We start from the raw sequence: 287,977 nt of genomic DNA on the forward strand, positions 1-287,977 counted from the left end.
TTTCTCTCATCTATGGAACATAAGAACTAGGATGATCGGTAGGGGAAGAAAGGGATAAAGAAAAGGGGGGTAATCAGAAGGGGGAATGAAACATGAGAGACTATGGACTATGAGAAACAAACTGAAGACTTCAGAGGGGAGGGGGTGGGGGAATGGGATAGACTGGTGATGGGTAGTAAGGAGGGCACGTATTGCATGGTGCACTGGGTGTTATACGCAACTAATGAAGCATCAAACTTTACATCGGAATCTGGGGATGTACTGTATGGTGATTAACATAATATAATAAAATAAAATTAAAAAAAAAAAAAAGAAAAGAGTTCCTTCCCGATAAAGGACAAATTAAGTCCAGGACTAATTTCCTTCTTCCCTAGAATGCAAAAATCACTCACAAATCCAAAATGGAAGTTTTTTGGTTTCAACCATGTCAGTGTCCAAACTTAACTTTTGGTAATGAGGAAAAATTCCTGGCAAATTTGAAAGTAGAATTTTTGGTCCCTGTCACATCAGGATGAAGACAAAAAAAAAAAAAAAAATGCCTGCCAAATCTGTGGATAGCCAAGCATGGAAACGACAACGTCTGTCCTGAATGACAGAATAAAAATCTTGACATGAGTATTGTGAGCTAAGTCAAAGAGGACACACTATGTCCCCATGCTGACAAGATCTTGACTGGCTCAGGTAGAGATTGGGAGAGACTGGCTTAATTTGGGGAGGGGGACAAAGAACTATGGGGCCTAACTGATCACGGGCTAGTGCATGGCAGCTGTGGGATCTATCTCCTATTCAGTGATCCTGGTCAAAGGGTGAAGTTGTTGCAGCAGAGGGAACAAATGTGGTCAGGTCAGACCCCATCCAGGGCCATTGGCCCTTGTCCAGAGGCAGGCATCTGGCGGAGGAGGGGTGAACAAATCCTATCACACAAGATGGTGGGTACTTAATCTGGGGCAAAGAACTTGAGCTGAGGTATAGCAGTGACACAAAGGAGTTGTCTTCAAATATTTAAAAACTAGACTTAGAACTTGCTCTGTGTTGGTCCAGTTGGACAGAAATTGGAGAAGTTGGTGAAAAATGACAGGGATGCAGGCTCTTATTGGAGTTCAGTATCCAAAACTTGCTTATTCATAGAGAGGCTGCTTGGATGTCATGCCTGGAGGCAGACACTTCATGATGGCATCTCGAGGCTGCCTCAGTGGGATTCCTGCCTGCATGGGAGGTGGCACAAGATGGCCTGAAAATTCCTTCCTGCCCCAGGAGAACAAGCCCCAGGGGAAGAAATAGAAGATGGTCCATCCCAGTCCCTCCCAGATTATGCGCAGTAGGCCGGGTGCCAGCACAGAGATACTTGCAGGGGCCTATGACACTGTTTTAATCTTGTTCTCATATCAGCAAAAAAAAGTGAAAATTTTAGGGCCCATAAAAATCAATTAAATTTTGGGGCGCCTGGGTAGCGCAGTCGTTAAGCGTCTGTCTTCGGCTCAGGGCGTGATCCCGGCGTTCTGGGATCGAGTCCCAATCAGGCTACTCCACTGGGAGCCTGCTTCTTCCTCTCCCACTGCCCTGCTGTGTTCCCTCTCTCGCTGGCTGTCTCTCTGTCACGTAAAAAAAAAAAAAATCAATTAAATTTTGATAAGGGGTCTGGTTCAAATGAGTTTCCCAGCTCCACCTGAGGAGTGCAGAGCAGAAAACCACCATCCCTAGAAAGATGGCCCGCTGGGCTGGGGCATTCATTCACACAGGCCTGGAGGTCCTGGGTGCTAGAGGTAGGAGTGTTGGGGAAGGGGAGCGAAGCCAGCATGTGCGTGCCATGGGACTCCGCATCCAGACATCCATCGGTCCCCAGTCTGGGCAGTGTGGGGATATGACTGGACTGGGTTGGACTTCTTGGTGGTATGTACCAAAAAAAAAAAAAATCAATTAAATTTTCCCTAAAAGAGGTATAAATGTTGAAGTAGTTAATGCTGTATTACAAGTAATTTTTTATATCGATATTATTATGGTGGGAGGGGACCACAAAGGCAACAGTGCCCAAGGCCCTCAAAGGTCATAATGTGGGGCGCCTGGGTGGCACAGCGGTTGAGCGTCTGCCTTCGGCTCAGGGCGTGATCCCGGCGTTATGGGATCGAGCCCCACATCAGGCTCCTCTGCTATGAGCCTGCTTCTTCCCTCTCCCACTCCCCCTGCTTGTGTTCCCTCTCTCGCTGGCTGTCTCTAGCTCTGTCGAATAAATAAATAAAATCTTAAAAAAAAAAAAAAGGTCATAATGTGGCTGTGGCCCCTACATAAGTCGCGACTGTATCCGTGTCCTGACTCTCTCAACAGGTCCCTTTCTGGCTTAGACCCAGTCCCAGCAGCACATTGTTACTTCCAACCCAATGCCTAACCTACCCCGTCACCGTTCTGTGGACCTGGGGATGATCTTTGCCTCTATTTTAAAAAAGCAGGACATTCTCCAGGTCAGAGGCAACCGCTTGGTCTCAGCAAACTAAAAGAAAATATAAGATGCACTTGACCACACACATTTTTCCTTCTTCTTCTCATCCTCTGAAACACAGCATCAGCCACCGAATGCAGCATTCACTAGTTCAGAACACAGGACTACAGTTTCTTGCTATACTTCTAAGTTTGGCTCCACTGTTAGGGCCTCTCGCCCCACCCCTTGGCCTACCTCTAACACCCAGGCAGGTGGAAGGTCGGGGGCTGAGCCTTGTACCCATGGACTTGTTCCCAGCAAAGACGGGACCTCTGGCATCACACTTCATGAGGTGAACATTCGCTCTAACTCTGTTGCATTGAAAGTATTGCTAGAAATGATGGTTCTAGACTACAGGACTGGATTGGAAATAAATTGATGTCCCCTGCAGGGAACTAGCAAAGACCATTTAGAAAGAAATCTCAAAAAGAAAAAAGGATGCCATGCACTTTTCTACCTCTCCCCAGTATCGTTTTCCTCCAGTTATATGTCCTCCTTAGTGTTCTGCATTCGTGTTTCCTTCTAATTGTGGTAAGATATGCATAACATCATAGTTATCATTTAACCATTTGCGAATATACAATTCAGTGGTATTGAGTATATTCACAGTGTTGTGTAACCACCATACCCAAAACTTCTTCATCATCCCCAACAACAACTCTGCACCCGTTAAACAGTAACTTCTTCCCCCCTCCTCCCAGCCTTCGGTAACCACCATTCTACTTTCTCTCTCTCTGAAATTGCCTATTCTAGGTATCTTACATAAGCGGAATCATATAATATTTACCCTTCTGTGTTTGGCTTATTTCACTAAGTGCAATGTTTTCGGTGTTTCTCCACAGGCAGCATGGGTCAAGCTTCATTCCTTTTTTATGGCGGGCTAATATTGCTTTGTATGGCAATACCATTTTTGTTCATCTAGCCATGTGTGGATGGACACTTGGGTTGTTTCCACCTTCTGACTATCGTGAATAATCCTGCTATGAGCATCGGTGCACAAGTGTCTATACAAATCCCTGCTTTCAGTTCTGGAAGTGTTGAGTTGCTGGGCCATACGGTAGTTGTTGTCTAGCCTTTTGAGAACCTGTCAGTTTGGGTTGTGTTCTGATGGCAATGCTCAGCAGTTAGGTGGCTCTCTTGGATGGAGATAGTTAGGATGTCTGGGCTGGGAGCAAAGATGAATTGTTGCAGCTTGACATCAGGCCAAAGGACCTGCGAAAAGCATGGCTGTACCTCAGGCATTCTCAGCCCGCAGTGCTGACAGGCCACCCCAGACACTTCCCTTGTCAGGGTGGCTGTCACATGGACAGAAACCAGAAAATCATTTGACAAACAGAATTACTCACTATCCTTCCCTGACCACGCGAGCACAATACCGTTGGCCATTTCCCAAGACAGGGAAATGGCTTCCTTAGAACTCTTGCTTAATGGCTTATATTTTTGAAAAGTCCAAAATATGTCACATAAACAAAAAGGGGAAATAAGTGTAGATTAAATAATAATAAAATGGGGGTGCCTGGGTGGCTCAGTCATTAAGTGTCTGCCTTTGGCTCAGGGCGTGATCCCAGAGTCTTGGGATCGAGCCCCACATCAGGCTCTTCCGCTGGAAGCCTGCTTCTTTCTCTCCAACTCCCCCTGCCTGTGTTCTCTCTCTCTGTCAAGTAAATAAATAAAATCTTTAAAAAATAATAATAATAATAAAATGAATGCCATCAAATCCCCAACCCAGCTTAAGAAATAGAACGAAGCCGTCGCCCTCTTCCCGAGTGCGCTCTCGTTCTCCCCCTCGTGGGTAACCCCGTCCTGAGTTCAGTCTCTCATCCGCTCACTGTTCTGTATAGTGTACCATATACATCTGTAACTCTGCATAATATGTTGTCCAACTTTGCATGTTTTTGAACCTCACATAAGTAAAATCATCCGGTATATATTTTTCGGTGACTTGCTTTTTTCCTGCATCGTTGTACTTTTGAGATCCATCCGTACTGAAATACGTAGCTGTAGCTCTTTGACTCTCCCTGCTGTGCTGTGGGTCCCATTTTATGCACATTGTTAATGTATTTATTCTACTGAAGATGGGCCACTTCGGTGGTTTCCTAAGAGTTCGCTCTCACCGGGCTTTTTATCCTCACAGTAACTGGCACTAAATGAGTTAATTGTGTGTCTTCTATGTACGCAGGTTGTGTCTCCAGATTGTGAGTGTGAAGGGGACAGGTACTCCGTCCCTTTTCTTTTGTTGGACCAGTAAATACTGAGTGGTCCTACTCCATTATCCACATACTTTTCCCGAACACAAGCTCTCTCTGACCCAGCAGTCATATTTGTACTCATGACCAGCCTCCCGGCAGAGCTGACTGGGCTGGATGAGGACACTTAACTCAAGCTGGGCCGATCCGACACTCTCTCTTGAGAATTTTACCAGAGGAGAGCGATCTGTTTCTTTGTGGTTGGCCCAGTGAAGGTTGAAATTGGGATGTCTGGGTCGACTATGTTTTCCTTACCCTGTGTATGGAGGGGAAAAGGAGGACAGGGAGGAGGGCTAGAATATAAATGAGAGGACGGAAAAGGATGGATAGGTTGTTTTGTTTTGTTTTGTTTTGTTTTCTAAGGTGGAGGGGTGGACCAAGAGTCCTAAAACCTTCCAGGCCTCAGCCCCAGCCCTTTGAGGAGGCCTGGGCCTTCCGTCCCATGAGATCCCTCTGCTGACTCTGTCTAATCAATTGACCTTTCTGACTTAAATTAGTTTCAGTTGTTTTCTATTACTTGCAATCAAAGACCTTAACTTATCTATTCAATTTGCTTCTTCCCAGCCGTTCAAAAGAACTGCAGAGATGTCCAGGGACCCCCATTAACCTGAGAATGAGTTAAATTCTTTCCCAGCCTAGCTAGAGATAGGAAATTCTCCGCTTCCAGAGGCAGCTGGCTTCGGAGAGTTAAAGAATGGAGTGGATAGTTAGTTGCTATGCTATTTTATGTCACTAAGGTATGAAGTAGCTATACTAGTTTTTTCTCAAGTTATTTTGACCAGCTCTTAGAAATGACTGAGAATTTTGCTCTTACCTTCCAAAAAAAAAAAAAAAACAAAAACATGATAAAGATCCCCTCTCCCCATTATCCTCAGGTGATTGGAGGGTAACCATGAATAAATGAATTTTACAGATAATCCCCAAACCTTATCTAAACTCTTATCTTGACCAATAGCTTCCTCTTCTGCCTTTTACCAGGGCTGTGGACAAGAAGCAAATGGACTGTGACAAGCCGAGTTTTTATCTCCTTTTATTTCCCTCACACGCCTCCAGTGGAGATGATAATGAACAATGACAAGGAAAACAAGACAGGTGGCAGGAGGGCAGAGAGAAGGAACAAAAGCCCGGATGGTCTGAGCACTAGCCAGGCAGGCCCCAGGACTGGTCTTAAGGAAGCTGGGGGGCTGCAGTAACATCCATCACTGAAGGCGGGAAGAGAAGTGACAGGAGCCTGAGGGTGATCTCGCCTGGGAGCCTGGCTCCAGGGCTCACACAACGCTTTCCCCAAGTTTAGAGCAGTGCACTTACAGGACAACACACTCCTTCCAGGGATCTGAGATTCTGAAGACGGCACCCTCGCTAAATGGAAGAGAAGCACGCTTTCCTCCTGAATTTGGGTTTGCTTGGAACCTTTTGTCAGTCTGCGCAGCCCCTGAAGGCTTTGGAGTTTTGATTCGAGCCTCTGCCAAGTGGTAAAGCCCTTGCCGCACCCCCATCTCACTTTAGAGGTAGCCATTCGGCTTTGATGTGTAATTTGAGGCAAGCTATCTTCTGCCTCCCCTTTCTTTTTTCACTGAAAACCACCGTATAGCCGCAAAGCTCAAGTACAGAGGGGAGGATGGCTGCCCAGCGGCGCCATCTTAGAACGGGGGTGGGGGGGACTCGGTTGCTTAAACCTCAGCCAACCGAATCAGATAATCCTCTGTTGTTATATTTCAAATGTAACGTTTCAAACTTGCTCTGAGAAATGGTTAGGTATTCAGTGCTGAGACCTTGAATTTGGCAGGTGAGGGCAGAACGTTAGACGGCACGCAGAGGGAGACAACGGTGTCTCATTATTCATGGGAACATGCCGCTGGTGCGCTTCAGACTGAGCTTTTGATGAACAGAAAATGTGCTCCGAACTTGTTTTCCTTTCTGTGAAATCCTGACACAGCATTTCTGGTTTCAAAGGGAGCTGTAGAAAAGGACCAACAGAAACCCCACAAAATGAGACCACCTTAAAATCAAGTTTACTGGCTAAATGGGATTAAGCTAGAGTTGTGTTTTAAAAAGAATAAACCAGAAGAAACAAGTCTTGGCTGCATGGTGCCCACTTCTATCTAAACAGCTCTGAAGTCCAGATGCAAGCTGTCACTGGGGCATCTCTGGAGAGAGCGTGGGAAGTTAAAAGTCAGTGTTTTTGATTAATTAATAATCATCCTCAGCTGTGTTGGCAAATGATAAAAACAAATTGTCTGCCTTTAAAGTAAGGGTGGAAGATGTGTGCTTACCCAGAACCGAGGGGGAAGGAAGAAGAGCCCTGTTGGCCTAGTCTGCCCTTGACTGGTCTGGTGGTGGTTGAACAAAAACGACGTTGTATGTCTCTTGCCCTATAAAATCATGATAACAACCATAGCCTGCGCAGTCAGGGAGGGAGGCGAAGGAAGCCAGTGTCTAAGGAATGGCTCGAAAGACCACTTTATGGCTACCAATTTGTCTTCTAGACCAACCCAACTAAGCATTTGCAGGAATAACTGTTGCTCTGTTTGTCATTGTGAAAGTCATTCAGGCATGAGTCAGCAGGCTCCCTCTGAGTATGTGTGTGTGTGTGTGTGTGCGTGTGCGTGTGTGTGTGTGTGTGTACTGGGATGAGATGCAATTTTGTTGGTACTCTACAGGAGAAATGCACAGCCCCCTCTCTTTTTGAATATTCCGCCTATAAGCCAAACAATGACTCCATGTCACTCTTTCCTGAAGACTGTGGCTGCAGCTGGGTGCCATCTTTCTCCCCCTGAGCCTGTGGCTCATCAGCCATGCTTCTCTTATAGGACTAGCCCTTTAACCCTGGTACCATAGCCCCTCTCATCTCCTTGAATGTAGTGATGCTTTGCCTTTTGGGCAGCACCTCCCACAGACTATTGGCTAGAGCAGACACGTAGCACATCTGAAATACTGGAATGGACGGAGGCAGGCAGGACCGATGCGTGGGCCTACGCTGGATGCTGTGTTCATTCTGTGACTTGGTCAGTGGAAGTTCTACCTTCCCCAGTGGCTGTTAGTTCTCCTCCTTCCTTCAGTCCCTACTGCCAGAGCCATGATGCAGGCTCTGGTTAATTTTTGCCTATTCTCTTCTCATGGTCCACAAATAATGCCCATCTCCAACCTGCCTCTGCTTTAATCCATCTCACACATTCAGTCCATCTTGATTCTCGCCCACCCTAGCCTCCAAACTTTCCTCATTTATCATCAGTAACCCCCACACACTACTCCCAGTGATTCAAGAGCCTTCGCACTGTGGACCCAGCATACTACTTCCACCCTAACAATACTACCCCTGATGTGTGAAATGTCCAACACAGTTTCTCAAAAAATTCACTTTTAATTTCCTACTTCCATCCTTAAGGTAAAACCCCACTCAGCCTTCAGGGCTCAGGACAAATGCCATTTCTTCCATGAAGTTTTTTATTTTAATAGTTGGATGTGATTTCCATTCTCTTGATCTCTGAGCATTCTGCTCCATGTCTCCTCCTCCCTTTGTATTTGACTATGTGCTCATTTAATTACTAGATTAGACGCCCCTGCGGGCAGGAAGGCCAAGTTCATCTTTGCCTCAGAGCTGGCAACAGAGTGCTGGGAACCAAGCAATGTCACTTGCAGCTGAATTATATTCAGAGGGAAACTAGGTGGCCAGGCTCTCTTCCTGCTGGGAGTCTGTAACCGATGGCTGGCGGTCAAACCCAACCGTGATGGCAGCCTCTCAGCTAAGACTGGTGGCAGGATGAACATGGAAATTCCACAACTCTAACGTGGTTGAATGACTATTCACCTACGTTAGTTTCCTACTGCTGCTTAACAAATTACCACCAACTTATTGACTTAAAACAATGCCCATTAATTAGTTCACAGTCCTATAAATCAGAAGTCTGGCACAGCATGCCTGGGTCCTCTGGTCAGGATAACACAGTGTTGAAATCCAGGTGTTAGCGCTACTGGACTCTTGTCTGGAGGCTCTGAGAAAATAGTCCACTTTCAGTGCTTTCTTGTTTGTTGGTAGAATCTAGTTCCCTGTGGTCATAGGACTGAGGTCCCTGCTATGATTAGGTTAGGGCCACTGTGATAAATCTCCTTTTCTTAAGGTCAGCTGTGCCATTAAACATAACCTAATTGTGGGAGTAAAATCCATCATATTCAGTGGGTGTGCACACAGGGGAGGGAAACAGGAAATCTGGGGTCCATGTTAGAATTCTGCCTACCTTAAATAGCAATTTGAAGCCTCAGTAAGAGTAGAGGTCAAATCAATTTTGATCAGTTTTGTGGGAAAATGGTGGCCGGAGAGATCACCATGTTTCTTTAATGAGTAGAGAAGGACATCACAGAGAAGGGAAGACAGGAATTCTGGAAAAGTTGGGAGAGGCCTAGAATTCCTGAAGGGCCTTGGTGATCTAAAAAGGGGAGAGCTTTCCAGGCAGAGAACGGACATGAGGAAGAGGACGCAGGAGTGGATGATGTCGCTGCTGAGCCAGAGAGACCAGTGTGGATGGCAGAAGCAGTAAGGAAGGAAACATGCCTGGGAGCCCCAGTCAGAGCTGTAATTCTGAACCATAGTGTGTAGGGAAGTTGCTGGCATGGCCAAGGCCAAGGGACTAGGGGACCACCTTGGCGGATGTGTTGGAGCAAGTGGGGAGTCCAACTGGGACGAGTCTACAAGATGCCAGTTAGAGCTGGACAGCCCATGAGATGGCCAAAGGGTGGTATGAAGGGAGACCGAGGAAGGCAAAGCCTTTGGCCGTTGAGCAAATCTGCAGAGAACAGGCAGTATTAGGGTAAGATTCTCATGAAATGAGTGTCACAAAGGACTCTTGCTGTGGATAAAGCCAGAATTACTTTCTGAGACTACGGAGTCCAAGGCAGAACCCAATGCTGGCCCAGGAGTCACAAAGTTTGAATTCTTGGGCCCAGTTTACTGCTGACTCATCCTATGACAGTGGGTGACTTACTGGACTTTTCAGTGCCTTTGTTTCCTGATCTATACAATGAAAACCAACAACGATGCTGCTGGCGGCTCAGTTTAGTTCATGCGTAGAAAACACCTTGCCATCCCTGGCTCTTGGCAACATGCCTTTTCTCATCCCAGCGCTCTGCACTGTGGCTTCTGCTAGTGAGTTAATGACTCAGTGCTGAGGAGGAGCACAACACAGGAGCAGCTTGGCCTGTTATGGCCCACCTGTGGGTTAGAGACCTCCTCCCAAGCGGGCCCCTGGGCCCAAGGAGATTCACCTCCAAATCCGATATAAATCAGCTAGTAATTCTCGTGCAGGAGGCTCCCTTTAAGCTATATAATAATTCCCTTTCTAGAGGAACTCTTCTGGTGTTTCCAGGGTGAAGAAGTCTCCAGAAGTCACAATTACATCACCACTCTCTTTCAAACCCTGTCATTCATGTTGTCAGGTGAAGCCCAAATGTCACTGTTGAAAACTGTCAAACTGTGAGACTACTATAAAGTCTTTGGCACAAGAGCCAAGCACTAGCTTCTAACCCATATGTCCCATAGATGTACTCAGGACATCAGTAGAGGCATTAATAGGAATCTATAGGGAGGCAGAAATCCATTCCTACACGAGGCCCAGATCAAATCTTAGAACTCTCAAGATAATATCAGGAAGTAATTACCATGTCCTAGTATTTTCTGGCCTCCAACGAAATGCTTAGAAAGAGCTAGGCTGCCTTTTCAAGGACTTTGAAGAAGAGACAGTATTGGAACTGAGGAGAAACCCAAAGTTAAAGGGTTTTATGAGGGCTGCGACTTCCCAGAAGAACCCAGGACGAATCCTGACCAAGAAGTGATGTCACCGAGGCTGCCTGCCAATGCACCAAACCTCAGAGAGCAGTCAGAACACCCATGGGGTTCTGCTCCTACCTGGAGGGTACACAGTGTCAGGGCCTCCTTCAGTCCTAAGCAGAAAGATCCTTCTGGGACAGAACACATCTTGTGGCCTGAGGGTGCTCCATGGACTGAAGCATCTCCTAAGGTCTGGTCTTCTCCCAGCGCACAGTCAGGCCAAGTAGTTAGGCAGTGTGGTCCCAACATGGGACTGCTCTCTGTGGTCCCACCTGCCCGCCATTCCTAGATAGACCCATGGCCTACACAACTATCCTAGGAAGTACCGATTGGTTTGGGTCCTGTCCAGAATCTCCTGTGGTTTCCAGGTAGAGAGGCCTATCTTGATCCAAGGTCCCCCAAGGTCTCCTGGAGATTCTCAAAGAATCTCTGATGACAGCTGGAGCTTATGTCAGAAAGGACCCTCCTCTGGCCTCTCTGCCTGACCTGGGAATTTCTTTTGGTGTTGTTCTAGATTTGAGCAGTGCCTGGCCATGTCTTCAATTCCAAGTGGCTCTGCCTATAATAATTCTTGGTGTTTGTTTTTGTTTCTGAACATACTTCCTCTGACATCTAGAACTCCATTATGCCCCTGCTCTGTGAGTAGCAGGAATTCATCTTTTAACAGAAGGTCCTCTGCAACTTGGGGCTCTGGTTTACTGACTTGCTTAATTCAAGGGTTTGTTTATAGGAAAGAATATTCCTAGGAACTCCACTACTAAGGGGTTGAGGGACTTGGGGGAAGTCACTGAATTGGTTTGGACCTCAATTTCCTCATCTACATAATGAAGAAAGTGGGCTAGAGAAGCTTTAAGGTGCATTTGGGCCCTAATATCCCATCATCTATGATGTAGCCATTCTAGGGCTTCCCTGGAGACCTGCAGTGATTCATTCACACATGTTCATTCAGCAACTATTATGGGACAACTTCTGTGCTAGGTCCTGGGGAAATGCTGTGAATAAGATATATCCCCTGTCCTCAAGGAGTTTATAGTCTAGGAAAAAAGTCACAAAACTTTGTTTTTGTGAACATATATAACTATTTATTAAACAATGTGAACTCAGCGTTGTAGGCTGAGACAACTGGAGGGCTCACCTCACTAGTTCCCTGAATCTCCAGGATCTCTTCATTGCCTGTTGCGTAGTGTCTTAAACACTGTTGTTTCATATATTCTGTGTATTTGTGGGTCTTTTTTTCAGACCAGAGGGTAAATATGTTCTATATTATTCCATATTGGTCAGAAGGAGAAGCCCACCAAACATTTTTGACAATCCAATCCAATCAAAAAAAAAATTAGAAACTGCATCCCCGTAAAATTTATATTTGTTAATTTTATATATATATATATATATACACACATACTTGTGGATTAGTAAATATTAGTCATATTTGTTACTAATAGTAAAGCTTAATTTCTTTCCTCATTTTTAGATTAAAACACGGATATAGGGGCGCCTGGGTGGCTCAGCCATTAAGCGTCTGCCTTTGACTCAGGTCATGATCCCAGGGTCCTGGGATCGAGCCCCACATCGGGCTCCCTGCTCGGCAGGAAGCCTGCTTCTCCCTCTCACACTCCCCTTGCTTGTGTTATCTCTCTCTGTCAAATAAATAAATAAAATCTTTAAAAAAAACCACACAGATATAAATAGAAGTTAAACCATTTTCTTTTTACACTTCATTGGACCTCCTGGGTACCCCGCAGGTCCCGAGGAGAGAGCTTCAGGAGTTTAGCTCTGTGAACTACCAAAATCAATTGAAAAAGATATCTGAGATACTTGGTATGGGTAACATTACACATTTTGTTCTAAAATAAGACAGTCAGAAATAGGGCCTGGGCACACTGGCTGAGACCAACTAAAGCTAAGATTCTATAGAGACAGTTCTTTAAAAATAGAGTTCCTAAAAATGGCATCCCTTGATCCTGTTTGGCAAGTTTCCTTTCATATTTTCCCTTTACCTTGGTCAGGCCATATGTAAATGTCGAAAGGGTCCATCAGTATTAAACGCACTCTCAGCACTGTACTAGGTAATGTGGGCGGACCCCTGAGTACAAGTGCCCACCTTGAGTTTAGCTGCATTTCCTTCCCCACCTGTGTCATGGCTGAGCTGCACCCATGGGTGGGCTCTAACCACTCGCACCTGAAGAAAAAGAGCAAGCACCGGGATTGGGTCTGCATTTCCCTCCTAGTGCTTGAGAAGGTGTCAGGAGATGTGGCTTACTCCTTCCCCCACCGCCTGCCCAGCCTGGCACACAGGACGGCAGCAGCGGGGGGCCGGGGGCCGGGGAGGTGGCGCTGCTCGGGCGGTTCCTCACTTTCACCCCCCTCCTGCTGCTGCTCGGTGGCTGCTCCAGCGGCTGCGCCCCCTCCCCCCACGCTGCCAGCAGAGGGCCAGTGCCACTGACCAGCAGGAAATAGAATGGTCGCAGAAGGGGTAAGAAAGAAACCTATCCTTTCTTAGATGAGAGCTGTGTTTCCACCCTGGTCCACAGCTTCAAAGGGCAGCCGCTTCACGGGGAGAGTATTTGACCAAATCCGGTTTGCATGTTTGAAATAAGACCATTTCTCCATCTCTGAGACCGAGTCCTAGAAGGCCCCCACTCCCAGCAGCCTTGACGCTCTCTTTCCCTCACGCTCGGGCAGTCCAGGTTGTTCTGGCTGTCCCAGCCGACTGCGGACCCTCCGGGGAGGACGGGGTGGCCCACAAGCCCCAGAACTGCCCTCCACTTGGACAATTTTGCAAACCTTTGCATAAGAACAGATTGCACAAGCCTGCATGTGTGAGGTTAAGGGAAGAAAAAGGGAAGAGTGTTTTCTGCTTATGACTGGGACCCTGTTATTCATTGGCTTGGCTGTTTCAGCTGAGTTTTGTGGATTAGGGGGCCAAGTCATGTCAGCACTAGAAACCTCCCTGGTCTCAGTCATATGTGCTACCCCACCTCTTCCCTGCAGCCCATACCATTCCTTTAAGAGAACCCTCCTCGTTTCACGCTTTCACAGAGCGAAGCTGTTCTAAGTGGTGTCTTGGGTGACACCCAGCTCACGCTGCCCAACAGAAGCTGAGAAGAGGTCCGGGGCAAGGCTCTGTGGCCTCCATCTTCTGCCCTGCTCTTGCTTCCTGAGCTGGGCAGGAAGCAGGACTCACTGTGAGAGCCGCAGGCTGGTGTCTGGCTGCGGCCGAGCTTCCATCCAGCCTGGTGGTTGGGGGAAGGAATGCTGGTCACATGAAAGCCGGGGCGGCTGTGTAATGTGGGAGACAGTGAGTGCCATGTTCCCACACTGAAAGTCATGATGACACTGTTAAAAACGACTGGTGGGTGGGGGAAAGTGAAAGAAAAAGAAGAGGGGGAACAGAAACCAAAGTGAGCCAGAGAAGAATCCAGCAATGGTAACGGCCAAGGCATGAAGAGAGGCCAGGGACGGGATGGGCCTGGAAGGGAATCAGGGAAAGGCGGGCGGATGAGACGATGGGTAGGAGGTAAGAAATCAGGTCAAGGAAGGCACAATGAGACATGAAGAGAGAACATGTTCATTTGTCTGAAGAAATAGGAGGTGATCTGGCAACACATACACCAACACAGAGTGCTGGAGGCCGGGTCCAGGGACACTCCTGGGGCACCAGCTTCACAGCCTCCAGTACAGGACAGATGAGACCCTGACAACGAAATCTGTGTCTCTGCTTGCTCACGGCCTACCTACATTCAGGCAGAAAAGGCCTGTGAGACTCTCGGGAGGAAAGAAAGAGGATGTAAGTGAGGGCAAACGCCGAGGAGAGCCATCTATGCAGTCAGCCCTTCCCCCAGCCAATCCCCACGTGTCCCGTCATCTTGCAGGTGATGAGGAGCAGAAGTAGAGGCTTTTGGCCTCAAGGACTCAGAGTCCAGGAGAAGGGACAAGGCGTGATACACGAAGCCATACGGAGCGGCCGAGCTCCTGGCGCTGCCAAGCACAGCAAGAGAAGACCGCTTGAAGGAAAGAGCAAGCGTGTAAGATAATCAAAGAAATGAAACACAGAAAGGCTTTCTTGACGACGTCCCCTTGTGGAAATTTAAAAAAAAAATGCGGGAATTAAGTTAAACAATGTGGATCAAATTGGATGAAAAATGTTAAAGTGGGTCAGGAAGCTTCCCCGGGCGTGAGGACGGCACACATCCCACAGCACCCAAGCCGAGAGCAGGGCGCCGAACTGCCAGATCCAGACTCCGGGTGAGGCGGGTCTAGAGATAGGCTCCACAAGTCCATAGGCAACATCTTCCTTTTTTATTTTTTATTTTTGTTTTACTTGGCACCCCAGGAGTCCTATTGAGCATTAAAAGGCCACAAGGAAAGACTGGTGAGAAGGCCCCTTGGAGGGGGACAGCCTGCTGGCATGGAAGCAAGACTTGCCTTAGTTCGAGACACATGTTGGAAGACTACCTGAGATTAAAGATCAGATGAGTAACCGAGGTTGGAGGGGGGCCAGGTAGGGGAGGAGGGGGGCTGTACGCGTCTGAGTCAAAGAAGCAAGGGCTTTCAACTCGCAATTGAGAAAAATGGATAGTGAAGGTGATGATAATTACAACGACATTTATTGAGTGCAGACTGTGTGCGTGCCAGGTGCTGTTCTAAGCACTTCACATGCATTGGTTTACACAACCCTCACTACCACCCCATGAGGTATTTATTATATTGCTATTTGCATTTTATACGTGACGAAGCTCAGACACAGAGAGATCAGGCAATTACCTAATGGAAGTTAGCCCAGGACTCTAATTAAATTCTACAACACTCTCTCTCTGAAGCCGTGGAAAATGCAACGTCTCTGTTTCTGCATCTGCGAACCTTTGTTATCTAACCCAGTCCCAGAGACACTGTAGACGACCAAGACTTGGTGTCGCCATCTCGAGAGTATTAGCATTATTCTTTAGGCACTGCTTTTCCAGCAACACTGAACACATGCTCACTTTCTCAGGCAATACCACAAGGCCTTTAAGAAATTTACAGAGGCTCATCAAATAAAGAACACTCCATGTTCACAACAGACAATGAAGCCAAGGGAATCTTCTCTCCAGAGAAGAGAGGTCTCTTTCTGACACACCTTTACAATTCTTATAAGGTTTAAGGCATGACACTCTTCTTTCTTATAAAAAGTTTCCCCACTGAGCAGAATAGCCAGCTTCTTGTCCTCCCCGAAGCCTCTCCCACAAAGACCAAACCAGGGGACCAAGCCAACTCAGAAATCGGGTTTTGAGTCTAAGAGGTAGCAGATAGAGAAATAGATAGCAAATACATCTGTTTTCACAGGGGCCTGTTGTTCTCTGTACTAACTGCTATAAAAACGACATGAAACTAGCCACACATTAGTTTTGGTTCTCGTGACTAAATCAAGGAATGGCACGATGGTGCTGTGTCATTAGAAATGAAACCAGTTCTTAAACAAGAGAATAGGGCCGACATTTTAATACCCTGAACGATTTCATAGAAAAATCAAAGCTGAAACTTCAACACCCTAACCCTGAACACCTGCTGCTTGAGTTTGGTTCTGAACCAGTGAAACTTCTTTCTTGCATTGAGATATGAGATGGGCCCTGACTTGCCCAGCACTCACGGTGGCCAGGGAGTCTTCCTTCCATCTGCTGTTCTGCTCGGCAAAACATCAGCTCAATCTTGGCTCTGACAGGACTGACTAGATTTGGGACTTGAAGGAAATACAAAAAGTACCTCATGTTTTATTTTTATTTTTTTTAAATATGTAACCTTATATATTTTGATATATATATGACATATTCAGATCTATGAATTTGACTTTCCCTGAAGTAACGTCATCCACAACTTTTCAGATAAAGAACTTGAGACCTGAAGAAGTTAAGTGACTGACCTAGAAGCAGGTATACTGGGGTTCTGCACCAAAGTTTTCTTATCTATATCTGCATTGCCTCCAATTTGGCTTTAATCACAATAATACTGGTATTGATGTAGTAAAAATACCTAGGTTGCTCCTCAGTGTCCATTTCCCCCTTCTCCTGTCACAGCACCCACATTTTGCCTTAAGGGAACCTCAATTCCTCCCCTTTCTCCAGCAGGTAGATATATCCAGCTCCCAGGTGTGCACCCTGACGGGCTTAAGCCAATCAGAGCACCCATCACCTGGCCACAGCGGTTGGCTCAGGGGTGGGCATATGCCCCAATTCGAGCCAATGAGGTTTGAGGAAATGTTTGCTAGAGCTTCTGGGGAAAAGCTTCCTCAGCTTTCTGTTGGGTAACCAGGGGGAACAATCCCTCTTTTCCTGGAGGGTATCTTAGAGTGTATAAAGTCCAAAATTCCCTCAGATGTCTGTGCCACTAAGAGAAGTGTCTGGCTGAGGAGGAAGCCAGCACACAGAACAGGCATTGCTATGAACAAAACATATGGAGCTGGTATCGTGAGGAGGCTGTCAGTTCGAGATTGCACACTGCAGTTTTCATGCTACAAGCCAATGCGATCCCTTTGTTTGCTTAAGCCACTTTGAGTTTGCTGTTCTGCTATATGAAAAATCTTAACCAATGCAAATACCATTGGCATCACTCCCAGTCACATCTGATTCGTGCTCTGGCGTCTCAGTCAATGGCATAAAACCCATTGGACCAAAATGACCAATCCTTCAAAATTAATCAGCATTTCTGGAGCATGCCCTTCTCTTTCCAGACAGGACTCACAGTTTTCTGTTCCTTGAATCCAGCTCTTTCACCTCCCTGCTCCATGTTGTCTCAGTCTGGCGCTTCTAATACCCTCCACAGTGACAAGAGCTGCCATGGCTCTGCTGAGGGAACCAGCAAGGTGGGGGTGGGGGGTGGGCAGCTGCAGATCTTGGGCACCACCACTGCCAAGAAAAGTAGTGTCAAGGCAGGGTTTTTGCCACAACATATTTTTAATATAGTGGAAAATCAGATGGGAGGTTCTCTGGAACACAGTTCTATAAATGACTATCTCGGCAGTTCTCTGTCAGAATGCCAAATTCCCAGGAATTTTGGCACCCCTCGAATTTTGGATCTTTCTTTGCTGGTAGTTGACTCTCACAGAAGTTCAAAGGTTGGGCATCAAAGATTATAAAGTCCCATGGGTCTGAAAATCTGATAGGACCTGGTTTTGCAATTCTACTCAATCTTGGTTTCTCTTGAAAAATTCTGTTATTGCCAGTTCTGGCCACTATGACTAAGCAGAGGCAGAAACACAGTCTAAACAGTTAAAAGAATCCTGTAGCTATCCTACATAGTCCAACAGTAGAGAAAGACAGCATAAGCAAGTTCAGAGGGACTCGATGTGGGAAGGAGGGCTCTCACTCTCTCCCCGGCCATTCCCCCCACACCCAATATAGCAGCAAGACTTGCAGTATATCTTGACTTAAAGATTTTCTCCATCTTTACTACAACCATGTAACTTATTCATTCAGCAAATAACACTGAAGGTCTGCTGTGTTCCAGGCATCGTTCTAGTGGCTGAGAGAACAAGATGGACAGGAGAATGGGTACCGCACATTGCTTGGGCTGCTGTGGGAGCCTTCTCAAGGACAGGCCCTGCTTCCTCTCTTGCCCTCTCCTTCCATTCTCCACACAGTAGCCTTTAAGATCTCTTTGAAATGCCAATACTCCCCTGTTTAAAACCTCCAATGGATTCCCATCACTCCTTAATTAAAATCCTGTCTCCTCAGCCCCTCTGGGTGGCTGTGGGCCTCCTTCCCTCTTTGGCCTCTTCTCACATCCCATGTGAGTTCCTCACAGGTACACTGGCCTCCTGACAGATTCTCAAATATATTAAAGCTTTTTCTCTTTTCAGACCTTTCAGTCTGCTATTTCCTCCTAAAACAGGCTTTCAAACTTTTTCTGACAATAACCCCTAGTAAGAAACGCATCTGATACCATGAACCATAAACACATCAACCTATACCTAAAGGCAACATTACTGTTATATAATAATACTTAGGGTGATTTCCCTTCCTTTTTTAAAAAGCTAGTCAAGACCCCCTAGCCTGCAGTGTGAGAACACTCCCACCTCTGCTCTTTTAATGGCTGAGTCTTTCTCATCCTTCAACTTTCTCTCTAAATGTTAGACAGAACATCCTCTGGCCTTCTCTGGCCCCCTGATCTAAACCAGGCCCGATTTGGGTAACTTCTCATGGGAATCCCCGTCCCTTCCCTTCACAGCATGTATCAGTTACAATGATATGCCTCCTCGTGGAGACTGGCGCACCGCACTGCTACTTTTGAAGGCAGGGGTGCTTTGTTCCCCGTGGTATATCAGCATCCGGCTCAACGACCTGCAGCAGGGGAGGATACACTAAGTATTCACTGCCCAACTGACCAAGGGCCGAGCGGGCGGGCGGGCAGGTGGTGCTGCGGCCTGCCTTTCAAAGTAAACCTCTCCCACAAAAGGAAACAGGGCTTCTTGGAGAAGTGACTGATTCTAGGGTCGGGGCAGGAAATACACAAATTGTGCCAAAAAGTAAAGAAATGCTCAAAAAACAAGGATGGGGCATGTCAACGGGGACACAGGAGCCACCCGGGAAGAGCTCCCAAGGGCCGCCGCTGGAGTAATTTGAACAACAAATAATCTACAATCAGATTATAACCCTATGCATCCACACACAAATCTACACCGGTATAAGTAAGCGGTTGACTAAGTAAATACACGAGAAGAGAGAAATCTTCCTTACAGAAGAATTTCAAATAGTTTATGCAGGAAGTGGAGCTTCGTTCTCCCCACCTGCCTCCACAGAGATGTGGAGGTGCAGCCCCCAAGTGACTTGCTTCCAAACAACAGAGTGGGGGAAAGGGGAGCAAGGTCACCTTAAGGTGGGGGAGCTGGCAGACAGTGCCTTGCCAGGTGTTCAAGGTTGCCGTCTCTGTCACGTACCCGCTGCCGTGGTGTGCGGACAAGGGCACTTCACCTCTGCGGGCTTCCTCCCATCACCCAGAGCCCTGTGTAATCCATCGCGCAGAAAGCACCAGACAAACACCTAGAGAGGGACACTCTGTAAAGTACCTAGTCCTCTTCAGATCTGCCAGACTCCATGAAAAACAAAACTAGAAACTGTCACAGGCCAGGGAGATTAAGGAGATATAAAAAATCACCTGCAGTGTGGTAAGTGAGACCCTGGAGCAGAAGAGTGAAATTAGTGAAAAATCTAAGAAAATCAGAGATTCAGATTTTAATTAAAATTATTGGACTTTAGTTAACGTATCAGTGTTGGTTCATTAAGCTATTACAATGTAAATGCGCCATTATAATGTAAGATGCTAACAACGGGAGGAACTGGGGGAGGGGTATATGCAACTTTTCTGTGAACATAAACCTATTCTAAAATTAAAGGTTTACTTAAAAGTTCAGGCTTGTTGCCAAGAGCTGGGCCTCCATTTGGTCGGTTTTATGGCGTACTCGCAAAGCACATCAAATCCTCCTGGACACAAGGAAGACACTTGAAACCCTTGGAAGGTGAGTAGAGGAATACAGACGTGAAGACCATGAGCAAAGCATTCAGGTTTACAGTCTGACTACAGAGGAGCGAGGGGTGTGTGGGGGTGCTAATGACAGAAAGTGAGGCCAGCCTTGGTTAGCTTTGCTAAGGTGGACTCGGATACACCCCCTGAAATGTAAGTTCCTTGAAGGCAGGAATCTTGTCTGCCTTCCCATCATTATGTCGCAGCACTTGGAACTGTGCCTGGAACATAATGAATGTTTAAAAGTGTGTGAATAAGTGAGTGACTGGATGCGTGGACAAGGAAGGTCTTGCTGGAACTCCAGTTGAACTCTAGAACCACTGTTGTCAAGTCAGATCCCCCAGGTGCCTACTGGATTTGCATTTCTGTACATGGCGATGATTGTGTTTGCATCATCAGAGGTCCTCTGGAAAACATGCAGATGTTAGCTTTGGTTTTGAATGGTCCTAATGTCATCTGCAGGCACTGAAGAGCTAGGATATAAGCTTAGTTCCTTGAAGCATGTCTTGATGGTATTAACTGGTAGGTTGTGGACACGCAGGAGTGGATGCCATCTTCTCCTTACTCTGTTCTGGTGTCTTGTTACACCCAGCAGGAGCTCATAGCACTGCAGGAATGGCTGGAGTTAGCAGGGGTTTCAAGCTTTCAATACGATCTCAGGAAGTGTGAGGAGATGTTAAGAGGAATATTGGATTTTCCCATAAGCATCTACTAACATTCCTCCTTAATGGTCCTAAATGCTCAATATATTTACTAGCATATAACCTTGTTTATGAAAAAATTCAAATTTGGGGAAAATTATATCCATTACATACCTATTAATAAGAATAGAGCAAACTGGGTATTTGTATAAAACAATCTCCAAATATAGAAAGTGAAAAAAGGAATTCCAGAACAGTGAGTCCAGTATGTCACTCAACTGTACGTGGGGTGTGTCTATATCACACACAGGGGTTATAAATGCCTCACAAGAAACTGGGGGACAGAGGGGAGGTCTGTGAAGGAGGCACAGGAGGAAGGAGAGAGACTTTCACTGGACATTCTTGGAACTTCTTGAATTTTGTACATGTACAGCATATTTGAAACTAAAAACGAACTTCAAAAAAATTATCCCAGAGGAAAAAACTTTGTTTTGGCGACAGGTTACAATCATCTCTTTTTCTGATTTATGCTTGAATTATCTCTGAGCCTTTTGCTTCCTGCAGGATCTGTCATCACATGGCCAGTGGTGGGCAGGTAGGCTATTCCGCCTGACAAGGCCTCGCTTTTAACATCCTGTTCAAATAAGGCTTTCCACGAAGTGGTAGGAGTACGCGGATGGATTAAAAAAGGTGGTGTTCTTCATAGTTCACTTATTCTAAAGGAGGAATTAACTATAAAAATAAATCCCATAGTTACTTTGTAAATAGCACACTTGTATTATACTGTGGTTTTCTGTTAAAAAGCATTACTCTGCTAAATGTAAGCATTTAAAAATCACCTCAACCATTCATGATAAATCATACTATTACATCTGTAGGAGATTTCCCTTTGAATCAACAAACGATAGATCCCTCCAATAAATAACCGATCGATAATTTACTCTAGATAAATATTTCACCAAGGTCAACTTTCTGCCTTTAAGCAATTTTCTGTTTTCTCACGTTCCAAAGCAATACAGTTTCAAATTCCAAAGGTAACTCCTTTCCTAGTTTCTGAGGGCATTAATGTTTGAGATACACATAAGCAAACTGAGTTATTTAAAACCGGAAAGCATTTATGAGAACATGTATTTTAATCACAAATCGGCTAACTTCAGGAGAAAGGATGTTCAATTTCTCTTGCATAGAGTTTACTACTAGGTTAAGCTAAATGTAAAACATTTACATTCAGCTGCCCTTAAAAAAAAAAAAGCTTCACACAGAGCAAGGATGGCGGATGTAAGCACCGCAGCAAGGGCGTCCCCTGGGTGTTTGCTGGAACCGTGGGCTCTCAGGTGCTGTCCCACCTACTCGTCACAATCTGCATCCGAACAAGAGTCTTGGGCGGCGATCGCTCTCCTGTTCAAGTCTGAGAAGCTCTGGACTAAGAAACCTTAACTATACCCCAAATCAGGTTATATCCTTCAGTGAACGCCATCTAGTCTTTAGCAGTGAAGACAATATAACTTTTTTGAGATGAGACAGTCACACTTATCAGAAAATACTGTAAGAGTCATTGTTCCCACCCTCCCCTTACTTATGAAAACATCCTTCCTCTTTTCTGAATGTGTCCCCTCCATGCCTTCCTCGACCCTCTCTTACCCCTTCTACCAGGATGACCATCTCTTTTTCTGCTGCTTCCTTCCCTTTCACCAATGACACAAGGTCCCCCTCTTGCATAAAACATACACAGCACACCCATTTTCTCTCCACCATGCTAACAACTCAGCCACAGTCTTTTTTTTCCCCCCTAACACTAAATTTCCCAAGAGCAGCCTGCAACCAGATGGCTGTCAGACCCAAATCAGCTCTCCTCAAGGCCCCAATATTGGACTCCCAAATCCAGAGGCCTGGTCTATGTGGCCTCCTTAGATCCATCAGTAGTGTATGAATTCCTGCACTAGCACCATCATCTCCAGCACTTGCCATCTCCCTCCTTTGCCACCCGAGTGTGGGCATTCCCCTCAGCTTAGCTCAAGGTCATCTTTCCTCTTTCTAACCGTGTACACCTTTGCTGTGTGTTCTCTCCCCACAGCTCCCCCCTGCTTCAAAGGTCACTTCCATGCAGGAAGTTCCCAGTGTCTTCAGCACTGACCTCTTTAGAACTCCAATAGTCTTGTATTGTTTTCATTCATTTAATATTCATGGAGAGTCTAAGACATGCCATTGCACTGTGCTAGGCACTGGGAAACAAAGCAGACACATCCCTGTCCTCATGGAACCTACAGCCCACCAGGGAACAGCAATACGAAGCAAGTAATTCCAGTGAGATAAATACCAAAGAAAAGTAGAGTGAGCTGAGGGGGAGGGTACAGCAATCCACCCCTATCCACGTTTCACCTTCCATGATTTCAGCTACCTGTGATCAGCTGTGGTTCAGAAGCAGATAATCCACTTTCTGACCCAGCCTCAGAAGGTCAGTAGTAGCCTAACACTATGTCACAATGCCTATATCATTCATGTCACTTCATCTCATCACGTAGACATTTTATCATCTCACATCATCACAAGAAGGGTGAGTACAGTGTATTAAGATATTTTGAGAGAGGGAGAAAGACCACATTTACTGTGCTAATTTATAGACTAAACTTTGTCATATTATGTATGTATAGGAAAAACATAGTATACATAGGGTTCAGTACTATCTAGTTTCAGGCATCCACCGGGATCTTGGGATGTATACCTCATGGATAAGGGAGACTACTATATAACCAAATCTAATTTAGGAAATAGGGTTACCAGATAACATACAGGACATTGAGTTAAAGTTGAATTTCAGATAAACAACAAATTCTTTTTAGTATAACTATGCCCCAAATATTGCATGGGATATACTAATAATAGTTTATACGGAAATCAATTTTAACTGGGCATCTCATATTTTAAAAAATGTTTTATTTTTATTTATTTGGGGGAAAGGATGGGAGGGAGTGTGTGAGAGAGAGAGAGAGAGAGAGAGAGAGAGCAGGAGTTGGGGGAGGGGCAGAGGAGAAGCTGACTCCCTGCTGAGCACGGAGCCCAACGTGGTGCTCAATCCCAGGATCCCAAGATCATGACCTGAGCCAAAGTCAGACGTTTAACTGACTGAACCACCCAGATATCCCAGGCATTTTGTATTTTTATCTGCTACATCTGGCAACCCTACCGGGAAGGGATTGGCCAGTTTGGAGAGGAAAGTCCTTAGGAATTGAGAGAAAGGATGAGTAGGAATTATCAAGATAAGAGAGGGGAGACATTCCAGGAAGGAGTAGTTGAGGCAAGAGGTTGTTGTAGTAAGAGAGAGTTCCATGCTTTTCAGAATCTGAAAGAGGTGTAGTATGGTTGGTTCACGCAGAAGAAGAGTATTGGGAATTAATCTAATGAGGAGAAGCCAGATTATGCAAAGCCTGCATCATGGTAAAGATTGTGGAGTACCCTAAAGACAAGAGGAAACCATTTAAAGATTTCAAGCAGAGGAGAAAATGGACCTAAAATGGTCCTGGTTACCAATTCCAATGTGGTGTTGGGTGGGGGTTTTTGCCCACACCACCAAGAAGTAATTCTTTGGACATCAAAGGATGTCCTACAAGTCCACTCAATTCCGACATGATATGTACTGCACCAGATAGCATCATATTCCACTGGTTAAGGGTTTATCCCCACAAGACCTGCCTCCCTACCCTGACTCCAGATGCCAATCACAAGCCCAGGTGGTCACCTGTTCTTCTGACAAACCAGCTATAGATGGGAGGTTCCCTCCTCACTGGATTCAGTTAATTTGTTTAAAGCAGCTCACAGAACTCAGGGGAAAAAATTTATTGACTAGATTACCAGTTTATTATGAAAAAGTCTAACTCAGGAATAGACAGATGGAGAGATGCATAGGGCAAGGTATACGGGAAGGGGTGCTGCTCTCCCCCAATCTCCATGTGTTTACCAATCCAGAAGCTCTCCAAACCTCCTTTTGGGTTTTTGTGGAGGCTTTATTAACATAGGCCTGACCGACTAAGCCGTTGGAGATTGGCGATTGATTCCATCTTTGGCACTTCTCCTTGGAAGTTAAGGGAGGTAGGGGTGAAAGTTCCAGCCCTCTAATCACATGGTTGGTTCTCTTGACAACCAATCCCTGTCCTTAGGTGTGGTCACCTCAAATAACAAAAGACACCTTTCTGGCTGTCATCACTCAGGAAATTCCAAGGGTTTTAGGAGCTCTGTACCAGAAATGGGAAGACCGAACCTATATTTCTTTTTTTTTATTTAAAGATTTTATTTATGTATTTGACAAAAAGAGAGACAGCCAGTGAGAGAGGGAACACAAGCAGGGGGAGTGGGAGAGGAAGAAGCAGGCTCCCCGCAGAGCAGGGAGCCTGATGTGGGGCTTGATCCCAGGACCCTGGGATCACGCCCTGAGCCGAAGGCAGACGCTTAATGACAGCCACCCAGGTGCCCCCCAAACATATATTTCTTTCTTTTTTTTTTTTTTTAAAAGATTTTATTTATTTATTTGACAGAGAGAGACAGCCAGTGAGAGGAGGGAACACAGGCAGGGGGAGTGGGAGAGGAAGAAGCAGGCTCCTAGCGGAGGAGCCTGATGTGGGACTCGATCCCGGAATGCCGGGATCATGCCCTGAGCCGAAGGCAGACGCTTAACGACTGCTCTACCCAGGCGCCCCCAAACATATATTTCTTATTATAAATCACAATACCACAGGACCAGAGCTAAAGTTTTCAGTGATCTAGCTACCAGATGAAGAAAGGAATGAAAAGGGGCAAGAGTGGATGTGGGAACTCCATTTCTGAGGCTATTGTGATTGTCAAGACATGTTAGTGACTTGATCATGGCTGCTTTCTCTCACCGGTCCCCAGACTCAACCTGCTCTAAACCTACCAACACACTTCCACCAGCATCGTCACCTCAAACGGTTGCTCTGGACATACGACCTACTAAAAATATTCTGTGGCTCTCACTGCACACCAAAAACAATCTCATCTCCTTAGCATGGTACACAAGGCTTTCTATAATCTTGTCAGAGCAGAACATATCTTTCCTGTCTTATCTTTCCCTCTTTCCTGCAAGTGACGGGTTCCAGCCTAATTGGCCATTTTCTCTGAGCTTTTATCATGCAGCTCTACTGGCTCACTGTCACTCATTTTCTTTCCCTCTCTTCCCAATTTTTCTTTTCTTTTCTCTTTCTCTTTCTTTTTCTTTTCTTTTTCTTTTTCTTTCTTTTTCTTTTTCTTTTTCTTTCTTTCTTTCTTTCTTTCTTTTCTTCTTTCTTTCTTTCTTTCTTTCTTTCTTTCTCTTTTTCTTTCTTTTTTTCTTTTCTTTTCTTTCTCTTTCCTTTCTCTTTTTCCTTTCCTTCTCTCTCTTTCTTTCCCTCTTCTTTCTTTCTTTCTTTCCTTTTTTTTGAAATTTATTTAGAGAGAGAGCATGTGCACACACACATTAGCACAGGGGGAAGGGCAGAGGGAGAGAGAGAATCTTAAGCAGACTCCCTGATGAGTGGGGAGCCTGAGGCAGGGCTTGAACTCACAACCCTGGGATCAAGACCTGAGCCGAAATCAAAAGTCAAATGCTTAACTGACTGAGCCATCCAGGCACCCCTCTATCCAATTTCTTAAAAGAATTTCCCTTTCTTTAACCTCTAGGTCAAAAGCCTTCTTCAGTGAGGGTTTTCATAACCTACTCAGATAGATGTTATAGAAACTTATGCATTCAATTCATATTTAATAAGGCCTTGTGATGCATCAGGCACTGTTAGAGGTATGAAGCTTACATTCTGTTGTAAGACCAATAGCAAGCCAAGGCTCCTGTAGGAAGTGGACCCTGGGCCCGTTCTGCCTGGGTTTCAATCCTGGCTCTATCACTCACCTCTTAATGTTAGTAAAGTTACTTAAATTATCCCATGCCTCAGTTTCTCCATGGGGATACTATGTTAACTATCTCCTATAGCTTTGAAATTAAATAAGCTAATGCTTGAAATAGTCCCTGGGACACTGTAAACATTCAATAACTGTTAACTACATAGCCATATATATATGTGGAGTCCCTAGAGGAATGAACTTGCCATATTCAAAGGACAAGATGGGCAAGGAGGCCGGTGTAGACATAATAAAGTAGCAAAGGCTGAGTGATGAGGTCAGAAGCAGGGACCAGATTAAGCAGAATTTGGTAAGGGTTTTAGATCTATTTTGTGTGGCATAGAAAGACACTGGAACATTCTGATCAAGGAATGGCCATGATGTCACTCATGTTCTGAGAAGGGCACTATATTTTGAAGACCAAGAAAGAGCACAAATGGAAGCAGTGAGAGCAGATGGGAGGCTCTGCAGTAGTCCAAGTGAGAGGGACAGGTACTTACACTTAGGTGGTAGTGGTGGAAGTGGTAAGAAGTAAATATATTCAGGGTATATTTTGAGGTAGACTCATTAGGACTTGCTAACAGATATGTGAACAGGACAGAAGAAGTAAAAATACAGGTTTTGGGGCTGGGTAGTGTTTATTAAGATGGGAAAGAGTGGGAGAGGTATGGGTTGAGGGGAAAGTCAGAAGGTTTGCTTTAACCAAATAAAATTTGAGTTGTCTATGAGACATCTAAAATGGGTGTCAGGCAGGTGGTTGGGTGTTAAGTCTGGAGCTCATGGGAGAAGTTAATATTGGAGAGAACATATGGTGTCAAAAACCATGGAATGAGCTCATGTATTGATTGTAGCTAGAGAAGCGGACCAAAGTCTGAGCCCTGAGACATTTCAACACTTAGGGGTCAAGAAGAATCATCAAAGGAAACCGAGAAGGGGGCAAAGGTAGGAGGAAAACCGGGAGGGTGTGGTGTCCAATGAAGAAAGTGTTTCAAGAATGAAGGTCTTATTAAATATGAATTGAACTGCCCAAATGCTTCTGAGAGGTCATGCAAGATACCATCTAGTCAGCTCAAAGTAAATCAGTTTTCTCAGCTCTATTTTCTCATAGTGCTCTATTAGTATCTTTCTCATTGTTATTTCTAACTATTACGTTCTATTGTTATTTTTGTCTTCTCCTCTCTTGTGGAGGTTTCTTAAGGTCAGACGGCATGTCTGATTCCTCCCAGAACATCCATGACCTTATTTGCTCAATAAACGTTTGAACAGATGAATGAATTGTGTGGAATTCTATAAAATCTGGGAGAATACACTAATACAGAATTAGCAATGAAGAACTGGTTTTAATAAGATATCCTAAATGTTCTTCTTAAAAACTAATGTGTGGGCTTTGGTCTGCCTAAAATGAAATATGTCTACCATACATCTATCTGGGTTGGACTATTGCTAATCACAACTTATCTGATTTTTTCCCTTTTTTTTTTTTTCTTACTCTAGCGGTACAGCATGATACAGCCCAAAAGTAACTTAACTTTGATTTCATTTGCTCCACACGATCTTCGTATGTATGCATACGTACACACACACACACACACACACACCTTGACTTTCCCTCATCTAAAATTGGCCCCATTTGATACCTTCAGAGGTCTTTCTCTGTCACACCTGAATATTACCATCATCACAGTAGATCAGAGGTATCAGGATAAATTGATATTTCATATTACATGATAATTCATTTCAGAACCATGACAAAAGGAGCTATAGAAATACGGGCACTAGGAATGACTAAATTCTTAAGGGAGGTGTGGTTGAGATGACGTACCCAGAAAAAGGCCCACAGTCAGGGGATGAAATTCTTCCCTAGGCCTGCACAAAATGGATCAGATACAGTTAATAGGTCACTGAGTTACTGTCTCTGGAAAAGCAAGCTAAAAACCAACAGTTCTGAATAACAAATCAACATCTAAGTTAATGGATGAAAACTTTGAGCAACATTAACTTGTTATTTGGAAAATGTCCCCTAGACAACACAGAAAGATAGTTTTCCCATCCCACACTAGTACAGTATCCCCCTAGAAATCAGAAGTGCCTGCCACACGCCAGGGCCACCTATCCATGAAGCCAGCCTTCTCCGCTTCACCTTAGGCATTCCCTTTGGAACTGCTAGTGGGGATTTTCCTAGAAGGCCGCATTTCAGCTCTGTGGTTCTTTTGGCTAGCTCTATGGTGACTCCTTGAGAAACATTATCCACCTCTGACCCCACTTAACTCATACCTAGGGACTGAGAGGTGAGTCTTCTCCGATCCATTGACCGCTTACCTTAGTTTTTATATATGAATATTTTGTAAAGAGAACTTACGGTTCTCGGCCCTTTTACTAACCCTAACTCTGCATGTGCCCTGCCAAATCCGAGCACGGCTGAGCCGCTGACTACCCACCCAACACCGGCCTTATGAACTCGAAACTACCGCATCCTCTCTCTGCACGCACTTTGGCATGTATTGGACACTCACTATACCCTTGCTGACTGGATTTTAAGAGCAACACTGACAAAATGGGGCGTATCTGGAGGAAGGAATGCGCAGGCTCGCAAATTTTGTTTGTGGAGTCGGAAGCTTGGGAGCTTCCTTCAAACAGAGTTGTTAGGAAAGAAGGAATAAGCCTTCTGTTATAAACTCTAGGTCATTAGGACCTAACGATTCAACGTAGCATTTTCAGTATGATGTGGTTGGTACTGGGGGGAAAAAATCCTATAGTGAAAAAAGTCTGGGAGATGCTGGATCAAATAGCTCTCATAACCTTACAACTTCTCAGTGCCTTTATATGGCAGTATGCTTTTGAACTCTAAAAGGGAGAAATTTCACACAGCTTTTTTCTCAACAAATATTTTCAACAAGCATTTAGTACAGTCACTGTTTCAGGTACAGTGCTGGGGTCTTGGGAATACAATACTGGGCCAAACAGACCGACCTGGTCTCTGCTCGTTCATGCTCAGTGTGAGAAACAGACTCCACACGGATATTTATTATAAACCACAGCAAGTGTTATGAAAAAAAAAAAGAAGACAGCATTTCCTAAGTAACACTCTCTAAAACAGGTAGACATCTTCTTTCACTCAATATAAAACATTGAAACCTATATCTTTCTCTTAAAGCTTTTCATGAACAGGGTTCTAACAGTCTACCTTGCTCACAGGTCTAACACATTTTCCATGCTAAAAATGTATGACATTTTCAGAAGTAAAGACTGGAGGCAAAAGCAAGACAAACCACTCATTTATGAAAAGGTCAAAATTAATAAATACGTCCAGATGCTTGATGAGAATAGCTCCAGCTTTAGGGGCTGCTTAAATTAGAATGATGTAGAAACAGAAGCTATGTACTGTGGTCTACTCTGCAACTAAGATGAACGTGGACTGACGCAAGGATCTGATCCACAGTGGTTCCTACTGAAAGTAGCTGGTTTGAGTCAGCAAGTCTTCACGGTAATGCAAACCTGAACCAACTGTACTTTGTATGTTGATTTCTAAACGACTAGGTTCTTCCTATTTTTATAGTGGGTATTTTTAGCAGAAAAATACAACACTGTTTTTTAAGTGTCATTAAATAATCCTGAGTTAAATTTTTCTTCCTTTCTATACACTTGCAAAGCACCAACTGCGTGCTAGACGTTCTGCTAAGAACCAGGGAAAACAAAGAGCAAACAGCCTGGTGGTGTTTTATTTATCCTTGTGAAGTGGGGGTGGGGACACTACAGAGGGAAAGCCAAATTCATCACTTTCAAAAGAATCAATGGTTATGTCAAACCATACTGACATTCCTAAATCTTCAGATTGGTCTTCATGTCACTGCGGATCATTCTAACACATTCTCAGTTAAAAAGAATAGTTAAGTATTTAAAAACCTAAACACTTAATGAACACATTTAAAGGATCTAAAAATTGACTCCTTTTACACTCTATGATTACTATGCTTACTAGATTCCATAATAGTATTACTTTTGCTAGTAAGTATGAAGACTCTAACTTTGTGGGGCCCCTGGGTGGCACAGTTGGTTAAGCGTCTGACTCTGGGCTTCAGCTCAGGTCGTGATCTCAGGGTCGTGAGATGGAGCCCCGCATTGGGCTCCTGCTCAGCGGGTAGTCTGCTTGTTTCTCCCTCTACCCCTTCTCCCTGCTGTGTGGCATGCACGCGTGCACACACACACTCTGTCTCAAATAAATAACTCTTTAAAAAAAGAGAATCAAACTTGTAATTCACACTTGAGAGAATTTAAAGGATTCTTTTGACAAAGAAAGCTATACGGTAAATGAATTTTTATAATTACAAAGTGTCATTCAATCTCAAAATTATCTGAAAAAAGGCATGCTTCTCTCCTTTCCAAGACCCCCGTGGGTAATTTTTTTTAACTCTCAGACCAGGAAGGGGATAAATTTAGAAAACACTTATGAGGATGACAGAACTCAAAAGAGATAAGTTTTTGGACTTGATTCCATCCCACTGATGGACTATGAATGGGATTGACTACAAATACCATCACGGTTGATCTTTTCCTATCATACCCCAAGATTCTACACTTCTATTTCAACAATGTTAGCACATCTAACAGGAAACCCAACTTACCTCAGACCTAAATATCAATAGTATGATAAATAAAAAGTGAGACTGTCATTCTTTGGCATGACCCACATAAACCAAGTTTCTGAAAATTGAAAGAAAAAGTAATCTCTTACAGCCTATAAAAAATACACACACCCTAGAAAGATTACCAATAAAAGTTACTATCACTCAGCATCAAATCTTGTATATTGTTTTCTTAGCAAATGATCAATTCCTATCTAGTTTCCAGTTGAACGGGGCATAAATATAGCAGGACTAACACATGCGTTGGTTCACCTTTGGCTGACTGGAATACGGCCTATATGTCACCACACTACAGACTGGGAGGTCAACTTTGTCTAATTACAAGTAGGCTACTTTGGGTCTCTAGATACATAAGGTGCTTGTAAATCCAACTCTATCTATGGTCAGAACTTAGGTCATCCGAATGAAAGACACCACTATGATGGACAAGCAATGATTTACTTTATTTAGGCTGAATGTATGCCTTCCTAGTTAACAATGTCAATAATTTTAAAACATATTTTCATTTTCTTGGGAGGGGTCACTACCAAGAGTGAGTTCTAAACAAGCATATAGAAATTCGTGGCCCTCTCCAGTTTTCTTTCATATGTTCTTCCTTACCCTTCATATCTCTTACTTCTTTGAGAAACTTTTAGACAAGCATGAGACTAAGGAAAGTTAAATCAATTCCCCAATAGGTAACTCGCTTTATATAAATCTCATTTCCAACTTCTGGAAATAATGACAGACACAAAATTTTATTTAATTTTTTAATAAACCGTAAAATTTAAATATTCAAATAAAAAGAAACAAAAATAGATATTTAAGCCAGCACTAATTTGTGTTTATTCTTCCTCTGGGGATCAGGGCTTGACTTACCTGGGATGAGAGCAGAGTAATACAGTTATGATGCTGGTGTAATAATGAACAAGTAACAGCGGGCAAAGGCTTGATAAAATTTACTTTCAAATCTGGAAGCAAAGATCAGCAGCTCACTTGAGCCCGCTGCAGAAACCTCAAACTAGTCTTGTCTGTGGAAAACTACTATGGCTTACCGTTCTTACCACACTTTCTTCTTCACAGCTTAGCACTCCCTGGCATTTTGATCCTTTTGTTCACTGAAGCTCACTTCAGTCTGTCAAAACATCAAGGGGGAAAACCCCCAAACTGAATAGACGAATAAACACTTTTAATGTGAACAATCATATTCAGATCAAGCTCTTTTGAAAAAATACAAGTCAGTGGGTTTTTTGTCCTTAAGTAACTCAAATATTGTTATTTTTTTCTGCCTTTACTAAAACGGCACTTTTCATTTTATTGACACTTGCCAATTATGTCGAATTTTCTCACGTTGGTACCCTGTTTTTCTTTTTGATTGCGGCTTATCCATTCCATTCCAGAATATCTGATCTTTGACTAACTTTATCTCATTCTGTGACTAGATATACTATTATTAATCAGTGGAAATCACAAAAGGAATAAGGAAGCAGTGAGCACTAGCAGGATCGCACTGTGACATTCGTACAATTTTTATACGAAAAACATTCATTTTTATTATGGAATCTAAAACCATTATTGTATGATACTATGTCTTCTAGCATATTCAGATGGGTCGACATTCCATGTGGACAGCAAGCTAGCTCACAAGAAACAGCGGGATGCACAAATACGTTCAGCTGGCAGAATCCTAGAGGCATGGTAATAAAGTGCAGCAAAAATTTCCTTATACTGAATAAAAACTCCAGGAACCTCAATATTTTTGGTAAAGTTGAGAAAAAGCTACTACAGTCAGGAGATTGGTAATCTTTAGACTTCAAAGACTGGCTGCCAGGGGCCACAGTGAAATATTAGACGTGAAGCCAATGAAAAACACTAGCTTGGCAAGGACTGGGTTTTTCCAAAAAAGCAAAATTACCTTATACAGATGCTTAGCATCCTATGATTTCACGGGTTTACAGTGATAAAACAGCAAAGATAAATGATAACATTTATACCTTTAGCATGTAAAGAACACACATTTAAAAATCGGCAGCAAGAAATTCTATGACAGCTCCTGAGACAAGTTATCCTACGCCCTCCATCTACTCCATGTCAATGACAACCCGCCTGAATGGCAACATAGAGTAAAAACAGTGATCTACTCTATGTGAGTCAGAAAGTACTGCAAAAGTGACAAAATCGTATGTTATTAAATGACAAAACATATTTAGAGGCTTTATTTAAAAATCTCTCACTGTTCATTATCAAAGTTACAAGATTGTTTGCATACCAATAGACAGACTGTAAACATAGGAAATTTTCATTAAGGAAAGATGGGTTTACTGTAATTGGATCTTTTACAAAAAATTACTGCAAGTTATCGATAACAGAATTTCTCTTTTACTTTCTTAAGTCTAATTCTCTAGAAAATTAAACCAATGTTTCCACTCCCTTGAGCTCAAGTTCAATCATGGTCACCTTAGGAAATACCCCTGTTTATTTGTTAATCAGAAATACAAATCGAGTGGCACATATTTCCATTTTCTTCTTAGGCCAAAGGTTTCGGCTTCATTATATCTTACAAGAAAACAGAAGACTTGCAGTGGTCCTGTGAAGTCTTTCATGTCGCAGCTGAGGTTGAATGACGGCAGTGGAGGGAAGCAGTGGTGATGCAAAGACAGACCAGCCCAAGTGCCCTTATCTGACATGGAATCATCTTCCTGTTCGGCTTGCAGTAGTGTTTCTGGTCAGGCTGCCTCCACCAAGCCTGACTGAAGCAGAAGGGTGACATGCTCTGGTGGATCCTGTTTCAGGGTGATTCCGTTCAGGCATAGAGTTGATCCTTCAGTCCGCCGGCTGCGGGATGATACTAATGTGAAGAAAATTATCTGGGTAGCTCAGATGTTCACTCAGCCACTGCAGAGGTGTTTCCAACATTGGCTCAATTCCATGAATCATCACTTGATTCTTTTTTTCTCCATCTATTCCAAGAAAGAAATCCAACAGTAATCAGGAAGGGTCAAGACAGAAGAAAAAAGAATCTGTTGCCTTTTGAGAATCCTTGGTGAGGTAAATGGGTTTAACAGCTTTAACAGGTTAAACCTGGTCTGTCTCCTGAGCAGGAAATGTGGACATGGAGAAAGTTCAAATGTTGCAATATGTATCATCCAAAACAGAAACCTGAGGGTTGCAATGAATTCTGATAAAAATTCTGTTGCTATATGTGAAAGTATTCATTCTTTCTTAATTACTGTGCTTACCTAAGATTGACGTTAATGAAACTATAGAGGAGAAAACAGCCCATTGTACCCACTGACCAAATTTATTTTAGTTACACATTAAAAACTGTACTATACGGTTATTAAACATGACAGGTATATGAAGTAGGTCAATAAATATTTAAAACATGTAAAATAGAAATTTGACTAGAAATCATCAAGAATAAGATCAGTGTTTAGGAAGACGTTTAATGAAACAGATGGGAGCTTTAGGTTACTTTTCAATCAAGCTGTTGAAATATATATCAGAAAGTTTTAGAGACACAGACTTACAGTTCTAAATGAGAAGGAACTAAGAGTCTGACTCGGGATTCCTGTTTTAGAGTCACGAAAACTGATTGATTTCTGTTAACAGCCATTTGCTAATTAAGAGAGTGCTGCAATTCACATTTTTCTTTCAAATTCAAGTTTTATTACAGACTTAAGGTGAATTCTACGTCTTTTGCGATTCTGATATGATGTACTGACAACTTTTACAGTAAAGTAAACAGCAGTTCCCTCCTAACCATTTCCTTGGTTGTTATAGGAAAGCAAAGAAAGCAAAACCAAATTCCTTTTTTGAAAGCAAAACAAAACAGAACCTTCAAGAAACTTTGTGTCACCCCCCCAGCACACTTCTTGGTTTGTCTCTTTAATCTCTCCAAAATACAATGTCTAAACCTCTCAGCGACCTGGAGACAAGAGACAAGGAAACTGGGAGCTCATGGAACTGTATGAGAGGGAAATACCCTCCTTTCCCCCTTTCTGCTCTCTTCATCCCTAGTGCTCTCATGTCCAGACAAAATGGGCTGATGGGTTATGGTGATAATGGCGTGGCTAGCACCTGAAACAAGAGACCTTTTTAAAGAAATATTTAAACTCCTCCTTAGAGGCAGCTGAGTCCTGGGAGGTGACAGTCGACAGATGACAATAAGAGAAGACTTAATAACACTACAGAGAATTGATAAAATGATACCAAATACACGAAGCTAACAAACACACTCTCGATCCCAAACATAACCAAGCAGAAGTCCCAAAATAAACCCATGAATCACTGCCATACTTTTTTTTTTTGACTGTTAATTCTTTTTTTTTTTTATTATATTATGTTAATCACCATACAGTACATCCCCGGATTCCGATGTAAAGTTATGCTTCATTAGTTGCGTATAACACCCAGTGCACCATGCAATACGTGCCCTCCTTACTACCCATCACCAGTCTATCCCATTCCCCCACCCCCTCCCCTCTGAAGTCTTCAGTTTGTTTCTCATAGTCCATAGTCTCTCATGTTTCATTCCCCCTTCTGATTACCCCCCTTTTCTTTATCCCTTTCTTCCCCTACCGATCCTCCTAGTTCTTATGTTCCATAGATGAGAGAAATCATATGATAATTGTCTTTCTCTGCTTGACTTATTTCACTTAGCATTATCTCCTCCAGTGCCGTCCATGTTGCAGCAAATGTTGAGAATTCGTTCTTCTGATAGCTGAGTAAATATTCCATTGTATATATGGACCACAGCTTCTTAATCCAGTCATCTGTTGAAGGGCATCTCGGCTCCTTCCATGATTTCACTGCCATACTTTAACACAATTTTGGAAAAAGACACTGCCTCCTAATACTTCTCACCTAAAACAATGCTTTCATGTTTTGATTTTTCTGACAATCTTTGTTGTAGCTGTGATCACAGTGCTAATACAGTGACTAATTTTCAAAATGATGGGAATCATCTATAAATAAAAGATTAAGCAATATACAGAGGACTACAGAAAGCATGGTATTAGTACTCTGAGAATACTTTAAATTGTGGGTATTCAAATGGATAAACCCTCAGCTATCTGGAATGATTCATTCTTTGTAAGTTCTAGATTGCCAAGGTTTCACTGCATTAAATCTTTCTTAGAATATTTGAAAACATTTCCGGTATAGTTCTCTTCATATTCTTATGTATATTTCTTTGAAATATTTCAATATTCTCAGAATTTTCCTCCTACATAGCACTGAGTCAAAAAATGAAAGAGAAGTGGTATAAGAGTTCCTTCTCTGTAAAATTTTTCCTTAAGCCACAGCTACCTTTGGATACTCTGAAACAGAGTATAAGAAACAAGTCTCAACTCAAGATCCAAAATATTGTTACTACAGCAATATTTAAATGTGAGCGCAAATACAATATGGCATACAATCCCCTCGTGCACAGTGTGTTTGAGAGGCAAAAGACCAACTCTGTTACCAAAGGATCAATGAGAGTCTGAGTTGTACAATATAAGGCAGAGAACATAAGCACTATTCAAATACCCTGTAAAACAAACCTACTAAATCATGTTATCAGAGACCTGAATAGGCAGCACTGATTCTCTGGTTTAAATTGGGGCCACTTTTAATATGCAACATAAAAGCGTCACTAACTAAACTTAGACAATTATGGAAATGCATCTAGGACTGTCATATTCCCCAACACAACAGTTTAAGATCTTAAATATATATTTTGTCACTGCCTACGTTTATCTAAATACTTTATCTGTGTAAAAAATTTATCTTTCTTGTTTTCGAACGTCTCCCATTAACACAGCTGCCACCAGAGGAATACTTAGAATGGCACAGCAGTTCCTTTGAACTCTTAACTGAAGCTTCCCTCTTATCCACTGCTACATTCCCAGTGCCTAGCATGGAGCCCAACACCTAGTAATTAGTCAATACATGTTTTCAGAGCTTGGATAATCTTGTTGCTGGCAGAAGACACCATCAACATTAACGTGTAAGGAATAGTTTCTGATGGCAGGCACTAGAAAGTAGAAGAGCTCTACTATAAAGACTGTTTTGCTTATTAGAATAATAAAAAGTCAAAATGTTTCCAGATAAGCCAAGAAATATATATGCTATCACCTGAACTCATGCTGCCATAAAGAACAACAGAACACGACTAGACATTTTTGTAATTACAGAACAAAACGAAACAGTGAAGAATCAGCAAGACGTTTCTTGTTTTCCTAACAGTAGAAAGGAAACACTTGATGATACTGTTAAAGTAAGTCATGTTTTTGGTAAATATGTTTTTGTATTTTAAAATGGGGATCCAGAATTTAATACTTGGGAATAAGAAATATATCACTACAAAGCAAATGACTCAGGAGAAAAATGTTATATCACACCTCACACACTCAGATTTTTTAAAAAAGGCAGTTTGATGCTTTAAAATAGGCAAACATTTGAGACAGTAATCAAGTGAACTAGTTCTATATGAAATTCTCTCCTATAGAGCACTTTTGGGGGTAACTCTAATTTTGATATAATTTCAAATTTCTGAAAAAGTTGCGAGAGTAGTAGGAGTTCCCCTTCACCCAGATTCATCAACTGCTTACATTTTACCCCATTTGCCTTATCTGTCTGTATGTTTATAATCATTTTCTGAATCATCTGGGAGTAAATTAGAAATATTGAGCCTTTTCCCCCTAAATGTTAGTGTGTACTTGCTCATAAAGATATTCTTTTACATCACCATAATATTGTCATCAAAATAAAATTAACTGATACACTACTACTGTGTAATCATTTCAAATTTTATCAACTATCCCAATTATTTCTCTCACCTATCTAGGATCTAGTTCAGGAATCACACATTGTATTTAATAGTGGGTAGTTTTTGCCTTTCTTAACCTTGACAGTTTTGAAATGCACATGTCATTATTTTGTAAAATGTCCACGTAGCAATTTTTAAACCTAATTATTTGATTCATCTTGTAAATATAAGGATAGTTATTCATAAATACTTTGGGCTTGTAAATCAAGGAAAAGGACAGAAAATAAAGTCAGAGACACTATTTTCATTAGGCAGAGGAGGAACTCAATTCACTTTAAGAGTTAGATATTAAATCCAAAAAGATCAAATTCCAATGCAAAGAATATAACAACATTTCATTTCTTATATTTATCTTACTTATAAATCTAAGGATTATAAAAGATAAAAATGTAAATATATAATTTTGTATCATCACCAATAGCCTAATAAAAACAAACCCAATTCTTAATTAGCATCTACTTTAACGTGAGCATTTTTAGAGTTGTGTGACATTTTAAGAAAAACATATTCAGACAGACGTTGGTTATATGATTAGAATGGTAAAGAATTACATATGGAAGTAAAAAGAAAATCTGCATTAGCCACACAAGTCATTAATGAAAATTATGAACTTAAAACAATGGTAACTTCTTATGTATATAAAAAAATTTTGCCTATATACAGGTGTGTGTATATACAAAATATACACTACGAATATAATGATATACATAATAGAAATGAGACATAAGGGCACCTGGGTGGCTCAGTCGGTTGAGTGTCCAACTCTTGATTTTGGCTCAGGTCATGATCTCAGAGTCGTGAGACTGAGTGGGGGGTCAAGCTCCATGCTGGGGGTGTGGAGCCTCCTTGGGATTCTCTCTCTCCCCCCCCCAAATAAATAAAATTTAAAAAATAATAAAAAGATTTAAAAAATATATAAATGAGCCATAAAGGAACAAGGGCCAACTCTGCACTGCTGGTTAACAAGGTGCTACTGAAAGATGAATCGGGAGACAGGCAAGCTGAATTCCTGTTCTGGTAATGAAGGACTCTGAGCAGGCCTCAGATCTCTCTCAGGCTGTCTCCTTATATATAAAATGAAGGAGTCTGTGTAGAGCCATGGTTTGCAAATCTGGTTGACGATCTGAATCATTTGGGAGATTTAAAAAAATATATAAGCTGGGCCACTCTCCAGACCTTCTGAATCAACCTCTGGGATAAATGTTCCCTTAAATAAATCTAATGATAATAAGGGTGTAGAATTTTTCCTTAAACAAAATCTTATGTAGAAACCCCGTATATAATACAGGGGAGGGTGGGGCAGGTTCAGCTGATGTGGGATTGCGTGTCTCCCGAGTCCTGCTGTTTGCTTACAACCCACAGTTAATTCCTGATACGACTCCATGGGTCAGTTTGTAAACCATGTTCTAGAACAGAGGATCACTAACATGTCTTACATAAGTTCTAGTATGAGTCTTTTTGTCTTTTCTTTTCTTTCTTTTTTTTTTTAAGATTTTTATTTATTCATTCGAGAGAGAACAAGAGCAAGAGAGAGAGCACGAGCAGGATGAAGAGCAGGGGGAGAAGCAGACTCTCGGCAGAGCAGGGAGCCCGACGTGGGGCTTGATCCTGAGCCGAAGGCAGACAATTAACTGACTGAGCCACCCAGGCTCTCCTAGTATGAGTCTTTTATGCTTAAACAGTAAAATATTTCTTTCAGAGTTCAAATTAGCATAATTCAGTAGTTTTGAATTCTTAGGCAAATCACTTAATCTTCTGAGTCTCAGTTTCCTCCTATCATAGTGTGGATAAAGAACTCTAATCTCCAGGGTTGCATGGAGATTAAGCGGGATATCCAAGTAGAGCACTCGGCACATAGACTAACACAAGGCTTGGACCCAGTAGGTACCCAGTGAAATTAGTAACTTTCTTCCCCAATCCTCCCTCCTGCTCACTCCCTAAAAACACAAGAGTGTTGAAAATACTGTCGAGTAAGTGAAGACAAGTTTTTAAAAGATCATGGTTTAGTAACAAAAAGTAAACACTCACTGTAATTCTTTTCCTGTATACAAAGTTATGGGAACAAGGTAATTCTTTCAGTACTGAGATGTATCAAAATATATATATATATATAAAACCATGGATTCAGGGGCGCCTGGGTGGCTCAGTCGTTAAGCATCTGCCTTCGGCTCAGGGCGTGATTCCAGCGTTCTGGGATCGAGCCCCATGTCAGGCTCTTCTGCTGGGAGCCTGCTTTCCTCTCCCACTCCCCCTGCTTGTGTTCCCTCTCTCGCTGGCTGTCTCTCTGTCAAATAAATAAATAAAATCTTAAAATAAAAAAAACCAAACCATGGATTCAATTATGTGATTAGCATGCAAAGGGCTGTGAGAATTTGGCCTAATGTTAATATACACTCTGAATTATTCAGTCCTATTATTATGCAGTGTGGCACACGAATTTTATGAATGTGCTAAAAAAAAAAAGAGAAAGAAAGAAAGATGACAACAAAAACCCAAGACTCGATTATTATGCAAACAACAGAATGAATGACAGTTTAAAAAATTCTTTAAGCACTGTAAACCCTCTGAATTAAATTAGTAGTGCTCTCAACATGTATATTTAGTACAGCATATCACTGACAAGTCAAACGAGCCCTACTGTGCTATTGGTTACGTTATTTAGTAGACTTCAGGTAACATTCTTTTTTTTTTTTTTTTTAAAGAGGAGAACATTCAGGTGGGGGGGGGAAACTTCCAAAATCTTTATTATCCATCTAAAAATAAATCATTACTTGAGAACTGACAATATGTGAGGAATCTGCCTTTTAGAGATTTCTATTAGCAATGACTCAAATCTTTCCTATCTCGATCTACATTTTAGTCCTTATTTTTGGCCAATTTTCAGTAAGGAATATGACCTAAATGTCTTTAAAAATAGGTCAGCTGAGATTCTAAAGAGATGCGTGGGTTTCATTTTTACTTTTAATTAGTATACTAAATATGTGAAATCTCCTTGAATTTAAAGGAAGCTAAAGAAATGGATGGTATATCTTCAAAGGTAAATGCTTTAATCAGAAAATTTCAGTTTAATTAATTTTTTTAGCTCATACTTGTGAACATGGAATTGTAGAAATCTAAGGCTAAATGCTGTAACCATTGTGTTTAGCTTTGTGGTTTCACATTTATGTTTTATAATTCAGCAGAAAACAACTTGATTTGTTATCATGGAATGTGTGATGCTGAAGATAAAACTTTGGAAAAATACTTAATACTTCTGAAAAAGTTTTAAACAAATGAAGAGATGAGCTTTTGGATTACCACTAGTCTGAACAATTTTGTTCTGTCTGACAAATTCTTTAACCTCTGATATATTCATTAGTAAACGCCAACTAATTGAATCCATCGACATGAAAAACCACAGGCAGAAATCTGAAGTGCATACATCATGCTGAAGGATTTTGACTCAGCCTCAGCAGTAATAGTCAGTGAGGTCAGGTCAAAGAGGGTTAAACCAAGCCAGGATATAGCCAAAGGAATACATCAAACGCTGATTTTAAAAGGGCAATTAATCTTAGACAGAAATGCTTCCTGGGGAATGAGATCTCAATCTTAAGAGCACACTACATGATGTAGCAGTAAAAATGAACATATACAAGCTTACAGAGCTTTTATCCTATGATCACAAACAGAAGGAGAGTGCTGTTTATCAGAGAAATACAAACCCATTTAAAAATACTTACATTAACTTCTTCCGGATCTATACTCACTTAGCAGTACAGGTCTTAATGAACATATAATATCACAGTTAATATATACCACATATCTCTTTCCACGCGTAATTTTTATATTTTATATATTTTAAAAATTATTTCTGCCCCAAATATTCCCAGAGCCTTGGCTCTTAACATTCTAAATAAGATTTTCATAACATGTCTATGTTAATTTTTTCAAGGACTTTTGCTTATAATCTTTATATTTCTTAATGAGGAGGATATAAACCAAACTTTAAACCAAAAAAACCATAATTTGCTAAATAACAAAAAGAAAATTGTATTAAATTAAAAGACTGTAAGACCATCTTAATAAACTGATTAAAAGCCCCCTGGTAATTAGATAAAAATGTGATAAAAGTTAGAAATTTAAACTTATTCTTTTAAACTCAAAAAAAACAAAATAAAACTTTGAAAATACAGGTTGAAATGTTTTTGATCTGCTTTCATAAAATGACCCAGTATAATTCTAGCTGAGTGTACTAGGGACCATTAATATTTGTCAAGTATGAATTACAGGACAGCTCATTGGTTTATTTAAAATGTAAGCAATAATTACACTGTTTATATATGGTCAGAGTGAGGTCTCACAGGACTGTTTTAATGAAGAGATGACTAGCTTTTAATCACCTGCATGTGTTGTTATTTTGTTAAGGGAATTTTATTTTCTAGTGTTAAAGATGAAATATGGATTGTGCAAGTGTCTACACCCACTTTTTAAAAAGTCAGGTTAATTCATTTAACTTCTTGAGATTTAGATAAAGAACAATAGGTGAGAGGAAACCAGAGGCATCTTCTGACAGGTACAGTAACCTCATCTCTACTCAGGGAGAATAAGGAAAATTAACACTTTATTATTTCTTTGACTTCAGAAAAGACATATGTCAACGGACCAAGTAATTAACAGATTCTGTTATTACCAAGATTAGTCCGTACTGTCCATGTGCTGGGAAAAGCACAAAGATGGAGGGAGAGTGACACAGTCAAGGCAAAGAATTTCACTCATTTTAGTTTAGAATTTGATGGCAGAAAAGAAACTGTATTATAATTACCAAGTTTAAACTGAGCCTAACAAATTGCTTCTGTCCAAACTTGAGTACAGATTTTTGCCCACGAGGGCTATATTTTTTAGCTTTTTGAACCCCCATTGTGAATGACACTACATCATTCTTTCACATAAAATCTGCATCCAGTAAGGGAGAGAGAGAACAATGAAGAGCAGAGAGAGTCAGGATGAGATTGAAAGGCCGAGTGACCAGTGACCCAGTTTGGCAAGCCAGACTCACAGTATCTCAGCAGAGCTCTGAATGGGCCTTCATGGTTACTTGTGAATTGCTAAAACTTCAAATAAGTATGGGAACTGCTGCTTATGGTCTTCAATGAAAAACTTTCACTAACAGCAACACTTTCAGAACCCCCTTGCCTTAAGATTTTTACATGAAATATATTTTAACAAGTGTATGATTGAGCTGACTGCAGTGATTAAGTAGAGGCCCTAGCTTATTTCTTTCTTGCCAGAGCCAGATTTCTGGCATATTCTAATCATTTCTTTAAAAAAAAAAAAAAAAAGTAAAAATCAGTGGCACAGAACTCTTGCCATGATCTGATATATAAGCAGTTACAATACTGGTTTACATTTAAAGTTCATCATAAATTTATACCTTCTGTGCATACGTCAAATATCAAGTACCTGTCTCTGCAGAGTGGGATTATCAACAAATAAGAAAAAACTGCTTCTTTCTAACTCTATTTGGTAAATTTCTTATAAGTATAGTTATTTGTAAAAAAAAAAAAAATTAACAAAACTGAAGGAAAAAGATGTTAATTATAAAACCTTGAAAAATATGATTATGAAATCTCACTTAAACAAATACTTTGTTTAAGCCCTACAACCATCCTATAAGGCTAGGAGCAGGAACTACCCTTATTTTATAGAACAAGAAACCCAGATCCATTAAAAAAAAAAGAGAGAAAGAAAAAACAAACAACTAAATGATCTTCCAAATTAGTGAAGTTACAAAGGGATACTACAATGAAAACAAATTCTAAATGAGTGAAAAAAGAAGTATTGAAATTGTAAAACCTATTACTCTTACTCCTAAACCCTCGCTCTGATGAAGTTTGGGGGTTTGTAGGTTTTAGGTTTCTGTGGCATGAATTTGAGAGAGAACTGAAATACCCCCTCTTTTGGAGGGGGTCAGTGTCAGCATGCCTACAGAAGTGACTACTGTTGGCTCAAACCCCAAATCACAAGATATCAATCAACCAGCTTTAATTCTAACACTCAAAGGATCTGCCTCATACGAATAACAGGAGATTCAGATGTTTCTTTTCTCTAATTGCTCTGTCTGAAAAAAATTATAGCATCAAACAGTTAATTCACTTTATAAACAACCTAATCTTATGCTACAGAGCAAAGGAGGGAAAAAAGGTGAACGCAACATCTTCTACTTTCGGTAAAAACCTGTTCTATTTCTCATAAAAATAAAGTAATATAACTTTTTAAAGATTTTATTTATTTGAGAGAGAGAGTACAAGCAGGGGGAGTGGCAGAGGGAGCGGGAGAAGCAAATTCCCCACTCATCAAGGAGCCAGAAGTGGCGCTCATCCCAGGACTCAGGGATCATGACTGAGCTGAAGGCAGACACATAACCTTAACTGACTGAGCCACCCAGACACCCCTAAAGCAATACAATGTACTAACCAAGCAAACAGATCAATCACGTAGCTCCTCGGTGCTTCCCCCACATTTCTGACATCACTGAAAATTTTCTTCACATTAATGGGAAAGAGGGAGAAAAATCTGGCTAGTCTCTCAGCAAACAGAGTAGGGAACTTTTATTTTTTATTTTTATTTTTTTAAGATTTTATTTATTCATTTGACAGAGAGAAAGACAGCTAGTGAGAGAGGGAACACAAACGGGGAGTAGAAGAGGAAGAAGCAGTCTCCCCGCTGAGCAGGGAGCCTGATTCGGGGCTTGATCCCAGAACTCTGGGATCACGCCCTGAGCCGAAGGCAGAAGCTTAATGACTGAGCCACCCAGACGCCCCCAGGGTAGGGAAATTTTAGAGTAGCATTTTAGACCAGGTATTACCCATAGCAACCAGCCCCTGGATAGCTGGTGAAGGACTCTACACTTCTATAGTGCTCATGCGTTATGTCGAACCTGGTTTCTCCTTTTTATCTCATTTCTGCTCATCTTTTAAGACAGCTCAGTCTTCACTACCTCATCCAGAATAGATAAGAACAATTCCAGGTGCTTCCTAATATTCTTTGCAGATCTCCATTCCTGCACACACCGCATCTGGGCATCTTTCTGCCCATTCCAACTATACCAAAGTTTCATAACAGCAGGAACTACGTCTCACACCTCTTACTGTCTCCAGTGCCAGAAGTCAGTATGACGCAAAGGAAATGACTGACAAAGGATAAAATTCACAACATCAAATGGAAACCAAAAGTTAAATGGCAGTCAGGAAGGGTCTCAAGGAGTAAATAAATTCCCAGGAAGCAGAGCAGAAATGGAAATGTGAAAAGCCAAGTGGCTACAGGGATTGTACTTGTGGGTAAGAGAGATGCTGGGAAACTTCACTGATTTGCCGTGGAGTGTAAGCCTTTCCCTACACATAGACTCTATGTGTACAACAGCATATATGAACTCAGGTTTCAACTAGCAAAACTGTGACAGAGGACTGATCACCTGGAACCCTGATATAAACTTATCACAGTGAAAATGGACATTTTTATTCTCATAAGCCTAGCTTCCTAGGTTCTTCTATATTACATTAGAAAACTGGGAAATAAAATATGATTGGGCAAAGCTTGTAGGTGTTTTGTATTCTCTAAAGTAAAAGAATAAATGTTCTTAAATTTTTGTCGTTACTTTTTTGTAAGTTGTTTTTAATGAATAAAGAAAGAAGTATTTCACTTCAGTTCTGGTACTGAAGCTTAGCTCTGAGTCATTGTAACTACAGCTGACACCACAAAAAAAATTTACCTGAGCTCACCTTTGGTTATTTCCTGTTACCTCTAATTTGGCCAACTCCTCTAGCCACTTACAAAACAAAACAAAAAAAGGAACACACAAAGCAGCTCATCATTAGTTACTTGAGAACAATGACCTAAAGCACGTCTTCATAAATATTAGTACATTCTACTTTCATATGATTAAATAAGGCAAAATTCCTTCATGCATGAATCACTTGTTGTAAGAAGTAGTAGACAATGGTGCCACATAACATTTATGAAGTACTTTCTCTTTTTATCAGGTGATGACAGCCAGTTCTTATCCACACACACCCAATCTTAAAGTCTTTCGCTTTCAACTTAAGTCGGGTGCAGGTGTTTCAAAATGCTTCACAATCTGACAATACCACAGGTGTACTGAACCAGACAGTAAACAGTTCTTCACTGAAACAGTGACTTGATGTTTTGGATACTCCCCACAGATCCTGAAATGACAGTTATTTTCCAATATGATGTTACAAAAGGAAGAGGCAAATAAAAGTTTTTCCAAAGATAAGATAGTGGTATTAGAAATGCAGCCTCCTCTGGTATGAAAGGTACTATTAAAAGTACCTCAAAAGTATGGGTGCTATTTCTATCATTTCAATGAAGCCTGTGTACAGTATGTGTGTGTACTCTAATCAATGTAAGCACATGACAGCTGGGAAGAAGTCTGTCACAAAGATATCCACCTATCACCTCTGAGATTGCCTAAAGGGCAGATCTGTGGATTAGAGCCATGAGTGGCTACCTCACCGGCCCCTTTCAAAAAGAACGTAAGGGAAATCACATTGCCTATTCTCCGGTATGGATGTGCAGGTTGGGCAGGCTACAAATTTAGGAGAGAATAAAGAGCCTTTAAAGAATCAAACGCTTCACAAATCTGTGTGTCATTACCGTGCAGGGCCACGCTAATCTTGTGTGTACTGTGATCTGGGTGTAGGAATGGCAAACGAGCACGAACATACATTCTGACAGAGTGCGCCAGCTCAAAGCATGTGACTGCTTTTCATTTTCATGTCTGAATGTCATAGCCACCATTTTATAAGTTCAACAAGAAAGTGGCCAGAATTCTATAGAGGAACATAAAAAAGAACAAAATGGACAAAACAACAATAGCAGAAGTTCAGGTTCCTAAGATCATACCAGTAAATACCATAGGAGAGAAAGCATGAAGGCAAGCTCAGGTACTAAACATAAATCATATAATAAAGAGTTAGGAAAAAGCAAACATTTCAGAATGTTATTTTAAACTAAACAAAAAACTTAAAAGGTTGAAACAGTGAAAATGAAAACAGATGGAAGCACGCTAAAGCAAAAAAAACCAATAAACCAGGAGATGGAGATTTGAGTTCTAAACCTAGTTCTTCAACTAAGAAGCTAAGAGACCCTTAGCTACTCATCTAAGAAATCAAGGGACTGAACTAAATTAACATTAAGGTTCTATAATTAAAGATTCTTTAAAGATGTCAAATACCAAATTAACACCCAACCAATTTCTTCCTGTTCTCCTTTAGGAAATTTCCCCTCATCACTCTGTGTCTTTGTTAATTTTGCTGCTGGCTGGGGCATACATCATTATAGAACAGTCTTCTTCCAAGGGTTTGAATTTCTTTGTGATGTTCTCACTCAGTAGGCAAGGATCTTATTTTTTTTTTTAAAGATTTTATTTATTAGAGAGAGAGAGAGTGAGAGCACACAAAAGCAGGGGGAGCAGCAGGCAGGGGGAGAGGAAGAAGCAGGTTGCCTGCTCCTGATGCAGGGCTTGATCCCAGGACCCCAGGACCATGACCTGAGCTGAAGGCAGACGCTTAACCAACTGAGCCACTGAGGCACCCCAGGCAAGGATCTTATAAAGAAGTAAATTTTAAATGACATAAAGTTTTTCAAAGTAGATTGTTAAAAATCATCTAAGAAAAGAACAGTAAAGGGGCACCTGGGTGGCTCAGTCAGTTAACTTTCCGACTCTTGATTTCACTTCAGGTCATGATCTTGTGGGTCCTGGTATTGAGCCCCGCATCAGGCTCCATGCTGGGTGTAGGGCCTGCTTAAGATTCTCTCTCCCTCTCCCTCTGCCCCTCTCCCTGCCTCACTCTCTCTAAAAAAAAAAAAAAGAAGAGTAAGATAGCCATTTCAATTGCTCTTTTTTTTTTTTTTAACTGAAGTAGGTATTATATGAGTTTCAGGTGTACAACACAGTGATTCAACATTTATATACATTATGAAATAACCACCACCATAAGTCTAGGTGCCATCTGTCACCATATAAAGTAATTTCAATTACTTTTAGTTGATAAAAGCATTTTTTCAGTGTTCTTTAAAATACTACAAAGTACTAAAAAAGGATGAAAAATACAGTACAGAGAAATTAACTGAAAGCCAATGCTTGCAAATGGGACAGGTACGAATTGTATGAGTCCAATTTCTGTTAGCAGTAAAAAATGATTAATATCTTAATTATACTTCAAATGGAAAAACTAATCTATATTCCCAAATCCTCAAAAATGTGGCAAAATAGACATTAAACAGATTTAAAAAGAAAACAAACAAAAAACCAACCCTTATGGCATGGAAAAAATGAAATGGAATGGTAAGGTTAAGTTACTGGGGTTTCTCAGTGAAAATTTCTGTAACCTTAGTTCAAAAATAAAAGTTTACTTAAAAAGCTCTATAAGGAGATACAGGAAAACGGCAATACTGATTGTCCCTGGAAAGGGAAACCGAATTAGGGTTTGGTAGATATAGGTAGGGTGAGAGAGTTTTCAATAAATTCCTTTATATACTTTCTGATTTTGGAATAATATAAATAAAATTTTTAAAATTATTTAACTGAAGATAATACATAAAAAAACTTTAATAGGGCCTCATCAAAATTAAACATTTTTACTTTTCAAAAGAAAATTAAGACATGTCATAGACAAGGAGAAAATAATTGCAAATCATATGTCTGATAAAGACTTGTATCCTAGGGTGCCTGGCTGGCTCAGTCAAAAGAGCCAGCGAATCTTGATCTCAGGGTGGTGAGTTTGAGCCTCATGTTGGGTGTAGAGATTACTTAAATAAATACAACTTAAAAAGAAAAAAAGACTTGTATCGAGAAAATACAAATAATTCTCGAAACTCAGTAGTAAGATGAAAACTCCATGAAAAAATGAGTAAGGCATCTGAACAGACATTTCACCAAATATATCTACAAATAACAAAAAGTATATGAAAACATACTCAACATCATTAGTCGTTAGGGAAATAAAAAAACCAAGAGATACCACTACACAACCACTAGGATAGCTATAATAAAACAAAAAGCGTATGTTGCCAAGGATGCAAAGCTGGCAGGACTGTAAAATGACGCAGCCACTTTGCCAAAGTTTAGCAGTTTCTTAAAAAATTGAACACAAACCTACCATAAGACCTAGCAATTCCATTTCCAGGAAACCACTCAAGAAAAATGTAAACGTACGTCCACATAAAAACCTGTATGCGAATGTTCGTAGAAGCATTATACATAAAAGTGAAAAGCTGGAAACAATCCAAATACCCATCAGTCAGTGAATGAACAAAATATATACCCAACTGAATACTATTCAGTAATAAAAAGGAACAAAACTACTAATACATGCTACAATATGGATGAAACCCAAAAACATTACACTAAGTGAAAAAAACCAGTTGCAATTTCATACGATTGCATTTATGCAAAATATCCAGAAGAGGTAAATTACAAAGACAGAAAGCACACCAGTAGCTGTCTACAACTGACAGTAGGAGCAGAGATTAGCTGCAAACAAGCACAAGGGAATTTTTGAAGTGGTAGAAATATTTTAAAACTAGATTATGGTGATAGTTGCACAACTTACAAATTTATTAAAACTAAAAATTGAAGTACCAAAAAATTATTTAACTGAAACTCTTACTGAAAACTAAAATTACACAGCAATACAGATAGACTACAATTTCTCCTATGGTATTACAATCAACTTAATGTTAACTATGCCATGATTTAACGATCCTAAATACTGTCAGGTAATGACACAAGGAAATAATTCAGTACGTGAAATACTGAGCAAACGTTTTCACCCTAGCATGAGAGATACGAAGATATGTAAGACACCATCAAAAACCTTGCCTATGGAGCCTACTAGAGCACAGTGGTGACAAATGATACAGTAAGACCTTATACAGTAATACTGATAACCTCTTACACCAATGAAACTTGTTTAATTTCAACAATTTTGAGTAGCAGTCAATGATCTTTTCATTAATCCTTGCCGGTACTGGTTCTGCTGGTATTTTAGGTGCCCCCCTCCACTCCTCCTGAGCATCTGTGCACCCTAGAAGAGCTAGACCAGGAATGCCAGGAAAGGCAAGCACATCTGATTAAGGGAAATAGTTACAGTCATAGACCAAAGGACCTATTTTGAGTTCCATATTCTTTGTTTAGTCATTTAGGCTGAAATATCAACATTCCCCTAGTCCCACTTTGTTTCCAATTATGGTTGTTAGGCAAACTATTTCTTTAGACACTACACGCTTTTTTTTTTTTTAAAGATTTTATTTATTTATTTGACAGAGAGAGACAGCCAGCGAGAGAGGGAACACAAGCAGGGGGAGTAGGAGAGGAAGAAGCAGGCTCCCAGCAGAGGAGTCTGATGTGGGGCTCAATCCCAGAACACCGGGATCACGCCCTGAGCTGAAGGCAGACGCTTAACGACTACGCCACCCAGGCGCCCCAGACACTACATGCTTCTTGAACTGTGTGATACAGTTAGTCACGTAAGTAATAATATAATCACCCCAACTTAGAATGTTAATAAGAAACATACCATTATCTACTGAAGTTATATTGTTATAGTAATATTAATATATTTATTAATGCCTAACCTCTTTCCATAAAGGATATAAAGTAGCAAGTTAAAAATTTCTCTATATAATAAATACAAGTCTGTACAACATATTAACAAATATAGTAACATTCCACTGAAATTTCCCCAATTGCCTGGTAACCAACAGAACTATGATTGCGTCATTCAGCAATGGGGTGATGATCAAATTACGGTACATCGATATGAAGGACCATAGTGCTGCTATTTAGAAAACAGCTTTAAAGAATTCTTCTTGACTAAAACTATGTTCATGTTGTGTTAGGTGAAAGATGCAGCAGGACATACAATTTTACAAACACATATATACTCCTCTTAAATACACAAGTGTCTATATGCATGTGTGTGTCAATTGTGGTCTCTATGAGTTAGGGGATGATAGCATTTTTTTTCTTTTATTATTCTCTGCATTTTGTGTTCCTTATATTGCAATTAATAAAACAGAATTCAGCAATTTTTATATTTTTCCTTTGCCTACAAGAAATTAATTTTAACCTAAACTACAAAATGAGGACTATGAAATAGGGTAAGTTGTTAATTGCACATGTGAAATGTCAATGCCTAAGGGAGCAATGCTGAAACATTAGGAAGTGGTAGAAACTTCAAAGAAAATACTTATCTGTTATTTAGTATTTTGAACTTTAAAATATCAACCAAAGGTAAGAAAATTTTTTTACCATCTCTTATTCCTTTAGAATGAAGAGACACAATGCAAAATGTAAAACAGTATTTACCAGAACAGAACCCACAAATGAAAGACCCAGGGCACCAGAGATGTGGTAAGAGAGTAATTAAAAAGCAGTATTATTTTATTTTGCCAAAGAGAGTCAATTCCTTAATTTGTTAGTGTCAATAATTTATAAAATAATAAATTAAACATCAAATGCTTCTGTTTCAAAAGACTGTTCCCTACAAGATAATGAAAATATCTTCCTAAAGCAACCAGTAAATGTTATTTATAAATGCAGAATGCTTATGTTATACTTCAGTTAACAAAAAGAAATGAAAGAACTGTTTTAATGTTGCTGACTGTATTACCTTCAGGAGCAACTGCAGAAGGACAAACTTCTTTGAGGAGATCGCCCAGCGTATGCAATTGTCCATCTGCAGCCACAGGACGAAAAAGCTTCTGAATGAAAGGTCGTTCAGTTGTTGTCTATTTGAAAAATGAAAAAAGAATTCAAACAATTAAGTCTTTGTTGCTGTGAATTACAAATTAATAGATCAAAAATTTAAAGCTGGCATCAGATGCCTTCTGAGATAGTGTAATCAGAAGCATAAAATATCAATGCTCAACATAAAATCAGTACCAAAAATGCTTAACATAAAATCAAGTAAATCTAATCGTGAGAAGCAATCAGACAAATCCAAAATGTGTGACATTCTAAAGACAACTGGCCAAAAAAGAAAAGGAGAGAAAAGAAAACACAAGACAACTGGCTTCAACTCTTCAAATAAGTCAAAGGAAGAACAAAACAATATAAAAAGATTAAAAAGGATTGGTGAGATATAACAACTAAATACAAAAATAAATCTTGACTGAATACTGGGTGGGAGGGAAAAATCAGCTATAAAAGACATTTCTGGGATAACTGGGGAAATGCATAATGAACATTAGATAATATTACTGAATTAACGTCAAATTCTTAATGATTATAAGGATAATAGTTATGAGGACAATATCCTTTAAGAAATTCACGTTTACATATTTAGGGATGAGGAACTATGCTGTCTGAAACATCCCTTCAAATGGTTGAGTGCGCACAAGCACGCCTGAGTATAAATGTGGGAAAATGTTAACTACTGGTGAATCGAGGTGAACGGTATACAGTCTTAGCTGTTTTATTATTTTAATTTTTCTGTACATTTGAAAATTTTCAAGAAAGACTTATAAATAGAGAACAAACTGACGGTTGCCAGAGGCGAGGAAAGTGGGAGAATGGGAAAAGTGGGTGAAGGGGAGTGGGAGATCCAGGCTTCCAGTTAGGGAATGAATAAGTCACAAGGATAAAAGGTACAGCACAGGGAATACAGTCAATGGTACTGTAATAGCATTGTGTGGGGACAAATGGTAACCACATTTGTGGTGAACACAGCATAATGTAGAGAGTTGTCCTATCATTATGTTGTACACCTGAAATTAATGTTAATGGTGTATATCAACTATATCCCAAAAATTAAAAAGAAAAATAAATCAGAATCCAAAAAAATTTTTCAAAATACCAGATATAGCATTTCCTCTGACAACTATTATTAGCAGTATGTCATAATTTACTGCTGATAATTTCAACGTACTGCCCACTTTTAAAATTCAGTTTCATTTATAGGAGCATGACAATGATGAGGAAAGCCTCATGACACACAGTGCAGAGGCCCTGAAATCAGCCAGTGTATGAACAGCACTATCACTTATGCACTCTTATGATTTTGCATCCAGTTTCTTTGGAAAATTGGGACAATCTGTATCTCTTCAGTTTGTTGTGGAAAAGAGTGAAGAACAATGCCAAGCACACAGAAAGAGACACAGAGAGAGAGAGAGAGAGAATGAATGAATGAATATTAAAGATAATAAACACCCTGCCCCCAACTGTTATTTTAAGATGTTAAGTTTTTATATTTAAGTCTCCATGGATAAAAAATCATAAAAACATACAAGAAGAGAACAATGCCATATATTTTATAAGAATACTTGATAAGTAAATATACTCATATATTCATTTTTACATGTAGTATTTACATACAGTATTTTAAAAAATTTTTACATATTTTTCATATATTTTCATATAGTGCTTTATGATAAAATGATTTCAAATACCTAACCATTAAAGACAAGTTTGCTTCTTTTTTAATCACAGAGGTACACCTCAATTTCTTCAATATTACTATTATAGATTTTATATAAAAAATAATCTGCTTTTAATATGGACATAAACTAAAATGTAAGAAAAATAGACATGATTACAGCTTGTGAGCTACCTTTCCCCAGCTCTTTTTTTTTTGTTTCTTTTAAAGTAGATTTCACACCCACAATGGAGCCTAACACCAGTCTCAAACTCAGGACCCTGAGATCAAGACCTGAGCTGAGATCAACAGTTGGGACGCTAAACTGACTGAGCTACCCAGGCCTCCCTACCTTTCCCAGCTTTATACTGTATATTCAGTGGACACATAAATAAATGTTAAAAATAGTATTCCAATAATAGTTAAGTATCTGTGTAAAAAAGCCTTGATAACTTGATAAAATCTTGATCATTAATATGCATTGAATATAAAGCAATTCATTTCACTAATTGAACTCTATGGGTTTTTTTAAAAAGTATGACTGATATCCTTCAATTTAGGAAGTTCATACATTTCACACAAGATGAAACAGAACGATGTGATGCACAATCAAGGATTAACTATGTGACGATAATAAGGGTTCGGGGAGTTCGGAGAAGAAATAAATGAATAGAGGACCGTAGTAATAATTTAAAATAGCCACCACCCACTTAGGGTTTTCTATCTTCCAGGCAATGAAGAGGCTTTTAAGACTTTTTAGCAAAGGAAGTGACGTGATGAAAGAGGCTTTTCTAAAAGCTAATGGAAAGCAGCACTGTGTACGAGGACTCGGTTATGGGGTAACATCAGGAAGATGGGTGAGAGGCTGTCTGAATAATGCAAGCCTATGTGATGACAACTGGGGTTGGGGCAGAGGAAAAGGAGGGTCAGGACTATACGCCCAATTAAAAAAAATAAAGTTAAAATGTATCATGCATAGTCTGATTTGAAAACACTAAGATTTTCAGCAAAGTCAAAAATTTTTTTTCAAGATTTATTCACTCCCTACTTAGTGACAAAACTGTGAGGTGAATGGCTATAATAATACATATTATAACCACCTGAAAGCAATAGGCTAAAAAGGCCCCAAGTGGGCTTAGCTAGATATCAAAAAAACAGAAAGTGTCCTTCACTCCTATTCCTAGAAAAATGGCCTATAATTTCTCTGTAGCTCTCTTTTTTCTACTCTCCCAAATCTGAGCAGTGATAATAAAGGTATAACTTCAACAACCTTTATAATGATGTTATTTGCGTGGGTGGAGGAGAAAAGGCCTTGTAGTATTAACATATTCTAAGTAATTTCTGTAGAACAGTAACCAAAAAAACTCTCATCAAAGTAAAGTGCTGTTTCTCATGTAACAAAAACCTTACTTTGAAAGAATAATTACCCAAATACCTCGATCAAAAATGTAATAAACATCTTCTATTCAATATTTATCAGAGTACCTTTATATTCTTATTAAAATTCAGTATTCTAGAAAAGAGCAGTTAAGTGTCTGAGTAAGTTACACCAAAGATTATGAAAACGACTCAGTTTCGGGAGTTACTGCCCCTTAAAACAAAAGCCTTTCACAGATGGATCATGCATTCAAGTACTGTACAGAGGTTCAGAAGGGCAATGAGAATGGAGGGTAGATTCATGCAAATTTCTTGGCAGATCTCATTAAACCTAAACTGAAGTTCAGCAGACAAGACTAATATGCTAGAAGTATTTAAAAGCTATCTTCCTCTTGATATATCAAGAATTTTAAAGATAGAAAAAACTCTACAAACATGAATTCTGCAAACGTTGATTTAGTATACATGAAACTGGACAATACTAACGATATCCATGTAATCTGAATCTTGGCCTGACAGACAAGAAAGCTGCTCCAACAGTAACATAAGACAATACTTACTTAATCTAGCCATTTCTTTGTGAATATGCAAACTATTTTCAGTGACTTCCAAGAGGTAGTATTGCTCTCTCATAAGAAATAGTATGACTTCATAAACTCATCTTTGAAACTGCCCTTGCTACTTTAACAAATATGTTACTCATTTCTTAAATACACCAAACAGAACACAAAATTGGGGTGCTACTGGCTGGCTGCTCCTCATCCCTCCTCTTCTCATGTACCCTCACCAATGAAACAATAACTTTTCCTGTATGGAAAAGTTATGTGGTTGATTTTGCCTTGTAGATACATGGAACAGAGGCAAAGGAATCAAATTGATAAAAATGTTAAATCTGTAATAGTTTAGTGAATCTTACACATTTTCTTAAAGTGACAGTTCAAGAGTTACCCTCAAATTCTTAGAGATGATGTGTGTTACAACTATTGTGTAAACTGGAGGCTAATCCTATTATTAATCTTCTATCTAAGAAGTAAGAGACAGGGAAAAGGTTTATTTCCAACACAGCCAAACAGGTTAACCAAACAGGTTAACATTAAAGCTGATAAAACAAGAAATGCCGACTTATGACTTATTATGTTAGGCTGAAAGATAAGACAATGTATGGACTTTAAGAGTAACAGGAACAATGGATATATCATTAAGACCAAGTTTGATTCTTATGAGTTCATAAAGTACATACTGCAACAAAAACGCGAGGCAGTTGTTGAAGAGCACAGGCTTTGGAGCCAGAAATAATTGGCTTTAAGTCCAGGTTGTGTCATTTATTACAGACCCACTGGCACAGTTACCCGACTTTCCTGTGCCTCAGTTTCCTCAACTATAACACAGGAATAATTATATATATGTACACATATATGCACAGGCATAAATGGACATAATATCTACACTGTAGAGTTTCTGAAATAATAAAATACAAGCACAGCACAATCATGGTACATATGACCACCTAAATACACATCCTAAGACATGATCAACAGTTTTAGTTTTATCCCAATTTAGCAGACTTAAGTTTATTCAAATCTTATTTTCTCTTAAGTTCAACGTCTGGATGCTAAATCATGAAATTCAGCTTAAAGGAAATACTGATACACTGGACGTCATGAAAATAATAAAAAAAAAAAAACCCTTTTGTTCTGTTAAAGATCCTAAGAAGATGAAAAGACAAGCCATAGACTGGGAGAGAATACCTGTAAACTCAGTTCCAATAAACTTCTTATATCTAGAACACATAAAGAACTCTAAAATTGCAACAGTAAAAAAAGCAAAGAATTCAACTAGATAATGGGCAAAAGACAGACATTTTACCAACGAGGATATACAGATAGCCAAAAAAGCACATGAAAAGATGTTTGACACATCATTAGCCATTAAGGAAATGCAAATTGCCATACCCCAATGCATTACTACACACCTACAAGAATGTCTAAAATAAAATGCTGGTGAGCACGTGGAGACACTAGATCACTCATACGTTGCTGGTGAAAATGTAAAATGGTAAAGGCCCCCCTGGAAAAGACTGTGGTAGTTTCTTACAAAACCAAACATGTATCTACCATATGACTCAGCAATTATACACTTGGGTATTCCCAGAGAAATGCAAACTTAGGTTCTCAAAAAGCTCATACATAAATGTTCATAGCAGCTTTACTTGTAATACCACCGAACTGGAAATAATCCCAATGTCCTTCAGCAGGTGAATGGTTAAACTATCTATGGTATATCTATACCATGGAATTCTACTCAGCAGTAATAATAATAATAAATTATTATGATAATGAACAACCCTATTAATATATGGAATAACTTGTATGGAACTCAAGGGAGTTATGCTGCATGGAAAGAGCCAATGTCAAACATACATACTGCATGATTCCATTTATGTAACATTAGTAAAATGATAAAATTTCAGAAATGAGAACAAATTCATGGTTGTCAGAGGTTAGGGAGAGGAAGAAGTGAGGTAGATGTCTGTGGCTATAAAAGGGTAGCCCCGGGGCACCTGGGTGGCTCAGTCAGTTAAGCAGCGGCCTTCAGCTCAGGTCATGATCCCAGGGTCCTCGGATCGAGCCCTGCGTTGGGTTCCCTGCTCAGTGGGGAGCCTGCTTCTGCTCCCCTCTCCCTCCCTCTCTTTTTCTCTGTCTTAAATAATAATATCTTAAAAAAAAAAAAAAGGGTAGTCCTAGGAATGTTTGTGTTGGAACAAAACTGATGAAATACGAACAAGGTTTGTGGGTTGTATCAATGTCAGTTTCCTGGTTATGATATTATATTATAGTTATACAAGACGTCAAGAATGGAGGAAACCGGGTGAAGGGTATAAAGATCTTTCTGTATTATTTCTTAAAACTGCATGTGAAGATTATACATGTTAAACTGATGTAAAGCATTTAGAACAATGACTAGCACATAGTAAATGCTCAATAAGTGCTGTTAATGTTCTCATCAATGTGACCTGACACTCAACAGAAATGTACTGAATACAAATATGTATTTTGTATTGAGTCATAAAACAAAACATGCAGGATTATAAGAAGATATACTAATCTCACAGCCATCCTGTCACTACACGGCATTACCGATATTTTACTGTTTTGGTCATATATGTTGTATTAACATATAATATGAATTAGAAATGTTGGTTTTGTCAAAAATTACAATTTACAGCTAGAAGGGTACACACCTGGCTCACTGACCATGGAGTCAGACCATGGAGTCAATGACCATAAAGAGGAGGAAGAATCCCATCAGATAGTAAAAGGAGATTCTATTCACTGAAACAAAATGAGACTAAAAGTTACGAAAGAGAAAAACAAAAATTCAGCAAGGATACAACCTAAAAGATGCTCACTAGGTGCAAGGTAATTCACTGGGTTGTGAACCTTAAAAATGGCCTTCAGTAAAAGGCAGGAAGGTGGGAAGGAGTACGGGGTTAGGGGTCTCCCACTGAAACAGCAGGCAGAATCTGATGATGACAAAGGACCTGGTTGTCATAAAAGCTTGGACAGAATCAAGGCTGCCTGCGTGGCTCAGTCGGTTAAGCGTCTGACTCTTGATCTTGGCTCAGGTCATCATCTCAGGGTCCTGAGGTTGAGCCCTGTGTTGGGCTCCTTGCTCAGTGGGGCATCTGCTTGAGATTCTCTTTCCCTCTCCCTCTGTCCCTTCCCCCGCTTGTGCACGCTCTCTCTCTCTCTCTAATACATAAGTAAATCTTTAAAAAAAAAAAAAAAAAAGCTTGGACAGAATCATCCTAGTAGTAGTATCCAGGTTCAGGATCTCCAACCACTGACCTGAATCCCTGTAAAGTGATCATTTGCTCCGGTGAGCCTTAGATGGGTATTCTTAAACAACTATTTTATTTATACTTTATATATGTTGCATTTTCCCAGGTGTAACAAGTTTCTACGTCATTAACTGCTTTGTGTGTATAGTTTGTAAGTTCTCAGAAATAGGATGATTGATTCACTACATTTACAAGTATAATTTTTTTGATTTACAAGAGTTCTGTAAGTATAGCAGAGGGTTTCATTTGTTAGATATGTAGGTATTTTTTAAAAATCAGCTATACTGAACTTAACAAATTAGCTAAGTCTATGTGTTGATTAATAAAGAATATAATTTGATTTGTTTCAATGGCCATATAAGTAGTTCTAAGTCTTTTAGAAGAACTGAATCTGAAGGAGGATAAATTAGATAAATAGTAAGAAGTAAAAAGGATTGCTCTCATTTGTATATAAAAATTACTATATCTATAACCAGCATAAATTAAACTGAAAGACATTATAAAACCTAGATTTTACCATTTAAAACTCTAACATAACACAAATAACTGTATGTCATCCACACACAGAAGCTACCTCCAATATCAAAAAGCTCACCAACGAAATCAGTGTACTTTCATTTGACACACAATTTTAAAATATGAACTAAATTTAATAATTTGAAAAGCTTTACATGATAAGCCCTGAAAGTTCATTGTTACCAAGATGGTAACAATGATGAAGACTGATATAACTTTCTTATAGATTCCGAGGTAAAAACAGCAACAAAAAACCAAATCCACAATATAATACTTCACAGAATCACACAGTCACTGATACTCCATTAACAGCAGTGACAGGCATTACAAAGATACAAAGATAAACTGCAATGAAGAATACTGTACTTATTTCCTGCCTATGTTTAAAAAAACTGAGAATGCTTATAACAAAAGCATGTGTATAGTGACAACAAAAACTATTAACACATGTAGTTTGAATAAAATTATCCCAATAGCAGTACCCACATACAGGACCTCTGACTAATGACCAGAGGGCAGGGGGTAAATTACCTCAGAAATCTTTACTCATTAAACATTTACTGAGTACTTACTTACTAGGGCACTGCTGCTGGTAGAAACAAAATGAATAAAGTACACATAAATAATTGTAATACAGTGTTAAATGGTAAGAGAAATATGTACAAAGTGCTATGAGAGAAAATTTAAAAGCCTGAGCACAAAATTTAACTGCACTTTTTGGGCAGCTAGAACAAAAACAAAAATAAAAACGAAAAGGCTGTAACTGGTTTCGTGATTTCATCTTCTAAGAGTGGAAGATATATACCAGTAGGTACAAAGGAAAATATGCTAAATGTGGTAGAATTTAAGGTATGAAAACACTAGGGAGTTTCAAAAGAGGATGAAAACAAAGAAGGGAATATAGAAGGTTCTAAAGTTTCCAATTTGAAATACATAGTATTTTTTTAAATAGAGAAAGAGATAAAACCATTTCAGGCAAAGCGCAGTATCAATCCTTTCTTTCACATGTCCCTCCTCACTAAAGGATTCAGAGAGCAGCTGCCCCGTATAATGATACCTGTGAGAAATGAGTGAATGGGGGGACAAAAGCGAGCTAAGAGCTTAGCATCTAGCGCTTGGAATGCCAAATGTAGTGAAATTAACAAAGCCTTGGTGGAGTCCCAACTCACAACATGACTGACTGTATATCTTGGGCAAATTACACCAATCTTCAGCAGTCTGTTTCTGAATTTGAAAAATGGCAATAATATGTATCTTTGAATGACTGCCATGATAAGTAAGATGAGATACATACAAAACCTACTACAACAGGTGCTTAACAAGAATTGATTTTCATTCCTCCCTTTTAAACCACTGATAACTGTGGAACCAAAGAAAGGTAACATTAGTCCTCACAGAATCAGTAACAGAGAAAATGAAAAATAATTGGTATTCAAGCATCAGTTCCCTTTGAAATCTTGTTAATTAGAATAAATATGTGGCAGAAAGAAAAAGAAAACAGGGGTTTACACAGGATATGCTGCCAGATATTACCAACAATGACACATGATAGTGCTTCAAACTGTCACATGCATATTTGGCCGAAGATATATTCATGCATGTCAAATTTTGTATCACAAGCTTTACAAAAGAAGTCTCATATTAAAATTAGCTTAAGAATATACACAATTATAATACCTCATTAAGTAAAAAGAACAGACCATTTTCAAATGAATGCTTTTAGACCTTTACAGTAAACAGTCCTTTTGGTGGTCGGAAGTGGGGGGGAGAGGCAAGGAGAGGAGCTGGTGGGGAGTGTGGGGGAAGTCTGTGCTACTTAATCAGACTACTTTTATCTTCTATGTAGGGATGTAGGAGACCTGAAAATAAGCACTTTCTGTAGTTATGATACCAGAGTCTGAAGTCCACTTTTAATATTCCCAACAACACTAAAAAATAATAATTAACAGTTGAAAAGCTGTCATTATTATAGTCAAGGACACTTAATCCTCAAAGAAGTAGTATCTTAATTGAGACTATGATTAAATGAAAGCACTCATCAGAATTATATCCATACATCTGGTTTGAAGTTCGTGTTTTGTGTTATTTAAATTGCTGTATTTATTATAATTCTGTCTAGACAATGCCAAATATATTTTGTCACATAAATGGTTAAGGAAAATATTCTTCAAATACAGGCAACAGCTTGTGTCTTCCTCATATCCATTCACTGAATAAAATGTGTTAGAGGGAAGCACCCTCTTACTCAAGATTGAGATCAACTGAATGCTACATAAAAGTTGATTTATAAAACAAGTTATGGCTTTTAAATTTTTTATATGAAATTATCAGTAAAGTGGCCAAATGAGAAGCTTCCTACAAAAGTGCTAGGACTGATGTTTTTAGTAATAATTATCTTACTTCTTCTAAAGTTTCTTCCAAAAGATTTGAAAACCATATCAAGAGAATCATAGTTTAAATTTCACGATCTATATGAGATTTAAAATATCTTTGTGAATTTTATCCAAATCCACACTAAAAAGGTGCATACAAGAGTGATGCAATTAATAAACTTTTCTACTGAAGAATAAAAGGGCACTTTTATATTTAGACTATTTCTATCTTTATGGTATACTTACGTACAATAATTAGGCAGCACTTTAAATTTGTGTAAATAAAGAAATCAAAGTAGCAAGAAAAAACATTTGAGTAAAAGAGGTTGTACTGACCACAGAACTGAAATTCTGTTCTCTTGATGCTCAGTTAAGTGTCTCATCCACTAGAAAAGTCCTTCTAACCCTGGGCCAGGAGCTAGTGAAGCTCTACAAAGATCCTTAGCCCTCTTAGCATGGTCTGTGGCTTTTCCAGTGCTGCTAAATAAAGTTTATAATGTGGGAACATGGAAAATTATGTTTCTGACACAAATAATTTTAAAAATTCATCGCACTGAAGTATCATCAAAAGCAGATTTTGCAGGAGTGCCTGGCTGGCTCAGTCAGTACAGCGTATGACTCTTGATCTTGGGGTTGTGAATTCAAGCCCCACGCTGGGTAAAGAGTTTACTTTAAAAAAAAAAAAAGCAGATTTCATAAATTTTGGTGATTTTTTTTTTTTTAGAAGTAACAAATGAAAACAAGTGACAAATATTTCACAGTTCTCCCTGCTGAAGTAATCTGGTGATTATAAAATTAAAAAAAAATAGCACTTGACTACTCTAAAGAATAAATGAAAAAAAAGCAATGTATTAAAACTCCTAGAAGAAAACACAGGAGGAAATCTTTATGGCCTTGAATTATGCAATAGTTTCTTAAGAAGATATGACAACCCAACAGCACAAATGACCTAAGGAAAAGTAAGCTAGTCTTCATCAAAATGAAAAATCTCTGTACTTCAAAGACACCATCAAGAAAATGAAAAGAAAATCACGGTATGTGAGAAAATATTTGCAAATCATGTATCTGATAAAGGATTCATAACCAAAATAGAGAAACTTTTACAATCAACGGCAAAAAGACAACAAAATTAAAAAATTAGCAAAGAATTTGAAGATATTTCTCCTAAGATGACATACAAATAATCAGTAAGCACATGAAAAGAAGTTTAACATCATCAGTAATTAGGGAAGTGCAAATCAAAACCAAAAATATACACCCCTTCATAGCTGTTAAGGCAGTTATACTTAAAATGACAGAAAATAACTGGTGTTGGCAAGGATGTAGACAAATGGGAACCACTGAACATTGTTGGTGAGAATGTAAAATGGTTCAGATGATCTGGAAAGCAGTCCAGCAGTTCCTCAAAAGATTAAACACAGAATTACCACATAACTCAGCAATTCCACTCCTAAGTATCTACCCAAGAGAAATGAAAATATATGTCCACACAAAAACTTGCACACTAATGTTCAGAGCAGCAGTTACTCATAATAGCCAAAAGGCAGAAACAATCCAAATGTCCATCAATTGGTGAATGGATAAATGAAACATAATTTTTTCCTGCAATGGAATATTAGTTGGCCATAAAAAGGAATGTACTGAAGCATTCAAAAACACTGATGAACCATGGAAATATAATCCAAGTAAAAGAAGCCTGACACAAAAAGCCATATATTATAAGATTCCATTTATACAAAATGTTCAGAACAGGCAAACAGAGACAGAAAGCAGTTTAGTTGCCACAGGCTGGAGGAAAGGGAGAATGAGGCGTGACGCTAATGTGGTATACGGTTTCTTTTTGGGATGATAAAAATGTTCTGTAATTATATAGTAGTGGTGGTTGCACCAACTCTCTGAATATTTTTAAAATAGAAGGGAAAAAAATCAATGAATAGTACACTTTTAAAGGGGGAAGCTTATGATAACGAACTTATACCTCAATAAAGCTGCTATAAGAAAAGAAAATAATGTAAAAAGACCTCATATGGATTGTGAGAGGAATCCTTCTGGGGTGATAGCCCAGATTCATCATAGTTTGATTTATAAGTATTCATCATACCATATGTCTACTTCATGATTTTTTAAAAAATGTTAATTATATTTCCTTTCAGAATTGAAAAAAAAAATTAAAGGTTAAGAGCCCCCAAACAATAAGGATCAGAGAAATATTCCCGCCCTCATTAATTTAAAAAAAAATTACAGATTTTTCTTTAAAAAGTTGTACAGCATACTGGCAATTTTAATGTTGTCCATGGAAATTTAAATAACTTTGCCTTAAATGTTCACCAAAACTCATTTAAAATTCATGCTCTGATACTTAAAATAAAGCCAAAAAGGTTCTGAAATTTAAAAATGCTAGTTAAAAGGGGGTAAGGTGTACTAAAATAGACATGGAATTTAATAATAAGGTGTTATATAAAATAGAAGTAGTCTATCTTACCAAATATAGTGTCTGGATCATAAATAAAGTCCTTATTGATAAACTGCTACCCAGATTATAGACTCACATGTCTACTATTTCTGAGCTTTCTCAGAAACCTCTCCACCAGTCAGGGTAGCAAAGGAACTGCTCATCTTCCTTTGTCCTTCCTTACTAGCTTGGAACCTCTGATTGCCATCCACACTGCTATGACCTAAATGGGGAGAAGGGACTCTGCAGTAAGAGGAAACTCTTCCTCTTGCAAATTCGTGACTTAGAATCTGGAAAGGTGGGGCACCTGGGTGGCTCAGTCGGTTGAGCGTGGGGCTCTTGGTTTCAGCTTGGGTTATGATCTCAGGGTCACGAGACAGGGCTCTGCACCCAGTGGGGAGTAAGCTTGGGATTCTTTCCCTCTTTCTCCCCCCTTCCCCTGCATACAAGCCCCCATCTCCCCCCAAAAATGTGAAATTTTGGGAATATAATATGTACAGAGAACTGTCTATAGAATCCAAAGTAGGCTGATGTATCCCAAGAGCATTTTATTTCAAGATAGTAATAATCCAATACCACCAATTCAGCAAGTCAAATTACAGGTTTCTTTTTCATAATGGAAGTTTTAAAATAGCACAAACATTTATTTAGTACACTGAAGTGGTGATTTTTAAATGGGGTTCTAAGAGGATCACATACATCAAAGATGAATTCTTGTGTAATTTAGGTGAGCTTATCTGAGAAATGGAAAGGAGATTGTGGCGAGGGGAGGCAAGAGGCATTCTGCTTCAAAGAATTCACTAGCAAAAGAGGATACACTGTGGCTAACAGCTACAATCACTGTACTTACTTTAAAGCCCTCTTAGGAATCAGGTCTTAAAAAATGATAAACTTCGTTGGCCTCATGAATAGGTATTAGCTAAACTACAAAATGAGTGAGACCATGGTATTCCAACTTAAAAATACAGTGCTTTATTTAAGTAGTTTTTTTACTCTTCCAAAAGCAACATCATTAGTCCCTAGAATTGTAATTAAAGGAAACCTTCCTTATCACACAGAATATGGATTTCAATAATATTTAATATGGGCATTGTTAAAACACTCCAAAGTAATAAAACTATTCATTTATATATGATATGATTTAGGAAGTCATGTAAGTCAAAAAATCTTTAAACTTTACAATGACAATGTATTAGGGGGAAAAGCAAATTTGTTAGTTCTACTCCATTAAGGATTCCTCATGCAATGTAAAAACTGAGCTCACGTTACACTTTGATGTGTACATCCTTTTGAAAGCTACTCTACCCTGTTTTATATGAAGCATCTGTAGCTAAAATGAACACCTAGTGAAGAGTACGGATGCCGCATTACATAAGCAGACGTCAGAACTGGCCAAGCTGATTCTAAGTTACTTTAAACATGGACACAGAGTCAGAAATTAGCTATGGCTTACTTCTTAGAAGTAAGAGATAATTACCCTCATCATGATGAAAAGGATTTTCAATGTAAGCTAATAGAGGTATTTTTCCTATAGCAAAGCTCTGCTTTTAAAAATAAACCTCAAAACTTTAATTAAAATAGGAAATGCTTTACTACATAGTAAAAACACTTCTCAGTTTGTGAGGCAGAGAAAAGGAAGGACTCTGTAAAGGAGGAAAGATGGGACAGAAAGATGAAGAGAAAGAAAAGGGAAGGAGGAAAAGAAAAGAGAAAGGAAGAGTAAAAGGACAGAAGGACCTACTGAAGTATATGATTTCTCACAAATTTTAAACTAGCAGGAGAAATTCTTTCCTTTTATACACATGAAGTGTTCCTCTTATATATGCTTTGAAAGATCTAGACAAATTAAATGTTAAGAATCTTATTACATCAGATTTCTGAGTTTTCAGTTTTGAAAGCATGTTATTTCTTAATATATTAATTGTCTACATGGCAAATGCAATTTGCATTAACAACGTTTTAAAGACAAGTTTAGTGTAAAACATGGTTAAATTAAGTTCAATAAATAAGTAACATACATTAGTTTGACTTCTCAAAGTTTTGTGCACATTGACTTAGCCATGTATCTAAAATATAAATCACTCATTAGTGAACTCAATAATCATGTGAAATCCTCAGCTTACTAATTCATTATCATTCATAACTAGTACAATTTTAATTTATGTTGTGTACAAAATTGTGTCACAACATATGCATGTAGACAGGTCACTTTTTAAAAAAGATTTATTTATTTGAGAGAGAGAGAATGAGCAGGGGAGGGGGAGAGAGAGGGAGAAGCAGACTCTCTGCTGAGTGGGGAGCCCGATGAGGGACTCGATCCCAGGACCCTGGGATCACGACCTGAGCCGAAGGCAGATGCTTAACCAACTGAGCCACCCAGGCATCCCAACAGGTGACTTTCATGAAAAGATCACAGCCAAGGTAGATCTATGGTCTACCAAATATAGTTTCCAAATGTAGACCTAATTCTGATGAGCTCATGATCAGATATAGCATTCCACTATAGAGAACTTGCCCTCCTACCCGCCCCCTGCAAATAGTATACTCAAACAATGGATCACTGAACAAGTACTTACTTTCCTTTAAATTTTTAGCCTTTTTAGAAGCAGACCTGTAAGAGGTATATCCTGTTTAAGACAAGATATATTCTGTAAAATGCCTCCAAAACACCAAAGTAAGATAATACATACAACTGAATGTTTATACTAGATCATATTTCTTCTTTTTTTTTTTTTAAAGATTTTATTTATTTATTTGACAGAGATAGAGACAGCCAGCGAGAGAGGGAACACAGGCAGGGGGAGTGGGAGAGGAAGAAGCAGGCTCCCAGCGGAGGAGCCTGATGTGGGGCTCTATCCCAGAACGACGGGATCACGCCCTGAGGTGAAGGCAGACGCTTAATGACTAAGCCACCCAGGCGCCCCTAGATCATATTTCTTAACTGAGAATTAACATTTCAATTTATCACAATCAATCCTTGCTTAAGGATCTGAGGAGTTTCAAATATGTATACATCAATATCTGCATCTATATGTAATATATGTATATAATCAATACACGTATCAATATATCTATATAGGTTTTTCTGAATATGTATTATCTTCTTAGTACTATAAACAATCTTCATGGATAACAAAGATTATACAACCCCCCATAAGACCTTGAAAATTCAAAACAAAACAAAAGTTAAGTATGACCCAACAACTAAGATATACACCCCCTTCATCAAAGACTATGATACCAGGAAATGAAATGTCAAACAAAATTTGCCAGGCCCAGGGCAGACATAAAGAAGGGGTTACTCTTGCATTTTTCCCCACTGGTTTTTCCTTCTAATATTCCTAAGTATTCATCCTATTTGTTACCTACTTGAAATTATTAGTAAGTAGTTATTTTAAAAGTATGAGTAATTAAACCAAAAGCAACTGTCATATTTACCCAAAAGAAGGAACCACTACTAAGAATCAAAGCCTAGTAATTCTGTTCTTAACAGACAGGTGTTGTGTGTTCTGGCATGTTATATGAAAATCATTTATGAGAAGAACAGAAAAAAAATTAGAAGGTAGTTTTCACTATTGGAATAGATACGTGATTAAGCAAATTTTTTTACACTGTGAAATTATTAACAGATTAATGACCACCCTACGGGGCAGCATTTCTGGAGGTTGGCATTCTGAGATGGAAGGAAAAGGGACTGGGTTCAGGTGATGGTCACACAAAGAAGCCAATTTGGGTCTCAGATCTTTTCAAATATTAAGTTAAAGGAACATTATTTGGGACTAAGTTCAGGCTTGCAACTGCCAAGACCCTCTTAGGTCAGCAGTAAATTGAGAAGTTAAAACCCATGTCAGGGAAAGTTAGGGAAAGATGGGAAGACAAGTCAATCATTAAAGCAGCAGTAAGACTCTGGCAGAGCATCCTAAGGTATAGGTTGTGTCTGGGATATATTACCAAGGTTAACAATTTCTCCAAGAAACTCAAACATTAACTGTAATCCGAGGGCCCTTAATAAATACATAATAATAATCAAGGAGTTAACTTGATATGAAAGTACTTTCTTAAAAGAGTTATATACGAAGATCATAGTTTGTGATATAAATACTACTGAACTTAGATATGAAACAGCTTTATTTTCATTTTAGCCAACAATTATAATTTGTTAAGCCATCTCACATTTAACCCAAGCTTTTGTCAAATTTCAAACTTACCAACTGGTCAAATTTCTAACTCACTAACTCAACGTCTAACTCACAGACTAACTTTTTTTTTTTTTTCCACTAAATCTACTCACATTCTCAAAGAGGTATTAAGGACAGGTGAAATTATCAAAAGCAGAGAATGAGCTATATACCAATAAGTAACAATAAGGCTAATTTTTACAAATGTTAGAATATTATCATGAAAACACTAAGCACTGTATTACTATCAAGAATTTCTTTGCGCAGGAAGCTAAAAAAGCATTTTTAGGGAAATAATTAAGACCATCATATCATAATCCATCTCTCTTTAAAAATGAGGTATTTAATATTTTGGCTTTTAAAATTATCCCATACTACTACATGCTTAAGCATGAGGAGTGAAGTTCATTCTAGCCCTAAATTTGAGAGTTCAGGTTTTAATGTGATCACTAAAAATTGCTTAATTGGTAATTAGAAAAAGAACATTCTATAAATAAAAGAGAAAGAAGATCACACAATTTTAGCTATCTGTTTCAATCTCTTCACACTAAAGGATGTTATGTTTTTACTTTCTGTCCATGCATTGTCTCCATTAGAAGAAAAAAGGACTAAAGGCAGGAAACAACCAAAAGAGTGGAGTAATAAGAAGCCTGGTGTGTGTAAAAACTGGAAAACAGTCTCAAATGGAAAGTTACACTAGAACAGAGTAAGAAAATAAAAGAAATGAATGTAACATTTATCAAAGGGAACAGTGATTAAGAGGTTTGGGCTCTGGAGCCGGGCTACCCAAGTTCAAATCCCAGCTCTTCCACTTACTAAGGTGAGGGTGACCTTGGGCAAGTTTCAATAACCCATCTTTATCTCAATTACCTCATCTACACAATAGGGACAGTACCAGAACATACCCCAGAGGGCTGTAGTGAGGATTAAATGAATTTAAAATAAATATTTAAAATATTTAAAATAGTATCTGGCATATAGTACTCAATAAATGTCAGCTATTATTGTTATATGTCTACAGTTTAATTACCAGCAATATTTTTTAATCTTGAAAATATTAAATGAAACAATGACCTGGCTCGGTGCAACACATTAATACTCAGAAAATGCCAATTTTATTTAATAGTAACTTTAGCAGCTTGGGATAACAACAATTTTGCATATTTTAATTTCTCTAGGGACATTTGCCATTAGATTATCTGTGTAAGAAATTAATAAATAAAGCAAAATTTTAAAAAGCTCAAATAAGTAACATTTGCTCTCTCATCCAATGCTTTAAAAATAGCAAATCATCTGCATCAAAAAGTTCCCATTCCTACAAATGACAATTGTTTTAAAATATATCCACCAAATAAGCTTATAATTTATAGTTGCTTTCATTTTTCAAAAATACACATAGGAAGCAACTTAACGTCTAAAACAATCTCAGAGTAGTAGCTAGCTTATTTAGCAAGGGCAATCAAAACTTGCTATGTTGGGCTGCCCCCTACAGGTCTCAACTCACCAATTTCTTTTAAAAGGTGTGTTTAAGTAGAGAATATCATCTGCATTTTAACATTAAGAAGAATATGAATACTAAAGGAAAGCATTAGGTCTCCATTCATTCAAGCAGGAAATAGTCTCTGAGGAACATCTGTAAAGGTACAGTGAGAAATTAAACAATTCCTTGTCCTTCAAGAATTCATAGGTTACTACATACAAAGATACTACATAGACTTCAACGGATCTACAGTGAATTACTGCAAAATGGCTTAAGAAATGTCTATGTTATATTACAATACTGTGCATAGAAAAAGAACTAGGTTGGAAATCCAAGACTCAAGTTCTACTCCTACCTCTGCCATCAAATATCCATTTGAATTTTGGGGGTAAGAGTTTTGTGCAAGTTGTCTTACTTCTAAAATTAGAGGTTTGACTTCAATGATTCCGAAGGCTTCCTTCAGCTCCAATAGTCTATAACTGCATTTGTCATAATAAAAAGTAGAAGGAAAAAAATTTTTTTAGAAGGAAATGTTTTAAAACAAAGTTGAGAGAAAGAAAAAATAATTTCTACATGGTATGAAGGGTTAAAGCACATATGGAGAAATCAAAGACTTCTTGGGGGAGATGACATTGAATTGAGTTTAGAAGCATTCTGGGAATAAGGCCTATTCCCAGGAGGAGTGAACAGAGTAAGAAAACAGAACATCAAGCATGTTTTGAGGAATAACATGTGATACTATTTGGTTGGAGTTCAGCTATGTTTTATGAAAATCAAAGTAACCGGAACTAGAAGTTAGTAAAAACTGCCAGAAGGTGATAAATGCAAATGGTTCTGGTACATTACAATGTAAAATTCTAAGAAATGGATCAAAAGTGATTCCAAGGTATTGAGTCTAAGACCTTGAATGAAAGTGGTAAAGAAAGAGGGATGGGGCGCCTGGGTGGCACAGCGGTTAAGCGTCTGCCTTCGGCTCAGGGCGTGATCCCGGCGTTATGGGATCGACCCACGTCAGGCTCCTCCTCTATGAGCCTGCTTCTTCCTCTCCCACTCCCCCTGCTTGTGTTCCCTCTCTTGCTGGCTGTCTCTATCTCTGTCAAATAAATAAATAAAAAATCTTAAAAAAAAAAAAAAAGAAAGAGGGAACTAAAATAAAAAGAGGAGGTTAATATGAGTATTTGGTAGTGAGGAGAAATAGATTTTGGGGGCCAGGGAAACCTCACAGAGAAGACCATGCTAAGACCAGAAATACACTGAAAAATGGGATGAGCTATTTATCAGATATGTCACACCAATCATAAAAATAAGAGAACACAGGAGGCATGGCAAGCCATCATTGTTGCTGATAAATAATTCATAGCAAAACCAGTGACTTATATCAACATCTTATAATAACAGCAAATAATATGCAAATTATTTACTATGTATCAAGCACAATACTGTATTAAAAGCAATACACTTAATCTTCAAAACAACTGAGATTATTATCCCTATTCTAACAGATAATAAAACTGAGGTCCAGAGATGTGAGATGAATGCCCCAAATCACACAGCTGGGATACAAACTTAATAAAATTGCCTGACTGAAAATTCTCCATCTTAATGTTAGATTCAATTCTTTCAAAGTTATTTATCAGAGGATCTATGTAGGAAAAAATTTCCAAAATAAAAAAAAAATGTACAACTTTCAAAAAGTAATCTATAATTTATAGCAATATTCATGCTCAAACAATATACTGGGTTAAAATTTTTGTATTTAGAAATAATTAGGAAGAGCACATCTCTTTAAAAAAAAAAACCTTAGAAAACTCTTCAGTCCTTACTTTCTTCCCTAAATTTCTCTAAAGTTTAACCGTCAGGAATCATTATGGAGGGGCACCTGGGTGGCTCAGTTGGTTAAGTGTCTGACTCTTGATTTTGGCTCAGGTCATGATCTCAGGGGATCAAGCCTCACATGGGGCTCCAGGATCTGTGCTCAGCGCAGAGACTGTGTCATCTCCCTCTCCCTTTGCCGCCCGCCGCCCTCCTCTCTTAAAAAAAAAAAATCTCATTATGAAGTTGTCATTTCCTAAATAGTAGTGGAATAAGGATCTCAAATATCATCTTCTCCATGAGAGTTACAAGAACACTGGCAAAAACTGTCAAAAATCTGAGCAGATCTATAATAAGAGAATGAATTAGTAATTTTAATATCTTCCCACAAAGAAACACCCAGGACCATATGTCTTCATGGGTGAATTTCACCAATTATTTAAAGATTTAACACCAACCCTTCACAATCTCTTCCAAAACCTTAAAGATGGAACACTTCCAAACTCATTCTATGAGGCCAGTATCATCCTGACGTCAAAATCAAAGACATTACAATATAAGAATACTAGAGACTGATAATCCTTATGAATACAGAATTCTCAAAAAAATTCTCAACAAAAACTAGCAAACCAAATCCAGTTATATATATTATATACCATGATCAAATAGGATCTATTCCAGGAATATGAGGGTTGTTCAACAAAGAAACTAGATATAGAAAAAATATTTGACAAAAAATCCAACCTTTTAATGATATAAATACTCAACAAAACAGAAAAAGTAGAAAACTCAATCTTTTAAAGGGCACCTAAGAGAAACTTAAAGGCTAACATCCCCTTTGTAAGTGAAAGACTGTAAGCCTTCCCCAAGATCAAGAGTGAGACAAGGATGTCCAGTTTTGCCATTTCTATTTCAACACCATACTGGGAATTCTACTCAGGGAAATTAGGCAAGAAAAATAAAGAGCTTTCAAATTGGAAAGGAAGAAGTAAAACTATTGCTTTTTGTAGTGACACGATCTTTTTTTTTTAAGTTAGCCACCATACAATACATAATTAGTTTTTGATATAGTGCTCATTATTTGCGTAAAACACCCAGTGGTCATTACAACACGTGCCCTCCTTAATACCCATCACCCAGCTACCCCAACCCCCCACCCCCGGCCTCTGAAACCCTCAGTTTGTTTCCCAGAGTTCACAGTCTCTCATGGTTTGTTTCCCTGATTTCCCCCTTCAGTTTTCCCTTCCTTCCTCTAATGTCCTTATGTTCCACATGAGTGAAACCATATAATAATTGTCTTTCTCTGCTTGACTTATGTCACTTAGCATAATCTACAATCTTCTAACAAAGAACATTCTAAGGAATCAGAAAAAAACTATTACAGGTAATAAGCTAGTTCAATGAGGCTTCAGGATACAAAATCAAAAATCAAAAAATGTATATCAAAAAATTGATACACAAAAATCAATATTATTGGGGTGCCCAGGTGGCTCAGTCAATTAAGCATCCAACTCTTGATTTTGTCTCAGGGCATGATCTCATGGTTGTGGGATCGAACCTTTGTCAGGCTTCCCGCTGCTAGGCAGGGAGTCTGCTTGTCCTTCTCCCTCTGCTTCTCCCCGACTTGAACTCTCTCTCCCTCTGTGTCTCTCTCAAATAAATGAATAAATAAAATCTTAAAAAAATCAGTATTATTTATATACACTAACAATAATCTAAAAATGATAAAAAAAATCAGATCAAAAAATACAGAGGAATAAATAAACGTAATAAAAGAAGTATGAGTTTGTAAACAACAAAACACTGTCGAAACAAACTGAAGACCTAAATGGAAAGAAATTCTGTGTTAAAGGTTGAGAGACTTAATATTGTTTGTTAACATAGCAATACTCCACAAATTGATCTACATATTCAATATAACTCCTGTCAAAGTCCTATATGCCTTTCTTGCAGAAAATGATGAGCTGATCCTAGAATTCATATGGAAATGTACAAGATCCCGGACAGCCAAAATAATTTTGAAAAACTGAACAAAGATAGACTCCTATTTCTCAATTTCAAAACTTACTACAAAGCTACAGAATTCAAGACAGTGTGGTAACGGCATAGGTTAGACAGATAATCACTGAAACAGAAGTAAGAGTATACATATAAAAACCACACGTTTGTGGACAATTCATTTTCAACAAAAGTGACAAGACAATTCAATGAGGGAAAGAGAATTCTTTTCAACAAATCATGCTAGAAGAACCAGAACATCCATGTACAAAAGAATGAAGTTGGACCCCTTATCCCCTATTATGTACCAAAATTAATTCAAAATGGATCAAAGATCTAAGTGCAAGAACTAAAATTATAACACTTTAGAAGAAAACAGGAAGAAATCTTCTAGATTTCTACAGGAAATCACCTTGTATTAGGCAATGGTTTCTTAGACACAACAACATAAAAGCATCAGAAACCAAAGAAAAAATGAACTGGATTTCATTAAAATTAAAACCTTTTGTGTTTCAAAGATACTGCCAAGAAAGTAAAAAGACAATCCACAGAATTGAAGAAAATATCTGTAAAGCATATATCTAGTAAAGGTCTAACATCCAGAATGTATAAAGAACTCTTATAAATCAACGGTGAAAAAACCACCTAATTTAAAAATGAGCGAAGGATTTACAGAAACCTTTTTCCTAAGAAGATACACAAATGGCCAGTAAGCACATGAAAGGATGCTTGATACGACATTAAGTTATTAGGGAAATGCAAATCAAAATCAAAGCGAAATACTTCTTTGTATCTACTTAAGATGACCACAATCAAAAAAATGAACAACTGTTGGCAGTGATATGAAGAAATTGAAACCTTCATATATTGTTGATGGGAATGTAAAATGATGCAGGCAATTTGGAAAACAGTTTGGCAATTCCTCAAAAGATTAAACAGAGTTACCACTTGCTCCAGTGATAGGTATATACTCAGAAAAACCAGTCCACTGAAAAACCTGTACACAAACGTTCATGAGAGCATTATTCATTAGAGTCCAAAAGTGGAAACTACCCAAATATTCACCAACTGATGAAGAGATAAACAAAATGTGATATATCATACAATGAAATGTTATTCAGTCATAAAAGGGATCAGGTACATACTACAAGGTGGGTGAACTTTGAAAGTATTATGTCCTGTGAAAAAAGGACACATTAAATTATATATCCATAATAGCACTGCTAATGGGTACAGGGTCTCTTTTTGAGGTCCTGCAAATGTTCTGAAAATAGACAGTGGTGATGGTTGTGAGAATGAATGATATGACCTCAACGTGCAAGTTATTTATTGTTTTATAACTGTTATCTTCACTTGGATTAGAAGTTACTTTTAAGAACTGAGCATCCATTCTATATTTTCTTTACATACAACATACAAATCCTATTTTTTAAGCACAGATGTTTCAATATATATCTTAGCACACTACTGCCACAGCTAGGATAGGAATTAAGTATTAGATACTTTCCCCCAAGGAATACTGTTATATAATTCTTTATATGAAAAATAACACATATTAACAACTATACATGAAGGGTATTCTGGGAGTGAGGAAGTTTAATGTCTTCCCCTTTTCTCCCTACTCCCAGTTCTGTCTCCTACCCAACACAGCAGCTCTCCTGAGCTAAAAGCAGCAGCTGGGGTGAACGAGCAGGCAAGGACAACATGGCAGGAGCTGTAAACCTCTGCAGTGTTCTCTCTGGGTGGACAAGAGACTATGGACCACCAAGCATAGAGACTCCAAAAGCTAAGGAAAAGCTGAATAAGACTGGATCCTTTTTACTCTTGAGGCAGGGAGAGAAAGAGAAGACCAGGGAGAGATTTCTACCAAAAGCCCTATCAGGAATTGATATCTTGGATATTCAGAGACTATCTGGAATATGAAATATAAATGTTAAACAAGTTTCCTTGAAAGAGAAGACAGAACCTGCAATGGAAAATCTAGTAACAGCCAAAAGTGAAGATACTAAACTGTTCTAGCAAAAGCTACGCATTAAGAAACTCGGCAGTAAAAATGGCATAAAGGTCTCTGTATAGTGGAAGACTGGAGAAATACAGGGAAGAGTAAGTATTCTAAAGGTTTCATCTTACGGAGAGGAAAAGCAATAAGAGTGTCTTAGGGAGGAAAAATGGGTAGGATCTTTCAATAATATGATTATGAGCTTCAGGAAAGGGAAGGTCAACATTAAAGGAATGAAGAAAACAGAAGTGCCAAATTAAAAAGGACAAAGAGAAAAACAGTAGCTTTATTAAGTTACTCAATTTAGCATCCATTTCTTTTTAAAAAAAATAAATAGATTTACTTATTTTTAATTAAAATAAAATGTATTACTTGTTTCAGGGGTACAGGTCTGTGATTCATCAGTCTTACATACAGCGCTCACCACAACACATATCCTCCCCAATGTCCATCACCCAGCCACCCCATCCCCTCGCCCCGCTCCCCTCCAGCAACCCTCAGTTTGTTTCCTAAGATTAAGAGTCTCTTATGGTTTGTCTCCCTCTCTAGTTTTGTCTTTTCATTTTTTTCTGTCTTCCCCTATGATCCTCTGTCTTGTTTCTTAAATTCCGCATATCAGTAAGATCATATGATAATTGTCTTTCTCTGATTGACTTATTTTACTTAGCATAATACCCTCTAGTTCCATCCACGTCGTTGCAAATGACAAGATTTCATATTTTTAATGGCTGTGTAATATTCCATTGTATGTATATATATCACATCTTCTATTATCCATTCATCTGTCGATGAACACCGAGGCTCTTCCCATAGTTTGGCTATGGTGGACATTGCTGCTATAAACACTGGGTTGCAGGTGCTCCTTCGGATCACTACATTACTATCTTTGGGGTAAATACCCAGTAGTGTAACTGCTGGGTCGTAGGGCAGCTCTATTTTCAACTTCTTGAGGAACCTCCATACTGTTTTCCAGAGTGGCTGCACCAGTCTGCATTCCCACCAACAGTGTAAGAGGGTTCCTCTTTCTCTGCATCCTTGCCAACATCTGTCCTTTCCTGACTTGTTAATTTTAGTCATTCTGACTGGTGTGAGGTGGTATTTCATTGTGGTTTTGATTTGTATTTCCCTGATGCTGAGTGATGTTGAGCACTTTTTCATGTGTCTGTTGGCCATTTGGATGTCTTCCTTGCAGAAATGTCTGTTCATGCCTTCTGCTCATTTCTTGATTGGATTATTTGTTCTTTGGGTGTTGAATTTGACAAGTTCTTTATAGATTTTGGATACTAGCCCTTTATCTGATATGTCATTTGCAAATATCTTCTCCCACTCTGTCGGCTGTCTTTTGATTTTGTTGACTGTTTGCTTTGCTGTGCAAAAGCTTTTTATCTTGATGAAGTCCCAACAGTTCATTTTTGCCTTTGTTTCCCTTGCCTTTGGAGACATGTCTAGCAAGAAGTTGCTGCGGACGAGGTTGAAGAGGTTGCTGCCTGTGTTCTCCTCAAGGATTTTGTTGGATTTTTGTCACACATTTAGGTCCTTCATCCATTTTGAGTCTATCCATTTCTAATTTAAAAATCTAAAAGGAAATTCATTTGATCTGATAAAGGTTACGTATCATTCTAAATCATGAAATTTATTTTTTTAGAAGATTTTATTTATTTGAGAGAGAGAGATAGAGCACAAGCGGGGAAGAGAGGGAGAAGCAGGCTCCCTGCGATCAAGAAGCCCGATGCAGGGCTTCATTCTGGGACCCTGGGATCATGACTTGAGCTGAAGGCAGACACTTAATCAACTAAGCCACCCAGGCCCCCCTAAACGGTGAAATATTAACCGTATCAAAGAATACCAGAAACCAAATAGAAATGTCTGCTAGGACCATTATTGTTAAATAGTGTCTTAGCAATATAGTACTAGCAATAATACAATGAATCAAGAAAAACAAATGGTTGATAGAAAATAGTGGGAAGAGGTATTTTTTGTTTTTTCTTTTTTTGGCTGATGCCATAAAACAATATGTAGAAATGGAAATGAAATAAAGAAAGATAACACCTACAAAACACCTAAAATAAATTGAAAAGAAAAGTACAGGGCTTATTTGAAGAAAATTTAAAAATCTACACAGAACATAAAATCTGAATAATAAGAAAGATGTATCATTTTCTTATCTGGGAAGACTTAATAACATAAGAAGGTTAATTCTACCAAAATTAAAAATAGAAATCTAATGTATTTCCACTTATAAATGAACAAGAGGCTATGGGGGGTTGACAAAATTATTTTAAAAGTCACATGAAAAAAATTAAGGACAGAACAAACAAACAATTAAAAAAAAAAAAGTAAGGGGTGAATTTCCCTAGCAGGTATCACAGGACTAAATAAAATCAAATAAAAATAATAAGAATAAACAAATATACCAACAGAACAAAACAGGGAATCCAAAAATAGATCCCAGCAGTCAAAGTATTTTAATGTAAAGCGGAGGTGGCATTTTTATCCAGTAGGAAAAGGATAGTTTGTATCAGGAGTCAATACACTATGGCCTGCAAATCAAATTGTGTCCTTCACCTGTTTTTGTAAATAAAGTTATACTGGAACACAGCTATGTCCATCATCTGTAAATTGTCTGTGACTGCTTTTAAGCTACCAAGTTATACAGGTGCAACAGAGACCATCTGGCCTGCAAAGTCAAAAAAATTTACTATCTGGCTCTTTAAAGAAAATGTTTACCAGACCCTAGGTTCATTTAATAATGATCTTACTACAAAAAGCCAGCAGATGGAGGGGAAAAAAGATGTACTTCTATATTTCAGATAGTACATAAAAATAAATTCTAGATGAATTAAAGATTTACATATTAAAAAAATCTACCTTACAAGAAAAGCTAGGTCAGTAACGATGTACAACCTGCAGATGTACAGGGAGGGGCCTTCTTAACAACAAAAAAATATACTACTAATTAAAAAAATATATATAACTGGCTATCTTTCATCTAAAAATAATATTATCAAAAACAAACAAAAACCAAAAAAACAAAATGGTAAGTGCTGGTGATGATGTAGAGAAACTGGAACCCTTGTGCACTATTAGTAGGAATGTAAAATGGTGCAGCTCCTATGGAAAACAGTATGGCAGCTTCTCAAAAATTTAAAAACAGAATTAACCATATGATCCAGCAATTCCACTTCTGAGTATATACCCAAAAGAAAAGAAAGCAGAGTCTCAAAGATATCCACACACCTATTGTGATGGTAAATTTTCTGTGTCAATTTGGTTGGGCTACAGTGCCCAGGTATTTGGTCAAACATTACTCTGGATGTTTCTGTAGAGGTGTTTTTTTAGATGAGATTAACATTTAAATTGGTGGACTCTGAGCAGAGCAGAGTACCCACCACAGTGTGGGTCAGTGTCATCCAATCAGCTAAAGGCCTTATTAAAACAAAGAGTCACCTCCTTTGAGGGAGAAGGAATTCTGCCAGCAGTTAGCCATTGGCCTCAAACTGTAACTTTCCCCTAAGTCTCTAGCTTGCTGCCCTATCCCATCCAATGTTGGGCTCACCAAATTTTGCCAATCATGTGAACCAATTCTTTAAAATAAATTTCTCTCTCTCTCCCCCCATTCCTATTGGCTCTGTTTCGCTGGAAAACCCTGACTAACATACCCACGTTTGTAGCAATTTCATTCACAACAGCCATGAGGTGGAAGCAGTCCTAGTGTTCATGAATGGATAAACAAAATATGGTGTATATATGCATGCTATGACATGGATGAACTGTGAGATATAACCAAGTCACGCACACAAAAAGTACTTTATGATTTCACTTATATGAGGCACCTAGAGTAATCAAATTCAGAGCTGTTGTTTAATGGGTATGAAGTTTCGGTTCTGCAACATGAAAGTGTTTTAGAGATCATGTTTAACGCTACTTAAGTATACACTTAAAAACAGTTAAGACAATAAATTTTACGTTATATGTATTTTGCCACAATCAAAAAAAATTTTTAAAAATGTTAAGGAAATTCAAAAAAATTAAGTAACATACATTCAGCTGTGGAACAGAGAATATTTAAATTCTACCCTATTAGAGATATAAAATATTTCCACACAGTTAAATATATATTACAAATTACTCAGTGTTTCTTTTTGAAAAACAAAATTAAAAGCAGTAATATTCAGTTTACCACCCAGTTAAGTCCCTGCTCTTTTTCTCTGGCCTCTTCTACTACATGTTATTGCAAGATATCAACTAAAATGGAACACAGTGAAAGAACAGAATCGCAGTTTCTCACCCAAACTGCCACAACCCTGGAGGAGGAGGAGGGAATCCTAACAAACACCACCATAATTTGCCACACATTTCTATTGTTCTCACTTTTTAAAATTCATAAATCAGCATTTCTAAAAACAAGCAATCTAAAATTCTGACTCCTTCTTCAGTCTAGGAGGTGTCAAGTTAATCTCTGACATCATTTAACTGATGAACAACTTCCAAAAACAACTAAGAATCATGTTAACTTTCTCAGAAAACAAGTCCTATTTATCAGCTTCATGTTTTTGTTTAAAACTAAAATTAATACTGTTAGGTTGTTCCTAAGAGGATTCTCTGAATTTATTTATAACCTCTAGAATAACATATAGAACAAAGTAGGTGATTAAGTAACCTTTATTGAATAAACACAAATGGATATTCAGATTACTAAAAATCTTCAGAGGATAAAAAGAAAACTCCTTAATATGGTCTAACCCTTACATCTGCAACCTTACTTTCCCCCAGCTCTGGGCTCAAGACTTACAATGTCCCCTCTTCTCATCACTCTTTGCCTTCCTTAATTCTACCCATCTGTCAGCTCTTCAAGAGACATATCACTTCATCAACAAAGCCTTCTCTGTGTTCCCAAACATCAAATTCTCCTTAGAGGGTTTAGGTTTTTGTTGTATTATATACCTCTGCTTCACAGCACCAATCATTCATAGTGGTGATTTTACACTTGTTTGTAACTTACTTGATTAGCTCATTTCTACCTTTGAACTACAAGCTTTATAAAGGGTGATGTATAATATTAATCAACATCTGTATCCCCCATACATAGCACAGAGCATGGCATGTAAATGTCTATGAGTCAATGAACTTGTTGAATGAATGAATGAATGAATGAATGAATGAATAAAATAAACTTTTCTTACAGGAAGTATACTGGTAGCTTAACATTTATGAATCCATTGCTTCTTGAAAGACACAACGAAATGCATCTAATTTTCACTCTACAACCTCAATACCAATGCCTGAGGACTTCACGGTCACTTTACAAATCTTTTTAACAGAGATTCTCATTAATCACCATCTGTTTACATGTGCTATTCTAAACATTTAGGTTACATTTCTGAAACACTTTCTGCCATCAACCTCATCTCTAGAATACCAGCTAATATGAAGCACCTGGATTTCAGGAACACAGACCTGAAACTCATACACCAAACTAAACTGTTATGTAAATGACAGAAATGACACATTTTGGTCTATAATGGATCTCTAGACTACTTTTGTACCTATTTTACTTGTACCACTAAAAGTCTGTCACTAGATTATAGTCATTTTGAGCCCATACAAACTACAGACGAAAAACAACTGAAGTTTTCCAACAATCTGAACACAAGGCAGCCTTTGTAGAGTCTTACCAGCTAGAGGTCTTCTAGGTTTCTATCAATTTATTTGGTCGAGGTGGATTTCACTCTATATGATAATTATATTCTGAAAATTCTGTAAACTTAATTATACTTTGTAAGTCTCACCTAGGTCTGATTTCTGGTTCTTTCACATTTCATTTGTGTGCCCCTGAGCCAGTAACTTAAAATCCCTCAGCTTCAGCCGCTTCCTATGTAAAAATCAGACAATGATCCCTACTTCATATGGTGGTTCTGAGGCTTCGAAAGATGAAGTGGGCCTGACTTAAGGATGCTCGGTGCCCCTTCCTTTTAATACCCCTTGCTACACAGGAATTTTATTATGATTCTACAAAGAAAAATATTTTAGTAAAAGTGATGTCTTTCATTTATCTTAATAGACCTAGATTTTCAGGTTCTGCTTAAATTTATTATTAATTTAAGATCTCAAATAGCACAGAAATGTATATCTAGTATGTTAAAGAAATGAAAGGTACGGGTTCATCAAAATATTGCATAAGTAAGTTACACTTAAGGGACTATCCTAACCATACAAACTAAACTGCTGTAAAGGAGTCAGCAACAGAAACCTGCATTAGCCTTTAGACCATATAATTAGGAAAACAGAAAGCTGAGCCCATCTTCCTTTGGTCAAGGCATGAATGAAGATTCAAAAATACAAAACAGAAAAATGGAAAAAGCCAGGAATGGCAAAAGTAAGGAAATGAGCAAAAACTAAGACTCCTAAATTTTTATATTCACATATATACCTTACTCCTAAAGTTTTAATCAAATTCAAGTAAGAACCTAGTTGGAAAGGCATAAAGCTAAGAGGAAAGTTGGGTCCTCCTGTTTGAGGAAAAACCACCAACTTCTTGGCACAGTAAAGATCAGGCAGCAAGCTCTTTCCTAACACAGTCCCCACCTGGCAGCCATGTTTTGTCAAGCAAATTTTAAGAATTCTCTAGCTTCCCACTTTCAATCTAATTATAGAACTTTATAAAACCATTTTCTCTCTCACACACACATTCTCTCTTTCTTTTCCCTCCCCCCTCACATTCTCTCTCTCTAAATCCTTCTCTGTTGTGATACGACAATGAGAGGTATGAATACATCTGACCATTTTTCTCTGAACACAATAACAAACATGAAAAGAACACCTCCACTCTGTCCATCTGTACCATGATTATAACATAATAACCCCCACACAATAAGTAATGATGGTGTAAAATACTTTCCCTATAGGAGCTTAAAATATTCACAGTACAGAAACTATAGTAAATATACATGCCAGAACCTACCTATCCAAGTAAGTGCTAAGAGGTATATTGCTCAAAATAGTTTTGGAACTCCTCTTTGGGGAATGTCTTTAGAGTTTGTGTTATGTTTTATTTCACTAAATTCCACAAATACGCTACTTTGCTAGGATCTGGGAGTGCATTATAGTATGTTACTCTAGAGCTCATGGTACAACAGAATAGCCCCAAATCAACTACTGATGACAGATGGGATGATGTGATGAATTAATAATACTCACAAATGCCTACTACGTGTCAAGTACTTTTCTAGACCCTGGACAACAGCATGAACAAAACAATTACCCTGTCTTCGTGAAAAAGATAAAACACCTTCATTTTTAGAAGTGATTAAAAGTCACAAAGCACTGTAAAGGAAAGGACTATGTTTGTTGTAAAAACAATACATTTGCTCTGAAGTCAGGAGTTTAAAATTTTTTTAAAATATCAGAGTGTCACTGATAGAATTATTATATAAACCTATAATATGGTTTCTTTGAAGAAAAACTTTAACTAGATGTATAAATTCACTCAGTCATGCCCCTTTCGTTTTATGGATGAGGAAACAAGGGCCCAGCCAGGCTGCGTAACCTGCCTTGGATGCACAGCTTGTCAGTGTCAGACCTCCCACAGAGCCGTGGAGGCCCTCCCTTCTAGTTCAATGTTCTTTCTAGGAAACACAACTTTTTTTTTCAAGGACAAGTGCTTTAGCCTTTATGTCTCCAACATTTTCCAATCTTCTGAGCTCAATGAGGTTTACATGTAGTCACAAACTGTCAGACTAAGAAACAGAAGCAGAAAAAGGTCAAAACAATTTTCTACTAAATGAATAAAGCATAATTGTGATCTTGACATGATCATACACTGCTTTTTCAATCCTTCCAACACTTCTAGGTTTTTTGCTTTCTCCTGCTCTTCTCCCCTCATTTTAGTTAATTTTATTTTTTTCAAGATTTATTTGAGAGAGACAGAGAGAGAGAACACACATGCATGTGGGTGGGGAGGGCAGAGGGAGAGAAAATCTCCAGCATACTCCCTGCTGAGCATGGACTCCAACACACGGCTGAATCCCAGGAGCCGAAATCAAGAGTCAGATGCTTAAACCAATTCAGTCACCCAAGTTTGGTTAATTTTAAAAGTGTTTTGTTTTCTTAACTGCTACTGTAGCACCATCCTTGTTAAAGTCACCATACATTTAAATCCAAGGAAAACTGCGAGCTTTTTCAGTTTGGGATTATTTAACTATAAAGTCTATTTTTAAGCTTAAAACATTATATGATCTTTGGTGCTTCTTCTTTTTTTTTTAATCTTTGGTGCTTTTAATACCCTATCAATTTAATACTTCAAATTAAGTAATTAGGAAGCACTCACAGTATATGAAAGACTGCTAAATCCTACTACATAAATTTTTTTTTTTTTAAATCCAGCCTTGTCTTCAAAGATATCACTAACATTTCAAGGGTATTACTGCATCCAGAATGCAGGCTAGATCAAGAACTATCTAACTTGGGCAAAGCACCTGCATCTATCTAGACTGAGAGATGGCTTTCAAACTGTCAACCCCAGGAGGAGAGGGGTCAAGCCACCTAAGCCAATCCCACTTGTCCCCACCCAACCTCCCCTTCCAAGCTTGGCCCTTAGTGGGCTGCTGTTAAAAACCATTTCTGAAGGGCGCCTGGTTGGTTCAGTCAGTAGAGCATGCAACTCTTGACCTCAAGGTTGTGAGTTCAAGCCCCACACTGGGCATACAGTTTACTTTAAAACAAACAAACTTTTTTATTTTTGAAATCCACTCAGAAAACTTAAGGACTACTCTGAAATTCTATGATAACCTGTTATTGTTTTTCATAGGTACTTTAAGCACCAATATCCACGTCAATGATGGTGAAGAAGGAGACTCTCTATGGGATTTATAAACTACATGAAGAATCCTACTCACTGTAAGTATTATACTTAGTCCATAAAATCTGGCTCCATGTTGGCTTTTCCCTGTGGAATAACTAAAAAGCGTACCACTAGTGAATGTAGCTCTGTAAAGGTTTCTCTTACATAATGCCTAGGTGGTCAGTACAGAGGCACCTAATGTGAGATATTTCTTCTCTCATACAACTAGGCTTCCTGCCATCTTTCTTTCTCGCATCATTTTATGCAACTCTATAGGATCCATTCTATTTGCCCACTGTCAAACAGAACAGTTTCCAAAACTGATGCACCACCTCTCTTTTCCGCAGATAGGTTTATTCCTCACTACACAGAAAAGACTGATGCTTTCCCACGTGAGTAGCAACAATTTTTCCCCTCCTATTCCTTAACAGTTCTCTGCAAACCTCTCATCTGCTAGGTTAACCTTTACTGTTAATCCCGATCCCCAAATGCTTTGCTCCATCAATTACTTTGTCTTCCATACAATAACCTAAAAGTCTTTTCAGTCCTGGCCTTCCCATTACTTCATCCAATTCTTTATTATACTGTGGATGATCCATGGTTTATAATTCATTGTCTTTAGCTACTTTTGAATAACACTTTAGGAAGCAGCTTTATGAAAACTATATTTTTACTATAGGTAAGTTATAAAAAATATTGCCGTACTCCTTATAAATGAAGCCATATGAAAAATTTTTTCCTATGCAATGCCCAATAAAGTTTAGCTTTCCCTAATAACCTAGTAGGTTTCTTCCTTATGTATAATGAAAAAAAAATGTTATCACATTTCTTTTCCCTTGCTCTGACTACAAGAACATTCGGGGTCAAATCCGCAGGTCAATTTTAATAACTGACTCACTCATTCATAGCTTATGTAATTTCATGCTGAGTTTCCATTTTTTATTTTCAGTGGTTTTGATTTTAAATTCTTTTCTATTTTATGATTATAAGTTCTTGTAAATTACCTCAGATTTTTCAGGATATGTGGCTTTGACTTCAAATTCTTTTGTTTTCTGATTATGTATTTGTGTAAATTGCCTCAGATTCTTCATAAAACAAGATTATGTATAAATGAATAAGCTGTGGTATTTCCAAACCCACTGTATACTATCTGTGGTTAACAAAGACTTGTGGAATTAAAAAAAGGAAGCAGAGAAGTGTGGCTAACTAGATCATCTGGTCTTATTCCAACAGTAATTTTTCTCATTTTATTTCTACTGTACATATTATGAATCCATGATCTAAAAATAGTCTATCTACCTTTATGTTAATGAAATCAATGAAAAGAAACCTTATTTAAATCAGAAACACTTTTCATTCTTTGAGTATACTGGGATTTTTGTTTACTTGCTTTCAATTAGACAATCTGTTTTCCTCTTTAATACATTTATGTGATTGATGCCTCCATAAAAGATTTTAAAAATTACTACAGAGTAACTATGAGTAAAGACTGTGGGATACTGAAAATGGGGCTACAAGGGGAATTTACGACACAACCTCTCTGAGTTTGAATGGAAATTCTGCTGGATTAGAGCCCATGTCTGTGATATTATGTTTGCAATTTCTATTCTCAACTGCTTTTTCGAGATAGTAGGTAACTTACTTCTTGGAATACCATTCACTCAACAAATATTTACAAAGTATATGCAATATGCAAAGCACCTAGGAGTTTTAAAGTACTCTACAGAAACAAGAGTTTCTTTACCCCATGAGAGTGCGCTATAAGGAGAGCTCTACTTATCTATTTTGTTGTACAACACTAAAGACTCACCGTTTAAAACAAATATATCAATTCTCCTTATTTGTGGTAGCTACATTTTACAAAGTCACTGCAAACACTGAATTAGCAAATACTGAGCCACTGTTCCTGGGGGAAATACAGGGTTGGTTTACTGCATCTCTGCTCACAAAATGTTCTTCAATTGACCAATACATAACGTCTTTTAACTTTATTTTGAGAGAGAGAGAGCATGCGCACATGGCAGGGGAGGGAGAGAGAGAGAGTCTCAAGCAGACTCGATCTTACAACCCTGAGATCATGACCTGAGCTGATCAAGAGTCAGACGTGCAACCGACAGAGTCACCCAGGTGCCCCATATGTGCAATTCTTTTTAAAGATGGCACTTCAGCACTACTCTTGGGAGCCATTTTAAACAACAAAATCATCAATAAAAAGCACAAAAATGTGAAAAGCGTAGCACTAATCAGACAGGGAAAAGAAACTTGTTTATAGTAGGAGAACAGAAACAAGATGGTACTGCACTGCTGAAAATGTGCATGTTGAGTGAATCAAATTTTCTGTAGCTTTGCACATGTCCATGAGAGCGCTGCTGAGTACTGACTCTGGCTTACAAATAAATTTTAGAAAGCAAGCAAATGTGCAAATACAGAATCCGCAAATAGTGAGGATCAACTGTATATGAGTCAAATATTTCAGGAGTCTCTGACTTGATTGTCACCAAAAGACAGAGCTCTGGAAAGCCCTAACAAATACCCTTCGGTTACTACGCAAATTTAAAGAGTTTTGGACTCCACTACTTCAAGAAGTAAAATGTCTGAGGCATTCACAAGTTGGTATTGTTAAAAATGTTACTTTTTACCTGATATATTCTAAAAGGGATATAACGAAATCCATTTTCTTCTGCAGGATATTCCATGAGTTTCCGGTTGATGGCCCAAAACTGGTCAAATCTATCTGTAATGATAAATTATGTTATTTAAAATGAACATTATAACTTAAAACCTCACATGAAGAAAGGAAAATTGTTAAACATCCTCTTAGAAGTTTCTGAAAAAGCTTCATTTACATATTATCTTTTCTTAAACTTATCTTTCCGTCACTACACATAAAACAAAATATAAAATAAATTTTTCTACATTATTGCTTCCTCTTCCCAGATATTTGCGTAGACATTTCATCTCATAAGAGAAACCTTAAAAAGATGACTACTTGTGTCATCAAGGCAAAAAACATCAGATAGGGATGAATGTCTAGATTCTCTATCCTATTCCTACTGTCTAAACTATAAAAGGACAGCTTCAAGTGATTTAAGTTTTTTTTTTTTTANAGAGACAGCCAGCGAGAGAGGGAACACAAGCAGGGGGAGTGGGAGAGGAAGAAGCAGGCTCACAGCAGAGGAGCCTGACGTGGGGCTCAATCCCATAACGCCAGGATCACGCCCTGAGCCGAAGGCAGACGCTTAACCGCTGTGCCACCCAGGCGCCCCACAAGTGATTTAAGTTTTAACCAGAACTTAAAGAAACAAAATCAAAACACCAAACACAATAAACATTAAACAGCAAAGAAGATAAAATTATAGGAAAGGGTTTGAAGGAAATGTGGAACTGACACTTAAGCAACAACTGTCAATTGTAGCTTAATCTCAGTGATTAAATAAATCCTTTTTAAGTTTTTCAGGCTCAATTTAAGAAAAACCACTTTACCGAGATACAATTCACATACTATAAAAGTCACCCTCTTATTTATTTATTTATTTATTTATTTATTTATTTATTTATTTTTAAATACACCCTCTTAAAGTGTACAACTCAGTGTTTTTTAGTATATTCAGAGCTGAACAACCACTGGCAGTATCTAATTTCAGAACATTTTCATCCTCCTAAAAAGGAACCCATACCCATCAATAGTTATCCCCCTTTTCCCCTAACCTTCTATCCCCCTAGAAATCACTGATCTTTATTCCAGACATTTCATATAAATGGAATAATACAGTATATGACTTTCATATCTGTTTTTTTTTCCTTAGCTTGTTTTTAAGGTCCATTCAAGTTGTAGCATGTCTCAGATTTCATTCATTTTTATGGCCAAATGATATTTCATTGTAGGAGATACATTTTTTTGTTTTGTTTACCCATTCATTAGTTCATGGAAATTTGGGTTGTTTCTACTTTTTGGCCATTATGAATAATGCTACTATAAACATTCACATATAAACTTTTGTGTTAGATGTGTATCTTCAATTTTCTTGGGTGTAAACCTAGGAGTGGAAATACTGATTTATATGATAACTGTTTAACTGCCATATGGTAACTATGTTTTCAGAAACTGCTAAACTGTTTTCCAAAGAGGCTGCATCACTTTACATTCCAACCAGCAATGTACGAGGGTTCCAATTTGTCCACATCCATGTCTATGCTTGTTATTGCCCATTTTCTTTTTTTTTCTTTTTTTTTAAAGATTTACTTATTTAAGAGAGAGAGCATGCATGAGTGGGTGGGGGGGTGGGGAGGGACAGAGAGAGAGGGAGAGAATCCTCAGGCAGACTCCCCACCAAGCGCAGAGACCAATGTGGGGCTTGATCCCAGGACCCCAAGATCAAGACGTGAGCTGAAATCAAGAGTTGGCGGCTTCACCAACTGTGCCACCCAAGTGTCTCTCCACCCTTTTATTAGAGTCACACTAGAGGGTCTGAAATGTTACCTCCTTATGTTTTTCTTAGAAAGATGTATTTATTTGAGAGAGAGCGAGCAATCACATGAGAGTAGAGGGAGGAGCAGAGAATTTCCAGCAGACTCTGGGCTGAGCTTGGAGCCCCAGGTGAAGCTCGACTCAAGACCCTGAGATCATGACCTGAGCCGAAATCAAAAGTAATTGGATGCCCAACTGACTGAACAACTTATGTGCCCCTCCCCTTATGGTTTTGACTTGCATTTCTCTAATAAGTAATTACGCTGAGTTTTTTTTTATTTGTTTACTGGCCATTTATGTTTATTTTGGAGAAAAGTCTATCAAATCCTTTGTCCCCTAAGTGGGTTGTTAGTCTTTTTTACTGTTGAGTTGTAAGATTTTTTTTTTTTAATGTATTCTGGCTACAAGCTCCTTACTGATAAATCCATGCAAATATTTTTTCCCATTCTGTTGTTTTTTAAATAACTCCTTTTTGACTTACCTAGAATCCTACCTTAAAATTATTTTTTATACTCAGAAATTTATCTCAGAATCAAATCTCTGTAAAGCACATGAATAGCACCAGAATTTCAGATCAGCTTGGTATTAAAGCACCTTCTCTACTACCAGACTCATCTCAATCCAAATTACTGCCAATGTGTTGATACTGTTTAGGTCATTATAATTATATAAATGAATAAAGTTTAGTTGTTTTTTCTTCCATCCCTGTCCTAGAAGACTGTGACAGTCTCTAGGCCTTCTCTATTCTCATTCTCAACTTTAGTCTGGGAGTTCATACTGTAATCAGAACTGGTAGGATAGGTAACTCAGAATCCAATTATTCTCATGCAGTTTCACAGATGACAATGAAGGCACAGGTTGTTATGAGTTTCATGGAGAACTAAGACCAGACTCTCAGTCTTCTGATTCAAAGCCCACAACCGTTTCAACAGTTGCAACCACAAAACTGCATCTAAATGCTAAGAGTAGCCCTTTAACCACAGTCCTTTCATATATGAATCAATTATTCTTTCAATGCTTTTTAAAAAGTATCTTTCTATCAAGTATGTGATAGCTAAATAAAATGATTCTTCATGATACCTGAAATTCTGCTCACTGCTTCATCATCAAATCTTTAGCACTACCAAAGTGCATGTGTAACATACGCTCTTAAATCAAAGAATGAACAAAAGAATACTACATATGTAACCTTTTTTGGAAAACATTTTGGGTTCCAATCCTAGGTATGCAACTAAATAGCTAGGTGGCTAGAAACAAATCAACTGAAAACTGACTAATTCACACTTAAAGATGAAATAAAGATGTTCAATTAGTTTTGAATACCTGTTCCAAAAACAAAACTTTATAATTATCTTTTATTAAAATAGCATTTGCTAAAAACCACAAGCAAACCTTTATTACAAGAGAGATCTAGACTGTTTTTAACAGAGTGTTTTTTAAAACAGTGGTTCTTAACCAGGAGAGATTTTTGCTCACCAGTGGGTCTGGAGACATTTTTGGCTGTCACAACTGTTTATGTGTGATACTAGTATCTAGTGAGTAGAGGCCAGGGATGCTGCCCAACATACTACAATGCACAGGACAGCTCCCCACAGCCAAGATTTATCTGACCCAGAATGTTAGCAGGGCTAATAGAAGGAAAGAAAACACAAACAATAAAAAGTACAGAAAGGCAATTAGTCAAAAGTTGTTACATACCTATGTGGCAAAAAAATAAACTGGAAAAAGGAACATTAACGTGCCTATTATCATTTAATAACTCTCAGCTTCAAATTGACCCTTTAATATATGCCCTGCCATAACAGACACAATTGAAGCATTTCTTTTCTTTCTTTCTTCTTCTTCTTCTTTTTTTTTTTGAGAGAGGGCAAGTGCATGTGCAGGTGCCCACACGTGTGAGCAGGAGGGGAGGAGGGGCAGAGGGAGAGAAAGAATCTTAAGAGGGCTCCACGCCTAGCATGGAGCCCAACGCAGGCTCAATTTCATGACCCTGAGATCATGGCCTGAACCAAAACCAAGAGTCAAATGCTTAACTGACTGAGTCACCCAGGCACCCCTAAAGCATTTCCATTCTTATAACCACATTAAGCTTTCTCAGTAGAAGGCTAAAAGGACACTGCAAGGAGAAAGAGGCTTCTGTTTGCATAGGCACACTGAAGACCCCTAGACCGTGTCAGCCCCTGATTTCCTCTGGAGGCCCACATGGGTGGCTTCCCTGCCGCTTCCCATTCAGCAGCCACTCCCTCGGCATGCCCAGGCCACTTGTCCTGACTGCCCAGTGACTGCAGACCAGCTCTAGTCTGGGCAAAAGAGTGAATTTCTCCACTAATCCAGTGGATTGAACTATATCTTCTCCAACAAGTTCTAAATCCAGCCCTGGCTAGAGGATCCATGTAAGTGTGACTTTCCACCCTTCACCCTAGAGTACCATACGCAGTTTTCTTATAGTCACTCTTTTACCAGAGTTTAATAAATCTTCATATGAAACTTACCCCGTTTAACCCTCTGTGTGGTTTCTAGCTCCTGACTGGACCCAGTCTGATACAACTATGTTTAAAAGGGATAAAGACATAATAAAAGATATGTATTAATAGTAGCTTTCAATCTTCTTATAAAACTGTTACGTTCTTATATAAAACAGGCATTTCCTCAATAATACTAAAGACATTCCAACCAAGAATAATCTAGCTTTTATAAGTCAATGTTATTAACAAGAAAGACAAAAATAGAAGGAACTAAAAGAAAATCAGTCCTGAGATTGAGTGTGTATAAACAATCATCTTTCACACTGAATTTTGTGGTATCAGTATCTCTTCTATCCCCTAGTCAATAACTAAAATAAAATTGGAGTTAGGATGCATTACTACCTTTCTACATATTGATGAATCAACATACTGACTTGTTACCAAGCAATACTTTGAATATAACTATGCTATTAATTATTATAATTAAGTCATAAAAAGTATTTATCAGTCATGAAAGCAATACCAACAAGTAAAAGAAGCTAAAAGAAACATAATGGTCTTTAGCTGTTCGTCTTTTAAACTATAATTATAAGTAAATATACATTAATTTCAAGAACTTTCACATTAACTTAGTTCTAAATCTAAAACAAAACAACTAAGTAGGAGAAAATGAAAACTAATGGTCATTTAGTTTATTCAAAGAATTGAAGAAGGGAAGATAACTTACATCCTTCTTGCCAGAGCTATTAACAATATGACTGATAAGTTGGTTTCTGTTTTTTAAACTTAGCTTATTCATTTAGGAGGGCCTCAAAATTAAGAATCACACAATTGAAGGACTGCCTTATAGAAAGTGAATCTATTTTTTTTTTAATAAAGGATTCTTTAATAAAGAATCCCTGAAGATCCTGGTGGCCACCAACTTATCTCTCTCATTGCTGAATTAAGCTTTTATGTTGGTCTTGGAAATTTTTTAAAATTCAGGAAAAAACATTTTTTAAAATAGAATATCTCCCTAAGAAGTTTAAGAAATAAAGTTTTCCATTCTTCATATGGAAAAAACTGCAAAAAAAGTGGCAATTTTAAACAATGTATCTGTTCTTCCACTTAAGTTTTATGAGTTAAGAACTCAAGGCAAAATAAATTTTAACATTCTAATGTCACAAATAATAAGTGTGTCTAAAAGCTACCCAGGAGACATGGAGGACATCCAAGGGACTGCAGGGACTGCTGTTTAGCTTCAGTTTGGCAATGTGGCATTGCTGGCTGGTACCCTCAAACTACAGGAAAGGGGTGGCCTCCACATGCACATTCTATCCACTTCCTCGTCTTTTAACATCTGTGATGTCAAATAGAACAGATTTATAGCACCCCAAATAAGTAAGTGTCAGCACATAAAACACAGACTTTAAGCTTTTCTGTGAGGAGAAAAGCAAATAGTTGGAAATCACAGCTTCAGAAAATTTTGCATGTATCAACAGTATTATTCAAATCAGTAGTACAATTGGCCTTGTAATATATGTTGTGTTTTGATGAGAGGCTTTCAAAATACATTAACAGAAAGTATAATCTACTATAAAACTATTTGAATTAATTTCTTCATATGTAATATGGAAACATCTTTGTAAAGCAAAACAAACAAACAAAAAATGAATTACTTGGTAGGTTGCCAAACGCAGGTGCATTAAATAGGTGACCTGTATCTTCAAACTCATTTGTCTTTTAAGTCAGGTCAAATTAAGAGAATCCTAGGATGCTGCCCAACAAACTGCAGCCACAGGTTGCTATGAGCCCTTCTCTTTGAGGTTTAAAGTCACTGAGCTCTATCGGTGGGGAGGCCCTAACCAAAGCAAAGAAGCCTTGGGAAGGCTTCAGGGCCCCTGAGAATTCATCATGAAGACAGAAGGCAGGACCAGAGGGCTGGCCTCTGCATTAAGGCTGAGAGGAGTGCCAGTGTTGGAGAAGGCTAATCCCTAATCCTGCACATAAACGCCCGTCTTGGCAGGAGGACTGTACCCTAGGGAATTTGTTGTTTGAATGAATCAAAAGAGTAATAAAACCTGGATCTCAGGAAAATTTCCACCTGGGCTATCAATTGTCTCATAATAAACTCAGCGATGACATTTACTCCTTTGCCCTACAATAGAAATGCTACCGTCTGGAAAACTGACATCAAGGAAAGTAATCAATATAAATACATATTTAGGGGGTAATTTATTCTCTCTGTATTCACTGCCACAACTTTTCATAAGCATTGCCAGCTCTCACTGAACCACTGTGACAGCCTAATTGGACTCTGTCCTTCCACTTGTATCCCCACTACAGAACATTCAGAATGGTCCTTTAAAAACGTAAATCAAATCATATCATTAATGAGTAATTTCCCACACGTTTCTAATGGGCCATAAGGAATAATGCTTTATGATGTACTTTAACAATATCTAGAGTCATTACTTAAAAATCCACTGCACTTTCTTATTGCCTGCAATAGGGGCAGACTGCTCCCTGCCCAAACTGCATGTGAACAACCAAAACATCTTTCCCTCTCACCCCCTGGGAACGCAGGTGGTCCTGAAGTCCTCTGAGATCTCACTGCCCATCAATCTGTCTACTTACTAAGTTCCAAGTCATATGATTTTTCTTTTCTGTCCCTAGAAAACACCAAGCTTGTTCCCATATCATAGCTTGGAATCCTCGCTTTTCTTATCTTCACACAGCTGCTACTTTCTCATCACTCAAGTCGCAATAGAAGTACCACCACCTCTTCAGAGAAGATCCCCTCAATTCAAACTGAGGCATTGCTCTATTTTCTATCTAGACATTTTTCATTATTTGAAATTACCCAATTCACATGTCTAATTATTTCTTGCCTCTCTCCCCCAACTAAATATAGGTTCCATGAGGGCATGGCCTTTGTCTTCAGTCCTAGAAAGTTCCTGGCACAAAGCAGATGCTCGATCAATGTTTAAGCGACTAAATAACGACATGACTGACTGATTTAGGGAAATGGGGAACAACAAAAAGAAGGAATCCCAAATGTAGCACGGCATGGTGGGAAAAGCAGACACTCTGGAGCCACACTGCCTGGGTTTACTTCCTAGCTTTGCCATTTAATAGCTGCCGGAGTTTGAGCAAGATACTTTTAAACTTTGTGTTCCAATTTCCTATAAATGGAACTGCTTGTAAAATGATATTAATAGCACATATTCATAAAGTCATTGGAAGAAATAAATTAGTTAATACATGCAAAATACAACAGAATCTGGCACAAAGTAAGTACTACATAAGTGATCTCGTAGGCTGCCTCAGAGACAACAAGGGAGGACACTGAGCTTCCAGATTCTGCAACTAGGTAAGTGAAATGTCAAAACCAGTATGGGAAAGTGGTTCTGCCAAAACCTCATCATCACAAGACTGCTGGAGCATTCAGTCTGGCTCAGGGCCACAGAGTTTGCACCACTCACATCAAATTCTGTGTGAATGCTGCCTCCTGGAATTATGCAACTGAGTGGCCTTCGTTAACCAGGTGGGAAGACAGAGCCATAATACAATCCAGCTGCAACACTTTATAATACCAAATTCCTTTCATGTCCCCTTTTGCCTCCTCTTACCATTTCAACTACCATATAAGCCCTATCTTCTCATGCTGTGGAAACAATTTAGTTACATTTACCTTCCATCAATTTCAATTGCATCAATCTCCAGAAATGGGGAAATGAAATGATGAAATGGTGGTGAGGGCAGGAATGGTGGTCCAAGAACACCTAGGTCAAAATCTGAGTCTTCAAGTCTTGGCAGGATAGTCTGAGTTCTACCTCTACTATCTTTAAGATCTAATAACAACTCCTTCTCAACCTCTCCCTCTCCTAACATGTCTTAAAATATTACAACAGAGGGGACAAGCATGATGGGGGGAAAAATCAGGTTTCTCGTTGATCTGAGAAGATAAGAGGCTCAGAACTGTTATACTTTACAGCACAGGTCTATAAACAGAGCCAGTAAAAACTGGCTACTTTATAAATGGTTAAAAAAACACTGCTGGAAACTTAAAGAAAACTAATCTTACTAGGAATTAGAAAAAGCAGACTGTAAATTTTAATTTCAACATCACAATAAGCCATAACTGCAAGTTATAACATCTCTAATGTATTCCAACAGTCAATTCCAGTAATCGACTTTAAGTAGACGGAATTCAATAACTGTATCCCAGCCAATTAAGAAAAGTTTATTTCAAATTTATTTTGAAATTGGGCCAATAAGTACAAAAAGGGCCTCAAAATTCAAAAATTTCATGATGCTTTAAAAAACTATTCCATGTGCTCATGTTAAAAATTAAAAAAAAAAAAGAATGATCTTCAATTATAATTAAGTCTTCATTTAACCTAAAAGACAATCTTTAAAGTTGCTTGTTCCCCAAATAGAGATTTACAGAGCTGTAGCACAGTGGTGGGCCAAGACTAATTAACTAAATGCTTCCCTGTGTAAATCACCTATAGATTTATGACCAATAATCTGATTTATTACCTTTCGAAGCTACTGTAAATTGAGAAAATGTTTTTCCTCTTAGACTAAATTACAGTTTATCACTTTCCTAAAGTCAGAGGGCCAGAAACAAATTCAACAAGTAATCAAGCTCACTTCCACTTCAGAGAGCACACCAGAATCCTAAGACAAAAACAAAAATCTATTTTAATTTTTGAAAGACTGACAGAGGAAAAAAAAATACTCCATTATATTCACTGTTACTTCGCAATATTTACTATGCAGGATATTCTGTCTTTATTCTAATACAAACCCTGCATGCTTTCGATGAGAAAATCCTAATTAATACTCACTGACAAATAACAAAAGCTTATAAAAACGGCAGGGGGGGGGCCCAGTGGTCAGCAGATACCAAGTGCAGTGCAACATTCCTCAGCTTTAGCTGCTCATTGGATCACCTGAGGGCTTTAAGAAAAGACAAACGTCAGGGACCCACTCCAGACCAATTATTTCAGATGCCCTGGCAACTGTACTTTTTAGAAACTTCCAGATGATTCTAATATGTAGCCAGAGCTAATAACCCCCAGATGTAATGGAAAACACAACCATTTTAGAATCAGAGATCTAAGTTCAAATCCTTGTCCCATCTCTTACTAGCTCTGTGAGCTCATTTCCTTGTTTTCAAAGTTGATAATGTTTATCTAACTCATGTAAGAAATTACTGAGATAACACATACAAAAACATCCAGGCCTAGGACATGACAAGACTTTAGTAAATGCAATATAATTCCAGATAAATTCTGTTCTATTTCAAATCCATCTAACCTCTCCATGGTAAGTACATGAAAAATATCCCTTTACAAAAAGTTCCCCATTTGCGAATGGTTCATACTATGAATCTCCAGTTTAATTTTAGGGAAAGAAGAGGAAAGAAAGGGTAAAACAGTTGACAGAAGGAATGGTGTACTCAAACAAGTTTCTACTCTGTAGGATCTGCATAGTTAAATCTATTAAACTATTTGCTCCGTTTTATGTACCTAATTGAGTACTGGGAGCTGTACAGAACTAAAAAATAAAACAAGTACACAATAGGTTCTTTCCTTCACTTAATATGTAGTTGGAGAAGCCAAACTGACATACGTAAAATTATCACAATTTCTAACAGGTCTGATTTGTCCTTTATCTTGCACTGGAAGTGTTAATGGTTCAAGCCCTCTCCGCCCCACCCCCATCTCTTCAAATGGCAGATAACCAAGTGACAGATGCTTAAGTAAGAAGCATGTTAGAGGTTAGGCTGGTAAAGAAGTGGTATTAAACAAAACAAAACACTGAAGTGAAGCTAGAGCGAGAAGTTGTGGGTTCTGATTATACTAAGACCTCGGAGGGGGGTTTTATTAGTAATAACATACTTGTACAGAATTTAGCTATTTTTAAAACCCTATACAGGTTTCATATTATTTGGTTTCCATAGCAACTTACTGAATAGTTATCCTCATTTTAAACAGGGGGAAATGGAGGTTCAAAGCAGGTAAATTATTTACCTGACATCATCAGGCCAGTAGACTCTCAGGGATATGGTATCATATCATGGGAAACTTTCAGTTGTATTTCTATAAATAAAAACACTGCTTCTTGGTAAAACTCCAAGTTGAGTCAATTCAATGATCTATAATTAACAGGAACCTGGGGAACTATTAATGAATGGAAATGTTTATGTTTTCGAAAACACCACAGTTCTGGACTTCAGAATTCATGGTAGTGTCAGGTGTAACAGTTTAACAAATCTTGTCTCCTTTCACAGCTGTAGATGACAAAACTGAACACTTAGCAGTGGGTGCTGCAAAAATAAATACTATTTGCTTCAACATGTTCATTCAAGGCACAATTTTTCAATGAGAACAAGGAGAAATGCACTGTGATAACCGACGGAAAACATCACTCAGTTGGGAACTACCTCCTATAGGAAGACAAGGACAACGATGACTGAAACTAGAATATGCATTCATAGTTCAATTTTTAGCTGAAAGAATTATTTAGATGGCATTTACTGCAAAATTAATTTACTATAACTCATTGCCAAAACAAGGTTGATTCTTAAAATTATATACATACCTCAAAAAATAGGGCCCACACAACACTTTATACATTTTATTATTTCCTATAATGAATTTATTTTGGACTAAATACTATTTTTTTAAATGTATTAAGCAGCTTTTAGTGATAAGTGATATACACAATGTATCCTACAAGGTAAAAAATTTAATAAGGATTTCTACGAATCCTAAGGGTAAAATAGAGAATATTACTAATATCTGAAATTATTCTACTATTCTAGTGTTTCTCGACTTACTAATTTATAAATCAAATATCTAAATCCCACAGAGTATTCTTTTGAGTGTAATAACACCTAAAAATAAGTTCTTATAAAAATATTGGTGACAAAACTTCTAAATGTAAAACCTTTCCCCTTAACTCAGTAAGGCTATGGAATTGTCTTCTTTCTCCTCCTACTTCCTAGATATTAGATTTCCACTGACTGTCCTCTCTCTTCCACCTCTTCCTTATATTTTCAGTGGAAAAATATCAATGCTTCTTATCTTACAAAAATATGTAAAAGATGTTTTCATAGAGTTTTACAATCCTACATAAAAGTAATTTCACCTTAAAATACCTGGAAAGTCAATGCAGGTTAATACCATAATACCTGTAGAAAAAAAATCAAAGTAGTATATTTAAAACCAAGCTAGCTTAAAAAAAAGAGCCACAGAATCTTGAAGTTTAGCTGTCAGTGTGGCTTACAGTAATTTAAAATGAAGTCTTTTTGGCTGAATCTTTTATGAAATTATCTCCAATTAAAAATGCTGTGTGGGATATTTTATTGATACCCTTCTACTGGGAAAGAAAGAAAGAAACCAGATGTCAAAAAAGGCGAGGAATTAAGGATAGCTTCGATCCTAAAGGGACCCTGTGGCAAGTAATGCTTCTTACGTAGAAAGCCACTTTGAAGATAATAATCAAGGCTTGACTGAACATACTGTATCTTAGATAAAAAAATGTGTTTATTTTGCACTCATGTTTTTTATGAGTAATTTCTTTTCTAGCTTTGGGGTTAAAATCTTGCAACTCTCTGACTGCTAATTAAAACACTGGCACAGTTTAGTAATATTTAAATGTGATTTTCACATAAAAGAATTTCTGAATCTTTTACAGTTTCTAAAGCGATAAAGGAGAAGAGACACACAATAAATAATAAGAAATTAGCACTGCTTTAGAGCCATACTCACTTCTTTGGTTCAAGAAAGAACTAAATCATTTAATACACAGAATTCTGACATCGAAAACTCCTTACCACAGCCACTACAAAACTAGTCTGCACAGGCAGAGACAGAGTAAACAGAATGTCATGGGGATGGGGGTAGGAGTGTAGGGAAGAAGGGGCTTGAAACTCTGAAATCTTCAAAAAAGCAATTTCTAGGTCTTTGTTAAAAAGTGCATGAAAAAGATATCTGGGAGCAGGCAACACACTGTTTGGCATTAATTACAAATTGTCAACTAAAATGTAAATATATGGCCATTCAGACCCAAAAAGATAAAGAAGGAATGAGTCAGAGACTAGGTCAAATTAAATGAGAGGTAAAGGAGAGAAGGAAAGAAGTGCTAAGATATGCAGAACTACAACAGGTGCCCCACAGAGAGGCAGGGAGACCGAAGGAAGCAAAAGAGGGAAAAGGAAAAATATAGAAGACACACGTTACTTTATTTTTTTTTTAAGATTTTATTTATTTATTTGACAGAGAGAGAGCCAGCGAGAGAGGGAACACAGCAGGGGAGTGGGAGGGGAAGAAGCAGGCTCCCAGCAGAGGAGCCCGATGTGGGACTCGATCTGAGAACGCCGGGATCACGCCCAGAGCCCAAGGCAGACGCTTAACGACTGCGCTACCCAGGTGCCCCGACACATGTTACTTTAAAAACGTAAGCACTATTAGTCTCACTGAAATGACAGTATGCTATTGATTCATTTGTCATTTAATAGTCACTACAGCAAAAATAAAATCATTGCCATCCAGAAACAATTAGGGCTGAGTGTTACAATAAGAGGTTCACATGGCTAGATTTACAGATAAGAAGAGTTAACTGGTTAAAAGAACTCTAATTCATTCACATGCCAAATTCCTTTTGTTCCAAATACACCCTAAATGCTTCAGTAACAACTGAACATCCTAGTTCTCAAGGGTTGGGCTGGCAAAACAGATGAGAAACTTCATAAATGGGTTGGCCCAGGCGACAGACCTTCAAACACATCTCGCAAGGCTGCTCTGACAACAACGATAATTCATGTAAAATGCCTAGCACAGAAAACTGGGTATTCAATAAGTGATCACTGCTATTCTCGAGGAGAAGCAGTACATCCATTAACTCTGTATCACTTCTCTCTAGAGCAGTGGTTCTCAAATGGGTCAATTTTGCCCCTGGGGGGATATTTTGCAATGTCTGGAGATATTTTTTAATGTCATGATAGAGAGTGGGGAGTAGTGTGCTACTGGCATCTAGTGAGTGGGTAGAAAGACCAGGAATGCTGCCAAACACCCCACACTGCATTAGATAGCTCCCTCCTTGCCACTGCCCCAACACCAAAGAATTACCCACCCCAAAATACGTATACTGCTAATGTTGAGAAATCCCGCTCCAGAAAACTGAAGTTTTCAAACTTTAGTGCATCACAGTCACCTGGAGGGCTTGTGGAACCATAGCTTGCTGGGACCTTTTGCTGGGAGCCCGGAGTTTCTGATTCAGTTGGTCTAGGGTACATTTCTAATCAGTTCCTAGGTCATGCTGATGCTTCTGACCCAACTGTCTACACTTTGAGAAATACTACTCTTAAGAAAAGTGATGAGGAGCTAATGGACAAAACAAACAAACAAACAAAAATATTAGGCAAGTTAAGTACCTCTGGGGTTTTCTGTTCTCTTAAATCATGAAATTCTTAAGTTTCAAAACAAAATATTCATTTAAAAAACAAAATAAACTACATATGCATATATACCTGCATGTGTATAATTTTCTTTTTTTTTTTAAAGAGGAATTGTGCTATAAATTTAAATAGTAATGAAAGGCCATGACTCCAACTGTGAAAATCATTTATGAGACAAGTGTTTGTTTGCCTTTCCTCTATACAGTGGAGGAAAAGCTTCTTAAACCTTCCCACACTTACTTTATAGGAAAAAAAATGACAGTATGTTAGGAGGTATAAATTTTAAGAAAGTTTTTTAACTGGATCGAATATAAATAAAAGATATGATAAAGCTGTCATTTTACTGTAGATGGCTTGAAATTAAAAGGAAAAGACAAACTAAATTTTCGTGTTCCTGAAACACTAAAAATTCCCTAAAAGCATTTTCAATTAGTAATCAGAATTTAGATAATCAACCTAGTTATACAGATTTATACATATGTCAACTGTATCTCATATACAAAATATATTCCCTACCACTGGTGAACTCTGGGACATACGACCATTCACTGTTATTAATGGACTCTTTCCAATAAACTTATGTTAGGATAATGTGTAGCATATTATGAAATAACTGTCTAAATGTTTTCACCAAGTTTTATTATTCATGATGTTCACTGCCAAGTCTACCCAAAGAGCTGTAAGAGGCTATGATCCAAATCATTACCAAATTTATTTATTCATTTAAATCATGTAACTTCATGAGCAATCTTTCTCCAGAAGTCTAACAAAGTATCTGTATAGCTTTATATTAAAACACAAATACATAAACTTTTCAGATTTCCATCATTATTTTTAATTACAGAAAGTAGAACACGGAGACTGATTTAAAAGACGTAATATAATAGAGTAAAATGCCTGTCTGTTCCACAGTAAAACTTAACTGAACGCTCAAGCAGGTTACAAATTTGCTTTAAGCAACTTTCTTACAAAGTTGTAGATTCTTGAATGCCACACACACAGCTTTACACTGAATTTATTCACCTTCCTGTATTGTAGGCAAAATAATGTAAATGACTAACTCAGCTGTTAGCAGAAAGGGAAACACACAATGGTTAGTGGATATAAAGAACTGCCAAACATCAGGAATATATGGATTTGCTCCATATTTCACTGCCTTGTATCACTGGGAACATTAACTGTCATATCCTTAAAGATGAAATAACAAAGATGGCTCTTATGAAAGTAAACGAGTATGAAATCAGACACTGCAGCATTCGATTCGAATTTATTAAGCCATCTCCATCTACTGACACACACTCACAACACTTAACTCTAGCAATACCTAACGCAATATATCTCTACATCAATGTCTCAGAGACAGCTCAAACTTTTAGCCTCAAAGCTGACCTTCTCAATGGCTTTGTCCCCCAACCCAAACCTATTCTCCATCTACTTATTTCATATCACAGTATAAAGAACCACTATCCATTTAGCTGTCCCAGTTGGAATCCAGAAATGATTCTTCCCCTTTTTTTCACCCTGACAGCCAATCTAGTAATAGAGTCTGTCCATTCTACCTCCAGAACAAACCTCAAATCTACTTTACTGACTTTTCTCCATCTCTAACCATCATCACCCTAGAGGCCACCATCATCTTATATCTGCATCTACTGCTGTGGCTTCTCCACCAATCTTGGCTCCATCTTTTCCATTCTCTGTTCAGAAGACAATGCTCTTACATCATTTTTGTATCTCATCACTCTCCTGCTTAAAAATTTTCCAAAGGCTTCCCATTGCACTTCCCACTGAATTATTTTCATTGGCCTATTCAAGGCCCTACATCATCTAGCTCTTTCCCATCTCTCCAATCCCGTCTCATGTCACCCTTCCCTCTTGGTCACTATTTTCCAAGACACAGTGGCCTTCTTTCAGTTCCTTAAAACATACCAAACTCTTTGTTGCCTCATGTCCTTGAAACACGTTATTCCCTGAAATGATTGGTTCTCTCCCATCCTTAAGATTTCAGGGTAAATATTACCTCTTCAAAGAGGTCTTCCCTAACCATCTTAATATCAATAGGTCTAATTCCTCCTGGTATCTATTCTTAACACTTTGTTCATTGTTTTCAAAATAATGTAAAATCAACTGCCAAAAGGACCTTTGTGTCCCAAGAGACTTATGAAAAGAGCTAGATTTAAAAAAAAAAAGTGTCATTTTTGCTACACAGAATGTTTAAAAAAAAAAAGTGAGACTATAAAGGTAGAGGGAAAATATGATAAGAAGACTAGAGAAGAAGGGGTATCCCAGAAAAAAACCTTACATTACCTATAACTTCAAAAAGCTATAAATAGGATTAGATTTCTTCAAAACTGCCTAGCATTCTCCCACCTCAGGCTTTGCCCTTGCTGTTCCCTCTCCTAAGAAGGTATTAACCCTAGATAAATGCATAGTGCTACTTCGCATCTTTATTTAATGTCACAAAATCAGTGAGACCTTCCATGACCATTCTATTTAAAATAGCAAAGCTCTATCCCAATACAGTTCTTTCTCATCTTTCCCTGCTTTACTTTCTCCCATAGGACTTATCATGCGACACATAAAAATATTTTACGTATATATATATATACATATACACAGATAAATATATATATATGTACATACACACTACACTACACATACACACACACACACACACACTTCTTATCTTTCTCTCCCACAATAATTTTGGTTGCATAAGCGTAGGCATTTCAGTCTGTTCTGTTCACTGCTTTATCTCCAGCATAGATTCAGTAACATTAACTGAATGAATTCAATGAATTAACATTAAAATGGCACCCATAAAACATGGACCAAGTTATAGCAGGAATGTGATAGTTAATCTTATGGGTCAGCTTGACTGGCCATGAAGTGCCCAGATTAAACATTAGTTTGGTGTGACTGTGAGGGTGTTTCCAAATGAGATTAGTAATTGAATAGGTGAACTTTCAGTAGACTGCCCAGTTGAGCAACTGAACAGAACAAAAGGAAGGGGAAGGAAGAAGAAGGAATTCACTCTTTTCCTGCCCCACTGATTAAACTGAGACAACTCATTTCATCTTCTCATCCCATTGGACTGGGATTTATACACTGGCTCCCCTGGTACTCAGGACTTCTATCTCAGATTGAATAACGTGACTGGCTTTCTTGGATTCCCAGCTTGTAGAGGACAAATCATAGGACTTTTAAGCTTCCATAATCATGAGCCAGTTCCTCATACTAATCCCCTTTTATGTATATATTCTTAAAATTGGTTCTATTTCTCTGGAGAACCCTAATATAAGGAACATGTAAGAGTAGCAGGAAGGCCAACACCAAGCTTAAGATGAGGCTTATAAAAAAATAATAAGGAAAACAAAATGAGCTTCATAAACTATGTTCGGCAAAGAAAGAACACGTGGAAAAAATTATTGGGGAAGACAGTATCATATTAAAAGACAGAGAGAAAGCTCAACTATTGGACTTCCGTTTAGCTTCCATCTTCTCCAACACAGAATGATCTTCAAAGAAGAAAGTGAAAAAATATAGCTGAAGTGAAAACAATGCCTCTACAGGCCCAGAAATAAGAGCAGCTACTCTGCTTTTGTAGGTACGCAAAGTTGATGCAAGTCTTCAGATAAAGGGGAATTACTGCAGAAGACATTAAAAGAACTAAAAGGATTACAAAACCAAAACCAATAATCTTATGAAACAATGGACAATGGGAGAGGTGCTTGAGGTCGGGAGACAGGCAAATGTTTCAACTTAAAAATATGAGTGGATGATATCAACCAGTAAGCCTGATGTCAATCATAAGCAAAATTTTGTTTTTCGGCCTTCAGAAAGTAAAACAGTATTAGCAGAAATCAGCAGACATTTTAAAATATGTATGGCATCAAAGTGACCTACATTCCCTTTTATAACAGTATTAAGGAGGGGTGCCTGGCTGGCTCAGTCTCTTGATCTTGGGGTTGTGGGTTCAAGCCCCACGTTGGGTGCAGAGATCACCTAAAAAGAAAATCTTAAAAAAAATTTTTTTTTTAATTGTATAAAGGGACTGAGCATTAAAAAGTGGTATCTTAAATGTAACAATACAGCACAGGTCTACTTTTGGATAATATGTGTAAGCTGCGTAAAAGTAGTTAGGCACGCTCAATAGTTTCTGCAACATCTAGGAATCAACTCTGACAGTTCTCATTCTATTACCTGTCGCATTCAACCAAATAGTCAGTCTTAACAATTCTATATCTCAAATATTTCTCAAATGTACCTACTTCTCTCTATCCTCAAGGCCACCACTTATAAACAATTGCCATGTCTCATCTAACCACTAGAATGGACTCCCCTAGCGGTCTTTTAATTCCATGTTTGCTCTCTTCAAATTCATTAACCATACTGCACCCCTAAAGAGATGCCTTTAAGAAGAAAATCTGATTCTGTCATATTCTTGCTTAAAATCTTTCAGTAGTCCCTTATCTATCCCACCTCAATTCCTGGGGATTAAATTCAGTATCATTAAAATAGCCTATAAAGCCCTGAACAGATAAGGTCTCACTCTAATCTGCAATGCCAGGCCTAACTTGGACAGTTTGCTACTTTTCACTCTCGTTCTCGATCACCATGCTCTAGTGAGAATGGTCTCCTCTAAGTTCTCAGAAGCTCTTTCCTGCTTCTCTGCCTAACCCAGATCATTCCCTGTGCCTGGAACACTTTCATCACGACCACCCTGCTCTCTATCCCTTCCTCCTTCTGCTACAACTCAAGCTACAAATGTAATGATTATTTAGAGGCTATCTGTTTAATGTCTGGCTCCCTTAATTGACTGTATACTCTGAAGGAAGGACCATGCCTGTCACATGCACCCTAGTGGCCCCTGTGCTTAGCACAGTGCCAGGCACACAACAGGTTCTTGTAATGGCTGAACCAAACTACCAGGATCTGGGCATGACTCTCCTATAATGAATGTTGTTTCCGAGACTTGATTAAATATCAGAGTATAAAATCTATGAAGGATATAAATCTATAAGCAATACTGGTGGCACTGGATTAAAGAATAAAAATTCCTATAAACTCAGAGTGAGGGAAGGGTGAGAAGTAATAGATGAAACAAGATTGGCCACATATTGCTAACTGCTGAGGCAGGGTGACACGTAGTGGGGGCTCATTATACTATTTTCTCTGCTCTTATTTATAACAATGGAGGCTCAGTGTTCTCATGACTGGTAAAAATCTGAATTTTGCTAAAGACAAACAGAAAGCTTACCAAATAGTAACCTTTCATTCAGAAAAAGGGTTCAAGGTTCTACTTAGGAATCTCCTTCCACACCACCTACACCTAGAACAGAATCTGATACTGTAACAAAATCACAGAAATTAAAGCTTCAAGATACAGAGTTAAGTCTTAAAATCTCTTCTGATTTAGCACTCTTTCTATGACACCACACTTATTTCAGGAAAGTTACCTTCCACCTAAGTCCTGCTTCAAAGGAACAGGGAGAGGGAGAGAGAAAAAGGAGAGGGAAGAAGGGAACAGGGAAAAGGGAAAAGGAAAGAGAGGGGGAGGGAAGGAGAAGGGAGAAAGAGGGAGCAGGGGGAGAGAGAGATTATCAACAGTAATAATTCTTCCAAGAAGTCCTTTGGAATCAACTTAAAACATCTAATCATCGGAATCCAGGTATATGGGAGCACCACTTTACAGTCCTTGAATGCAAGTCTCGGAAAGTCTCACCACATTCACATTTATAAGGAACTCCAGCTTACAGAGGAAAGTGATTTGCCAGACCACACAACTGATATGAGATGAATATCAGGTTCTTCTCAGACCAACAGATCATAAGTCCAATACCTAATCTACTATACGCAACTGATAAAAACAAAGCAATGCAATTACAACCCAACTGCCTCTATCATACAAGCCTCCAAAGAGCTAAAACCACTGCAATTATCTTTACACCACCTAGCAAACAAAAGTATTTTCAAAATATCATGACTTGTTATAAAAATCACCCTTCACTAATCACTTTCCTCTTAAAAACCAGTTTTAGGTTAAAATGGTACAATACCAAAAAACTGAATGATGTAAATTTTCAACAAATTTGGCAGTCAAAACTTAGATTTATTTGAAGGACTATGGAATTTATTTAATGTTATCTTTTCTTTTTTAGTATACTCAAAAAACCAAGGCTGAAAACTAAGAAATTTCTTCAAATCTCTACCTTATAAGAAAAACAGCTTGACATTTAATAGAAAAGAGCCTGCGCATGTAGTGACAACAGCCTCATAAATAATAAAAATGTTACTTTCTTTTCTTTTTTGTGGTCATTAACTTGGTTTCACAGGGAGGTTAAATACTTTTATATCTAAAATGGAAACTCATAAAAAACACTGAAAGGCACAGTATGTCTTAAATGAGTTTTCTTGGTTTCAAAAGTTTTTCTTATTTCTCTTTCACAAAGATCTGAAAAATTAAAATTAGCATTTGAAAGTATTCAAAAACTGTTTAAATAGTTGTTTAGTTGTTATGATCTACAGGTGCAGTTCTGAATGAAATAAATTTACCATCTGCTATGCCTCAACTCTGACCAATTTACAATTATACAAACCAAAAGGTGAAATACCTTTGCCTTCACAAATTAATAGGGCCTCCTTTTGGATTTCTGTAAATAAATTCAAACAAAACACTTCCTCTATTTTATAGTAGTATTAAGCTATTTATAAAAGGCTGTTAATATTATTTCCTTATAGTATTAAAAAGGAGTAAAATAGTCATTCATTATCTGCTCATGCCTAAGACTGGACTGGGTGCTAGGGATTCAAAAATGTACAATACACTCTACCAGGAGAAATTTATATTCTAGCAGAATTACATAAACCCTAACTACACCAGAGTGTGATAAAATATGAGAGCAAAAATGCATATAAATGGACAAGGAGGCATGACAGCATGAAAACATGGACAATTCTACCTCCACGCCACCATAAGCTCCATGAAGACAGGGTGCATGTCTGTTTTATCACTGCTGGATGATCACTAATTCCTACCAGAATGTCAGGTTCATGTTTAGATGGTCTATAAATATTTGTTGGCTAAAAAAAATTTTAAAAAGAAGGCTTCACATAGCAGTTGACAACAGAGATGAGCATTAAAACATAAGTAGGAATTAGACAAAAAGAAAGAAAAGGGCATTGTAGGCAGAAGGAACTACTACACCCACCTTTCACCAATTTACTTTAATGTAGGTAACATTCAGCCTTTTATCCCAAACTATATATATATTTTTTAAAGATTTTCTTTAAAATAAAATGCGAGTATGTGAGCGAGGGTTTGGGGGGCGTGTGGCAGAAGGAGAAGCAGAGTCCCTGCTGAGCAGGGAGCCCAACTTGGGACTTGATCCCAAGACCCTGGGATTATGACCTCAGCTGAAGGCAGATGCTTAACCAGACTGAGCCACCCAGATGCCCCCAAAATATATATTCCACCAACAACATTTACCTAGCCAGAAATTTCCTAAATGAATATTTTAGTTTTTTAAAAGTAGAATAAACAAACTACCAAGGTCTCCAGTACCCATAGGATATTACACAGAAGATTTTGAGTGTAAGCTCAATCATTACCAATACAAACAAGACCAAACATAATAGGTAAAAAAAAAAAAATTATAGCTAATAAAAATATTTTTCTTTTTTAAATTTAATAAAATTTAACCTAGCAATGCTAACTTTAAAACAGTTGTCTATCTGAGAAAGAATAGGAGCTAAGACAAAAATAGGAAAAAAGGAATATTATGCCAAAAAATAGCAATGAAGGCAGATTAAGTCCGATACATTAAGTTATACCAAGTTCTGAATGTGACATTTTAAGTCATGCTTTAGGTCAATGATAAATGTGAGCTGTTGATCTGGTCAACCTTCTATGAGCTGCCAAATGTTTTCTAAAAGGGTCAGAGAGTAAATTTTAGGCTATGGGCCACATGGTCTGGGTCTGTCAGAACTATTTAACTCAGCTGTTGTAGCATGAAAGCAGTCACAGACAATACACAAATAAATGGGTGTGGAAGGTTCTAATAAATATTTATTTACAAAAATAAGTGGCTGGCCCATGACCATAGTTTGCCAACCTCTGTTCTAGGGTCTCAAAGTGACTTCTCAACAATTGTTTTTATCAAGACAACTTTACTTCCTTTAACACACTTTCACATACACTGTATTAGTGTTTCATTAAAGCCTCCAGGACACCTATAAAAGAACACAGCAGATATTCTCTTGTTTTACATGTAAAGAAACGCGCTCAAAGGAATTGAGTGAGGTGCCCTATGGAGCTGCTAGGAGAGCTGAGACTAAATAACTTTTTTTTTTTTAGATTTATTTATTTATTTGAGAGAGAGAGCGAGCATGAGCAAGAGGGGCATTGGGAGAGGGACAGAGAATCTCAAGGAGATCTGCACTGAGTGTGGAGCCGATGCGGGGCTTGATCTCACGAACCTGAGATCGTGACCTGAGCCGAAACCAAGTCAGATGCTCAACTGACTGCGCCACCCAGGTGTCCCTAACCAACTCGTAACCACCACCCACCTCGCCCAAGCCTCCAATGCCCCAAGTGAAATACTTTAATCATTTTTGGAAACCTCTGCTGATTCCCAGAGCTCTCTATTGCAGACTCACCACATTCACAATAGATTCCAAGAACACCTACTTAAATGCCCATTAAAATTATTTGCTTCAATTCTGAAGCCAAATTATTCTCAGATCCCTGTTTTCTTGATAAGATTTGGCCTTCTTCCACTTAGGTTATCCTCTTATTCACAAGTCTCCTAAAATTTCAGTTCATCTTCAAATAACCAGCAAGAAAAAGGAAAAAGTACACCTTCTTAAAGTGTTGTAAACTCTTTTAATTATTTAATAGGAATCTGTATACTCAGTAAAATAAAAAAGGCAAAAGGCCTGCCTGCCTTTGCAGAGCTTATAATCAAATTGAGAAATACCAGACATACAAATATAAAACTAAGGAGAAACTCCATGTAACTCAAATCTAAGAGACTTAAAAGAAATGAGAAAATTTAATTTAGATTACACAGTGTCATAAAATATATACTTTTTGCATTACTGAAGTCTCTGATAATGCCCTGTTTTGCATGCATAATGAAACTTTAACAAATACTAAATAAACACAAACACCTCTTTGACATGGAAATAATACAGTCAGTCCAAAAGATAAAAATGGATCACATTTTTTAAAATTATGGTTTTTTTCCTGGGGGAATAGGGAGATGAAGGTGGGTATTCTATTTTATTATAGTTATTGCTGTGAAAGTTCAGCTTGTATTGGACTAATTGTCTATCCAAAAACAACTATAAAAGATGGATAAAACATAGGCAGTCCTTGCTTTACACAGTAGTGCAGGACTGGAAAAGAGACCAGGAAACCATGCAAAGTGATCTTAATAATCAATGGTGTGATCTTTAAAAACTGTCCAAACATTAAAAATTCTGTCAGTTATAAATGTATAATAAAATGAATAAAGTAAATAAAACTAATGTACTTAGTACACTATAATTTAAAACCTTAGAAATGCTGAGAATTCAATTGCTCTGTAAAAACTTTAAGCATGGTTTGAATAGCACTTGTTTTATTGACACATACCCTACAAGGAAGCATCTTTCCTAAACCTTGCCGAACTGTCATATTCCTTTCTAAGTCTGGATCAAATTCCAAACATGTTACCATGTGCACTTCCGATGTTATGAAATATCTCTGAGAGATCCTTTAATGCTAAGTTTCAGCACCCCTTTCTCTGGGATAAATTCACCCTTTTTGTCACAACGACCTACCTCATTCATGTGGAAAAGTTCACCTTCACTGACCTGGTATTTAACTAAAGCATGTTAAGTGAAATTCATGCATACTGGACCCACGCAAAACGCTGGCTATCTATATGTAAGACAACTGTGTTGAAAGCATTGGAAGACAACGCAGGCAAGATTAAGGAACTATGATCTCTAAAAGATGGAGAACACAGAGGTGAGCTGCAGATTCGTCTCAGCTTTTCCCTTGAGTTTATATTCTAAATCCCAGCCAGGAGAGAAAGAATCCAAGTACAAAGCAAGTCTTACCGTTCTGAGAAAGCAGGGGTTGGAGTTTGTGCCCTACCCAAGGGGAGGTACTTTGGTTCACACACAAGGTATTCAGTTGTAATTCCAGAAAGATCATGACTAGCAATAAGAGCACTTTCTCCAGAAGCTAAACACAGGAAGTTTATACCATCTGATGTTATGGGCAAAGCAACTCTAATGCTAGAAAATCCAGAAGAGAAGGATGTTGGAAGAGTACAATGTAAGGGATCACTAAAGGTAGTTTCTTTGCAAAATTTTATGTGTAGAGGCTGGAATTTAAACTTGTACCACCAATTCTAAGATGTACCAATTACTCACAGAATTATAGTTATTTCATACTTTATAAAGTGGTAGTCAGAAATTAAACTGCTATATTTACCATTTTGTAATCCCATCCAGAGCTGCTTATGATCTTTTTTCTGCATTTCATTGATAACTTGACTTTTATGCTTTAATGCATCAGCTTCTTTCACACAAGACATAAAATGAGCTTCAATTGCATCCTTAGATGGACAGTGCAGAAGGTCCTTTTCTGGAAAACTCTACCAAAGGAAAAAAAAATACATAAAACAGGTACACATATTAGAAAATTAGCTTCTTAAAGAACTGTATCTCCCCAAATTATCCAACATTTTTAGCAACTCATCTGTTAATTTCCCAGTAAAGAGATTAAAGTACAATTCCAAATACTTTTTAAGTTTTAAGTTAAAAATCTTTAGCTACCTGGCATATTTTGTATTTTTTCCAAATAATCCTTATGTTTTAAATCAACATAAAAGAAAAAAAAGGATATGGAAGAGTAATAACTTTAAAAATGCTTTTTGATATGGCCGTATCTAGTGCTGACAAGAATGTGGACGAGAACTGACATATACTGCTAGTGAGGACGTAAAACAGGACAACCACTTTGGAAAACAGTTTGGTAGTTTTTTTAAAAAGGTAAACATATACCTACCATCAGATCCAGTCATTCTACAACTAGGCAATTACCTAAGAGAAACAAAAACATCTATTCACACAAAGACCTGTGTGTGAATATTCACAGTGGCTTTATTTGTAACAGCCCAAAACCAGGAAACATCTTAAATGTCAATAGGTAAATGAATACATAAATTGTAGTATAAATTTATCAAATGCACATTTTAATATGTATAGTTTGCTGTAGGTCAATCAGACCTTAATAAAACTGTTAAAATGTAGCTTTTAAGGTCAAATAGCTAAATTTACATCCTATACCTACACTAAACCTTTTAGGCAGTTGAGGCAACGATCACTGGACAGAAAAGCAGTTATGTAAATGAGATGACTAATGCTCTTTTCACTGAAAAAAGAAAGATAATAAGAGCCAACAGTAAACACTTATTGTGTGACAGACACTGCACTAATACTTTTTATATGGACTATGTAATTTAATCTTTGTAACAATCCTTAAGGTAAAAAGTATTATTATTGCTATTTCACAGATAAAAAAAAATTAATTAACTAATTACTTAAATGCTCAGAGAGCGGATAGAGTCCTATGTGGTCAGGCTAGGATTATTCTGACTCAAGAGTCCCAGTTTTTAACTACTACGCAATACCACTTCCTCCCTAAGACCTAATACTTAATTATATTCAAACATTTTTTTACCAAAAAGTTATGGTTCTGTAAGTCCTTTGATAAAAACTGAGACAAATAATAATGGCAGAAAAAAAAAAGCATTTAGTTATAGCCTATTTGGACACTTACTAGTGTCCATCCAAGTGATGGAAAGTTCGAAAATGACTAGGAAACGTAAGAATACACCCTCCAGCCAAAAAGGGCACCTGACTACCTATTGCTATTTTCTAAAGTATATTTTTTTAGATGCAAATAATCAGTCATATCTCCTGTTTTAATAGAGTCTGATCTCATAGATCTGCTGAGTAAAAAGGTAAGCCACTATTTAACTACCCACTGGTCACAGCTGCCTGGAGGAGAGGGAAACACCTGAGACAATCAAACCGTCTTTCTAGGTACAAAGTGAGTCTAGATTCATGGTGCTCTTGAACTAAAAATCCATAAAGAACAAAGGTAGTTGTTTTCAGACACAGGCACACAAGGGTAAAGAATATGAGAAAATATAAAAGTCTGTAAAAATGAAAAGGCAAAAGGAAAGTATGAGAGAGAGAAAGGCAAAACTAAAAGATAGGAGAGGATATGGATGGCAGAGAGTCTGTCCCTGCCTTAATCAACTTTACAATCAGCAGTATTTGCTTAGGCTAGATTGAAAGGATTTGGCCTGACTTCCTGACCAGGATAAACAATAAAATGTACATCATATCAATTCTATTACATTCGAATGGATTAGCATTATAATAATTATTTCTATTTAAGAAAACTTTAACTTTGTTATACTTGATCTCTAAATTTAGAATGGCTCTTTTGGATATTGTACAGTTCTCCATGCTGCTAGTAAATTTAATTGTCCATTTTGGGTATGTATGAGTGGCAAAAAACATGAAAGTTCATATTCCAAAGAAAATATTATTTTCATGTAGTTTGAATTTATGACCTATTTAAATTTATGTACTGTTAGAATTTCTTAAAACTGTATACAATCTGATTATGAAAAAAAAGGAGTTAGGATCACTCAAAACAGTGGTTTTAGAAATCAGGGGGGAAAACCCCACCATTTTCTAGTGTTGCTTCAGTACAGATGCTATTCCCTTCAGTGGCTCCTATAATCAGAGAAAGTACTGAAGTTTTGCTTTTCCCAGATTTTCATTGTTTTGCAGGTTTCTAAACTTGACCAATGGGGACACCCATAATTGATAGCTGACAATTACAAACAACTAGTCTCAACTGCAAATGAGGGTTAATCAGGAGAGTGCAGGTATTTGTATACATGTTTCAACAGAATATTCTACATCTCTATCTAGGAGAAAAGCGAACTATTTAATGAAATGAATTCAAAGGAAATATGAGAGCAGTAACTGAAAGAGGAAATATCTACGTAGGCAGTCACAGCAACTGAATTAACCGTGGCAATGAATAAAGTGACAGATGTCTCAGTCAAAGCCCCCTCATCTCCTACTTATGAGATGTTCCTCCTTCCACGATTAGGTTGGGGTGACAGCAGGAAATCTCTTTTTAAAGCTTCACCATAAGATTCCATACAGACTCTTGATTCATTACATTTCCAGGATCTTCTTAGTTACATTAGCAGTTGTGTATAAGCGCATATCTTTTCAGTCCAAATTCTTGCAAATAAAGGTAGTGAGACTGACACCATGTTTATTTGCTTTCAAGAATCTTCCAAGTCACAATGCCTGATAAACTGATTTAATTTCACTTTTACAGAAGTAATCTGGAAAGTACAAGTTACTTAGATATTATTAGCAGTGTTCTTTAATTAAAATATTAACCCAGACAGCCTGATTAGAGATAAACGAACAATACTAAACTGAAACTACTTACAAGTGTGGGGGGGGGAAAGGCCTTTCAATTTATTGATAACACTGCAAGCTCAGCACCAAAAGCAAAGGCACCAAAAGCAAAAAAACAAAAAACCAAGTAGGACAACAACAAACTAAAAAGTTTGTGCACAGCTAAGAAAACAGGGGCGCCTGGGTAGCGCAGTCGTTAAGCGTCTGCCTTCGGCTCAGGGCATGATCCTGGCGACCCGGGATCGAGTCCCACATCAGGCTCCTCTGCTGGGAACCTCCTTCTTCCTCTCCCACTCCCCTGCTGTGTTCCCTCTCTCTCTGGCTGTCTCTTTGTCACATAAATAAATAAAATCTTAAAAAAAAAAAAAAAGAAAACCATCAACAAAATGAAAAGGCAACCTACCGTAGAGGAGAAAATACCTGCAAATCATATATTTGTAAAGGGGTAATATCCAAAATACATATAACAAACTCATACAAGTCGTCAACAAAAACCAAACCTCCAATTAAAAAATAGGCAGAAGATCTGAACAGAGATTTTTCCAAAGAAGACATACATATGACAAATAGGCACACATGCTCAACATCACTCATTCTCAGAGAAATGCAAATCAAAACCACAATGAGATACTACTTCACACCTTTTAGAATGGCTACTATCGGGGCGCCTGGGTGGCACAGCGGTTAAGCGTCTGCCTTCGGCTCAGGGCGTGATCCCGGCGTTATGGGATCGAGCCCCACATCAGGCTCTTCCTCTATGAGCCTGCTTCTTCCTCTCCCACTCCCCCCGCTTGTGTTCCCTCTCTCGCTGGCTGTCTCTATCTCTGTCGAATAAATAAAATCTTTAAAAAAAAAAAAAAAAAAAAAAGAATGGCTACTATCAAAGGATAAGAAATAACAAATGTTGATGAGGATGTAGAGAAAAAGGAGCCCTTTGTACTGATGGAATATAAACTGGTGCAGCCACTATGGAAAACAGAATGAAGGTTTCTCCAAAACTTAAAAAATAAAATACATACAATCCAGCCAATTCCACTTCTAAGTATTTATCCAAAGAAAATGAAATTGCTATCTCAGAAGATATAGGCAATCCCATGTTCACTGCAGCATTATTTACAATAGCCAAGACATGGAGACAACCTAACTGTTCACTGATGGATGAATGGATAAAGAAGATATAGTATATGTATACAATGGAATATTATTCAACCATTAAAGAAAACAAGATTTCAACATTTGTGACAACATAGATGGACCCTGAGGCATCATCTAAGTGAAATAAGTCAGAAAGAGAAAGACACATGCCATAATGATCTCACTTATATGTGGAATTTAAAAGGGGGAAAAATAAAGCTCATAGATACAGAGAATAAACTGATAGTTGGCCAGGGGCAGGGGTGGAGGGTTAGGCAAAAAGGATGAAGGGGATCAAAAGGTATAAACTTCCAGTTATGAAATAAGTAAGTCATGGGGATGTAACATACAGCTTGATGACTATAGTTAATAATACCATACTGCATATCTGAAAGTTGCTGAGAGAGTAAATCTTGAAAATTCTCATAAGAAAAAAAATTTATAACTATGTATGGTGATGGATGTTAACTAGTGATCTTTTTGCAATATATACAAATATCAAATCATTTTGTTGCACAGTTAAAATATAATGCTGTATGTCAATTATACCTCAATTAAAAAATACTGCAAATTCTATTAAAAGGGCAAAACAAACAAAAATTTTCCATATGATCCATAAAGAATCTAATATCCCATTAAAAATGCAGGAGTTGCTAACATAATGTTATGGACTTAATGTTTGTATCCCTCTAATATTCTCATGTTGAAGCCCTAATCCTCAGTGTGGCTGTATTTGGAGATGGACCCCTAAGGAATCAAGTAAAGTTAAATGAGTTCCTATGGGTGGGGCCCTGATCTAATTGGATTAGTGTCCTTATAAGAAAAGACAGCAGAGAGTTCACTCACTCTCTCCACACACAAGGAGGAAAGGACATATAAGGACACAGAGAGAAGGTAATCAACTGCACAACAGGAAGACAATCCTCACCGGAAATTGAACACTGCTGGACCTTGATCTTGGATTTTCCAGCCTTGTGAACTGTGAGAAAATAAATTTCTCTTGTTTAAGCCACCCAGTCTGTGGTATTTTGTTACGGCAAAATAAGCAAATTAACATACACAGCAATGTAACTTTATTTGATTGTTGAGTCACCTTTAATAGACTCAGCATTCTGAAAGGGAAAATACAAGGCCGTAGTTTAAAGGCTTATTTTATAAAATCTTAAAATTTCTTTCCAAGATCACTTTGGTATGTGTGCATGAGGGGATGGAAAGGGAGGAGATTTTTCGAATATATCTTCTAGGATATAATTTTCAGGATGAAAGAATATGCTATGAAAGTAAATGGAATCAATGCTAAAATCAGCACTAAAATTTGTTAAATTTTCTTGATTCTCTTAAATCTTTTTTTTTTAAAGATTTTATTTTTTAGTAATCACACCCAAAATGGGGCTCAAACTCACAACTCCAAGATCAAGAGTTGCACAACTCCAAGAGCCAGCCAGGTGCCCCAATTTTCCTAAATCTTCTAATTTTACCAAGATCCAATCTACAAACTTACCTTCAACCAATCATTTGCTTCCCTCCTGGTACAATCTAAGGAATATCTCCCATTGTGTTTGCTAGATCCCATTTTGTGAATCTTTGAAACCCAGTTCAATTAATTATTCCTGTTTCTTCCTATAATTATCTGTAACCATTTTTTTTCTAATCACTGTTTCTCATTAGCCATTCCTAAAAATAAAACAAGCACCCAAAGAAAAACAAACTTCCTTCAACCTCAACCCCCTTCTGGCTACAGTCCTCTTTCTTCTTCCCTGCAGAGCCAACCTGTAAGGTGACCAAGCTGGCAGTCAAGCTCTTATCCACACAATCTGTCTGCTACCCTCACCACTCTTGCAAACTGCTGTCTTGAAAGTCAACAATGATACCTTAGAGTCCTTGTTTTAAGTCCTCACCAAACATCTAACACATTTGAATATACTCTTTGAAGCAGTCATCCTCAAGTCTGTGACACCACACCTATTTTTCTCTTTGTTTCTCATTCTCATTTGCAAGGGCCTATTCTGGTGCCATTCCTTAAATGTTGTTGTTGGTTTTTAAAAAAGATTTTATTTATTTATTTTATTTGATGGGGTGGGGGGAGAAGGAGCAAAGGAAGAGGGAGAGAATTTCCAGCAGACTCCATGGGAGGGTGGAGCCTGACATAGGGCTCCATCTTACAACCCTGAGATGACGACAACCTGAGCCAAAACCAAGAGTCAGATGCTTAACTGACTGAGCCACCCAGGAGCCCCAAATGTTGGTATTTTTCAAGTTTCTAGTCTAGCACCTCATTGCTTTTTTTCATTCCACATACCTTCATAAGCTTACCTACTTCCACATCATTACCAGACTAATAAAAGTCTCAATATCTGTCTCCAGCCAAGATCCTTCTCATGACTAGTAACCTAAATTCATTAATCTAGGAGATATGCCATTGGGCATAGGAGACGTCAACAAATCCCAAAGTAAAGAAATAAATTTCCCCCCTTGACTCCTCTTCCCTATCTCCTACATTCAAGCAAGTTCTATTGAGTCCACATCTTAAACAGATCTGAATCCATTCACTTTCAACATTCCCAGAGCTGCTTTCCTAGTACAAACTAACAACTATCTGACATTTCTGAAAAACCTTGCAGCTGGGTCCCATGCCCCAAATCTTAACCCCTTTAATTCATTTTTCACATTTGGAGTCACAGGGATCTTCCGAAAATGCAAATCAGATCTTCTCCCTCAGCTGCTCTGCTCTTCTAGAATAAAATCAAACTTCATCCGAAGCCTTCAAGGTTCTAAATGATTTACATCTTCTGCTAAGTTTGTCATCATAATCTCCTGCTCCCACTTCACATATTCCATTTTCTTTCCCTTCTCTCACACACACATTCTCTGCTCCAATGATCTTGATTATCTGTCACCTGCTCAAACATTCTTTCAGTCATACTCTCTCATTTCTGTGCCTCTGCACAAAATATCTCCTTTGCCTAGAACACTCTTTCTCCTTGCCCATCACTTGACCACTTACACAACTACCCAAAAATCTCCTCCTCCATCTTCAGGTTCAGTTCTGACATCACTTCCTCCAGGAAATTTCTTACTTCCTAAGTGTAGGTTAAGTTCACAACGTTCACATACTTGACTCTACAATATCATTTTATATTCTTAGATCATACTATTCTTTTTTTTTTTTTAAAGATTTTATTTATTTATTTGACAGAGAGAGACAGCCAGCGAGAGAGGGAACACAAGCAGGGGGAGTGGGAGAGGAAGAAGCAGGCTCCCAGCAGAGGAGCCTGATGTGGGGCTCAATCCCAGAACACCGAGATCACACCCTGAGCCGAAGGCAGACTCTTAAGGACTGAGCCACCCAGGCGCCCCTAGATCATACTATTCTTAAGCTCCACAAGGCAGAGACCATGACTGTTCTCTCCTGTGCTTTCTCAATAAACTTTGTAAATTAAGTCAACTTCATTGAGATACAATTCAGAGTGAAATGCAGAAATTTTAAGTGTACAGTTAAATAAATTAACACTGCATAAGTGTCAGCCCAAATAAGTTATAAAATATTACCAACACACCAAAAAAAAAGTTCTTTGGTGCCCTTTGCAATCAGTTCCCTCATTTTGACCCACCTAGCTGATCTAATTTGTATCACAAGATTAGTTTTGCCTGTAATATAATCACATACAAATAGAATCATATTAGGTAATATTGTGTAATCTAGCATCTTTTACTTATTTGCATAATGCTTTTGAAATTCATCTATGTTACTGCATATATAGTTAGTTCCCTTTTGCTGTTGAGTACTATACCACTGGATTGATAAATCAGTCTGTTCACCCAAAAACCTGTTAGTAGACATTAAGACTCTATCCAGAAGGACGCCTGGGTGGCTCAGTCAGTTAGACGTCTGCCTTTGGCTCAGGTTCTGATCCCAGGGTCCTGGAATCAAGTCCCACATTGGGCTCCTGACTCAGCAGGGAGCCTGCTTCTCCCTCTGCCTGCCGCTCCTCCTGCTTGTGCGCTCTCTCTCTCTGACAAATAAATAAAATCTTAAAAAAAAAATTGTATCCACACTGTGGCTATTAGTGTACAAGTCTTTTGTGAACATGATTAGGTTGGGGTGAGAGCAGGACTTTATTTTAAGACTTTATTTATTTGACGGAGAGAAAGAGAGCACACACACATACCACATACATTTATGTATACATTTAAACTGTTCAAGTTTTTTGGATTTGTTACAAAGCAAATGATGTATTAGGGAACAACTGGAACAATGTGAATTTCACATTTACTTTTGTAAATACTGTCCACAAGAAATACTAAATGAACAAAGAAATTGCACACAGCTAAACTGAGCCACAAAATACACACACCTCAGCAATAGATCTGCTACCTCAGTTCATATTACAAGCTATACTCACCCACATTCCATGCTACAATTTTGTCTGATTTGACAACTTTCCTTCCACCACTTCACAATAACTGACGAGCTGCAAACCCTTCCGAACCTCATCTCTACAAGCAAACTTAGTCTTTTTCAAGATAAAGTGCCAAACTTATTATAGTATTTATGTATTTAACCATTTAACCTACATATAACTGTACTTTTATTAGGTCCCTATCTTTTTTGTCACTAATAAAGCTTTTGGGTTTGTGCCCTTAATGCATTTTCCCTGTAAGTCCTGTGATTTTTAACAGCACCTTGTTTTTAAGGAAAACTTATTTCACAGTAGAGCAAAACTACCCATAGAAGTGGTAGGAACAGACATCTTTGCCTTTTTCCTGATCTTACGGTGAAACAATCAATAAACCACCACTGAGCATGATTTTAGCTGTAGACTTTTCATATTTACTCTTTGTCAAATTGAGGAGATTCCCTTCTATTCCTAAGTTTGATAAGAGCTTTGAAGACAAATGGGTACTGAATTTTGTCAAAAGCTTTTTTGGTAAGTATCTATGTGATTGTATGATTTTTTCTCCTTTTTTCTGTAAATGTGAATTACATTGATTCATTGATATTTGAAAGTCGAATCACCCTTATATTCCTGGGACAATCTCAACCTGGTTGTGGTATATTACCCTTTACTGCTAGATTCAATTTGTTAGTATTTTCTTGAGAGTGTCTGCATTTATGTTCATGAGGGATATTGGGCTGTTTTTTTTTTCTCCTTTAATATCCATTACACGTTCTTGTATCAGTTACTCTGGCCTGTTAAACAAACAGGGAAATATTCCCTCCTCTTCTATTTTCTGAAAAAAGTCTGTGAAGATTAGTACTATTTATTCCTTAAATATGTGATAAAATTCACCAATGAAACTTGGTGAGTTTCACTCCGTGAGGAATTTTTAATTACAAATCCAACCTCTTCATACATTTAGAGGCTATTCATATCTATTTATTGTGTCAGTTTCAGTAAATTGTATTTTTGCTGAGTATGTCCATTTGTCAAATTTGCTAGCATAAAGTTGTTCATTATATTTCCTACTATCCTTTCAATGGCTGTAGGATCTGTAGTAATATCCCATCTTTCATTCATGATATCAGTAAGCTATGTTTTCCTACTACAGAAGGTTTTTAAATCCCTCTAAGCTAAGCTTTATGAGAAGCCCACAAACTTTAATTCTGTTGTGTTTCCATTATCATTTAGTTTGAAATATTTTTAAACTTCCCTTGTGATTTCTTCTTTGATACACAGTTAACTGCAGATTCAGTGACCCCATCCTTTAGACAAATGTGGTCATACATTTTATTTATACAGACACTATAAACCCTCCTTTAAAATTATATTATTCTTGCTTTTAACAGTCATTTGCCTTTTAAAAAAGTTAAATGAGGGGCGCCTGGGTGGCGCAGTCGTTAAGCATCTGCCTTTGGCTCAGGGCATGATCCCGGCGTTCCAGGATCGAGCCCCACATCAGGCTCCTCCACTAGGAGTCTGCTTCTTCCTCTCCCACTCCCCCTGCTTGTGTTTCCTCTCTCACTGGCTGCCTCTCTCTAATAAATAAATAAATAAATCCTTTAAAAAAAAAAGTTAAATGAGGTAATCTTTTACATTTATCCTTTATTTACCATTTCTAGCGTTCTTCACTCTGTAGCTTATTCCAGTGCTTTAAGATATCACTGCATTGTATTTTGATCTCTCATAAGACAGAAGCCATCATTCATTATCACTTATTGTTCTCTTTTATGTCATGTTTCTTTTTTTTGTATAGGTTTTTTATATTGGCTTTCACCAGTCTGATTATGATATACCTGTTTTTCTATATATTTACCTGCTTTGAATTTCCTGAGATTCTTCAACACACAGATTAATGTTTTCTCCCCAAATATGAAAAATTATTAACCATTATTTCTTTTAAATTGAGACATAACTCAGATACAATTCACTTAATTCACCATTTAAAAAAGTACATTTCAGTAGTTTTTAGTATATTCACAAGGTATACAACAATCACCACCATCAAATTACGTAACTCCAGAAAGAAATCTCATTTTATAAGCAGTCACACTAATTTACTTTGTCTCTATAGATTCTACATATTCTGAACATTTCACATAAATGAATCACAGTATGCACACAATATGCAGGCTTTGTGTCTTTCTCCTTCTATTTATCATGAGATTTCAAGGCTCGTCTATGCTATAGCATGTATCAGTACTTCATTCCTTCTCATGGCCAAATTACATTGTTTGACCCTCAAACAAGTGGTTAGGGGTGCCAACTCACATCTCTCCCCGTGCAGTTGAAAATCTGCATATAACTTTTGACTCCCCCAAAATTTAACTACTAATAACCTATTGACTGGAAGCCTTATCAATAACATAAACAATCGATCATGTATTTTGTATGATATATGTCTTATACACTGTATTTTACAATAAAGTAAGCTACAGAATAGAAAATATTAAGGAAAAGAAAATATTACAGTACTGTACTATATTTATCAAAAAAAATCTGTATATAAGTGGACCCACACAGTTCAAATCCATGTTGTTCAAGGGTCAACTATATTCTGTGGATATACATTTTGTTTATCCATTCAGCTGTTGATGCGCACTGCGGCTGCTTCCACTTTTTGGCTATTATGACTAATGTTGCTATGAACATCCCAGTACAAGTTTTTAGGTGGACATGTGCTTTCAATTCTCTGGGGTATGTAACTATGACTGGAATTGGTGGGTCATATGGCAAGTCTATGTTTAATTATTTGAGGAACTGCTAGACTATTCTCCAAAGCAGTGCATCATTTTACCTTTCTAAGAGTAACAAGTAACACAGGAGAGTACCAATTAATCCACACTCTAACACCTGTTGTTAGAACTTTTTGATTATAGCTATCTTAGCAGGTTAAAGGGATAACCCAATGGTGTCTTTCTTTGCCTTTTTTTTTTTTTAACAACTATTCTGAGCATCACTTCACGTGCTTGCTGGCCATTTATATATCTACTTTGGAGAAATGTCTACTCAAATACTTTGCCCATTTTTTTTCTTTCTTTTTTTTTTATTTTGCCCATTTTTAATTGGGTTATTTACCTTTTTATGAATGAATTCTAGGACTTCTTTATATATTCTGGACACTGGATCTTTCTTAGATATATGATTTTGCAAATATTTTCTCTTATGGGTTGTCTTTTCACTTCCTTTGAAGCACAAAAGTTTTTCATTTTGATCAAGTCCAATTTACCTGTTTTTCTTTTTCCTTTGGTTGTTTGTGCTTTAAGGGTTATACCTAAGAAATCACTGCCTAATCCAACATCACAAAATTTAATTTTTTTCTAAGAGCTTTACAATTTTAGTTCTTACATTTAGGTCTCTGATCCATTTCTACTTATTTTTTTATATAGGTCACTTTCATTCTCTTACATGTGTGTATCCAGCTGACAGCACGATCTGTTGAAAAACTATTCCTTCCCTCACTGAACTGTCTTGGCAACCATATAGAAAATCAACTGCCCACATATGTATGTGCTTTTATTTTGACTCTCACTTCTACTCCATTGATTTCTGTCTGTCCTTATGCCAGTATCATGGAGTTTGGGTTATTGTAGCTTTGAAACCAAAAAATGGGAATCTAATCATTATTTCTTAAAAACATTTTTATTTTTCCTGAATCATTCCCTCTTTCCTCTTCTTCTAGGACTCCAAGTACATGTATGTAAGACTGCTTGACATTATCCTAGAGGCCATCAGGACTGTCTCCCTCCACCACCAGCACCAATTTTCTTCTCTCAATTCTTCATATTGGATAATTTCTATGGATCTGACTTCGAGTTCACAAAATCCTTCTTGTGCCATCTCCAATTCACCATTAAGCCTATCCAGTGAATTTTTCATTTCAGATATTGTTCTTCTCACTTCTACAATTTTGTAATCTTATTTTAAGTCACTGAGTTAATTGCTTTAATTCATTTTTCCTAATTCCAAATGTGGGTTATCTCAGGATCAGTTTCCATCAACAGCATTTTTCCCCTTGAATATGGTTCAAGTTTTCCTGTTTATTTGCATGTATAGTAAATATTGGTTGTATGCTGGACACTGTAAATATGGTGTGAGGATTCTAGATTATACTATCTTCCTTGATGAGTTTTGTTCTGCCTAGTGCCTCTCCTTGATCCTAAAAAGGCCTAATTTTAGGCTTTATTAGAGTAGATCCAGAGCAATCCTTACTCTTTAATAGGAGTTGACAAACTTTTTCTATAAAAGGCTAGATAGTAAAGGTATTAGACTTGTGGGCCACGCAGTGTCTACAGCAAGTGCTCAACTCTGCCCTTGTAGCCTAAAAGTAGTATGTAAATGAAATAGCATGGATGGCTGCATTTTATTTTTTTTAAAAGATTTTATTTATTTATTCAAGAGAGGGAGTGGGCAAGACAGTGAGAGAGCATAAGCAGAGGGGGAGCTGCAGAGGGAGAGGGAGAAGCAGACTTCCTGCTGAGCAGGGCTCAATCCCAGGACTGGGGGACTATGACCTGAGCTGAAGGCAGGCACTTAACTGACTGACCCACCCAGGTGCCCCTGGATGGCTGTATTTTAAAACAAATTTATTTATAGTCACCAGAATTTATATTCCACATAATTTTCAAGTTTTACAAAATACTGTTCTTTTTAAAAAATCTTTTCCTAGCCACTAAAATATATAAAAACCATCCTTAGATCACAAGCCATACAAAAACAATCAGCAGGCCAGATTTAGCACGGACCATAATTTGCTAATCCTGTTCTGAGATATAATTCTTACTCCCACAGCATGATCTTTCTGATCTCAGATAAATATTTAGTATGTTACCTAGGTCTCTCTCTACCCTGGATGGACTAGAATCCAACATCTCCAGGTATAATGGGGCTTGTCCCACTCTAACAATATTCTTGAGGAATACTGCCTATGAATGTGCAGCCCAACTCTCACTAAAGGACTTTTGGGAAATTCACACTTACAATTTTCTGAAACCCTGCTCAGCAAATTCCAGCTGCTTCAGTGGCCCAGAACTCCAATCTTTGCATCCTTAACTCAGCAGGACTTCCCTGCTCTGGGTTCCCTGCTTGAGTTCCACTCCCCATAACACAGTTAGCAAACTATCCTGAAACACAGAGATGGGCTAAATGTGGTGCTCACCTTGTTTGTTCTCTTTCTCTCTAATGTCCAGTGCCTGAAAAGAGCTCTACTTCATATATTTTGTCCAGTTTTATAGCTGTTTATGGCTGGAGGAAAAATCCAATCCAATTACTCTGTCACAGCTGAAAAGCAGATGTTAACCTCAATAAATATTTGATGAATAAATTAATGACTAAACAAACCATATGTTTTAAGTATACATGACCCTCCATCCTCTCCACCTCCTTCACACCTTTCTGTAATCCCTTCCCATGGGCTATAGACAGGATCTTGATTTGCATTTAACCAAAAGAATACAGCAAAGTCTTTGGGATCTTACTTCTGTGATTAAGTCACACTATATAAAACTCCAATCTTGCTAAAAGACTAGTTCTAAAGACTTTTTGTTGACCGAATGAAGTAAGCTGCCATACTGGGCAAGTCCACATGGCAAGGAACTTCAAGCAACCTTTAGGTGCGGAGTGAAGCCTCTGACAGTCAACAGAAGAAAGGGCATGCAGTCCTACAATCAAGAGGAAATGAATCTTGCCAGCAACATTAGTGAGTTTAGATGAAGATTCTCAGTCTCCAGGCAAGGATGTAGCTCAGCCAACACAATGATTACAGTGAGGCATTAAGCAGAAGACCCACAGAAATTGTGAGATAATAAGTTTGTGTTATTTTAAGCTGTTACATTTGCGGCGATCTGTTACACAGAAACAGAAAACTAATATAATACACTACTGATAGATACTACAAAACAACTACCAATATTCAGAGCTGGCAAGTACATGCAGAAGCATGGGAATGACCATGAAATGCGCTCAAGAACAAGGAAAGCTACCTCAGACCTATGTCATCAACACACAGTGGAAAAAGCAGAAATATAGTAAATTACCTCAGGGAGGTACAAAAAGGGTGGCTCTTGGCTTAGCAAGAGAGAACGAGACCATGAGAAAAGGGGTGTGGGCTGTCATACAAGTATATTTAAAGAACAGTCAGAACCAGTGGTAGTGCCTTCCAAGCACTGTAGGAAAGACAGAGAATACCTTGGTCCAAAAACCTAATTTTGTCTAGTCACCATCATTCAGCAGTGTTTTGCACAGAAGTACTTACCTTAACACTGACCCTCTTTTACCTAGCAAATGTGAGCTCTTAATCACTATCAAAAAATAATCACTATCAAAATTTAAAATTAAAATCTGTGCGCTTATCAAAACCAAAATACACCAATTTAGTACCATGTTATCAGGAGAGAAAGAAAAACACCAAGGTATTGTTGACTTTGTTTACTCATTAAACTTTATTTAGGATATGCAATAGAACTAGGCATTTTAAAGAACCCACTATGTTCACCTGATGCTACTAAATTTTTGAATCATGTAACAAATTTCTCTTTTTAAAAATTCCACACAGTGTAAGCAACTTTTTGATTACGATAAAGCTTTGCAAGCAGCATATCCATAGGAATAACGTAAATATTAGAGGAAAAAAAACATAAAGAGAAAGCCAAAGTAGCAAAATGTCAGCAACTGGCAAATCCAGATAAAAGGTAGGTGGATGTTCACTAGACAACTCTCAACTTTTCCAATACAGACTTACATTTTTTTAAATTAAAAAGTGAAGAACAAGAAATAAGACAATTTTCTCAGTAAGCTAATTAAGTTTAGGGATCATAAATGTTCTTGAAGCTAATGAGAAGTCTGAAGAAGTTACCATTTTCACTCGTTTTGGTAAATGGAGAAAGAAAGCAAAGTAAATATCCAAATCTATGTTTTAAAGCAGTAAACACTTTACAGTTATGTAATGTTTCTCTCTCAGAACTCCAAAAATAATATAAAATTTCTAAAAACATTAATTTTCTGAATCATCCTTACAGCCTTTTGGTTCTTTACACAATATTAACTTTTAAATCTGCACTGTTCTACAAACTCTTGTTATCAACATGTGGTCTGCTGAACCAGTAACACTGCATTACCTGTGAACTTGTTAAAAATATAGAACCTCAACAGCCAAACTATGAAAGCAGCCTAAGTGACCACCGATAGATGAATGGATAAAGAAGAAATGTGTGTGTGTGTGTGTGTGTGTGTGTGTGTGTATGTGTGTGTATGTATAATGGAATATTATTCAGCCATAAAAAGAATGAAATCTTGCCATTGGCAACAACATGGATACAGCTAGAGAGTATAATGCCAGGCAAAGTAAGTCAGAGAAAGACAAATACCAAATGATTTCACCAATATGTGGAATTTAAGAAACCAAACAAGCAAAGGAAAAAAAAGAGACAAACCAAGAAACAGACTGTTAGCTACAGAGAACAGATGGCTACCAGAGTGGAGATGGGTTGGGGGATAGTGAAAATAAGGGATAGGTATTAAAGAGTACACTTATCATGATGAAATAATAAATATTTATATATTCATAGCTTCAGGATCATTGATGACCCATAGTCTTTACAGTGAGGGAAGGATTATTAATTTCATCTATTATATAACGAAACTGTAGTGACAGTAAGACAAGATTAGGACAGTGGCTAGTGGAATAGTTCAAGCTGTTTCTACTTCTTGTATATCTATTGTACTTGAGTGTTAGCTTATCTGTTAACATTAATGAAATAACGTACATCACTGAGGAGCTAATCAGGAGAATAATCATTAATGTATATCGTGAAGTGTAAAAGTTCTTCTACAACAGGTGATGTTGCATCCTGGAAACCTAGCTGGAATGGATTATGTCACCAAGATATAAGGGTTTGAACCTATAATTTCACTTTGATAAAGTTATATAATTTTTACTAATACCTCAATAATTGAGAAATATATAGTAGTTATGATATTGGCTTGGCACCAGCTGGAGGAGGTTTGATTCCTTCCCTTCTTATTTTACATTTATGTAAGAAGATTCTTCAAATGTATGATATGGGGGGGGCATCCATGTAGTCATATAAGTAGTTGTTAATTCTACTATTGCTATTTGTGGCTTAGATGCAAATTCCTGTCAAATTATGAAAATTATTGATATTATTGCTGTTAATAAAATGAATGAACCTATGATGGATGAGATGGTATTTCATGTTGTATACACATTTGGATAATCAGAGTGAGGTGGTAGCATTCTTCAAAAGTCAAGAAAGTGTGATGGGAAGAAAGTTATGTTAACACCTTTGTGTTTGTGAAATGAATTTTTGCTCAGGTTGAGTTAAACGTATAGCCTGAAAATAATGGAAGCTGGTGAACAAATCCTCCTACAATGCTAAATAATGCTTCTATTGATAAGATGTAATGAAATTAGCTACTACATAACATGCATCATGAAGAACAAAGTCCAAGGATCAATTAGCTAGAAGTTAAGTCCTGCCAGGTCTCCTACTGTAAATAAGAAAATAAAACGTAAGGCTCAGAGTATGGCTGATGATCACTTAATATTTTGTCCATGAAGGGTTTTCTGTCAACTAAATACTTTTATAGGAATGGCACTCATTATGGTAGCTGTTAATAAAACATGCTCATGTGTCGACATCTTGCCGACTGAGAATATATGATGAACTTGTGCAATAAAGTCTAAAAATCCAATAAAAAAAAATAAATTTAAAAAATAAAAATACAGAACCTCTGCCCTCAGCCCAAACCTGCAGAATCAGAATCAAAATCTGTACCTTAACAAGACACAAAGGTAATTTGTATGCACATTAGCATCTGAAGAACACCGCTCTAGACATTAAAATTTACTATGAATATTATATATCTATTCAAATGACAAGCAGCAGTCTGTTAAAAATTAGAGAAAATACCCAAAAGCTATTTAACAGGCATTCTTCCCCAAGAATTCAGTCTGAACCACAAAATGATCAAATGTGTGTGCCCGGCAGAGGCGGCGGGGAGGGGTCTCTTGGAGACTTGGTCTCTTTATTATTGCATAAAACCTAATCAAAATCAATTAATATCTTTGAAAACAACTGTAGAACAAATTCCAAGCAATCTGGTTAAAATACAGACATCATGTGACATACTCAATATCACAAAAGATAAAATACATAATGAAAAATCAACTGATATAAAGTTGTTACTCAATAAATTCAATCACTGTTAAACTATTATCTAGAAACTAAAAACAAAACAAAACCCTGCTTCCTCACTCTAAAAGCATTTGCTTTTCTACCTGCAAATGTCTTACTCAGTTTCATTATAATCAATCAAAAGCCATAAAGTAGTACAACAGAAATGGGCCTACATTAATCAGTATAAACCATCAATTAAACACTTGGGGACAACTTTTGAGGAAAGCTAAGTCTTACAATCCTAAATAAAGGGAACTTAGTATACAGAAAGAAATCTGGACAATAATTTTCCTCCAATATGGGCCAGGGGCAGAAAGTGTAAGAATAGCTGATAGAAATACATTGGTAGCTTGAGCAAATTTAAAACACCCTCTATAATATCCTTATTAGCTCTAAGATTCTGCTTTCTATTTGATTTCTCTAATAAACTTCCCATCCGGGAAGAAAATGGTGACCTACCAAAGACCTCAAAGAGTAATTCATTTAAAAATGCCAAGAATATACCCATTACATGTAACACAAAAATCATATTTTCTATGAAAAATAACTATTTTCTAGAACAACAACAAAAACTTGGGGAGAATACTGGCACTGTTTTACAGTTTTGCAAATATCTTTAATGTCTGACTTTGTAGAGAATAGATGAATTATTTGCTTCTACATTCAATGCTCTACAGTGCTGTTTTGGCAGATTTGTATAAATATACAAGCTTATAAAAATATGTAGCTGGAAAAAGGGTAGCATTTTAACAGACTTCAGATTTGTGGATATTCTTTCTTGATACTCCACCAGATTCAATAAGTATAGTTTATTTTAAAATTAATATGGAATCTGAAAGCTTATCAATAAACATTTTGATCTCCGTTACATTAAAATCTCTAATTCTGACCTTGCATTTTGAATGGTTCTTTTTCACATGCATTATTTTGTTACATCATGCATTGACCATTTGGAAAATATTTGTTTACTGAATTAATGTAGATCTTCTCTAAACGCTGACACATTTCATTACATAGAATTTCTTAAAAATCAGATCTGTTAAAAGGACCAAAAATCTCAACAGAAAACTGTTTTAAGAATAATAAAGCTGCCATGGTCATGGTAGCAGATATGTTTTCCAAAATTCTAACGTTCATTTAGAAGTTCACATTTTATCACTGGCAACAAAAACTGTTGTCCTTACAGTGAGAATTCACTTCATTTATTTTAAGAAACTGTCTTACAAATATACCCAAGTCTGAATAACCACACCTTATCAGTCACTCTTTCAAATAAAAAAATGCTGTTTTATGAAAAAAGTGGCTTGTTCAGCTTGCCCTCAAACAAGGGGATAAGTGATTTTCCTTAAGACAACCATCATATTTGACATAGAACAGAAGTGCTTTGTATGTACTCTCCATTTCAACACACGGGAGATTAAAAAGACATGGACTTAAGATTAACAGTACTCGATAATTTGTACTGCTTCATCTAGAACAGTCTTAAGTGAAACTGATATTCTTTCTACTGCAAGTGTGTGGAAGCGAAGATGACAATAATCACTTGCTGCACAGTGTAGTGCACCGCCCTGCTCTGTGCCATGGTGCCCACAGTTTTACCCACCATCTCTTCTGCAGATCAGTACAAATGTAAACACAGAGGAAAAGGCAAACAGCATCTTCTTATTACGGAAATAGATTTGACCTCATGGATCCTTTCCAAGAGCTCTGGGTACCCTTGTCGGTCCACAGACTGCTTTGAGAACCACTACACTAAAACAATCAAAACAATTGTAAGCCTTTCCTATCATTATTACAATCCACTGATTCACTCAACCAGTAATTACAGAGGGCTTGGTATGTAGTGCCAGGTAGGTACCATAAACTGTCTCAGTATTTGAGTATCTTTGTGTCATTCGCTCATGTATCCCAAGCATCTAGAATAGTGCCTGGCTGGCACACAGCAGACTTCTGATAGTTGTTGAATGAATAAATAAATGGGTAGCTATGATGTATTTTAACTTAGATTCCAAAGTCTTAGAGTACATCCATCTCTCACATAAATAATCTAATATGGGAATTATTTTTCAACATAATGAGAAAGACTAACATGTTCAATACGGAACCTCTACACACTCATCATGCTTGGAGTAGTTTTATCTTCATACTGTTCTTTTTTTTTTTTTTTTTAAAGATTTTATTTATTTATTTGACAGAGACAGCCAGCGAGAGAGGGAACACAAGCAGGGGGGAGTGGGAGAGGAAGAAGCAGGCTCATAGAGGAGGAGCCTGACGTGGGGCTCGATCCCATAACGCCGGGGTCACGCCCTGAGCCGAAGGCAGACGCTTAATGACTGCGCCACCCAGGCGCCCCTATCTTCATACTGTTCTAAACTTAAATTATATATACAGGCAGTCTTTGCTTTGCATGGTACCATGGTAACTGAAAGTCATGCATATCGGAACCATATCCTCACTCTGGTTCTGTGGTAACTAAAATCCGTGGTAACATGCTACTGTGCAGAGCACACAAGTGCAAATGAGAGGAAAATAAACGCCAATGACCCAAACACTCCGTTTTAGTAAAATGGGAAGGAAAGCATCTTAGGAAGAATGGGTAAGCAGCTTTTACACAGTGACTCTGAATGAGTGCCCCTTACAGAAAAGCAAATTAGATACCTAAAATGACTTTTCAAACTCTTAACATGCTTCCCTCCCACAATCCATCGCCCTTTGAGAATCACTGCCTAGTGATCAACTAATTGAGGTATTTCAATCCTTCAGTGGTATTTGTGAATTGCTTGGGGAGAAGGGACTGAAGAATTAAGGTGGTTAAGGGGAAAGACAGACCACTTTATAAACCATTAGGACAAAATTAAGTTACAATAAATCTGGACTAGTCTTAAAAACTACAGGAATTAAAATTTCTCAAAACACACTCAGATCAAGTCTTTGGAGTTCTGTCTCCTAACCCTTCTCACAATTTAATCAAAATATCTTTAGAGTTACTCAACAGCATTAAGCTGTACACCTCCCCAATCCCACGCCCACAGCTACACTCAGGATTTTGCTCTTCCTATTTGAGATTTTTTTAAATGAATATTAATATTACAAAACATCACAAATTTTAAACAGTGTATTCGGCTCCAACAAATAGGCATTCATATATTAAATGTTTAAATGGCTCTGCCAAGAGTTAACAATAAATCAAAAGATACATGAACGAACACTAGCGGCAGCTTAGCCATTAAAAAGTGTCAGAGAGGGGCGCCTGGGTGGCACAGCGGTTAAGCGTCTGCCTTCGGCTCAGGGCGTGATCCCGGCGTTATGGGATCGAGCCCCACATCAGGCTCCTCCACTATGAGCCTGCTTCTTCCTCTCCCACTCCCCCTGCTTGTGTTCCCTCTCTCGCTGGCTGTCTCTATCTCTGTCAAATAAATAAATAAAATCTTTAAAAAAAAAAAAAAAGTGTCAGAGAGAAGCAATAAACAACTTCACTTAAAAAAAATTCTATTCTAAGTCTACTGACTAAATACCACAAGTGGGAGAAATGGGAAATGCTATTTATACCTTAAAATGTACTGTGATGTTCCAAGGAAGAGCTGAACTTGATGCAAGAAGATCAAACAGCAAACCAATTGGATAATGCCTAAAAATGAAAGAGTACATTTTAAGAAAGAATATTTTGAAGTTATAACTACAACTCCAAAATAAATTTCAGCACATACTGTAACACCAAATGTCAGGGAGCTTTAACCACAAATCATAGAATGATAACATTTTACAGTTACTTGCCTAAGCTAATATGGTAGCGTTTCCAGGTATCAGTTTTTTCCTAAGCATTTCATTCATTAAAGCCTTGATATATACAATGGGATTGTGCTAAAGCATCTCTTATCAGCCATGACCACTGTTACACCACCCTACTGCAGTATCTGATTACCATCCCAGTACTCACATTGTACAGTTTTTTAAAGCTTATTTAAATGTATTTTTAAAATTTTTATAACAACTTAAAATATTAGAAAAATTTAAGAACTAAGAAAAGCACCTAAAAAGCATGCCATCTCTATTTTGTGGTAATTACTATTAACGTTATTGAATGTGAGTCTTTTATTTATGCATACATATGTAAATATAGATTAGGCTTATCCTTTACAAAATACTATAACCTGCTTTTTCCATAATTACAACATGTCAACATTTTCCAAAGTCACACAATATTTCTCTGCAACCTAAGACTAAAGTTTTTTATAAAAATAAATTCTGGACTTCCTAAATAAGAGAACACTTCCAAATATAACCATTACTTACAGTGAAGCAAATTATTGAGCAATAATATAAACCTTACAGATTTCAACAAACAAATCTTATTTTTTAAATCATCCTTTTAAAGAATCTAAAGTGGCTTCAATAATGAAACAGAATTAAACAATACTTTCAACAAAGGCAAAAAGAGGACTACTTGGTGTCATGTACAGTCCTGTTCTTTACATGTTAGTTAGTTATTCCTAGATTTAGAAACTGAAAAATTTGGAAATACATCTAATTCCCCTCAAAATGAATGACCCAATATACTGCCTAACCAAGATTCAAATATTAACTAATACTAGTTATGTTTGCTTATATCTACATAATACAACTGATGAAAAGTCATCAATCACTAGTGATCATGTTATTTAGAAAGAATTTAGAATGAATGCCCTGCTACTAAAATAAAACAGTGGGTAGTTTTAGTCATATGTGTTGTATCTCTTAATAATAACCCTTAAACCTCCCTATTTGAAAGTTAGCATCTAACAGAAATCTTTCATAACCAAATATGAATACTGAAGGAAATTTTAGACTACCTAAATAATAGAATGTTTCCTTCAGAAACATTTCAGAACCCAGAAAATAACCCTGGTCTGTCAAAAACTAAAATAAAAATAGTAATTTGAAAAACAAAAATACTCCATTACAGAAAAGCTATAGATTCTATTCAATTCTGATCCTTCTCTCTGAACTTCTTCAAACTGTACAAGCTCTACATAATGCCTTGTTATTTTTACAAAACAGACCTTTGTTAGTCCTCATTCTATTCCAGGAACGGTATTTCACCATTCTAGGAATTATTTCATCATTATTTATCAATTATACCCAACTATGCTAAAAAAAAAAAAAAAAAGACTAAAATAGGAACAATTTGGAAGAATAATGGCAGGCCTGGAAGGATGATACAATAATGAATCCTTCCATTTTCTCATTGTTTCACCTAGAATATTACATCATATTTCAAGGAAGTATAAAATAAGGATGCAGACCCCATCTTTGGAGTCTGCTTTTATCTATCATTAATACAGCTGAAAATTCAAAATGTCTAATTTTCCATGCATAATGGGAAAGAGGAAAATTGACAAGGGAAGATGTTACACAATTATTACATAAATCAGAAGGTTTTTACAGAGACTGCCGTACTTTGGACTTTAATGACAGCGGTAAAATTGATCATTTAAGTGAAATCTCAGACTACAAGTCATTAGATGATATTCTAGGTGAATTTTACAGAATTCAAAAACTAATGAATGAACGATGTATTTCTAAAGACATGGCATTCTTATCCACTTAGTCATTCAATGGTAAGAAATTCATCATGCAATATTTTATGACAAAAACCTGAACCATTTTGTTAAAAAGATGTGATTGTATTTTTTCATCTTTTATACCATTTGTGCACTGCAATTTACCTGATAGTAAGTGAGCAAGAGCTAAAGGCAGATTTGTAACAAAGACAACTAGAAAGAATTACGTGATGTAGAAATGAACAAGTATTGAATTGATCATTCTAACTGGTATTTACTAAATGTAAACGATATTTTACAACAAAATCATGCTCTGTCAAAGGTTTAAAAATTTCTTTAAGCATTGCCGTTAAGCACAAGAAGAGCCAGAAGTCACAATAAGCTAGAACCTCTTAGAAGTCTATTTGAATGTATGACAACTAATGAGTAGTTAGTTGCATTCAGAAGACACTGCCCATTTCTGTATCCATACCTTCAAAACCAGGAAAATATGGAGCGTAAATCCAAATTTGCTGTATCTAAATGCTTTTTAAAATTTCTAATAAAGTTGTCATACACTATTCCTTTACTTTTCTCTAAGTTATTTATAAAATAACTTAGATATATATATATATATTTTTAAAGTTCACTGGTCTCAGATGGTAAATGATGACTATTTTTCCCAATATACTAAAGATTTGGATGAAATTTAAATATTATGGTTTCTAATACTTACATTTAATTATAAATGTATATAAAGTATCAACATAAAAGCACTCTAAATATAACTACTATCTTGTAATAATCTTTAAAAATAAAACTGCAGCAGAAAGAGCTGCTTACTTCCTTCTATTATCGAAGTCTACATGTACAGCCTGTATGTGGCTCAATGCAGATGGATATGTCAGAATGATTTTGACACAAGGATACTAACTCCAAACAAATATACTATCTGAATTAACTGGTTCCAAGACTGCTCATTTCTGATGAGTCTATTAATATGCAAGAAAATCTATAATAGAAAACAGAACTGGCAAGACTTAAAGGTACTGAATTTCTCTTACACTATAATCTAATTTACATCAAGGGTTTCAAAAGTACTAATTTGTACAACTCCTCTAAACAGATATTCTACACAGTTTTGTCAGGAGGCTCCTAACCCACAACATAGAAACCACATAAGCCATAACTGTAAGTAAATCATAATGTAACCATTTATCTGTTATGTTGCTACTCCTGCCAATCTAACCTAAATTTAATAGAAAAGGAAGTGGTGAGGATATGAACCTGGAATATATCCCAGAAGAGGGCCCAACTAGTAAAGGTTCAATCTACTGCCCGATAAAAACTCACTGTACCAGAATAGTTAGCATTAGGTCTATTTTCACACTTTATTCATTTTCTTTCTCTTCCTTAAATTGCTCTAGTCTTTTCTAAATTCAGTTCTCAAAATGAGTAATATTTTCATTTTTCTTTGCATAAGGTCTTTCTTCTTTACCCTTTCATTACTGCTAAAATACATACACACATACCGGCCACATGTATAGCAATAACGGATATGTTCCTAAGTCAGCCAAGGGTGCTCTCAGTAGTCTAAACATCTGCAGTCAAATAGCAAAGCAGTATCCTAACATCAGCATTGAAACAAAGTTTCCCCATATACTAGAGAGAACTATTGTCCTACTCCATTTCACTGAAATAAATGCATCCTATTCATAAGTCTACTGATAATTCACTGGAAGCAGGATTACATTTCATTGAAGGAAAAAAAAAGATTCAAATTGGGACACCTGGGTGGCTCAGTCAGTTAAGCATCGGACTCTTGATCTCAGCTCAGATTTTGATCTCAGGGTCACAAGTTCAAGCCCCATGTTTAAAAAAAAAAAAAAAGATACAACTCAAAGGTACACCAAAGTAATTTAATGTTTACAATCAATTTTGCCTTCATTTACCTATGGAACAAACACAAACAACTGTAAATTAGCACTGTGTTTCACAGCTTTCTAAACCTATTCTTAAGCATGAAAAAGTACAAAAACAGGCAAGGGGACACTACCTGTCTCAAATGCTAAGTAAATTACATTTCAAAATTCAAGTTTACAGAACTTATAAAATTTTAGAAATTCACAACCTTAGAAAAAAGACAATCCATAAGAGAGAAGAGCCTGCACAGTATTTATAATTAAGAGGTTATTTTGTTAAAATTTACTTTTGAAACCAGATAGATACAGTATTAAATTCTGGGTCATTCTGTTAGGTCTATGTTTAAGATCAACATCAGTGTTTGCTGCTTTTTTTGGTTTCATTCAAAAGGTAGTTTCAACTTCTTACTTTCAACAACCAGTCCTGAAAATAAGTCAGTTTACACAAAATAATAATATTCTATTAGAGACACTTGCTTTTATAATTGACAAAAAGAAAAGCTTTTTCTAAAATTTATATTGAAGGCCTAAGATATAACCAATATTAGGATATACAAACTAAATGTTCTTTAGAAGAACCAGGAACCGTTCTCTTAAAATAATTTTAATATAAAAGTAACAAATACAAACTTTGTATTTACAAATAACCTTCGCCTTTTCAAAATGCAATGTTAGAGCACCCTCTGCTGACTAATCAACTCGAATCACTCTTACAAAAAAAGAAGAAAGAAAAAGAAATCCTTGCTCGATGAGTTAGATCAACACTTTTTATTTGCCACATAATTTTTAAAACTTAAGGAGACAAAGGACTGTGAGGATAAAATAGTAATCAAATAAAGCCCCTCAGATTCTCTCTACAAATCAACAATATATTAAGTATTCATTATGTTACCACTGTTCTTAAGTATCTTTCTATTCTAATATGGACAGATAACATAAGCAATTTAGGGAAAACATAACAGAATTGAAGAAAACAACAACTAACAAATAGAATATCAGCAGTGTGGTGGAAAAAGTCCTTAACTGAGACTTTCAAAATCTGGTCCTACTCACTCATTTGAACAAGTTATTTTGCCTCATCTTCTCAATAAAAAGGAGGAACCAATTTAGATTCATTCACCCACTGAACAAACATTTACTTAGCACCTCTTACGTATTACTGCTTAAGATACAAGAGCCCATGTTCAAGTATCTCATGCAGATATTTAAGCAATTATAATAATAAATATGAACAGGAGTTAACAGAGTAAGAAGTAATATCAATTTATGCTCTACCTTCTTTTATGAATTATCTAATCTGGTGTTTGGTTTCCTTTCTCATTTGAATTTATTTAAAACTCCAAAGAATCAAGTATAAGAAAGATGTTATCACCTTACTCAAATAAATGCTCCTCTACTCTGAAGACACTTGCATGGTCTCAAAAAGTCCAAGTCCTACAAAACTTCAGTGGTAGCTGCTTCCCTATAATGATTATCCTATCATATGAACCCTACTCCTTAAATGCCAGGCAGATATTGATAGCCTATGACTCCTTTAACACAGTAAGAGGACTCCTTTAACACAGGAAAATACTGCTATACTTGGGAGCAAAAAGAGACAAGATCAAGACTTAGCCCAGGCACAGCGGCTAAGCGTCTGCCTTCGGCTCAGGGCATGATCCTGGCGTTATGGGATCGAGCCCCACATCAGGCTCCTCTGCTATGAGCCCTTCTTCCTCTCCCGCTCCCCCTGCTTGTGTTCCCTCTCTCGCTGGCTGTCTCTATCTCTGTCAAATAAATAAATAAAATCTTAAAAAAAAAAAAAAAAAAGACTTAGCCCAGAGGTCCTGGTTATATTCATGCCTGGAAGCTATTCCTTCCTCAAATATATGAAGTACCTAACAATATGGAGTTAGTCCCCCCTATGCAGGGGGATATGTTCCAAGACTGCCCCAAGGATGCCTCAAACAGCAAACAGTACCAAACTCTACATATACTACATTCTCTCCTATACATACAAGACCTATGATTAAGTTTCATTTATAAATTAGGCACAGTAAGAGATTAACAACTTATAATAGAACAATTATAACAAAAAGTTACAACAAAAGTTATGTGAATGTGGTCTCACTCTCTCTCAAAATATCTTACTGCACTGTGCTCACCCTTCTTGTGACAATGTGAGATGATAAAATGCCTACGTGATGAGATGAAGCGAGGTGAACGACATAAGCATTATGACACAGTGTTAGGCCACTACTGCCACCCTTCTGACAATATGTCAGAGAAGGATCATCTGCTTCCAGACCATGGCTGACTGAGGATAAATGAAACTACAAAAAGCAAAACCACAGATAAAGGGGGGACTACTGAACTAAAGGAAAAGTTTTATCAAAAGTCATTAAATACAATGACTTATAGCAAGATGTAACTATGAAAGTGACATCATATATAAAAACTTAACACCCCAAAACCTAAAATGAGGATACGTGAATACAATTACTTTCACATAAGCTCTCTAGAAGGAAAAATTTTAATTTTTTACTCTTTAATAAAAGATTCTCAGGGTGTCTGGGTGGCTCAGTTGGTTAAATGACTGCCTTCAGCTCAGGTCATGATCCTGAGTCCCAGGATCAAGTCCTATGTCAGGTTCCCTGCTCAGCAGGGACTCTGCTTCTCCCTCTGACCCTCCCCACTCTCGTGCTCTCCCTCTCTCAAAGAAATAAATAAAATCTTAAAAAAAAAAAAAAAGATTCTCAGAAGACATGAATACTGACAAAATAAAAACATGATATAGTTAAGCCAAAATCAGTACTCTGTGGTGACAGAGAGAGATAAATGGGTCCAAACAGTATTTACTGATATAGAATACAAACTTACACCATACAAATCATATCAAATACAAAAATAACCACCATACAGGATGGGTTAAAATGGCAGCTGAAGGATGATAACTAAGCAATCATTCATTTATAAAAGTTAAATTGAAGCTTCCCATCTTTTCCAGAGTTTCTCAATTGGGGGTAGTTTTGTACCCCTTCATCCCAGGACATCTGGCAGCATTTTTTATAATCACGACTAGAGGGAATGCTACTAGCACTAGTAGGTAGAGGCCAAGGCTGCTCCTAAAAATCCTACAATGTACAGGATAGCCCTCCCACAACAAAGAATTATCTACGTCAAACGTCAATAGAGTCCCTGTTAAGAAACCCTACTGTACACTGATAAAACTGAAAAGCCTAGTGTCAGTCACACGAATTTTTAACAATAATGTGTATGTAACTAATACACACAGAACAATACAATTTCAATATTCAACTATAATACAGATAGAACTGTCAAGAATATAGACATATCCTATTGCTACTCACCCACAATCTTTCCCCCTCCTTCCTTTCCCTCTACTCTCCTGATCCTTGCTCCTCTTATACTTCTTTTAAGCCACCTCCCCATTCTAAAACCTCCAATTCCTCTGAGAAATAAAAAGAAAGAGAAAACACTGACTTACCTATGCTACCTGAGGTCTAGAACTATTCAAGAGTCATAATGAGTCTGATAAGTGATCACAAAGCCTGTCAAAACTGTTTTTATTTAAAAATGAATGCTATAAAGAACTTTGTCATCCTTTCCCAGAACTGCCTCAAAAGGCTGGAGATATGACCTATAACTCAATATAAAATCTCCTTGTTTCCAAAACAATACAATATACCACTTTGTATGTTTCTAAACCATAATGAAAAATCTACTCATTTGTGGGAATTCATCAACAAGGTGAGTTCCAAAAGTTCACTCTTTATTTCTAAGTAATGCTTATACTCAAGTCAGCTGCACTTATTAAACATCTACTAGCTTCTTTTTTTATGAGCCTCTTTTAAAACTCTTCATTTTAATACTCCAGATTTAGAAAGCAAGTCCACTTTTAACCTACTTATATTGTTCATATTTAAGTCTTAACTTTTTCATTCAACTACATTCATATGGAAGCATTTCAACACCTACACCCCAGCATACCTTGAACCATTTTTTATACTCTTCTCTGTCATTTCTCCAGTTTCATTAAATATTTTTGGAAGCAGAATTTACAAAACTCCCAGTAACAGAGGAAGTACAAAAATACATCATCTGTACAGGGATAAGCCCAGACTTAGGATTTATTTTCAATACGTTTCTTAAGAATGATATAATATCAAAATTATTTTTCACATAAAAAGGAAATCAATATATTTTAAATACTAAGCCAAGGCTAGATAAAATGTGTAATGTGGCAATCAGTCTGAAAGATGCCATTTTAGGTAATCATGTGTATATAAAGATCTGTTACAAAAATTTTGGAGATAGAAACAAAACTGAATACTGTCACAGAGTGACTTATTCATTAGGGAGTCTTAAATATATATGGGAAAAAACATAACCAAATACACTATTATTATGCCACTGAAAAATCTATCATTGAAAATATATACAAATCTATCCAGTTTCCCATGCATCCAAAAAAAGGCAGAAATATTTTCAATAAAATAGTTGAACAATAGTTTAAAATTCACTTTATTATATGAGCTAGTGATTTATTTCTTTATATAACTTTTTAAAAATTGCTTCAGGGCACTATACCTTCATAAAGCTAGCATATACTCAATGCTTAATAATGCAGAAAAATTCACTCACCATTTCAGTGGTGTGCCTTCATATTCAAACCATATCTCACTAATGTCTTCTTGTCTCATAACCTTCTGAAAGTGCTTTTTCACTTTGTCAGTTACCAACGTCAAATAACTTACTCTTGGCAAAAGCAACTGAAATGAAAATTTGTAAAACCGTATTTATTTACTATTTTTTCAAAAAAATATATACTAAATAGGTTTTTGAATTTTAAGGAAAAACAGCCATGTTCTTTGCATTATTTTGAATATTACACACAAAGTCAACTGCTTTTTATAGCAAATCAAAGGCTAAAAGGCTAAGACGTTTTAAATTTCTTATGAGGTCATTACTTTAAGTAGAGCTTATAGCGTAAGTACCAAGAATAAACAACACAAATCTACGTACGATCTTTCTGTAATATTTTTCTCTAAATAAAAATACAAATGTAATCAGACGTCATGCTATTTAGGATACTTACTACTTCTATCAAATTTAACATAAAAATTACTATGATTCACCTGAATTAATTAAACTGTTCTAAGAAAATAATCAACTCAGTCCTAAGGTACATCTTGACTTATCACTCAGGACTTCTCAACTGGTCCATCATGTTTTGATAATCTACCATGTATTAGCTTAGTCGCAATGAAGAACACCAAGACAAAGATATAATCTGTCCTCTTCTATATGAGGCTAAAATAAAGGTTAAAAAAAATTCATAAAAAGTACTTACAAAAATACTTCACTGCAGCAACGGAAAAAAACTTTAAAGATCAAACAGAAATTTTCATTTGATGAACAATAGGGGCCCACTACGATACAATGAATAAAAGGACGGCACAATGAGAAACAGTGTTTGAGAAATATTCTAGCAGTGGTAGATATAAAGAAGATAAGGTTATAAACTGGAAATCTGTTAAGGAAATACTACATGGAGGGATGGGCATGAAGGAATGGAAAAATGAGAAAGGTCTAGAAATCAGAACAGATTTTGGTTATTACTAATTAAGAAATTGAAGGGAAAAAACAAGTTAAAGATGACTGACTGTTGAGCCAAACATTTAAATCTCTAAAGGGCAATAAGGCACAAGATTAAGGTATAGTGCTGGTAGACTGGTGATCTGCCACTGTCCAGCAACTCCCTGAATCCTGTCTTTAGGGAGCCTGGGCGTACTTGGACTTTGGAGAGAAAAGTCTGGGAGGGAACGTTGGGCTAGGTTAAGCCTCAACTGGCATAGTTATGAAGGCCATCATTGTTTCTCCCCCACCAAAGATATCCAGAAAGAAAACATAAGAGAACATTTAAGAAAACCAGTTAGAATTTTATAAAGAGTACATGAGTGGATAAAAGGAGGAAAGTGGCAAGAATTCATGTTTTCCCAGGAGATACTCTAACGATTTCCTGCTTTTCTAGGCCTCTGTCCTTTCCTGGTAAAACTGTTTTATTACTCTCTTTCAGCTGCTTTTGAGAGGCCAATTCTGCATCATTTTTCGTGCAGTTTATTCAAAGTTATTATGTCTTCTGGTCAGTAAATCAAGATTACGGGGCTGGGGAATATATACAAAGAGAAATACTCTGGGTAAAGGAATATTTAATCACTGAAGATCACGATAACGGGCCCCAACTAGGCAAGAGAACATGACAATGGTCCTAGGGACAACAGGGTACAGGGGCTGGGAGGTAGCTGGCATGCTCCAATATGGAACAGAAGGTACTTACTAATACTAGAAACAAGCTTTTGGATAGCAATGTGGATTCAACAAAACATAAGTTTGTCCTTTATAAAGAAACAACTACAATGTGGATTAGGGAAGAAAAGAAAAAGGAAACTAATACTGTGTATAAGAAAAAGCACTAGTTGTTTTACAGACAATATTATCACCTCTAGTTTACATGCACTTTAAAAAACGTGCCAAAATCATATTCTGTTAAATAAATGGCAAAGAAACAATTCATTAAAATCAGAAATGACATAATCAAAGATAGATGTAACATGGATGTCTCTAAGAAATTAAAACAGCATGATTAATCAGCCATTTTTAAAAAAATAAATAAGTACACAGTTGACCCTTGAATAACATGGTAATTAGGGGCACCAACCCCCACATTTCAAAATCTTCACATATAACTTCTGACCCCCAAAAAACCTAACTACTGATAGTCTACTGCTGACTAGAAGCCTTACCAATAACATAAACAGTCAATTAACAGGTATTTTGTATGTTGTATGTATTTTACACTGTAGTCTTACAATAAAGTAAGCTAAAGAAAACATTAGTAAGAAATCATAAGGAAAACATTTATAGTACTGAACTGTTAAAAAAAAAAAATCAGCATGTAAGTGGACCCATAGTTCAAACCTGTGTTGAGTCAACTGTAATCTATTAGTCTAATAAGTTCTATTATTACTAATAAGTCCAGAACTTTTAACTTAAAATGTTTGTTGGGCATTAAGTAGTAATCTATTCTATAGAGAATATTAACCTATTAACCTATAGAGACTATAAAAAAAGAGGACACATCAGGACGGACAAGCATGGGTATCAGTTCCTGATTTTGGGGTGCTGTACTACATGCACAGGGTTCAAAGTTACTGAAAACCCCACGAATAATTTTCACAAAATGAAAACTTCTTCACAATAAGGAATGAGGAACATTAAAATGTAAGCTACATTGAGACAGTGATTTTGGTTGGTTTCATTCACTGCTACATTCCCAATGCTCAAAATAGTGTCTGCTTTATAGTAGGTACACAATAGATACTTGCTGAATGAATCACAGATCCCAAAGACTAAGTGACTAATCCCAAAAATGATAATTAATAAAGAATTTTCATTCTTAAGACAGAACTTACACTGAAATGTACTTGGAATCTTCTGTTCTAAATTAGCCTGTTGGGAGTAATATGTAACTAACATAAATACTTATAATAGCATTAAGAAATAGGACTAAGACTTGAAAATGACTATAATAGAGTAAGTATAGATACAACTTATCTAGTAAATATTTAAGTAAAAATGAAAATAAAGTAACAGTAAAATGACATCATCCTGTCTTCTATATCCAGATAGTACCACTCTCCGATTTTCTTAGGTGTATCTCATTGGTTTACTTTTTACTTTATGGTAAAAGATATCTGGCATAAAATTTGCCATTTTTAAGTGTACAGTTCATTGGCATTAAATATATTCACACTGTTGTACAACCATCACCATTATTCATCTTCAGAATTTTTCATCATCCCAAACTCAAATTCTGTACCAATTAATCAGTAATCCCCCACTACTCCTCCTCCCCAGGCCTTTGGACTATTCTAGGTACCTCGTATTAAGTGGAATCATGAAATATTTGTCCTTTTGTGTCTGGCTTATTTCACTTCCATTAATGTCTTTGAGGTTAAATTCTTTTAATATGCAAAGGATTAACCCCCTCTAGGGAAAACATCAGCTACATGGAATCTATTCTCTCATTCTTGATTTAGCACTATCAAGTACTCAGTGAGTACTACACACGTGATTCGGTTTTTTTCTACACAGCTTGTAAGGAATACATGTTTTATATAGCTGTATAGATTCCTTATGTTTCTGAAAGAGGTAACTGTAGTATTATTTCTTTATACCAAATCCTAATTTTTCCAACAATTTTCATTTCTAAAATTAGAGACTTATTCACCTAGAATGAAATTAGAATTAAAATATACTAGAATTCTGTTCCATTTCAATGTGCAAGGCATCACACCAAGCAATGAAGATAGAGCACTGAATGAGACAAGGGTTCTTGCTCTCACAGAGCTAATAGGCTAGAAAGTCAGTAAAAACAAAATCACAAATGTGATGAGTGCAAGAAGAAAGTAAAGAATGTTACAAGAGCAAGTAGCAGAGGAATTTAACCTCATCTAGGGACTTAGGGAAAACCTCAACAGGAATTCTACGTTAAGGCAACAGCCAGTAGGTAAAGAGGAGTGAACCAAACATGGGTATTGTCAATATTTGGTTGTGAGTAGGGGTGGGAGATACTGCTACTCATTCCAGACAGAGGAAAATGCAAAATGGCATGGAATGAATACAAAAAGACAAGGATTGGCACAATGAGGAACCATAAGATGTTGAAAATGACAGGAATGAAGAGGGTTGAGGCAGAACAGTACTGAAGAAGCAAGGGACCAGATTATGGAGAACGCTGTAAACTACACGAAGGATCTTAAAGATGAAGAAAGGCTACTAAAGGTTTTAAGCAGGCAGGTGACAGGGTCAGATAGGTGTTTTGAAAAGATGACTCCAACCACAAACTGAAAATGGAAAAGAGGGCAAGAATGAAACCAGGGAAATCACTTAGTACTATGAAATCCCATCAGTTTTTAAAATGGTGGTCTAAACTAGGCTGTAGCAATGCGTGTGGAAGAAAGCAGGTAAGTTTCAGAGGTATTTGAGATGTAAAATCAGATGGACTAAGTTACTGACTGAATGCCTGGGATACAGGTGAAGGAAGCAACAGGGATAAGTCCTTTCTTAATTACTAATAAGAGTAATTAACTCGGTCTACTTGCAAAAACAGGAAGGGAGGTAACGATGACGTATCCAGTTTCAAAACACTCAGTTTAATATCCAGCAGACAGACACATAGGTCTGGAGTTCAAGAGAAAAATTCCTGGAAGTTGTCAAAATAAATACAAAGAGTTGTATCTCAACAAAGAGATAAAAATGGATGATTAACTCCAGAAGGGGGGAAAGTGAAGTGGGGGGGGAAAGACAAAGCCCCAAAGAATGCCAACAATGAGGAACAAGCAAAAGGAAAGAAATCTGGCAAAGGAGACCAAAAAAAAAGAAAGAAAGACCGACCCAGATAGATAGAAGCAAAACCAGAATCATGAGACATTTGCAGAGCAAGAAAGAACAGTGCCACAAAATGGAGAAAACGGCCAACAACAGCATCAAAACAGCCACTGAGAGATCAAGCAAATGAAAATTCAAAAACAGACTCAAGGTTTGGCAAAAAAAAGATGTCATTAGTGACTTGAGCAAAAACAGTTCTGTTGGAGTAGTGTGAAACTGTGATTCCAGTAAAGAAAGTGGGAGGTGGCAAGGAGACAATGAGTACAGACAACCTTTTTAATAAGTCTGGGATCTTTAATAAGAGAGATGGGGTCAACAGAGGATTGTTTTAGGGTAGCAAGGACTTAAGATAATATAAATCCTGCAGAAAAAGGAGCTGCTAGGAAGAAGTTGAAGGTAAAAGAAAGAGAGAAGGCCGGGGTAGAGGTAGGAGAGTATCAGAAACCACCAGCTTCCTGAGGAAGACCGTAGACGGGATCCAGAGCACACAGAGAGAAGGTTGGGCCTTGCCTAGGAAGGACATCTCTTCCATTAAAACGAGAAGTAGCCAATATGTGTGAGTACAGGTATGTTCAGAAGACCCGGTGGCAGAAGGTTAAGGTAGCAGTAATCAGGAAGTGAGGTTACCTGTTAAGAGCGAAAAATAAGGCCAGGGATCAGAGAAATCCTCTTAGAGAAGAAGAGGAGGGACAGCTGACTAAGGAAACATAAAAGGACTGCTATGTAATGTTTAGGGTCCACTCAGATTTATGATCATGTGTGTGACTGATTGATTTCCTCTTGTAACAAGTCACAAATTATGAATTCAAATTAGTATGTATGTTTTTATATTAGATAATCTAAATGAAAGGCAACAGTTTAAATAAATGTAAGAAAACAACAAAAACTGAAAGACTGCCTAGTTTCTAACTATTTTTCTTTCTAATATTCCCTGCAAAATAAGATATAATTCTCTGACATAGATATGGGATGTAGGCTGAAAGGAGATTTATGCAGAGGCAACAAATCAAAATCAGAAATAAGTAGGAATATATTTAACATTAGTATTCTTTTCCATTGGAAACAGACTCTTTGAATAATAATTTAATTTATAAATTTGGTAGGAGTGAATATTTTTAAATTTAGTTTCTAAGAAATAAGGAATTAAGTGCTATAAAAAGTAAACTACAGAGGTGCCTGGCTGGCTTAATCAGTAGAGATCTCAGGGTCATGAGTTCAAGACCCACGTTGGGTGTAGACATTATTTAAAAATAAAATCTTGAAAAAAAAAAAAAAAAGCAAATTACATTCTCACTCACCTATCCTTTCTACATATCCACCTGAACATGAATGGACTTTTCAGGCCGTGGTGATAATCTTGTTAACCAACTCACCTGAGCTTTGAGAATGTCTGGAAAAGAGCTTTACTGGCTCGTAGGCTATGATATTTTTACCTCATTCATCCAGAATCTTACAATATTACGATAATCTTACAATATTATTATAAACTAAAGCAATGAAAAATACATTCAAGCGTAATTTACAACCAAGACACATGTAAACTAAAATGAGATTGGCACTACCATTCTCACCTATAATTCTAAGACTAACCACTGCTGATGTTTTGTATATTTTCTTCCTGCATGCAGTAACTTACACTTAAGTATGTATGTATGTATGTAAAGAGCAAAATCTAGGGGTTGCTACATGGTTTAAACTGTGGCTTTTTGTTTAATATTTATTATATGCCTGTCACCCAGTATTTTTCAAAAACATAATCATAATTACTATGTGTTTCTTTTGGGTGAAAAATTATATTTTATAAAAATAAAATAATAGTATTAAAAAATAAATAAAAAATATATTTTAAAAAATTATCAATTAGACAAAGTAACTTTCTTCCTCCTACAGATATCCCCAATACTTGTTGCCATTTTCAATTCAATTAGAGACAGCTAGCAAACACCCTACACTCCACTCTCACAATCTTTTTATATTTAACAGATTCATACATAAAGAAGGAAAAATACTATATTCTTTACTTGAATTTTTTTAACCGCAGGAAGCTGTCAAATATCATATTCTGACTTAGTAAACAGACTTAAATTACATATTTCTTGTATTTGCCACTGTGACCAACTAGACACATACATTCCTTTGTTTATATATAATTAGAAAGGCACCAGAGGTTAAAAGTTTTAATTAAAATAACAGAAACTAGTTTGGAAACAAAACATAAGTGATATATATCCTAACACATATTACAGCAGGAGAAGCAAAAAAAAAAAATACATCTAACACGTGAAATTCTTCTAAAAATAAACTGTGACCACATTTTGTTTTTAACTATGGAAATTTTTCTAAAGGCAGAAAAGAAAACTGTTGAGATTTCCAAAGTTAAAATGACTCAAAAGTATATATTCAGTTATGAATACCTGAGTACTAGTAACAAAAGACTGCCCAATTTCTCTGAAATTATTTTCACTAAGAAAACCCAAAGAGACGATGTAAAACAAAATCCCAACATGAATGTATGAGGCTTTCATGCACTGAGTGTCTACCACTTGCATGATCTATGCCAGATGCTGAGGATACACAGAGAAAAATGAAACCATTTCTATACCCAAAAAGTGAGTATATGGGGCTCCTTAAGTAGCTTCCTCCACCAGTCTGATTTCCCATGGCTGGAGCAGGCTGAGGAGCAGAGCTACCCCTCAAACAGACAAGGGAGAAAGCATGGGCAAGCTTTACTTAAATGAAACAACAAAGTCCAATACCACAAATAAATTTCCACTTTTCCAGATCCTCCTAGGTAAACAATATCATGTGTACCTGAGACAAAACTAAAATAATGACAACTGAGAATGTCTTTGCCTATTAAGGCCTATTCAGTAAAAAGGCAAGATACTATTGTTTCTGATTGACAGATGCTTAAGTTTGGATTATATATGCACTTAGAAAAGGAAAAAAAGCAGGCTAAAATCTAAAGATACTTGATAATGTTTTCTAGAACAGATGACACTAATTCAAATCTATAAGTCTAAATACAGCAATTTGTTATTATATATTTTATATAATACATATTAGCTTATCAACATATGAAAACACATACGTTCGTTGAGCTATAAAAAAGAATTTGGTAAATAGTTGCTTGGACCCACTTAAATACAAAAGAATCAAATCTGAACCTGTTATTTTCAAAATTGCTCCTACAGCACACAATTTATAATTCCATTATCATATATTATATATGTATGTATTCATGAGAAAAAGAAAGTAAAGAAGGTTCCATAATCAACATGTCAACAGCAGTTTTTTCCCTCTGGTTGGTAGGATTAGAGATAATTTTTATCTCCTTCCTTTTGTTGATCTGTGTTTTCTAATTTTTTTTTCCATAAGATGCAAGTATTAATTGTATATAAAATGCTGGGTAACAGCCTCCAGGTTCTTGAGCTTCATTTACAAAAACGGACAAAGTTAGATATCCCATTTTCCATCATCAACATACTTACATAATATGGTTCTGCCTCCCGTTCAGTTATCTCATCCTGATACAGGGTGAAGCAAGTTGGAATTCGTCCAAACCACACATCTCGAAGCACATCTTTGTCATCTGTCATTCTTCCAGTGGTTAAGGCAGTGCATATAGGCTAAATTCTTTTTTCACCCAAAGCCAAACTGAAAATAAAATGAAGAGCATCAGTCAGATCCTTACAAGGATAAGTGAACATGCTCTAAAACAAAGATTATAGGAAAAAATGAATGCCATAACGATTATTCATTCCAAAAAATTGTGGGATCAGCATTCTTTAGAATGAATGCAAAATTAGTACAACAAATTCTAAATGCAGTTGTTATTTATTTAAAAGGATCATAGAAGTAAGTAATTCAAAATTACATGTGCTAACTTATGCAACTAATGAACCACAGCCAAAGTGAAGCTATACTTGTATCATTCTCTCAAGCCTCAGGAGAGTCTGTTGCTCATCTAACCTGAAGTCTGCCTATATCCTCATGGCCCCACCTAATATATTCAACCTCTTCTACTCCATCTAGATAGCTGGAACATAAGACTTTACAAAGTTCTGAGGTAGGATTTTAGGTACAAAACTGGTGAAAGATAAATCAGTACCTTATTTACCATATGCCATTGTTTCTTATGTATATATTCCTTGCAGGACCTCAAGGGAAGATGTGACTGAGCCAAGGCAGCTGAAGGTGTTATGTGGTAGTCCATACAAATTTTACAAAACAATAGGAATTTCTAAACAGGTTTCTGAAAACCTCAAACAAGACTACTAACTGCGTCAAAACACATAGATCCAAATTTACAGCATCATAAAATGTTAGTCTTTCAATATTAAACATTGATTCTTAGTCTTAATTATACCTTAGTCTTAAATATTGATTAATTAGTCTTTCAATATTAAATATTGATTCATAATATTACTCACGTATAATGAATTATGTAGGAAAGCATGCGAATACACTTAACTAAAAAAATGTGCCAAAAAACTAGCTGATACATGGATAAAACTAAAGGATGTATTAAACCATCTTTTTAAAAACAGAAGCAGAAAAACAAAACTTAACTATTGAGAGGCACTATAGTGTGGGGGGGTTCAAAACGCAGAATATGGAGCCAGACTGCCTGGATTCAAAATCTGGCTTTATAACTTACTCTGTGACCTCAAGTAAGTCAATTAACTTCTCTGTGTCTCAGTTTTCTCATCCACAAAATGTGAGTAACAGCACTTACCCCATAAAATAGATACAAAAATTAAATTATACATGTAAAGCACTTAGGACAATGACTATAATATAGTACTATTAAGTGTCTACCATAGTTTACAGAACCAACAAGAGCATGTCTCAAAATTGAACACTGTGGGACACCTGGGTGGTGCAGTCAGTTGGGCATCCAACTCTTGGTTTTGACTCAGGTCCTGATCTCAGGTTCCTAAGACTGAGTCCCACGTGCAGCCCACACTCAGGGCAGAGTCTGTTTGATATTCTCTCTCCCTCTCCCTCTCCCGCTCATGCGCTCTCTAATAAATAAATCTTTTTTAAAAAATCGAACACTGCTATTAACACTCAATACAGAGTCAATCAATATTTGATCATTTGCTATCCCCAGCTATGTGGCAGATGCTGAGGACATACAAGATGATGATGGTAGTGACAATAAAAACTTTTTAAAAACCTAAGGCATTGTCCAGAAGATATTATATCCTAATCTATTACACATACCATAAACTTTCACCTTTTCCATGGTTTTGCTCATGCTGGTGGTTCCTTACCCTAAGGTAGCCTTCCCTACCTTGTCTTCTGACTTAAACATCCTTTAGGCTCAAGATAGCCTTTCTTTTATGTATAACTCAGGTGAAACCTTTCTTTTCTTACTGCACTTTTACTTTTACAACACTTATAAGCTTATAGTAAAGATTTTTTATCTCCGGTTTCTGATCTCGTTTTCTTTCATTTATGTCATACCGGTTGCCAACACCCTTCCAACTCCAAAATGTCCATGGTTATAATTAAATGCGATTTTATGAAAGCTTTCATTAGGGAGGATGGTGGAAAGGAAGAAGAAAAATATTAATACGCTCTATAGTGTTCAGGGAAGAATTTAAAAGATATGGAACTTATAGAAATGTGTAGAATATAAAAGAATGAGTATATAAAGAATGGGTGGAATATTCAATAGGTAAAATATGGAATAAAGACAAGAATCCCAAGCAGGGCAAAGTAGCATCAACAAAGGCAAAAAGTGTGCAGAAGCAATGCGTGTGCCAATTTTTTAGGAAACTGAGTTGGGAGGAGTAGTAGATAATGAAAGAGCTGACATTTTCACATGTTTTAATGTCACCTGGGATCCTATGCAAATCACTTTACTACAATTTCCTTACCTATAAAACTCACCAGGTTGTTCTGGGAAAAAAAAATCTATAGAGTGTTTGACATGGTACTGGACACATAGTAAGTGCTGAGAAATAAAAGCAATTATTACTTCTTTAATGCCAAATGTGTAAATGTAAAATGAGACTAGATCATGAGGCATACCAAATAGAAGACTATGGGTTCTCAATTTCATCCAACAAGCCTACAAAGCCTGTAAAGTTTTATAACAGTGAGATTGAAACAACTACCTAGTAGCAGTGCACAAAAGGAGATCCCAAGTCAGAGAGAGGGTAGCCAGAAAGCAATTCAACACTAAGGCATATAATAATGAGTGCCTGACCTAGACTGGTAGCAGGGGGTTGATATGAGGTCTTTCCAAGGAAGAATGAATAGAAGTTAATAAAAACTGGCTGAGGGATAAAGAAAAAGGACAGGGAAGATTTAAATGCCAACAGCAGGCAATACAGATGGATAGTTAAGGGGTTCTGAAATCAGACTTCCATGGGTTTAAACCCAGATTTCCAACTGTGAGCTGTGCATCCTAGTATCCTGACATCTTTGAACCCTGTATTTGTAGGATGAAGATAATTCTAATTTCACAGGGCTGCTGGGTGTTTAGTACCACGCCTCCATGACCTCTCTCCTTAAACACCTTGTCCTCCTCTTTTTGGCCAATTCTTAATCCTCTTTTAAGAGTCAGCTTAACATCAGCTCCTTGGGAAGCTTTCCACTAAGCAATCTCCAATCTAATTACTTCTGTAATAGGATGTTATAACCATGCATTGCAGTTATGTTTATCTTATCTGTCTCTTGCCCATTCCCACACTGAACTAACTATGAGTTCACTGACAGCAGAAGCAGAGTCATATTTACTCTGTATCCTCAATATTAGCATAATTAGCACATAGCAGGCTCTGGAATTTTTGTTAAACAACTGGAAAACATATAAAATATATAAATTGAAAAATTATACTAGCTACTTAAGAAACTTTTTCACACCTAAATTCTTCTCCAAATCAGTATAATCACACTTTAAATTCAGCAAATTTCATTATTTTGCAAGGATATTTTCCCCTCTCATACATACACTACACTTTCATCACCATGCATCCAATATTTTGGAAGCATAGAAATCACAGCCCACGATGCAGTAGAAGTAAGCTCCTGGAGGACAGGGCTATTTCCTGACTGCTGCATCCTCTGCAACTAATTCAAGGCTGGGAACAAAAAGCAGGTTCCCAGCCAACAACATTTAGCAAACAGCACAGGAAGTATAATAAAAATATAATGCACAATTACTAGTCTCTTTCACACTACAAACCAAGAAAGGCTAACCTATTACTTGAGCCTATTCTGCTGACAAAATCCCCAACTATCTAGAAATTTCTTAAAATACCAAATAACTACTGGTAGTAAATTTGAAAACATCTAAAAATAATCTATGCTGGCTGGTCTCTTTTTAAATTCATGAACACCAACCTCAAAAGTAGGCCCTGAGTACTGGCCAGCGTTCCTACATCTCCAGAGTCCATTTATTCTCCCACTGTCCTAGATTACCATTTCATATCTCCTCTCTCTTCTAATTTTCGCATCTCCTTCCTCACTCTCTCACAGCTAATGAACGAGCTTTCTATTTCCTTCTATCATGTTACTAAGGATGAGTGGTTATCAACAGTTTTAATAAACAGCCCAACCCCCATCCTGGGAGAATAGCTTCTACATTTCTCCAACCTCCTGCCAATGTTGAAGTACATCAGGACTCAGTCCTTGAACCACACCTTTGGAGATCTCTCATGGCTTTAAGTATCATTTATACATTAACAATTCCCACATTTATATCTTCAGCCCAGACTACTCTTCTGTACTCCAGTTTTATAGATACTATGCAATATTGACATTTCATTTGAAAATTTAGCATGTACAAACAAAAATGATTTCAGACCTTCCTGCCTCATCTCCCTATTATTCTGTAGCCTTCCCCAAATCACAAAGTGGTAACTATTCTTTAGTTGCTACTGCCGTAAGTCTTGGAGTCATCCTTGACCCTTCTTCATACCCATTGCTTTAGCTTAGACACAAGTCCAGAATCTGGCCATTTCTCACCGTCATCACTATTATCACACTGATCCATGTCACCTTGACCTTTAACCTGGAGAAATGGCCTACTAAGGGATCTCATTATTTCTGCCCTTGCTACAGACAGACAACACAGCAATCAGAAAGATCCTTCTAAAAACAAGTCAGACCAGTTTACTCCTCTACTCAAACCCTACCATCTCATTCAAAGTAAAAACTAAAGTTCTTACAAAGTCCTACAAGGCTGTACATGACCTGGCCGTATTCTGACCTGATTATCTACTTCTCCCCCTTTTTACTCACTCAGTTCCAGCCAAACTAGGTGGTATGCTCCTGCCTCAGGGACTCTGTGGTAAGTCTAATGGCTCATTCCACTGCATCCACATGAAATCCTTCTTTAACACTTTTAGGTCTCCACTCAAGTATCATTTTTCTAAAGCCACCACTGCAATTTCCTATGCAGGCCACCAACATTCCTTGTTACCCTTCACTACTTTATTCTTTCTCTCTAGCACTTTTCACCACCTGACATATTTTTTAAATTAATTTTTACATTAATGTCTTTCCTTCCCCCCCCCCAAAGTGAACTTCATGATGGCAAGAATTCTTATTGTTTTGTTCACTGTTTATTGTTATATTTACTTTTTGTTCAGTGCCTGGCACATAACAGGCACTAAGTATTTGTTAAATTAATAAAGCAAGCCTACACTTGAGTATGTACATTATTCTAAATAGTCATTTAGTACCATTCTGCTCATTTCCCCCAGTTTTAACCAGCATACCTTTGAAGATCAGAGCATGTACTCAAATCTGGCATAAAACTAAAAAATTCCCCCCAACTACTACCCTCAGCTCAATATCTTTACTTTCAAAATTCAAAATTCAACCAACAAATCCATGTACAAACAATTCCGTTCAAATCCAAGTACCCAGCTCAAAAGATTTTGAGATTTATCACGTGGATTCTGGAAGACCTTGGAAGTTCAGAGATGTCTGATAGTCTCTAAGTTCTGATTGTTGCTGAACACATGCTGTGCCTCACTCTACCCCTCAGAAAAATCTAGAACCAATCCAGTTTCCCTACGTTCCTCCAGTTTCAGGTATGATTTGAAAATAATCCAAAGTATAAAGGATGTGAAAGTTCTTTGCCAACAGAAAATGACTTCGTTAGCACTAAATATTATTAAAATGAGAATGTATGCCATTGAGAAAAGAAACTGGAGGAAACACCCACTAAATTCGGATAGAATCGAACTGCCTGTGAACTAATTATAATTTAAATAACTTCCACGAAAAATGCACGTCTTGAACTAAACTCTAGAGCCTGCGAGAAGACGCTAGGCTTCCTACTTTATTAAGGAACTGACATATTCCCGGAGAGAAATCACACAGGCTACACCCTCCGGTCTGCCCAAGGTCCTCGGGGGCGGCGTCTGGCCAACCCCACCTCCCCCGGAGGAACCACCTTCACTCGCCACCGCCGCCCGGGGGAGCGCTTCTCTAGCCCGCCACTCGCCCCTCCCTCTTACCACACCTACCTGGCACCTCCCCAACCCTTCTCCTCCGGGCATTTCCCCACACTAGAAAAACGGGGAGACGGAGACACACACACACACACATACATAGTCACACACACCCTACCAGAAACGCCAGCTCCTTCTCCGGCTTCCCGCACCGGTGAATATGCTCGGATCCCGGCTCTGGCAGGGCGGCGGCGCAGGGTGCTTGACACACTGTCCCGCAGAGGCGCGCGAGCCTGGAGTCCCGAGAGCCCGCGCAGCCGCGCAAGGCACCGGCGCGGAGGTCGGAGCTGAGCCCTGCTGCACTTCCGCCCTCCGGTATCCTGCCGATACAACCCGCAGCGCCGCGGGGCCTTTGGAAGCCCACAGCAAGTCCAGTCACCCTCGGCGCCCGGAGATGACGTCACGGAAACCCACGTGGCCCGCACTCCACCCTCCGCTTTTCGCCCAACCCTGCGAGGAGGCCCCAGCCGCGCTTGAGCATGCGCAGACAGAGCGGAGCGCATGAATAGGGAGCCGAACCATGGGCAAGTTTACAGCTAATAAACTTTAAGGGGAGTCTCGCGCCTTTGGCATAGTCATTAGTGTTCGGGAAGCTAACGTAAGTTCTATTAGAGTAGAGAGTTTTAAAAAATACTGAGACGCTGCCCCATAGAGATTGACTGCAGCCTCTCTTTTTCTGGCTTCGCAGAATAATATTAATAAAATGTTGATTTTCAGCGGTTTTCTTTTCTCATTTTATTTTCTCAACTTTGTCAGACTTACAGCAGGGATTAATAGACGTATGTACTTATTTATTTTTTAATAATAACATTTTTTATTATATTATGTTAGTCACCATACAGTACATCCCTAGTTTTTGATGTAAGGTTCCGTGATTCATTGCTTGCATATAACACCCAGTGCACCATGCAATACGTGCCCTTCTTAATACCCATCACCGGCCTATCCCATTCCCCCCCATAATAGCCATATTTAACAGAAGAAGACTACACATGAGTAGTGAAGCCCTCTCATCCAACCAATAAGGCATACCTATATCTGTTTGTGAAAATAAGAGCAATTAAAAAACTTACTCCTAAGAGTGTTTGAATTCGATCTATCCATAAGTCTTAACTGGGCATTTAACACCTTTCTCTTAATTATGCATGCCATACAACATAATTCTATACATGCTAGGGAAATACTGTGCTGAGACTCAAAATAAGTTCCTGATCATTGGAAAAGTTTAAGAAATCCTAGTAGTAGCTACAGGATTCTCTTAAAAAGACAAATCTTCTTGGAGATTGACTAGTCCAATGATTTTCAAATGATGAGTCATAACCCATTAGTGGGTTATCAAATCAAGTTAGTGGATCATGACTGCCATTTTTTAATGAAATAAAGTAGAAAATATTGGCATCCTTCACATATGTTAAGGGTAAATATTGTTGCCTGAAATTTTTACTTCAGAATGTACGTGGAATGTGAAATACATTTCTTGGTATGGATAGCAGTCCAAAAAGTTTGAAAGCCATAGTCTGGTCAACTCCACGTACTCAATGCAGAAATCCCCTCTACAGTATCCCCAATAGTCAGCATTAGCCTCTGTGAAAAAGCTCTTGGAATTAAGATGCCCCAATGTATGAACCAGACTAACCTCCTCTTGGATGAATTGGCCATAATTACTACTCCATGACTTGAAGCCTTCTTGAGCACATCCTCCATACATAACATTCTTTTTTGTTGTTGTTGCTTAACCATACTATCCTCCCCAGCCGCTAGGGTTATCAAAGCAGGTGCGGTCTTGCAGCCACCCCAAGACACACGTCTGTCAGTAAGTCCCCTTAATACACCATTTCTCATCAAGCTGGACTTATGGCCTTTTTCTTTGGGCTTATGACTCCTTCAAGGCTTTGGAGATCATTTGCCTATACCTCCCTTTCACAGAACACCTACCTTCCCAATAGTAGCCAAAACTGTATGGAATTTACTTGGAAATACATCCAAAATAGTAGATGGATTTATGGGTGGATCAAGGAATGGGTAGATGAATAAATATGTGATAATGCATAAAATGTTAGTAATAGAATCTAGGTGGTAAGTATACAAGCATTCGCTGTGTAAGATTCTTTCAACTTTGCTATATGTTTGAAAAAGAAAATAATAATAATAAAATGTTGGAGGAAAACTATGGAGAACCTAATAGGAAGAAAGTTATGACATTGAGCTAAAATCCAGCTTCCTGTAACTTTTAAGAATTGACCCTATTTTCTTCCTTTCTACCCTTGCCCTTTCCCAACCTTGTGACTACAACCTACAATAGAAATATCTAACCCCTATTCTAATAGACAGCACTTCAGATATGAAAAAATAGCTCTCATGCTCCATAACTCACTTGGGGCTAATGAGTGTCAGTTCTTTCAGCCAGTCGTCACATTACATACCTCTCCTCTGGATATGGTCTAGTTATCAGCGTCCCTATTAAATAGTTGTACTCTTTCCCATCTCATGATTATGCTCCTTGAGCAAAAATTTGGAAATAAGAGAGATTTGATATTTGTTCTCTGTCATTTCCATTTGTCAACATTATGTCTTATCTCTCAGGGACACCATATCTTTCAAATTTTTGTTCTATGAAGATAACTTTAAAGAGCTCTTTTTGACTGACCTTACCATTTCCCCCCAAGCCTCAACTCATTCTGGGTTACTCTCAGGCAGCCATTTGAATTGTGTGAACTTGCATATAAAGTCCTCCAAAATTCTGGATTCAAAGGAGAAGCTCCAGACAAGTCTCTGATAATAACATGCTTTCTTTTCTTCTCACTATAATAGCCCGCACTTGTAAAACCTGGTTTTTATTTTTGCACGCCTCACAACTTCTAAGACTCAAAGCTGTGGGATCACAACTTTCTTTGCTCTAAATTTACTTGAATTTGCTTTCCTAAACTCAAAGGTGTCTCTACTATACCTGTGAACTCTAACATGCCATTACTTCCTGACCCAAAGGGCCCATCTACTCTCTTCTGTCTCCAACCTGCTAGTTTCAGAGGATGAACTAGTTAAGCCAAATTTAATTCTTCCACTTCAGCTCTAGCTCCAAACTGTCTCCCCAGTTGCCCTCACTTCTGGTTTCTTTCTTCGGTCTAAGGACATACTCAAGTGGGCTCTCATCCTATTAAAATCCTTCAGCACTCTTTACTTAAACTATTAGGATAACCTCCTAACTGCTCTCCCTAATTCCAGCCATGCTCCATGTATATTTGACTTTGATTTCAACCAGAGTGGTTTTAGTCATCCCCACTTAACCAAAGGATATATGCTCCAAGACTCCCCACTGTGGATGCCTGAAACCACAGACAGTACCAAACCCCTATATATACCATATTTTTTCCTACACTTACATACCTATGATAAAGTTTCATTTATAAATTAGGCAAAGTAAGAGATTAACAACAATAACTAATAATAAAATAGAACAATTGTACCAATATACTATAATAAAAGTTTTGTGAATGTGGTCTCTCTCAAAATATTGTAATGCACTCACCCATCTGCTAATGATGTGAAATGATAAAATGCCCACATGATACAATGAAATGAGGTGAATGACACAGGCAATGTGATGTAATATTAAGATATGTTGGGGCGCCTGGGTGGCACAGCGGTTGAGCGTCTGCCTTCGGCTCAGGGCGTGATCCCGGCGTTCTGGGATCGAGCCCCACATCAGGCTCCTCTGCTATGAGCCTGCTTCTTCCTCTCCCACTCACCCTGCTTGTGTTCCCTCTCTTGCTGGCTGTCTCTATCTCTGTCAAATAAATAAATAAAATCTTTTTTAAAAAAAAGATATGTTGACCTTCTTCTGACAATATATCAGAAGGAGAATCATCTGCTTCCAGACGTCAGTTGACCGCTGGTAATTGAAACTGCGAAAAGTGAAACCATGGATAAGGGATCAGTACCATGCAATATTATGCACTCTAACCATGTCACTCTGATACTTGGAACCTTTTAGTGATTCCTTCTGGGCAAATTCCTAGTTTCTTCACGTGATCAATTGGTTCCTTCCTTCCTTCCCCGGTCCTCTTTGTTTTGCACTTCAAACTCTAATAGTGTCAAATATTTTGCAGTTCTGTACACGCAGGCTATGTCATGCCTCTGTGCTCTTGATCCCTCTGTCCTGCTGCCTGAAATGCTACCTTTCACCAGACCCTTCTACCCTAAAACGTTATCCCCCACATCCCTTCTTCCCCATTTGGCATACACCACTCATTACCCAAGATTTAGTTCAGGTGTTAGAAAGTTTTCCCTGATCCACCCAGTCTGGGTTAGGTGCTCCTCGTAGTTTCCTCAATCTTTTTTTGAATCCTCAGTGCCAGCACAATGCTGGGCATTCAATAAATGTTTGTTGCAATAAACTAAGCTGAACATGTGTTTTCTTCCATGATTCCTATCACTCTCGCCTTAGGAACTGAATTCTTCCTCATAACATCGAGTTTAAGCAGAGAGCAGTGATTTCAGTTATTACTTTATCAATTTCAAAATTAACAGCAAGGAAAGTTGGAAGTGATCAAGGTAAACAGTAAGGGTCTCCACCACTACCGCATCCTGTCTCCTGTCTCCGGACCAGTTTGCTCATCTGTGTGGGGAACGTGCTTCTTTCATCTGGCTGCACGCTCTCTAGTGTATCCCCAGAACACAGTCATATTTCCGTTCTTCTGTTCTACGCTTACTCAAACAGCTCCTCTCAAAGGATGCTAGAATGAAAACTAGAAAGCAGGGATGAATGCTTACATGTGAAAGGCTGCAAACTGAAATTCCAGAGGCTGGAATTGGATGACTGGGAGGACGCTGGAATGTACTCTCACCTACTTTGGCAAACACACTGTAACAGTATGCTTGTGCTAGGTTAAGCTTCAATTCTAATTGCCCAAACTGAGAATTCCATGCTCCAAAGACGGTCAGGTACCAACATCAGAAAGACCACACTCTAGGAGCAGCTCTCACAAGGATGTCTGTTATCACTGTGTTGATCCACACCATATGCTTTGATAGCATAGTGAATGTCAGAGATGGGTTTTTATTTTTGGCTTACTCAAAAGTACGGTTAATGTTAGAAATTTAGAAATGGGATCTTATTTATAAAAGTAGCAGTACTTAAGATAGGTAGATTGACTAAAATATTTTAGAGATTCTTGCCAGTTTTGCATGAACAGAGTATAGAAATCCATGAAGCCTGGAGCTTGATCCCTAAATTTTCTTATGTCTTCTACAAAAGTTATAGAATTCAGCCTTTGGAATGGTATTGCACCTGCCTTAAGAGAACCTTTTTTGCAAGGAGATATGAGAGCATCTTTAAGGGCAGAGAGTTGGGGTATTATCAACCTTATAGAGCAGGTTAGTAAATGTCTGCATGTATATAGGAATTTGGACTAAGAGTGGCTTCCGCTATAATCTCACATCCAGATTATGGGAAAGTAAGTAATCCTTACCCGCCTGAGTTTCTTTAGTGGCTACTGTTATCCATGGAAAAGAACCTAAGAGTTATACATGATCAAATTAGTCTTGGTCAGTTAACAAGAGTGGCAGATATAGTATCTTTGTCCCTTAAAATGTTTTTAAAACTTAAAAAAAATTTTAATGGTAACCGTTTTCACAAAACTATTTGGATTTTTGGACTCTGACGATTGTGGGCCCACATTGCCACATGGCAACCATGAGCTGGAGTGTGGCAGCAGCTGCTCCCTTTTAGGTTAAGCATGGCCTCCCCTCTTTGCCATTGCCTCAACACTCTCACTGATTTGGACATTAGGTGACCAACCTGGACACAAGAGGCAATTGGAGCTTAGCACACCCAGATAGCTCTTCATATTTCTAAGACACTGCCTACCTCAGTTTTTTGCACATAGATATTACCGTTGTTGAATAAAAGATCAAACAACCAGTCCAAAATGTGTTATACTGAAGAATTTAATACACATTTAATTGTGATTATGATCATATTTATGGTTTTAAGATTTTACTTTTAAGTAATTCTTTGGACACATGCTTGAAAGTTGGGAGACATCTATATATGGTTTTTTTTTTCCCTCTCATGCAGTGGGAGAACATTTGGAGGATCCAAATGTTATTTCAAGACTTTCAGTGGTCAACAGTCATAGGAATTGCATTTGTATCTACTTAATTGGCATTCTAAAATCTACCCAGAAACTGTATAGACTCTTTTAGCTTTAATGATAGCTTTTCACGCACTGTGTCAAGTCTCCACTCATTCAACTATTTCTTAAGCCTACATTGTTGTACGCTTGGTAAAATGAAAATAACTCTGAAGCAACATCAAAGGAACCCCCCAAATTAAATACATGCATGAATATGTATTTTAAGATCACAATTTGGGACAGTTTTCTTAATGACCACCATGGCAACTATAAGTACCATATATAATTCAATCACCGCTACAGATAAAATGTAGGTTTCTATTGAAAATACTGTGTTATAAGACCGTATGATTCTGGTTACTCAGAACACTCTCCCTACTTGTCTACACAGATGGATTCCGTAGGAGTGAATTAAAGCAATATGCCAAATATTCTTTGGAGAATATATATATACATTCATAATTCTTACATATTTGTGTTCTAATTTTTCATTCCATAAACGAATATTATTCTTAAAAAATCTCTGAATTATATTATTTGACTCTTCCCATATGAAACTTTTTTTTTTAAGATTTATTTATTTATTTGAGAGGGAGAGCAGCAGGCAGGGATACAGAGAGAGGGACAGAAAAACTCCAAGCGGACTTCGTGTGGAACGTGGAACCTCATGCAGGGTTTAATCTCAAGACTCTAAGATCACAACCTTAGCCAAAACCAAGAGTTGATCACCCAGGTGACTGCATCACCCAGGCGCCACCCCCCCAACACCAAATTAAACTTTTTGTATAAAAAGCTCTTATTAATAACTAGGACAAATAAATCAAGCGGTTTTTTAAATTTAATTTTTCAATGAGTACAGAAGGAAAAATAGTCCGGGAAGTATATAACTTAAGGGAAAGTAAAAAAAAAAAAAAAAAAAAAAAAAAAACACAGCCTGATTATTGAAACAGCAAAATAAATCCTTGCAATAACACATTATTGTCACCAGGTGTCACACTCAACCTGGTGTAAAAAGCTCAGAGCTCCTTAGCCTCCAGGGCCAGTCATGGGCACCCTCAATGATGTTACAGTGTTTCCCAACAGGAAATCTCTGGTTAGCTCAAGAGATCTTGTGCAATCCTAAAAACATTCTCACAACAAACTTATTTTCATTTGAAAAAAAAACCCACCTTCCAAACCTTGTCAGTACTAACAAAATCTTGTTCACATCTGCTCCCTCTCCTTCATGTTCTATTTGTTCTTGGATCATAAGCTAGTGTAGAATAGCACAGTCACACACATGAACTCTTAGAGTCTATATGCTACATCTATTGCCTGTGTGGCCACAGACAAAATTATTTAACCAGCACTGGCTGCATAATTTGCAATGTCCAGTGCAAAATGAAAATGAGGGCCCCTTGTTTAAAAAAAGAATCACAAGACGGCAAGAGCAGATGGTCAAACCAAGGGATGTGTGGTTGCAGAGGTCACACGCCCAAGAACCTGGCTCTTACATAACTTTTCCAAGCTTCCACTTCTCAATTTTCTTGCAGTAAAATGAGGATAATGTTAGCACCCGCCTCATAGATTCATTGTGAAGATTAAGCAGGGTGATGCACATAAAACATTTACTACAGTGCTTGGCACACAGCGAGCTCTCAATAGATGGGAGCTGTTGTTTTTTGTCCTTTGTCGGACTTCATACCTCCCTCTCCTCCTTACAATCTGCTAACAGAGCCATCTTCTTTAGCACCTTTCTAATTATGTCCCTGCCTGTTTTTCACAAAGAGCAAATCCTTGCTGCCAACAGATTTAAATCCAAATTTCTCAGTCTAACCCTAATCCGGCTTTCCGGCTTCATCACCTGTCTAGCTCCCTGGTCTCTCTCTGACCTCCCCGTGACTTTGCTTACCCAACTTTAAAGAGCAGGCAACAGATCTTTTTTTAGTTGAGACTATTTTTTAGAGAAGTTTTAGGTTCACAGCAAAATTGAGCAGGAAGTCCAGAGAGTTCCAATATATATGTATATATCCCCTATCTACACACACACACACAAACACACAAAACCTTTTCCTTATTGATAGATAGCCTGCTGCCCAATGATACATTTGTTATAATTGATGAACCCACATTGATGTGTCATTATCACCTGAAGTCCGTAGTTCACATTATGGTGCGCTTCTGGTGGTGTTTATCCTATAGTTTCGGCCAAATTTATAATGACATGTGGCTAGTGTTACAGTATCATACAGAGTGGTTTCACTGCCCTAAAAATCCTCTGTGCTCCCCCTATTCACCCCTCCTGCTTCCCAATCCCTGGCAACCACTGATCCTTTTGTCTCATAATTTTTCCTTTTCCAGAATGTCATACAGTTGAAATCATAAAGCATGTAGCCTTTTCAGATTGGCTTTTTTTTTTAAAGATTTTATTTATTTATTTGACAGAGATAGAGACAGCCAGCGAGAGAGGGAACACAAGCAGGGGGAGTAGGAGAGGAAGAAGCAGGCTCATAGCGGAGGAGCCTGATGTGGGCCTCGATCCCATAATGCTGGGATCACGCCCTGAGCCGAAGGCAGACGCTTAACTGCTGTGCCACCCAGGTGCCCCAAGATTGGCTTTTTTTACTTAATATGCAGGTAAGTTTCCTTTGAGTCTTTCCAGGTACAGTGTTTTTTAAAATAAAATTTTAAAATTTTAAATGTAAGTCCCATTTAACTACACAGAGCAGAATATTCAGATGATTTCTCCTTTTTACTTTAAAATGTGATTAAAATTTAATACAGATATATCAACAACTATTGTGCTGAGGTGCTGGGGACCTTTCTGTGGGATCATTTGCCCACATACATTGTCAAAATTGCCATTCTAGAAACGGTATGTTCCTAAAGACTCTCTGAATTTTAGGGACAAGCAGTATAGTTTAAAATACCTAAGGTGTTTGTTTGTTTGTTTGTTTAATGAAGGTATTCAGGTTCAAGAATTCTATCATCAGTGCTGTCTTTTCTTCCTCCCAACTCTAAATTCTTTCCACTTCTCTCCTCTTCCTCACCGGCTGACACTACCCTGGCTTGGGGCCCCTGTCCATCTGGCCCTCCTCCAATCTATTTTCCACACTTTGGCCAGAATAGTCTATATCAAATGCTACAGGGAAGGAAAAAATTCTTCCTCTACCCTTCCAGGTCTTCCAGCTGGACTAAAATTTACATGGCGAAAATTAACAGGACAAAAACCCCAAAGTCGTCTTACGTATGCATGGAGGCTCAACAATGAAATTGAGACCTATAGAAATGACCAAGCATGAAGTTTTGACACTTTTTAGATAAAGAGACAGCAAACGCATGACGAGCTGACGGGATAAAGAAAACAGGTGTTTGGGAGCTTCAATTAGTAGGATTTCTAACTAGAGTTTGGGCTGAGGTCGTAGATTAGCAAAAAAGTAACAAGGTTTGTTTCTGTAGCTTTCTCCATTTTAAAGTGCATATCTCTGGTGGTAAGAATGTCTTTTTACTTCTTAGCACAGAGAGCGTATGTTTTATATGGAAGATTTCCTGCTTTCAAGGCGGGGGGTGGGGGTGCGGCGGGCAGAGGAGGGTCTGAGTGTCCTTGCACTGATTGCCTCCCGAGTAACTTCAATTCAAAATAATCAATTTGCTGCTATGGTACATTTTAGGTGGCCTGCCCTTGACCCCTACCACATTAATATTTGCCACTGCTAATCAGGTTGAAGGGGATAAGGAGAGCCCAACTGAATTGGCCTTTATCTTGTTCTTTCTACAGTCCCCAAGGCACCTCTGTGGAACCAGTGGGATCCCTGAGACAGATCTGAAAACCCCTGGCCTGAAAGAGCATAGGTGGCTTTCCACACCCTCTATGGGTGGTTCAATACCTCTCCATCTTCATCTCCTACCGTAAGTTCCTGGGCTCTGCCCTCCAGCCTCACTGAAACTTTTTGCTCTTCAAAAACGTCCTGTCTTCTTTCATCTCTGGGGCTACCAGCAAGCTGTTTCCTCTGCCTGAGACCTTACTCACAGCTCCTTTTTTCCTGGTTAATTCTGACTTACTTGCTAGGTCTCTCTACTCCCCCAGGAATGGCCGGAGGACACACCCTATGTGCTGCCCCAATATTCTGTTTTTACCTTCATTTTATCATTAAATGTTTATAGACTTTTCACTGGTCTGTGTTTCACGAAATACTTCACTCTCTGCTCTGGTTAGCACTGAGCCCTTTCTTGCTGTTCAATTCCCCCACACAGTGCCTGACAGGTAGTGGGCTTTCAGAGGCCCACTATTCACTGGTGAAATGAATAAGTGAATAAAGCCAAAATTGTTGTGGGAGGTTTATCAGGAGAAGACTTGAAAACCAAAATAAGGAATTTGGATTTTATCTTCTGGACCAGGATTTTCCAAATTGTAAGTTATGATCTATTAGTCGATTATGAAGTCAATTTAGTGGTCTGCAGTACTTGTTTTGTGTGGAATCGATTTTATAGAACAGAATATGATAGCATAAAGTAGAAGATATCAGAGTGCCTCACAAGGAGCAAGGGTAAATTTTTCTCATGAACCTTCTGCTACAGATAGGCATATTATGCATATACATGCCTCTCCTATAGAAGTATGTGTGCATTCTGCTGTGGTGTAGACTTTCTCTCTGCCCGTGGGTCACCTCAGGAGGGTTCTCAAGCTGCTGCTGTAACCTCAGGGGAGCCATTGAAGAGTCTCAATTAAGGATGTGATATGATCAGAGCTGTGGTTTTGGAAGCTTCCTCAGACCACAACATGAAGGGTATCTGGACAGAGATGCCTCTGGAGGCAATTGGATCAAGTGAAAAGCTACTACAGTCAACTGAGAAACAATAAAGGCAGCAGTGGTGGGATGGGAAGGAGAAATAGTTACTGATTAGATGGAGAGTTTGTATGAGGGGGGCTGGGGTTTTAGTTAATGTTTATGTCAAGAGGGCATAGAAAACAGAGCTTGCCTGTGAAAAATGCTTGTGGAAATTTCTAGTAACATCTGAAGAGATCTCGAGTTTGAGCGAGAAGTCCAGACTGAAGGCATTTTCATAGGAAGTCATTTATCACTTGCGTTAGTCTGGATCCTCCCAGAAGCAGATACCAAAATGATATTAAACTTACAAAGACGTTATTAGGAGAAATCCCTGTGATAGAAAATGGGGAAGGGCAATGGGAGGGGAGGAGAGAGCCATCAGTCAGCTAGTGCAGCCTAAGGAAGGTGCGGCAAGGAATGTTGAAGAATCCTCAAGCCAAAGTCAGCTATCAGAGGAGCCGGTGTCTCCCAGGATTAGGACTGCCATAGAGTCTGGGCCACGCTCTTTCATTGGCCTTGGTCATGAGCAGCATGTGGGAAACGTAGATTTCAGAGTCCACCCTGGGGCCTTGGTCAACTACTTTCACTTTTCACACCTAAAGTTCTTTGAAGGGTATTTTCCTGGCCTGCCACTACACTTAATGAACAAATACTGTCATTTAATGCATATACATCAGTGTAAATACAAGTCCAATTTTGTAAACTAGAGATAAGGTCTTTAAAGGAATGATTAAGTTAAAACGAGTTCTTTAGGGTGAGCCCTAATCCACTAGGACTGATATCCTTATTGGTAGAGAAGTTTAGGACACAGACACAATGACACATGAGGACACAGTGAGAAGGTGGCCATGAGAAGCTTCAGATGGAACTGACCTGTCAACACCTTGATCTTGAAAAGACCAACAAATAGAAAAACAAAAACTGGCGTCCCAGCCCTACCACCAATTAGCTGTGCAACCGAAGGCAAATTATTTAACTTTCCCAAGCTTCATTCTTCTTACCTGTAAAATAGGGATAATAATTGTTGCTACCCCATAGGGTTGCTGTAAGTAGTAAGTCGGATATAGATACCGTAAATATAGCACATAGCACAGTACCAGGCATATGGTAAGCACTCAGTAAAGATTAACTATAATGATTATTACTAATAATATTATTGCTTTTACCTCCCTGCTATTCCATGCTCTCACCCGCTTTTTTAAAAAAAAATTTATTTTTTAAGTATTCCTTTTTTTATTTTTTAAGAATTTTTTTTAAATTTATTCATTTGAGAGAGAGAGAGACAGCCAGTGAGAGAGGAAACACAAGCAGGGGGAGTGGGAGAGGAAGAAGCAGGCTCCCAGCGGAGGAGCCCGATGCGGGGTTCGATCCCAGAATGCTGGGATCACGCCCTGAGCCAAAGGCAGACGCTTAACGACTGAGCCACAGGCGCCCCCTCTTTTTTTATTTTTTAAGTAAACCCAATGTGGGGCTCGAACTCATAACTCTGAGATCAAGATTCACAGGCTCCACCCACTGAGCCAGACAGGTGCCCCTCTCTCATCTGTTTTCTGGTCCACTTATTAATTAAAGCTTTCCTAAAATAGTTCCTATTCACCAAATCTCACATAGAATAGCTACCTTTTTTGGGGGGGGGGCAACCATTTAGCATGCTTTTATATAGTCTGTGCAATTTGCAGATGGCAGAAAACTCAACCAAGACAGAGATGTATTGTTTTCACATTAGAATCCTAGAGGTAAGTAGCTAGGGCTGGAGTAGTGGTCCACAATGGCATCATTGCCCCAGGATGCTTCTATCTTCCTGCCCTATCATCCTTTGGTCTATGAGATGGATTTATCTTCTTTGAATAACATCCATGTCCCAGGAGATGAACAGGATGGAATCCTGAAACTTTTTCCTCTTAAAGGTTTACTATTTTATTTAAGAAGTCAAACCCACCCCCAGGGGCATCCACCTATATCCCACTGGCCAAATGGTGTCAAATGGACACTCCCTGCTAGAAGAGAGACTGGAATATTAAGCACTTTTCCGTTGGGCACATTTCTCACCTCAGATATAATCAGGGTAATGTTTTAAAGAAGGGGAAATGGATATTGGGGGGACAACTAGCCACATCTGCTACGTGACCTCANGGGGAAATGGATATTGGGGGGACAACTAGCCACATCTGCTACGTGACCTCACTTAATTCTACGTTTTCTAAAAAAGATTTATTTATTTATTTATTTATTTATTTATTTATTTATTTATTTATCTAGTGCAAGGGGGAGGGGCAGAGGGTGAGGGAGCGAGAGAAGCTCAGGCAGACTCTGCACTGAGTGCAGAGCCCAGCACTGGGCTTGATCTCATTACTCTGAGATCATGACCTGAGTTGAAATTGAGTCAGATGTTAAACTGACTGAGCCACCCAGGTGCCCCATTACTTAATTCTACTTTTTCAAATGACAACCTGGGGCACCTCACTGGCTCAGTCAGAGGAACATATGGCTCTTGATCCTGGGATCATGAGTTCGAGCCCCATGTTGGGGGAGAGATTACTTAGAAATAAAATCTTCAAAAAAAATGACAATCTGTGGGGCGCCTGGGTGGTGTAGTCGTTAAGAGTCTGCCTTAGGCTCAGGGTGTAATCCCAGAGTCCTGGGATCGAGCCCCACATCAGGCTCCTCCGCTGGAAGCCTGCTTCTTCCTCTCCTACTCCCCCTGCTTGTGTTCCCTCTCTCTCTGGCTGTCTCTCTCTGTCAACTTAATAAATAAAATCTTTAAAAAAAATGACAATCTGTGGCACCTGGGTAGCTCAGTTGGTTAAGTGTCTGCCTTCAGCTCAGTTCATGATCCCAGGGTCCTGGGATCAAGCTCCGCGGGGAGCCAGCTTCTCCTTCTCCCTCTGCCTGCTGCTCGCCCTGCTTGTACTCTCTCTCTGTCAAATAAATAAATAAGATAAAATAAATGACAATCTGTTTCAGATCTGATATTATGGGCTTGAATCTAGAATTCAGTAATTTAGGTAATGGGTACATTATAGCCAATGTTAATTCAGTAGGAGGAAAATCAATGACACTGACCTTTGCATTGAATTGACTGATCCATTTAGTCAGAACAATTAGCTCACATTGATATGGATTGCTCTGGGTACTAAACATTAAAAACTCATGGGCTGGCTTGTCTCATGTATAAATTACCCACGACTATCAAGTTAAGCAGTCCTTAAATCTGGTTGCTTAAACATTTAAGCTACTTTTATTATGCTATTACTACAGTGTATAACATTATAATCTACGTTCTGAGTAGGGAAACAAACCTACACAGCCCATTGCTTATGTATTATCTATACTTCACTCCCCTGCCTCACATCCTTTTTCAGAACATGGCAAACAGGAATTAAAAATCCAGAAATACATAGTTCATACAAGTTAGTAAGCATTACAAATGGGAAGAATTATTATTTTCATTTCTTCCTGTAATAATTATGTACTCTCTTGCAACGTCTTCACTCATCTGGAAGAATTATGTAATGATCTCAATTTACTACGGAAGGGCAGTGCTTAACCTTTGTGGTATGTAGCTCTATCATATCTTAGTTGCAGGATGGGACCTCATCGAAGCAGTCTGAATGTTTCAATAAATAACGTATAGGTGTTGTCCTGACTAGTTATTTAGGCCACACTAGGAAGAAAGGAGGAGTAATAGTGGACTGAGGTGCAGCCAAGGAATAGGACAAAATAAAATGTACTAGTTTTATTCATTAAATTATTAAGCTAATGACAAAATTATAATTAAAAACTTACATCAAAGCAGCAACTTCTTTATTTTGTCCTCAAATCATTGAATATTCATTCTGTGTTAAACTAGGTGTTAAACTCCTAAAGGATATTTTGGTTTCCACATAGCACTTACCAGTGCCCTGAGCCATGCTTATGGACTGACTGAGGATGTATATATTAAAAATCCCACTGTTAACTCCCAGTTTCCAGTAAATTCTCTTTTCAATCAAAATGAATAATTTGAATTAAGGCCATTAGCTTAAAGGTATAACTATAAAGTTGGGTGACCTTTTTAAACAAACATAATGGAATATAAAATATGTTGTCCTTCCTCGAAGTTGAAACTCCGGAAGGCAACATACTTGTTGAACAATAATGAAATTACTCAGAGCATCAACAGAACTCTTTTGCAATTGCCTTTAAACCTTTTATATTTTATCAAGGAAGCATTTAACACTAGGAATGGACCAATATTTCCATTGCACAATCTAAAGCCAAATATATTGCTTTGAGCTAATTATATATCTGTATTCAGCACGTCTTTGTAATTAGAACTTTGCTTATAGTCACAAAATTTAGTTATTGTGCACTCTACAGTCAATCAAATCTGTATGGTGTCTGATAGTGCTATTATTACAAACGTCCCTGCCATTAGCCGACTTTAAGTCCTAGGAGACACATGCTGAAAATTCTCCCCTTCATTAGTATATTATTAATATTAATGCTTGAGCAAACTTAAGAATGCCTAGAGAGTGTAGTTTATTAGTTAATTATAGATATTCCTCACTACATAAATAAAGCCTGAGTACATAGTGTAGAATTTCTCAATATGGAGATTTAATGCATTAGAATGATCATGTCATGTTTATTTCAGTACACTTGATGACAGCAAATTTATTCTTCAAGGACAATTTTTTTTTTAAACACAGACAAAAGTCATCTAAAGCCAAAAACGGTGAATAAAGTAGATGATCCAAATAGTTTGGGTTTTTTGGGGGGGTGCGGTTTTAGAAATCAGGAAGACCAGAGCAGAACAAGAGTCTAGCTAAAGCTACCATCATGTCAGAACTCTAAATAAAGCCATAATGCAGATAATCATTTTATCTGTGAAGCTTGATGGTAAGCTACACGAGGACAGGAACTATCTGGGTCCAACATGTCAGGCAGGCACCAACTCCCAAATTTTATCCAAGGATATTTCTAGATACAAGTGACTAATGGGAGTCCTCAATTGTGAAGTAAAGTAAAAACTCAGATGAAACGAGTATTTACGACCATATCAATGAACTAAAAATGTACATGCTTTAATCTTGTGTAAAAAGAAACTGTAATTTGACATAAAATTTATCTTGCAATTCATTTACCGTATTCTTAGTATTTTTTAAAGATTCATGTTAATTTCCTCTTGTTGTCACAGCTCTATGGTCATTTCATTGTGTAATAAAACGGGAAATACAATGCTGAACAAATGGAGTACCAGGAATTAGTAATGCCGTGCTGAGTACTTGAATCATGAGAGTTAGAGTCAGACAGACCTTGGGGGGTATCCGAGCTCTGCCACCTACTATGTAACCCTGCCTAAATTACTCAATTGCACTTAGCCTCAGTTTTTCTTCCCCCCAAAATAAGAATGGTAAATATGAATACCTAAAAAAGTAGTTAGGGGGATTGAATGATAGGTGCAAAAGGGGCATACGAGGATTTTTAGGGTAACGGAAATACTCTACATCACGATTGTGATGGTAGTTACACGACTGTGTGCAGTTGTTAAAATTCATAGATCTATACACAAAAAGGTATGAATTTTACTGAACGCCAAGTATGCTTCAATAAACCTGACTTTACAAAATGAAAAAATAAAATTTTCAAATGCATGTAAAGTGTTCAGCAAGTGTTTGACAATTAGGACATCCATAGTAAATAATTGTTCTATGGGGCTATATCAAAATTATGAAAAGCTAATTCTTCCATTGCCACAGAAATAAGTTCTCTCCATAGTTACTAGGTTCTTACATCTTGGTGTACTGAACTGGAGATCAAATTCAATATTCCTCTTCTGCTCTCTAAACGTCAAATGAAAGTATAAAAGGAACAGTGAAATTGAACAATTGAATATTTTCAATTAACAAGGATCTTGTACACTCCCACTAAGGGCCTTCAAGGACATGCAGAGAGACATAAAAGAGATACAGGTGTTTCCCAACTTAAACACTTTATTCATTCCTCAAATGTTTTGGGGGAAAATATGTCTGTGGAATGACTTGCTAGATTCTGGGATATATTTGGGGTTAGAGAGAAACGATATCTACCCCTGTGAAACAGTCTCATGGGAGAAGTGGACTTTAACCCAAGAATTACCCAAATAAATATCAAGTTACAGAAATAAATGTGAAAGGACACCTGACTTGGAAACATTCACACAAAAGAATAGCTGACTGAAATTCAGCAGAGATGAGAGTAAACCGAGAGTTTTCTTTTTGTGGTGCCAGGGATGTGACAGGAACATAAAAGGTATAATCCAGGGGCTAGGGAACTTCCTTCTGGGAGGGATTCTCAATCTGGGGTTCAAAACATGTGGTCTATGGACAATTGGGCATATTTAATATGGACTTATAATAGACGATGGTATTATATCAATGTTAAATTTTCTGAGTGTGGTAATTATATTGTGGTTATGTAGAAGATTATCCCTGTACCTAGGAGACACATGTTGAAGTATTTATGGGTGAAGCACCTTGATGTCAGCATACTATTTTCAAATAATTCTACAAAACTAAAGTTGAATTACAGATAAGAGGAAGAGATAGAGAAAATAAAAGCGGTAAATTTTTAATAACTGGTGAGCCAGAGTGAAAGGTATATGGGTGTTCATCATATTTCTCTTTCCCCCCTTCTGTATGCTTCCATCTCCCACCTCCACTCCTTTGTGCTATTTTTGTCATCTCTTTTAGTTTTAAATATGTCATAAACTTCTTAGTACATTGCTACGATTTTTACTCTAAACAGTCAACTCTTGAAATGTTTTTTTAAATTAGAAAAAGTCTCTTGTAGGTACATACATTCATCATTTCCAGTATTTTTTCATTCTTTCATATGGATCCAGGTTCTATCTGATGCCAGTTTCCTTTAGCTGAAGAACTTCTTTTAATATTTTTATTTTTTATATTGCAGGTCTACCAGTGATGCACTCTCTCAGAGTTTGTTTCTCTAAATGTATCTTCATTTTCAAAGAATATTTTCGCTGGCTAAAAGATCTTAGGTGGACTTTCCTTTCCTTTCTGCAAATAAAGACATCCTGTTGTCTTCTGACTTGCCTGGTTGTCTGCAAATAAACTGTATTCTCTTCTATCTCTATTTCCCATGCATACTGTATTGTGTTTTTGTTACTGTTGTTTTCCCAACTGCATTTAAATTTTCCTATTTATCCCTGAATTTCAGAAAATTCATTACGATGTTGTGGTTTTTTTGTTTTTGTTTTTGCTTTTTGTGCTTATTCCACTTGAGATTCACTAAGCTTCTTGGATCTGTGGATTCATAATTCATTAAATTTGGGAAAATGTTGCCATTGTTTCTTCAAATTTTTTTCTCAATCTCCCCTCACCACCCCACCCCCTGCTTCTAGAACTCCAATTACACCTTCACAGACCACTTGACACTATCCCACAGTTCACCAAGGCTTTTTTCCTCCTTCATCCCCCTCCCTCTTTCCCTCTTCCTTCCTCCTTTTCTCCCTTCCATCCTTCCTTCTTTCTTTTATTTTTATTTTATACAGAAACTATCTGGAGAATTTCTATTGCTATCTCTTCAGGTTCACGGATTATTTTCTCTGCAGTGAATCATCTGCTGTTATTCACATCCAGTGGGGGTTATTTCGTTTATTTTTTCATTTTAGATATGACATTTTTTCACCTTTAGACATTTATTTGATTCTTTTCTGTATTTTCATTTTCTTTCATCATGCCCATGTTTTCCTTCAAATCCTTGGGCATATTTATAATAATTGTTTCAAGTCCTTGTCTTTCCATCATCTCTGTCATTTCTGGACGAGTTTCTATTGACTGAATTCCCCCCCCAACTTATTTATCCATTTTTTTATTTGTCTAATAGTTTTTACTGGATATGGAGCTTGTAAATCATATTTTGTTGAGTGCTAAATTTTTTTAATTGAAGTATAGTTGACATACAATATTATATGTGCTTCAGGTGTACAACATAGCGATTCAACAATTATATACATTACAAAATGCTCACCATGATAAATGTAGTTACCATCTATCACCATGCAAAGTTATTATAATATTAGTGAATGTATTCCCTGTGCTATACTTCTCATCTCCATGATTTATTTATTTTATAACTTAATCCCATCACCTACTTTGTAAATCCCCCCCTTCCCTTTCTCCTCTGGCAATCCTCAGTTTATTTTCTGTATTTGTGAATCTGTTTGTGTTTGTTTTTTAAATTGTTTTGTTTTTTAAAATTCCACATATAAGTGAAATCATACAGTATTTGTCTTTCTCTGACTTATTTCACTTAGCATAATACCTTCTAGGTCTAGCCATGTTATCATCAATAGCAAGATTTTATTCCTTTTCATGAGTAAGTAATATTCCAATGTGTATATATACCACATATTCTTTATCTATTCATCTATCGATGGACACTTGCCATATCTTGGCCATTGTAAATAATGCTACAATAAACATACAGGTGTATATATCTTTTCAAATTAGTGTTTTCATTTTCTTTAGGTAAATACCCAAAAGTGGAATTGCTGGATTGTATGGTATTTCTAATTTTTTGAAGAATTTCTGTATTGTTTTCCATAGTGGCTGTATCAACTTACATTCCCTCTAATGGTGCATGAAGTTTCCCTTTTCTGTGGACTGCTAAATTTCATTTTTCTCCTCCAAAGAGTTTCAGATTGCTTTTCTGGGATGTGGCTACATTACTCATGGATCAGTCTTCCTGCAAAGAGTGCTGGGCTTTGTCTTGTTAAATTACTTGTGGATCAGTGTGATGATTTTAGGCTTGTTTTTAAACTTCTTTTTTTTGGAGTGGATTTTCAGTAGACTTTGCTTTGAGTGAGGTTAGCCCTTCTACTAAGGTGTAGCCCTTCTACCATCTCTGTTGAATACCTGGGTATTCAATGAGGACTCATTACTCTGGCTGGACAGAATTTGAACATCTCCCAGTCTTGTGAGAGCTCTGGAAATTATTCAGCTGACTGGTTGTCATTTGATTTTGCCCTCTTTGTGGAGTTTCAGCTCATACGTACATAGATTGGGATTCGGCAACAAATTCACGGGATTCCCTAAGCATATTTCTTGGGGTTTTTCTGTGCAGCGGCTTCTTCTACGATTCTCTGCTCCACAAAAACTAGCCACTTTGACCTCCTTAAAATTCAACCTCTGTCCCTAGACACCTCTTAGGAATACTCACCTTCTGATGCCTTCCAGAAAGTGCCTCCACGCAGAAAAAAAGGGCAGTAGTAATGCTTACTTCATTTGTTTTCCTCTTCTCATAGATCATCGTCCTATGCTAGCCATTGCCCCAGTATCTGTGAACAATATGTTTTTTTTCATTTATTTTGTTCTGGTTGCTAGTTGTTTATGGTGAAGGGTCAGTGCTGTTCAAGTGACTCCATTGTGGCCAGAAGCAGAATTTCCTTCATTGTTCCATTTTGAGATTTTCTGTCTGTTTCACATTTTTCAAAATAAAACATCGGCGGGGGGGAGTACATAGCCAAGGATGGAGGATCCTAATAGCTGAAATTCTCAGTTGGGTGGTTTTGGTATCTAGAGCTTGGCTCACCCCCATGTCTGAAGGTTCCAGGCCAGAAGAAGAGACCCTAGTTTCAAAAGGAATGGAAGTAAACTCAGGTCCTCCAGGGTCTCAATTTCTCTAGTCAGTCAGTCCTTCTGGAACTGAGTGATGGGGAGAAGGCAAGAAGAATTGGTTCCTGGCCTTACTGCATCCCTGTTTTACCGCATGATATATCATCTCATAGAAACAGTTTTACCAACAGTAGTAGCAAGTCCTTAGGCAAGCCCGCCAAGTCAGCACTATTAATAAGAGAATTATATTCTATGGCTTTGCATTGCAAATAAGGTGTTTGGGCTCCATCATATGTTAAATTAACTCCTGTGGGCTAGTCTATGAAGTGGCCCTCTAAAGAAATCTGTTTCTGAGACAGTGTATTCCAAATTTCAAATAACTTACAAAGTATAGCTAATTTGCACTTGGAGACCTCAAGAATATGACTTGACCTAAATAGTAGTTGAAGAGAACAGATTTTAATCCTCTAGCATCTGATTCACTTTCTATTATCTATTGCTGCATAACAAACCACCCCAAAATTTAGTGGCTTAATTGAACACTATCTTTCTAATACAGTACAAGTGTACTATAAAAATGATTGTGATATTAAGGCCAGTTTGAGGTATCCCTGTTCCAACTTTTTAAATGATTTTTAAGTAGATTTTGATTCATGTAATTCAGGTAAACACTTTGCAACTGCTTTGGGCTAAGATGCATTTTCTTGTTAAGTAGTTTGAATATAATTGAATTTTTATGTGGAAGTTCAGGATTTTCCCATGCCTTCCATTCATTGTACATCTCCGAGGTTAAAATAAAATGGTGTTTGTAACTGAGTTGGCTGTTTATTGACCTAATGCTGGGTCACTGTTTTGTTTTGTTTTTCTCTCCAACAAATATTTTTAGACCAAAAAAAAAAAAAAACAAAAACTAATGGCTTAAAACAACACCATTTAGTTGGCTCATGATTCTGCTGGGCAGTTCTGGTCTCCACTAATCTCTGATAGATTCTCATTTGTCAGGGACCAGTTGGTGACTTAACTGGGGGCTGGCTAGTCCCGGATGGTCTCACTCGCATTTGTGATGGTTATCTATCTGTTGACTGGGGCTGATGGAGGTCACCTGGTCATGTATCTCTCATCATCTAGTCGGCTAATCTAGGCATGTTCATATGGCAGCAAGATTCCAAGAGAAGCAAGGAGGAAAGGCCAGTATGCAAACTCTTTTCAAGTACTGCTTGCATTATTCGTGCTAATGTTTCATCTGCCAAAGCAGGTCATGGCCAACCCAGATTTAGGGAGTGAGAAAATAGACTCTGCTTCTTTATGGAAAGAGTGGAGAATTGTGGGCATTTTTACAATCTACTATAATGTCAACTTATACAGAAAGTATAACAGACAGCTAGAGAAAGATAAAAAAAAAGTCACTGTAGGTTAGAGGAAGTTGGCCTCTTGGAGAATGAGGAGAGATTGGAAATGGACCTCAGATTGCTGGATAGAAGGAGAGGAGTACAAAGGGAATTATAAGATAGAGGACTCCACCTCTATCTGTTAAAATCTTAAAGACAGAAATCACATGACCTTGCCAAGGGGATACACTCTGTGCCAGACATCCTCCCACCTCTTCATGTTAATATGACTTAAATGTTAGCATTACTCAGTGTTGTCCTTGCTCCTCCTTTATCCTTATTCTACACATGTGCCTTGGGTGATCTTGTTTAATTTCATGGCATCAACTCCCACCTATTCAATGCAATGTAGCTCCGACCTGCAACCTCCAGAAACATATTTTTTGATGAATTCTTAGAAATCTCTACTGATACAGCCTCCAAGCACTTTAGTCTCAGTGTGTTCAATGCCAAATTTATTTTCTTGACCTAGTCTTTCTCCTATTTTGCTGTTTTTAATTACTGGTCTTACCTCCACGCATTTACCTAACCTGGAAACCTAATTTCATAGTCATCCTTGATGGCTTCTCCTTCTTCATTACCACAATTCCTAGTGATTCCATCTCCTACACGTATTTTGTATCTGTACCCTCCTCTTGATTCCTACCCACCCCCCACTGCTTTGGCCTGGGCTCCCATTGTTCTCCCCTGACCTCTTGCAGCAACCTCTTAATGGGTCTTCCTCAAATAGTTTCACCCTACTAGTTTGTCCCTACTCTGCTCCATTCAGGATACACTTTATAAAACCCAATTTTATTGGCTCACTCCTCTACTTAAAACTGTAACCTCATGGGGCGCCTGGGTGGCACAGCGGTTAAGCGTCTGCCTTCGGCTCAGGGCGTGATCCCGGTGTTATGGGATCGAGCCCCACATCAGGCTCCTCCACTATGAGCCTGCTTCTTCCTCTCCCACTCCCCCTGCTTGTGTTCCCTCTCTCCCTGGCTGTCTCTATCTCTGTCGAATAAATAAAATCTTAAAAAAAAAACAAAAACAAAAACAAAAAAACTGTAACCTCAGTCCCTATTGCCTATAAAGCTAATTCCTTAAAAGCATGGCTTACCAAACACTTAGCAATCTGACCCCACCTGATTTTACCCTTGTCATCTCCTGCCATTCTGCCCCACCCCATCCTCCTTCTCTCCAGCCTCACTTAGCTTCTCACTATTCCCCACCAACAACACATGCCCTTTCACAATCCTGGGACTTGGCCCATGCTGTTTACTCTTCCTGAATTGCCAGCCCTCTCTTCTCCATCTGGCAAATTCTTATTCATCAGCACAGCTCATAAACCCGTCATCTCCTTGCTGATGACTTCCCGGAGCCATACAGAGTTAGTCACTTCTGTGTTCTCACAGCCTTTTGCTCTTTCCTTTGGCAGTGATCATCTTTCATGCTTTTGGGGGCCTAGATTGTCTTATGTGCTATGGGGTGTGTTATGTTTGGCAAGTTTTTAGCCACATGAATTCCATCTCCCTGAAATAAAACCCAGAAAACTTAGATTTCCCTTGCAGCTAGGAAGCTGTTAAATGACCCAGGCTCCCCCAATCAGATGTGCCTTCATAAAGCTCTTTTTTTAGAAGGGGGCAGTGTGTGTGTAAGTGGGATGAGGAGGGGGGCTGATTGTTAGTCAAGAGTAATTAGAACAGGCCTTTGATTCTTGGGGTGACAGTAGCAGCACTGCCTATGCGTAGCCCCTAGTGCTGACAGATGAGAATGGTATTGCTAGACCAGCTCTCTGGGGGTGGTTGGGCATGTTTGGGTTTCAGAGTCTGGCTCTCTGGCTCTGTGGGATATTCTATGAGCCACCTAAATGCTGTGGTAAATTAATTTATTGCTCAAACAAGCCTGAGTAGATTTGTTTCTGCAATGACTGAAGACTAGCAAAACACCTTGGTTAGAACACTTATCAAGTTTTATTGGACAAGTCGTGAATTATTTAATCAAGCTGTATTGTATTTAGTTGCCTGCTTCCCTCATTAGAGTCATCACAAGTGATGTACATTATGCTTCTATGCATAGCTCTGATTTCTTGTATAACTCATCTAAAAATATATATTGAGAGCCTACTCTGTGCCATGTGTTGTGCTTGTCATTGAGGATATAATAGTGAAAAAGACACATGTGATCTTTGCAGTGACAAAGTGTGCAGTCTAAAAGATCTATGCCTGAAATATTCTAGGCATTCAATTTAGTATATCAGTTTATTTGATTAATTATTTCAATTAATGAACATTTATGTCCTGAAAATATAAAAATAAATGAGAAATGTCCTTAAGTTTCTCTTGGGCTAATATGGGACACAGATATGTAAATAAGTAACATCCATGCAATGTGAACAGTGTGATAACTGAAATATGTCCCAGATTCACTGGTGGCTCAAAGAGGGGGTGGCATGAGGAATTCCACTTGGAGGAGTCAAAATCAATGAATGAGTTTCTGAACTTGTAAATATTTGAGTAGATATGCATAAAACTTCCTCTTTTTTCCTCTTACTTTTTCCCCCTTTGCTTCTCTTCTCCTTTTCTCCTCTTCCCTTCTCTTCCCCATTCCTTGTTATTCCACTTGCCCTTTAAGGGTCAATTCAAGGGCCATTTTTATAATAAATCTTTATTAACTGTTCCTCTTCCTCCCTCCCAAACTCCCAGGCTGGGATAGTCATGTTTCCAAACTCCCATAATGCTCTGCACATTCCTCTACTAATTCTCTTCCCTTCTGATGTATATCATCAACGTATCTGTCAGTCGAGCCCAACCCCTACCAAGTCAGGGCTGGGCACATAATCAGCATACAATAAATTCAATAGATATTTCTTGAGGAAAATATAAGTTAAAGTTGCAATAAAAAATAAAATTGTAATGAGATACCACTACATACATCCTCATCAGAACGGCCAAAATAAAAAGGATCGATAATATCAAGTGTTGGTGAAGATGTAGAAAAATTGGAGATTTCAAACATAGCTGACACAAACATTCTGCGAAATTACTTGGCAAAATTTACTAAAGCTGAACATACGCATATTACCCAGAGATTGAAGTCTTGGGTATATATCTAAAAGAAATAAATGCTTATTTCTAAGAAAGTTCATATCAGCTTGATTCATAATAGTCCCAAACTGCAAGCAACCTAAATACCCAACCACAGATTGGATAAATTAATTGTGATATATTCATATCACAGAATAGTGCACAATACTTTTTATTCAAAACAAAAACTGCTACATGCAACAAGATGGATGATTCTTATAGACTAATACTGAGCAAAAGAAACTGGACACAAGAAAAGTTCATACTGCGATTCCACTTATATGAACTTCCAGAAGAGGCAAATTTAATCTCTGGTGATAAAGGTCAGAATAATGGCTATCTTTTACGGAAGGGAGGGTAAGGCACTAGAAGGGGACAGAAGAGAGACTTCTGAAGTTTGGGAAATACTCTATATTTTTATAATGGTATATTTAAAAGCCACACACAGAAGGATTTTCTGGGACAATGTTAACTGCCCTTCATTAAAACCATTTTACACCCCCAATCGCATAAATGTTTAAATATGTAAACATTTGAGTTATATACTTATGATCTGTGCATTTGATTTACGGTATGTGGGTTATACCTGATAACAATATAAGTATTTTAAAATTAAATAAAACCAAAAGTTCCTTGAATGAATGAGTGAATGAATAAGTGAGTTGGGTCTTTAAAGAGAAAAGAAGGTGTTACAGCGTAAGAGGGACTTGTACTGCATTTAATTTTTAAGCAGCAGTGCTTGGCTCTTGCGCTCTTTATACTCTAGTAATGCCCCAAATAATTGCTCATGTACTTCCTTTGCTTAAATATTAGTTGCCTTTGCTATTTAATCACAATTATGAGGTTAAGGCAAGAAAATCATTAACAGTAAAGCAGATAATGAGAACCTCCTGGGACTGGCATTTAATTCATGGTGAGGGATCTATTAAGCCCTCTGGGAACTGGGGAATATGCCTGATTCCCTTCTGTTTTTTATCCTTATGCACTTTATGAGATGCAAATACAAATTAATTATTTAGACTCCTGAAGGGAGAGGAACGGAGTTGGCACGCACATGTGTTTACAAAAAGGAACGGAAGCCACCCAGCGAATTACATTGCCCAAGCCACCCAAAGCCCAGAGTGGAATAATCCTAATTGCCGGGTGGCCCCGCCATGGGATGCGCCTCTCCCATCCTTCTTCAGGCGGGGCTCCTGGGTAAGTCACTCATCCTGCCAGCCTGACACAGGCCAACAAGTGGCCAACAACTCCGCAGGCGACGGATGGCACCTTCACCTGCGGCTCTGTGGAAGTCCGCCCCAGCTCTGGCTCCCAGCCCAGTGTCAAGGGACGCAGTTCCGAGGGCGTCCAGAAGGTGTCGCTGCCCCGCGGCCGCCGCACGTCCCGGGGCCAGGGACCGGGGGCGTGTCGGCTCTACCTGTGGCTTCCCGCGCGCGCGTCTCACCTGGGCTCGCACCCGGTGCCGCCCTCGCCGCGTGGAGGCGCTGCGCGGCGGCCAGGCACTCACCTGCGCCCGGAGGGCTCGGGCTGCTGTGCTGCTCGCTCTCCGCTCTGTCCTCGTCCTCTAACCCTCTGCCGTCCCCCGCACCGGCGACGAGGGGGCGGGGTCCGACGGCGCGCTGGGAAAGGCGGGCGAGCCGGCGCCCAGGTATGTTCTTCCACAAGGGCCGGGCGGCGGCGGAGGAGGCGGACAAGAAGATGCCACTGTCGCCGCCACCTCAGGGCGACCACGCGGAGTCCAGTCCGTCCAGGACCCCCAAGAAGCACACCCCTTTCCATATCTGGCGCTCCAAGAAGAAGCAGCAGCCTCTGCCGTCGGACTGTGGGGTGTTCGTTCCACACCCGCCCCCGGAGCCCCTCTACGAGGCCAGGTAAGCTCCCCGCCCGAGCCCTCGAGTCTCACCTCCTCTCCCTTCATCTCCTCCCAGTTCTGCTGATCCTGAGTCCTCTCCACCATCCGCCGCGCTCGACCTCACTCGGAGGAGGGGAAGGGCCCAGGGTCCGTTTCTCCAGCAAGGAGTGTTAACAGGGTCCAGAGAGCACAGACGTGGCCTCTGCGCGTTCCTCGTGGCCATAGGCTCCTTGTGGCGTCTGGCTCAGGCCAAGCACCAGCGAGAAGAACGTGTGCCCACCCATGTGGCTTTTGCTTTGACTGGCAGACTTTATGCAAGAGTTCTATCTACACTAACCTGCTAAGGAGAGCAGGAGGATAGTGAAGGATTATTGCCGTAATGAATGATAGGAGCTCTACCTTGGAAATTATACAATAATTTTGACAATGGTGCCTTTATTGTGAAGATCTCCACTCTTACAGATCTCCATTGACCTCACAGGATCCGAAAGGAGGAGGAAGTGGCAGGGATGGTTACCCCCATTTTATGGGTGAAGAACCTGAAACCAAAAGGTGAATGGTTTGTCCCCACTGGAATCAGTGTGAGAACTAGGCAGTACTAGGCAGCCCCTAGTTATTCAAAATGTCATTGCCATTGTGCTTTTTAAATTTTTATCAAAACTTCGTATTATTCAATTATACTACCCAAATAGATACATTCATTGAACAATGATCAATTTGAAGTATCAATATATTTATGTGGTTTGGAGGTATAAAATATTTTTGCTTTGATTTTGGGGCGCCTGGGTGGCACAGCGGTTAAGCGTCTGTCTTCGGCTCAGGGCGTGATCCCGGCGTTATGGGATCGAGCCCCACATCAGGCTCCTCTGCTATGAGCCTGCTTCTTCCTCTCCCACTCCCCCTGCTTGTGTTCCCTCTCTCGCTGGCTCTATCTCTGTCAAATAAATAAATAAAATCTTTAAAAAATAATATTTTTAATGAAGGGCAATTGGCAATATCCAGTAAATCCTGCCACATGTATTTTTAAAATACACCCTTATGAACTATGAGGGCCAGAATGAAATAGTGCAAAATTCACATTTTAGATATATTTTCCTTTTATTTCTAGAAGAGTCTTAATTCTGCAATATATTCTCATTCACTTAGTAAAATTTTATTGGGCACCTTCACTAGGTGCTGGGATATAAAAAACAAGCGTGGTCCCTGTAATCAAAGAATTCTTAGTTTCTTGTGGAGACCAACAAGAGTGGGATGAATCCTATGATAGATGTTAGCACAGAGGAGGGAATCCAGGGAGGCTTCCTGGAGGACGAAGGCTGAAGTAGCTTAGTCAGAAAAGGGGAGGAGCAATGTCTTCCAGATTGAGATTGCACTGTGAGCAGCACCAACACTGGGAAGAGCAGGGCACTTCCTGCGAAGCACAAGTGGTTCAGGATGATCGGAGCATGTTTGAGGGGATGGGAGAGAGTGCTACGAAAGAAGGCATTTTATTTTTTTCTCATATTTTTATCATCCATGGTAATTATTTGTTATAATAGAACATACTTTTATCTATTCAAAGACTTACTGTGATTAACCACCAATTGAAATTTCTTTTTTAAAAAGATGTACCCATTTATTTTAGAGAGAGAGAGAGAGGGAGAGAGAGAGAGAGCATGAGCAGGGGAAGAGGGAGAGGGAGAGAAACAGATTCCCCACTCAGTGCAGAACCTGCCCTCACAGGGCTCCATTCCCACCACCCCGAGATCATGACCTGAGCGAAAATCTAGTCCAATGCTTAACTGACTGAGCCACCCAGGTGTCCCCAATTGAAATGCCTTTTAAGAAATGTTACTTAATAATGATGTACCGTCATTGAAGTATTTTTCCTATTACCTCTGTAAATATTTTAAATACTTCCTTGATGTTTTTTAATCGACATACCCCCATCATTTCCTGTCTATCAAATTGTAATCATACACAGTTATAGACAATGTATGCAAAGCCAAGTACATTTTAGACTAACACTTAATATAGGAGTTATACTTTTCAAGTGTCTTGTATTATTGGTCAGTCTTGAAGCACTCTATTCTTTCCTTCAGAACTGTGATGAACTTTGTACCAACAAATGTTCTGAAAACTGAACATACTGGTCTCTCTTTGGGATGTTTTCCTAGTTAGATCATCTTCCTAAATATTTTGTTTACTTCTGAGAGAGTGTCCCTGTTTCTGGTCTAGAGAGTGGCTAAAGCACGCTTACGTTTCTGGTCCATCTTGAACAGTGTGGCTCTCTGGGGCCGTCTGACCGTGTCCATTCACTTCTGTCCAGGACCCGAGGTGGAGGAAGGAGGCACAGTGTGCAGCACTCCCTGTGGCCTTTGTCTCTGGGTGAGGAGCAGACAGTGAGGTGGCCACATGTTTCTGCTGGGCATATACCATTAGTATTATGGGCTTTTGGAGCAAAAAAAAAAAAAAATGAGTTTCCATCCTGACTATGGAACCTTGGGCAAATTACTTCACCTTTCTGAGTCTCCGTTTCTTCATTTCAAAAATGGGGGAAACAGGAATACTGGCTCCGTAGACCTGTTGCGAGTATCCAATGATAGTTTATGCTTTAAATGTAAAACTTTTATCTGACTTTTGGGCACAAAACAGAGACTCAATAAATGTAAAATCATCATTGTTATCATCATCGTCATTGTAAATGCAAAGATATAATGGAAGAAATAGAAAGAAATAGGGTTGGGTGGGAGAAAAAGTGCTTCTCTTCCTGGAAGAGCTTACCACTCCAATGATGGTTTAAAGTTTATTGAGGTCAGATTTCTTCATTCTGCAAATATTTGCAGTTTTTAGTGTAGCTATTCTAAAAATCAATGATGGTCATTTTCTTTCTTTATGTAAAATAATTTGAACACTGGCTGCCTCTCTTCCTAAAATTCACCCTTACGGGTTTTTTTAGCTTGGTCTTGGTAAATGTGTTACTATGTTGTTTTCCATAGAAATAGAGCTGTTGCCCTCTTCAGCAGCCAGTCTCCTGTCTAGTCCATTATTCTCTTGCCATCAGAGGGCCCAGGGGAGAGGACACGGTTTGGGCATTTGGATCTGTGGCCTGACTTTCCTTCGTAGCCCTTAGTGGCACTCATTTATGACGTTTTGAATTATACTCCATTTTTAAACAGTTTTTCAAATAAGGAGGGATTCTCTACCTGGATTTAAATCCCTGTTCATCTCCTTACTGTGACAGCCATGTCATCCTGGGCAAGTTATTAACCTTTTCGTGCCTCAGTTTTCTCATCCGTAGAAGGGGCGTAATAAGAGTGGTTATAAAAATAACCAAGTTAATGCACATTGAGTGCTCAGGACAGTGACTGGCACATTGTCAGCGCTAGTAAGTGGCAGGTTTCCCTTTTTTCTCACTAGTATCTTGGCTACAGCTCCTTTTTAGTAGTAATCTTATGTGCTTATTTTCTGCTATACGATGGAAATGGTGCTTCCTTTTATATATTCCCTTAGCTAAAGGTCAATGCAGTGAAGTGAAAATGATTGCCCTCAAACTAAACTGAACCTGGAACCTAGAAAGCAGCATTAGTGTTCTCTGCCAGAGAGCCAAACTTAAGTGGTGGGGAGCCTTGTAATCCTCGGCAAATCTGCAGACCTCATTTCCTTTGGAGGAAAAATGCAGCCAAGTGCCGGAGGGCAGAGCATCCTCGCTGGGTGGGCAGAGACCTACCGTCAGGTCAGGGTTTGCAGGCTCAAGTTTCTCCCTGCACACAGTCCCGTTGTTCTGTACTGCAGTGGACCTTTCCCTTCTCAGAAGGGAAAACAACTTACTCCCTGTTTGTATCGCTAGAATGTTGTGACGATACACTACTGTTTTATTCCTTCAGGAAAAGAACATTTAAACTGTTATTTGAAAGCGTTCTGGATCTGTAGAGTGTTAGTCTTTATGATTTAAAATTGGTTCTAGTTTTCAGTCTTTTGTGGCAGGTTTAGTGTTTAGGACTCTAAACAGATTGAATTATTTTCTAACATAAAGGACGTAGCTAGATAAGTTTGGTTTTATCTAATGTTACATCTAAACCGGTTAACGCTGGGTTATTTTTCTCATTTAGCTTATGCCAAAGGCAAGAGTTTAAAATTTTAAGTTTCACCACTGATCACCCAGGAATGTAAACTCAAGCCCTGCCATTTACTAGCTGTGAGCTCCTTGGGAAGTTACTTCAGTTTAAGGATCTGAGACCCACCTCTAAGCATTGTTTTTTGAGACTTATAAATATGTACTTGAAACGACTAACACCGTGCCTGGAAGAGAACAGATGCCCATTAAATAGGAGCTCTGACATCAGGCTGCACTGAAAAAGTCACAGACAGTGGTGTTGCACACACTCCGTTTCAAATCTGCCTCTGCCTTTTGGATCCGCGTTTCCTGAAGCTTCGGCTTCCTCACCTGTAGAATGGAGATGCCGGCACTTCCCTCACAAAGCTCTAGGAGGGTTGATAGCGCATTCGTAAAACACCTGCGGCAGAGCCGCGCCCAAAGCAGGTGCTGGGTAGATGAAAGGGGAGGGAAGCAGGAGTGACAGGGGCCATGAGAGCTGTGGTTCTTGTCTTCATAGCGGCGGTGGCAGCTTTAATAGCTGTGCTTTTCCATGGTAAGTGCAGTCAAGCACCTTCAGGAGCCCAGAAGTTGGAAGCAGGTCTGTCAAACCCTGAAATACCTTTGAGTATCTGGATGTGCCTGTTTGTCTATAAAAGGGTGGCCCTTTATGCATTCGGTGACTTAAAAGTCTTAATACATAGGACTGAGGAAGTGGAATGTAAACTTTGTACTTGAAGTTAGAGGAGTTTCTCCTGCAGTGATTTTGGAGTCTGAGTTCAGTGCAAATTCTTTGCGGCTTCTCTCCGTCATTGTATCACACTATTTAGCCCCCCTTCCTACGCTTTTGGTGATGACCCTCTTAGTCCATATGCAAGTATGTACATGTGCGTGCAGACCTTTAGAACTCCTGGGTTGGGTTCACTTCTTTTTTCTTCTTCTTTTAAAAAAAGATTTATTTATTTTCTTGAGAAAGAGAGAGAGAGTGCATGCGCAAGACCTCAGGGGGAAGGGGCAGAGGGAGAGGGAGAGAGAGTCCCTAGCAGACTCTGTTCTGAGCACAGAGCCCAACGCAGGGCTCGATTTCATAACCCTGAGATCACAACCTGAGCCAAAACCAAGAGTTGACTCTCAACTGACTGCACCATCCAGCTGCCCCTTCTTTTTTCTTCTTTAGCTTTTAATTATAAATCTTCTTTGTAAGGATGAGACAGTAAATCACTGCTTTACTATTCGCCCATGATGAAAGCAATGCAGCAAACATATTAGATATTGAAATTCACTTTCTCACTCCCAAAATTCATTCAAAATGCCCATCTTACTATGAATATGAAAAACACCTGTCTTTTTTTTTTTAAAGATTTTATTTATTTATTTGACAGAGATAGAGAGAGCCAGCGAGAGAGGGAACACAAGCAGGGGGAGTGGGAGAGGAAGAAGCAGGCTCATAGCAGAGGAGCCCGATGTGGGGCTCGATCCCATAACGCCGGGATCACGCCCTGAGCCGGGATCACACCCTGAGCCAGGATCACGCCCTGAGCCGAAGGCAGACGCTTAACCGCTGCCACCCAGGCGCCCCGACAAACACCTGTCTTAAAGTTTGAGTTCACCTAATGGGTCAGTTGTGTTTCAGGACTGTCCATACAGAAAAAAAGTGATTTATTTGTTTTTAAAAAATTGTTTCTGGTAAAACCATTTGAATCTTGAATTGTGTATTCTTGCTTACCTTGAAAATTTTATCAATTTTTTTCCATTTTTATCAATCAATAATTGCTTAATCTACGTTTCACGTTGTACTTACTGTCCTGACGACTTTAGAGATCTTGTCATGAAAAGCAATGCAATCTGACCTATGGAATCGTTTTTCTAGGATTAATGATAGATTATTCTATGGCACAAATTCCTTTCTGGATCTTCTTATTGAAATGTTTATCAGTCCCATTTTAGAGAAGTTTCTTATGATCAACAAACACAGAGCACTTATTCTGTGCTAAGCACTGGGAAATAGAGCGATGATATCAGAGATGATCCCTGCTCCTAAGGGACTTGCACTCTAGAGGAGTATGGGGCACAGGCTGAAAATGAAGGAAGTAGCATATGATACATGACATGCAGAAATAGAAGATTGAATCAAATGTATGGAGGTCAGAAGAAGGAGTATCTTGAACAAGCAGAAGTTTTTTTCTCCGATGAAGAAGTGTTACTCATATTGAATAATTAGTGAGAAATTTTGTTCTCTGATAAGAAGATCATCAAAGGCTCCAAAACTTCTTGAGGTTAGAATCATCTTAAACAATATCCAGTGCTCATGGAAACTTTTATCTTCGCAGTAACATTTAAGTCAAAGAGAATCATGTATTTGGGATTATGCCTAAATAATTTTCTGCAGTTCCTTAAAATAGCTAAAGCCTGAGACCACATTATTTCAGCTCTTCTGTCAAATTTTGACATCTAGGAAGAAAGATTGGGCTTGATATGTGGCACACTCATTTGAAAACCTTGACTGAAATTATAAGTAAATATGATGTTGACATGCTAAAATTATAGGCTGAAAATAAGTGGTTCTTAACATTCTTTAAACAGATTTACAAATCCAGAGAACTAACTTGGTGTCTACTCAATCTTTGTCAAAAGATTCAGGAGTTTCTTTCAAGGAGAGTCCAGCATTGCCTATCTTCTCAAAGCAGGGTGTTCTTCCTTAAAAACAACTTATCTTTATTTTCATACCGAATTGCTGGGCACATCCCACAGGTCTCTGTCCATACATTCACTTCAGAAAAATGAATTCTCAGCTTTCACCCAAGATAGAATTGAAATGTGAATTCACTCCCTTGTCCCAAAGCAAGTTTTCAAGATAAAGTATGTATGAATGCCTGACACTTGTGGGGTTTGGTAAGAAAAGCAAGTCAGTTGAGTTTCATTAGCTCATTTGTAGCTCCCTTAAAATACAGCTGCATCAGGCTGACTCAAATGCCTCATCAAAATCCCTTTAATGATTCAGATTTATGAGAAGTCTTCATTCTAGAGAATGAGCACTTGCTTAGTGCTATCTTTACAGCACTGAACATCTCCCGGATGGGCCTGTTCAATGGCAATGAAGCAATGACAGAGACGCTTCATCACAAGGGAGCATTTTGACAAAGTGCCAGGAGACCCCAAGGACATTCAAGTGACTCAGAGAATCCAAAGTCCATTGTGGTGTCCCCAGCTTCTCTCATCAACAAGTTATAGAAGATGAGTGCAGGCTGAACCTGTGGCTAACTGAGAAAAATGAAACACAGAATTAACAAATGCCTTTTGTTCTTTACCTTCCCATGATGGCAGTTAAACAAGTAAAAGTAAGTCGCTGTTAAGCTTGGCAAAATATCCTGTGGCAAAGAAAGTTGGCTATTGTCCGTATTTATTATTGTTATGTGCCATTTCAAGCCAGCAATCCTAACTGAGTCTCATTTATTAGAAATTAGGGTTATGGCATCCTGAAGTTAATATCAACAGCTTGCGTAAGAGATTTGGCCAATAGGTACATAGAGACACTGCATGTAATACACCTTCTAATTTTTTTCAAATTACTAAATAAGGAGTGGCATAAGCTCCTAATAGTTCTTTGGGTTCTCTAGTTGGATAGTTCTTCACCTTGTGATTGGGGTCAAGAGACAAAATAACATATGTTAAATAAGATAAGAAATGAGAGGAAGCATTTGGTTTACAGTAACAACTTCAGACTAAGTCTGTGAAAACGTTATCTTCCATTAAGATTTGAAGGAAAGATGCAGTTTAGTTAATATACATGGTATGTTTCAGACACTGTTCTAAGCACTTTACACACATTAACTCACTGCAATTAATTCATAACATCCCGTTGAGGTAGGCACTATTATTATATCCATTTTGAGAAAAAATGAGGCACACTGGGGTATGGTAATATAGCCAATGTCACAGAGCTCATAAGGTCTGGGGCTGCGATTCTCTACCTTGTGTGTGGTCTTGAGTCCTACGGTTAATCACTGCAAATTGAAATCACTGTGGTTAATGCTGCCTTCTTTATATTCCCACAATGAGTATATTTAGGTCTTCAGTTTCACAATGAGAAATTATAACATATATAGGAAAGCAAGCTAATTTGTGGTACTAGACAATTTTTGTGTTAAGTAGTGGAGAGAAAAATATGTAAATTCATAGAAATATAAGTATGTTAAAATTTTAGAAGAAAAACCTATTTTAAAGAGAAATTCTAAAGTGTGTGTAATGCAAAAGTAATGTGTCTAGATCCTGTGTTTGGGGCTTCTGCCCAACCTTTGTCAGGAAACAACCAAGATGGGGGCCTAACTTGCATACCCTCCTTCCTCTCTCAAAGTCTTGGCACAGGCAGCAAAATGGAAGACAGGTGGCCCTCAAGCTTTGCAGTTGCTGCCCAGGCTCAGTGGGGATATCAGAATTCCTCAAGCAGAGCTGCTAGGAGCAGTTCTAACTTTAGGTCTCCAGAAGTCTTGCTGCTTGAATCATTTGGGTTTACTTCCTGATTTATCATTGAGGAGTCCCTGACATTGCATACACGTTTTACCTTATGTTGGCTTTACACTTCAAGGATTATAAACCATTGCTGATATTTTATACCACTTGAGGCTCATAATGGCTCAGTGCAGTAAGCCCATGCCCTCATTTTATAGGTGAGGAGACTGATGCTCAAAGAGTGCAGTGCAGTTGAAGGAAGTGGGACTAAAACAGGTTTTTTGATTTCAGGGCAGCTGTTCTTTTTGGTTCTCTTGGCCTGTAGACTGTGCCTCCCTGCTCTTGGCCTAGACCCACCTTTGACAGGAGCCCAGCTGATTAATCTAACTTCCTGGTGACTATTCTCTGGGAAATCTTCCCCCTGTTTCATAAGCCAACAACTATGAAATTGATCGCAAGATTGAGCTCCTAGCTATTTAGTCGCCGTATACACTGTAGTCTGGTTACTGACATATTGAATACTTCCAGAGTTTCTGCTATAATTAGTATTTTACCTACTACCAAAAAAACCCAAAAAATAAAACAAAACACCCCATTAAAAATAACTGAATTCATGTTTTCAAAAACATTTTCAAATTTAATGTTATTTAAATTCAATTAATTAACATATAGTGTATTATTAGTTTCAGAGGTCAAAAAGTTGTTAAACTTGCACAGCCATATTTTATAATGACAAAATGTCAATTTGAAATTATAGGGTCTATCCATATAGTACTCATGCAAGAACTCCCTTTACAGTGCTTGAAGTAATGCTGCTACTATGACACGTAATGTACTTTACTTATAATTTGTCATTTAAATGTTTTGGTAATACTGATGGATTCATAAATATACTATGAAAGCACAGCTTGATTATTTTTGCATCTGCTGTTTGGGGAAAGATATGACAGTCTACGGCCATACCACCCCGAACACGCCTGACCTCGTCTGAGAAAGATATGACAGTTGAAGCAAACTTTTGACATTCGTGTGGAATTACAGTGCCTCCTTTATCATGAGTGCCATGTGCAAACCTAGGAACTGGCCTGGCCCTTTTCAAGCCTGTGCAGTGGAGGCTCCCCCAGGCACTGCCAGTCATTCTTGGCTCTACTGCCTTGAAAATGTTGGCTTGCTTCTCCCCTGTGTGGCTCCCACGAACTAAGAGGTTGTTACTGTCTGCAAAACAAGACAAGGTAGTTGTTTCGAAGGTGGGATTACGAAGCTGTTCTCTTTTAGTATTAACTACCCAAAACAATTTTGTCTGGAAGAGATGCAATTCTTGATCAGGAGTCCTTCATTGGAACATAGCTTGGATTGAGACAAGAGCATTTGTATTCCTGTACGTGTCAGTAAACATGTTTAAACAAGCTAGTCTAAACCTAGATTTTGGATTTTTTTCAAGATAAAAGTAAAGTATGACTGAATGTCTGGCATTTGTTCAATTCTTGACTTTTACCAATTTGCATTTTGTGATTGTCCTAATTTCACCGTATGAGAAGTTTCAAGTACTTTGACCAGGAAGTCTTCGTAGCTGGTAATTAATTGTTGGCAATTAATTGTACCCTTCCTTGTTATTTCATTTTTATTAAAAGTTAAAAGCTTTTTTTTATACCCATAAGGAGACAACCAGCCCCAGATCTAGGTGATAACTGCTGAAGATACATTGAGGCTTTGGGTCCCTCATCATCATGTGGTTTCTTCCTACAGAGAAGCCCCTCAGGAATTTATGTGTCAACTTCTCTGCTCATGACAGGTTTCCTGGTTGCTTTTCTCTGTGTGAAATCAGACAATGCTTACAAACCCACAAATTTACAAAGCTTGATGTTAAAGAGGAGTACCAATTTTTACCTTACTGTCTCTCAGTAAATGATCAACAAACAGCAAAAATGACATCCAGTTGGGTTTGGGCATTTTTTTTTCAGAGGCAAGGAGGCGGTCATGTTCTCTGAGGAAAGTGGGTGTGGCATGAGGGAATGGGCAAGGAGAATTCTTTCCAGCCTCCAAATTCCCCACCTCTCCTGTCAGTTGAATAAACACAAGAAAACTTTCGTCAAGAATAAAAAGGACAAAGACACTAATGAACTGAGTACCTATTATGTGACAGTTGCTTTCATATTCAGTGCATCTCATTTAATTTTCATAATAGCTCTGCTAGGTAGGTAATTTTACTCCTATGTTTATAACTGAGAAAACCAAGTCTGATAGTGTTAGTAAATAATAGAACAGTATTTGAACCCAGGTCTTTCTAACTCCAAAGCTGGTAATATTTTCACCAAACCATGAGAAAACTAAAGGTTACCAAATGAGTAGTTGATAGAGGGTGTGTGTGTGTGTGTGTGTGTGTGTGTGTGTTAGATAGTTAGCTAAAGAATGGAAGTATCCAATACAAATGTAGTTATCCACTTGCTCTCAGAGCTATCATCCTTTCAAAAACCAGGAAAGAGGGGTGCCTGGGTGGCTTGGTTGGTTAAAGGTCTGACTCTTGATTTCAGCTCAGGTCATGATCTGACAGTTGTGAGATGGAGCCCTCCATCAGGCTCCATGTCACTGAGCATTGAGTCTGCTTGGGATTCTCTCTCTTCCTCTCCCTCTGTCCCTCCGCCTACCCCACTCTCTCTCTCCTGCGCATACACACACACTCTCTCTCTCTCAAAACAAAAACAAAAAAAACAGGTAAGAAGCATTCTTCTTGAAATGCTTGTCCCATTGTAGAGAAGGGGAATATCCAAGAATGAAGAATTCATATGTGTTGGGAAGTCAGTGGGGCACCCTTGTTTTTCCTGGGAACCCTTGACTTGAGATGATTCTGCCAAGAATCAGTGACTCAGTCCCTGAAGTGTTAACTAAACTTGTTGCTCCTGATTTCCAATCTACTCTACAAGCCAGAGTTTTACTACCTGTTGCTGGCATGATTCACAGAGTATGTGAAGAAATCTAAGGTGAAATGTTAAGGATTCTTTCACTCTTCATAGAAGTTAATCAGAGCCCTAAAAGAGGGAAGAAATTGCCGGTTACCCAAACTCCAAATTCATAGGCAATACTGTTGGCTTGAAAGACGTAGGTCTAGAGAGTTTGAAGTAAAAGAATTTAAATACCCTTTGTCTTTATAGAACATAGCAAGTTTGTCATTAGTGCCCATTTCTCTGAAAATTGAATATTATTTTAACTTTTATGTATTTGAGGGATCTAAAAAATTGTATTTAAGAAATCTCATTAATTTCTATGAGTGTTATTAAATGCACAGAACTAACTCACAGTTGGTCATAAAAGAGCGTAAATTTCTTTCCCCATTATGCTAGACTAAAAACATACTCTGGCATAAATTATGATAGTCATGAGTACTGCCCAATTTCTAGAGTACAACTGAAAATTTACTTTAAGTAAGTACAACTTTAAAATTTACTTTAATTTATCTTAAGCCACAGTTCTGCTTATTGTAGGCTGTCTCTAATTGTAAAAACAATTATTCAGTGATAATGGCAATTGAAGCATCAGGTTTGCTTCTTTCATTTGTGACTCAAGTAACTTAGCAGATGTCCCCTCTCTCAAAAGCAGTCTTGATGTATGTCTTTAGCAACTGTGTTTTTCACACTCAGGAAGGTAAGTAAATGTGAGTGTGAAAACGCACCAGTGTAATTCATTTATTAAACAAACACTGTGGACAACTGCTGTGTGGGAGGCTGTGTGGTGTGGGCTGGCAAACCAGTTCAGGCTCTCTTCTTGGGAACTGAGTCTCACTTTCCTGTCTTTTAGAGAAGCTGCAATATTGACCATTAAAATAATAAGAAGTTTCCATACTTACTGTTATAATAAGAAAGAAGAGAAAATATTCAAAGAGGTACAAAGAAGAGGCTGAGAGATACAGGAGTTTCCATGGTTATATTTATATTTGTACACACACACATTCTAACACTAAAGTACTTTATTTATGCAGGAGGCCCCCAATTCACAATGAACGGTTCACTTATGATTTTCTGACTTATCATTTTTCAGTTTTACTATGGTGTGAAAGTGATGGGCTTTTAGTAGGAACCGTATTTCAGATTTTGAATTTGGATCTTTTCTGGGCTAGCAGTATGCGGTGTGATATCAGCATCTCATGATGCTGTATCCCCAGTCAGCACATGCTCACAACCCATACACATACAACCGTTGCAGACCCTTACAGCCATTCTTCTTCACCTTCAGTACAGTATTCCATAAATCACACAACACATTCAACACTTGATTATAAAATAGGCTTTCTATTGTAAGATGATTTTGGTTAATGTACGTGTTCTGAGCACGTTTAAGATAGTCTAGGCTAAGTTATAATGTTCGATAGGTTAGGTATATTAAATGCATTTCTGCTATGATATTTTCAACTTACGATGGGTTTATCAGGATGCGGCCCCATCATACATTGAGGAAGACCTGAATCTGTATTCTGTGCTAGATTACCTACTTGTTAAATTAAGCATGTGTTTACAACATCAGCAAAGCAGGGATGAGAGAGGAAAAAAATCCAGAATATGCCTGGAGATTAATGCTATTTCAATATATTTAAATTTTGTTTCAGTATTTAGAATTGTTCTTATTTTAAATGATATATTGGGGGTGAGGGAGGCATAATCTTTTTAGTGGTTAGAATGATTATAATACAGACCTCTCTATATATCTCTATATACCTTGTTTAAACAGCTGCTGGGGGAAATGAGAAAGTATGATGTGAAATATGGAAAGTAATAGAGAAACGTGCCCAATTTATTCTCTTGTTCCTCACATGAGTTGGATTTCAGGCCTCAGAGTATCACTTTATCTCCCCTGAAGAGGTTTGATTGGTTGATGCCATTTTTATTTTTATTTTATTTAAAAATTTTTTTAAAGATTTATTTATTTATTTTAGAAAGAGAGTGCATGGGTGGGGATGGGTAGGAAGGGGCAGAGGGAGAGGGAAAGAAAGAATCTCTAGCAGACTCCCCATTGAGTGAGAAGCCCAACATGGGGCTGGATCCCACAACCCTGAGATCACGACCTGAGCCAAAATTAAGAGTCAGACGCTTAACCAACTTAGCCACCGAGGTGCCCCTGATGCCACTTTTTAAATGTCCTGCCCAGGGGCGCCTGGGTGGCACAGCGGTTAAGCATCTGCCTTCAGCTCAGGGTGTGATCCCGGCGTTATGGGATCGAGCCCCACATCAGGCTCGTGCACTATGAGCCTGCTTCTTCCTCTCCCACTCCCCCTGCTTGTGTTCCCTCTCTCGCTGGCTCTCTCTACCTCTGTCGAATAAATAAATAAAATCTTAATAAATAAATAAATAAATAAATATCCTGCCCAGTTCTATAGAAGTGCTCAGACCAGTGAACATTCCGAGGCACTGTTCTTTTATAGTTGAGATTCTCATTTTATTGATTGATGTAGTAGTCCACAGTTGCCTTAGCTATTTTGACAGCTATACCATGTAGTTATAATAATCCATAATCTCACTATCTGTGAATAACATTATTAACATTCAGTTCTTTTTCTGTGCATGTTTTCATAAGAATTAGCCCTAAAGGTGATATAGCAAAGGCAACAATTTAGATGCCTTTTGTCTCCTGCTTTCGTTTTCACTTAGCATTATCATTAACATTTTCTTACCTCATTAAAGTATGTGTAAAATGCCCCTCTGAGTGGACATTTAGGTTCTTCCTAATTCTTCACTGTTATAAATATTACTTCAGTGAACAGCCCTGTGGGCAATCTCAACCTCTGCATATTCTCTGCCTGCCCCTCCAGATCCACTCTTCACCCTCCTCTGTGCTCCTTAGAACTATATTTAGAAACTGCATGGACCAAGCTCTCTTGCCATCTCGTTTCTAGTTTGGTTCAGGCAATAGGAGGCTTTAGAGGAGAGGAGAGGAGCAGGAGCTTATGTGGGAGTGTGGTGGAGGTTTCCTTCTGCCATTGAAGGCTACAGCCTCTGATGGGTGGACCTCTTCTACAGCTCAGATTTTGCCAGTTCCAGCCCTTCGTCCCTCCCTCGCCGCTACATTCACGGGTGGTAAGCTGCCCGCTGTTGAGAGCCTGGACTGCTCCACTACTCCTACTGATATCCCCTCGCCTGCCCACATCTTGTAAACTGTCAGTTCTTTAAACACTTCTCAATCATCTCTTTGGTGTGTGCCATCCGTTCCCTGCTGGGATGCTGACTGACTGACATCATCTAAATCTAAGTGGTATGCTCTTTGTATTTTATTTTGTGTTTGAGTTCTTATGCCGTAGGAGTTTACAGTAAAAGAACATTCAGAATTGGGTAGGGGAGTTAAGTTAGGTCAGGTCTGAGCTGGGATTAGTGAATAATGGCCATAGATTGAGTTGAAGTGCTCTCATAGAGATACACACAAATTGCCGCTGGGAACAGAGAGAAGGGAGCAATAAACTCACCGTGCAGCTGCGCTGAACACCTGTACTTTCAAGATAAGGAGGATACCTTAGCTGCCAAACGTTTCCAGTTTGGTTTCATTTGGATATTATTGGTTCAATTGTTTCATTGCTCTTGTCATTGTGGCTAACCCCTTGTCCTGTTCTTGGCAGTTGCATATTCATATGTACAGTCTTCTATATCCCCTTATGTATATCCCTCCATTTACACGTTTGCTGAGAACCTCTTCCTTAGAGAAAGCACAATCAGGATTTTGTGAGCTGGATGGATACTACCATGTTTTGGGCATTCCTCCATATGTGAGTGATAACTTTCTCTTAGTCCTTAAATGAAAAGTAAAAAGCACATAGCAAACAGTTAACTTCATTCACTTCTGCTTCAGTTCTAGGTATCAAAGTCTATAATTTTCCAGAATAAATAAATGCCAAAGCAGTCAAAGCAACTAGGGGTTGTTAACACTTCACAGGTCATTTAAATCAAATGATAGTGTTTTCTATGTTTACTGGGTCATCACTGACAGGATCTCTGACTGGTAGAGTATTGAGGCTTATCCAAGGACTCACTGGATTGCTCAAAAGGCCTAGCCCTTGTTTTGTTTTTAAATACATTTCACCTATCTTAGGAAATTCAGATTATATTTCATGCTCTTAAAAATGTGAATTAGTATGAGCATATTCTACTGCAGGTATAAAATGAGGATAATTCACTTAAAATTCAACATATAAAATTCTCACCATTTACCAATTACCAGTGATAGCAGAAAATAAAAAACAAAAACCTATTGGTAATAGATATGAAAGAGCTTGGGTTTTAATTCTGGATTTCTCAGTTACAAATTAGGTGACTTTGGGCAAATCATCAAGCTTTTTGTGTCACAGGGTACTGATCAACAAAATGGGAATGATACCAACCTGCCTGGCCCCCCACCAAGCTGTTGAGAGGCTCCTTTGAAACAGTGTGAAAGAGCAGTGAGAATGTGAGTCCATAGGTAGTGTGAGCTCCATCACCCCTTGACTCATCTCTGGCTTTCACTGATTCTTTTCTGAAAGCCTGGTACTTACTTTTCTCTCTTCTGGTGGTCTTTTCAGAAGTGAGTAGCTACATGACAATATTTGCTTTTCCCCATCTTTTCTCCACCTTAAACTCCTCTCTCTGCATTCCTCCTTATCTCCTGAGTTCTGGTCTGAAGCTGGTCTGGGGCCCCCTCATCCATGTCCCTGCACAAAGCAATGGGTTGAAAGAGGGGAACTCTGTGGGTCTTGTTGCTGCTGCTCTGCATCACCCCCTCTTTCTTGGTCTTCTCCCCCACCTGCCTGAATCCTCTGTGATGTTAAATGCCTGTGGGAACTGTTTAGCTGGATAGACACGCCCATATTTCCTCCCAGCCCCTGCCACCAGGTTCCCTTCCTCTTACAGATGCAACTTATTTCCCAGAAGAAGCTCATGTGCGCTTCCCAGAGAATTCAGGGAAGAGTTAGGTTTGATTGTCTCCATTTTGCAGATAAAGCAATTGAGGCATTACGTTGTTTAATGAGAGGACGATATCCGAGGATTCCCAAATTTTAACCAATACTCTTTCCATTATAATGCCACAATACAGAATAGATAGAAATAAAAAAAAATGTAGCTTTCCTGGTTTATTGCAATGTCCTTTTCTTTTTCTTCCCTTTTTAAAATTTAACACAGGTAATGTTAATGACATAAAATGACATTGAAGTGGAAGAAGAAATTGAGAAAGTTTTTTTGATTAGCAGAGTAAGATACTGATACACTCTAGTGAAAGACCACACTACTGTGAAGATTAAAATTTGAATGTAACATTTCTAAGAAAATTCTATATGTAGAAAATAGTGGATTTTTGGTAGTGACAAATGGCCAGCTATTGAATTCTCAAATTTGACTCTTGCCTACTTTATGCTTTCTTGAAAGACAATTGTCTCTAGGGCATTTCAGTGTTTGGAGTTCGATAACCAAAGACACTGTCCTGACTTGTACAACTTTGGTGGAGCAAAACCGCAGCATTTGTTACCCCACCAGACACTTTTCCCATCAGAGCTGCTCATGCTCAGGTCCTAACGTGCACGCAGCTTTCAGTTCTATTTCTGAGGTGGGAATTTGAGTAGCATTGAACACAATGTATTTAAGAAATTTAAATATTGAATAATTTAAAAATATCTCTAGAGTAATTTCCTTTTGGAACGTGTGATTTGAAAAGGTCTCTGATTAAATTCTCAAGAGATTCTGGTGCCCCAAAGCCAAGGCTTGGGCATGGGGCAGGAAACCAGAGTAGCTGCAATCTAAGCTCTGTGAGGCATCAAAGCTTGATGATGGATCAGAGGGCTGAGGGACTAGCCACCTGTCTTGGTGGTTTATTAGCACAGAGAGGAGAGTGTGAGCGGGTGACATAACTGTTTCTATCGTGGCCCCGTAACCTTTGGGATTTTTGTACCAACAATGTAGATGACTTCAGAAAAGAATGTTGACAATAACCATTTGGGAAAAGAACTAAACCAGAAATCTGAAGACTTGAATCTCTACTTATTAGCTGTGTTAACTCAGTAAAATCACTTGACCTCCCTGGGGCTTAGATTCCTCATTTATAGTAGGAGGGGCGAATTTGGACTTTGATCATAAGATCTGTTCTTGTTGAATTCCTCCGAATCACAAATTTGAGTTTATAAATTTTCTAGCAAAGTCAGTCAAGATATAAGTACAATAAACAGTAATGTCTAATGCATATGGAAACTGAATTTGTTCTAATGCTAAGTAGTGCTTTCTACCCTTTTCAAAGGGAGTGTCTATTGGTGAAAAGTAGAAAGCCATCAAAGTCATGAGGTAAGTTGGCAAAGTTAGAGTTTTTAACCCCCCACCCCAAGTGAAATCTTGTACCACTTGGAAAATTGCAAAAGAGAAAAGAAGAAAATTGTAAGAGTCATTTAGTTTAGACATGTAACATGAAGGCAAAGACATATAAATGCTATTTTGAGGAATCTCTTAAGATATATACATCTTTGTCTTTATGTTTGATCATCATTTTACTAATTCAGCATAGGATCATAAAATTTAAACTGAGATATGTGCAGACACTCCTATTTTGCTGTCTGGAAGGCCTTACTAAAGAGGAAAATTTAGGGGGAAAAAAGATGTAGAGAAAGCTATCTGCCTCCTATGTAGTCATGATGTAGCTTTGATTTAATAAAATAGTATAGTGGTTTTTTACAGGTTTGAAGCATAGCGTCTTCAGCCCTGAGCTTGTGGCCAAAATATCTAAATTCTGCTCCCGGTTCAGCCATTTTCTGATTGTGTTACCTTAGGTGAATCATTTCACCTCTTTGGAACTCAGTTCCCCTCAAATATGAAAAATGAACCAATGGAAGGGTGAAATGATATTTATTAATCTCTTTCCAGATTTTGCATTCTATTTGACTAGAGATTCTAACTTGCTACTGGGGAGGTTAAAGGACATTAACAAATGTTATAGCCAATGGTTACACACCAGCCAATCCTAAATGTTAAAAACCACATCCAGTGTGGGGCGCCGGGCTGCCTCAGTCAATAGAACATGCAAGTCTTGATCTCAGGGATGTGAGTTCAAGCCCCATGTTGCGAGGAAAGTTTACTTTAAAAAACAAACAGAGCACATCCAGTGAAAGATTGTTTTGGGAGATGACACCGCACGGTATCTTAGGTGGGTTGTCCCAGAAGCAGACTCTATGACAAGGATTCAAGTACAGATAGAATTCAGGAGATACTTATAGGGAGTGAGGAAGGGAGCAGGGAAGGGAAGCCAGCCGGTAAATGGGCTAATTATCATGCCCCTTAAAGGGAGATTAGTCCCCATGGGAAATTCTGAACATCACTGTAGGAATCGGAGCTATGCGATCCCTTGGGGAGAGGAATAGGGGTAGTATTAGAACTCTTAGTTCTGTCAGTCATGGGTTGAGGGCTTCTCCTGTAGGCCACTGTTTCCCTGGCATTTCCTGCCTCAATGATGTGGGTTCCTGCTGGCCAGAAAGCCCCGACATGGTTGGAAGTTCAGCAATCCCAGCCTACAGTGTCCTGAGCGGGGGTGGGCATTGTAGGGCCTGTATAATCTGCCTACAGCAGCACAGCTGGGGCAGTGCATCCCAACTACTGCACCGTGGTGCGCCAACTAAATGTACACATGCATTCATTTTTGGAAGACAACACCACTAAGGGCGCCTGAAGCAGTGCCCCAGGAGGCAAGGAGCTGTCCTCAGCTGCAGCAACTTGCTGTCTATATCTAAACACAGTGGCATATAGCAGCCAGGGAGGGGCGGGCTCCAGAGTGCCTATTGGCCTTAGCTCTGGGAAGCAGGCCATGAACATTGCAAAAAGGCATGTTGACAGTCCACGTGCAGTCAGTGTAGTCAAAATTGCAGGCTTAATTGCCGGCCGCATCTAGGGCATAGCACTTTAAAGGGAGTAGCATCCGTGAGGACTTAGTGTTTGTGATGCAAAAGGTGACACTCTCGGAGGAGTGTGATTGCATTTTGTAGAAACTCTTATTTTTATAGAGAAAACAAGTTCTCTGATGTGTTATAAAAACATGTGAATTAGACCAGCTGTCAGCAACATCCTTGACGGATTTTGAAATGTCTGAGATTTGAAATAGAATGTTTGGTGTGAGCACTGAAGTTTTGTTCCTTCAGGATCAACCAAGGTTTTGTGCAGACGCTATTGTTTCTAGGTGAAGTCGGCTTCTAAAAGTCAATCTTTCCAGGTATCGCTATTTATAGAGTGGAAAATATGTATTAGAAACGTAACGATATTTCTGTTAGATATATAACTTTATGTTTAATATTTATAACAATTTTGACTTTATTTTTAATATTTATGCCACAATTAAAAGCTTAGTGTTTAGAAATGTTGTACTGCTGGTATGCAGAAGCTAGAAGAGTTTTGATAATCTGTACATTTGTGATGATTATTAAAAGGCATTATTAACAATAATATGACCTGGTGAATCATTGTTCTTGAGTTGGCCATATTGCAAAAGACAATCATAGTTAAGGCACCATGACTATATTGCTGTTAAGTAATCCACTTACTACAAAATTATGGATATCCAGGAAGGCCAAAGGGAAATCCTGCAATCATTTTCTTTTGTCTCCATGTCCATGAAAGGCAGATGGACTCTTTTTGGGGAAAGGATGTTGAAAATTCAATTTGACCTCATCATGGAACAAAAATTTTGTGGACCTTTAAAAGAAGAGGTCTAGTGTTTCTCAAAATGTATTGCTTAGATATCCAAATCAAAATCGCCTGGAGAAAAAACCAGATCCCTGTCCCCACTTCCAGAAATAGAATTTTGGTAGGTTTTGAGTAGGGCTTAGGAGTCTACATATTAACCAACCTCTTATTAAAATCATTAATTGAGAACTGTAGGTCTAGCCCAGTGGGGATTAGGATTCAGAAATCTCAAGAGTGTCTTCCCAAAGGCATCCAGCTGCCTGGCGGCTGAGCTGGGGTGAAACTCAGATCTCTTGAGTTTAAAGTTCATTTCTTTAGGTTATGTTTATAATTTTTGTAAATATTTGAACCCATATCCCAAACGTATCCTTTGCATAAGTAATGATAAGTAATCATTTACTACAGAACCAAATACAGCAGATGTGTGAAATCTTGAACCTTTTATTTACGTAACTATGTAAACGAAATTTGTGCAGACTAGAATAGTAAGAACAGGTTTGAAGGCTGAGCATCATGTCCTAGAAGAGCACACGCAACACAACAAATGAAAAGTCCTGGTATGAAAGGACTTCTAACAAGTCTCTGATATAAATGTACCTTACAGTTTGTCACACGTATTTTTCCTCTGATCACTTCTTCATTTCCACATCTATTGCTCATATTGGCAAGTTCGCCACAGACAGCTTCCTCCTGCTGTTCTTAATATTCAGACACCTACGTGCTCCAACCAGTGAAGCCACTGCTTAGAGCCAGGTAGTTTGCTGACTGTCTGAGCTGGTGAGTTTGCGTGATTAGTACTGGGGACCAGTAAAACCATAATTGTGGTTCTCCTTCTGCTTGTGGCTGGTCAGCTTTGCACAAAGAAAAAAGAAGGCACTTCCTTGTTCATCAACAGCACTTCTAACAAGGCAGGTGTTCCTGAGGACGTGCGGTGCTGGCCATGCAGGAGCCAGGCGCGAGTCAGCGGGCAGCTCAGTTCAGCTCAGCTCACACCTCAGCTCTAGGAGGAGGCAGCCTATGGAGCACTTCCTGCTGATGGAGGGTGGTTAGCATCCCCTTTGTCTAAGAAGGGAAGCAGCAGTTTAAACTCTGACCCGAAACAAGTCTGCAGAGACTGCTTTGTGACCCTCTGGCCCTTCAGGAGCTGCCACAGGGCACTGGGACTCTCCTTAGAGAAGACAGTGAGAACAGGGTTGATTTTGACCTCGATTAAAGTATAAATAGAATTTGGAAACAGTAATTCTATTTTTGTCTCCTCTCTTCCCTTTCCTTCTGATTCTTGTAACTATATCTTAATCCAGCAAGGATTTCAGGAGGCTTACCAGGGGACATAAAATATGCCAGAGTAGTGCGATATGCAAATATAGTAAAGCACCAAGAAAAAACAAAGTTGGAACCCGAGAAATGAAGCATAAGGCTAAACCTGCCGATCAGAATGATCTATCCATTAGTATGCCTGCACCTCAAATCTAGCACTAACTTTTCTAATGCTCTCAGTAAAATAAGAAATGGTCTAAGTTACTCAGTTCGGTCTTTAAGATAATCAGAGACCCATCAGGAGGGTTACGACGTTTCTTTGTTCTCAGATCAGAATTTTCTCTGGGGCACCTTTATAAAGAGAACTCTATGATATAAGGAACAATGTTTGATAATTTCTTAAAACAAACTAAACAACAAATTTCTTAGGGGTGTTTTTTATAGCTCCTAATATTGACCTGGGGTATAATTTAGTTAAGGCTGTTCTGCAGGGGGCCAATACGATGCAATCTAGAAATTGAATGCTCGTTAATAAAATGGCAATATGAAGTTGTAGGGATTTAAAGAACTTGTTAACTGTCAAAATTTCCACAGTGAGTTTATCACTGGAATTGCAAGATGCTTTGAACTGTAAATGGAAAAAAATGTCTTGATGTAAATACCAGGGAAAAGCGAGGAAGGAAAAAAAGGCCGAGGAAGGCAAACTCATAACCTGCTCCTCAAGGGCAAGAGAGATGGAAGAGGTTCCCCTTCCTTCATGGGGCCTGGTCATGAGCTGACTGCACCATCCCCTATTGCAGCAGCTGCCCCCTACAGGCGCCCTCCCTCCTCTCCTGCCTGGCACTCATTACTAGCAACCCCTTGTACTCTGAAAAGATCCTTGTTTGGATGATATGTTCTAAGGTCACCCCACCATGAACCTGACTGTTCACTATGAATGCTTTTCCCAAGTTTAAACTCAAGCTCTTGCTGCCATGTTGATAGAGTGGTTAATTACATGCACATCTTCCCTGTGTATATTGAAAAACTTCCCTAGAAGTCTGAAAATCACTTTGTGGATTTTCTTGCTATCTCCATCTTTGCACCTCCAAATATTTCTGGGTCCCAAACTATCTTGGGGCTAATGCAAGAGCATTGTGAGTTCCTGCCCTGCACTTAAATGTGAGGAAGGGAGGGGAGACTGAGGCCTTTTTCCACCTGCCCTTTCCATCCAGTCCAGCCCAAGACCTAAGTATTCTTCATGAATTTTTGGTGCTTGTTTAATTGAATTACTTCCCTCCAGGTCTGTTATTACCAACTCAGGAGTAACAGATTTTATGGTTTAAAACTGTGTTGAATATGTAATTTATAAGTATTAAAAAGTTTCATTTTAAGCAGTAGCCTCTTTAAAAGGGAGAATATACTTCAATTCTATAGTAGAATAGTCATTTCTGGTGTCAACCATCAGTGTGTGAGAAAAGTACCATCTGATATATGGCCTTGTGAATTATGCTTTTCACTTTATAGTTCAGACTGGCAAGTTTATTTCTCAAGTAATTTCTTTTTATGTATTCTCCTGACAATCAGAAGATGCTACCATATAAGAAACAGTATTTGGACTATAGCCATCTTGTAAAAATACTAGCTTTATACCATAGACGTGGCTAGTTAAGAGAAAAATCAGTACTCTTGACATGACAGTTTTATCCATTTTTAAAAACATGCAATTCTTTATTATGATAGCTAGGAATATTTAGTACTACAAACTTTCAAGAAAGAAAATACCTGAGCAGAAAAGCGAACACTGGCATAAAATTGGTACCAATTTCATCAGTTTCTAAATTGCCAGAATTTAGTTTGTGTTTCTGCTTACCTATTTATCCTGGCTTAGTACTGAAGTTGCACTTGGAAATGAAATTCCTTTCCCCAAGTCTTCCTTCATAGTTTCATCTGTAACTTTTATAATTTTAAAAATCTTTTCCATTTTTTAGTTAAAATTTGCTTTTCGCTGTAAGAGTCATATGTGTTCGATTACCGTGGAAGAAGAAATAGCCTTATATGCTTATTGGCTGCATATTTGTGTTTCGTCTTTTGTGGAATGTCCTTTGTCCATTTTGATATTGGTGTGTTTGTGTTTTCTTATTGATTTGTTAGAGCTCTGGAATAAAATTAACGTGGGCAGAGGGTGTTAATTGGCAATATGCTTTTTCTTAAGAAGATAAATTGCTCAAAATTCAAAGCATTCTGGTGAAACAGAAATCTCATTTTTTTTAGTTTGTCTTCTGAAGTCGTATTTCAGAAAATAGTACTTATTTATCTCTGTTTCAGAAGTATGAGTTTTTTTCTTCTTTTTTTTTCTTTTAGATTGATTTATTTACTTGAGAGAGCTAGCATGTGGGGAGGGGCAGAGGGAGAGGAAGAGAAGCAGGTTTCCCACTGAACGTGGAGCCAGATTCGGGGCTCAGTCTCACCAACCTGAGACCCCGACCTGAGCCAAAATCAAGAGCCCAGCACTTAACTCACTGAGCCACCAGGCGCCCCAGAAGTGAGTTTTCTTTCTTGAGCAGGAGTTTGGAGTAAGTTTATGCAACATATGTTAGCTGGATATTTTTGTGTGTGAAAGAGATGGTTGAGACTTTTCTGACGTTTACTTTTTGAATATATATAACATAAAAGCATCTTTTATCACTTTTATATTTTTGCATAATTTTCTAGTCTAATTGACTCCTATAATGAGAGGTAAGTCTCTGTTGTATTGTGATATTTTGGCTTTTTTCAGCTGCTATCACTTGTCATTAATGTTAATATTGACTCTATTTTATCATAGCTATGAAAATAATTTAGGCGCTCATTCTTTTGGCAGAAGATACATTTTTTGAGTAAACCTTTGAGCAAATTGTTATTTTATGTCTGCAATTGATTTTAATTGAAATTAATCCCTGGGTCTAGGTAAATAGTTTAATTAATTTTATCCATGAAGCCGGTTATTGTTCAAGGACAAATGGCACTAAGATGAATCACCCGTAGGATGGACCTGTAAAGAAAACTGCTCTGCTCACACCTACCAAAGAGCAAATGTTCTACTGCCTGGAAATGCTGGTTTCGGGGACTTGGTAACAAAGTAGAAAATATTATTATATTATTATTCAAGAAATTATCATAGGTTCTTTGGTGCCTCCTTATTAAATTACAGCCTGATCTTCTCTCCTTACCCCCACCTTCCCCTTGTCTCCCCTCCTTCATCTTCCTCTCTTTTTCCCTCCTTTCATTTCTAATTGTGGTATAGCTTACAGAGAGCAAAGTATAAAAATATTAAGTGCACGGCTCAATTAATTTTTGTATGTGTATACATGCATGTGACCATAACCCAGATAATACAGAATACTACCAGCCCAGAGAGCTTCCTTGTGCGCTGTCCTTACCATCTCCCCATCATACCAATAACTACTATTCTGACCTACATTTCATTATGGGCTAATTTTATTGTTTATATCTTCATATCATTGGAATCATAGGGTATATATCTGGCTTCTTTCACACAATATGATGTCTATGAGAGTCATCCATATTTTGCAAAGCGGTGGTTTATTGCTGAGTATGTAATATTCTATTATGCAACTGTGTCATAGTTTATTTTATACATTCTGTTGTCACCAGACATTCGGATTGTTTCCAGTATTTCACTATTACGAATAAAGTTTCAGTGAATATCCTTGTATGTGTCTTTTGGTGAACATAAGTATGTACTCATTTCTGTTGGGTATGCACAGAATTCGAATTGCTGGGACATATGGCAAACATATGCTTCATCGAATGGACACTTCCAAATTATTTTCCGAAGTGACCGTACCCATTTACACTCCCATCAGCAGTGTTAGAGGTCCAGTTGTTCATCAGTCCTTCTAATTTCGCCATTCTTGTGTGCCCTGGTAGTTAATAGTGTATCTCATTGTGGTTTGACTTTATCTCTCCCTAATAACTAATGATGTTGAACACATTTTTATAAACTTACTGGCTATTTGATATCCTTTTTTGGTGAAGTGACTATTTAAATACTTTACCCATTTTAGAAAATGGATTTTCTTCCTTACAAATAATTGATTTATCCACATTCTTATATATATAACTATATTCTTTTATAATATAAAGATATATAAAGAATGCATATATACAGATATGACATAAATATATATGTGATTTCTCAGTTTGTACCTTCTCTATTCTCTTGATAGTGTCTTTTTTTTTAATTTTTAAAAAGATTTATTTATTGATTTGAGAGAAAGAATGTGCGGGGGTAGGATGGGGAGAGGGGCAGTGGGAGAGAATTTCAAGCAGACTCCCTGCTGAGCCTGGAGCCCTCCACAGGGCTCGATCTCATGACTCATGAGATCATGACCTTAGCCAAAATCGTGAGTCGGACGCTTAACTGCTTGACCAATTGAGCCACTCAGGTGCTCCTTGATAGTGTCTTTTAAACTAGAGAATTTCTCAATTTTAATAGGGTCTAATAGTTTATCAACCTTTTCTTCTATAGTTCTTTTATGTTCCTCTTTTGGAAATCTTTGCCGACAACGTAATAGCCAGTTAATAAGTAAATGTGTATATTTTTAGAGAGAGAGAGCGTGTGTGGGGGGTGGAGGAGCAGAGGGAGAGGGTGGGAGATAATCTTAAGCAGGCTTCATGCCCAGCGTGGAGCCTGACGTGGGGCTGGATCCCACGACTCTGAGATCATGACCTGAGCTGAAATCAAGAGTCAGACGCTTAACGAACTGAGCCACCCAGGCGCCCCAGACATTTAATAAATATTTAATAGATGAATGAGCAATGGGAACGAGTTGTCCACACTTTACAATAGTATTTCACAGTGCCATTTAGTTCTGTCTGTAGTGCTGTAGCTATGTTATGTATATTTTCTCTCCAGTCTTCCTTCATGGAAGGAAACTAGGTTCTGTAATGTACTGATTGCCATTTCCCTCCAACTCCATGCCACTGCTGCGTGGGAATGTCTCTTGCCTGTGTCAGAAGGTTGGAAACCTGGAAAGTCTGGGTAAAGAGCTATGTGCTAATGTGCAGCTGAGAAAGAGCCAGTGTTTCCTTCTGCAATAGTGATGAGTCACTGGTGTCTACCTGGCTCCTGACTGGGCAGCCAGTGCCCTCCACCTGTAAGCACTCCATACTTGGGTGTCTGCTGAAAACATCATCTTTCTTCTCTTTTTTATCCAGTCTTTCCAGAAACACCTTTGCTAGGAACTTCATCCAATCTCTGCCGAAATGTTAGGGATAAGAGAGATTTCCCACACTTGATTGTCGAGAAATCAAAATAAAGGAGTCCATGATCAGATGAGCTAGGACTAACAATATCCCAGCTCTGTGGTCCAAGAGAACCAAGAAGACGAAATAATGAGATGTGGGGGAACTGGTTGTAAGCTCCAATGAGAAGGGATCCTGTTTTATTCATTGCTCAGTCCCCAGTGCTGAGGGCGACAAGATCACCTAAGCCAGCCCAGTTTTGAGAGTGAGGACCTGTTTGTACAATTTTGTCGGTACAACAGGCATAAACTGTACTCGCAGGCAAAGGGGACTGTGTGGTCAACTGACCCGTACTCAGTCTGTCAGAGGAGTTCAGTGAGGAGTTCCAAGAGGAGGAAGGGAGGAAGAGAATACAGATAAGCAGAGGACATTTGTCCAAAGACACCCTCTCATTTGTTTGAAACTTCATGTTTGCTTTTGAATTTCTGCTGACATCCGCTACTCTTGACGTTTTCACTAGTCTCCCCAACATTTCTTTAAGATAGAAAAGCTTCATGCCCTGATCTTGCTTCTTTTTCCACTTAAAAAATACAGACCTTTATCTATTGTTTTCATCGTTCCAATTTCACTTCCATTCCCCCCTGGCCTGATTGATAATTAACAAATCTAAAAAGAGGGACACCTGGGTGGCTCAGTCTGCCCTCAGCTTGGGTCATGATCCCAGCGTTCAGCGGGAAGCCTGCTTCTCCCTCTCCCACTACTCATCTTGTGTCCCCTTTCTAGCTGCCTCTCTCTCTGTCAAATAAATAGATTAAAAAATCTTAAAAGAAAAAGGAAATCTAAAAAGAGAACTTCCAGTCACGTGTGATAGTGTAAAGGAAAGCAAGAGAACTATAAACACAAAATTCAGTACCTTTGGGGATGGAGGGAGAGAGGGGGACACGATTGGGGATGGGACACAAGGCAGCTTCAAATATTTGGGTAACATTCTATGAAGCTGAGTTGGTGAGAAGACAGGGGTTGGTTTTACTATGACATTATAAAGTGCATGTAGACATAATGAGGCCTATTGCAAGTATGATATGATTCATAATATTAAAAAGTAAGCAAACATTTAAAAAATACTTTTGCATGGGTGACTGCCCGAGGCTGACTTAGATTCAGATGCTGGGTCTCTGTTCAGATGCTGTGGCTTTGGGCAAATGACTGAGCTTGCGTGGGCTGACACATCCTCATGTGTGAAATGAGGATGGAAGCGAAGACTGCACAAGGCAGTGTGTGTACAGGTCTCCACTGCAGCCCCTCTGCAGGGAGGGGGGTAGTTCCAAACAGCTCTTTTCTTTCCTCATCACTTTCTCTGTTGTCCAGTCACCATTCACTCTCTTTTCTCTATCTTCAGATACAAAATATTCTTTTCTGGAGGTTCCATTTTCTCTCCCATTGCCCTCTGTTTCTAGTTGAAGATAAACTTTGGAGAATGGGGTGAAAATTGGAGGTTTTGTCCCCAGTTTTAAAAATTATAAAGACATCCCCCCAATAAAAGACTGTTATTTTCACCTCTGTCTCCAGCTTCTTCAACAATCTTTTTCTATCACCCTTCTCAGAAACAAAACACAATGAACACCATTATATTTCATGCAATGAACAAGCAACAGAGTTTTTACTGGGTGAGGGGAAGACTTTCCCAGAAAACCCAGGCCTCCCAAAAGAAAAATGTTTAGAATATGAATTTTGCACATTTGTGCCCAATTATTCTGGAGGATAACCATTTATATTTATGAATCATCAGAGCTTGGGAGAATTGGCAAAAAATCAGCATGGCAAAAATCTCTTTTAGGCTATAATTGATATGAAAATAACAAAATGATGCAGCACGGTGAAGATAGATCTGGAATGCATTCCTCAAATGAAAATGGGAGACAGAGTTGTCCCAAACTCCTTTCTACTCAGAGCATGGTCTGCGGGTCAGCAGCATAAACATCTGTTTGAAAAGGCAGGGTCTTAGGCTTCACACAGCCTTGCTACTCAGAACCATATACCAAGTGGTTTCTATTGGCACATATTTTCATGGCACAGTTGGTAGAATTGCTAGTTACTATTATAGCAGAGGAGGGAGGTCCCTTGGCACTTTCTCCCTCCCAGGAGTTTAGGTCCACTTCCCAATGAGTCTGCTTTTCACAGAAGTTTTCCCAAGTGCTGATTAGCTCACCTGCGAGTTGATATTCCCCAAGCTTGACTGTGATACTAGTGACAGTGGGAAGGAGGAAGGGGAGGAGCAGGTGCTCCTCTGTGCACTGCCATCCACAGGCAGCAGGCCAGCCACCTCCAGTCCGGAGAGGGGACATGGTTCTCTTCACTCCCGCTTTGGAAAAATCCAAGGAGGAAGTGAAGGACAGTTTTCCCCTCTTCACTATGGGACCAAAAAGGGAGGGAGGGCTGGCTCATTTTAAAATCAAATTTTATTCTGAAGTCAGTTGAATGTGTACACAAAAATGTGTACGTGTTCATAGCAGCGTTATTTATAATTGTAAAAAAGTGGAAAAACCCCCCATGTCTGTCCACTGATGCGTGGGTGAATAAAGGTAGCGTATCCACACAATGGAGTGTTACTCGGTTGTAAGAAGGAATGAAGCCCTGCTACATGCTACCACAGGAGGAACCTCGAAAATATCACGCTAAGTGAAAGAAAACAGTCAAAGAAAACCATGTAGTTTATAATTCCATCACTGTGGAATGTCCAGACTAGGAAAATCTGTAGAGAGAGAAAGTGGGTTAGTGGTTGCTTAGGGCTGAGGGGAAAAGGAGTGGGAGTAACTGCTAATGGGTACGGAGTTTCTTTTGCAAGTACTGAAAATGTTCTAAAACTGACTGTGGTGATTGTTGTACAACTAGGTGAATATAGTCAACCCACTAAATTATATCCCTTTAAAAAGGCGAATTGTACAATATGGGAATTTCCTCTCATTAGAACTATTAGAAAAGATCAGTTTAAAGAATTTCACTTTTGAATTCCATGTCGTGATCATCAGAAGGGACTGCCATTTTGACCACATGAAGTGAGGGGAGAGTGAGGAGACATAAATACACAACGGCTTTGGTGCCTGATATAAACTATGCTGATGCCAACAGACAGAACCCCCTGGGTCCTGCCAGGATGCTGCCCTGCTTCATTCTTTCACGCCCAATTCCCAGCTTTAGCAGCAGTCCCACTGACTAGACCACAAAAGTGGTTTCCAGAAACTCACTGTTAAAATGTGTATGTCTGTGTTTCCTGAGAAGAGAATGAAAGCAAAGGAGCTAAGCTTTTGGGAAAGCCTAAGCAGCTGTGAGTGTTCAGACTGATTCATCACACTAGCTGATCACCAGCCTAGAAAGCACAAGGAGTCCTGATGGAACAGGATTTCGTCCAGGCACATTTGTGTGGCCTTGGGAGCTATGATGGAGAATGGGAATGCCTCAGGAACTGGAACACGCCTGGGTCCTCACCTGTTTATTTCGTGTATCATTCTGTCCTTTACTCCTCAAGCCTGCTATTCCCCCTCCACGTACATGAAATGGTAAAAGAGGAAACCTACCTCCTTCTGAAAAAGGCAATGCCGTGAAAATGGGAATCTACTGTTGCTTGATGTAATATTTATCATTGTCTAACCGCTCTCATCTCAGGAGAGCACAAGGCAAAGAATCAGAAATACAGGGGGGAAGTGTGCGGGACATAAGGAAGAAAGGGCCTAGGGAGACCAGATGGAAGGAATAGTATCCTGAAATTTTTGAAAATTAGATCACGCACAATGCACTGAGGTAAGATTACTTTTTCCCCTGTAAGATAAAATAGGAAGGTGAGGGTAAAGGGATAATGGCCGTGAGAGCTTCCACAAATAAGTCACCATTGTGCGAAAGGGCAGCTCTGCTAAGTCCCTTCAGGATTATTAGTAACTTGAAAGAGAAATTAAGTGCGGTTTGGTTTGGTTTTGTTTTGTTGTTGCTCACCAGGAATGTGTCCTTGTCTTTCAGCATACAGGCACTACTTGAATGATATCCTAATGTCCTATCCTAATAAAGACGGTTTCATCCGCTTTCATTATATTAACTGAAGAGAATTATTGTCCCTCACATTCATAATGATTATCCTGAATTAATTTCTTTAAGTTTTTATTTATTCATTTATTTAAGTAATCTCTACACCCAACATGGGCCTCAAACTCATGACCCCAAGAACAAGAGTCATATGTTCTTCTGACTGAGCTCGCCAGGTGCCCCTGGTTATCCTGAGTTATTGAGAAAGGGCTCAATTGTCTTTTTGAGAAGGCAATAAAAGTTTATAGAACACTTTCTTTTAAAATATTTACAGTATAGGGGTGTCTGGGTGGCTCAGTTGGTTAAGCGTCCGACTCTTGGTTTTGGCTCAGGTCACGATCTCATGGATCATGAGAGGGAGCCCCTTGCTGGGCCTCACGCCCAGCAGGGAGTCTGCTTGAGATTCTCGCCCTTGCCCTCTCCCTCTGCCCCTCCCCCCACTCAAGTGCACTCTCTCTCTCTAAAAATAAATAAATCTTTAAAAAATATTACAGTATAAAATAAAATATTGATAATATAAAATATTTTAATACTTAGGCCTAAAAATCTGTTTTTTAAGTTTTTATTCAAATTCCAGTTGCTTAACATACAGTGTAAGATTAGTTTCAGGTGTGCAATATAAATTCAGCACTTCTGTATGACGCCCAGTGTTTATCACAAGTGCACTCCGGAATCCACATCACCTGTTTCGTCCACCCCCCTGCCACCTCCATCTAGTAACCATCAGTTTGTTCTCAATAGTTAAGTGTCTGTTTTTTGGTTGCCTCTCTCTCTTTTTTCTTTTGCTTTTATGTTTCATTTCTTAAATTCCACATATGAGTGAAATCATATGGTATTTGTCTTTCTCTGACAGAGTTATTTCACTTAGCATAATACTCTCCAGGTCCATCCATGTTGTTGCAAATGGCAAGATTTCATTCTTTTTTATGACTGAATCATATTTCATTTTTTATATGTACCACATCTTCCTTATCCATTCCTTAATTGATGAACACTTGCGCTGTTTCCATAGTTTGGGTATTGTAGATAACGCTGCTGTAAACATAGGGGTGCACGTATCCCCTCAAATTGGTATTTTTGTATCCTTTGGGTAAATACCTAGTAGTGCCATTGCTGGCTCATAGGGTAGTTCTATTTTTAACTTTTTGAGGAAACTCCATACTGTTTTCTAGAGTGGTTGTACCAGTTTGCATGCCCACCAACGGTGCAAGAGTGTTCCCCTTCCTCCACAACCTTGCCAACACCTGTTGTTTCTTGTGTTGTTGATGTTAGCAATTCTGACAGGTTAATAACCTGTTTCTTAAAAATTGTTTTAAAACAGCTATGCAGAATAATTTTAGCCCCGAAAACTTGGAGTAGCTGAAGTTTCTGTAGTATTTATGAAAACTGAGTATTATAATTGACATCCTTTTATATGCTGAACACTAGTGGACAGTAGGTACCCCACCCCTCTGTTTTTTTAATCATTGACTAGCTTGCTTGTGTTTACTGCTAGGACATCTATCATGCTGTATAATTAAGTGACTGAGTTTTTTTGTTGAAACCACATCTACAATTTTTAGGTTTCAGAGCAGCAAAGTCTCATACTAGAATCTTGTTCATTCACAGGTATTGTTTTAGTTCTAGAATATACTGATAGTTTTAAAATTGTAGATGTTGGACCAGCTTCTCAGAGTTCTGAGAGGGAGCCTAGCAGAGCTGTGGTCCTTTGTCTAGAAAGCAAGGCCTGGTGACATGGAATAATGGTGCCTGGGGAGTGCAGGAAAAATGGCTCAAGTGCCCTCTAAAGCCCTTTAAATCAGGGCAGGCAGCACCCACCTGTGGGCATCTGTGCAGCCTCACCCTTCAGATATTGTAGCACTAACACACCGGTGAGTAAGCAGATGCTGTCCAGAGCCCTCTGGGTGTTCCTCCTGTACCCCACTCTCTTGGTCTTCCCTGAACTGGCATAGCAGGGAGGAGCCCCAGTGCCTGAGCCCTGCAAGGATTGGCAGGGACTGCATGGTGTGCAGTCCTTACCTGGGCTAAATGTTTTGATTGTTACCATTGCTCTCAGACCTAAAGATGTATCTTTATTTGCTGACTACCTACTTAGTCCATTTGTGTATAATAAAGCTGTCTCTCTTTACATCGCTCCTCCTTTTCCTCTTCTTTTTTGTCTTTTCTTGCCTGAAGGATATTTGATTACTGATCTATAGCATTTTATCAAAAATTGAATAGAAGGGTAGCTGGTCAATATTGGGTCTTAGAACTGCCTGGAATGGTCTCTAATCCATACAAATAAGATTCGCCCAGGCCACAAAGCCTTAGGTACACTCGATTCAGCTTCCCTGACACCGTTATTTTGTTGGCATCTCTGAACATCTTGTTAGTAAGTATCTCTAACATCGTTTAACCTTCTCTATGTCCTCTTTACTGTCATGTTTTCCACAGCCTCTGAAGGAATGTTTCCCATTTTTTTCCTACCTTTCTTACGCATACAAAACAGCATCTTACCCTCATGAGGTTTTGTTACCCATTAAGTGTTTACTAAATATCTGTGTTTTCTGTGTCATGTCCATTTCCATTTATCACAGATAATTGAAAACATTTTTCATTCAAACCTCCAAACTTCCCTTATGTTCTTTTAAGATTATCTTACAGTTGTTATTAAGGGATTTTTTTAGAGGCTTAATTCTAGGAAAACTGGATATCAGAGCACCTTGATTTTCATTCCTGGCATTGTTAAGCCCTCTATCTAGCAAAAAGAAATAACGTGATTTCAAGTTGTTTCCAAAATATAAGCTTGTTTTTGAAAGCAAAGCAGTTTCTAAACAAGTTGGGTTTGTTTCATAATAGTGCATTCAAGTTAAATGAACCATGTAATTTCTGCTTATGGATGTTAAGTTTAAAAGCAAACACTGTTTCAAAAAAAAAACTTGACAGGCCTTATCTTTCAAAGAAGAGAAAACAGGGGCGCCTGGGTGGCACAGCGGTTAAGCGTCTGCCTTCGGCTCAGGGCGTGATCCCGGCGTTCTGGGATTGAGCCCCACATCAGGCTCCTCTGCTATGAGCCTGCTTCTTCCTCTCCCACTCCCCCTGCTTGTGTTCCCTCTCTCGCTGGCTGTCTCTATCTCTGTCGAATAAATAAATAAAATCTTTAAAAAAAAATCAAAGAAGAGAAAACACAAAGAGTATCTCTTAATTGAAAGTATAATGCCTTAGAGAATTTATAGCAATACTGTGTTATAAACACAGGGCAAGTAGTGATACCAATCACATTTTGAATTGTTCTTTCTGAAAATATTTGCACTTCAAAGAAAAAGTGCAAAAGCACTTGAGATCTGACTACAACCTTAAATATAGCTCAGTGTATACCTGATGATTTATAAAGAGCAATTTAGGGAAAAAAGGAATTACCTATATCAACTTCTGAAAGGTAAACCTAAAAAATTTCTTTCCTTGAATTATTAAAAAATTATTACTTATTATTATTATATCATAGTTTTAAGAGAGCTTTAAATATGGGATTTCCTTTGAAATTATGGGTATGTTGTGAAGTTCCAAAGAGTGCTAATATACATCCATGTCTTTCTTTAAAACTGTTTACTTTTATATTATTCAATACACATTTTATGCACAAAAAATAGTTTATTTACTATTTGCCATATCTGTCTCCTTTTCTTTTTTTAAAGAAAAAAATCAATACAGATATGTTGTGGGGGTTTGTGTTTTGTTTTGTTTTGTTTTGTTTTTTTGAGGGGGGAGGGGCGGAGAAAGAGGGAGAGAGCCCAACAAGGAGCCAAGGATCCTGACGCAGGGCTTGATCTCATGACCCTGAGATCATGACCTGAGCCAAAATCAAGAGTCCGATGCTTAACCAACTGAGCCACCAAGGCACCCCTATATGTTTTAAGACTGCTCCTATCCAGTCCATTTCCTTTCCTCTTTTTCTGGCTGCTACTATTAAACTGAAATCAGTGTGTATCCTTTCCACTCATGTTTTAATGCTTTTACTGCATGTGTATGTGCCCATAAGTGGTATATATTATTGTTCTAAATTTTTTAAGTCTACATAAATAGTATCATATTGCTTTTACCTATTCTTTTACAGCCTGCTTTTTAAAATACTCAATATTATAGTTTTTGAGATATATCTCTGATGATATAAGCAGAACTAGTCTATTTAACTATGATAGAGATTTTCATTTTATGCAATATCATACTTTATTTATCCAATCCCGTATTGATGGACATTTCGTTTTTTCAGTTTTTGTAATTTTTCACCATGTGAAAATACCACCCTGTTTGGGTGTGAATACTGAATGAACTCATAAATTCAGTGGGAAGTAAAGAGCATATCACAGTCCTTCCACATTTAAACATCAAATAATTACAATATTATCATCTGTATTTGACTTAACCAACTCCTAGCAAAGGAGAAATCTACAACTTTGCCAGAATATGTAACTTCAGTTCCAGCATTTCGAGAAAGACCCGTTTATCTTCTTTGACAACTTTAACACCAAAGTCAGAAAAACCAGTACCTAAAATCACTGGCATGCCACTCCTTAGCATGGGTCAGTGGAAAGGTCAAGTTTAAGATGTTGCCTCTTGACCAAATGTACAAACAATGTGGTAGTGAGCACCCTTGTCTAGACTTGCTAGGTAATAGAGTTTTTAACCTTACTAGAAAGTATGAAATTCTTCTCCAATGTAGATTTGTCAAAAGGTATGAGTTCCCACCTTTTACACCCTCACCAACATTTGCTATTATCCAACTCTCAAATTTTCACCAATCTGATGGATGCAACATGTTATCGGAATGTAGTTGTTGGGTTTTTTATTTAAAATTTTTTACTTGGGAATATTTTCAAATGTATAGAAAAGTTGGAAAAATAGTGCAAAGAACGTTCAGATACCCTTTACCCAGATTCACCAATTGTTACTATTTTGCCTCATTTTATTTCTCTTTCTCTATATACATATTTTTTTCTGAATCACTTCAGATTAAGCTGTGTGAGGTATGTGCCCTCATACCTAAATATTTCAATGCCTATGTTCTAAGAATAAGAACATCTCTTATATTATCCAAGTACAATGATCCACTTTAGGAAAATTAACTGGATACACAATACTTTTTTCTAATCTACCACCCATAATTTTTTCCACTGACTAATCACGTCCTTTATTTCATTTATCCGCCCTGTCCGGGATCCATTCCAGGACCATGTGTAGCATGTGGTGGTCACATCTTTAGTCTCCTTTACTATTGATCAATTCCTCAGCCTTTCTTTATTTTAAAGGATACAGTCCTCATGTTTTAATAGAATGTTCTTCATTTTTGAGTTTTAACTTAGTTTAATCTCCATATTCCTGATTAGTAGTAATGCTGAGATCTTTTACTATATATATTGGTTATATAAACTTCCTCTTCCGTGAATTAATTAATTTTTGCCCATTTTTCCTGTGAGTTCTTTCCATATTCTGAATTCTAATCCTTTACTTGTTATAGGTACTATAAATAGCTCCTCTCCAACTGTGCCATTTTTGTTGTTATTGCTTAATTTCTTTGATTTTTTTAATTAACTTTTTAGTGATTCTTTGTGTAATGTAGAAATTCACAATTTTTTGTTAAAGTATAATTAACATACAGTGTTATATTAATTTCTGGTGTACAACATAATGATTCAACAATTCTATAACACAACTCAGTATTCACTGAAGTTTACATATTTTTAAGGATTTATTTATTTTAGAGAGAGGGAGTGAGTGGGGGGAGGGGCAGGGGGAGAAGGAGAGGGAAAGAATCTCAAGAAGACTTCCTGCTGAGCCCAGAGCCCATTGCAGGGCTCCATCCCAGGACCCTGAGATCATGACCTGAGCCAAAATCAAGAGTTGGACACTTAACTGACTGAGCCATCCAGGCACCCCTGAAATTTACATTTTTAAATATAGTAACATTTGTCAATATCTCCCCATGAGGCTTCTTTTTAGTCTTCCCCAAAATTGCGTGGGCTATGTTTGGCCTTTTTCTCTTCCATTATAAATTTAGGATCAGCCCAATGAGTTTGTTGAAAAGATCTCATTAGAAAAGTAGTGGATTTATGCGGCGCCTGGGTGGCTTAGTCGATTAGACATCTGCCTTTGGCTCAGGTCATGATCCCAGGGTCCTGGGATAGTGCCCTGAGATGCGCTCCCTGCTCAGTGGGGAGCCTGATCCTCCCTCTCCCTCTACCTGTTACTTCCCCTACTTATGCTCTCTCTTTCTCTGTCAAATAAATAAGGTCTTAAAAAAAAAGAAAAAAGAAAAGTACTGGATTTATAGACTAATTGGGAGGAAAATTGACCTCTTTATGATGTGAATTATTCTCATCCATAATTGTATCTCTTCATAATCTTAGGTCTTGACTGTCCTTTAGGAAAGAATATAATTTTATTCTTGAAGAACTTGACCATCTGTTCTTTGAATACCACAGTACCTTTAGGTTTTTTTTTGTTGTTGTGAATAGGATTTAATTTTTTTTACATTTTCTAATTATAATTTTTGGTATATAGAAACACTACTGATTGTTATACATTGATCTTTAATGTAGCAGCCTTGATAAACTCTCTTATTCTAATAGTTTGTAGATTGCCTTGGATTTTCTTAGATAATGATCTAATCTATGCATAATGACAATTTTGTTTCTTTCCTTCTAGTGTTTATACTACTTTTCTTGTTCTTATCTTTTGCACTGGCTAGAAGCTCCAGTTCATTGATAGATACAGTGATAGAAGGTATGATTGTCTTTTTCTTAGCTTTAGACTGTTTCTAACATTTCACTCTTATTTAATGCTCACTGTATGCTTTTCAGAGATACTCTTTTTCAGGGAAGAACTCCAACTGCATCGAGAATTACAAAAATTACTAAGACTGCAAAAGAGACACATGCCAGCCCATTGTCTTGCCATAATTCTATGGATGCCAGAAGTAGATAATGAGACTCAATGGATCAGAGCAAGACAGTTTATTATTCTCAGCAGAGCTAACAGCATGAGCATATGGTAACACCAGCTCTCCCGTGGTGTGATATGGTGGCCCAGTGTGCCACAACTAGGGAATCCAAGGCTAGGGCTCAGCACCCTTTATATTAAGCAATAAGCAAGGCAGTCCTCCTCCCCTGCAGAATAAGTGGTTACACTGTAGTTGTGTTATGATCGCCTTGACCTATTTGTCTATATAGCTAGCTACAGAAATGGATCAAGGGCAAGCTGGTTAAAGACTTCAGGGTTGATATACTCAGAAAGGACATGTAAAGATGTTTGGAACCCATGGCAGACTGCCTCTCCCAACAAGGATTTCTTTATTTGGTTTGCTAGAGGATTTTGACATGAATGGCTATGGAATTTTATCAAGAGATTTTTCTGTGTATATTGAGGAAACCATGTAGTTTTTCTCCTTTAATATGTTACCCTTCTATGTTATGTTAATAGTAACATTAATTGTCTAATCTTAAAGCAGGTTGGAATTCCTGAGATAACTTCTTCTTGGTGAAAATATATATTGTATTTTTCACACATTGAACAATTCGTTTTGTCAATATTTTATTTAGCATTTTTATAACTATGACTTTAGTTGAGATTGGCCCATGGTTTTCCTTTACTTTGTAACCCATTTCTGCTCTGGATATCAAGGATATATGACAATCATAAAGTTAATTGGTGAGCTTTCCTTCTTTCTCCATTCGCTGGAACAGTTTATGTAAGAGGGGTTATATGATAAAGGTTACCTGAAACTTTAGTGAAGTTTACTTGATGTAAAAATATGAGGGCCTAGTAACTTCTGAGTAATCTTTGGAGTACTGTTTACATTTCCTTAACTTAATAGGACTTTAATCAGTGTTTCTGTTTCATCTTGAGTCAATTTTGGTAATTTATATATTTTTAGAACATTTTCCACTCTCTTGAAATTTCCAGATGTATTGGTGTAATATTTTCATGGTTTAAAAACCCATTTCTGTTTGTGTAGATAGGTTTTGTCTTATTCGTAATGTTTTTAGTTTTCTTTTTCCTCTCAACTATTTCTTTGTTTTCTATTTCATTAATATCTGACTTATCTTTATAGTCATTTTCTTCCCATTTGTTTAAGTTAATGCTATTCTTTTTCTAGCTTCCTGAGTGAATGCTTAGTTAATTAATTTTTGGTCTTTCTTTTTTTTCTAATATATATATTTAAAGCTATAAAGTAGCTTTATACCTTTAATTTGTTATACAGTATTTTCATTGTCGTTCAGTTGTGTTTTACAATTTCAGCTGTGATCTCTTCTGGAGCCCATGGGTAATATAGAGGTGAGATTACAAATTTTCAAAGACACAGCATCTTTTTGTTTGGTTTCTTTAAGTAGTGGTTTTGCTTTTGCTCTCCCTACAGGAGTCTTATCTATTCAAGACTAATTTTTATGTTAATTCCTTAGCTGGTGATTATTGCATTGTAAAGGTACTGTAATTTCAGAGCCCATATCTGTGCAGATCACAGGCTTTGGTATTTTGGTTTTCATGAGGGGCTTTTGTCCCTATCCTGAGCCCTGATACATGGCAAGCTTCTTTGTTACTTCCCTGGCTCATTGGAGACTGTTACTGCTTCCATTTTCATGGAGGAGGTATCCTATCCAGGAATCCAGCTTTATGACAGGGTCTCATTTCCAGCTCTCTGCCATGCATGGTCCCACAGCTATGTCTCTTGTCTCCTCAGAGTCATTAAAGCCCTAGTCTCTAGATATTACAGCTTATTTCTGGATCTGCTATCTACTAGGAGGCCAGGGTGCCAGCATGGACATTTACTGCTTTTGGTTTGAATTCTTTCTTTATTTCTGATCTCAAGGCACTTCTTTTTCTTTCTTTTGTGCTCTTTTGAATTTTAATCTATTAAATTTTATCTCATATTTCTGTGAGTTTGTAGTGAAAGGTGTCAATCTTTGATTAGTGCCCCCAGCATCCTCTCCAAACAGAATTTTGACCCCTCTTTCAGTGCAACATTGAATGAACTCCTAAATATAGTGGAAGAGCACATCACAATTCTTCCGTATTTAAATATAAAGTTAGCTACAGTATTGTCATCTATGTGTATGACTTCACCACCTCTAGGAAAGGAGGATTCTACAACTTCTGTGTGAATATATAATTTCATTTCTAGCATATCTACCAGAACATTTATCCTCTTTGACAACTTTAGAACAGGAGTCAGAAAAACCAGCACCTAAAATCTCTGACATACTACTCTTAGTATGGGTGAGTGGAAAGGTCAGGTTTAATGGTATTGCCTCTTGACCAAATGTGCAGATTGTGGACTTACTAATACCCTGTTCTGCCAGAAAAACAAGACCTCAGACAAATACCCACTATTTGAACACAGACATTTTTTGACTGATTGCATCATGGTGTACAAAGGTAACCACACTAAAGTTGCTGTGGTATTACATGAAGTCAAAGCACTTAAAAGCTATGTTTTTCCAAATGACTTTATCTTGATTCATTTAAATATGCATTTGACTATAGATTCAAAAAAGATTGGAATCATTGGTTCAGAAATTGCCTCAAATAAGACAAACATCAAGTTAGAGTTTAGGAGCTCTAGGTGTTTGGGCACTTGAAATGAGCTCAATTCAATTATCCAACATAATCCTTTTATAAGGTTCAGCTTTGAGTCCCTCATCTCAATAAAGGAGAGGGTGTGACCAAGGAACACAGAGTTCGGGAGTTAGGGCATTATGCCCAGACCCAGATGGGTTGGGGTCAGTGGAAGGCTACAGCCATACCTGCCTCTATGAAATCAGTGGAGTGTATCACCACTAACTCCTTGATCACCACTAATCTCTGTAACTGGAACATTTCTAACAGAGAATTAACTAGAGATAAATTGTAATAGTCACCTACTGTCTGTATAATTCCGGGAAATCCTACATTTTTAACCCTTTTCTGTCATAAACATGAGAATTTGAGCCACTGTGTCTCTGTGTCAATCTCTGAAGCCTATAGGTATATAGGTATATATCAAATGTACATGACCCCACATTCCCTAACATTTAGCGTCGTTATGAGAGGTACTGATCTGGCAGTTTATCAGTACGTGCAAAAATTGTAAGTCTCATTGAATTACCATACACAATTGTTTTTCATCTTCTTCGCCAGGAAGTTTTGAAGTACAATATGTAGATCGAACCTTGCCCATCTTCCCTACTTTTAAAGGTTGTCAGGCATGTAAAACTAAGAGAACAGTGTAACAGCAACAGCAATCCAACAAACCAATAACCGATGGATCCAGAAGCCGTTTCAGCACCTGATGGCAAAAATCTATCTCCTATAAAATATACAGGAAGTACCTTGTTTTGGACACTGAAATGTCTCTAAACATTCAAAAACAATGTTGGGGGACTTTTTTTCTGGCCTCTAAGCTGTCCTGAACTCTTACTCATTTTCCTATCCTACCTCTCAATTGCTGGAATATTATGTCAGAATGATACCTCTTCTATGAAATCTTCCCGGTTTTTCCCCAGGCAAAATTGACCCCTTCCTTCTTATTTCATATTTTCTGAATCCCTCTGTCACAAATCCTATCAGGCTTTTTTGCATTTGTCTGTTTACACACCTGGTTGTCTCTGGCAGAGTATGAGCTCCTTGAAGACTAGTACCGCCATATCCCCTAGAGCCTAGCATGGTATGTGGCACATTGGACATATCCCAGAAAGAGTCACTGAATGAATAAATGAAGAGTAGGAGTTCATCTTAGTTTTTTTTTTCTTTTAACCTGGGTTCTATTGTGAACTATGGTTCACCTTTCATTAACCCTTCTCAGTGAGGAAGTTTGCCTAGAGAAGCAGCTTATTTTGCATAGTAGAAGCATCCAGGTATGTACGCATACATAAAAACACCCACTATCATTCCAAGTGGAGTTCCTGCATTTAAAAAAAATAACCAGAGAAGCCTGATGAGTCACCTTACCACTTCCTGTGAAAATCTCTTCACCTCAGAAAAACTATTTGGTCAGCACTTTGACTATTTTGTGTGTAGAAAATCCTGACATGAGTCAATAGATCAAATTTTCGCAATCTGCTTAAAAGGAATTTCAGTTTTTCGCCCTTTGTCTAAGTTGCCATTTGTCACATGCTTTAGTTTGCCCTTCTAATTTTCTAGACCAAAAAATAACTCATCACTATCTTACAACCTGTTTGGTGCCCTTGTTGCATATCAATCATTAAATATCAAATACTTAAAAGGTAAAGTTCACATCTTTGTTAGAAAGTTTTGAACTTGCTGAGAGCCCCCATTTGAATAAATTTTTGGATGTAAAATATAGACATGGTAAAAATTTTAAAGACCATCTGGGCCCAAGGAAGTAAGCTTTAAGTATTCTCTTATGGTTTAGAAGGAATTTTCTGTGTGATAAATTCAGCTTGGGTTTTCCAGATCTGTCCTTTAAGATGCAATATTAATTAAATATAACCTACAAATTATAACAACAGATGTTACCAGATCTTACTTGAGGCGACGCCCTTTTTCTTTCATTTTTTGTTTTAGTGTAATTGTGCTTGTGTTTTCTCCATCTCTTACTTTCTTTATTGGGAACTAGCAATGGATGGGGAAAATATTCCAGAATAGGAATAGAAACAGGTGCAGCAGGAGAAGCTTGATCACGAGTGAGGGCAGAATATTTTTAGGTAGTCATGGAAAGATTCTTCTTAGTGTTGGAAAAAACTGAATGACTTAGCAGAGCCCTTTAAAAGTAGTCTCTATACATATGCAATAAATATAGGACACAGAACAAGCCCTGGTAAGTGCCAGGCACTGTGAGAAGAACCAGAAGTGGGAATAGAAGAATGAAAATGCTACAGTTCCTGCCTTCGTGGATCTCCTAATCTAGCGGGATAGAGCACCTAGCTGCAATGCCACGTGACAATCACAATACCTGTAGTGTTTATGAGGACACAGGGGGACGTGATCAGTTTTTTGAGGGAAAGTCAAAGATTTCGCAAAGGAGACATGTAAGCTAAATCTCAAAGGAAAGCTGCTTATACCGGGTAGAGAAGGGTGAGGAGAAGAGCATTTGAAGCAAAGGAAACAATGTGACCAGAGTAAACACATGGTGTTCTAGGAGCTACCTTTCTTGCTAGCTAGTTGAGATATGGGTCCGTGGCTTTGCTTTGACCACCAGGCACTGCCTTTCCTCCTCCACGCTCCTAGGTCATCTAATGACCCTCTGGTTATAATTAGGTTTCAGATAAAAAGGGGTGTGAAGGATAATTTTTTCTTTATACTAAATAAAATTGTAAGGATCCTCTAACCACTTTTCCACCCGCAGAGCTAATAATAGAGTTGGATTCATTTTTTATAATATTTTTTATTATATTATGTTAGTCACCATACAGTACATCCCTAGTTTTTGATGTGAAATTCCATGATTCATTAGTTGCGTATAACACCCAGTGCACCATGCAATACGTGCCCTCCTTACTACCCATCACCGGTCTGTCCCAATCCCCCACCTCCCTCCCCTCTGAAGCCCTCAGTTTGTTTCTCAGAATCCATAGTCTCTCATGCTTCATTCCCCCTTCTGATTACACCCCTTTCTTTATCCCTTTCTTCTCCTACCGATCATCCTAGTTCTTATGTTCCATAGATGAGAGAAACCATATGATAATTGTCTTTCTCTGCTTGACCTATTTCACTTAGCATAATCTCCTCCAGTGCCGTCCATGTTGCAGCAAATGTTGAGATTCATTTGTAACAAGTGACTCTAAAGTAAGGGAATGAACTAGGGAATGATTTGGCCTTGACTTGTATTTTATATGTGTTATCTACTATGAAGAGAGTTTAGCCTCCAGTTTGCTTCCCTTTAATAGGAAATTAGATTCTGAGAATTTTTCAGTCATATTTTCTATCACTAATGCTATCATTATTCTCTTGTCTTCTGAATGAATCTTTGAAACTCAGTCAGGATCTTTATAGCAAATGGTGAGGACATGTTAGGGAAGGTGACTCTGACACCCTTGATCTGGGGCCTGAGGAAGAAGCGATTTTTAGCTCAATAGCATATGGGATGGGGGTGGGGGGATGGGGGAAGATTGTGAGCATTGTGATGACCACGCCCACGGTAGCAAGGAGCAGGCTGCATTCAAGTCCTGGCCTGTAAGCTCTGTGAGGGTGGGAAACTGTTCTGTGCGATCTCATGCGCCTGGAACATTGTCTGACATGTGACAGGTTCTGAACCAAAAAATGTTGAAAGAGGAGTTGAAAAGATCCCATTGTTGCTGGGGCATGGGGAGCAAGGGATTGCATGGAGCAAAGTGATTCCGAGAGCTATTAGGACCTGTAGCTCACATTGAAGATAGTGGGCTTTGTCCCTGGTAGTGGGACCCCATGAAAGGATTTTAAGCTTGTTGAATCACTATGCTGTACACCTAACCTAACATTGTGTGTCGACTCTACTTCAACAATAAGACTTAGAAAAAACCCAGCTAACAAAAGGATTTTATTTTGTTTGTTTTAGAGATTTATTTGAGAGAGCAAGCGTGAACAAACGGGGAGTGGCAGAAGGAGAGGGAGAAGCATACTCCTCGCGGAGCAGGGAGCCCAATGCGGGGCCCGATCCCAGGACTCTGGGATCGTGACCTGAGCCAAAGGCAGACACCCAACGACTGAGCCACCCAGGTGTCCCCCCAAAAAAGGATTTTAAGCAAGGGGAAGACATGACAGGATTTGCTCTATTGTGTAGAGCAGTGCTTTCCAACTCTTTGGTCATGACCAACAGTGAGAAACACATATTGCGTGTAGCCTAATCATAAACACACACATAAATAATTTTCTGTGAACAATGCTTAGCTTTATCAAGCGTAATGTGTTACATTATTTTTGTTCTATTGTTAAAAAGTAATGGTCAAAAGTCAGTATAACTCATGGATCGTAAGTACAGTCTGAAAAACACTCCTATGGGAAATGGGTACTCTGAGGATGGTGGCTGTGTGCATAAAATTAAAGAAACAAAAAACAACTTCAGGTGATCTAAGAAAGGTCACACATGTTAGCTTAAAAACAACGTGCAAAAGGAAATCCGGAGAGAGGCTAGTTCCAGGGGAAGTGATACAAAGTGTCAAATGTGGGGGGCAGGTTAGGAGTTATAGAACCGCAGATGAAAAGCATCAAAGGCTAGTCAACTTGCTTCAGGGCACGCGAGGTGCTATTGGAGGACAAGGCCCAGGATTTCTCCTCCATCTGTGATCTTTCCATGATTCCCTTCATCCTCCCATCAGGACTCTTCACAACCAGCGTGAGGTACTGTGATGTCACCACCAGGTTAGAAGTCTGGAAGCCGAAGCCTGAAGAGGTTCTGTGACTTGGGGTGAGGTGAGATGCCTGTGCGGAGGACAGTGTAAGGCCAACTGCAGGCCTCCTTATGTCTGGTCTGGCGAACTTGCCATCACACCAGTGCTCCATGCATACGCAGGAAGCAGGAGGCCGGCTTACACAGTGGCAGGCAGCGTTTTCACAGGCTCACGTCTCCGCGCCGGACTGGAAGAGTCCGTGGCGACACTATCTCAGCAGTCTGCATTACAATTTTAAATTGAGGCGTATGAACGGCTTCCTCAGAACTGTAGGAGTATCGAAGTTCATCTATTCCAGAAAAAGAATGATTACATCTGGACATCCAAATCTTAGTCGCATATCTTCATTGATATCTTGGCTCAAAGAGTGGGAAAGCAAATCAGGAAACGTATTCATCATAAAAATGCTTATTGTAGAAAACCCCTGGGAGATTGATTTTAATCTTAAGAACCAGGAAGATGAAAGATAAAATGTGGTTAATAAGTAATATATGTAAATTAGAAAGCATTTGTGTGTATGGATGGGAAATAATAAAATCAGTTTGAAATACATTTTCTACCAAAGCTGCTGTGTTTCTAGGGCAAATTGGCTTTTTGAACTGTCACAGGGCACTTTGGGCCCTAACAAAATGTTGCACTATTATTGACCTACTTTGGGGAATTGTTTCTGAAATGAGCTTGTCTGGAGCAGGGGTTGATTTTCCTGGGAGTCCTATGTGTGCCGGGCCGTGGAAGTGAACCCAAGGGGCAGTGTAGCGTTTGCCTACAGATTTCATTAGGACTTGACAATTTTGCTGTTAGTGTAGTTTCTTCACGCAGAGCTCCTGCCACCACATGTCCGTATCTACACAGGCTTAGGGTCTTCGTGTATAAATTGGTTTTGAATGATTTTTTTCACCCTAAGTTTTCTTCACATCTGTCTCTAGGTAGTCCTTGTTCACAGATAACTGGTTTTCAGCACTTGTACCTGTGTGGGCTCAGTTAACCTTGCTCAGTGTGAGGACAGGGGCCTTCATACCCTTCCTGGTGCTGGCATTAAAGACTCAGTTGTAAGGAGAGTATTTTGGCCCTAATACTCCCCCATCCCCTACACCAGGCAGCTTCATACTGCTTAGGCTGATGGTTTGAGTTTCCTCTTCCTTTTTGATACCTTAAAATTCTCTATTTTTTCAGTATAACTAGGTATGTTAAATAATTTATTATAATTTATCCAGACTATGTATTTGGAATAGGAGGAAAGTAGCTTCTTAATCATCTCAACTAAAGTCCTATTACTTTAAAATTTGATTTTGTTAGAAAAAGAAAGGATGATACTCGATTATTGTTTTATCCCACATGTGTATGGATCGCTGTGGACTGTTACCAAAGGGTGTGGTGGTTCTTTTTCCTAGGCTATAGTATCTAGAATAGTTTGCTACTGGTAGGAGCTAAGGAACATACATGCTGTTCTTATTATGATTAGGGATATCTGTCTTTGTTTACATAGACCTAACATAAGTTGGGAAATGTTAGAGAAAAGAAAATAAGACAAACATTATTATCCCCTGTTTTCACCTTCAACTCTGAACCTGATGCGGTTGCAATTCTCAGTGCTTCTTGTGTGTGGCAGTTCTCAGCCGTGGACACATGAAGCCAGCAAAGCTGAAGAAGAGCCTTATATCTGTCCGTCTAAGAACATATTGGACCTTTTGTGTCACTCATGACTTTTTCAATTGTTGAGTACAGTAATCCAGCTCAGATTCTTTAAAAAAAAATGCAAACAAACAGACGAAACAAAAACCAAAAAAGAACTTTATTGATTCACACCCTTGAAAAGCCTAAGGTTGCTCTGGCCATAGGAATGGCTGGGTCCAGAGGCTGAAGTCATACCACCCTCACCTGGCTCCATTTTCCCCCATTAGGGAACATTCACAGTTAACCCTGCTCCAACTTCCTGCCATGAAATGGCCCCCCTTGGCCTTGGGCTTACATCATCTCCTAGCAAGAAGAGAACCCCTCTTGTCCACTTGTTTCAACCAAAGATGTGGGCTTGTGTCTCATTGGCCTGGTTTGGGTTATGCAGCCATGCTTGTGAAGTCTGTATGCTCCATCCTCCTGGCCACAGTGGTCAAGCCTATGCCCGGGGCTGGGCCTTGGGTCGGTCCCAGCAGAGCCACACAGTCCGAGTGCGGTAGGGGTGATTCCTCCAAGAGTAATCAATGTGCTGTAACTGGGGATGGAAAAAAAAGAAACATGAAATTCTGAGCCAGCAAAAATAAACAGCTGCCCACTATAGATGGAGCAGATCTTCTTTATGGAAAGAACGTGAATTGTTAAAGGATTCAACTTGATCAAAACTTGGCTTCACTCCATCACAAGAGCCCTGTCTTTAAGCATTATGAAAGTTTATACGGCACCGTGGGTTAAGAGAAGCCACACTCAATCAGAAAGACTGTGGTGACGCTATGTGGTCGTAAGATTTACAGGCTGGTTTGGGGCTTGTTGCAGAGGAAGAAAACTATACCGGAGTCTCTGTCATATTATATTAACTCCAGAATTGCTGGTATTTCTTCTAACTTTTAAAATCAGATTTGGGAGAAATTGGCAATGATCTCATTTCCTTTAGCATCCAACTGAATGAAATTGTTGCTATCTCTTAGTACAAGCAGCTCCTGGTTTTCCTCCATCCTGCATGTACTCTTTCACTTGATAAGAATCTGTTTTGTGTGCCCCTTTTGAATACTTCAAAGACTTACATTGTTTTTGAACTAGGGACACGTGACTTTTCTATACAACACTTCAAATGGAGGTGAATCTTGACCTCCTGTGCTCCAATGGAACTCCTTCAAGGCTTAGCAACATACCTAGTTTTTGCTCCTTTATTGAGGAAGAAACTCTGCAAACCGTGATGGCTCCCTGGTATCTACTCCGGCATGGATTGCCACCATGGGCCTGGCCAAAGACAGGCTTGCTACCGCTATTTACTCTTCCAGAGCCAGGCCCAGAATGGCCTCCTCTTTGAGAAGTTTTTCCAAGAACTGAAAGCAGAGTATCAAGTCTTTCTCTACTACAGAGGGCCATTGGCTCTGGAAGCCAAGTTTGAAGTGCTTAATTGACTTTCTTCAAAGTTTCACTTTCTTTTGAGAGAAAGATAAGGAAAGTCCATTCTCAGAGCAAGTTGACTCGGAGCGGTAAATGTTTGGCTTGGTTTAACTTGATGTGTATCAATCATGAGAACCTCGTTACTCAGAACCCTGCAGCCAATGTTAAGGATGTTGCTGTGGAGCAGAGGGAAATATGGTGAGGTTAGCTACCAGTTCCAAGCTGCCTCTCTGGAAGAAGAAACTGGAGGCACGCAACTATATGTACTTTCCAGGACCAGACATGGAGTTGAAGCAGGCTTTCACTTTCTCTGCAGGCAAAGATCACCTTGAAACATGACTGAATTCTTGCAGTGTACTTTTCAACCCACATGATTTAAACATTGAAAGTGGATTTCTAATCTCTTCCTTTATAATAGAAGGAACATCAGTGACACAGACCTGGCCGAAGATGACCTCATCAACTTGAAGACGAAAGGAAGAATGCAAATCCATTCAACTGGCTGAATTTTGAAGAAATCCTGATCTTTTTCCACATAAATTTGCCTTTAATCTGGCAAATAGAGAGATGAGGCCTCTGATTCTACCTCTCCCTCCAACCTGTGTGAGTCTGGGTTTTCTGCTGCAGTTACCATTAATACGCAAAGCCAAAATTGATAGAATGTCAAAGACCATCTTATGATTTCAAGTTAAATAACATCAAGCTTCTCATTAAGATGTTTGTTTATACATTTTATATGTATTCATGCTTCCAGGAAACAGCCATTACTTTTTTGCATAAAAAGCAGATAACATCATTTTGTATGAAAAAATCTTTAAAAACCTGTTTATATATGAGTAATCTCCAGGGCTCTTTCTCCAGGTCTGCCCTCAAGGTTGAGTGGGGGGGGGGTAGTGTTGAAGGAAGAGGGGCAAAAATCTTTCTATTTAGGTTTCTATTTGTCCTCTCTGAGCCTTTGTATATGGCAGGCATTCGGATGCTGGCTGTTTCTCTCTTGGGGTGTTTTGTAGAGTCCTTGGGGACCCCAGCAGGTGTTTTGACTCTGAATCATTCCCTGATGTAGACAATGATGTGGTTCCTCTCTTAAGATCCCTTCTCTGAACTCTGCTCAGAGCTTACCCCACAGCCTTTTATTGCCAAGTTCCTCTTGCCAGAACAGGCAGGCCTCCCACGCTGCCTTCCTTGTCCTCACTGTTAGAGGGACTCCAGTGCCTCAGTTTTCAGAGTTCTCTCCACAAGAAGCCAGCGGTGCCCTCTGGGTCCGTGTACATCCCCAAACTCCAGGGCATACTGGCCAGACCCTCCCAAGAATGCTTCTCCCATAGACCTACGGAGCTCCAGGGCCCACATTCCATCGCACAATAAACGCTTCTCAGAGGGGGCAGTACTGTTTTTCCCCCTTGCAAGGCACTCCTAATTTCTGTTTTTGGTTTTCTTGGGGCTTCGCTCACTTGGTTTGCTGCAGAAGGGGGAGAAGCCCTCTCTCCCCCGCCCCCCATGAAGGACTGGAAGGACACCCAAGCAAAAGCTTTACTTTGATGGTATTCTTCAGTCTCCACTCAGATTTCTAGTCTTGTTTTATATAAGCCTGAGGTAAAAGACGGGGGTTGATAGTTGCTAGACTGGTTCTGCTGTGTTTTAGTAAGTCTGGCTCTGGTTTTTCTGATACCTTTCTTCAGAATGTGTTGCCCATTGTTCTCAAATGTGGGACTTCAGCTGGAATTTTGAGAAAAGGAGAAAATCATAAATATTTGAATAAATGAATATTTATCTCAGAATGATTTAGAAAAGCAAAAAGCTTGAACCATCAAGTAGGTCCTTCAATCAAGGGTTTATGAAACAAATTATGGTATTCATTAAACACGTGTTTACCGACAAAAAAGATACGATGCACTTAAGTAAATTAAAAAGAACTATATGTATAGTCTAATCTCAATTTGGTTGAAAAACATGTTTGACCGTGTGTGTGTATGTGTGTATGTGCGTGCACTGAAAAATCTTTATAACGGTTATCTCTCCGTGTGGCATTTTGGGGACTCTCATTTCCAACATATTTCTGTGTTTCTTTCTTTTTCTTTCAGCTGGATTGCTATAATTGACATTCAGCACTGTATAAGTTTAAGATCTGTAATGACTTACAACATTGTGAAATGATTTCCCCAATAAATTTAGCTAACATCCATCATCTCATATAGATACAAAAGGAAAAAAAGTGTTTTTTCCTTGTGATGAGAACTTTTAGGATCTACTCTCTTCAACTTTCAAACGTGCCTTAGAGGGGCAGTGTTAGCTACCGCCGTCGTGTGGTAGGTTACATCTCCAGGACTTATTTATCTCATAACTGGAAGTTTGTACCTTTTGACCACCTGCCTCCAAGTCCCCCTCCCCCTTTCCCCACCCCCTTGCCTCTAGTAACCACAAATCTGATCTCTTTTTCTATGAGTTTGGTTTTTTCTGTTTTTAGATTCCATATATACTGTGTTTCTTGAATTGTTTTATGTTAGGCATGTTTTACCTTAACAAAGAAAACAAGCAATAATGAAATTTACATTTTTAAAAACATGATTAAGAAAATTTTTTTAACATAAAAAAATATTTTAAGAAAAGGGCTACAAGCTGGCCACTGAGACGTTGAAGTGTGAGGAAGAGACTGCAGCAGCAGAGTGGGGACTAGGGTGAGTCAGGAGAGGTGTCTGGGTCTAAAACCTTCCACTCGCTCTCAGGGTCATGCAAGTGGCCTCCGAGCGGCTGCCTCCTCTCAGGCTGCATACAGATGACACTCTTTCCTCACCCTGGTTCTAGTCCTGGACGTTGGAAAGAAATCTCAAAGAGCAAAATGTGGGAGGTACTGCTCTATCCCAGCACATGGGACATGTATGTCTCCCGAGGTCTCATTTCTGTAAAGATAATCAAAGGCTCTTAGTCTCTCTCTGCTGTTTTATCTTCCATCACTGGTGGAAGATGAAGTGGATGTCTTAATCAGTTCTTTACCATTAACAACTCAAATTCAATTCTAAATGCCTTTCCCAAAGCCGCTTTTGTTCATTCTGCACAGCCTCGCTTCCAGAAGACAGCTCTTTTTCCAACCTGTTAACTGCCATGGGGACAAGATTTTGGCGATGGCCTGGATCCTTGATGGTAGCTTCAGTGGACATTTATTACATGTACGCAGTACGCATAGTACTATGAGAGAGAAAGAACTACGAGAACTAGTATTAGCTCTTCCAAAGTCTAAAGTGACAAGATGGTCACACTGGGAATTTCAGCACAGAAATGTTATTCAGCTAGCTCAAAAGATGGCTTTTAGCAAGTGCAACTTTCATTTATTATCAGCAATCCCAAGGCAGGGAGAAAAAAATTCTCTGAGCAGCAAATATAGCTGTTTTGAAGCCTCTTGTCCTTTCTTCTTTACATGATGCTAGAGCCATCCTCAAGGACAGACCATATCAGTTTAGCATTGTGTCTCCAAAGGTGCTGATCTAAAAAACTGCTCTCTGATTTGCCCAGCAGTTCTTTCTAAGTCTAACAGATCAGAAACCTTTAACATCAGCTCATAATAAGAGATGAGACCATACAGAAATTTTCCCAGCCAGCTCAGACTGTACAGTGTAATAATTCTGTACATTTCAATAGGATTCCAAACACTAAAGGAAAAGGTGAATTACATTCAGCATACTCTGAGGGCAAAGAAGCACCTACTTCATCTGACAAAAATTGGTGTCAAAAATGGTTGTTTTTTGATAAGCACCCATTTTCTAGTACTTTCGCTTATGAGGAAAGGCTCCTTTGCTGACAATGCCAAGTACCAGAGGGGTTAGGGTGAGAGTAAGACGTGCCAGCAGAACAGCAAGGAGACTTAGAGCCACAGCCAGGTGCAGAAAGGGGAGATCTCTGAGGAGGCTTCCTGGAGTTGTGGGAAGGCTTCAAAAGTGGAGAGGGTCCACATACCCAGGAAATCAGGAGTAAAGTGGTCTGGAGGCCAGGGAAGGTGAGCAGGAGAGATGATTGTCACTATTCAGGCCTCGGGGTGTAAGATCTCCGATCTGGGAAGCAGCAATGCCGTGGAAACTGAGAGTCATATATCAGCATGCCACTGGAGGGAGCATCCTTACAAGTTAGCAGTTGACTGGATATGGGTAATGGGAGCGTAGAGGGGTAGAAAATGATTTCAGGGTTTCAGGTTTGAGCAATGAAATTACCCTGGCCATGTCCTTAATGGAACCTGATGTAAAATCATTTTTGGCAGTGGGGGAGATGGGGTGGTGGAAGCCATGCTTTGTGATCCGTGATGAGTTTGAGACGTAGACGTCCGTATCTGTGGCTGTGCTGTTCCGCACTAGGCTGGTCCCTGATTGCGGTTAGGACCCTGGAGCTAAGGCGGAGGGGGTAGGGCCGCTGGCCTTCATGACGGGCCCTCCACAGCAGAGGACTACCCACAGGATATCATCTGGACCCAACCTCAGATGTGATTCAATGTCTTGTCTTACTCGCCTGTGGACTTGGCTCTGAAAATTCCCTTGGTTTGGGGTCCTGCTTTTGCCTTGACACCCTCGATTCGGCTTTCTTCAGTATTCTGGGCTTGATGTCAGTTTACATTTTTTTCTGATATCTCCTCAACAGAACTAGTGACTCCCTCCTGTACTCCCCCTGCAGCCTACACATACAGACTTCTGCTAGGGCCCCACAGCCCTTCCTGCATTCAGTCCCTCACCTTTTGATGGCACACTCTTGAGGACAGGAGCCATGGCTCTGAAACTCTAGTGTCCAGTCTACTTCCTGGCGGCAGAGGGTTTCAGGAAATGTTTGTCGCATGACAGAATGGCTGAATGGCATCTGACTTAAGTGCGTACCCTGTTCCCGTGTTCGCTGTTCATCTCTCCACACCCGCTGCTCAGAGGGGATCCTGCAGGGCGACACAGCACAGAGAGTGGGCGAAACACATATCAGTGAGTGGAAAATGGAGGAAGCCAGAGAGCCTTGAGGAACTCATTTTGGAGATGGGAAGGAGAAGAGGGACGAGAGCCTGAAAATCAGAGTTTATCAGCAGAAGAGGCCCAGGAGCTGGACCCACAGGAAAGAATTTTGAGAATGAAGTCAAAAAGTGCAGTGAGTTCAGGAAGAATAAAGACTGAGCAAAGACACTGAATTTAATGATTAAGAGATCACTGGAAACACTTGAGAGGTGGAATTCTGTAGAGTGATAGGGCCAGAAGCTGACTAGTAAGAGGCTGAAGTGTGAATCGGCCTGAGAAAACGAGGCAGAAAGTATAAATGATGCATTCACAAGTTTGGTGATGAGAGGAAGACAAGGAGGACTTTGAAGTGTAATAGTCAGGCTCTTCTGGTTTTGGTAGAGAAGGAAAAAACAACCTGAGAAGCCTGGTGACTGAGATATTTTTATTTCCCTTATTTTTCATTAAATTTCTTCCTTTTAAAAAATAACATGTTCTTGGGGGTACCTGGGTGGCTCAGTTGGTTAAGGGTCCGCCTCTTGATTTCAGCTCAGATCATGATGCCAGTGTTGTGAGATCGAGCCCCACATTGGACTCTGCGCCAGGCATGGAGCCTGCTCAAAATCTCTCCCTCCCTCTCCCTCTGCCCCTCCCATCCCCTCTCTATAAATAAATTAATTAATTAAAATAAAATAAAATAAAACATATTATTTGTCAAATTGTATAAATGCAGGAAGGTGAAAAGAAAAAAAAAACATTCTTCAGGGATAATCATTGAATCATTTTCAGCATTTTGGTAGGTTTTATTTTTCAGCTTGTCTCCCCAGTGCATATAGTGTCTTATATTTTTGAAAAAATATTAGATTGATTCTGTATGTATATGTGTGCATATGTTTTTGCATATATGTATAAATTACAATGCTCTTCATTTTTCACTTAAAATATCTCATGAAAATTTTCCACATGATTATCTCTCAAACAAAAAGTTGACAGCTGCAAATTATTTCATTTTGTGCAGAACTGACATATGGCAGTTACTTGGCAATAAAATATACTGGTCAACTTCCGTTTGAATTGATTGGCTATATGCTTTAATTAGTTGGCATCTAACAGGTTGTTAAATAATTCGAATATTAGCCCTGACTGTACGAGTAGATTATGTCTACTTCCATACTATGAAGCATAATAGTTTAACCAAATCCAAATTAAAAAAAAATCATAGGACTTTTCTTATTTCAGTATGACACAAATTTCTCTTATTTACAACTGTGATATGACTTGTGAAAATTCATATCTCATGTTTCATATTTTTAAGAAGTTAGGTAGATTTTGTATAAATATCTTCATGGTTTGGCCCTGCATTAGCTGTCCTATCAACATTATTTTTATTAGTGTTTCGAACAGTATGTTTCTGAATTCAAAATTTTAGTAGCCTTTTAAAAATAATTCTCCTGTTTCCAGCTATCATGCTCCTTGTGTTGCCTGGGTGGCTCAGTCGGTTAAGTGTCCAATTCTTGATTTTGGCTCAGGTCATGATCTCGGGGTGGTGAGATCAAGCCCTGTATCCGAGCCTACTCTCTCCCTCTGTCCCCCCACCCCCTGCCCTAGCTTCCATGCTCATCTGTCTCTAAAAAAAAAAAAAAAAAAACAGAGAGAGAGAATCATGTTCCTTCCTTCTCGCTATTCTGACCTATTCCATTGCTTTCCTACCCTGCTCTCCTTTTTTAAATAATGTAGAAGTTTGGAATTCCCTTAGAATCACCAATTCGTTAATAAAAGGGTATGTTAACTATTATTTGGGAAACATCAGCAAATAAAATTCTTTGGATGGCAAGAATTGAGTAGCTAGATTTTTGCTTTGTTTTGTTTCAGTCCTCCTTCTAGCCCTGTAACTTGGGACAATTCATGCATGTCTTCATTTACTGTCTATTCCATAATGTTGATCACATAAACTTCTTCAGATGATAAAAGATGGCCTCAAGCAGTTCTTTTCAAGTAATTGGACCGAATCAACAGCTAGATAAGGAAGCACAGGAATTAGGTGCCTTAAACTAATGCCACTCACAACATTCCCTTTTTCGGGAGCTTCCTTTCAGAAAAGGATGTCTCAGTGGTAAGGGAGGTGAAGAGCAGGTGTTTTTGAGAGGCCTTCAGAAGTGGATGGTGGCTAGTATACTCTAGAACGAGTTGTTTCTGTAGCTAAGCTCAACAAACTCTTGGAGGCTACCAGCCCCTGCCTGGTAATTTGCTGCCTGATGCAGTTCTTGATGTGTGAAAGAATGCTCCGAACTGCCCCAAGACCTTCCCCTGTATCCTCTGCAACTTGGGTGCGTCATCAGGAAAATGCCCCCAAACTCTCTCTGGGGTGCTCCTCAGAGCAAATCCTGCATTCCCCCGAGGACATTACTTTTCCTTCCTGCCTCTCGGGTATTGGATGTCCGTTCTCTCTCAGTTCTACCTCTCACTGGGGAAGGAGGTGTTTTCCTGCTCTCTTTGCTCTTTCCACACCATCATTCTGCCTGCTTCCGCAGCCCCCTGGAGGCACACGCCCTCCTTGCCAGTCGTCCTGCTCACCCCGACACATCCAGTGCAGAGCCGAACACCTAGGTCATCTTCTCCTTCACTGTCACTGTTCCTGGCATGCTCTGGGTGACTTCAGTATCCAAGCGGAGGCCCATCCTTGCACCATTGCCTCTCAGTTTGCTGTCCTTGTCACCTCCACCATTCCCACTGTCACTCCTTGTTATTAGGCCTTGTTATTACCAGAAATTTCACCACCTCCAGAACCTCAGTTAATCCCACACCCTAACCTTCAGCTTCAGCCACGTTCTAGCATCCCACCTCACTCCCTCCAGTGTAGAATTTGGGTCTATTATAATCACTCCTTTGCCTACGACCACAGACACCTTGCACTCAGCCCATTATCTTCACCTGCGAGCCCCAATACTGACAAAATACAGTTCCCTAACAAAATTTTCTAACTAAAAGCGACTGGAGAAAAGTTCACAGCTGCACTGACTGTTTTCAGTTATGACGACATATGCTGCCTAGGCCCTGGTGCTGACCCAGCAAGCCTGTTTCTTCCATCCTTCATTCTCTTATATCATCGCCGCTCCCCAGATCTTCAAACCCCACTCCCCCTCAGCTGGCAACCTTGCTTCTCATTTGAAGAAAGTAGAACCACTCACGTAGAGATCCCACACCCTCCTACCACCAATTTCTCTTCATTTGTACCCGTATCCTCAACTTTTCTCCTATTACTATGGGTGTCATACTCCTATCTAAAGCCGAGCCTTCCACCTGGACTCTTGATCCCATCCCTTCTTACCTACTCAAGGATTTTTGCTCCATGGCTGACCTCTTTCCCTCCCCTCTCTCTATCATATCATACTTATCTCCATGCAAACATACTGTCGTACCTTCTAAAAAACACATACACTTTCATATATCCCCTCTCATTTCTCTGATTCCCTTCAACAGAAAAACCCTACAAAAGAGTTTATACTTGCTGTCTCCACTTCCTTTTCTCCCACTTTCTTTCCCTTGAAGCCCACTCCAATCAGGCTCTTCTGAAACACTGTGAGGCTCTTGGTCTCCAAGAGATACCTGACTAACACCACTCGATTTTCTTGCCTGGATTCTGTACAGATTAGTAGATCTCAGGCCTCCCCACTTGAGCAGAGGGCCTCCCCTGCAGAAGCAGAGAATACTTGCTCCCTGTACGCAACCAGCTCCCAAGAGGAAGAGGGATGAACCAAGCGTGCCCAGTTAATTCTGCCCCAGTTGGAGAGGTCACTCTCTCCACAGAGGTGGAGTGAGGTAAGGAGTGCAGAGGCACCAGGAGTCCCACTAGCTCAATTCCTTCCACATGGGGGGAAACCAATTTAGGGGCTACCATGCTGCCAAGTTCAACAATCAAATTGTAGAGCTCCTTTGACTCAAATTATCAGCATCTTTTTGCATACCTCCAAGCTTCCTTCCCATTTTCACTGGACTCCTGGGACACTAAACTCTCCTCATTTTTCTCCTTTCTTCATAGAATCTCTTCCCGTCTGTAGCTGGTTACTCCTCCTCTTCCCAACGTTGGAGCTTACTCTTCCTCTTCTAAATGTTGGAGGGCCCGAAGGCTCAACCCTTGGAGCCCTTTTCCCTCCCTGCATTTACCTTCTAGGTGTGCTATCTGGTCCCACAGCTTCAAAGCATGTGTGTGCTGATGACTCCCACATTTATGTCTCTAACGCCCACCTCCCTCCTGCCTCCCAGGCTCGTGTGTCCAATAGCCTCAGTATCTTCGCGTGAATGTCTAACATGCCGTTCTAGCACAGCAGGTGCAAACCTACCTCTTGATTAGCTACCCACCCCCCAAACCTGCTCTTTCCCTAGTGTGCCCCTGATAACCCCGTAATGCTTCTGCTCACTTTGGATTTAATTTGTTCTTCTTTTTCTAGTTCCTAAAGGTGTAAAGTTGTTTATTTGTGATTTCTTTTTCTTAATGTAAGCATTTATGGCTATAAACTTACATCTTAGAACTGTTTTTGCTGTGTCCCCTAAGTTTTGGTATGTTTTGTTTCCATTTTTGTTGGTCTCAAGATACTGTTTGATGTCCCTTTTGATTTCTTCTTTGAGCCATTGATTATTTAGGAGTGTGTTGTTCAAGTCACACTTGTGAATTTTTCTGTTTTCCTTCTGTTATTGATTTCTAGTTTCATACCATTGTGGACAGAGAAGATTATTATTTCAACCTTCTCATATTTGCTAAGGCTTGGTATTATTTCAACCTTCTCATATTTGGTATTATTATTATTGGTATTATTTCAACCTTCTCCTATTTGCTAAGGCTTGTTTTGTGACCTAAAATGTTCTATCCTAGAGGATGTTCTGTGCATGTCTAAAAAGAATGTGTACTCTGAGAAAGACAAATATCATTATGATTTCACGCATATGTGGAATTTAAGAAACAAGACAGATGAACATAGGGGAAAGGGAGGAAAAATAAAGTAAAATGAAAACAGCGAGAGAGAGACAAACCATAAGAGACTCTAGGAAACAAACTGAGGGTTGCTGGAGGGGAAGTGGGTGGAAGGATGGGGTAACTGGGTGATGGGCATTAAGACGGACACTTGATGTGATGAGCAGTGGGTGTTATATGCAACTGATGAATCACCAAGTTCTCCCTCTGAAACTAATACAGTATATGTTAGCTAAATTGAATTTAAATTAAAAAAAATTTTTTTAAAGATTTTTTATTTATTTATGCGACAGAGACAGAGGTAGAGACAGCCAGCGAGAGAGGGAACACAAGCAGGGGGAGTGGGAGAGGAAGAAGCAGGCTCACAGCAGAAGAGCCTGATGTGGGGCTCGATCCCATAACGCCGGGATCACGCCCTGAGCCGAAGGCAGACGCTTAACCGCTGTGCCAGCCAGGCGCCCCTAAATTAAAATTTTTTTGNCGCCGGGATCACGCCCTGAGCCGAAGGCAGACGCTTAACCGCTGTGCCACCCAGGCGCCCCTAAATTAAATTTTTTTTAAAAGAATGTGTATTCTGCTACTATTGGGTGGAATGTTCTACATCTGTCTGTTAGGTCCATTTGGTCTAAGACCTAGTTCAAGTCCAGTGTTTCCTTATTGGTTTTCTGTCTGGATAATCTATCCTACTGTTGAGAGTGGGATATTAAAGTCCCTGAGTATTGCTGTACTGTTGTGTATTTCTCCCTTCAGGGAGAAATCATTCTAAATTCTTGGGCAAATTGGCAAAGTCGAGAGGCTATGAAGATTCTTTGTGGAAGGAACAGATCAGGTGTTTTGAGGTATTGTGGCTTCTCCAACTTTTTATCAGATAAACAAGGGTGTCCCTTTCCTTGATCTTTTGTAAAAAGAAGTTGCTTACTGAGGCTCTAGAAACAACCAAACCTAGCCATTCACTTGGTTTTAGAACAACTCTTTTTGGGGATTTTTACAGTGTTTTAGACTTTGAAATAGAAAACCGTTTTGCAGAGCTGGCAGAGTTGATAACCTGGAAAATTAACATTTTGACAAAATTATGTTCCTTTCCTTTTTTTCCATTTTATGGCTCTGTGTGCAATATATCACCATCTACAGCCTTGCTAGTCGAGGGTATTCAGTATGTGCCCTCTCTGAATGATAAAAGGGTGGCCTGTATTCAAATGGGGGAGTGTGTGTGTTTGAAAGAAGGGAAAAACAGGTGGGGATGGGCAGGGCCAGCTAAATGAGAGAGAAATCAAATGCCAGAGTTAACGGGAGGGCTGGCCAGGATAAATCATCTGAATCAGAGAATTGTGCCTCAGTTCTCCCTTTTATATAACAATCTTGTAGGAAATATAAGATAACCTAACGAAAGGACGGATATCCATACTGTATATGAGAAATTTTCCTATATCCTCCCAGCATTATATAGCATGAGTCTGACCAAATCCCATAGTTGTGATGCAAAAGGATGTTAAACTGCATGCATAATACTTTGAGTCACTTATTTAAGACCAAAATATGGTTTATTTTTAGCTGTTACTACTGTGGGATACATTCCTCTTGGAACATAAAAGTATCCAAATAATGAAAGTATTTTAAGGTTGACTACATTAAGTAGTTAAATAACTTTCGAGTCTGGCTGGCCGGGTCCAGAGCCCAGCCCCACAACTTCCCAGCTGTGTAACTTATGGCAAATGGCTTAATGTCTTTGAGACTCGGTTTCCTCATCTATATAAAATGCAGTAATAACACCTTTCCCACATGTTTGCTGTAAGGACTAAGTGAGAAACTAGATGTAAAGCACTTAGCACAGTGCTTGGGATATAGCAATCACCAAATAAAAAATAGTTATTGCTATTAAACTACAATTATTTTAAGTGCTTACTACTGCTGGGTTGATTCTCTGTGTGTCTTTTCCTGCTGCTCTATTCATTTAAAATAAGATAAAAATTACTATATATATGTAATAAATGTATATAATATATATATTCTATAACATATATATTACTGTTTTTTTAAAAAAAAACCCTCCCTAAATCTTTCTATCCTTTCTAAAGTGTATCTATTCAAATCTCAGTCTCCACCTAATAAATTCTTAGAACAACTGAGTTTTCTGTGGATGATTTCTGTAAGAAATGACAAACCATACCATTTTTTTAAAAAATAGATTTTAGCAGAACGCTACGTGACTTTAGCCTGTTTCAGTTATCGATTGTTGCGTAACAGCTGTCCTGGCCTGAACTCACAATCGTACTCTTGCTCCTGATGACTGCAATTTGGACAGGAATATAGGCTTAGCTTGTCTCTGCTCTACGGGGTGTCTACTGAAGCTGGACCTTCTGAGGTGGTTCCTTCAGTCACATGCCCGACAGCTCAGCGAAAACAGCGGGGCGCTGGCAGGAACAGTGCTCCTGGGGCCTATGTCCAGGGCTTCAGTTCTTGTTGGTCAGGTTCCAAGCTCGTCCCCACATCCCCTCCCCAGGTGGCCTCTCCCCCAGGGTAGCTGTCCCTCTTATGAAGCAGCTCAAAGGGAGAAAAGACTCCACCCCTGGATGTGAGGAGCTGCATGTGATACCATGAGACGAGAAATTGCTGGGGCCGCCTTAGGAGACAAGTTCCCACAGCCTCCTAAGAATGCGTCCATCCAGCCCTCGGCCAGTTAGTCTCCTGATTTCTGCTTTGGAATAAACCTCCCCCTGAATAGTCTACGATCTTCTGCAGTGACATATAAACACATTCCCAGGTGAACACCCATCTTTCATTCAATCCAGATACTTTCTCCACACAATCTTTGTAAACAGAAAATACAGATTCCAAACCATCTTGGAAATTGTGTCTGAGGCAGACTCTAAAAGGAGGAGATTATAAACCCAGATGGGCAAACAAATTGCCCATTTTGGTTAAACAAATACACCAACCTGAAGAAGTTCTATTTTATGGACCTATCTTCGCACCTGTAGGTGGGCATATTACACCAAGAGGTGTAAGATATGTGCAGAAGCGGCCACATTGCATTGCAGTTTGTTGTATTTTTGGTTTTGAGCACATGACGTATTTTGTCATGGGGCTTGTCCCGTGAAGGTGCCCAGACTTACTTGGAATGTTTCTATAGCCTGCAGCACCCACTGTACTGAGGCTGGGCTGGTTCCCTGGCCATTCCATCAAGGCCGAAGCTGCTGGGGGTCCAATCTGGACTCACAGAACCAGATGTTTTCAGTGGGCACACACAACATGATGAATTCGCTACCCACAAGGTTTTGCTGACGTGAAAGAGTTCTTTACATTGTTCGCTGAGGACTCAACTGCATCGCAAGTGCCCTGGTTTTTGGCAACATTGCTAAAATTCTGATTACGTTCTTAAGAGACCAGAATATTAATTTCAGCATGGCAAAATCATTGCTGTCTTCTCAATGCCTCTTGTCTCTGGAAGCACTCTGAGAGTGAAATCTTCAAATAAACATAGTCTCCTAATTGTACCTCATCACGCAGATGGCTTAGGAGAGGAGTCACTGCTAATTCAAAAGGAGCTCTTCTCCCCTGCTTTGTACTTCCATTAATGTTTTCTGCCAGATTTTGTGCCCTTCTATTAGAATAGAGGGAGGTCCATCAAGAGAAATTACACAACTTTGTTTAAAATATTTTGTAATACCAGGGCACCTGGTGGCTCAGTTGGTTGAGCATCTGACTCTGGTTTTGGCTCAGGTAATGATTTTAGGGTCATAGGATCAAGCCCCGCATCAGGCTTCGTGCTCAGCACGGAGTCTGCTTGAGATTCTCTTCCTCTCCCTCTCCCTCTGTACCACTCTGCCCCTGTGTGCTCTCTCTCTCTCTCTCAAAAAAATAAATCTTTAAAAACATAAAATAATTTGTAATACAATAGGTTTTGTAGGTCGAAGAAAGGCGTATTGTACTTTAAGCCCCTTCTTTACTCCCTTCCTTTTTTCCTCCCTCCTTCTCTTTCCCCCAGGATAACTGAGTGCCTTCCATGTGAATTCAGTATACTACAAGCTGTTGGGGTACAAAGATGAAGGATACCCAGCACCTACTCTCCAGGGAGTTAAGTTCTCAGGATAATCAGTGGATCACTGGAGGGCTTGACCAATTGAGGGTCAAGGGTGTGATACTCTAATCCCAATACAGAAGTTATTCTTGCGAGCGTACCCTGGATTCCGAACCAGTGGGAGGGAAAATGGAGTTCTCTGGGAGACTTCTGGAAATGGGTCCCACCAGGTATACCTCAGCCTGTCCCCGCTTGGCCCTTGATTTGGCCTTTGAGGTCCCTCCACTGAACTTCTGGGCTCTGCACATTCTCTGCGAAACAACCTAACACTTCACAGGTGGAATTAGGTGCTGCTTTCTCTTCTCATGCTAGTATTCTCCCTCCTCATTACAGAAAATAAGACGACTCTTATTTTAAACTTACAAGTCGAGATTGCTGTGAGGATTAAAGATACACATCAGAAGTGCTACTTTTCAAATGACGAAGCATTACACAAATGTAAAGATTGTTGATACCGTTCACCTGTCTGGTAGAAGCAGCAGGGAGACTCAAAGCTGTCTGAGAAGCTTGAGCTCTGGTTCCCCGGCACTTCGGGGCTTTGGTTGTTGACAAGTTCTGGTGGGTTTTCGGTCCTTCTGGCATAAAGGTTGCGTTGTTTCCAGGTACCCACACATGATCTCAGTCACTTCAGCCTTTGACTCATGTTACTATGGCCACAGAGTGGAATTGCTCAAGAGGTGCTCCCAGGGCTGACAGTTTTTATAGTACAGAGAAAAGTCTCTGATTTGTTTGATATTTATATTGTGTCCTCAGCTAGCTCTAATTCACGGTCCATTTCAAGAGCAGATGGCTTTTAAAAAACTAGAAGCCACAATATGGAAGTGGTGGCAGAGGTAAGCATATTCATTTCCTATTGCTGTGTAATAAAATACCCCAAATTCAGGGGCTTCACACAACAAACATTTATTGTTTCTCAGCTCGAGCAGGTCAGAAATTCACAGGCAGCTTAGCTGGGGGGCTCCAGCTCAGGCTGTCTGTTAGGTGGCACTCAAGCTGTAGACCAGGGCTGCAGTCAGACAAAGGGCTGACTGGGGCTGGAAGAGCCATTTCCAAACTTACCCTTGTGGCTGTTGTCGGGAGGCCTCGGGTCCTCCCTGGTGACCGGTAGAATTTCCTTGCCATGTGGACCTCTCTACAGGATGAAAGCAAAGAAGGCCTCCCCCAGAGCAAGTGATGAGAGAGAGACAGAGAAAGAGAAGCCACAGAGTTATGACCTAGTCTTGGAAGTGAGATATCATCATTTGTGTGAGAGGAAACTATACAAAGGCATAAATACCAGGAGGAGAGGGTAGTAGGAAACGTCCTGGAGGACATTCTCTTTATCCTCACCTACTGCTTTATTCCTTTAAAATAAAATAAAAAGGGGTGCCTGGGTGGCTCAGTTGGTTAAGCATCTGCCTTCAGCTCAGGTCATGATCCCAGGGCCCTGGGATCGAGTCCCACATCGGGCTCCCTGCTCAACGGGAAGACTGCTTCTCCCTTTGTCTCTGTCTTTCCCCCCTGCTTGTGCTGGCTCTCTCTCTCTCTGTCTTTCAAATAAATAAATAAATTCTTTAAAAAATAAATAAGATAAATATAAAATATATATATATTTTAGTAGTCAAGAAAATGAAATAAATTGAAGAATTATTCAGATTTAGACCTATATATAAGGTTGGAGGTGAATTTTTCTGTCTTTGAATTTATCCAGACTTGGGCACACCTGAGCTTCTGTTGTAATTATCTCATAATATCTATTAGAGCTTTAGCAGCGCTTATTCCTCTTCAAGGATAGTTGCAAAGTTAAAAAAGAAGACACCCTGCCAGGGGCGCCTGGCTGGCTCATTCAGTTAAACGTCTGCCTTCGGCTCAGGCCATGATCCCCTGGGTCCTGGGATTGAGCCCCGCGTTGGGCTCCCTGCTCAATGGGGAGTCTGCTTCTCCCACTCCCTCTCTCTCTGCCTCTCCCCTCTGCTCATGCTTTCTCTCTCTCTCAAATGAATAAATAAAATCTTTTAAAAAGAAGAAGAAAAAGAAGAAGAAGAAGAAGAAGACGACGATGACGACACCCTGCCAAGCAAGCTTGTAGGAATTTATAATCCAAAATAGGGGTCAGCAAATTTTGTCTGTAAAGTGCAGATAGTAAAGTATTTTAGGCACTGCCAACCATCCAGTCTCTGTTGCAGCTGTTTAATTCGGCCATTGTAGCACTAAAGCAGCCATAGAGACTTCTGAATTACAGTTACCATGTGGTTGTTCCAATAAAACTTTATTTATAAAAACAAGTTCTGGGCCGGATTTGGCTTAGAGGCCATAACTTGCTAACCCCTGATCTAAAAAGAAAACTATAGAATACTAAGTCAGAAGCTTCCATCTAGAATCAGTGTAAAAGATAAAAGACTTACTTTTCTCTACCAGTTTCTCTATCAGTTTCATTTTATGGGTTTACTGATTTGTTCTATAAAATGTGTGTAGGTAATAAAAAGGAGCTATAGGAGGTATAAAAAGACACAGAACACTGAATAATGAAACAGTGAATGGAATCAGGCTACCCTTTAGTTATTTGCATTCTATTCCCTTATTGAAGTGGAATAAATGATTTTTGAAATCATGCACAGTAGGCAATAAGACAAAATCATTCCCTAGTCAACTTCTGTGCTCTCCTGTCCCCCGCCCCAATCTAGCTGCCACTCCTGCAGAATTACCTTTCAATGATTGCTTTTTATTTTTTTAGAAGATTTTTATTTATTGATTTGACAGAGATAGAGACAGCCAGCGAGAGAGGGAACACAAGCAGGGGGAGTGGGAGAGGAAGAAGCAGGCTTCCAGCAGAGGAGACTGACGTGGGGCTCGATCCCAGAACGCCGGGATCATGCCCTGAGCCAAAGGCAGACGCTTAATGACTGAGCCACCCAGGCGCCCCTCAATGATTGCTTTTTAATTCTCTGACAGGCGTCAAAACAGATGTTGAGTGCCTTAAACAGAGTGAAGTTCCCTGCAAGTATTTTTTTTTCCTTCCAAATTATTAAAACAAGTGGTGTCTTGGAAAATATCCAAGAAAAAAATTGTGACTCTCATGAGATAATTGACAAGAACCTGGGGTGCTCTAAAATCTAGGTTGGGAATTATTGGCCTAGGGAATTGGGAAAAAGAAATTGAGACTGGCAGGTAAAAATCTGTGCATTAATATTTTATTAGATTATGCTAAAAGTTCTGTTCCATCATCTGGGTTTTACCTTCTGCTACTGCCACTCAAAAATCCTTATTATTTAGACTTCCCTGAGGAGCCTATTAAGAGTTTTACAACTTTTTTTTTGTTAATTTTTTCATTATAAGAAAATGTATAACAGTTGTGGAAAATACAGAAAAGAATATAAATTATTCATAATCCAACTAGCTAGAAATGACCCCTATTAAGTTTTTAGTCTGCTTCCTTTCCATATGTTCTTGGATATTTAACATAGTTGATATACAATTTTTATCCTATTTTTCTTTATTTTTTTATTTAAGATTTTACTTATTTGAGAGAGAGTGAGGGAGAGAGAGAGAGAGAGCATGAGCTGGGGGGAGAGGCAGATGTAGAGAGAGAAGCAGACTCCCCGCTGAGCAGGAAGACTGACATGGGGCTCGATCCCAAGACCCTGAGATCACGACCTGAGCCAAAGGCAGACGCTTAACCAACTGAGCCACCCAGGCACCCTTATCCTACTTTTCAGTCTGCCATTGTATCATAGGCTTTACTTAATGATCCAGAGGATAAATGGCACTCTACAATGTGGACGTTCCATATCTTAGTAATTAATTACCCAAATTAGTTGAGTTGCTTGAAAATTTGTTGTCATAAATAACATTGCCATAAACATCTTGTAAATAACTCTTTGAAGACGTCTTTGATTATTTCCTTATAAACATTGTGTAGGGGTAGAATCCCAGGGTGTGGGTATATTAACATCTTGTCTCTTGATGAGTACTAATAAATTGCTTACTAAAAGGCTATAGCAATTAATATATCCCCCAGTAGAATGTAAAAGCATTGAGCATTATTAATTTTAAAATTGTATCTATTGTTACTTTAATTTGCATATTTTTGTTACTAATGAGATTGGGAAAATACATTCGTTAACCTTTGCTTTCTTCCTTTAAAAATTATTCATTTTCCTTGCCCATTTTACTGGGTTTGCTAATATTTTTCTTATATATTTCTATGGTTTCTTTATCCAGCATGGCTCTTAAGCTATTGTTGGATGTTTTGTCAAAAATATTTTCTTGGCTTGTCATTGCCTTTTATTTAAAACAAAGTATGAAAAATTAAAAATTTTGCCTAGGAAAATTACCAGTATTTTTCTTTTTTATTTCTTCCATTGCTTTTAATCTTAAGAAATCATTTCCCATCCTATATTATCTTCGACCATGCCTTATTAGGCCTTCTAACTTCTTAGTGATTTTATGTTTTTCCATTTAATTCTTTCAGCCACCCGGAGTTAATTTTGATATAACTTTGCCAGGATCTAAAGGAATGCATGGTATAGACACATACAGTCCTCTTTAACTCACAGGCTGCTCTTTAGGTCTCCCATTGTTCTTGGCTTTACTTCAGGGTTTCTTATTACCTGAGGCAGCATTTTTCATCTTGGGACTTTTGGTGTCTGGAGTGCCCTGTGTGGCAAAGTGCCTGCATTCTTTTCATTTCTCTTTCTTCCCTCCACAAGGCTTAGTAATACTAGCAACTCCACTCAGACTAGCCTGGGCCCATACCTCCTTGGAGGAAGCTGGCACATTCTGGGTTTCATTTAAAAGATACTCAGAAGGCTCACTTCCCTAAAGATGTCTTCTCTGAGTTTTTGTTGATGCCAGATAATCCTGCTATTTCTTCTCTTTGCATTGAACACTGCCCTCTCCCAGAGGACTTTCTGAAAAATGCATGTTCACCTCAGCAGATACCAGAGTGTGTTAGTCTCCTGTGGTTGCCGTACCAAAGTACCACCATGTTGTGTCTGGAAACAACAGAAATGCATTCTCTCACCGTTCTGGAGGCTTGGCGTCCATCCTCCCTCTGATGGCTCCAGGGAGGAGACTTCCCTGCCTCTTCCCAGCTGCTGGTTGCTGCCAGCAATCCTTCTGTTTGTTGGCTGGCAGCTGTGTCTCTCCAGTCCCTGGCTCCACCGTCCCACAGCCTTCTTCCCTCTGTATCTGCATGTATCTGAGTTTTTGTGTCCAGATTTCCCTTTCTTATAAGGACACCAGTCATTGGATTAAGGCCCACCTGAATCCAGTATAACTTCATCTGAATTTAACTGATTACATCTGCAAAGACCCTATTTCAAATAAGGTTACATTCTGAGGCTGTAGGGGAACATGAATGTTGGGGGATGTTATTGATCCCAGTACACACAGTAAGTGAATAGTACTCTCCCATTATTTAGTTTTATTAGATCACATCTCTGTTTAACAGTTGATATGCGGCCACAAGAAAATCCTGGGATTCTCTGTGAGGAGGCAAAGGGAGAAAACACGGAGAGTCAGGGTGTGGGAGGCATATGGAAGCAATGTCAGATCCCACCCCTGTGCCTATCACTGGTCCTATAACAAGATAAAATTAAATCCATATGTGTTTTGCTTTCTCAGGAATTTGTTTGCATTTGAAGTGGAGAATCCAAGTGTTTAGTTAGGTTGATCAGTATCTTCCTTTTCTATTAGTAACACATATAAACTAGTTGATGGTTAAGTGAAAGGATAAAATAAGTAATCCAGGGGCACCTGGATGGCTCAGTCAGTTAAGCTTCTGACTTTGGCTCAGTTCGTGATCTCAGGGTCCTGGGATCCAGCCCCGCATCAGGCTCCCTGCTCAGCTGCGAGTCTGCTTCTCCCTCTGCCCCTCCCTCTGCTTGTGCCTGCACTCACTCTCTCTCTCTCTCAAATAAATAAAATCATTGAAAAAATGAGTAATCCATTGGAATGATTCAGGTGATGGTTCGATGTCAAATCTTTTTGGTTTTCAAAAAATACATAATATAAATTAATGGTAATTGCAAGTATATGATTTTCTCATATTTGAAATCCACTGACATGAGTTGTAACTGCTAAATTTGGGAGGAAGAGAAAATATTTCACTTTGACTATTTCCTAAATAGAGGGAAACCCTAAGATTCTATTATTTTAAAGGGAAGAAATGATGACAGATTGGGGAATTCATTTTGCTAATAACAACATTTTGATTCTTTTTAGTAAAAGGCGATTGTAGAAGCTGAAAAAATGCCAGTAGCCTTTTTCTTCCATTATAAGTAATATGGCAAATAAAAAAATCTTAATGAAATTTGTATATCTATTGATTAATTTTATGAATTGCTCATTTTTGAGAAATGTGTGATATGTCCCACTATTATCTGGTTTATAAAACACAAGTTTATTTCCTTTTTGAAATATTGGCAATATTTAAAAATTTTTTATTAAAAGCAGTATGAAATATTTTTAAATGAAGAAAAAGAATATAGTTGTTCTTTCTTCTGTTAGCTTGTTCCTGATATCCACAAGTATTGTGAGAGTTCCTACGTTCATCCTGAGTGCAGAAGTAAAGGTCTCCTAGGTGCACACAGCTTGTTGAAACACACATCCTCATTCTACCTGTGAGATGACACTCCCTGCTTTAAAATTCTATTAAACACAATAAATACTTTCCTGGAGTAGAAGGCTTTGTGGTTTAGTGATTCAACTCTTTCTCAGTGCTAGAAGCCTGGGTCCTCAATCAGTGCCACAAGAAAAAACTTGTTTTATGTCATCCCTGATCAAAAAAAAAAAAAAAAAAAGGTGTGTGTCGGGGGGGGGTGTGCCCGGCTGGCACACTCAGTTGAGTCAAAACTCTTGGTTTTGACTCAGGTGGTGATCTCAGGGTCATGGGATCAAGCCCCAAGTCGGGCTCTACACTGGGTGCAGAGCCTGCTTGAGATTCTCTCTCTCCCCCTCCCACTGCCCCTCCCACTTGTGCGCTCTCTCTCTCTAAAATAAATAAATAAATCTTTTTTTAAAAGAGGCATTTATTTTATGCCCACTGAGTAACTGAGTACAGGTTATAGGTCTAGAAGACAATATGGTCTAAAAAGCTCCTAAAAAGCCCATAACCGAAATGAAAAAATAATGCACAGAAAAGCCCGATACGAACACTTAACAAATAATGCTAGGTTGGACCTTATTTGACTGGTTTTGACCTGTAAAAATGTTACTTCACATCATTCAGCCTAAAAGTTCACAACCAGTTACTGGCACACACCTGAACTCTGCGCGTCCTGTCCGTGCGGAGCTGTTGCGCACAGAGGCCCGTCCGCAGCTTAGGAAGCGCGGGCCGGCGGCGTTTCCCTGGGAGAACTGCACGATTATGCGGCCACGGCCGCCTCTTTGCTTCTGCACCCCACCCCACCCCACCCCCGCCTCTCCTTCGGCGACATTACTTTCACATGTGGGGATTTTCTTTCCTCCTAAGCGTATCCTCACTTTATTTGGAATACTTTCCTCTTCCTCTCTGCTCTTGGCCAAAGGAAAATCTCTCCCTTCTCCCTCACTTCCCTTCCTTCCTTTTTTCTTTGTATTCTTTCTGTCTCTTTCCGTTCTACCGTGAATCATGGTCACGTAGTTGATGGCTGTAAGGCCCAGGAGCAAAGTTAGTGATACATTCATATGAGGAAAAGAGAAAACTATAAATTTTGTTGTGAAACAGTAATAGTCTAGATCTGGTAACAATAAAAGCCCTATAAAGTCACTTTATAATCTCTGGAAAGTTCTCTAACCATTAACTCTTTTTAATTGAATGTGCTTTTTCTCAATAATCCCTATCCCAAAAAGAAAATAATCTGTACTTGAGAGAAAGAAATACTGTTTCTTTTTTTTTTTTAAGAGTTTATTTATTTGAGAGAGAGAGCACGTGCGTGCACAGAGCAGGGAGGGAGGGGCAGAGGGAGAAGCAAACTCCCCGCTGAGCAGGAAGCCCGATGTGGGGTTCCATCCAGGACCCAGGGATCATGACCTGAGCCGAAGGCAGATGCTTAACCGACTGAGCCACCCAGGCACCCCAAGAAATACTATTTCTAAGGCTGTTTTATTGCTTTCTTGTTTTTTTAAACCAATATCAATAATTCTATAATTCATATTAGCAATTTCTTTTTCTTTCTTTCTTTCTTTCTTTCTTTCTTTCTTTCTTTCTTTCTTTCTGCTCTGGTGTACTATTTTAGCTACATGAAATCGACTTGTCATGTAGCTTATCTGGGAATTAAACTACCATTTATAATATTGTATTTATGAGTTAGTAAGTCAGTTACCTTTTAAAAAGTTTTGGAATACAACCTTTCGGTCATTTGGGATTTCCTTTAGTACAAACTGGATACCTACGGGGGAAAGAAACACAAGATTCATTATAATGTAGTGTACTGGAGGAAATGAATTTTGAAATTAGACTTAATAGAATTCGATAGCCAGAGATTGCCAAGAGGAGAAGGGAAAGAATTAATAGGAAACCTGAGCAAAAAATAAATAATGAAACCAGTTGTGCATAAGGGAAGAGCAAACAAATCTCTCTGACCACAACTGAGGGAAGAATGGTTGGAGCGGCAGTGGGTTACTCCTTAGAGGGGAATTCGGAGCTTGTTACTAGCATCTCTGTAAAGACAAATTTATTAAGCTAGATAGAGAGTAGTGACAACTTCTTACACCATAGAGGAATTCAATTCATGGGAGCCAAGAGTAGAAATATCAGTCTATTCTCAGATTCAGCTTCTCATTGTCATCAATAAGCAAATCTGTATTCCTGATGCATCCGTAATATGTTTTGCATTATTACTTCTTGTTAGAAATGATTTTTAATTAGAGTTTTCTTTTATAACATTAGCACCATTTAAAAATATTAATTGAATTGGTCATTAAGTAAATGATGACAATTCTAGTCACTACCAGAGGACATATCTAGGAGACCCTTAAGCAACTCTGGTCTCTTACAAAGTTAGCCTGGCTGGTGCAGGTGGATGGGGGAAGTCAAAGATTAATTCAGGCAATTATGTACTAATTACTGATCATTTTATATTAATCACTGAACACCTGCCAGGTATTTGGAAACTGAGGAAGCCAAACATGATGAGATTGACAGATGAAACAGATGAAATTGGAAACTAATGTAAAAACTAACATCCATAAGAATTATTTTGAAAAGGTAAAAAAAAAGAAAGACTCATTCTTATATTTTAAAATAATTTCTTTAGTTTCCTACTATCGTCAAAGGGCATTTACTGTAAGTGCTATATTGTGTGTGAAAATGTTTTATATGTCTTACAAGTAACATTTAAAGACTCAATCCTCACTTCTAGGTTTATATGATTTATAGACCACTGTATAGTAAGAATATATTGAGTAGAGCCTTTAAATCTCTGAATTATAGCTCTGAGAATATTGAGAGTACCTAATTTGTAGGAAAGTAGATATCTGTGAGTTCAGGAAATATAGTAAATGCTGAAAATTTTTGATACAAGGAACAATTACACAATCTTTTTGCACAATTACAAATTTATCTTGAAACTTTTTGCTTCTGAAGTTGTTATAAAGTAATAATGCTTGCAGCAATGCAATTATTATCAAAGCTCAACTTTGGTGAAGATAATTCTTCGAGTGCCTGGAAGGGCTAACTTAGGCAGACAAGTTTGGTACAGGTTCTTTAGGGACCCTAGAGTTTCATAGATTCTTACTAATTGTGGTTGGCACCGAGTCAGTTTGGATTATTGAGCCAAGGTGTGGCAAAGGTAAACAAAGGAAGCAGGTGATACATACTAAAGGTGCTATAAAGTCAACTTCAAAGTGTGTGACATCACCGTAGACTTCTGGAAAATAATAACAGATGGACCAGCCTAGCTGCAACTATCATGGGTAGGAAGAAGTGCTTTTGAACCAAAGCTTTATACTGACGTTGTTTGAAATAGTCATCAACAGCACTGGCTCCGCAACCAGCTGCTGTCCTCATGAGTCAAACCATCTTTGCGGAAAGGGCTTTGTATTCCCTCACCCAGTAAACCCTGACTGAGCATCTGTGATGTGACAGATGTGGTTACATGCCATGGCAAAAACAGAGAGAATCATACACACGAGCTCCCTAAGGAGCTTGCTCTCTGAGATAAAAGAACTTACTCTGTGAGAGCAAGAGCCATCAATGATCATAACGAGAGCCAATATAGCAAAACCACCTGTAATGTAGGGTGTTTAAGGGAGCTTTGTTTGAAAAGGTAGACTGGGTCCAGAAGATGGAAGAGCTTCCATGCTGGACTATTTATTCTATACCCAGGGCCCACCCATCTGATGGTTTTCAAATAAGAGAATACACTAGAAAGATCAATCTGTTTGTGGTGTTAGAGCGGGTTGGAGGATGCAGAAGAGAGGAGGTAGCAGAGGATAGCTGGAAAACTCTCGAAACTGAAAAGATAATGAAGTTTGGGAGTAGGATAATGGTCAGTTGAATGGACGAGGGTTTCAGGTATTTCTACCCCATCACTTCTTCCTCCAAAGGATTTACAGTTTATATCCAATTAACAATGTAAAGGTGAAGATTAGAAAACTAAAATATATAATGTGATATAAAATAATAATGTGATAAGACCAGAAAGACAATTACTTAACAGAATTATGCACTCACAAAGTTCTGTATCATTACTAAAATTGATTCACGATCAGATACACAGTCCTCATTGTCTGAAAGACAGCAAGTGAGGAAAAGAAAAGCTTTTTTTGGCACTTAAGAAGGAGGGAAATTTCTCCTTTCGGGCCCCATAGAGACTATTAAGTAGGATGGTGGCTAACACCCTTCTCAGCTTCCCTGCAATGTGTCTGACAAAGAGTTCTTATGTGGCTGAGGCTTTAGTGTCTCTCAAAGCAAGCTCAGGTGTGGTAACAAAGGAGCGCTTGACCAGTGATCAGAGGTGGGGCGATGGGAGCAGGAGAGCCCAGGATGACTCCCCAGGGTTGTCCATGGTGATTTAGGGTCAGTTTTCTACACTCGTACCTATAATCATTTTCTTCTTGCTTCTTGCCTGCCCCACGGTAATATAATCACCGCTAGCTTTGTTTTGTGTTGCAAATTTTAAAAACTCTCTCTTGCATTATTAATTTGTTATTTATGAGCTTGGGAAGGTCATTAGACAGTCTTTCTCTGTGGATTAGATATGCCATCAATAGAAAAGCTACATTTGCTCTTCTCTGCCATTAGGTTATAGGAACTTGGGTAGCCTTAAAAGGAAAATACCAACAATCAAGAAAATTTCTTTTACATTTTAACAATGAAATTGTCCAGCTTGAATGTTTTGAAGAGAAATTGAAAAAAATACCATGATCTTTGGTTCCTCCAAGTGAGTGAATGTCCAATCATGCATGAAACATGAGTCCCCTACTGAACGTGAGCCCCTCCGTGAGACACAGACCTCGGTTTGTCAGTTGTCCTGGCGTTTGGGACAGTTATTCCCAGGCTGTTTTGGTCCCTCATCCTCTTTGCTCTTGCCCAGAATGAGATCCTTCCTTCCTCTGGGAACACCAGTAATGAAGCCAAACTTTGTTGAGCCCAGCCTGGCTCTGGGTTGGCTTCATAGTTTCTTGGTCATGGAGAGTGATCCCAGATGACCAAAATTTGCATATTATTGGTTCTGAGATAGCTTGATTCAATTTCACACACTCCATAGTACCCAAAGCCTAGACTTCACACAATGGAATGATCATGGCAAAGGTCCCCAGGCTTTGTCGGAGAGAAGATGATCTGCATTCCAGTGGTCAGATATGAGGGGAACTTGGACATTCCGCCCCACACAGCACATTGGGAGATGGCCCCCAGCCTTCAAGCTGCCATTTAAAACATTGAGGGTCCCAGGAGGATGAAGGCTGACTGGACCAGAGAGTGTTACTTTTTATAGAAACATTAAAAAAAAACAAAAAAAGGATGAGTAGACGGATGATCTTTGCAACCAGTAGATGGCAGAGTTTCCGCGTTAAAGCTATTACCATTTGCCGGTGCTCAATACTTCTATTAATGTCGGAGTAATCTTTACGTAGCTAAAACTCCGAGGATGTTTTGGATTTTTAAAACTTGAATGAATATAGAAAGTTAGATTTCTATCTCCAGCCAACTGTGATCATGAAACTCATCTGCTGAGAATTTGAAATTAGTGTCTGAACTGGGAGCCAGGTGGGTTCTGTACTCCCATTTCTGCCATTCTTGTTTCTATATCATTTCACAGTTGAGCCTGATAAATACGCCAGCTCAAAGTAACATCTGTATGACGCCTAGTAAGCTGTTATGCAGGGAACGTTAACTGACATTCGTATGCAGAATTAGAATAGCTCGTACTTACTGAGTATGTGCTAGTACTAAGCTACTGAGCATCAGCTAATTTTAATGAGCATCAGCTAATTCAATTCTCATGACAGTCTGGTTATGATCCCTGTTTTGCAGATGAGGGAGCTGAGGCTCAGAGAAGTTATGTAACTCGCCAAGGTCACATGCTAATGGCAGGGTTGGTATGACCTGAAATCTGTGTGTATCACAGCTCTATTTCATCTCCTATTCAGCTGAGAAAAATAGAAGTCTGACTATGACATTGCTTCCGAAAGAAACACCATTCTGTAAAGCTAATACCCTTGGCTTCCAAGGTAAATAAATGTGGTATTTTATCTGTTTGTCTTCTGGAGTTAGGACAGATTTACGTGGCCTTGTGGTGACCCCGTCATTATTTGCCTCTTGGTGAGCCTTGGTATAGAAGTCAGACTTCGGAACCGTGCACCTGGGGCATCAGCAGGCCCCCAGTTCTGTCAGCCTCATGGTTTCTCAGAGCCATTGTCTCTTCAAATCTGCAGTGAGGGGACTGCGCCAGGTAATCTCGAGGACCTTTTCAAGTCTAGAATGTTCTGATGGTGTGTGTCCACAATCTGAGCTGCTCAGGAAATGGTAGCTCTCTACCGTTTAGAGGTCGCAGCAGAAAAATACTACATAGACTGTTAGCTTGTTAGCAAATTACAAGTTTCTTTCTTTCTTCATGGCCAGGAAACTTCCGTAGCTGTACAGCCACTGCCTTGATTCAAAAGAGTGGTTCTAATACCCGGTGTTTTAAGCTCTCATGAGGAAGTCATTCAATGCGGCGGGAAGCCCCTTCAGGAACTTCGAAATCCCAGTTCCAAGGCACAGAACACATGGAGAGTTCTTCGAGTAGACAATAGATGGCGGCACAGCGTCAGTTTGCACCCTGCCGCTAAACCTACGCCTTTCGCGTCACGTTTTATTGTTTTACCCGTACATTATCTCTGAAGCAGGAACTACTAGATAAGGAGGGGCACCTGGCTGGCTCTGTCCCTAGAGCACGACTCTTCATCTCGGGGTCGTGAGTTCAAGCTCCACGTTGGGTGTAGAGCCTACTTTAAAGGAAGAAGGAAAAGAATTGTCAGATAAAGACACTCCTTTAACTCGCTTTATATTGGGCTACAGGTATTAAAATGCTTGAGGGGCAACTTGATGAAATAGATCAAATTAGGAAAACCTGAAGCAGATTTATAGGAAGCAAATGAGGCTTATGTTTCAAGGGCCACTCCCAAGGCTTTAGGAGAGGTCCCAATGTTATAAAGTTTGAAAAAGATATCTTGTTTTCTTAAAGAGCCCCCCCTCACTTATATAAGCTTCAAGCACACAAAGCTTGGATTTGTCTGGAAATAGCACTGTGGCTTTTAACTTAGGAAAGGGTGGACAATCTTGCCATTCTTAATGTTCTACCAGCTTCATCTCCAGGGAAAAGGGCAATCTGGTTTTTAAAACCAAGCCAAATAAAAAGGAAACAGAATAATTGGATGAGCTGGCCAATGTTCCACTTATTAATGAGTCTGAGTTAAGTGAAGGAGTTAACACTGAAACTCTTTCATTTCTGGCAACAGAGCTGTGCTAAAATGAGGAAAGCACAGATTATAATTAGCAAATTAATACATTATCCCGTGCTAAAACTCCAGATCAGTATGATAGTGTGTGGGGGATTTTATTTTATTTTGTCTTTTTTTTTTTTAACTGAAGAGATAGTGTCCTTCATAAGAGACCAGTAGCGACTATTCACAAAGAAAACTGTACTTCCATTTACAAATCTTAACTTTCTCACCAGAGAGTCAAGCTCAGCGTTTCTTAGGACTACCTATGGCCTACCTGGGAGTTAAACTAAAATTTACCCTTTGGAAAAGAAAAATTAACCAACTTTCCTATTGGCCTTTCCCTTTACAAACATCGCTTACTAAGGTTGGCTTGTAGGCCAGGGTGATTTATCTCGTCTTGCTCCGTGTATAACTATTATTCAGAATAATAGTGCCCCCCTAAGAGCCCCTATGTCCACTAGGCCTTAATACGCTTGAGGGCAGATGGTGGGATTGTCCATCTGTGTACCTCGACATATGACACACAAAGAGATATAAAAATGCTTGCTGAAAGAATGAAGCTAAGTGTTGTTAAAAAGTTAACCACGTGGCCTAGGGACCCTCCAGCATGATTCTGTGTCTATTATATCTGCATAATATATTGTGAAGATTGGTTTCAGCAGACAAACTTGTATAATAAGTTTGCTGTGTGTACAAGTTCCGTGTCTGACACTCTAGAGAGGAACTAGAAATGCTCGTGGGGTGGCCTGGGCATCTGGGGTTGAGTGAGAAGTTGTCCTGAAGTTGAGCTCTGCTTGTGAAGCCCTCCCAGCCCACACATCTCGTGGCCTTCTTTATCTCCCCAACTGAGTCCTGGGGCCAAGTTTGAAATAATGGCACCTGTGACCAGGTGCACAGACCTGCTGCCTGTATCTGGGTCAGGAGGAGAGAGAAGTCAGCCAACACGTCCTCTGCCTCCTCCTCTCAAAGGCAGGTGAAAGGTTATTCGCCATATCACCAACACCCAGAATTTCCTGTTTCAGAATTATGGGCGAAGCAAGCACCATTCCTGGACTATCTGTAGTAGTCCCCCCCTCCCCCCGCATTCCTCTGGCCATTGAGAAACTAAACCTACCTTCTGTTTCTTCTGTGAATTATTAGAGCCTTGGATTTTTAGTTCTCTTTCCACTTCATTAGCATTCTTCACTCAAAGACCTTCTCCTGCTCCAGTAACTTTATTCCAGCCTTAATTATACAGTTAAGAAATGTATCAACGCTTGTATCACTTAGGATGCTCAACTGCAGACACCAGAGAACAGCCAACTCAAAATGGCTTAAAGAATAGAGCATTTATTATGTACTGTAACAAGAACTCTAGAGCTGGGGCAGGTCTGGGATTGGTTAATCCAATTGCTCAACCATATATTCGAAGACTCAAGCTCTCATATTTCTGTCCACTTTCTGCTCCATCTGTTCTCCTTTGGCTAATGCCACGCATGGTTCCAAGATGGCTGTCACATTCATCATATACAGGTATGACACTGGCCTACAAGGAAGAACTAGTTTTTTCTGTAAACCTTCTTTTAAGAGAAAGATCTTCCACTGATTCCTTCAGCAGACTCCCTCACATCTCATTGACCAGACTTGCACCAGATAATTCAGGCAAATTACAAACCATTTAGAGGGTCAGAGAGACATAAATCAATGGGATAATGTCAGCAAGAGAGATATGTGGGCATAAGCCTAAATCAGTTACTGGCGAGGGGAACAGGACACCAGGAATAGACCAACACAATGGACTACCAAGCCAGAAGGGGCTTCCTCTGAGGCACACGGAGGTTGGATATCTGAACAAAATCAGGTTTATTAGTGAAGAAAAAGTATGTGTGTGTGGGAGGGGTGAGGTGTCTGGGAGCTTGGATAAAGAAAATGGTTTTGGGTAGGAATCCACCAAGGTTGGCTAGAACACTCTGCCTTCATTGGTTTCCATTTCTTTTAACTCTAATAAATGTTACTAATCCTGGGAATGATTCCTTTTCCCTGGCATAGCCTAGATCCTTCTCCTAATGGATTTGGTTCTTACTTCATTTCCAATGTTCAGGAAATTTACAAATATCTCTTCTTTTCTTAAGAGCAATGACAGTAGAGCAACCAAGAAATCATAAAATGAAATTGGATTGCCCAAACTTATCTATAAATGTTATTTATCTACCTATCTAGCTCTGATTTGTTTTCTGCATCGGGTTTAAAAGAATTCTGTTGGCCACATGGCGAAGTCCTCATGGTTTATTCCTAAATGCGTATGAGAGTACCTAATTATCTACAATCCTGTGTAGGTTTTGAAGAATGATTCCTTATCTTGGCTACTTGGAAATATACAAACAGAAATGCGCCTTTGGGTTTCTTGAGTTTTCAGAGTTCTTGATAGGTGATTGACATAACTATGTTTCCATTCTTTACAGAGCTTTGGAGGTAGGGGATGGAGGCCATGTGGCTCCAGACTGCCAGAGATTTGCATTGCATCGTGGGGAATCCCAGCTCCTTCACACCACCGCTGATGTGCCTGGCCCTTTGCCTATGGAACCTGGAATGTTTAAAAAGGTAATGCTTCATTTCCAGTATTTGGCTCCGAGGAATAAACACTTTGGTGAACTAAAACATGGGAAAATAACCCTTGTCTGATTGAAAAGCACATACTTACAATGAATGTAAATTGTAAAAAGGTAATTCTATATCAAAGCACCAGGATAATAAATAATGAGTCTCAAGGGGTGAGCGTGAATCTTTGCTGTACGCTGCCTTCAGATGTTCTTCCTCATTGTCAGGAGTGCCTTTTGCCTGCCTTTTTTCTTTTTGTACAGACTGTGTTTTAACTCAAAGGCATATAAAGTAAATAGGACATCAGTATTTGGAATTCCCATAAAAACATTTATACTGCCTCCTACTGCGAGGATTTTAGAGTTGTTATTATATCAGCAGCTACTTCTTAATATCTAGATGTTTGCATAGAAAGTTCTGACTCAATTGTATTGCCTTAAAAAAAAAAGAGCTTTCCCCAATGTGGGAGATAGAGATGTATATGCATGTTAACCTCATTCATTCACTCATAAAAGGATATTACTCACATACTTGTCTGCGGCAGGAAAGCACAATGGTGTCTTTAGTCATAGTGCGAGAGCTGGTGGAGCTGCCAGGCTTTGAAGGTTGTACAATACTTTCTTGTTACAACCTACTGCTGTAAGATCAGCGACTGTTAGTAGTGAAAGATATTTTGTCATGAAAGAAATCCTCCCCCCACCAACAAGAAATTTGCTTTAGCAATGCTATATACTAGCAGTTAATTATTAGTGCAAGATGAGAAGTTTTGGAGATGGGATGCACAACAGTGTGAATAGACTTAATGTTGCTGAACCGTATACTTACAATGATTAAGACGGTAAATTTTATCTTATGTGTATTTTACCACAATTCAGAATAAAGAAAAATTTTAAATTACTTAGTGATGGAAGCAGTAAAAAAAAAAAAGACGTGATGAGATTGTTAGTTCATATTTTACATTTTATTAGAACATGATAAACGTAGGGAGGGAGGGGCTCCTGGGTGGCTCAGTGGGTTAAGTGCCTGCTTTCTGCTCAGGTCTTGACCCCAGGGTCCTGGGTTGAGCCCTGAGCCTGGCAGGCTCCCCTCTCAGTGGGGAGTCTTCTTCTCCCTCTCCCTCTGCCCCTCCCCAGGCTCATACTCTCTCTCTCTCTCTCTCTCATAAATGAAATCTTTAAAAACAAAAAAGGTAGGTAGGGAAATTCAATAGAGAAACTTTGTAACTCAAAGCAGCATTATATTAATCAGAGTATCCGAAATATAAAATTAACTTTTATAAAATGTTAAAATAAAAAATCAAATTTAAATTTAAAAAATTAGAAAACCTGGCTTCCTGTATGTTATACTTATATTCAAACTGGTTTCACATTTTGTCCTTCTTTCTTTATAAGAAATAGTTTATAACTGTAAACAAAACCTAATAAGTCTAGTCACTGGTCCTAGCTAGCGTTTCAAGTTGTTTCTTACTTATGTCCTTTAATAACTTAAAATAGAAATAATTGTGTAAGTATCATGCCATTAACTATCCTGTGATGTTTCCTCAAGTCCAGGAAACAATAGGCAGCAGCATTCAGAGCTGAGAGGGATGGCGAGAAGGGTGTGTGGGGAGGGCCCTTCTCCCATGGTTCATGGCGCAAAGACAGTCCTGTCTTCTTCACAGTGCTGATATGCCATCTGGGCATGGTCTCCCAACCCTTCCTTGCTCTCCTGGACTATGGTCAGGGAGCCCTGGGCATGGGGCAGCCTGCAGGGAGAGGCCCCAAGGCCAACCCAGAGCGTTTAGGACCGTGAGAGTGGGCAGGGACAAGGAGGCTTGCAGCCAGAGACGGGGGAACTGGGAACCCAGTGTAGCAGGGAGCCAGAGCGGGTAGAGAAGGGCAAGAAGGTGAAGAAGGAAACAGAAGCAGTCTGTCATTCTGGCTACACCATCTCCGAGTGTCACCTGAGATGGGATCAGCCAGGCAGTGCCTGAAGCTCTCTACTCGCATCACACCTTCCCCCTGAGAGATGGCCAAATACCCACAACAGGAAGGACTGGCTCTAAGGTCCACCTCTGGGTCTGCCTGTTGTCTCTTTCGGCCCTCTCCCTCCATCTCCCTGCCCTCTCTCCCCCTCCATCATCCCTCTTACTCCTGCTCTCTCTGGGCTCCAGCTCTCTAGATCTTTCTCATCTCCATAGTCTGCCAGGCCTGGAAGAAAAAGAGAAGCAGTGGAACAGACTTTCTCTGCCCTGCTGACGTGTTCTCAACTTCATCTCTCAAGATCATGGTGGAGAGGAGTCAGTGGATCATTCTCCAAAGGGCAAGCCATCCCCCAACACTGGCCTGGCCAGTGTCCTTAGGAAACAAAGGTTAACTCCGCTTAGATTCTGGGTGGTTCGTACCTACTGTGAGTGCCTGTGTGCCAGGCACGCCCCACACTTTCCAAAGCACACTTCTCTTAGTCTGCTCTGCAATGAGCTTGCTCACTTCCTTGGAGAATCAGCGCATTTATTAGGCCGGTTCATCAGGACCACCCTTGGCATCTTTCCCAGGCAAAAGGCCATAAATTCTCCTTAAGATTCCTGAGTTGATCCAGCCCTCTTGGTTATATGTATTTATTCAAATGAGTGTTTAAATTTTTATTTGCATTAAAGTTAAGCAATTTGCCTTTCCCCAAACAACCAGAATTTATTCATTCTATTTGTTCTGTACATTTTGTTACTGCATTTGTTTATTTAACATGCTGTTAAAATTCCCTAGACATTCCTTAAAGATGACAATACTATATTGAATCCTTCAATTAAAATAAGAAGACATTTACTATACCTGCTTGTGTAAACGGAAATATGGATTTATAATTACAAAGATAGTATTGCTTCTCAAACGCATACATACATCAAGTAGGGAAAAAAAGCATAACAAAAATCAAAAGAGATTTTACTAGAATTCAAATCTTAGATGGGAAAAATCACCAGGGATTTTATATTTATTTGTACAAAGCAATCTTTCCTTTAAATGGCCACATAAAATCTTTAGTCCATTTCACAGCAGAAGATATGTTTATGTAAAATGTTTATTTCTAACAGACCACTTTTTCATATTAGAGAAAAGCATGAGGAAGTGGTATCACTAAATGAAAACATATATTCTGTATATAAGTGACAATCATGCTGAGTAATTCTTTCTTTGCATGTAAGAGAGGATTAATATTGTAGATTATTATGTGTTTTGTTATATTTATGTTCTTATATTTATTATGTTATATTTTCTGCTTAACTTATTTCATAAGTGAAAATATCTTAATTCCGCTACAGGGAGGTATTTCTGGGACATGAAGGAACACTATTAATTAAAGCATTTCTTTAAAAAAGACTAGAACAAGATGCTGAGAAGTGTATTGTTAATTAACATCAGCGTCTTCAAAGAAGGCAATTACCTTAATGAGAATTTCTATGATTTCTAGTACAAAAATCATTTAATCCCTTTTCAATTATAATCACTTATTTTGATCTAGAAAATTGCATGTGACTATAGTGATTATAAGTAAAATTTTAATCATTCTGCAGCCAAGTTCAAACAAGTAAAATGGAATAAACAGGAACAGCAATTATTTGATTAATTCAAGCAAAAAACTATTTTGCTTTAACCATTTGGATTCTTTCATTCTTGATGACCTGGATAAAACCTCTATTTTCCATTATCCACAAGTGTGTGCGCGTGTACTTTTTAAAAGATAAAATAAGCCCCTGCCCCTCAAAAAAAAAGGGTAACCATAATCTATAGAGGAGAAGAAGTCTTGCCAAATCAGTGTTGTTCCTTCAGAAGTCACTTGTATGGATTTTGATTCTTGTCCATGTTCCCGCCCCCTCATTCAGAGAACACCCGGAAATCTCTAATCTCACTCTTTGAGATTGAGATGCTCCCAGTCATTGAAACAGACAGGAAGCCGCTTTAGTCTCAGCTAGCTCAGAGATGGCTCTACCACAATCACTTTTGACAGCTTTTTTATGGCCTAATTCATCTTACAATTGTTAAGGTGGAGCATCTTCCCGTTTCCGGCCTGGTTATTCTAGTTTAGTCAGAAGTATAACAATCCAATTTAACAAGCACCGGTTGAGGTAGAAAAGAAGAAAAAACTATTTTCTAACACTTTCATTTTCCGTGGTGGTTGACCACTTTGAGAGGGGATGTCCCATTTCCCTGCCATCCCAAATCTCTCTCTCTCTCCCTCTCCCTCTCTCTAGCTGCTCCACATGGGTCCACTGATTTTGCTCTGAATGCTCAATCCCCAGCCTTACTTCATGTCTTAGGCCAGACGACTTCAAAATATAAAGGACTTGAGAGACCTCAGACTTGTTCACTCCACCCCCACCCGGCCTCATCCCACAGAACATCATATGGTGTCTTGTCCGCTGTTGCCTTGGCGTAGAACACAGTCCATGAACATTGATCACTGGGCTCCCACATTTTGTCTCAAGGCACCCAGGCTGCTAATCTCACCAAGGACACTTCTAAAATCGTCATGCAAAGAGTAGGACCTTCCAAATCCTGAAGTCTAACCTCCAACTCTCATCCAGAGACTGAGGCATTTACTAAGGTTAGACCATCCCAATAGTGACTTACTTAAAGGACTGATGAGTATCATCCATCCATTCCAACGCTACATTTCACCTTCCTTTACCTCAAATTACCTGTGTCATCTGGCGTTGTGAAGAGAGACTGCTGAGCCCTTGGGCCTTCCTTGTCCCAAATGTCTGCTTTCATCACCAGCCAGATCTCACTATGACTCCACCTCACCTCACCCTGGGACCTGTCCTGTCCATGCAGGCAGGTCTACTGCCCGACCTCAATCTCTGACCCTCATCAGACCAACTGTGTGGCAACGGTCTCTCTGTGTTCTGTCGGTGCTGATCTAAAAGTCTAGATATACTGTTAGAAAACAAAATTAAAGATAGAGAACAATGTGTATGGCATGTCACATTTTGTGCAAAAGTTAGGGGATCAGAATAAATATTTTTGTTTGTAGGTTAATTAAGAAAATATAGAAGGATATGGGACACCTGGGTGGCTCAGTCAGTTGAGCATTTGTCTTCAGCTCAGATCACGATTCCAGGATCCTGGGATCGAGCCCCACATTGGGCTCCCTGCTCAGCAGTGAGCCTACTTCTCCCTCTCCCTCTGTTCTGCCTCCCCCTCCCCCAACTTGTGCTCTCTCTCGCTCTCTTTCTCAAATAAATAAATTAAAAACCTTTAAAAAATATGGAAGGGTACATGCAAAACTAATTACCTGTGATAGGGGTGGGGGAAATGGCAGATAGGGGACATGGCCGGGAGAGACTTTTTGCTGTATACTTTCTCATAATTTGAATTTTGAGCTATGTGAAGGTATTGCATATTGAAAAAAATTTTAAGATAGAGGAATGAATAGGTATGATTTAAATTATATTGTGATTAAAGTTAAATTAAAATGATTTAGGTATGCATGTGAAATTTTTATGATTCTCTGATTTGCTGTAATCTAGACCAGTCCTGATTGCATTGTCTGAGAGACTACTGTTCCCGTGTCCTTAGTGGGCCATTCTACTGACTTTGCAAATATTTCTTCCCATGCCTACAGAGTCTTTCCTCATTTTGTCTACTCATCCTTTAGGGTCTTGCTCAAACAGCTCTTCCTTTGTGATGTCTGCCTCTTAGAAAAGTTGTTTATTTTCCTCTTTTTGCTGCCATTGACTTTGGATGTACCCCGAACTCAGCACTTACCATACTAATTTACAAGTCTCCTTCCTTACTGGACTAGGAGGCCCCAAGGGTCAGACTGCATTTATGTGGCTGGAACATTAGCTATACAGTTTGCATAAAGGAAATGCAGTATATTCACCCTAAAAAAATAAAAGAAACAAGGCTATTGCCAACGTGCAGCATTTCGGTTCTAGTACAAATTTCATTTTTACTTAGGCTTTCAAAAGTAGAGCAGGAAAGCTCACCAAATACACGTGTACGCATGTAGTAAGCCATGTGTGGGCAGCAGAAAGAGAATGTGGCCATTTCAGAGCGTGCCTCCACCTTCTCCTCTTGCATCAGTGCTGTGGAGTTGCAGAGATCAAGGTAGAGCACGTCTTTGCCCCTGAAAAAGCCTGGTATTATGGAGTGCAGCTAGAGCCGCCTTTCCTACATAGGTTTCACAGCTTGGGCATTCTATAGGCTGGAGAATGTTGCCTTAATATCCTAAGTACGGCATTACAAACAGCAGGATATGGTATACCAGCTGTTTTTCTCATCAAAGCTAAATGGCCGTGTAAGAAAAAGATTGCCTACGTATATCTGGCTTTGGAAAAATCAGGCTATCTCGATCAACCTGTGATAGCATGCATTTGAAGGTATCACGGTCACCAGGATGCAACAGGAAATCAGTGAGTGGTTTGTTTTTCTTTCACTCCAAATACATGTGTTGTCTTCCTTTGAGGTAATGACTGTGGGTGCTGTTTATTTACACATATAAAAATAAACATATAAATATATATTAGCCAGTGCATTTCCTCTGTTAATCCAAACTAGAAGGCTTTGACTGTGGGAGGGTTTTCAGGGTATTTTTTTAAGTGTGATAATGTATTTATTATCTTTCTTCAAAATATTATATCTGCTTGTTGCAAAGACTTTCCAATATTCTGAAACATACAAAATAAAGACTTACATTGTCTCATCACCTTTAAAGTTAACTAGTTTGGTGTGTATCCTTTCAGAATTTTTTCTTATGCATTGATGTAAACAGAGGTAGTCCATTTGTGCTTTTCCTACCGAAAGGGATAATACACTGCATACAATTCTCTAACTTGTTTTTTCACTTGTCAATCTTTAGGATCATCTTTCCAAGTTAATATCTATAAATATGCCTCTTTTGAATTACTACAGAGTATTTCCTATATGTAATATAATAGGTGTTCTGTTCTGTAGTTTCCCAATCTTTATTTATGGACATTTAAGTTATTGCCACTTTTTTTTTTTAAGTAAACTCTACCCCCAGTGTGGGGCTCAAACTCATGACCCTAAGATCAAGAGTTGCCTGTTCTGAGTAAGTCAGCCAGGCACTTTCTTTTTTCTGTCAACAATACTGTCTCTATGGGATTTTTTGGTCAGTATTTCTGTGGGCTAAATTCCCTAGAAACAGAATTATTGAATTGAAAGCACACTTATTTTTAAATGTTACAGATGCTATCAAATTGCCCATAAAGAACTTGTATCAACCTAATCTCCCAACCAAAGTGGATGAATGTGCGTATTTTTCTGCCACTTTATAACTATTGTTCATAATCAGTCTTTTTCTTTTGCGAATCTGTTGGTATCTCATTGTTTAAATTCGCAGTTCTTCAATTAAAAAAGAGGTTGAACTCTTTTTTTCCTTATTGGCCATTTATATTCCTTTGGTGAATTATCTTTTCATGTTCTTTGCTCATTTTTGAATCGGATTGTGTATCTTGCTGAAGATATTGTGATAAAGTAATAATCACTGGTATTCAGAATTGACAAAAATTGTGTTCTTGTAGGGGACATTTTAATCTTTGTGTATCTTTCTTCTTCTTTTTAAATAAGATAGTGTTCTGTTATCCAATTAGGGTTTGAATTTGTTGTGTTTGTGGGGATGGGGGTTTTGTGTGGGAGGAGCTATTAAGTAGTGAAAAGCTGAAAGGCTTTCCTGCCCTTACTGGAGAGGGGGTATCAGGAGTGGGACTTGTGAAATATTTTCTGGTCACGCATGCAATGGAGTTAAATAAAGGTCTCAGAAGAGGAGACCTTTCCTCCCATTCATTCCAGTTCTGCTTCTGCCTGTCTTTCTGTCCCTTTGTTCAAATAAATTTCTTGCACTTGCTATTAAAATGTTTACAACAGTCTTAGACTCCAAACATCAAGGACTGAAAACACTTAAAGTCTTTGGGATTCTGTTTTCAGCTCTAGTCAAAACAGATCCATTTGCTTCCAGAACACTGGGTGGTGATACCCTGATCAGCATGCCCAGCTTGCTGTAAGGAATCACTGATGATTGTAAAGCCTGGGGCACATACAAAGCTCTGTGTAAGTAGTAATTACTGTTATTGGTCTCTGACATCCTCAAATTGTAAGCTGAATTCCTAGCAGCTAATGCAGTAGAGGGGGAAATTAAAGCTCTTGTGACATCATCCCCATTATAAAGAGGAGTCACGGGCCAGTGATGCTTATTTTTTTCGTGAGGACATCGAGAGAGGATCATATCATCATTTTGGCTGGAGAGATGCAAAACTGGGGGTTTGTGTTCTTTTGAATTGATGAAGACTTTTTTCCTAATCATAGTAGGTCAGAAATCCCTCACTGGGGAGCCCTTCTTTTGCTAAGAACAGAGGCCTCTGGCTGCACTCGGACAGCATTTGGGCCAGCTGGAACCCCATGTGGCTGCTTCCGTAGCTCTGGACTCCACTTCCCCACTCCACTTCTTCTGCAGTACTTATTATTCTCTCCTGAGGAAAATCTGAAGACCGGTCCCGTGCAGAACCTCGATGGGGGGTCGGACCTGCTGTGGCTGTGGCTGTGGCAGGTGCCAAGCGTGTGCCAGTAATCGGAGGAGTGTTGAGTATCGGAATAGGTATCCCGACTCCCGGAATAGATGTGAAAACTCCAGAAACAGGGTCTATGACCGGGATCTTGAGGTAAGTCCTAGTCAAGGGAATCCTTCTGAGTCACTGATTTGTCCAGTGTCAACTTTATAATGCTTGAGTGTGAGGTCTGTGATTGTGAATCAGTATCTATTACTGTTATGCAGGGCTAATGCCATTCTGGTCTCGTATACTTGCAAGTATCCTGGGCACTATCTATTAATATATTCACTTATACTTTTTATTTTTCTGAGTGTTGAACAGCCATTGGTTAGAGCGTAACCAGCGAAGTAAATGACTGTGAAGGTAGCTCCTGCTGGGTACTGTTCTCGAGACTTAGTCCCCTCTACTCTAGCCTTTTCAGAATTTCGGTGCTGGAAGAGAACCAAGCTACCTTGTCTTCTCTTAAAAGCTGCTTTCCTTTGGGTTGGGCTCATGTACAGTATGAATCAGATATTAATAAATCACATAAAGGTGCTTTAAGAAATGGAATGATTAGCTTAAGATTCCAGATCAACAGCTCTGAATTGGCTTAAGATTCCAGATCAACAGCTCTGAATTGCTTTTTATGTACCTGATTTGACAGGAGATGTTGTCTTTAGATTGAAAGGCGAATCAAGGTCAACCCTGATCTTACTCATTATCCCCAGTTCCTATTTATAAAAGCCAGTGTGTTGTTTTAGTGTTAAATCTTTTGTACTGCTTTGTAAAATGTGCGGTGGCCATCCCCACCAACCTGAGCTCTCTTTGATGCTTGTTTAGCCCTCTCTTCTTCACCTCTAATATTATATATTTGCTTTGTTCTCACATGATAGCTTTGAAGGTTTTAGAATGGAATGTGCAGAATGCATAGGTCAGACTAGCTTTTGTGATGTGCTCTAGGAAAAGCATGCCCTGTATACTTCTGATCAATTGTTTTCCTTCAGGGTACTGATTACAGTATAGCCCATAATTTAATGAAATAGGTCATAGATTTAAATATATATATGTGTGTGCGTTTGTATGATATATATATACATATATATGTGTGTTTGTATGTTACATATACTTTTGAAGAACATCTAATGCTGAAATGACAGTTGAAAGAAGAGTAAAACATTTGAAGTTGTCAGTTCACTGAGCGCATTGGTCAGATGGACCCTTGTAGCTATTTCTTATTTCAAGATGAGAGGCGACAGACTAGTATATTAATCATTCTGTGTTTATTCCCATGACTATTGATTTTACTGTCATTTCTTCTTAGTAAAGCTTTGATTTCTCTCTACCATTGTACCTGATGACTTTCTCTTTTAGAAGCGTCAGTCAAATACCATCTACAGAGAGATCAAAAATTCACTATGCATAAATTTGTGTCCTTCGCTAATTACTGATTCATTATCAGCTCCCAGGGGATATTTTTAATGACTTCTAACCAGCAACATTGAAGAAAATGTTCAGAGGAATATGGGGAAAGACAGAGATGTGTGACTGGCAGACAAACAGCCAACACGAATTTAAATACTTAGAGCATTTGGATACCATGTGCTTCTGAGAGATCTCTGTGATTATGACAAACACGGCCTAAAAAAAAAAAAGAATCTCTTCAAGGCAACCCACATCATCTCAGTAAATATTGGACCATCTAACCTAATTCCCTGCTGACTTTGAATGAATATCTTAGAAACCTGAACATGATATTCACCAAGATGGTCCAAATAAGAACCCTAAATTATAAGAAATGTTTCACCCATCTGATTTTGTTTTATTAGAATCTTAAAACGAAGAATGACTAACTGAGAAAATGAGGGAAGTAGGGACCTTTTTTGGCATGGATGCTAAAACTCCTCATTTTAAACATCTCCCTATTTGTGATGATATCATTCAAACCAGCACAGAGGACTTTGCCCTTGGATTCCCTCGTAACATTTGCCTAAAATAGCTAGGCAGAATATCAAAATACTTCTAGGAAGTATTCACTTCTACGGGTTTAGCAATAAAGGATGCTTCACCAAAAGTTCTATGTTAATTCAAAATACTGATTTTTTCCAGGTGTTTTATAAAATGACAATATGTATTATAATAATGACAAATGCCCTTTAAAAACCCCTCTTTGATTTTCTATTTTAAACCTGTAATCATCCAAACTGGCTATAATAATTTATTAAGTATCTGTGAATGCAAAAAATTATGGCTGATCAACATCTACCCATCTCGAAAACTGATTAAATAGTATCTCATTTGTGAAGTTTCCCTCCATTCTCAAATGATATTATCTGACATCTCTCATGTTCTCATGGAATTCTGTACCATCCCAAGTAATTTCTCCATATTATTATTCAGAAGCCTATCTCTACATTACTAGCATTCTCTAGGGCAGGATATTCCCATCTCATTGCACCTCACGCAGCACCTGCCATATAGAAGGCACTCAATACGTGGAAATACAATGACCGGAAAAGCGAACTAGACAGCACTGAGCATAGCCGGAGGAGCAGAGCTCCGACTTCAGCCCTTCTTTAGACCAGCTGCTTTAGCTCGGGTAGGTTATTTATCCTTCCCAGGCACCAGCCTTTATATTTGTAAAGTAGGAGGTGGGAGCTGGTTTAGCTAGTGCTCTGTGGAACCCTGGGGGTCCTCTCAGGTGCCTTGGAGGTTGCAACAGGGAGAAAAGGATGGATGGAAAGGTGGATGGGAGAGGAACTCAGGCTTGCAAGCTTCATGCCCTGTCCTCACTCAGGGAAGCTCACGTCTGTTTTCTACATATAGCTGAATCCCTGTTACAATTTCTTTTGCATAAAATGTTTTACTGCTGAAAAAATCATGATAACAACTTGCCTAGATTACATATAATGTTCTTCCATGTCTAGGGTCTGTCATTTTATGTAACAATTTTATTAGCTCATCTCATTATCATATTGCCTTTTAAAAGAAATTTTACACCACATTGCTCTCATTAACTCCGTATTTATATGCACCCCCCCGCCCTGAATAGGTCTTTTCTGCTCTGTATTTTACCCTGCCTACTTGTCTGTTACATCGTGTAGTTATGTTTTAAACCTGAAATAAGCTGATCGTCCCTACTGAATTTTCTTTAGTTTGTAGAATCACTCTCAAATTTAATGAATTGATTTGAATTTTATTCCAATCCAGATGAACAAAACAGCAACCGTGAATATCTAATTTCTTCTATAAATCGGATGAAGACATTCTTAATTTAATTCCTTCTGGTCATTTAAAAAGTCACTGAGTAAAATGATATCCAAGCTGGAATGGGGGGGGCAAGAGTTGAATAAATTCATAGTTTGACCTTCCTGTGCTGTTAGCGGATCTTGCAATGAGTTGTCTTCCCTGCCTTCATTTTTTAAAGTAAGCTCTATGCCCAACGTAAGGCTTGAACTCCTGACCCTGAGATCAAGAGTTGCATGCTCTACCAACTGAGCCAGCCAGGCACCCTTCTACTTAATTTTTTAAAAGTATTTGAAATAGCAAATTTTTTCAAGTTTGTGAATAAATATTCATTGATAGTCATCCAAAGTACTAAATGGAGCATCACATATTTTCACAGCATAAATAATAATGAAGGAATTAATAGGTAGATTACAGGAGAAAAGGAAACAAGCACTAGAAGGTCAAAGTATACAAAATAAGGAAAGAGATTCAATACCCATGTACTCAGCATTTATTCAAAGCTCACTAAAAGTCTCTAGTGCTTCTGCAATTTTAATGCTCACATTCTGCCAGTGGCTTAAGCTTTGTTCCTTATGTTTGGTACATGGGCTATTTATTTATTCATTTCATGCTTGTTAATGAGGTACCTTGGGAGTTTCTCCTTTCAGTGAAAATAGAAGAGAATGAAAAGGGAATTGTTGGGAGTACCCTGACTAACTCAGTCACACAAATTGCCAACAGCTTACCCTAAAACAAGCATAAAAGGAATGACAAACAAATTTTATTTAAGACTAAAAAATAAAAAGCAGTATATCAGTTACATTTGATACTGCATCGTTCTATTTTGCAATTAAGAAATGCATCAGAATCAGGGTGGTAGTTGGACTCGTGAGAAGATAAGTCAAAATACCATGTGTTTGGTTAGAGAGAATGGTACAGAGAGGAACCTTAGGAAGTCGAACTTTCTTCAGGAATAAATGTGGGGTGCAGCCCAATCTTTAAATACAGACAGAGAAAGTGTTGTAAGTTCTTGAGCAAAGAAGCATTCATGATGAATGAAATATTTCAGAGGCGGTGTCATGGATATTCTTGGTGTGATGGAAAGGTGGGGTTTAGGGAAATAAAAAACTGTGATCAAAGATGGAGACTAGAATTTCAGAAACTGTCCAAGAGGCTGTTAAAACAGTATGGGCTTGTATTAAAGTAGAGGCTGTCGAATGGGCTGAGGTCAAGAAATTCGATGATAGATTGTATGTAGAGCAAAAGTGGATGGTAAAAAGATTCTAAAGTTTTGAGTTTAGGAGGCTTTAAAAAAATGATGTTTCTGGCTGCAAGTGAAATTCTTCAGAAAGGAAGACTGCTTGCAAGAAAAATCAATTTGTTCTTTCTAGAAAATGTTGACTTTGAAGTAGTAACTTGAAAACCAGGTGGAAAATTTTAGAGTAACAGAAAAAACAGTACCGAGAAATAGACCTGAGATACCATCAGAACAAATTAGAAGCTGAAAACTTTCCAAGTTTTCTCTTTCTTTTCCTTCCTTCCTTCTTTCCTTCCTTCCTTCCTCCTTTTTCCCTTCCTCCCTTCTTTTCTTTTATAAATTGACATCAAAACTCACTTGGCAGCAAAATCTGACCTGAGCCAATTTATTGTCCTTAAGTATTCCACTTAGCATGAATTGTCATACATATCTGCTGCAGATATTAATGCATTATGATATATATGAATATTATCTTTCCAAAATCTGAGGATTTTTGCCTTTAAAATACTTCCAGCCCCAATAGGCTTTGCATAAGGGACTGTGGACCTGTAGTTAGTTTAGAGAAAGAATGCCAGTGAGGGACTTCGCAGAATCCTACATAACTGAGAGTCATCTGTAAGTATTGAACAAATAATGAGAGATTTAATGAATGTTTAAACTTAAAAAGAGAAACATAAAGTTCACACAAGGAGCAAGGAAAGGAGGGAAGTCAAGAAATAGGTAGGTTGAAGCAGATAAAGGATTTGGCAAAAAGAAGGGTATGGTTAAATCCATGCAGTTCTTGAGGTTACGAGAGTAGAGGGATCTGGGCCCTGGGAGCTGGAGAGGGAAGCTGAGGTTCATTCACAGGTTGAAGGAGAGGCACAGACCGAAGGGGCAAGGTTAGAGATGGCCCAAGGGGTGGCGGCACAGAGGGCAGGGCTGCCCTTCAGATCAGACGAACTAGGCCCAGTTTTAGAAGCAGAGAAGAGGACAAAGAAGAGGGAATACTAAAAATGCTTCAGAACAAGGGAATCATTTTGGAGGAGCAAATGGGTTAAGACAGAGATCTTCAGACATGGCAGGGAGAAGCTTCGGAGGGGAGCAGAGGTACCTCTTCCCAAACTAAGGAAATATCCGAATGTGAATTTGACACAAAAAAAGAATTCACATTGAAGAGTTTTACTTTTCTTTATAGAGAAAGAAATAAAGTCACTACCCCAAAAATGGGTCTGGGGAGGAACCGATGATTGAGAGGAGGGTGGTTTTGGAGTGTGGAGAAGAGTTAGGAACGCCGCTGACAAAAGTACGGCCGGAAGTCAACGGGGAACGATGGCTGTGGAAAGGGGCAGAGTGAGGTAAACACCGTAACTCTACAAAGAACTGTCGCACATGCGCAAAGAACTGTCGGGCCATGGCTGTCTTGTTGTGCAGTGCAGTCTGAAATTTCCCAAGCCACAAAAATGGGGTATCTTTTAACTCTCGCAGTAGACGTGTGGATGCACGCAACGTGATCCTTTGTCATTAGCTTTCCCAAATAAGGAGCAAGGAGTAACCGCAAGATGGAGATGGTAACTCCGGCAGTCTCCTCACCGGCTCCCCTGGCTCTGTCTCTTGGACTCTGACCCCTACACATCTCTCTGCACAGAGCAGCAGCGTCGTCTTTTAAAGGCATGACTCAGATCCCACTACTTCTTTGCTTCTTCGCAACTCACCGATGGCTTCTCACCACACTTAGAAAAGAGATCTCCAGTTTCCATGTGGGCTTACAGGCCTTCCGTGAGCTGCGTCCTGCCCCCACCTAACTCAAACCCGCCTCCTTGCTGTGCCCCAGCCACCCTGGAGAAGTTTCTGGTGCTGGACTCTTTCTTGCCTTGCGAGTTTGACTCTGCTTGTTTGTTTGGCCTGGAACACACTTCTGCCAGCCCTCAAGGAACGGATCCCTTCTTGTCCTTTACATCTTAGCTTAAATGTTACCTCTGCAGTGAGACCGTGCAGTTAGGATCACCCCAACCTACAGGAATTCTCTGCAGAGAGCATATTACTATGTACTTTCCCACTCATTTCTTTGCTTGTTGATTGTCTTTCTTCCTCATAGTGTAAACTCTGTGAAGCAAAGATTTTTGTCTCTTGTTCACCACTGTATCCCCGTTCCTAGCACAGTGGCTGGTATAGACTAGATGCTCAATAGATGATGAATGAGTGAATACATTTTTCTCTGTACCTTTTCCAACTTAATTTCCTTAGTTATTTTATTTCTCAATGTCTGCTTAATACTTAGGAGGTATTCTGCAGTCCAATTTTCTTAATTTGATTTGCTTTCTTAATTTTGGTTTGACACAGTAAGTAGAGCACATTGTCTGTCTTTTCTACAGTTCTGTAACTGCTGGGATTTTCATGCCTGTGATGTTGCCTACACAGCCAAGTCTGACACCTGTTTTGTTCCTTTGTGATACAACCTTCTCATCTACTGCCCCCATTAATGGCATTAAAAGGAAGAAGATCTTTCTTTGTAGCTGTTTCATTACAGAAAGTCCATATTTTTTGTCAGGAGCCAGTTTGGTAACAAACAGCTTTGGCAACCCTGCCTCATCAAGGCCCCCCAAGTCTACCCACACAAGGACAGTAAGCCCTGGCCTGTGCTGGGAGAGGGGAGGGGGGTGAGCCCCTCTGCTGAGCACTCAGGCTGCCAGGCCAATCCTGGGCTTCTCCTCAGTGACAGGGAGCTTCCCTTTGGTCCCCGAGATGTTGGGGTAGCCTATCCTCTCCAGTCCGTCCAGTAACAGCCTGGTAAACACAACACTCTGTAACATACCCAGAGAAATAGAACTGACTGCTAGCTGGCTATGGGTAAGGAGTGAAATAAGAAATACAAATAAGATAATTCTGCATTATTACAAAGCTGAATCCAGGAGCAGAAAACCAGAAAGCAAATATATCATCATAAAAATGAAATAGGGTGGATCTACGTAGACTACTTTTCTCAAAGCGACTGATGCAACTTTGTTGGGCTCTCGCACAGTATAATTAATATGTGTCACTCCTTAAGGGACATATTACCTGCCCATACCATGAAGCCTCTTTATATTTAGCACTGTACAATCATTAATTAGCTCATGCACGAGTCCCCGAGTTGGTGTCATTATCTTTGCTTTGCAAACAAGGANTCCCCCTCCCAAAGCTTGTTTTATCCCTATTGTGCCCTGCTGGTGCCAGGCGCTCAAAAAGAAAAAGAGTCCTATTTATTTGCAGGCCATAGACAAAAAGGATAGAAACAAAAATAGATAATAGATATTAAGATAGATTTAAAAAGATAGAATCTTTCACCCCCTATTTCTGATCTTTGGTCTGATTTAGGGGAGAAAGTTAATAGTAAGTACCAAAACATTTTTTTTTTTAGATTTTATTTATTTATTTGACAGAGATAGAGACAGCCAGCGAGAGAGGGAACACAAGTAGGGGGAGTGGGAGAGGAAGAAGCAGGCTCATAGCAGAGAAGCCTGATGTGGGGCTCGATCCCACAACGCCGGGATCACGCCCTGAGCCGAAGGCAGACGCTTAACCGCTGTGCCACCCAGGCGCCCCCAAAACATTTTTTTTAATTAAGTAAGCTTTATGCCCAACGTGAGGCTTGAACTCATGACCCCAAGATCAAGAGTCCTATACTTCCCAATTGAGCCAGCCAGGTGCCCCAAAACATTTCTTTCAACAGATTGGACTGCCCAATAAAAAGCTCACTGATTTAGGATATTTTAAAGCAAACATATTTACCGTGAACAGTACGCATGATCAATATGGCTTTAGCTTCTCTTTTGTAGGGAGAGAAAATAACATAGTATTCCATGAAAATTTTTGTGAACATAAGCTGATACCTGCTTTACATTTTTAATCAGAAATGGAGTTTGAAAAAAAAACTCTCTCAGGTAATAATTTTCCTTCACAGAATTATTAGGGTAAGAATAGATTTTGTTGAATTTTTGTTTCTTTTTAAGTTAAATCTGACACTCTCATGAACCTTAAATGTATGTTTTTGTGGAAATATAAAGTACTTAAATATTTGGGGGGAACTGGATGTTTAGAGCTGAGTTCCAATACTTGGCTATCTGGAACCTTGGAGAATGAGTTGCTCTAGGCAGCTGACTTTTATGAATGACTTACTGTCTGTCTTTGTAGGTTAGAAACTTAAAAATTTNTAACATAGTATTCCATGAAAATTTTTGTGAACATAAGCTGATACCTGCTTTACATTTTTAATCAGAAATGGAAAAAACTCTCTCATGGACACTCTCATGAACCTTAAATGTATGTTTTCGTGGAAATATAAAGTACTTAAATATTTGGGGGAACTGGATGTTTAGAGCTGAGTTACAATACTTGGCTATCTGGAACCTTGGAGAATGAGTTGCTCTAGGCAGCTGACTTTTATGAATGACTTAGTGTCTGTCTTTGTAGGTTAGAAACTTAAAATTTTTTACTGATTTGGATAAAAACTATCTAAAGATATGTTTACTTATTTTTGTTTTTTTCTTAAACAAAATATGCTAAACATTAAATAATGCTTTTTCTTGCTAGAGCATGATTGTTATGGAGAGCAGCTTTTTTATGGAAATACAGTAATGTTCTCACAGCTTATTGAAGTGTGTGTTCCATCTGCGATTGCAGTAAATTATCATTTCTGTGTTGCATCGTTTTTTCTAGAAGTGCCCTTCTTGTTACCTGTAATTTCTTACTTTTGTCACTGTGTACTTTAAAAAAGTCTTTTAAAATGTTAAAGTCTCTCAATTAGTTCTGTGTTTGGAAATTAGCTAGCCATACTCATTATAATGTGTAAAGGAAGAATAAACGGGCTTGGAGTGAAGCCAAAAGTGCCTTCTCCAAACTTGACTATTCTTATTAACAAAGAATATGTTATGCAAATTTAAAAACATACTCGAAAGTAGAGAGAATGGTATAATGGATCATCACACCATCCCACTTCCATTTACACATCATCCAGTTTCAACAATTACTATCCTCTGGGCAGTCTTGTTCCCTCTATACCTCCCCTACTATCCATCCCCACAGCTGGATTAAAAGCCAATCCCAACATCAGTATGAATCCCAAAATCATGTTTAGCTAATTATAGATACAGATGGTTACATACATAAATATTTAGATGTATTTGTATATATGCCAGTTAGTATACATCTTTATTTCCTTGCTTTGTCCGCTCAGAGGCCCTAGAATCAATGATACCCCAGTAGCCACAAACATACCTAGAAGCCAGATCTTGGTTTCTAATACCATTCTCCAATAAAATGTACCAGGACTCATTAGAAAAATGGCTGATTGTAGGACTGGAGCCCAAAACATACAAGATGAGCCTGGAGTATCTTGTAGTACCAGAATGTAAAAAGTGCCACACACACACGCACACACACACAAACACACACACACACACACAGATAGAGATATGTCAAAAGGCCAAAGGAGCCAGCTGAAAGAGCTTCCAGTAGCCAAAGCTAGAACAATTAGAGCAACAAAATAAATAAATATTGCATTAACTCAAAGTATAGAATAAATATCTTTGAGTCCACATTCAAGGATATTAAATAGAAATAAATGATTGGGGTTGCCTGGATGGCTCAGTCTACCTTTGACTCAGGTCATGATCCCTGGGTCCTGGGATCAAGTCCCGCATCACTCCTTGATCAGCGGGGAGCCTGCTTCTCCCTCTCCCGCTCCCCCACTTGTGCTCTCTCTCTGTCTGTCAAATAAATAAATAAAATTTTTTTTAAAAAAGGAAAGAAATGATTGAATAAATAAATAGATGAGAGAGAAGAGATGAATCTCCCATGCAGAAGATTGGTTTTATCCTCATGGTGTCACTTAAACTTTTCCCCACTACTTACCCGTAAATAATAAACCAATGCTTAGAACTGGCTTGGATTAATTTTGCAGGAATATTTCACAGGAGCTGCTTTATACATACTGCTGAGCTGTATCACAAATGTTCTCTCTTTTTCCATGATGTAGACGTTGACATCATCATCCTGATTCACCCTTTGCAAAGCCTTTTGTCAAACAGTCTTAGCAGCCATTGGAGACTATTGCCTAGATCCATTAACTCATTTCATCCACATTTATTGGCTGGGATCTTTCTGAAACAACTTTCCCACATCCACTATTTTCTTATTCTGAAAAACAGTTCATAAAAAAGGTAGGATAAATGCTTGATTTTTTCCTCCTTTATTTACAGATAATGATTTTCAGATAATGATTTGTTGCTCTTTAGAAACATCCAAATGCTGCCAGTTAGTTGTATTTTGTCTGTGCTGTGACTGCAACTATGTAGGGAAAATAACAAGTGAAGGACAATGACTTATTAGGCCTAAAAAACACTGGTGGACTTTTTATCTTTATAAGTGTCTATTTGTAATGTTGTTTAGCAAGTCAATTCCAGAAGAAGGAAGTAGCAGGAAGGGAATTCCATTTCCAGCAAGGGTGATTGTCACTGGCAGATTTAAGGCATCAGCAAGAGAGAAGAAAGAAAGAAAAAACCAGGTGAAAAGAAGATGGGAAAGCAGAAAGGGGGAGAGGATGAACCCTGGAGAGAATGTCATTAACAAATATCTGTGCTCTGGTAATGTTTAATTGCTGACCTAAACGACCTCTGTTTTACCATCTCTTTCTTGAATTTCTTATGTAATCTGAAGGCTAACTCTAAATGAGCAGAAAAAAATCGAATCCTCTTTCTTGACTTTATTTTTTTACTTATATGGCACATAAAATGATCTTCTAGACTTGTAATTTCAAAGCATGTGTTGGTCTGTTGTAATCTTGTGCACCAACCATGAAATGGATTTGTCCTCCGTAAACTGAGATAAACATGTATTTGCTTATTCACTGAGAAATCCAATTCATGAGGAGTTTACATATGATTATATCTTTATAAGAAGAGATTAGAAAAGATAGAGAATATGATTACATTTGCCAAACTACACCATGACTCAGAAGCTAATTTGGAGGATTGGAAAAAGCAGAAGGAACTGTCTTGTTCATTAAGTAAAATACCTCTGGTCATTTTTTTAAAAATGATATGTTGGTATATTATCAATTGTGAATGTTACACCTTTACCAATGAATTTTTTTAAATATTTTATTTATTTATTTGAGAGAGCATGCACACAAGCAGGGTGGGTGGCAGGCAGAGGGAGAGGGAGAAGCAGACTCCCTGCTGAGCAGAAAGCCTGACCAGGGACTCTGATCCCAGGACCCTAAGATCATGACCTGAACCGAAGGCAGAAGTTTTTTGTTTTTTTTTTAAAGATTTTATTTATTTATTCGACAGAGATAGAGACAGCCAGCGAGAGAGGGAACACAAAGCAGGGGGAGTGGGAGAGGAAGAAGCAGGCTCATAGCGGAGGAGCCTGATGTGGGGCTCGATCCCAGAACGCCCGGGATCACGCCCTGAGCTGAAGGCAGACGCTTAACCGCTGAGCCGCCCAGGCGCCGCCGAAGGCAGAAGTTTAACTGACTGAGCCACACAAGCACCTGAACCCCTCTGTTCTTATGGTCTTAATTCTCTTAACCTATTAATAAATGCGCTATAGCTCATCCTTGAAATGGTCCATGAATTATAGGTAAAAGGCTCTACCTAAAGATATATTCCATAGCTTTTAGGTTTTTAGATAAGTATATAAAACGCCTCAAATGTTTTTTGGAAGAAGGAAGAAAATGGAAAGGCAATTGACTGAAATCAGCTATGGATGCTTAGTTCTTTATGTGTTTAAGGCACAGAGGAAGTATTTTTAGCCTAAAAACTGTTCCCTGCTCTAAAGGAGCTTATAAACTGGATGGGAAGGCAAGAGTGAAGTGTGCATGGAAAAATTAAAATGAAACAGAACAGCAAATATGAAATCAGTGTTACCAGTAATAAGTGCTTTCAGAGAAGGATTTCAGGAAGCTTGAGTGGACAGGGAGGCCTCCAGGCTGGGCCTTGCCTTGTGACTCAGAATCAGATTTGCACAGGCAGATGAGGTGATATCCTGGGAGAGAAAAGCCACGTGGGCAAAGGTACAGACAGGTAAGCACCACGTATGTTTGGGAAACTGGGGACATACTAACTGGGTCAGAGCGGTCGGTTTGTGGAGGTATGCGAAGGCAGGTGGCTTTGACAGATACAGAGTGCTGTCTGTTTAGAGCTCTGGAAGTTGGGGCTTTACCCTCAAGACTGTAGAGAGTCGCTGAAGGTTTTTGAGATACAAATAATGGGATGAAATCTGTCATTTGGGAAGAATCAGATGGACTGGCAGAGAGGAGATGAGAGGCAGGCAGGCCATGGAGGTCCTGGGCTCGTGGACCAGAGAAGAGGCCAAGATCTGGCTTTTTGTAAAGAGACATGTTTTCTCTCACAGAACTTAAGACATTTTCTGATGGTTTTCAGAGATATCGCCAACAATTTCCCCTGGGAACAAATGACTGGTGATGGGATATAATGAAATAGTACATAATGAGTACCCATGTCCGTAGGATACTCACCGCACTCATATTTCATGTTCTTCTCATGTTGTCTTATATTTACCCACCTGCTTCTCTAAATGAAGAAAGGGCAAGCACCACCTACCTTGTGTTCGAAGTAGATCAAGGGTAGTCCCAAAATTCAACCAGTGAAATATAATTATGTAAACCTTGTTTGCACAGAGCATAGGAAAGTGTCTTTAATCCCGAGTAATGAGAACATGTTACTTTTTTTAATGTAAAAATGTCACATGGCACCCCAGTGGTTGTTGGTTAGGCTCAGATCATGACCTCAGGGTCATGGGATAGAGCCCCAAGGTGGGCTCAGTGGGGAGTCTGCTTGGGATTCTCTCTCCCTCTCCCTCTGCCCTCCCCCTGCTCTCTCTCTCTCTCTCAAATAAATAAATAAAATATTTAAGAAAAAAAATGTTTAAATGTCAGACGGGGTGGAGCAAACAGCGTGGTACAGTGGAGAAAGATACTGGACGCTGAGAAGTCTGCGAGCTTGTTTTCATGATGCTCCTTCCACCCAATGGCTATAGGCCCTGGGGCAATTCATTTATCTTTGGTGGACAGCCTCACTTAAGGAGATTAAATTCTATAAATTCCAAGGCCCTTTTCAACTCTAATGTTGTATAATTATGTAAGTTAGATCTAACACCAAAGAAACATTTCATACAATGGATTTCTAATGCACTTTGAGTTGGACTCTCTGGTTGAGTTTCCTGGTGGCTATGACACCAACGAGTGACTCAGCTATAGATTTATCTATGATTAATTTGTGGGAAACTTGAGGTGGAGATTTTTTTATTTTTTTATTTTTTATTTATTTTTTTTTAAAGATTTTATTTATTTATTTGACAGATAGAGACAGCCAGCGAGAGAGGGAACACAAGCAGGGGGAGTGGGAGAGGAAGAAGCAGGCTCACAGCAGAGGAGCCTGATGTGGGGCTCGATCCCATAACGCCAGGATCACGCCCTGAGCCGAAGGCAGACGCTTAACCGCTGTGCCACCCAGGCACCCCTGGAGATTTTTTTAAATGCTGATTGTGTATCAAGGTTATTAGATCGTTCAGTATGTGAAAGTATATTCCCCGCCCCCACTCAATCACTATTAAAAATGGTTTAGCTTATAGATGTAATTAAATGGATAATATTCCTTCTGTGAACTTTTTAGGGACTGCTCAAGCGGGACAAGAAGTGAGGACAGTTCCCTATGTCCTCAAGCACCTTTATAGACACAAGCACCTTTATAAAAGCTGAGAGTGCAGTGAATTGATTAAAAGCATACATTCTGGGGGCGCCTGGGTGGCACAGCGGTTAAGCGTCTGCCTTAGGCAGGGTGTGATCCTGGCGTTATGGGATCGAGCCCCACATCAGGCTCCTCCGCTATGAGCCTGCTTCTTCCTCTCCCACTCCCCCTGCTTGTGTTCCCTCTCTCGCTGGCTGTCTCTATCTCTGTTGAATAAATAAATAAAATCTTTAAAAAAAAAAAAAGCATACATTCTGGGGGCACCCGGGTGGCTTTGTCAGTTAAGCATCCAACTCTTGATTTTGCCTCAAGTCATGATTTCAGGGGTCATGAGATTGAGCCCTGCATCAGGCTTCATGCTCAGCGGGGACTCTGGTTGAGATTCTCTCTCTCCTTCTCCCTCTGCTCCTTCCCCTGTCCCCGCCTGCTCTCTCCCTCTCTCTAAAATAAATAAATAAATCTTTTAAAAAAAAGCATACATTCTGGTGTCAGTTCAACTTGGGTTCAAATCCAAGCTCTACCACATCATAGCTGTACCTTAGACTAGTTACTAAAGAGCTTTGTGCTTCAATTTACCCATCTGTCTCACTGGGTTATGGGGATGAAGGGAAGTTGTTGCATGTAAAATATTTAAACCACAAGTAAATTTGGTGAAGTAGTATTATTATGCTTGGTAGAGTATTATTGTCATTATTATTATTGTCATTATCATTATTATTAGACAAGGCAATATTTTATTTTATTTATTTATTTTTTAAGATTTTATTTACTTCAGGGGCGCCTGGGTGGCACAGCGGTTAAGCGTCTGCCTTCGGCTCAGGGCGTGATCCCGGCGTTATGGGATCAAGCCCCACGTCAGGCTCCTCTGCTGTGAGCCTGCTTCTTCCTCTCCCACTCCCCCTGCTTGTGTTCCCTCTCTCGCTGGCTGTGTCTATCTCTGTCGAATAAATAAAATCTTTAAAAAAAAAAAAAGATTTTATTTACTTCAGAGAGAGAAAGAGTGCATGAGCTGGGGGGAGGGGATGAGGCAGAGGGAGAAGCAAGACTCCCTGATGAGCAGGGAGCCCAACATGGGGCTCAATGCAGGGCTCAATCCCAGGGCCCAGGATCATGACCTGAGCCACCCAGTCCCCCAATATTTTATTTTTTATTTTTATTTTCTCTAGTCAAAAACCTCAATTTTTTTTTTATCTTGATAAGTATACTCTTTAATCCTCATCATCCTTTTCAGCCATCCCCCTCACCACCTCCCCTGTGGTAACCATCAGTTTGTTCTCTGTAGTTAAGAGTCTGTTTCTTGGTTTCTCTATCTCCCTTTTTCCTCTTTGCTTGTTTGTTTTGTTTCTTAAATTCCACATATGGGTGAGATCATATGATATTTGTCTTTCCCTGACTGACCTATTTCATTTAGCATTATACTCTCTAGCTCCATCCATGTTGTTGCAAATGGCAAGATTTCATTCTTTTTTGTGGCTGAGTCATATTCTGTTGTATATATATATCACATCTTCTTTATCCATTCATCTATCAATGGACACTTGGGCTGTTTCCATAATTTGGCTATTGTTGATAACACTGCTATAAACATCGGGGTGCATATATCCTTCTGAATTAGTGTTTTTGTATTCTTTGGTTAAATACCCAGCAGTACAATTACTGGATTGATGGGTAGTTCTATTTTTAATTTTTTGAGGAACCTCCACACTGACTTCCATAGAGGCTGCACCAGCTTGCATCCCCACCAACAGTGTAAGAGGGTTCCCTTTTCTCCACATCCACACCAACACTTATTGTTTCTTAAGTTTTTGATTTTAGCTATTCTGACAGGTGTGAGGTGATATCTCATTGTCATTTTGATTTGCATTTCCCTGATGATGACTGATGTTAAGCATTGTTTCATGTGTCTGTTGGCCTCCTGTATGTCTTCTTTGGAGAAATGTCTGTTCGTGTCTTCTGCCCAATTTTTAATTGGATTATTTGTTTTATGGGTGTTGAGTTGTATCAATTCTTTATATATTTTGAATGCTAATTCTTTATCAGATATGTCGTTAGCAAATTTTCTCCCATTCAGTAGGTTGCCTTTTAGTTTTGTTGATTGTTTACTTTGCTGTGTAGAAACTTTTTATTTTTATATAGTCCCAATAGTTTATTTTTATTTTTGTTTCCCTCACCTCAGGAGACATTTCTAGAAAGTGTTGCTACAGCTGAGATCAGAGAAATTACTGCCTGTGCTCTCTTCAAGGATTTTTATGGTTTCTGTTCTCACATATAGGTCTTTAATCTATTTTAAGTTCATTTATGTGTATGGTGAAAGAAAGTGGTCCAGATTCATTCTTTTTGCATATAGCTGTCCAGTTTTCCCAAGACCATTTGTTGAAGACTGTCTTTTCCCCATTGGGCATCTCTTCTTCCTTTTTCTGAAGATTAATTCACCATATAATTGTGAGTTTATTTCTGGGTTTTCTTTTTTTTTTTTAAGATTTTATTTATTTATTTGACAGAGGTNGACAGAGATAGAGACAGCCAGCGAGAGAGGGAACACAAGCAGGGGGAGTGGGAGAGGAAGAAGCAGGCTCATAGCAGAGGAGCCTGATGTGGGGCTCGATCCCATAACGCCGGGATCATGCCCTGAGCCGAAGGCAGATGCCCAACCGCTGTGCCACCCAGGCACCCCTATTTCTGGGTTTTCTATTCTATTGATCTATGTGTCTATTTTTATGACAGTACATACTGTTTTAATTAATACAGTTTTGTAATATAACTTGAAAACTTGAATTGTGATACCTCCAGTTTTGTTTTTCTTTTTCAAGATTGCTTTGGCTATTTGAGGTTTTTTGTGGTTCCATACAAATTTTAGGATTGTTTGTTCTAGTTCTGTGAAAACTACTATTGGTATTTTGATAAGGATTGCATTAAATCTGTAGATTGCTTTGGGTAGTATGGACATTTTAACATCATTTGTTCTTCCAACCCATGAGCATGGAATATCGTTCCGTTTCTTTGCATTGTCTTGAATTTCTTTCATCAGTGTTTCATAGTTTTCAGAGTACAAGTCTTTCATCCACCTCTTTGGTTAAATTTATCTCCAGATGTTTTATTGTTTTTGGTGCAGTTGTGAATGAGATTGTTTTCTTAATTTTACTTTCTGCTGCTTCATTATTAGTGTATAGGAATGCAACAAATTTCTGTATATTCATTTTGTATCCTGTGACTTCACTGAATTCATTTATCAGTTTTAGTAGTTTTTTGGTGGAATCTTTTGGGTTTTCTTTCTTTCTTTTTTTTTTTTGAAGATTTTATTTATTTATTTGACAGAGAGAGGGACAGCCAGCGAGAGAGGGAACACAAGCAGGGGGAGTGGGAGAGGAAGAAGCAGGCTTTCAGCAGAGGAGCCTGATGTGGGGCTCGATCCCAGGACCCTGGGATCACGCCCTGAGCCGAAGGCAGACGCTTAATGACTGAGCCACCCAGGCGCCCCTCTTTTGGGTTTTCTATATATCATATCATGTTATCTGCAAATAGAGTTTTACTTCTTCATTACCAATTTGGATGCCTTTTATTTCTTTTTGTTGGCTGATTGCTGTGATAGGACTTTCAGTACTCTGTTGAAGTAAGTGGTGAGACGGGACATCTTTGTCTTGTTCCTGACCTTAGAGGAAAAAGTCTCAGTTTTTTACCACTGAGGATGATGCTGACTGTGGATTTTTCATATAAGCTCTTTACTGTGTTGAGGTATGTTCCCTCTAGACCTACTTTGCAGAGGGTTTTTATCATGAATGGATGTTGTACTTTGTCAAATTCTCTTTCTGCGTCTATTGAAATGATCATATGGTTTTTATTATTTCTCTTATTGATATGATGTATCACATTGTTTTGCAAATATTGAACCATGCTTACACCCCAGGAATAAATCCCACTTGATTGTGGTGTGTGATTTTTTTTTATGTATTGTTGGATTCGGTTTGCTAGTACTTTTTGACAAGGCAGTATTTCAAAAGATACTTATTTAGGTAGACGCCCTGGCATGTACAGCTGTAGGCGTGATTATGTGGATCCATATATCTTCTTCAAGATCAGTTCAGCCACTTTGATGGATTTTTTTTTAGTCTTAGTCCTATGGTAATTCCAGAGCCACAAAAATGACATTGTTCTGATCATTGTTTCATCCTATTTGCATTTTACCAATGATGAATCTATCTTGTCTGTATGGGATACATGCTTACTTTCAAAGAGGAATGTTTTATGGTACAGAAAGAGAAGGTTTAGAGGCCAGAGTGAAAGACGGAAATGAATTTCAGATTTGCTTTATGCTTTCAGTAGGTGGTGAATATTCATTTAAAATGCATTTACTCAGGGTGCCTGAGTGGCTCAGATGGTTAAGCGCCTGCTTTTGGCTCAGGTCATGATCCCAAGGTCCTGGGATCGAGTCCTGGCTCCTTGCTCGGTGGGGAGTCT

General features: G+C 38.8%; 2 protein-coding genes and 1 pseudogene across 4 annotated transcripts in view; 1 reads left to right on the forward strand and 2 right to left on the reverse strand.

Moving 5' to 3' along the window:
• Positions 1 to 33,356: 33,356 nt before the first annotated feature.
• ATG5 (autophagy related 5) lies at positions 33,357 to 155,692 on the reverse strand. Of its 3 annotated transcripts, none has more exons than XM_019806211.2 (8): positions 155,428 to 155,692; positions 149,327 to 149,492; positions 141,027 to 141,154; positions 132,491 to 132,569; positions 111,143 to 111,305; positions 86,909 to 87,003; positions 51,663 to 51,780; positions 33,357 to 34,135 (listed from the first exon to the last, which is right to left on the reverse strand). In XM_019806211.2, exons 2-8 carry the CDS (start codon positions 149,432 to 149,434, stop codon positions 33,999 to 34,001), a joined length of 828 nt encoding a protein of 275 aa, XP_019661770.1. In that variant the 5' UTR covers positions 149,435 to 149,492; positions 155,428 to 155,692; the 3' UTR covers positions 33,357 to 33,998. The 3 variants fall into 3 exon arrangements, with proteins under 3 accessions (XP_019661770.1, XP_002925529.1, XP_011230958.1); XM_002925483.4 differs by having other exon boundaries at positions 155,433 to 155,691; XM_011232656.3 differs by lacking the exons at positions 141,027 to 141,154; positions 155,428 to 155,692 and having other exon boundaries at positions 149,327 to 149,463.
• On the reverse strand, positions 127,082 to 131,094 carry LOC117804247 (annotated as a pseudogene).
• Positions 155,693 to 182,006: 26,314 nt separating the features above from the next.
• Positions 182,007 to 287,977, forward strand: part of CRYBG1 (crystallin beta-gamma domain containing 1) — a 190,842-nt gene continuing 84,871 nt past the window's right edge. Inside the window, exons 1-2 of the mRNA XM_034670916.1 lie at positions 182,007 to 182,179; positions 260,649 to 260,787. Coding sequence (XP_034526807.1) covers positions 182,007 to 182,179; positions 260,649 to 260,787 — 312 coding nt within the window. The remainder of the gene's footprint in view (positions 182,180 to 260,648; positions 260,788 to 287,977) is intronic.

Source organism: Ailuropoda melanoleuca, chromosome 10 (genome assembly GCF_002007445.2).
Source record: "Ailuropoda melanoleuca isolate Jingjing chromosome 10, ASM200744v2, whole genome shotgun sequence".
Taxonomy (NCBI): Eukaryota; Metazoa; Chordata; class Mammalia; order Carnivora; family Ursidae; genus Ailuropoda; species Ailuropoda melanoleuca.

Coding starts and splice junctions, on each gene's coding strand:
- ATG5 (XM_019806211.2), bottom strand. CDS start 149,434: ATGACAGATGACAAAGATGTGCTTCGAGATGTGTGGTTTGGACGAATT. Junction 132,570..141,026: donor GAAGGCACACCACTGAAATG/GTGAGTGAATTT, acceptor TTTCATTTTTAG/GCATTATCCAATTGGTTTGC. Junction 87,004..111,142: donor CTGGATGGGATTACAAAATG/GTAAATATAGCA, acceptor TTATCATTACAG/ATAGATTTGACCAGTTTTGG.